At 41.8% G+C, this 242,322-nt stretch overlaps 2 protein-coding genes and 2 long non-coding RNA genes across 8 annotated transcripts; 3 read left to right on the forward strand and 1 right to left on the reverse strand.

The window, feature by feature from the left end:
* The first annotated feature begins 6,159 nt into the window (after positions 1-6,159).
* Positions 6,160-146,082, forward strand: RASSF7 (Ras association domain family member 7). Of its 3 annotated transcripts, XM_061609997.1 has the most exons (7): positions 66,195-66,635; positions 126,759-126,912; positions 133,144-134,051; positions 137,964-138,132; positions 140,423-140,530; positions 143,123-143,184; positions 144,831-146,082. In XM_061609997.1, exons 2-6 carry the CDS (start codon positions 126,810-126,812, stop codon positions 143,152-143,154), a joined length of 1,320 nt encoding a protein of 439 aa, XP_061465981.1. In that variant the 5' UTR covers positions 66,195-66,635; positions 126,759-126,809; the 3' UTR covers positions 143,155-143,184; positions 144,831-146,082. The 3 variants fall into 3 exon arrangements, with proteins under 3 accessions (XP_061465980.1, XP_061465981.1, XP_061465979.1); XM_061609996.1 differs by lacking the exon at positions 66,195-66,635 and adding an exon at positions 6,160-6,250 and having other exon boundaries at positions 143,123-146,082; XM_061609995.1 differs by having other exon boundaries at positions 143,123-146,082.
* Positions 142,879-171,624, reverse strand: LOC133376955 (uncharacterized). Its single transcript, XR_009760586.1, has 3 exons — positions 171,392-171,624; positions 167,774-167,859; positions 142,879-145,248 (listed from the first exon to the last, which is right to left on the reverse strand). It is a non-coding gene; the product is annotated as an uncharacterized LOC133376955 (long non-coding RNA).
* A 21,954-nt stretch (positions 171,625-193,578) lies between these two features.
* LOC133376957 (uncharacterized) lies at positions 193,579-195,072 on the forward strand. The gene is made up of 3 exons (XR_009760587.1): positions 193,579-193,692; positions 194,405-194,569; positions 194,687-195,072. It is a non-coding gene; the product is annotated as an uncharacterized LOC133376957 (long non-coding RNA).
* A 558-nt stretch (positions 195,073-195,630) lies between these two features.
* Positions 195,631-237,345, forward strand: PHRF1 (PHD and ring finger domains 1). Of its 3 annotated transcripts, XM_061609999.1 has the most exons (19): positions 195,631-195,843; positions 198,261-198,392; positions 200,377-200,491; positions 203,983-204,096; positions 205,101-205,348; positions 206,791-206,874; positions 208,206-208,327; positions 209,345-209,445; positions 212,930-213,102; positions 214,552-214,681; positions 216,067-216,188; positions 216,456-216,643; positions 217,865-217,984; positions 223,880-224,034; positions 224,727-227,462; positions 228,610-228,686; positions 229,525-229,785; positions 236,066-236,194; positions 236,400-237,345. In XM_061609999.1, exons 3-19 carry the CDS (start codon positions 200,401-200,403, stop codon positions 236,535-236,537), a joined length of 4,989 nt encoding a protein of 1,662 aa, XP_061465983.1. In that variant the 5' UTR covers positions 195,631-195,843; positions 198,261-198,392; positions 200,377-200,400; the 3' UTR covers positions 236,538-237,345. The 3 variants fall into 3 exon arrangements, with proteins under 3 accessions (XP_061465983.1, XP_061465982.1, XP_061465984.1); XM_061609998.1 differs by lacking the exon at positions 198,261-198,392; XM_061610000.1 differs by lacking the exon at positions 198,261-198,392 and having other exon boundaries at positions 212,936-213,102.
* Positions 237,346-242,322: the final 4,977 nt, after the last annotated feature.

Genomic DNA, 242,322 nt, shown 5'->3' on the forward strand with positions numbered 1-242,322 from the left:
TTTTCAGCTTGTAAAGCCTGAGGATGTGGACAGGACACTGGGAGAAATGAGGGCCACTATGTGGTCTCTTGACCCTTGCCCATCCTGGCTAATTAAATCTACCAGAGTGGGAATGGCTGGTAGGTTGGCATATTTGATTAACACCTTCCTAAGGGAAAGTTCTATGCCAACATTGTTGAGGGAGGCTGTGATAAAACCTTTGTTAAAGAAGCCTTTGTTAGATCCTGTGGATCTTAACAACTTCTGCCCAGTCTCTATCTTTCCTTGGCAAGATGATTGAGAGGGTGGTGGCTGATCAACTCCAAGTTTTCCTGGATAAATCAGATTATCTAGACCCTTTTCAATCTGGCTTCAGGCCTGGTCATGGGACAGAGACTGTCCTGGTCGCCCTGCTTGATGACCTATGCCGGGCATCAGACAGGGGGAGTGCATCCCTGTTGGTGCTGCTGGACCTCTCGGTGCCCTTCAATACCAGCGACCATGGTATCCTTCTGGACCATCTAGCTGGGATGGGTTTGGGAGGCACTCTTTTATGGTGGCCCCAATCCTACCTGATGGACAGGACCCAGAAAGTGGTGCTGGGAGACTACTGCTCATCCCCTTGGCCGTTGGCCTACGGGGTCCTGCAGTGTTCCATTCTGTCTCCCATGCTCTTCAACATGTATATGAAACCACTGGGAGAGGTCACCTGGAGATTTGGAGTACAATGTCATCAATATGCTGATGACACTGAACTCCATCTCTGTCTACTATCTGATTGCAGGGAGGAAGTGCTCATTGTAAACTGGTGCCTGGAGGCTATGAAGTGCTGGATGTGGGCTAACAAACTGAAACTTAATCCAGACAAGATGGAAGTGTTGCTGGTCAAGGGGAAAACTGCACCAGGGATAGGGTTGCAACCTATTCTGGATAGGGTTGCACTCCCCTTGAAGGAGCAGGTCCACAGTTTGGGAGTCCTCCTGGATCCTTCCCTGCTGCTTGAATATCAGGTGGTTGTGGTAGCCAGGAGTGCTTTTGGCCAACTCAGAATGGTCTACCAGCTGCGCCCATTCCTGGAAGCAGTTGACTTGGCCACAGTGACACATGCATTGGTGACATCAAGACTTGACTACTGTAATGCACTCTGTGTGGGGCTGCCTTTGAAAACAGTTCAGAAATTGTAGTTGGTTCAAAATAAAGCAGCCAGAATGTTGGAGCACAGCGCAGAGAGCATATCACCCCTGTGCTTTATCAACTCCACTGGCTCCCAATATATTTAAGGGCCCAATTCAAAGTGCTGGTTTTGACCTTTAAACCCCTAAACGGCCTTGGACTAGTGTACCTGAGGGACTGCTTACACCTATATCTTCCTACTCTGGATTTAAGATCATCTGCCTCTGGTCTCTGTGTGCCTGGAATGAAAGATGTTAGACTGACAGGCATCCGGGAGAGAGCCTTTTCAACTGTGGCTCCCAGGCTTTGGAATTCCCTGCCTCAAGAAACCCACTCTGCTCCCTCCCTGATGGTTTTCCAGAAACTTTTGAAAACTATCTTGTTCCGGAGAGCTTTTGAGAGGGACTGACGGGTGAGTGTGACACTGTTTTTATGATCTTTATTTTTAATTTTTATCTTTTTAGTCCTTTTAGTATCATTCCCCCATATATTGTCTGTCTGTGTGTGTGTGTGTGTGTATTGTACTTTATGTATTTTAATTTACTGTAATGTTTTGTGTTTTTATTGTCTATAATTTTATTATGTACGTGTGTGATTTTATTGTAAGCCGCCCTGAGTGCCCTATTGTAGGGTAGAAGAGCGGGATAGAAATATTTTAAATAAAATAAATATAATAATAAATAGACCCATTAAAACCAATGGGCTTAAGTTAGTCCCGTTGATTTCCATGGTTCTACTCTAAACATGAATAAGTCTAGATCCAATCCAATGACTTTATCATCCCCAGTTTTTCATGTAACTGTCCAGCCTAAGCTTCTGTCGTCTCTATTTTTTTAATCTTTGTGTCCTCACTGCTTTTCTACTTTGCAGCATGACAGTGTGTTGCTATGGATGCAATTCACAACAGCATCTTTATCTTTCCTGAGACTATCTACAGCTATATATAGCTATCTGCATTTTGTGCCTTTCTGCTCACTAGTAATATTGTTGACAGCTGTTTCAGGGAAAGAGAACCTTTGCTATGGATGAAGAGAAGATGTTTTCTGAAAGATAAATAGCCAAAATATATAGGAAGGATAGGATCCATCTGAATTTAAGTAGTTAGGCATTAACATGTGGATGGAGGGGGGTAGCACCCAGAATATGATTTCAGGAGCCAAAAATTCAGACGTTTGTAATTGCTCTTCTAATGATACATGTGTTGTTTGATCAGCATTGTTTGATTTGATTTACATAATAGTATGAAGGAATCCTCTAGGAATAAGATGAAGGTCAGTATGACACAACTAACTTGAGAGGTTTCATTTGTATGAGTGTGTATGTCTTTGAAAATGTGACAAAAAAATTAAGGCATTCCAGTTTCAATACAGACATCTTGTGGAAGCTCTGTCCCTAGTAGGGAGGATTGTCATAGCAGCACTGCAAATCTGTTAACTGAAGTGAGGAAACATCTAGGCTAATTCTAGACATTCTAACTTTATAACAGATCAGCACTGTGATAGCAGTACCTGTGCGAATAGTGCTGTGATTTGTCGGGGAAAGGGGTACATGGACTGACTTTGGGTGTGCTCCCTCGCTCTACCAGCACAATGCTGATTCAGGCTCTGAAAACTTGGGAAGAATATCAATGACCTGTCGGATAGCCACCTTTGCCATAAGCTACAGTATCTCCACTGCTGTGTCTGTCTCAGACAACAGAAGCTTGATGACAGAAGAAGAATGTTACCTGTAGCTTCTTGCTATTCATAACACTTCCAGCTAGATTTAATAGTTCAGAAATAACTCCTGGGTCAACCTGTGAGAGCTGTTTGCATGTACTTCCAGGAATGGGTAGCATTTGCAATATGTACACTAGTTTGAGTGTAAAAAGGATGTAAGATACAGCATCTTTGCACTGGTGAAAGCAACGAAATTAGGACCCAAGGTGACAGTGAACTGAAATTTTTATCTGTTCAGTTTCATTTCGGGACAATAGGTCTAAGCATGAAGGTTTTGTTTGGACCCCAGTTATTTTAACCTTGTTTCTTATAAATTGGCTCTGAATAATGTATCTTCTTCAGGAAGCTGACAGTTTTTGCATTTTGAAGCTTAATAATATTATACAAGCTTTCACTGATGGAACAATATTGAATTACTTCACATAAACATGCATTACATTAAAAAGTAAATCAATACTTCTGGGCCTTCTTCCAGGACTTGAGGTGAATGATGCACTTCATTTATGCCTTCTCACTTCTCTACTGTACTTGCCTTGCTTTACATTTTTTGCTGGGTTTTGTTTTTTGGAGTCACTCATGCTATTTCAGTGGCTTGGTTTGCACATAACACCTAGTCATGGCTTGTTTAGTTTAACTACAGCTTGGTTGAATGTGTGAACACAACTCAGCAGACTAACCATGGTTTTCCTCTGTGCTGCCATGGTTTGTTGTTGGCTTAAAAACCATGGCATGTTTTAACTATGGTTTGCTGTTATGCCTCATCCAAACAGCTTTGCATAACCATTGTGTGTGGGGCCACCCCACCCCTTTCAGACACACATAAAGCTACAAAGGCATGAAAAGAGCAGCTGCAAAATAAACCAGCTTTGGAGAATTGTGACATATCTTGTTTGCATCTGTGAGGCTGCTTGTGGTTTATTGAACATGGTTTAGTATTATGTGTGAACAGTTCTATTGCACGATTTAATAATGACAGCACATCCTTGTAATAAGAACACTTACATGCAATAAGAACTTAAGCTAGGCTAGTATGTAACCAGCTGTAGCTGAGAAGTAGCAAAAATATTGAACTTTGGGAAAGTTGCTTGAATTGAAAATGCAAATTGGTGGCTTTGGTATCGCTCTTGATTTTGCATAGACTTTCATACTGCCTCAAAATAAGCAGGTTGAGTCTCTTTGGTTGAAATGTTTTACAAAGCTCACAGTTATGCTCTTAATTCTTTCACATAGAGGATCAAGAGGTGTCATCAGGGCCCTCCCTGTGGGTGCCTATGTCCAAGCCCAGTGTCAGCATACACTGATGCCTGATGCCTTTCCAGGGCACTCCATGCCAAGCAGCTTGGAACGGCTATTTCCCACAATGCTCTGGAGCAATGCTACATTGTGGGTGTTGTAGAAAATTTAAATGGTCACTCATTCAATGCACTGCTTCCTTCCAGTGCCAGGGCCCACCACGTTAGGAGGCAGTCCATCACTTTGCTGACTCAAACCTGGCCCTGGTCCTGCCTGTGTTTACTTCCAGCATTCCTTAGTAACATTTTTCTGTATGAATTAAGTTTCTCCTGGATCAGGCGCAGAAGGATTTTGAAGACCACTGCAAGCAAGATAACTCTCACCTTGTGTCTCCAATACAGGCATACCCCACTTAAAGTCGCTTCACTTAAAGTCGCCTTGCTATAAAGTACATGCTCCATACTCCACCATATCCCACTTTGACGTACGCGTTTCACAATAACAGACACTTAGTGACATGACGCCACTGCCATCTAGTGGCGATTGCTGTGCAGTACATGCATAGATAATTGCTTCACTTTAAGTACATTTTCACTTTACATACACGCTCCGGTCCCATTGCATATGTTAAAGAGGGGTGTGCCTGTATTTAATAAGTTATCTTGGTAGCAAGCTCAAGATGATGAACTAGAAACTGTTTTAGAACTTGTATTCACAGTAAGTTACAATGATTCCTTGGTTCGTGTCAGTGTACATATTTATTTACATAGTCAAGAGGTAAATTCTCATTTGGAATTAATAATTAAGGTCATTTTACTGGTCTCTGTGGCCATGAGAGGGTAAATGAACACATATTATATGATGCTGGATCTAGGCACAGTCGCGTTACACAGAAACCACAGACAATAATCCAAAACAGTGAGCAAGTGATTGAGGTTACAATGCCGTGGGATTTACTGTGCTCTAAATAAAAATCTGCAGTGGAGTTGTTTATTCAGGATACTAAATTCAATAACAAGTAGTGGTAATGTAATTCACCCCAAGAGTGGTGTGTGCCTCTGTTTAATTATATAGTAGCTGGTCCACATAAGAGCTTTATGAGCTGGCTGAGGCTTCAGCCACAGACCTAAAGCAAATCAGCTGCACTAACAGGGTAGTGTGCAAGTAGACTCTTACAGTTTGACTTTCAGAATTAGAAAAACAAAAGCAAAATCCACGCACACAGCCTTTAGTTCAAGCTGTAAAAGCTTTAGCTTGTGGTGCCGAAGGCTGAAATTCCGTTGTCATGTCAGCACCTTTCCATTGTATCAAGTAGTGAACTTGGATTAATGCATTCAGATTAGAAACTATTTTTTCTCTCTCCATGTGCAGATGTGATTATCACAGTGAAAAAACAAACCCAAGTTTTGGTTATAGTACAGATAATTCTTAACCTCCCTTTCCATCCCATCACAGTGATGCACACCGGGCAAAAAATCAAAATGTCACATATAAATTACTGGGATCTGAACTGTAATTGACTGACCAGGAACTAAATCTTGGGGTCATAGTGGATAGCTTGATGAATACGTTGACCCAGTATAAGTTGTAAAAAAGATGAATTCCATGATAGGGATCATTAAGAAATAGGTTGGAAATGAAACTGCCAATATTGTTATGCCTTTATGCAAATCTATGGTGAGACCATGCTTGGAATACTATGTACAGTTTTGGCTGTTTCACCTCAAAAAGGATATTATAGAGCTGAAGATAGCAGATAGGGAGAAAAACTTAAAATACTAGAACCCAGGAACATCCAATGAAGCTGAATGTTGGAAGAAGGAAAGTACTTATGCACACAGCACATAGTTAAACTATGGAATTCACTCCCACAAGATTACATAGTGATACCCAGCAACTTGGATGGTTTAACAAATTCATTAAGGCTACAGCTACTAGACCTGATGGCTATGTTCTGCCTCCACTGTCAGAGGTACTATGTCTCTGAATGCCAGTTGCTGAGAGTCACAAGTGTAAGTCAGTTGTTATACTCATGTTCTGCTTTTGCTTCCCATAGGCATCTGGTTGGCCATTATGAGAACACAGTGCTGGACTAGATGGGCCTTTGACCTGATCCAGCAGACTCTTCGTACGGCTACTAGGGCAAGGTAACAAAGCAGATGGATATAACCTGCTAAACAGCTGGAAGGTGTCATGTCTAGCCCTGACCTGGCACCAGACGGGGGTCCTCAGAGGACAAAGCAGACATCCCACAAGTCAAGGAGCAATCAGGGCCCCCTAAATCCAATAGTGAGGAACCTCTTGAGAGGTACTCTGGGTTGATGCCTGATGAAGAACCCCTAGAACTGTCAAAGGAGGAAGTGGAGCTGCTGCCCAGTCCTCGAGAGCGCTGACACCAAAAGCTTTCGGTCCAGCCCAAAGAGCAACAGCACAGTATGCATTTACAGAATCAGAGTTGTTGGTGTACTTGTGAGTAAGGGGTTGACTCATGAGAAAACAATCCTTGGTACTCTTTTACTGCCAGCAGCTGTGGTTAGGGTGTAGTAAATAAGGCCCCTCTATTGAGCCTTCTACTTGCTAGAAACAAAAAGGGTCTCTGGCTCTAGTTGCCCTGCTTTGCTATACCTTGCTGGAACTTCCTGTGATATTGACCTTGGACTGTTGTTTAACTTTGTCTGTGGATCCTGTTTGGCTAATTCTTGGCTAATTCTCTGTGCTTGACTTTGGCTTGTTTGGGCTGTGCTGTATGCAAAACCCTGTCTTCACTGGTGAATACTTTGGTGAAGGCTTATATCTTCTGTAACTGGCCCCTGAAGGCATCCCTTGGAACATGACAGTAGGTGGCATAGATGGATCCATTTACTTGGTGCTTCCCTCCCAAATGTTCATGACAGGAAGTACACAGCAGTGCTGAGGTGGGATTATTGCTAGTCGGGCGGTATATAAGTTTAAGAAATAAATAAATAAATAAATTAGTTACAGGGTTGTATAGCAAGAGCACTTGTCCTCCATGCATGTGAATTAACAGCTTACTGGAAATCTTGAGGTTATTAGTTTTCCTTGCCTATCTCTATTATATTATCATGGCCTCTATCTGGCTATTCTTGTGTTATGCTAATTGCCAGAGTGGTCATGGGAACTAATTTTTAGATTGTCTCTTGATACTTGGAGATCTCACTAGAGAGTTTTGAAGGAGATAAAGTTTGCTTGGAAAAAGTGATTGCCTCCTTAACCCCCCCCCCCCAAGCTAATGGAAGGAGCTGATGTAAGGTATGTGTGAAGAAAGACATTTGCAGTTTGGAACAGATGAATGCTGAGGCTGGCAGAACTGTGAAAGTAGGTGGTTGGCTTCTTTGGGTGCATGTCTCAATGGAGTAGTGTATCTCCTACCTTACAGCAGTGCCTGCTGTTTGCTTCCACTGATTGTCTGCTTGTATATTTGTCAATAAAGCAAATGTTATCAAAATGAAGTCTCTAGTATTCTCTCATCCAAAGGAGAGCAAACCTGGGTAGGCTGTTTCTAGAACTTCTCATCAGTTGGTGCTTTACAGTAGTTCTATTCAGGCATTTGGTTTTTCACAAATACCAAACATAAGAAAAAGCCATGCCAAAGGGCTACTCTCACTCATTAGCTGCTACTGTATACACTGGCTATGCCCTCTGGTTGACATGTGAGGATTGGTTTGAAGATGACCTATGAGTATCAGTGTCTACAGGGCAAGCCTAGTCCACACATTTTGGATAGCTTCTTCACAAGTTTGGTACCAAGAGGTACTGAATGCTTGAATAGGGCTAGTATGTATGTAGTATTATGTACAGCAAACATGTAGAACAGGAGGTCAGAACTGTTGATCGGTATAATGGGGTCTTTTGATAAGACACTTAAGTTCATCAGGATTATGACTGGTGGAAAGCTGCTTCCGGAAAGGTTAAGAACTTGGCTAGGCACCAGAATTAAAAGCCTGATCCTACAGAAAGATTTTGAGTTGCATTTGGGTGGAAACTGTTGTCTTTTTCAGTGTCCATTCTGATCTTAGTTACCTGACCAGCTTTTATATAGAATGAGTAGCCAACATGGCACCCTCCAGTGGTTATGGATTACAACTCCCATCAGTCCCAGCCAGCATAACCAACGGTCAAGGATAATGGGAGGCACCACATTGGCCACCACTTATATGGAAGCTCAAGACTGGGAGCACTACTCTTTAGAGAGATAATGTAGTGACTTAAGCTATAAATAAGGAAAGCCCTGTTACTGTATATGCCTTTAAGACCTGACACTCAGGTCTGCTTTTACTTATTTGGCTTGGTAACTTGGGTTGTCTCCAGAATCAGTTCTCCTGTCCTCTCATTTTGCTTACAGTGTAGTTCTCTTAGCTACCTTTCAACTTCGATATTTAATTACATTCATATGCAGCAATTCCACACCTTCCCAAGATGAGATAATTAATTTTTTTTCATCTCGGACCACACATACAGACAAATCTAGGTGAAGCTAAATTAACATAGTTTTGGATGGGTGGAATGTGACACCAAAATTTTGTCCACTCAGGAACAATGCATAGAAGTCTCTTGATGGTTGTAAGTGGCACTTGGCTGCCTTATAAACTCTAGAGGTAATTGTAGCAGCTAGGGAGTGCAAGGAGATATCAGCCACTCTCTTCATTGTAGGTGATATTAAGGCTGCCATCTCACAATTTTTTAAAAATATGTAGTCAATGGTGGTGTGACCAAGGACAAATATTAACTGGTCAGTAAGCACAGCCTGATGACCCATTGGTGGGTAGGGGGTAGAGACAATAGAGAGTGTTGGCAGTTTTTTAAAAAATGGGCTCAAAGTACCTGCTTTATCCAACAAAATATCTGGTAGTGAATTTTAAGGCAAAATGGGAAAGTAAAGTACCTGATGTTGTGGGAGTCCATTGTAGCCATCAAAGCCTTCAACCAGAATTTGAAGGGACAATACAGATTTGGCTTTGTACATCGGACAAGGTCAATGTTGAGAGTTTGCTTGCTCAACTTAAAAGTCCAGGAGGTTTGTATGGACACATGGCTCTACCAATTCAAAACATTTACCCAGCGAAACAAGTCCAGCTGAAAAATGTTTCTGAACAGGCAGAAGTAATTAGTTGTCCATAACATGGGCTGAACCAAAAGATTCACCCTTCTACTTTTGCTACTTGTTTCAAGTTGGGTGAAACTACTTATTGCTTGCAGCTGCATGTATTTCTTTGGTATTTTTTACCACTAAAACCAGCCTCCCATGCTGCACCTTGGACAAAGAAACAAGCCATTTAACTCTTTGCATTCCAGCCATTTTCCATGCTCAAAATCTCTTCCTACCCCCTACTGCTGCTTGCCTTGCAGGGTGTGCACGTGGTTTTAAGAGAGGGGGAAACGGCCAGAAGGGAGAGGTTATGCACAAACTATGGAATTCACTGCCACAAGGTGTGGTGATGTCTGCCAACTTGGATGGTTTTAAGAGGAGCTTAGACAAATTTGTGGAGGATAAGTTGATAGCTACTAGTCATGCTGGCTATGTACTACTTCCAGGATCAAGGCGGTGTGCCTCTGAATACCAGTTGCTGAGGCTGGCCACTGTGGGAACAGAATTCTGGACTAGATGGGTATTTTGTCTGATCTAGTAAGGCTCTTCTTATGTTCTTAAGCACTTCCATATAATAATAATAATATAATAAACTTTATTTCTACCCCGCCCTTTCTCCAATAGGACTCACAGCGGCTTACAACTAAAAACAACACCATTAAAACATACAGAGTATATTATTAAAAAAGAATTAAACTATGAGAAAAATTAAAACCATAAAATATAGGTTAAAAACAGTGGACAATTTAAAATAATAAAATAATATAATGTAATCACCAAACCTATGACACTTAATCCTGGTCGTTCTCTATCTCAAATGCCCATTGAAATAAAACAGTCTTTACTTGTCGCTGGAAAGACGGCAAGGAGGGAGCTGATCGCACCTCACTCGGAAGGGAGTTCCACAGCCTAGGGGCGGCCACCGAAAAGGCCCTATCTCGTGTCTGCGTCATATGTGCTTGCGAAGGTGTGGGGAACACAAGAAGGGCCTCATCTGAAGATCTCAAATCACAGGTTCATGTAGGGAGATACGATCTGTCAAATAGTCTGGACCTGAGCCGTATAGGGCTTTGTAGGTCAAAACCAGCACTTTGAATTGTGACCGGAAACAAATTGGCAGCCAGTGGAGCTGTTGTAACAGGGGAGTTGTATGGTCCCTGTAACCAGCCCCGGTTAGCACTCTGGCTGCAGCTCTTTGTACCAATTTAAGTTTCCGAACAGTCTTCAAAGGCAGCCCCATGTAGAGCGCGTTACAGTAGTCTAAGCGGGATGTAACCAAGGCATGCATCACCCTAGTCAGATCAGGTAGCTCCAGGAACGGGCGCAGCTGGCGCACCAGTTTTAATTGGGCAAATGCGCTCCTGGATACAGCAGCAATCTGGGCCTCCAAATTCAAAGCTGAGTCCAGGAGTACACCCAAACTGTGAACCTGAGACTTCAGGGGAAGTGCGACCCCATCCAGCACCGGTTGAATCCCTATTCCCTGATCTGCCCTCCGACTGACCAGGAGTACCTCTGTTTTGTCAGGATTTAATCTCAACTTGTTTGCCCTCATCCAGTCCATCACTGATGCCAGACACTGGTTTAGGGCCTGTACGGCTTCCTTGGCTTCAGGTGGAAAAGAGAAATAGAGTTGAGTGTCATCAGCATACTGATGGCACAGAACCCCAAAACCCCGGACAACCTCTGCCAGCGGTTTCATGTAGATGTTGAATAACATGGGGGACAAAACGGAACCCTGAGGGACCCCATAGGACAATGGCCAAGGGGTCGAGCAGGAGTCCCCCAGTACCACCTTCTGGGTTCGGTCCTCCAGGAAGGATTGGAGCCACTGTAACACAGTGCCCCCAAGTCCCATCTCGGCAAGGCGGCCCAGAAGGATACCATGATCAATGGTATCGAAAGCTGCTGAGAGGTCCAGTAGAACCAGCAGAGACACACTGCCCCTGTCCAGTTCTCTGTGTAGGTCATCCACCAAGGCGACCAAAGCCGTCTCTGTCCCATAGCCAGGCCTGAAACCAGATTGAAATGGATCCAGATAATCCGTATCATCCAGGAATCTCTGGAGTTGGGTGACCACCACACACTCTATTATCTTGCTTAAAAATGGAATATTGGAGACTGGCCGGTAGTTACCTAGTAGAGAGGGGTCCAGGGAGGGCTTTTTCAGCAGTGGTCTTATAACTGCCTCCTTTAAGTATGATGGAATTCTGCCTTGTTGTAGAGAGACATATACCCCCAGTTCCTCCACTGAAACCTGCAGCCTCAGCAGCTACTTTTGCTAAAAAAAGAAAATTGAGGTGGGGGAACATATGACTGTATATAATGTGTAGTTTGGCCTGGGAGACAGAGTTCTCTATTGTTCTCTTGCATTCTGAACCTTGTAATTATCTGCAACATACCAATCTATGGGGCAATTTGCATATTACCCTTGTATGGGATACTGAGTAGAGCAACACTACATGGAGACTAGATGGAGAACACCAGTTCTGTTCCATAGATTAATAATTACCATCCATGCAAATATTTGCAAATCTACACAAGCATTTGCACAGCTTTAATTATTGGTTTAGCATAATTGTGACCTAACTTTACTAAGGTAAACTGAAACAAAATATGAATATGCATGGAATTATGCATAAGTGTACACATGGATAAACCCATGCAAATTTACTAATTATAAGGTGAAAGTAAACACAGTTTTGAAACTTACATAGGTAGATGTAAAATAGTTTTACACGAGTTTAGAGAAGAGTATTTGTACTACAGTACTGATTTTCCTTCTCTCTGGAGGAGACTCTACACTGGCAGACCTGGTCCCCTAAAACATTTTCAGATAGGAATTTCTCCCAACCCTACCTGGAGATGCTAGGGATTGAACTTGGGACCTTCTGCATGCAAAGCATATGTTCTGTCACTGAGCTTAGTTATTTTTAAGGTATTTTGGACTTCTGTGAACCTTAGGATTCCCTTAAGCATGGATGTCCTCAAGAGGGACAGGTACTCCCCCAATGAACCATATGCCTCAGATTTCCAGCTTTCTTGAGAAAAGGATTCTAGCATTTGTAGAAACCTGAGATATGAGGCAAAATGTGCAACACTGCATGCCAGGGAGGCTGGTCCATTAGGATAAATGGGACACTGCCCCACCAAGCTCAGTCCCTCAGCCAGTCCCACCTGTGCTGCCTTCCTACTTCCAATTAGTCCAAGGGGTGGCCCTGACTGTTGCTTCCTCAGCAGGGAGGAGGATGACTCTATAATAAGTTAGCTCTGCCTGTCATTTGCTCTGGTTCTACCTGCTCTTGTCCTATCTTCTGCCCTACCAGTCCCAATGGGCACCAGACACCACTGACTGTACTCCTCATATATTTTGTGAGAAATTATTAATGTAGGAAGTTGCCTTATACCGAGTCAGATCCATGACTGGCAGTGCCTCTCCAGGGAATATCCAGACAAAGGATATTCCCAGCCCTGCCTGGAGGTGCAGGGGAGTGAAACTGGGGCCATGTGTAGCAGATGCTGCATGACTGAGCTACAGTCTGCTCCTGACTTTCAGAGGATTTAGCTAATGACTGAAATTATAACAATTGTTGACTTTTAAGACAGCAGATCTAGCCAATTAGACAAAGAGAATGCCAGAATGAAACATCGATTGTCTAGAATCTAGACCAGTAGTTCCCAAACCACAGACCAGCTGAAAATTGCTGAGGTGTTGGTAGACCACCTAATGATTTCTCTGCCTATTGTAATTGTATTTTTATTTCTTTGAATTCCATAGAATATATATGAAATAAAATTTTAATACAATTAAATACAAGGTAAGAAATCAAAGAAGCAATAAAATACAGTTTTAAAATCAACATGAATGTGATGGATGTGCTATCTGCTGTCTTCAACCACAAATCTGCAGACATGCTGCGGGCCACCAGAATGAAGCTTGTGGACCACTGGTGTCCATGGAGCACAGTTTGGAAAACCTCATCTACACCAGAGAAGTAATGCGGTTTGTTTGTAAGTCTTTTATGCTGGTCTTCTGTGATGAAGTGATTGCTGCCTCATAGAAAATGCTGGTATCCAGAAATTTAGGTGGTGTGCATTTGTGTGTGTGTGTGTGCGTGCTGTGAAGTTCATAGAAGCAATAGTACAGTTAATTAAGGGCTGGAGAGGAGTAGAAAGAGCTGTGAAAAGATCAGTGAATGGGAAAATGTCTGGATGCCAGGTCTACCCATAGACAGGCAGCAGGTCTACCCAGTGAGAAACAATGGAGGGTAGACCTGGAATACATGTTTTGTCACCACAGTCATCACTAGTTATGCATGTTTGTTTCTTTGGAGTATTTACTTTGTCCCCCTCTGGGAAACTTCCTGCAGATGCCTGTCCCCTCAAGCATACTGGTACTTCTCTCTTGTTTCTCAGTGGCTATGGTTTGGGCTACGATCCTGGCAGCCTGAGTTCACAGTTTGAAGGAGTGACATTACATGGCCACAGACGACCTGTTTGGTTATGCTGTTCTCTCTCTTTGTCCCAAGAGCAAGACAGGTTCAACTCCCTACCAGAGTGAAAACATGCAATATAATTTATACACAATAGTGCTGATGGGGCAGATATAGATGTAGGTGGATATGCAGGAGCTGCATGCGCAGTAGGAGGTCACTGCTCATTGTTCAATCATGTTGAGTGAGATGGGGGTCTTTCCCATGCAGTTTACTGCATTCATACCATGTACCTTCCCTCTAGGCTGTGCTTCTGTTGTGGTGACATTGTGTTGCAATATCTGTGGAAATTTAGTTTCTATCTCTCCCCCTGCTGCCCAACACTGTATTGCTTTTACAATTGTTGTATAGAATATTGTTATCCAAGTGCCATGGGCCCGTTTGGATGCTCCTGCCCCCCTTCTTACCCATAGCTACATTCTGCTTTTTGTTCTTGTTCTTATTTTGTACATGGGAATTATTTGGAAGCTATGTGCTCCAAACAGGGCCAGCTCTACCATTAGGTAGAGTGAAGCAGTTGCCACAGGCAACAGATGCATGGGAGGTAGGTGAGCATTAACAAGCTGTTGGACAACAGGTGTATGTTCCACATGCATTCCCTAAGCTAAGCTATTGCCCTCAAGTGCAGCGAGTTTACTGTACTATCTCCAGTGTTGAACTAACATTTAGCTGTCAGTTGGTCAGATTCTGTGCATGGAGTGAGAGGCGCCATCTTTGCCTCAGGCAGCAAAATGTCTTGGCCTATGCCCAGTTCCAACTAGGAGCACTAAATGACAGACCTATGGAGAAGGAACTCCATGGAGTTCTACTACTTGTGGGCAACCCAACCATCCATGTGACAAACCTGTGTCAGTATGTGAACATCTTATCATAAGTTGTTATGTAGTCATGGTGATGCATCAGCAATGGAGAGTGAGGGGGCTTGAAATGCCCAGACTCTGATCTCCTTGAGTACATAACTGTCATTTCTTGACCCATCATCCCTTTTGCAGCTTGCTACATTTGTTATTATAGTTCATTCTCCAATAGCTCAGAATGATATATTTTGGTTCAGGAGTGCTGAATATAAATTTTGTACAAGGCCTAGAAAATCCTTTCGGTAGTCCTGTTCATGATCTAACTATATTTTTGAAAAGGAAGAGCAAAGCAATACCCCCCTCCTCTCATGAACAAAGTCCTGCTGTTTCTTGACTTTTTAATTTTTGTTTTATTTGGAAGTGACATATTTCAGTGCTGGTGCACACATCTATCTCATTTTTTTTTAAAAAGGGAATACGTGTCTAGATTCACAGATATTTTCTCATCTAAACATAGCTATTGTCCTTGGAAATGGGACTTGAGAGAATATTGTGCAAGGGCGAAGATGCAGTTGGGCCACACTTTGACTCACAGTATGGAAAGCCCCTAGCACTTGCTTCCCCAGACCTTATCTGACTGCGCCTTTATTTGTGGTCAGATTAGCTGAGTCAGTAACTTTCCATGTGAATAAAAGCTGCAGTTAGAGGCCTATGTGAAATGATGGCAAAATAAAGAGGGAGGATAAAGTTTCAAATTCAGATTCTCGGGGACTCTAAGGAAGGTTCAGTGTATTGACTCAGCCCTATCTGTTCTCTTCTCATGGGCCCTTCTTATTACTCCCCCCTTGCAGCTTTGTGGCACAGCTTAAATAGGATTTCAGTTAAGAGGGACTGTGTAGGGGTGGGGGAGTGTTGAAGTCATACAAAGACAGCTCCCTCTGGTCCTTATGGATATTGTCATGCTTTTCACTCACACAGACACTGAAGTGTCACATGACCTAGGACTGAGTGCCATTCTAGCCCTGAGGCCTGATTGGTCACTGGCTCCTTTTTTGAAAGCCTAGGTGTCTGTGGCAACGGGAAGCAGGTCAGCCATACTTTCCTGGCCCCTCAGAGAAGTGCAGCACGGACAGAAGAAAGATCAGGCATGCACAGCACCACATTAGGAGGCAGCACTTTCTTCAGGTACTCATTGGCTGTTTGGGTGTGTGTGTATGTGTTTCATGTCAAACTTTTTGTAAGCAAAATAACTGTTTGTGACTTAACTGTATTTTCAAGTGAGGTGTTACCATTCTTATCAAATCCTCACTGAATATTTCATTACATAAGGCACGAGAGTGATGAACCCTTGCTCTTTCTAAGGGCTGTTTTTCAAGATGCTGGCAAACTCTTGGGAGCTGCACCTGTGACTAAAATCTGTGGAAAATAAATATGTTGGAGCTATGCTATGGATGCCCATCTGTGAGAGGGGGGAAGCCATGGCCCTGCTTCTGCTTTCAGAATTTTGTCTCATTGTTGATCAAAAATAAAGTGTGAATTATGTGTTTTTCATAGATGTTTAGGCACCAGTTTAACTCTCAATGGGGTACTAGCATCTTTCAAAAACAGCACTAGAAACTGCCTAAAGGCATTAGATTTACAGTCCAATCTGAAGCCTATATACTGAACCTGGAAGTAATACCACACCATTGATTTCAGCTGAATTTTCCTCTCAAGTATTTAAGGTTAGGATTGGATGCTCAACACTGTGAAAAAATAATCTTCTTTGTGATGGCCTCTTGAAACAAATCACCCGTCTTTGAATTGCTAGAAAGCAATGTCCTGGAAACTCAGTGAGAGCAAAACTAGACGTGGTGGGGCAGCTATGTGTATTTATCCATTTGTTTGCCTTATTCACATATGGGATGGAAGTGTCTTTTAAAAAAAAAAACACAAAAGGCATGCCTATGTGCAGGTTAAAGGACCCTTCCATGTGTTATCTGATTGCACTTCATTGTTTCAAACATATTTCCCTCCAGCCTGGCTCACATCTGGTACTGAAGCTGGGCTGGGAGAAAAGTACTTTGAGCAATGGAGTGCAGTAAGATAAGGCAGGAGGAGGATGGTTTTGCACTATCTCTTGCTGTATCATATAAAAAATGCACGCACCCTCATTCCCTGATTTTAACTCCAAACTAAGAAGGCACATGGATAAATGCACGTGGTTGCCCTCTCATGTCTAGTTTGGCCCCAAGACTGCCATCTCACTTACTGAGTAAGCTTGCTTGCGATTGCACTGTAATAACCTGATCTAAGAGTATCTCCTTGGAAACAAGTTCTGTTGCTTTTTAATGGGAGTTGTTTAGTCAGAAGTAAATCCAACTGTAAGAAGCATTCCCTGTGAGGGTCTATGTGTGTAGCCTTAATTTCCACATCAAGGGCCACAGTGTTTTAAAATGCATCTGATTTTTAATTTTATTTTACTTTAATCTGCTCTTGATGATGAAGAATTAGTATGAGGCTGATCCAGAGTATAAGGAAGTTCATGTCTTCTAAATCTCCCGCCTTTAAGGCTAAAGGAAGCCTGTCAGCACAAAGCTATCCTCTGTTCCTCTTCAGGCCAGCAGAGGGGTAAGATTGGTGGGGAATGGTACTCTGTGTTAAGCCAAGGACAAAAACCACTGGATGAGGAGAGAACATACTTTTAAAAAGCTGGGAGCTGCTGCTGTGTAGAAATCTGTTAATTTGAAGAAAGGTCTTCAAGTGTGAAGCTGACCTATGTTACTGAACTGTAGGCAAGTTGTTGAAGAGTCAAAACAATGACTTTGGAAATAGAAAAAAGCAAAATTAAAAAAGCAAAAGTAATTCTGGACTGTCAAGACCAATTCTTATAGTTTGCATTCCATACTGTAGTCAGGGTGGGTAGCTATCCCTTGTTTTGAGCAACTGGTTGAATAACACAGGATTAATTGCACAATGAAGTGCAAATTCAAGCAATTTTGCATCAGGTTTATTGGGGAGACGATTAGGTTGTATGCAATGAGTTTGTCTGCAACTGTAGAACTTGACTGTTAGGATCACATGGTCATATGAGGTGGTTTCAAAAATTGATAGTAATGGGGTATAGTCAATACCTGTGATACTAAGCCTTTCTTTTCAGCAGAGTGTATTGGAACAACTGGTGAGCACCCCATGGAGAGTTACTGTTTCAGCCCACCAGACTCAAAAATCTTGCCTAATTGCAATCCTTGCAATGAATACACTCTACATGGACTGCCTTCAAGTCAATCCCGACTTATGGAGGCATTCAGAGGGGGTTTACCATTGCCTTCCTCTGAGGCTGAGAGGTAGTGACTGGCCCAAGGTCACCCAGTGAGCTTCATGGCTGTGTGGGGATTCGAACCCTGGTCTCCCAGGTCGTAGTCCAACTCCTTAGTTGCTGATTGGTTGGTTGATGTGAGCATTTTCTGGCTTTGAGGGTCAGGGATAATTTAACCTATGATGTTATATAGATTGGGCTGTATTTAATTTTTCTGTCTGCTGCAAAAAGAGAATAATGTACATTTCTGGATGCTGAATATAATTCTGGATGTTGAGTACAACAATTCTGGAAGACATCAGTTGCTGATGGTAGGATTGGTATATTTTATATATCAGTGAATTTAATACTGTGCACACCTTCACATTTTAATCCAATATTTGACATGGGACTCACTATTAAGTTTACTCCTCTCCTTTCATCTCTCAGTTTTTCTCTTTTCCCCCTTGTGCAGCCTAGCCAGCCCTTTTGCTCCAGATATTAATATATGTGTTCAAATGCAGCCATCCTAGATGATCTTGTGCTCATGATGTACAAGCGCGCACACATAGTGCATGACTTTCCCCCCTTCCTGTCTGCCCAGCAAGCAACATCAAAACCTGAAAGAAAGAAACATGAATGCAATAAAACCTGGGTCAGATTGCAGCCCACTTCTGGGTCATCATGACTGAACCCACCAGCTGAAGACTATGTATTTATTTATCTGGCACCATCCATGTGCATAGTGCTTTACAAAGTACAAGACTATAGGTCCCTACCCTGAAGAACTTGCAGTCTAAAATTCAACAAGGGAAACAACAGAGGAAGGGGAGGTACATGGAGGGTAGAGGTAAATAGGAAAGGAATTTATAATTGTTTCAGTTATATGTGCTTAGACTTGGTTACAGGGTTTGTTGCATAGGGCATGGCAACTAGGGGGTTGAAACTGGTGTGGTACCTTAAATATCAACTGGTTTATTTGGTACATTTGTGCTAGTGAGGTGGGTTGTTGCCAAAGAAAAAAATAAGGCCAAGCAAAACAAGGTGCCACAGTAATTTGTGCATACATTTATACCCCGCCTTTCTTTCACCATGGAACCCAAGGTGGCATATATTGAATTGAATTGAAACTTTATTTTTACCCCGCCCTTTTTCCAAACTGGAACTCAGGGCGGCTTACAAATAAAACTACATGTAGTTAAAAGCATAGAAAAACATACAATTAAAATACAATTAAACTATGCACAACCTTAAAACCGTAAAAGGCACTTAAAAATCTAAAAACAATTTAAAATAATACAGATAATAATATAAAACAATAAAACAAGCCTTGTAAACCTGGTTGGCCACTGTGAGAACATGATGCTGGACTAGATGGGCCACTGGCCTGATCCAGCAGGCTCTTCTTATGTTCTTATTCGTGCCTCCCTAGGAAGGGAGTTCCAGAACCTAGGAGCAGCCACCGAGAAGGCCCTATCTCGCGTCCCCACCAATTGCACTTGCAAGGGTGTTGGGACTGAGAGAAGGGCCTCTCCTGAAGATCTCAGGGCCCGGGCAGGCTCGTATAGGGAGATACGGTCTGACAGATAGCCTGGACCTGGGCTGTATAGGGCTTTAAAGGTCAAAACCAGCACTTTGAATTGTGACCGGAAACAAACTGGCAGCCAGTGGAGCTGTTGTAACAAGGGAGTTGTATGGTCCCTGTAACCAGCCCCTGTTAATACTCTGGCTGCAGCTCTTTGTACCAGTTTAAGTTTCCGAACAGTCTTCAAAGGCAGCCCCACGTAGAGCGTGTTACAGTAGTCTAAACGGGATGTAACTAAGGCATGCATCACCATAGTCAAATCAGGCATTTCCAGGAACGGGCACAGCTGGCGCACTAGTCTTAAATGGGCAAAGGCACTCCTGGCCACAGCCAAGACCTGGGCCTCCAAGTCCAGAGCTGAGTCCAGGAGCACACCCAAACTGCGAACCTGTGTCTTCAGGGGGAGTGTAACCCCATCCAGCACAGGCTGAATCGCTATTCCCTGATCTGCCCTTCGACTGACCAGGAGCACCTCTGTCTTGTCTGGATTTAGTTTCAATTTGTTCACCCTCATCCAGTTCATCACTGATGCCAGGCACTGGTTCAGGACCAGGACAGCTTCCTTGGCTTTAGGTGGAAAGGAGAAATAGAGTTGGGTGTCATCCGCATACTGATGGCACCGAACCCCAAACCCCCGGACAACCTCTCCCAGTGGTTTCATATAGATGTTAAATAACATGGGGGACAAAACTGAACCCTGAGGGACCCCATAGGTCAGCGACCAAGGAGTCGAACAGGAGTCCCCCAGCACCACCTTCTGAGTTCGTCCCTCCAGAAAGGAATGGAGCCATCATAACAATGTGCCCCCAAGTCCCATCCCAGCAAGGCAGTCCAGAAGGATACCATGGTCGATGGTATCGAAAGCCGCTGAGAGGTCCAGTAGAACTAACAGGGACACACTCCCCCTGTCCAGCTCTCTGTGAAGGTCATCCACCACGGCGACCAAAGCTGTCTCTGTCCCGTAACCAGGCTTGAAACCAGACTGAAATGGATCCAGATAATCCGTTTCATCCAAGAATCTCTGGAGCTGGGCGGCCACCACACGCTCTATTCCCAGGCGGTCTCCCATCTAGCCGCTGACCAGACCTAGACCTTCAGCAAGGTGGTGGCCTCATGTGCCTTCAGACCATAGCCTGGGAATTCCTTGTGATTTAAATAATAAAATATTATTGATCAGTAATTGAACTTGATTTAATTTGGGCAGAATGAAGGGTTGTTTTTTTGTAATCCTGTACTGCACTAGCTCATTTGGTTGATATAAATTACTCCTACAAGTAATTACTGCAACAATGGCATGGGCAGAAGTAAATTCCCTCCAACAGAGTTTAATGATATATGCTATTTAATATTCATGATAATGTAAATCTGTAGCAAGGTTGATTGGATGCAGTGATCTGAAAGATAAGGGTGTAGTTGCCAATGATAAACTATTGGATTGGAGAAGACTTGGTAAACTGAATATTACAAAAAAAGATGTACTGTAAAAATGTTTGAAAGCAACACTGAAGAGCAGAGGAAAGTGTTTGCAATTATGTCCATGTTTGGAGCAAAGAAACTTTTAAGAGATGCTTATCTTTGCAACTAACTACAAGAGCTCCAGACTTATTGCAGAATTATTTCTCAACTTCTATAGATGTTTATTCCAGTGCAGTCCTGTTTGCCTTGAGTAAATGGATTTTTGAAGCTCAGAAATAGATATAAAAAGCCTGGAACTGTGTGATCAGTGTTGACAGTAGCATACTGTGTATACAGTAGGGCCCCGCTTACCGGCGCTTTGCATTCCGGCATTCTGCTAATGCGTCGGTGGGAAATTCCCCTTTTTAAAGCCGATTTTGCGATTTTACAACATTTTTGTGTCATTTTCGTGCGACGGCCCCATTATAGTCTATGGGTTCCGCTTTATGGCAATTTCCGCTTTATGGTGGGGGCCTGGGCCCTAACTCGCCGTATAAGTGGGGCCCTACTGTACACACAAAATGACAGAATGTAGCTACCAATAGTCATACATTTCCAAGGGCAGTTCCTCTTCTGAGTGGCACAGCCTAGTGCTCCCTCAGATTTTTCTATACCATTAGTTCAGTCCAAGATTTTGTCTTGTACAAATGCTTGTGCTTATTGCCCATAGTTACACACTAGTTTCCATTTTTATTGGTGGTTCTTTTCCCCTGTCCTGGAATCAGTGCTATGATACAAGAGGTTTGCAGCATCCTTAAAGTAATGTTGCAACTTATGGGAAGCTTATTCCATCTCCCTTTCATTAATTGCTTTTTGCTGCATAATTTAAATTATAAACATATAGTTGAATAGCATGATTTGGTTTGGAAATAACTTCAATGCCCATTGAACTTATTTCCCAGTAAGTATACTTATGATTACAGTTTTAAAATATATGCTGCTTAAATCATCTTTCAAACAAACTTCCACTATTACAACTAAGCAATCTGAATGGTCTGCTTCTGTTTTATCATTGAATATTAAGCTGTGCTTTTCTGATGAGATATGCCCATGCTGTAGCTACACAAACAGGTCCCACCACATCCAATGATCTGTCACTGACTTGCTTCTCATGTCACATTAAACCACAGCTAAAACAAACTAGTGCATGCTGCTGAAATCATAGGTGCTTCACATTAACACTGTGTAGATGAGGGTCTGACTGCTTTTTAGCTGACACAAGCATGTCCTTTAGGAATAAACTGATTACAGTTGTGGTCTTTTGTACAGGAGTTGAGACTCTAAATGAAAGTGATAGTTATGCTTGATATGTCAAATATAGGCCTAATTCATACACAATGCTAAGCCATGGTTTGTTTCATTGTTTCTTTCAGCCTAGTAGCTGAACTAGGGTTTTTTGTTCCCAACACACCATGATTCTAAGCCTTGGCTTGTTACCTGCAAACCCAGAATGGTTTATTAATCATAGTTTGCTTGCTTCCCAACCCCAAATGGTCACTAAACTACAGAGCCAGACAGCAGTGCAATAATAAAACTGCTCCCAAGAGTGCTTCTTTGGCCCAGCAGTGCTAGTTGGTGGAGCACCAACACATCCATCATCCTTGTGGACCAGGCATTCAACCTTCCAACTCTGGCTGATGGCTTCCTACAAGTCTCTAAGGTTCAGCATTGACAGAAACTTCAACCAGTAACACAGCAGAATGAGGCTATCTGTAGAGTGAGCCTTCAGATGTCTAAAAGCAAGGTCACTTTACACCTTGCTGGCCATAGGACCTTGTTGCTGATAGCATTTTGGTTTGCTGAATCCCCCCCCCATCTGTAAGAGAAGGGGAGATGTCCTACTGGAGAACACTCAGACCTGCCCAGATGATGAGAGGGATGTGGTATCCATGGATAGAGAGTAAGGCACCATCCTCCTCTGCCATTCAATCACCAGCAAGTGAATTCAGGGCATCTTTTGGTCAGGGCCATCTGGAACATGATAACCTAATTCATTTGGGACCATTACACACCAATTTCCTCAAGATTTAGGCTACTACTGAATTAAGTCATGCACTTTTGCTTGCACTACCAGCAGGCCACTGGATCCACTCCCCATTGTGACCCTATTTGGGTATGTCTTGTCTCTCAAACCACTCCTCCTTTTGATTTGAATCACATTAATTCCTGCTTGCTTTCACCTGGTATCCTCCTAATTTTGTAATCGTTAACGTTTTTGCCATTCATCAAAATGTGTGTGTTCATTGGTAGAAAGAGTATAGTTGAGGCGGGAAGAGCAGGAATGGTTTGGCTATCTGGATGACTTTCTGAAAGTGCTTTCTGCTTATTAGAATTGTGTACAGGTGGGGCTGCTTTATAGACAGTTTCTTGGGGAGCAGGTGTGGGTTTGGGTGTTTTTCTTTTGGAAATGAAAAGGGAAATGTTTATAGTAGCTTCTAGTACTTTGGTGATTAGTATCGCCTCTGCAAAACAGGGTTAATTGAGGTTCGAAGGCAGGTGTGGAGAACCTCAGGCCCAATGTCTGAATGCGTTTCTCTAGGTAGGCCTCTCTATGTGGCCCTTGGGACTCTCCCCAGGCCACACCACTCACCAGCCCGGCTCTGCACCACCTTCAAATGCTTTCACCTGGTTGAAATGCGTCCTCCAACTGTGATATCTCTTGCCTGCCTCAATGGAGAGGTGGGGGCATGTAAACTTTTGGCTTTTGCATGGCTGGAATGTCACTTACTATACAAAGGTAAGAGCTGTAGCTTCTTGCTTCCAGCCCTGCCCACCACTGGCGTATAGTGCCTAGAAGGTTGCCTATGAGAAAAAGTGGTCCTTGTGCTGAAAAAGTTTCCCTATCCCTGTTCTAAAGTATTTCTTGTCCCACAGGGCAGGGATTGTCCTTTGGCTGGGTGTACATTTGGAGCACAGGTGTGTTGTAAAACTGCCTCTTTACCTCTGAAGACTCATACATTTTGTGAGGAATTCACTTCACCCAAAGATGAGGAAGGTAGCCGTAAAGCAGAGACTTGATTGAGTCTTGCTAAGGAAAAAAAAACTTTATCAGAGGAACAGTGCAAGGAAAGGTTGAGGAGCTTCCTAACTCCAATGAACATTGGATGTTCCTTTAATAGGGATTGGGAATGAAGCTAGTACAGCTTAGCTGCTGCTGAGATTTCTCTGCCCCATTCATGCAAGCAGCCAGTGGTAAGGGGGCTGGTGATGTGCTGAGGTGATGCCACTGGGATGGGGGAACAAACCAAGCTTTCATGAAACAAGCCATGGTTTGTTGATGGTGTGTGGGACAATTCGTGGTTTGTTCATAGTTCATGAAATAAATCATGGCTGATAGCCCTACACAAACCATGGCTAGACCATAGTTCATTTTTTTTTTTACAATAATTTTTATTCAAATTTTCATAAAACATACAAAACAAAATCATAAAACATTCAAAGACAAAAAACAAAACACAACAAAAATAATTAAACAAAAAATAAAATAAAATATTGACTTCCCATTTGTCACAGATCAAATCAGTTATAGGTCTACAATATATAACAATCCTGTCTCTTAAATCATATTATAAAATCACTTTCCTCCAGTAGTTATCTTAATTAATCATCAAATCTCATAAACATTACTTTATTCTTTCCACAAAAAGTCAAAGAGAGGTTTCAATTCTTTAAGAAATATATCTATCAGTTTTTCTCCAAATAAACATGTCAATTAATCCATCTCGTTAATAATTATAATAATCTTATTGTCATAACCATAGTCCAAATAAACATTTCGATTAATCCATCTCATCAAAATCTGTTAGGTTCAATAATTTCAATAGCCATTATTCCATTATCCCTATTAGTTCCATCTTCCATCTTCAATAGTCCTGTTAAGTCCAGTAATTTCAGTGTCCAATCTTCCATTATCAGTATTCCATAATAATCTTGCTGTCGTAGCCATAGTCATATAATAAGAGTCTGATGGGAATTTCCTCTATCCCAAATATTTTCTTGCCATCCATTCTGAATAAGTTGCTGAAATACTGTTGTAAAGTCATATCTCTGTTCTTCTTTTTTACAAAATGCACTGGCTCATCTCTTGAGAGTTTTTCCATTGTCACATGGCTGCAGTTAATTCCATAGATTTTCTCTATATCAAACTCCATCACGTCATTCCAGTCCAAAAGATTTTCCAAGCCATTGATAACTTTATCTCTAATATCTTCATTAATTTCTTCAGAGATAACGTTAAATTCCAAACAGTAGATTTTATTTCTAAAATCCATAAACTCCAGATCTTTTTCCAATTCCACATTTGTTCCAATCTCCAGGGCTTGTATCTTCCCTTTATTTTCTCTTTTCTCATCTCTGATCTCATTCTCCTCTCTCACAGGATCCCCTATTTCTTTAAGCTCCTGCGTCATTTTGCTCAGTTCAATTTTCAGCTCCTTACTACCTGTCGCAGGGTTTGTTTCGTTATCTCAATCTCATCCATTATTTTCTGAAACATAGTTACTTCCAGATTCTCAGCCACTTTCTTGATTGCCATTTTTAAAACCACGAAAACAAAGCAAAACAAAAATAAAGAAGAACCACTTCTTATTTCAGCAACAATTGGGTTAATATTCCAGGCTTGATGACATCACAGTATAAACAGAGCAGCCTGCCTTATCTCTCTATATTCAAGAATGCAAAACAAATTTAGTTCCCAGCATCAAAACAGCTAGTGGCGTCGTGAAGAAGCAGATTCGTCAAAATAAAATAGACCAAAAAGAGAATAGTCCCAGACAATATAATATTCCTCGGAATAGAAATCAGGAATAGAAATCCCTCTTCTGTTTATATCTTTAGAATGCACTTCCAGGACAGCTTTTTGCGACAGAAACAGAGATAAGCTGTTAATTTTGTGAATAACAGAGAAGAGTTATAGCTCACCCAGAAGTTGTCCAAAGCCGATCAATCTGACAAATCTCCTTTGGCTGCAACAATTTAAACCAAGTAAAAAAAATAATAGAAAGAAGGGTGCTTGCCTGTTAGTCCGTTCTCTCTTTAAAGAAAAGATAAACGTATCGCTTAAACAGATAGAGCTTGTTCGGAAGTCTGTCCGGCATTGTTGGCTGGACCTTATCTAATAAATTAATGAAATCCAGTCCTCCCAACAAAAACAGGCTTTTGAGGTTGATCTCTACGTTTCTCCCTGCCCGGGAGAAATTTCATCAGTCAAAAAAAAAAAGTTCTGACTGATTTATATCTGAATAAGCTTCTTTTGAGGCGGGAGCCCGTCCCAAAAGCAGGCACAAGCGAAGTCACCCTTCCCGGAAGTCGGCTAGACCATAGTTCATAATAAACAATAACTTTATATGCCCAGTGTAAGTTTATGAAACACCTTATAGTTCTTTGCAGGGATGCCAAGAACAGTTTGTGATTCAATGATGGGTGAAAAGGAGGTAGTTATTTGGAAAACACCATCCAATTGAGGAGCATAAATCCCTTGGGTGAGTAGAAGGCTAACCTAAAAGAGTCCTCTGGATTGTGGCTCTAGTGTTTTTATCAGGCAATTTAGTTTTTTTTTTGTGCTGATTATACACGTACAAATGCTTTTGATGTGGCTAAAAGAAAAGAAGTAATGTCATCTTGTGGGTGTTCCTTCTCTCTTGATTGCTTATCCAAATGTGACAGAGACAAACACCAGCTCTTTAATAGCAAAACATTGTCCTATGCCCTGTGGAACGGTCTCATGAACACTGTGTATTTGGTGCATCCTTTCTTTCATATTATGCATTCAGCAAGGCTGGAAAATAATTGTTCCAAGCCATTCTGCCTGTCAAACAGATGCTTAAGTTAATGATGGATTGAGCTTTTTAGGATGGAAATGCTGTTAAAATGGATTCTGAGCAGCTCCACCTCCACCTTTTTTCAGTTTTTGAAATCTTATGTCCTTCCCACCTTTTGGTTTAACTGGTTTTTACTCATCTGGAGACTTGCAGTTTTGCTTTCTGAAGCAGCAGTTCACTGCCTGAAGGATCTTATGTTGTGTGTCCTAAATGAAGATTTGATCAATAATATGGAAAGAAGCACTGACCTTTAAGGAGCTGATTTGAGCACTTTTATGTGTATCCCCATCTCTTTGAGCAAAAGTTCCTTGAAGTCTGTAAAAAGAACTATATTCTCTCAATGCTCATCTTGTTTGGATTAAGGCCTCAAACTCCCAGGCAATGCAGTGCTGGTGCAACAACATGCAATATGAAACAAATGTAGTAGGGAATAAGTAGGGTTGCCATATTCCAGTTCCACAAATCCAGGCAGGTTAATTTGCATATTATACAAATTATTTGCATATTATTTGCATATTATGCAAATATTTGCATATTAATATTTGGATTGTCCAGTTGTTTTGTTTTTGTGCCTAGGAATTACCACCAAAACCTGGGGTAAGATGTGAGAAATCTTTTTTTTTAAAGCAACATTTTCAGCCTTAAATGCCTAGACTCTAGTTTCCAACACTATGGAGTATTTATTGATTGATTAAGAGAATTTATATCCTGCCCTTTTGCTGTTAAAAACAGAGCTCAGCACAGCTTACAAATATAATAAAAACAATAAAAATACACAATCAATATAAAAACATAATAAAAACACAAAATAGCAACAAACATAAAGTAAGTCAGGGCAGCAGCACGGTTAACCATAACATATACAATATATTTCAGGGATGTGGTGGGTGGAGAAAGACAAGCCAAAACGTTAGGAAAAGGAGTCTTTCACACCACATGCTCAGTTCTAAATACTGTTGCAGCAAGTTTTACAAGTTCCTCCAGTATTCCACTGGTGCAGGCACTCAGACATTCAAAGTATCTGTATGTTTCTTAGGTTTTATAAAAGCAGAGCTTTGCTTAACTCAAAATTTCTCAACCACATCTACACAGGTTCCACCTCCATACTCAAAATGAAACTGGGCCTGGAAGTGTGCAACAACCCCACACATACCTTGCTAATTAGATTACCAATGCCAGGATGTCTGTCTTATCGACTACTCTCCTGCTCCCCCACACACACCTGGCATCATGAAAGACCCAGTCCTGGGCTCAGAAAGAAAATAAATATCTGGTCCTCTTCAAAGTACTGATAAGCCTCTTGTTTTAATTGAAATAATAATTCTAAATTCTTGTTCTTATCACTATTGGGAGTTAATTATCTTGCATATGCTGCTGTTGCTTCTATGGCTGTAACAGAGTGAGGTTAAAGATAAGTGAAATGCAAATAGGAAAAAAAAACACAGAAGGCAGTAACACTTTCCTAAATGTAATACCATACCAACCACAACAAGATTCCTATGAGTAAGGCAAAAAACTAAGCATCTCACAACCAGTCAGGATTCCTAACCAAAAACCAAAAATATGATAAATGAAGAAATATGTATATAAGCATGACTATCAAATATATTTATTATTTACACAATCTGTAAAGATATTTATAGTACAATCCTAAGTTTATTTATTCAGAAGCAAGTCCCAGCGTATTCAGTAGGACTTACTCAAACAGGGACAGAACTGCAACCTCAAGTGATAAGCAACTTCATTTAAATACATACAGCCCATATAATAGTTTATTGTCAAACCAGTTGGTCATTGCAGAAAAAGCAGTATTAGTTTTTAAAAAATCAGTATTACTTTCCTACAGAATAAAAACTGTAATACCTAAGTAAGCCCTGCCTACTTGCTTTAAAATTGGACTGGAGACAGAAAGAGTTAGAACACAAACATAATTCTTTTTTACATTCACTCCAAAGTCCCACTGATTTTCAGCACATTCATAACATGTCTACTCAAAGTAAGTCCTATTGAATTAAATGGGGTTTACTTTGGGCATATGGGATTAGCATTGCTTTTACAAAAAGCAAGTATTGGGAAGGTTTTCAAAACGCTGCCCAAGCTCTGACTCCTGCACACAAGAGGAAAAAAAACTGAAATGTATATACTTACCCAATTTATGAGATTTTCAGATAAACGGGGGGGGGGTGTGAAACCACCATTTTGTTTTCTAGACACTGCCTAAGGTCAATGAAACTGAAATACAATCCCTGATTGGCTGCAATGCTGAACGGGCGGGGTTAAAGCTACAAAGTGCTATAGTACAGTACTGTTTAAAGAAAGATTTAACAGTGGAGGGGGGTGGCTGACGTTTATATGTATATCTCGAGAACCGGACCACCTAGAAACTTTTTTTTTTTTTAATTAAAGCTGAGAATCCGGGCCACGTAAGGGGCTAGCCGGGCGCCAAGTGGCATGCATAGAATCCGGGTAAAACCGGATTCTATCCGGGCAATATGGCAACCCTAGGAATAAGGCCTGTTGAACCCAGTAGGATTGACTTGTGAATACACGTGTATAGATCAGGCTGCATAATAGAACAAAGCCTTTCAGACAAACAGAAGCAATTTAAAAGCGCAGTAGTGAATTTTACCCCCAAACTGTATTACTGTATTGAATAGTAGTATGAATGCAAGTTGGGCCCAGCCCCAAATATTATCTGATTAGTTTATTTTTCTGTTTAGATGTATAGCCCACCTATGTTGAAGGTTCAGAGCAGTCAGCTGTGGTACACAAGTGAAAATACTTTTCTGTTTTAAACGCACAGAAACCCAACTCCTTTGTTTGCTCATTCCCCTTCTGTTAAATGAAGATAATCCTTGAGTCTTTGATGGAAGAAAGGCAAGACAGAACTGTAGGAAAATAAATAATAACCAGCCACATAATAAATCACTATTCCCCATCATTCATATGGGGGAAAAGTCATGATCAATTCCAGAATTTCTGTATTATATTACCAGCAAACCATAGGACCCTCCTAGCTCATACTCCCTTGTTTTCTCATGCTAATTCCTCTCATGTATTCTAAGTAGCCCTTTCTCCCTCCTCTAACCCATAGCATGCCTCAAATATTGGAGGATAATATATAGAGATTCCCTTGTCCACCCAAAACATCTACATCAGCTACCAAAAGAGTACAGCTGCCTGCGGTGCAGCTACTGTTCTCAAGATTGAACAGGAAAGAGATGTCCTAACTTCAATGTAAACAAGGCTTGATGGCCACTGTCTAACCTGGGCCTCTTTATCCTCCAGAGCAGCCCCCACTTCTGAAGCTTCCTGAAGGGCAAGGTGGGGTGGGAGGAGATGAGAAAATCTTAGAAGATATTGGGCCATCTGAAAACATCAGCTAGCTCAGTGTGCTGTGCCAGTTAAACCAAATATTATGAATTATTGGGAAAGACATTGACAATAAAATAGCAAGCTTCATAACGTTGTTATTTAAGTCTGTTGTGTATCCATATTTAGAATATTGTACAATTTTGCTGTCTCACTCACACACTCATTCAAACAAACACAATTGTAGTAGAGCAGGAGGAAGTTGAAAAGGGAGACTATAATGATTAGGAGCTGGCTCATCGTTGATAAAAAAAAGATTAAACTGTTGGGGCTTTTCAGCCTACAAACAGATGCTTAATGAAGCACATGGTAGAGCTTTATAAGACTGTAATTGGTGCAGAGAGAATTAAGAGGAAAAATTAATCATTTTGAGAAATGTAAGGAAATACTTCATGTAATATATAATTAACCTATGGAACTGATTGACACAAGATGTTATGATGGCCACTAGCATAAATTATCATGCTGAGATGTAATAAAATGGATAGTTGATGACAGGTGACAGATATTGCCATCATGCCTTGTTCTGTCACTGTTGCAATCCAATACATGTCTACTCAGAAGTAAGCTCCATTGGGTTCAGTGGGGACTACTCCCAGGTAAGTGTATTGGATTGCAGCCTAAGTGTTGAGCTAGATTAGTAGTGCTCACCCTTTTGTTCTTATAAGATTTATCTGTATTGTGGTATGCAAGATGGTAATGGTATATTTAGCTTTAAAATAAATTATTTGTTTATATTTTATTTTAAAAATAATAAAACAACTTTTGGCCCTAACAAAACATTAACACCAAATAAACCAGATTAAGGACAGAGGAAAACATATATTTAAAAAACAGAGCAGAATTTATTTTTTATCGATTAAAAACCATTAAAAGCCATACAGAATAAAAATATTTTTATAGCCTGCTTGAAGCTCAGCATAAATTCTGACTTGAAACTGGAATTCTTCCAATAGTTCCAGTCTCAAGTGGCCACATGACTACCTAGGTGTGACTTTATCGTAGGTATAATCCCCCAACCGGGCTCAAACTAGTGACTCTTGATGATGGGCAGGCATCTAGTTATACCGCTTACCCACCATCTGATTAGTGTGTGGCTGTGCTTGCTAAGTTTATATGTTATAGAAGCTGCTCCAAGAACACAGGGGCGGTTTCTTACATTAGACTGTGCCCCCAACCCCCCATTAGATCTGAGAATGGCAGACCCATCTCTTTAAATTTGCATCTTCCCCATTCGCATGAAAAGGAGGTGGTGGGTATGAGTTAATTGGTCAACGGGACCCACAGCTGAGAGGTGTTGAACACCTACCCTTTCACCTTATAGAGTCTGTCCCTGAGATCCTTTCCTCTCTAACTGGCTAAGACAGCAAGTGTCTGAGGGAAGGCATATGGCAGGAAAAGTCATGGAAAGGGGGAATGTTCAGCAATGTGCCATTTTATATTACATCACTATCCCAGCTTTACACATGAAAAAGGGAAGATCCACATTTAAAGCCATGAGTGCCATGGCCATGTGTAGTTTGAGCTTGAGCTGTCAGGAAGCCATGGCTAGTTCAGGATCCTTGACACATACCTGTCTCTGCACATATTTATCACATTCACACTTCATGTTTTTAGGTGTATATATACAAAATTTCATGTATGCACTAAATATAATGCATATAACATGTCACAGTGTTGCAACAATGCAGGACAGCTTTTGAAAGTATGTCAGAATATTTAAATCAGTGTAGTTCCAGCACTGGAGACTCCAGGTCTGATGATCCCTCTGGAGCCCTTGTCCTCGTCCATTCACAAGGAACATATTCTGCAACAGAAATAAATTAAGGGTATGTAGAGGTTAAACGGGATTGTTGAAGAGACTAGGCAAATCAGTCTTTTTGCAACCTTTTGAGTTACAGAAGACCTTGGAAACAATACCTGGTCTTCGTATCAAGCTACCTTGGTGTACAGTCTTCTTCTTCATTTTCTCTGACCTTACCAGTGCCAATTAGAGATGGGCAGAATTGACACACTGCATTCCGGAAAGGTTTTGGCAGAACCAGATTTTTAATTCTGATTCTGGCAAGTCCCATATTTGATCTGCAGTCCAGGATCTTGCTAGTGCTGGAATGACTGTTTCAAGATCTGAAATTACTGCTAGGCATCAGTGAAGATCCACAGAGGTTTCTGACAACAGGTCAGTGAAAACAATCAACAGTGACATGCTCAGGTGGGCCCTGCACATGTGCAGTGAGTCTGAAAATGATTCTGTGCAATGTGAATCCTTACTGAACATGTGTAGCACTTTCTAAACAGGCATGTAGCTCTGACAAATAATATAATCTTTTCACCCCAATCCTGAACCTCAGGCTTCTGTGCCAGCATGCCATTGCCACATCAGTAAAGAAGGCTTCCTGCACATAGGCAGTGCCTAGCGTGGCATGGAAGTCTTTTGATAGAATAGCACTGGATTCTAATAAGTGCCAGTTTGTTCTTTGCCATTACATCATGAATAGAACTGTTGTTTCACTGCCAAATTCCATCTGAAGCAGAATTCGGCAGCAACTGACAAATTTGTCAACACTTTTTCTCCTCATCTCCAGAGCTGGTACTTGTTTAACATATTTTTGTACCACTCTTTATAATAATATCAGATTTCAGGGTATTGTGCAACATAAAACAAACAGAAAAGCATGACAATGGCAGATAAAACTTCACAACTTTAAAATGCACTACAATTTGTTCAATTAAAATTAGAAAAATCCATTAAAATGCTTGGGTAAATAAAAATGGTTTTCCCCCTGGCATCTAAGCTATATCAGTCTTGATGCCAGATGGACCCTCTTTAGGGAGAGCTTTTCATACCTGGGGTGCCTCTGCCAAAAAAGTCCTCCCTCTTCCTTGCAGATAATCTTCATACTCTAATAGAAGAGAGACTAGAGAAGGCAGAATATCTTAAATAATGGGCAAATTGATATGGGAGTACATACTTCAAGTATTTGAATCTCAAGGGGTTTAGGGATTCAAATTTAAAGGTAAGAAACAGAAGAGTGGAAGATGAAAATGTGGGCCTTACTATTGCAGATTTTCTCCTTAATCTTGTTTCACAGCTCCCAGTGCATACACTGGTACCCCTTAGTCTTGTCCCTGACCTCGCTTCTGTCTTAACAGAAATATTATCCTTCTAAATATTATCCCTAACACTGATCTACAGATTACCAAATTAGCCAGCGTTGTGAATTACAAAATTTGTGAAGTTTGGATGAGTTCTAAATTTTTCTTCAGTTCACCGCTGATAGATCTAAAGGCAACAAATTGACATTTTCTGTCTATCCATTGGCAATCACTTGTGACCAAGTAAGATTGTCTTCCAAAATAAGGTCTTTAATGGTGCATCTGTAAGTGACTGTGGAGGCCAATCCTAGATCCACACAGCCTCCTACAGTGAGGACATAGGTTTCCGGATGGAAGACGGTTTCTATGTTCTGTCTATAACATAAGAGGCATAGTATCTTTTGTAACTGTACATGAATTAGTTTTCTTCTAAGAATACATAGCAGTTGCTAGGAATTCTTAAAACAAAACAAAAAAAAGCATCAGCACCGTTGGGCAACTACTCCTGTGTATGCCCCTGTGTCAGGTGGCTGGGTTGGTAAGTCATCATTTTAAATTTTCCATAGTGCCCTGGTGTAGTGTTGTTCTGGGGCACTGTGGGAAATTAAAAATGGTGGCTTGTGGCCACCCACTACTGCCACCAGATAAGCCTATGGCTGTAGGCCCACTGACCTAGGAGGGGATCCACTAGAGGACACTTTGCTATTTGAATATAGGTTTGTTTGTTTTGTTTGTTTACTAATATTTAAACGACCTGAAAAACAACTTCTCTAGGTGCTGTAGAGGAGGGAATAAAATTGATTGCACACTTGCATTTCCAAGTATTTTTCAGTTATGACTTAAAATAGTTGTGCACTGTCATTTCTAAAGGCAAATAAAATACAATATCAAATAATATTGCCACTTTAATTTCTATATTTATAATTACCTCCTAATGACAAATGTGACCATTATTATATATTTAAAGGATATGAATGGTCATTATTTGGGGTATAAAACATTTTAAAAATCATAAAATGTTCTGTTTCTGTACAAGTTTTCAACAAAGTTGTAAACTGGCAAATATTGTTCATATTGAATGCCTTTTTTACATTGTTTGATGTCCTTGAAAATGGAAATGGACTGCTTTCCAGTCGATCATGACTTATGGCAACCCTATGAATAGGGATTTCATGGTAAGCAGAATTCAGAGGGTGTTTAAGATTGCCTCCCTCTGAGGATAGCCCTCCCCTGCTGGCTAGGGCCTGCTCAGCTTGCCACAGCTGCACAACCCAGCCCCTTCCTTGTTTGCAACTGCCAGTGGGGGGGGGCAACTGGGCTCCTTGGGACTGGTTGCCCACAGCTGCACAGGAGGCAGGATACGTAACCCCTGAGCCACTCACTGTGGGGGTGATCTTTAGCTGGCCCTTGACACCCAAGAGACACGAGTGGGGATTTGAACTCACAGACTCTGGACTCCCAGCCAGGCTCTCCTCCCCACTGTGCTATACCGCTGTTTGGTGTCCTTAATGGAACAGAAAAAAAAGCAAAATAAGAGTTGCTTCTTATTAAACAATATTATAGTGGGATGGCTGTTTCTTATTAAAGAACTCAAAAGTTTAATAGAAAGAATTGTAGAGAGGATTTGTGGGTCCCAGAGTACCCTATCCACCACTTCAATTATGAAACTGAGCAGGTGTGTTTCTATCCCAATTTTTGCCTGCTCTGTTGGTGACTGTTGTCTTTCTTGGCTCCACCTGCAAAAACATCTGGAATCTGTCTGCAGGAACTTCAGAAAAACCTTGCTCAGCAAGATACATGGGTAGTACCGTTCAAAATGAATATGTGCAATCTTATGATTAAACCAAACTAAATAAGCTGTCAGTCTGACATGGATACATTTTCCAATGACACTGATGGACATCCCCTTTTCACATCCAATCTGTAGTAAGTTTGATTATGGAATAGTGCTTTTACCCTTTTAATATAGATGTCCTCTTCTTGTTGGGTAGTGCTGCATTTAAATTGTGATCAAGTCAGTCATGCAATATACTGTGCAGGAATGGGGAACATGTGTGGCCCTCCAGATGTTGCTGGGACTCCAGGTCCCATCACCCTTGACCATTGGCTATGTTGAGACAATATCTGGAAGGCCCCATATTCCCAACTACCTGATTTAGTGCTTAATCCCCCTTCCAAAGTACAGTAAATATAACCCTCGTACACATCTGTTCAGAAGCAGAAGAACAAACTAATGAGACTTACTCCCAGGTAAGATGTGTAAGATTGCACCCTAAATTACTATAGGTCAGAAAGTGAATGTAAGACTCAGGTGGGGTTGAAAGCATAGGACAAAAGCTAAAATGTAATTAAGAAAAGTTTTAGAAATCAGATATGACTGAAATAGCTAGTATTTATTATACAGCCACAAGAGAGACTGTATACTATAGCCAGCATGGATATTTCACATTCCGCAATGTTAAATTTAAAACTTATAGTCCTGAACTCAGAAATGCTTGCTTAACAACCCTCTCAATTTTCACGGCAATACACAAAACAGGCAGAGAGAATCGAGCATTTAAAGTATAAAAAGAGAAAAAAACAGACCCCTTTTGGCCTTTTTTTCTGTCAGAGTTCTCATAATTTGTTGAAATTAATTAAAAATTAGCCATGTTCACAGAGTACCTGTAATCCTATTACTGACCTTGCCCCATACTCTGACCTTCATCTTCTGCAGTTTAAAAGTTTAAAAAAATACCTAGCTGATCTTTAATTAATTTAAGAAATTTAGCATTGTACTCAATGATAAGGCCGGTCATGCTCAGTAAGAACCAACTGTCAGCGTTCTAAATGCCAGACTCACAGCTCCTGGGCTTTCCTAATCAGGGGGCCACACCCACACCAGACCTTTATTCCACTTTAGATAGTCATGGCTTTCTCCCAAGAATCCTGGGAAGTGTAGTTTGTGAAGGGTGCTGAGAGGAGACTCCTATTCGCCTGACAGAGCTCCAGTGGCCAGAGTGGTTTAACAGTCAGCCGCTCTGATTGAAGCTCTGTGAGGGAAACAGGGCATCTCCTAGCAACTCTTAGCACCCTTCACTTACTACATTTCCCAGGATTCTTTGGGAAAGCCATGACTGTCTAAAGTGAAATAAAGGTCTGGTGTGGATGTGGCCAGGGACTGCTTTCATTTAAATTTGGGTGTGAGGCTACATGTGCCTGCTGTAGAATAAAAAGGTGGGGGAAACCCTGAAAAGCAATGATACTGTTCATAATGTTTTCCTTTTGGAAAGGAAAGAGGCTTTCCTTCTGCCCAATGCCCACCCATCCAATCTCCCTGTCCCTTTCCTGCCCTCCCCCTCCCCTCCCTGCCCCTCCCCCAGGTTAGCTTCACCTATCCTAAGGATGATTTCACAGGAGTAAGTAAGTAATGTTTCTTTACAGTCATAGACCCAATATACAGTTGGTTAGACAGTCAGATTTAAAAACAGAAAGAAACAACTAAAAACAATCCGATACAGTATTAGCAATTTGTCAGTCCTTCTAAAACAGGCAAACTAATATCAGATATCCTTTTACGTATGGACTGAGCTACATATAAAAATTTTGCAACAGATTTAGTAGTGGCTTTATCTGTATCAGATAGAAAATGCTTTAAAAGCCGATTGGCAGATCTACCAGGAAAAGTTTTAATAATTGGTAAAATAAGTAGTTCGGGCATCCTTATACATATCACAGGCGAAAAGAATATGTGCAATTGTTTCAATCTCTCTCAATGTACAAATACAAAAATGGCTTTCATATGGGACACCATTAAAGCGGCCTTCTAACATCGCCGACGGAAGGCAATTAAATCTTGCCTTGGCATATAAATTCCGATAGCGAGGAATAAACAAATCATCCAAACAGGCCGCATGGTTGGGAAAAAGGAAATTTAAGCCAAAATAGGATGGAGAGCAGGTTTTACGAGCATTGGCCATAGAATATTGAAGGTCAATATCCTTAATACGCTGGCCAATAATATGGTTAGCTGTGCCAATATCCATAGTTGATAGAAGATCCATTGAAAGGCCAAGAATCTTTATTTTCTCATTGAAGCTTTTAGACCAGGAGCTGGTATATGAGTCACTCCAGATTAAGTTTGGGAGTCCTGAAGGAGGGTTTGCATAGGTTATTTTGGTCCAAAATCTAAAAGCCTAGAGCCAGGTAGAACACTCAGTTGAGGTAAATCCCACTTCAAGACGCAAACCAGCCACGGAAACAGCGTGGCATTCTAAATATTGATCTCAGGAAGCCCGAAAGTACCGATTTGAGCTTGGCATTAAAACACGGTACCCAAATTGGGATTCCATATAAGAGTTGCGGAAGTATTTTAGTTTTAAAAATTTGAAGAGCAGCTGGAATATACTGACCGCCCTTTACGAGAAAAAAACGAAGGATGGCCTTTAGATTATTATTTACAGATTGAATAGTAGCCCGAATATGTGTGGACCAGGAGAGTGAAGCACAGAACAAGATCCCTAAGTATCTGTACTGTCTGACCTGGTCTATCTTTTGGCCGTTTATTAACCGTGGATGCAACGAAGACCGATGAGAGAAAACCATAATTTTAGTCTTATTGAAGTTGATAGTAAGCGATTTTTTATCACAATAAGTCATAAAGGCCCGTAGCAGCCATTTAAGGCCAACCTTCGAAAAGGACATTAACACAGCATCATCTGCATATAGCAGTAGCGGACACTTAATACCAGCCAGCTTTGGAGAATGAAAATTATCAGCGAGACAGTGCTTAATCAGATCATTTAGAAACAAATTAAATAAAGTGGGGGCCAAAATACATCCCTGTTGTACCCCTTTAGTAGCGGGGATGGAATTTGTCAAACTGCCATCAGCTCCACAGCGTACACGAAGTGTTGTGCATTGATAGAGGCATTTAATCAAGGACTGGTTCACACGGAATCTGGCGCTACTTGCAGCCCCGTTTAATTCACAGCATTTACATGACATATATGGCAAGACTAAGAGAAGCCGCTGCTTTTCCCTTTAAATCAAATCAATCAAATTCTAATCGAAAAAGGGAAGGAAAAAAGTCTGTGCTTTGTATCTCTAGAGCTTTGCAAATGCTTAGCGCTGATGCTTTTGTGAGTCCAAACCCACTCCCAACTCCTCCCTTTGTTCAAGTCAAGCCTGCTGCAAACGGTGCTTTTTTCTCTTTCCCCCGTAACTTGTGCAAAAAAGCATATTCAAACAAATATTTGTATTTCTGCTGGATTCTGAAAATACAAATAATTGCACTTGAGGATTTTTCTTTCTTTTTTTATGAAACTTACTCTGAAACTTACTCTGGAACAAACTGAGCATGCTCGGTTGTCAAGGTAACCAGAGGAAGTCCTAGTTAGACCTTAAGAGGGCGTGGTCATTAGGAAGCTGCATAATTGACCCTTTCCCTTCAGTGGGGACTGAAAACAGCGGGTTGGAAGGTAGGAGTGTGAACCTTTAAACTCTGTTGCAATTGGAAAAGCTTTGTCTTTAAAACGGTATTCAGATTCCATGTGAATGAGCCCATTGTACTGCCCTGCAAATTTGTAAAAATGTAAACACAATTTGGGTTGGTCTTTCACAGTCCAGTCCTGTGTAACTTGGAAAAATTTGGTAACATGTGCCTCTGAGCATATGGTGAGTGGTGGCAACACCTAGAAACAAGACGTGTTGTGCTGATTTTCTGTTAGCAGGGAGGAAGCAACAATATTAAGACAGTTGATATAGTTCAGATAGTCACTTTAAATATGTTTGATTTACTTTGCAATTTTAGTGAAGTTTCCTATAGTGAATCATTTTCTTTTGCTTCTATTTCTGTGAAAATGTGAAGTACAGCAACACTTTGCAACACTAAAAGTGATTCAAGGTGCTGGTTTTGACCTATAAAGCCTTACACGGCGTGGGACCGCAGTATCTTGTGGAACGCCTCTCCCGCTATGAACCGACCCGGTCACTTCGCTCAGCGTCTAAGGCCCTCCTCCAGGTACCAACCCATCGGGAAGCCTGGAGGACAGTTACTCGATCTAGGGCCTTTTCTGTAGTGGCCCCCGAACTGTGGAATAGCCTCCCCGAAGAAATACGCCTGGCGCCGACGCTTCTATCTTTTCGGCGCCAGGTTAAGACCTGGCTATGCTCCCAGGCATTTTAAAGCGTTTAATGTTACAATTTTAAATCTCTTTGTTTCAGTTTATTTATTGTGATATTTTGTATTTCTGTACTTTTAATCTTTTGTACACCGCCCAGAGAGCTATTCGCTATGGGCGGTTTAAAAATGAAATAAATAAATAAAAAAAAAGCTCCAGAAACAATTGTGGAATAATGGCACTGTCTGTTCTGCAGAATAATTTCCAGTGGACATAGGAGTGTCTCAGTTTGCACAAGATAAAACAGTGGGAGGTGAAATATATTATAGGAAAATTCTAGGTGTGCTCTATGTTTTTAATTGACCATGACCACCTTTCCTTAAGTGAAGTGGTTTAAGCATAGCAGGTTGAAAACATGCGTCTTGGACAGGCCAAGTTTGTTATTTCCAACAGCTAGAGTCATTGCTTAAGTAGCAACCTATTGTAATCAGTCTGATTTTACATCAAACTGCAGTTTCAGATTCAGCTGTTAATGGACCCAAAATAGAAATAGAGCATAACCTCCAGTTTGAAGCACAAAAGACTGTCTTCACCATCATATGACATTGACCAGTAAAAAGACTTTGAAATTAATAAAAATAAATTTGACACAGATTTCTAGGATGAATGAAATATAATTTTCTAGGTTAGAATCTGTGTAGAAACAGTAGTAACACAGGAAAGAAGCAAAGTAAGAACACCAACAAACATACAAAAATGTAATTCTCCATCTTTGGAGACGGCAGGTTTTTTTGCCGATTAGTAAATTATCTACTTGCTTTATTAATCATCACTAGCGTGCTTTGCTGTGTAACATCAATAACCCTTTACCCTAGTCTGATAATCTCTTTACATTGTATCATAAACACTGGTTCTCTGTACACACCCTACTCAGTGAGAGCAGTATCATACTTATTTTATAGAGACTGACCTCACGCAATCAAATAATGATCTAATTTATTGCTATCTCTTATTTGTGGGAGAACTCTTTCCAACATATCCACTCCATCTCAGAATGGTTGTGTTCCATCAAAAATAATATTGGTATGATAAAATAATGGCTGGAAATTAAAATTTGTTCTGTTTAAAATTACAAACACATACATTATTTATTAAATTGAGACTTTATGTTTTTTATTATATCAGAAGAGAAGAAAATGTCCTCTGAGACATTAGGAGGAATACCTTGTTTAGGATTTTGCTATCATATTTCTGCCAACAGTAGTATAATTGTGGGTTTACCTTAGGGCAATACCTGGCTCAGGTCTTGGACTTGACAAGAGCGTTTAATGGTCCAGGATATGCAGATGATGTCTCCTGAGGAGCTAATTGTAGGACGCTGCTTCTTGATATAGGACCATTCTGGGATGTTCTGAATATGAAAAACCAACTGGGGAAGAGGGCAGTGGCATACTTCTCTGCCTCCCCCAGCTAAGAATGATGTAATCTAGGTTTTTGTGTCTTGAAAAGGGAAAAAAAGAGATATACCAGAGTTCTGAGTTGGAGAGTAAGATAGACTGAGAAAGACAGACAGAGATGAGGGAAGGAGATGAGTTTAGGAGCTCTGTAAGCTACTCACACTGGGGATGCAAGTGTGCCTCTATTTGGAGATCTGATGTAAGGCAGCTGATTTGGCTGTTTATTGGAGTGTGACTTGCCCGCCATCAAACGACTCAGTTGCAGATGTGTCTGTGTTTTTTTTTTTATTAAAGTTATGGATACATCGGAAGCAGTGGGCCTCATTAACGTAACTAAGCTTGCTAGGAACTTTGTCCTTAAACTAACACTGATTCAGCATTCTAACGCAGCACTTAGGGGTTGACTCAGCAACGGGGCTCCCTCCTGAGTCAGCTTGAGTAGGCTCGGATTGCGCATGCACACAGAGGCTCCTCCTCAACTTCACCTGTTGAATTTCTTGCCTCTGGCGCCTGTGCGCATGGGGCGAAGGTGGGTTGATCTCTGGGTCCCCCTCTGACAGAGGGGAGCGTCTAACAGTCAGTTTGGGCATGGGAAACTAGGCAGTGCTGGGCAGGGAAATGTCCTACGTGCCTGGCTGTGTCTCAGAAGCAGGTGGTGGGGGTGTGACCTGTTGGGGAGTGTCCAATGAGCTAGATGGTGATTCGGCAGGGAAATCAGGAGCAGGAGAAACTATACTGTCAGAGGTGGGAGTTGGAGTGTCCTGCAAGTTCACCCTGTTGTCCTCCCCCTCCTCAGGGTCCCAGTCCAAGCCCTCATGTTCTGACTCATCTTTGACCAGCCCCCTCCCTTCTGCCTGGCTCATGACAGAGTGTTTGAGCATTTACATGCAGTTTAACCTGTGTATTTGTAAATGTATTGATATCACAAAATGCCATAAGCCTCCAGTGATCTCCTTCCAAAAGAAACCAAGCAAGGTAAGATACTGTGCTTGGATCTTCTCACCATCTAGTGAAGTAGGGAGAGCATAACAATATTGCAATCAGCTTCTGATCAGATACCTCAGGCTCCCTTACTCCAGAATCAAAGAATGAAGATCTTAACTTTTTAGGAATATGAGGTAGCTCAGTCAGGAGCTACAGAGGACCCAGTGGTACATAGTTAGAGGGTCCCCAAATCTCACCTACATACCTTTGCTAGCACCCACATTTTCAGCCTGGATCTTTCAGACACAAGTCTGTAAAAGGAAACCGATTCAGAACCATATTAGTCTTATCAAGCCAAAGAGACAACTTTTAGCCTTGTGCTGAAGTGACAAATATATTGCAGTGCTTTGAGCTCTGACCTGTTTGGTACCTGTCTGTGATGTGTTCATTGGTTTGGCTTTCAGCTTGGGTCTCAGCCTTGAATTTTGTTGGCTGCTGCCTGATGTTGTGTTGGCTTCCAACTATCTGAGCATTAACTCCATCTCCTACTCTTGGCTTTACTTGTTGTGGTATGACAGCATCATTATCACCTGAGCTTGAAGCCTTCTGGGGCCGTGGAAGCTAGTTATGTGTGGTATAGAACAAAACATGCAGGGGAAATTCCTGTACCAGCTGCAGCTTCTCTTCTTGTTGCAATTCATTTTAGAATCATAGAATAGTAGAGTTGGAAGGGACCTATAAGGACATCAAGTCCCACCCCCTGCTCAATGCAGGAATCCCAATCAAAGCATTCCCGACAGATGGCTGTCCAGCTGCCTCTTGAATGCCTGCAGTGTTGGAGAGCCCACTACCTCTCTAGGTAATTGGTTCCATTGTTGTATGGCTCTCACAGTGAGGAAGCTTTTCCTGATGTCCAGTCGAAATCTGGTTTCCTGCAACTTGAGTCCATTATTCTGTGTCCTGTACACTGGGACAATCGAGAAGAGACCCCGGCCCTCCTCTGTGTGGCAACCTTTCATGTACTTGAAGAGTGCTATTATATCTCCCCTCAGTCTTTTCTTCTCCAGGCTAAACATGCCCAGTTCCTTCAGTCTCTCCTCATAGGGCTTTGTTTCCAGTCCCCTGATCATCCTTGTTGCCCTCCTCTGAACCTGTTCCAGTTTATCTGCATCCTTCTTGAAGTGCGGAGACCAGAACTGGACACAAGATACTAATGGCAAGGAGGGAGGCCACTCACTGGGTACAAACCAGTCCTTGCTGTTGCTACTGCCAATGGGAAAATATAGTTCATTTTAAAAAAATAAATTGCAAAGAGTACAATTACACATTAGCAGGTTGCTTCTTCCCATCTTTTGTTTGGAACAAGTACAAATTGAATGACTAGCTTAGCCTTTCCCAACCTTTGGGTTCCCGGATGTTGCTGGACTACAACTCTCATCAGCCCCAGCCAGCATGGCCAATGCTCAGGAATTATGGGAACTGTAGTCCAGCAACAACTGGGGACCCAAAGGCTGGGAAAGGCTGGACTAGATGATATACTAATGTTGCTAGCTGTAGGTCAGTTATAGATTTAAAAGTAAAGTCATCTACGTTCTGTTGGAATGTATGAGGTTCAACTCCAACTTGGTGGGTTGAGGCTGCATGGGGTTAAAAAGGATAGCTAGGGAGGAGACCTCTTTGTTGCTAGGCTATACCTGTCCTTTGATCCTTGCCGTCTCTCCCCCTCCTGCTAGACTGATATGCAAAGGATGTTGATCCCAGTTCCTTCCCACCTTCCCAGTTCCTTCTCTCTTGAGAGGGGAGCAGATCTTTCCTTTGTCTCTCCCTCTCAACCAGCATGAGAGCTGCACTGGGACCAGTGCAGACTGCTCCAACACAGCTAGTTAGCTAGATATAGGACTCTTTCCTATCAAGCATGTACTTCCAGAATAAAGTAGTTGTTTCTTATTTTACAGCTTAAAGTCTCTGTCTAATTTGCAGGGAAGGTAGAATCTTAGCAAAGATTCAAACACACACACGTCAGCTCGCTCAATACTCTCCGCTCTGCTACGCAACTCAATAGAATTCCAACATATTCTATTCCCTGCCCTGTCTCAGATTTTATTGATGACTTTGGCAACATATCCCCACCACCACCATGTTCCTTTCGTCAGGAACAATACCCTCCTCCTTTGATGCAGCAATTTTGAAGGATGAATCAAACATAAACATAGGGTGTAAGCCATCATTCCAAAGATTATTAAATAGGTCTGTAAAGCATGAGATCACTGTTGCATCCAAAGCACAGACAAAACCTAAACAGAGACTGAAGCCCTCTCCTCTTTTTATGATTTTCCCTATGTTCATCAGATATTTGTTTTTTATCCACTCATCTTGGAATTTTACTTTTACCACCTACATCTCATTCCAGATTCCTCTAGAGAAGATATTTGAAACCTGGTTATCCCCCCTCCCATCAAAGTTGTTTTTATTTTTAAAAACTCATCAATACCTCTCACAAGTACATTTTGGAATTACCAGAACCATTTGGTTGTTTATTTAAAATTCATATTGCACAGTTAGGTAACTATTTTATTCAGCATCAATTAACACCAAATAGGACCAGCAAATCAAGAAATACCAAAGAGTCCCAAAAGCATTTTGAAAAAGCACAACCATTGCAAGGAATCTAAATATCAGCAGGTACAGAAGGTATATAAACCTTCCTCAGGTGGTTATGTCCCAGGTACACTCCCACTATATCCCCAACATTGGATGAACCTGGAGCAGAGCTTCTGAAGGATACCTTGAAGCTATTACAAGGTAAGGGCATTCCTTAGTCATTTCCAGATAAGTTCTCTCTAATGTTTATGTTTTTATACCATACTTCAATCATATTCTCAGGGCTGTTTACAATAAAAAAATAAAAAATGCAAATACAATACTTAAAAAAAAAGGCAAAAGGCACAACATTTTAAAAGCAGCATAAAACAGTTGGTAGGATCTAAAACATTTGAGAAAATATAAAGGTATTTGCTAGCACCAAAATAAAGCAGGCACCAGGCAAACCCAATTGTTGTGCCAGTTTTGAAACATCTTTCTTGACTCCCAGATGCTGATTGGATTCTGAATATAACAGTGCCTCCTTCACCCTTAACCCCCTTCTAAGCTTTAGCATCAGCCAATTCAACCCCGCTCCAGCTACCATCTCTTTTGGATATTAGTAGGGGAACAATTGTAATTTCATCGCAGAAATAGTGAAAAGAATGTGCAGTCTGTTTTATTTGATCAGAAATGACCTTTAGATAAATAATTTCCATGGTGTAACTCTGTGGTGTGTGGCGTATAGTTCTGATGACATCATCAAGATGACCACCATCAAAATTCACAAAATCATGAATATCTCTGTAAATAGTGGATGGATTTTAATGTATAAAGTCTCATTTTGTTTTGTTTTTTTAATATAAATTTTTATTCAGATTTCTAAAACAAAACAAAACAAAAAGAAAAGAAAAAGAACAAATTAATAACTAATACAATAAAAATATTGACTTCCGATTTGTCTTAAATCAGCTATAGGTCTATAGTATATAACAAACCTGTCCCTTAATATATTACAAAATCACTTTTCTCCAGTGGTTATCTTGGTTAATCATTAAATCTCATTAACATCATATCATTTTATTCTTTCCACAAAAAGTCAAAGAGAGGTTTCCAGTTCTTGAGAAATATTTCTATCGATTTTTCTCCAAATAGACATGTCAATTAATCCATCTATTCAAGTCTAATAAATCCAGTAGTTTCAACAGCTATTCTTCCATTATCAGTGTTAGTTCCATCTTCCATCGTCCATCCTTGCACACATAATTCTGCTGTCATAGTCATATAGTAAGAGTCTAATAGGAATTTCCTTCATCACAAATATTTTCTTGCCATCAATTCTGACTGTGTTGCTGAAATATTGTTGTAGAGTCATATCTCTGTTCTTCTTTTTTACGGGGTGCACTAGCACATCTCTTGAGAGTTTTTCCATTGTCACATATCTGGAATTAATTCTATAAACTTTCTCTATCTCAGGTTCCATCAGATCATTCCAGTCCAGAAATTTGTTTGAAACATTGATAAATTTACCTCTGATATCTTCACCAATTCCTTCAGAGACAGCGCTGAATTCCAAGCAATAATCTTTGTCACTAGAATCCATCACAGCTATAAAGTCCAAATCTTTTTCAAATTCCACATTTGATATATCTATTCCAATCTCTAGGACTTGCACCTTCCCTTTAATTTTTCTTTCATTTCCTGTTGCTTGTCCAGTTATATCTTCTTTTCTCATAGAATCCTTTATTTCTTTCAGCTCGTGTTTCATTTTGCCAAATTCAATTTTCATCTCTTGTCTGCTCTGTCTCAATTCTTGTTTCGTTATCTTAATCTCATCCATTATTTTCTGAAACATGTTTAAAGAGAGAACCCCTTCCTGTACATCCAGGGTCTCGGCTGCTTTCTTGATTGTCATTCTTAAGACCAAAAAAACCCCCCTTCAATTTCCAATATAGCCACTATTCTCAAGCAAAGAGCAATTTATTTCTTTTTCCAGCAACAAAGGAGTTAATATTCCAAGCCTGTTGACATCATCTTCTAGACAGACTGCCTTATCTCTTATGTTACCAAGAGTGCAAAACAAACTTAGTTCCCAGCATCAAAATAATTAGTGACATAAAGAATAAGCAGATTCGTCAAAATAAAGTAGACCAGAAAAAATAGTCCCAAACAAATAGTACTCAAATGTTCATATTAATCAGATATTTCTCTTCAAATTAGATGCCCCTCATCCGTTTATATCTTTATAATGCTCAATTCCATGCCAGCTTTTTGCAATAAAAACAAAGATAAGCTATTTCGATTTTCTTCTTCCTTAATTCCGTGTATAAAAGAGAAAGGTATAACTCACCCAGGGATTCTTTGTTGCTGATTCTATAACAAATCTCTTTTACTGTAACAATGATAAGAGTGATAGTAGATAGTAGTAGACAGAAGGATGCTTGCCTGTTAAAATCCGTTTTTCTTTAAAGAAAAAAAAAAGTCTCGCTTAGTCAGTTTGAGCTTGCTTGAATTCCCTGACTCCGTCAGACGCTGCTGGCTACACCTTCGTTCATAGGCGATCCTAATGAATTCCAGTCCCCAACAAACACAACGAAGCTTCTGTGGGTGATCTCTTCGTTTCTCCCTTGCCTGGGAGAAAGTTTTTACCAGTCAAAAAATTATTCTGACTGTTTTTAAAACTGAAAAAGCTTCCTCTGAGACGGGAGCTCGTCTCAGAGGCAGTCACAGGCGGAGCAATCCTCCTGGGAAGTCATAAAGTCTCATTTTGTAGGCATTTCACAGAACTATAAATTTGGTCCATACAACTTTAACTCAAAAGTCAATAATTTTTATAGATGTTTGCATATTTATAATCTCAACCCTATCTCTATACTAGTTTGGGGTGTGATACAGGTAATAAATACTAAGCCGATGCTAAGTTGGACCAGGAATTTGCTATGAGTTTTTAAGTGTATTGTTAGGCCAAAGGCAGCCTGAAGTGGAAGGTAATGTGTATGCCTTACTGAAGTTGAAGTGCAATATGAGGCCTTCCTTTCTGTCAGGCACTGATACATAAGATACCCTCTGGTCCAAAAGCTTGATCTCACTCTCCATGGTATCAAACCTTTATGTTCGAGTTTAAGTTTGCAGCTGCTCCTGCATTTGAAAGTACTGCATCCTTAACTGACTTCAAATGAATATTCTGTGATTGTTTTTTGGAGACAGGATTGCTGAATTCTACGCCCATTTCAAAAAGTTCACTTTCTATGAATGTTTTCAGTGTTTTTGTCAACATAGTGTCTTCCTCTTTAATGCCTTTTGAGTAACACATTTCCCTGTAATGTCTCTCAGCTTCTTCCATTGAAAGAATCCTACCTTCCAAAAGAGTCTCTACTACACTGTCAATAAACTCCACCTCACTTTCACATTCTGCCAGATTAGATGGTGTTTGAGCAGGCTTTTGCACACTTCACAAGATATTGGTTAAATTTCTCATGTAACATACTTGATGATAGGATGTATCATATGCATGAGCATCTTTTGGATCAAAGCACCCACTCAGCTTCAGTTTCCATATGGTATTCTCACTTAACTGAACGGCCTCATAGATCTTCTGACCCACATCCATCATGGAAACAAAGTGTAATGGTGGATGCTTTTGAGCTTTGGTCTATCGCGAAAGAAACAAACTTGTGCACCTTTTGATCTTGTTCAAGGAGGATCATTCCTGCTTACCACGCTTTCACTAGCCACTTTTTAAATTATATATTTCCAAATTACCTGTTTATGTGCACTTCTTGTAACAGGACAGATGCCACTTTGCTTTGTATTAGTATAATTCTTCTGGAGTTGTTTTTACAGAAAATTCTGCCACAGTTTGTAATTACCATCTTCACATTTATGTAGAAGTTTTACAGCATCCAGTAGTTTCTGTGTAGATTTTGAGTTTTCAACCAAAGCCTCTTTTTGTTGTTCTTGACACCACAGACACAATTCCAAGTCTATACCAGTCACACGTTTGCATTTGGATGATGAAGGCTGATCAATCTGCATAACTCCATCCATAGTTCCATTATATTTGTTTACCTGAAACATGCACAGAAAAAATTACAACACAATCAATGACACTACAGTATATGCTTGCAAATATAATGATATAATAAGGTACAGTGAAAATTATTGATTTTTGGGTTACACTTATTTTGTAGCTCTCTTAATTACCTTTAAACAGAGACCTTAACAATTAAAATCCATCTACTAGTTATGGAGATATTGATGGTTTTATGATGACATCATCAATATTATGCGCCACACATCAGTTACACCATGGAAATTGTTATTCTGCAGCTCTCTATTTTATCTTTAAATTGAGACATTATACATTAAAATCCTCCCACTATTTACAGAGATTATACAGCTATGAGAGTGGCTTTTTCACATTCTGCAATGTAAAATTGAAAAATACCCCCCTTGCCATTCTGATGCTTCCCATAAGCTCATTTCAAAACCTTACAAAACATATAGTCCTTAACTCAGAAAAGCTTGCTTAACAACCCTCTCAATTTTCATGGCGATGCACAAAACAGTCAGAAAGAATTGAGAGTTTAAAGTCTAAAGAGAGAGGGGCTTTCATTTAAATTTGGGTGTGAGGCTACATGTGCCTGTTGTAGAACAAAAAGGTGGGGGAAATGCTGAAAAGCAATGATACTGTTCACAATGTTTTCCTTTTGGAAAGGAAAGGGGCTTCCCCTCTGCCCAGTGCCCATCCACCCAATCTCCCCTCCCCCACCTCCTACCCTCCCTCCCCCTCCGCCAGGTCAGTGTTGGACTATGACCTGGGAGGCCAGAGTTCGATTCCCCACACAGCCATGAAGCTCACTGGGTGACCTTGGGCCAGTCACTGCCTCTCAGCCTCAGAGGAAGGCAATGGTAAAACCACCTCTGAATACCTTTTACTATGAAAATCCTATTCATAGGGTCGCCATAAGTTGAGGTCTACTTGAAGGCAGTCCATTTCCATTTTCAAACATGATTGCACAGAAATAAATCCCACTGAACTAAAAAAGTATGCAACTGATCAAACCCACCTTCCCTTCTCCTCCCTCGTATTTCTCCCTCTTCTCCCTACCCATGGTCAGTTTTACCTAGCTTAAGCATGATTGCATGGGAGTAAATACCATTGAACTCAATAAGCATGCAAATGATCAAACCTGCCCTCCCCTGCCCCTCCTGCCCCTCCCCTCTCCCCTCCCTTTCTCCTTCCCTCTCCTCTCTCCTCCCTCTGCTCCTCCCCCATGGTCAGTTTTACCTATCCTAACCATGATTACATAGCAGTAAATCCCATTGAACTCAATAAGCATGCAAATGATCAGACCTGGCTTTCCCCTCCTTCACTTATTCACAAAAATAGAAGCAAAAGAAAATGATTTCCTATAGGAAACTAGACTAAAATTACAAAGTAAATCAGACATATTTAAAGTGACTATCTGAACTATGTCAACTGTCTTAATAATGTTGCTTCATCCCTGCTAAAACAAGATCAGTACAGCACATGTCTTGTTTCTACTATTTGGGCTGATTGCTGGTATTGCCACCACTCACCAAATGCTCAGGGGCACATGTTACCAAATTCTTCCAAGCTACACAGGAAGTGGATTGGACTGTGAAAGACCAATCCAAATTGCGTTTGCATTTTGACAACTTTATAGGGCAGTCCAATATCTCAGAGAGGAGGTCAGGTCTCCTGCTCTCCTGGTGCATTCACTACAGCTGCCCAATTTCCCTGCTTTTTAAAGTTTGATAGAAATATATGTGGGCTATAGGTACATTCTTAAACTGCAATGTTTTTTGCCTATTAGTGAATCTTCATGGTTTTGTGAATTTTGATAGTGGCCATCTTGATGATGCCATCAGAACTATATGCCACCCATCATAAAGTTACACCATGGAAATGATGTGCCTACAGGTAGTTTCTGATCAAATAAAACCAACTGCACATTCTTTTCACTAATTCAGCCAATGGGCACAATTTCTTTACATATGCTCCATTAGATGAGTCCAGAACTTTCTGTGTGGTGGCCCTGGACATAGGAAATGCCTTCCCTGGATGGGTAGGCCTTTCTACCTCCTTTGTCTCTTTTCAGAGACATGTAAAAAACATTGTGTGTTCTCTCATGGTTTGGGGAGCTCAGATCTTAGATCTTTGACTGTTAATGTTGCTTTTTAGTTTTTATGACTCTTTCAATAATGTGTTAAATTATACCAAAATTTTATATGTAAGCCATTTTGAGAACACTTTCAACACTTATTGAAAGTTAGTATATAAAAGCTGTAAATAATTGCCTGCTTAAAGAGGTGGAACCTGGGAGTTCTCTTGTCAACATTAAGCAAATGTCATTTGGCTATATCAGCTCAATAAATGGAAAGTTGCTTTAGCATTTGAATCAGGAGTGGAGAACTTTTAGCATGCAGGCCACATTTGGCCCACCAGGCCTCCCCATTTGCCTGCAAAGCTATTTGGGGGAAGCCAAGGCCCCCCTACAGGTGACATCATACATGGCATCAGGTGCGGAGCCGGTAAATGTAGAGCTTCAAAGGAACAACTGGGAGCTTAAAGTCGGCTCCTGATTGTTTATTTGCTGGAGCAAGGAATGCTCCCAACCATCCATAAGCTGATGGGCAGTAGGAGCACACCTTGCTCAAGGAGGGAGAAGTGGTTTCCATTGAGTGGAAATCGCTTCTCTCTCCTAGCATGCCCTTTGATGCTGCTCCTAGAAACATAACTCTTGAAAAGCAGTTCATGTGTCTTCTGCTTATTCCAACACAGAGAGGTGGCATAAATCAGAACCACATACCATGGGACTAAACCACACTAGGCAAGTACCAGAGGACTGTTCTATTGAGAGGCCTTGAAGAAAAATTCAATATACAACACCAGTGTGTGTGTGTGTTTAAAGTCTGTGGCACAGCCTGTCTTAAAAATGGGTAGTTTTTCTCATGGCTCACAACTCTACTTCTGGGATATACATACCTAGGATCTAAGTGATTAGCTCCATCCTTATGTGAAGCTTGATACCGGTACTTGAGAGCAAGAAAGCATTTTGACAATCAGGGAAGGTATCTGATCAAGTGTCAAGACAGGCTTATGCTATGCTGCGCTGAAGCGGCTTCTTCGTGTTTGGAGAAGAGAGGTCAGTGCTAGATAAACAGTTATGCTATTCCAGTAGCCCTAGTCCTTCCATAACACTGTCACTGGGGAGGGAAGAAAAACTCTGAACAGCTGCAGTTTTTGCTTTTGAACCTAACCATACAGGAGGGGTCAATGGGTCACTGTTGTCAGTGCCCCTGGGAAGGAGAAAGCTTCTCCTGGAAAGTCTTTTAAAACCTTAACTAAATTAGTGTAACTGCATTGCTAACTACTTGAGAGATCCAGATGGCTACGGTCATCAGCTCCCTTGCAAGCAGATACACTCAAAGCTGTTTGCATTCCCATACCCAGTAATACAATGAATTCTGCTATATTCCAAGATGGGGGGGGGAGAGAGAGTGGGAGACATGCTTGCTGGTACCTGTGAAAAACAAACATTGGTGGGCCTGGTATGGGGGAAGAATCCTACCAGCTGTGTTGCTTCAGCTTTGTTTTTCCCCACAGACTGGCTTTATAACACAGGCCACAATCCTAAACACATCTAAATGGAAGCAAGATTCACTGCAAGTGGGGAACTTTGCATCTCCTATATTTAATGTCTAAGACTGCTAGGTAGGGGTAAGACCACTGAATTCAACAGGACTTACTTCTGAGTAGACATGGTTAGAACTGTGCCATAACACATTTTTTACAGTGCAATTGTAAGTGTGCTTACTCAGACATAAGCCCTACTATGTCTAATGAGGCCTACTATCAGGTTAATGTAGTTAGGACTGTAGCCTCAGTGTATAGACAGTTTGATATTGTTCATCCTCACAGCAGCCACGAGGTAGATTATTCAAATCATGTATACATAATGTATGCAAAGTATCTGTGGCCCTCTAATTTGCAATATGCTTTCAGTGTTGCTTTTCAGTGCTTGGACAAACCTCTCTCTCTCTCTCTCTCCTCTCTCTCTCTCTAACTAAAATAACCAAATAATGGTAGGACTTTTGACCTCTTATATATTTGCTATGGTATTAAAGAAAATAGCTGTGACATTTTGCTTACCAGGCTTTTGCTTCCCAGATTTCATTTTCCTATTTGTCACACAGTGAGTACAACCTGCAGTGTGCATAGTTGATTTATTATGAGATCCAAGATCACAATTCTTACTTCTGGCATCAGGTTGCAGCATCTGTGGAACTGTTGCCGTTAGGAAAAAGTCAGTGTCAACATACTAAACAGCTTTTGACAATTGTCCAGTGATACAAGCCTTGTCCAGAAAGAGAAACCTCCTCTTGAGAATATCCTGTGAGTGGTGAGCCAGGAGTCCACTATACAATGTAACTTATCTGCTATACATGAAATTTATCCTCTGGATCAGGAAAGAACTGTAGTCAATTGCCCTCAGCATCCCAAATTTTAAACTAATCATGCAGTATACTCCCAAGCTCCAGATGTATGTTTAGGGACATTAAAAAATATATAACTTTCACTTATAATTTTGTAGCAAGGTACTGTAGTCAATTTTCCGGATGTATACATAGTGCATGGAATTTTGATTACTTCTCAAGGAGAGAAAAAAAATCCTTACAAAACCTGAAAGGGGGAAAGAGGTGAGAAAAACTCCACTTCCTTAAGATATGAGTTACCATTAATACTAAAGGAAAATTTGAACTATGACATGACATGATGTATTAAAGAAATTTGAAATCCATACATAAAATCCAATTCTTTACCCCTTAGCCTTTCAGTGGTGGGTAAATATCAACAAATAACATATTTACTGATAACATTGTGTGACTGAAGGTGAAGAGCTCCTGGGGTTTTTTTTACAAGTGCTTATCAAACACTGTTTTGCTAAGATCAATGAGAGCTGCAGTTTCTTCCTATCTCTGAAAAGTCTCTGTGGTGTTTTAAGTTACACTTAACTAGCAGTAGGCAAGAGAATACCTTTCCCTTGAGGATTTGTTTACTCAACTATGAGGCCAGAGAGGGGAGAAGGCCAACTGGGTGGAGCTGAGGTGGCCCATCAGGTCATCAGGGTCATGGGATAAACCAGAAGGCAATGCTGGGGAACGCGCAGTGTTAAAAAGTCAGAAGAAGCTTTATGGCTTTAGACATGAGATCAGGTAACCACTTGGAGGGTTGTTCAGGCAGACCTACTTTCACAAGTCAGCAAGGCTTAATTTAAACCAGGACTCAAATCTGTTTTGAATCCCTGGGATCAGCATTGAAATGTTTAGGGAGTCCTTTTGAGTATGTTGGTTTGTGTGTGAGAAAAATAAATGAGCTGTAGATCAGCCAAATAACAAAGTCACCTTGCATATTTTGTGTATTTAGTAAGTATTATAAACAAGGAGGCAGTGAAGTTCATTGTGCAACTGAATCTACAACTGATTTCACCATCTGGCCACCAGCCATCCACAGACTTGCTATGTGTTTCTCCTGTGTATGTATTCTGCATGAAATTAACTCCAGACAAATTTTGAGTTAGGATGATTTCTGGAAGATAGAAGTGGACAAGGTTCTGTAGCAACTTTGTGTTTTTAGAGAAATAAGAAAATAAGACCTGCCCAGTTACCTGGGTAAGTGGAGGAAACTACTAGATTGGGACTTTTCTGGACTCCCATAAAGAAGGAGATATAGTTCTTTCAATTCTGTGAGGTAGTTCCCCATCTCTGGAATGCCCTCCCCTCTGAGATGTGCCTGGCATCAACATTATTAATGTTCTAATGAAGATACATTTGTTTGTCCAAGCCTTTGGGATGGGCTGAGTAGTGCAATGGGTTAGTCAGTTGTGATTTTGTATAATGTGTGTCAGTTTTATTTTGTTTATTGTAATACTGAATTTTAAAGTAATATGTGGGTGTAATTTGGTTCTTATTATGTATTATTTTAATGAAGTTATATATCTCCACCCATCTCTGGGACCTTTGGATGAAAGGCAGATTACAGATGCCATAAATAAATTCCCAGATTAGTGCTGAAACGGAAATTACTACTTTATATCCAGGCGTACCTGCACATTGTGAGTCTGTTTGGACTTAATGCTAAGTCAAATGATGGTGTAACATGAAAGAGTAAATGTGTGGGTTCCTGGAGCAAAGATTGCAGCCGCTGTGCTCTTCCACACTAACCAAAGTTAAGCCATGGTTTGGTTTAGCTTTAGGTCTGAACCCAGACTAACGACAACCTATAACCAAGATTTGTTCTACCACTTGTTGTTCGTATGGGTGAGACAAACCATGAGCCTGGGTTCAGAGACAATATTAAGACAAACCATGACTTAGCCCGGCTTAGCCCTGGCTAACACAGGGTAGCAGCACTGTAGGAGGAGCATAGCAACTGCAATCTTTGCTTGTTTGCAGTAAGCCATTGTTTAGCATTACTTCTGAGCTGGGTCCTAGGATCATTCCTGTGGCCAAGTTCCTGGAACTCTGGGTAAGAGACCTTTGCCTCTTATATCCCAGGCATTTTAGCATGTGTTTTAAATTGTTTTTATATTGTTTTAAATTGTTAAATTGTGTTTTAAATTGTTTTTAAAATATGTGTTTTAAATTGTATATTTGTTTTAATGTTTTTGGTTGCTGTAAACCACCCAGAGAGCTTCGGCTATGGGGTGGTATACAAGTGCAATAAATAAATATGCCAGGTACCCTGCCCCCACCCCACCCTTCCCAATCAGATCTAACTTGAGTCCTTTTTAATTTCTCATGACCACAGACATTGGAAGCGTGGTGAACCTGGCAACTTGTATCTCCTATCTGTTGCATACATTTTTCTTAAATGTTGGTAAACCTAGTCCAAAAGGCATCTTGCAGCTGCATTACTTCCAGAACACAGAAAGAATTTCATTATCATTTTAAACAAGTAAATGCTATCACAAGGTGACAAATAGTAAACTCCAAGCATCTTAAAGATTGCCAAGATTTTGGTGGAATTTTAAGGCTGCAATCTTATGCACATTTACTTGAGAGTAAGTAAGCCTCATTGAATACATTCATAAATATTCAGAGGACTATGCTGCACAAATCTCAATGTGTATTGTTTGCAAAGGTGGCAAATTTTTCAGATCATTTTTTTTGGTATGTTTCTAGATCAGGGGTGGTAAATCACCACTCCATAGGCCAGAACCAGCTTTCTAGTACTTTTTTAACGGCCTGCCAACACCCCAGTTTTGCCAGTAACAGTGGAATCTGTAGCAGATGACACTGTAGTACTGGGCTGGATGAAGAGGTTTAAAGCAGTCCTGGCTCAGTACTACAATGGGGAGGAAAATTGCACCTTCTCTGATCTTCAGATTCTACATCTGAAGAGGAGAGAGCACATGATTTTCCTCCCAATCATGGTGCTGGACTGGATGGAGACATTTAAAATGGTCCAAGTGCTTTAATGGGGATGACAATAGGGCCCTCCTTGCTCTTCATATCGCTTTGAAGAGCAGAGAGGGCATGGGTTTCTAAACTGTATACTCGTCAAGGAAGGATGATGTCTTCTATGGTACAACATATATCATCTGAACCTATCAAGTAACTAGGAAAGAAAAACAAAACAATTAAGATTGTTAAGTGACATTGTATATACATTTTGTCTTCTCAAGAGTCACCCCTCGCAGATAGTGTAAGCCTTAAAATATGCTACTCGTGTGTGTGTGTGTGTGTGTGTGTGTGTGTGTGGCAGGAAAGCATGGCTAGAGAAATAATTTATCCTTTTGTCTTATGGCTTGATACAGTGAAACTAGATGACCTGGCTCAGTATCCTATAGGATCATGCATAATAGTCTGGAGCAAGAATATATTTGGTGCCCTTGTGATGGTCCTGGGGTGGGGTGAAAAGTAACGCCCAACGCTGGCACAGAACACCAGTCCTACCATTAGATGGAGTGAGGTTGCCTGCCTCAGATGGCAGATTTTGAGGTGCCAGAAAGAGCAAAAATAGTCAATAATGTATGTTTTCTATGGGGGGACGGGACTGTTTGGGTTTTCTGTCTCAGGTGTATAAATGTCTTAGATCTGTGGCCCAGCTGCCATTCAACAAATTGATGCTCCTAATCCCCTGCTCCTGCCATCAGCATGAGAGATGGACCACACTGCATGCAATCTTGATGGCTCAAAAGACACTTACCCACTCAGTTTTGCTGAAAGCAAAGGGACAAATAAAAGTTGTTGTTTTTTTGCAGAGAGCAGAGTTGTCAATTTGCCATGTCAGGGAAGCTATTTTAGTCCTTTTCTATAATGAGAATGGGCCTGCTTTTTCCTGAAACCAATTCATGCTGCCTTCCTACCTGGTTCTGCCTTTCTTTAGTCTGTAGGATTTAAATTCCAGAATACCTGAAATTAAGGGCCAGCCCAAAATCTTTTGAGGCAAGGCTCAGTTTCTTTAAAATTCTAATCCTTAAAGGCTTTAGCAAATGACTGGAGTTTAGAAAACATCAAGTAGACACATTTCATTTCTGGCAGTTCTCTAAACAGATTATTTTTTCAAGCCCCCATGTTGACTGCTGCCAAGAAAGGCGACAGTTTTATGGCACCGCCTTATCATCAGAGGAACACAGACTTTTAATTATTTTTATGAAGCAGGTTTATCTTGCTGCATTCAACAGAAACCCCCTGTTGGCTTTTTCTTATAATCAAAGCCAGTGTGCAGCAGGGATTTCCCCTTTAAAAAAGCAGAGGTTATATTTTGTAATTATGGAATCTAGAATCTCTTAAACCAGAATGATTTCATCATCTTAACATTCTGATGTTCAAGTGGCTTTTCTGAACTGTTTTTAAAAACAGGCTTGTACTTTCCCTGCCATGGAAATAAACAATGTGGTCTAAAGAACCCAAAGAAGCCCTGGCCTTGAACTGACAACCACACATGTGCTTAGTTCTCGTAGTATAAGCATTGTAGTTGTTAGACACTGGCAAACAGTAGCAGTAGTATAAATTAAGAACTGTATTTCTGAATTTAATTTGAGCAAAATTGTAGCTCTAGGAATTCTCCATGCAAATACCAGTTTATGTTCACAAAGCCCAAATTTAGGGAGAACAAAAAAGGAAGGAGTGGGTTGTTGGAAGTAGTCATTTAAAAGTTACAAGTTTTCATATCTTTCAACTTTGTAGTGGATATCAATTTTGACACAGGACATCCATGATCAAGATCTCCTATAGCTTTTTCTTTTTCTCAGATCAAAGCAAGGATGTGTGTGTATCAGATTGGGGCTATAGTGTGTGTGTGTGTGTGTGTGTGTGTGTGTGTGTGTTGTGTGTGTGTGTGTGAGAGAGAGAGAGAGAGAGGTGTTTATATAATTATTTTGTTTGAGATGAGGATTTTACTACAAAAGAAAAAACAGTAATACAATTATAAAGAAACTTAAAACCGTGGGTGTTTATTTCCCCCCATTTTTTTTAGATAAGGATTTTGCCACATCAGAACAATAACACTAGTACAATTATAAACCAATAACAAAATAGCAGTGTCATTTTTAATCAACCCTCCCAAAACCTACTCTGTGTTTCATGGGGCAAAACCTTCAATGAATATTCAGGTACCTGAATGGTTTCCCTCGTATGACAAATAACAGCTTTGAGGGGGGAATTTAGATCAGGAAAACAATATGTTTAAAGAGTTAAACAATCCAACACCATTGCCTAATTCAATTCCTCTTTAGTCTAAAATAGCAAAAAAACCCAGCAGCAGCTGTGAGGATATTCTATAGCACGTCTTTGGTCCTAAGACTTTCACTGTGAAGACTCTAGTAGTAGGGAATCCCATAACTGCTTCTGGAACTTTCTCTGATCAATATGCAGTGCTGTAACTAGGCAGGTGCAACAGATGCACAGGCACAGGGCCCAGGACGAAGGGGGCCCTGAAATGGATTTGCTGAAATGAAAATTATTTATAAATAATTGTTATATCGTATTTGTTTTATTATTATTTCCCCCCCCAAAAAAAATTAAGGGCCCCAAAAATAAAACCTTGCACAGGGCACATGAAAAGCTAGTTATGCTACTGTCAATATGCTACTAGTATAGTAAGTGACTGATTCTCTGGATAGGCCACTCAGTTGCAACCATTGACTCACTTCCTGTGTTTTGCTACTGGCTTACATAGAAGCAGGATAAAACTTTAGAAGTGTATCTTTGTTGCAGGTAAAAATAAATGCGTCATCTGAATAACTGCCAGTAGTTCATGTGGCAAAGCAGGTTGTTTCCTTGCAGATGTTGGTAGTATGACATTAAAGCACTCCCCATGTGTTGGCTTGCAATGACTCCAAGTACATTGTTATCCAGTCACCAGTGGAATCCTAAGCCTTAGTTATGTCTGCAGCTTAAAGCTTGTCATTGTTCTAGAGCTGCTTTTTTATAGAGAAGGTAAGGAATTGAGGGTTTCCATGTTTTTATGGACATAGGAGACTCTTTGCTCTAAATAGTGACCTAACAGGCAGAAATTAACAGGGGCAGCTTCCCCTTTGCTGCACTTATTTTCATGCTGGAAAAAGCTTCACCTATTCATTTCTTCTTGCATGCAGCTGATGGCACAGAGCATCTGTCAGGAAAAGAGATGCCAACCATATCACTTAACTAGGTCAGCTGTGTATCATCTGAAGTTTGGATCTATATGGCTTTCTCTGGGGAGCCTTCGAAACAATGGAACGTGGAGAGCAATCCCAACCTGCCGAAGCTCTGCAGAGCTAGCACCACATCTGCAACCTGGCCACTCACAATGGTGGGAGGGGGCAGGCAGATAAGGCCCAAATTGGGCTCTATGCCAAGCTGGTGCCAGCTATGAGAGCAGCTCTGGATCTAGCAGATCCTGGGCCAGCTCGGCCCCACCCTTAGAACACACTGTTTTGGGGGCTCTTCTGGCAGGAATTCTGCCAGTGGGCTTTCCACCTGTCTGCCTGCTGGTGGGCAGAAGGGGAGGTCTACACTGATGGGAGTAATGGTGACCTGGCAGAAGCGTGTAGAGGGATGCTTCTGCTCAGTCCTCCCATTGTAAGGGGAGCTTGGATTGCAACCTTAATCACGGTACTGAAAGAGCTGTACTATTGGATTTTTTTTTCTTGTGAAGCTTTTGAAAAGCTATTAGTAATATTAAACAAAACTGAAAGCCAGCAATATTTGTGCCATAAAAAGGACAAGCAGGGATTCATGCCAAAGGAAAAACAAGATTTTTCTTTTAAAATGCTATTGGAATAGATCAATATTCACTGTCCAGGTTGGGGCTGCTAAAGTGAAAATAGCACTGGTTTAGCATAATGGGAGGCATGTGAAGGCTGCAGTGCTGTGTACAACTTATGCACATTTTGTGTTTGTTTTCTTCAGTTGAAATCTTTATTTAGATTGATAGAATAGTAGAGTTGGAAGGGGCCTATAAGGCCATTGAGTCCAACCCCCTGTTCAGTGCAGGAATCCAACTTAAAGTATACCCAACAGATGGCCATCCAGCTGCCTCTTGAATGCTCCAGTGCTGGAGAGCCCATAACATCCCTAGGTAATTGGTTTTCAGCCCAATGCTCCAGTCTATCAAGATCACTTTGAATTTTGTTTCTGTCTTCCAAGGTATTAGCTATCTCTTGTATCATCTGCAAATTTGATAAGCATTCCCTGCACTGCCTCATCCAAGTCATTAATGAAAACATTGAAGAGCATTGGAAGCAGGACTGAGCCCTGCAGTACCTCACTTATTACCTCCCTCCACTTTGAGAAGGAACCACTGATAAGCACTCTTTGAGTACGATTCTGTAGCCAACTGTGGATCCACCTGACAGTTGTTCCATCCAGACCACATTTAGCTAGCTTGCTAATCAGAATATCATGAGGCAAAGGCTTTGCTGAAGTAGAGATATAGTAAGTCAACAGCATTTCCACAGTTGACCAGGGAGGTCACCCAATCAAAAAATGAGATAAATAAATGAGGTTTTAACTGCTATATGTCACAGATGCATAAATAATCATATACTGTAAGACTGCACTCCTAAGTACGTTTAGTATGAAAAAGTCCCATTAACCTCTGTGTGATTTCCTGCTGAAGTCTTTAAAGAAGGTGGGCCTGAACTTACACAACAACTTCATAAGCTCATCGAAAAAATCTGGATGAGGGAGGAGATCCCGGAAGACTTTAGGGATGCCATAATTATCACCCTTTTAAAGAAGGGTGATAGAACAGATTGTGGGAACTATTGAGGTATCTCTCTTTTTGCTACTGCAGGTAAAATCCTTGCAAGGATCCTCGCAAATCACCGCCTGCCAATCTCAGAGGATGTCCTCTCCGAATCTCAAAATGGTTTCCACCCTTCCAGGGGCACAGTGGACATGATCTTCACTACATGACAGCTTCAAGAAAAATGCTGGGAGCAGAATTGACCTTTATATATGGCTTTTATTGATCTGACTAAGGCCTTTGACACTGTGAATTGAACCACTCTCTGGACCATCCTTCTGAAAACTGGATGCACTGATAAATTTGTGAATATTTTGCAACTCCTTCATGACAACAGGACAGCAACAATTTTGGACAACAATGGCTTTCAGAGCGATCCATTCAGAGTCGGATCAGGCATAAAACATGGCCAGAGATCATTGTGATGTACTCCTCACTAGGGCCATGACGAGTGCTGATGACTGCTGGACAGATCACCGATTAATTTGATCCACTATGGCCATTAATATTGTTCCTCAACATAGGCTCCAAGGAAGAAAACCAAGGCATAAAATGAACATGCATGCCCTTCAAGATCCTATTAAGCGAGCCTGCTTTCAAACAACTCTCAAGAAATATCTACCGACTGGACTCCTTGTAAATGTCGCGGAACACTGGATTAAACTGAAGACATACATTATTGCAGCATGTGAACAAACTATTGAATACCAAACTAAGAAACATCAGGATTTATTTTGATGAGAATGATAGTGAGATTAAACATCTCATTGACAAGAAAAGAAAAGCCTTCCAGATATGGCAGAAAGACATTAACTGTGCTGCTAAGAAAAAAATCTATGCCAGTGCAAAGGCTGAGGTCCAAAGACGAATTAGAGAACTTAAGAACGCCTGGTGGATAAAGAAAGCTCAAGAAATCCAGCACTTTGCAGATACTCACAATGCACGGGGCTTTATTAATGCCACAAAGGCCATCTATGGACCAACAAATTACGGTACAAATCCCTTACATTCAGTGGATGGTAGCAAACTTCTCAAGGATAAAGAGTCTATTGCACTGCACTGGAAAGAGCATTACCTCGACCTCTTTAATCGTAACTCTATCGTGGCTGATGAAGTCTTCTTGCAAATTCCACAACAACAAACTAGAGACGAGCTTGCAGTATCCCCTAATTTGGATGAAGTCAGTAAAGCCATCAATCAAATGAAGAACAACAAAGTTAGTGAACCTGATGGGATTCTACACTTTATTGAGGGGAAACTTCCTACTGGTGTGGAAATCATATATTGAACAGATGGAAAGCTTTTTAATCTCAGTAGCCTGAATGCAAAAAGTCAACCTCTGTTGTAGAACTTCAATATGCCAATGATAATATAGTCTCTGCACATTCAGAGAAAGATCTTAAAATTATCCTAAATGTCTTCGCAGAAGCATATGGAAAGCTTGGGCTCTCACTTAATATTAAAAAAAAAAAAGTGCTTCATCAACAGGTGCGAACTAGTCCCTCTGTAGCACCATCAATACAGCTTAAGGTTGTAATGTTGGAGAACGTTGATCACTTCCCCTATCTCGGCAGCCATCTCTCTGTAAAAGCTGACATCGATGCTGAAATTCAACATTGTCTGAGCTCTGTGAGTGCCGCATTCTCCTGAATGAAGCGTAGAGTGTTCAAGGATCGGGATATTTGCAGGGAGACCAAAATGCTTATTTACAAAGCCATTATACTACCAACCTTACTGTATGCCTGTGAAACATGGACCATTTATAAACGCCACTCCCAACTTCTTGAAAGATTCCACCAACGCTGCCTCCGGAAAATTCTGCAAATTACTTGGGAAGACAGACGGACTAATGTTAGCATTTTGGAAGGAGCAAAGACTACCAGTGTTGAAACAATGATCCTTCAACATCAACTTCGCTGGACCGGCCATGTTGTTCGAATGCCTAATCACCATCTTCCAAAGCAGCTACTTTACTCCCAACTTAAGGATGGAAAACGGAACATCAGCGGACAGCAAAAGAGGTTTAAAGATGTTCTTAAAGCGAATCTAAAAAAATGTAACGTGAACATCAACAACTGGGAAGTCTTGGCCCATGAACGTCCCAAATGGAGGTCGGCTGTTATCAAAGGTTCTGTGGACTTTGAAGAAGCACGAGTACAGGGCGAACGGGACAAACGAGCTAAGCAGAAGGCACGTCAAACCAATCCTCATTGCGACCATCTTCCATCTGGAAACCTATGTCCTCACTGTGGGAGGCTGTGTGGATCCAGAATTGGCCTCCACATTCACTTATGGGCCCACTGTTAAAGACCTTATCTTGGAAGACAATCTTACTCGGCCACAAATGATCGCCAATGAATGAATGAATGATTTACTTTTGAGAAAATATGAACAAGATTGGATTACACCAGCTTTTCCTAACCTGGTGCTCTGCAGATGTTTTGCACTACAACTTTTGTAAACACCAGCGATTTGGGGTGAATTTTTTTTATTGCTTTATTTTTTGGGATAAAATTTTCCATTCCATACATTCATTAGTAACAATGGATGTATTTGCCAATTGCAGATACAATATTAGGCAAGCTTGGTGATTTCAAAGCTTTTAGGTTTGTTTACTAAATACAGCATAAACATGCTAAATTAGTTTATTCTCTGGTTTATACACTGGTTGCCAGTTGTATACCGGGCCCAATTCAAGGTGTTGGTACTAACCTTTAAAACCCTATACGGTTTTGGCCCATTTTATCTGAAGGAACGCCTCCAGTATCACCAAATATGCCGCCAAACAAGATCAGCCTCACAAGACCTTCTCTCGGTCCCACCGGTGAAAACAGCTAGGCTGGTGCGGACCAGAGAGAGGGCGTTTTCGATCGTGGCCCCCACCCTCTGGAACTTGCTTCCGTTTGACCTCCGACATGCCTCCTCCCTGATGGCTTTTCGCCGAGCCTTAAAGACCTGGCTATTCAGGCAGGCCTATGGGATTTCTGGGGCGGGTTAGGTTTTTATACTGTATTAATTGAAGGATGGTTTTAGATGAATTGATGTTAATATTGTGATTGGTGATTGTATATGTTTTATATTGTATTTTATATTGTTGTACGTCGCCCAGAGTGTCTGTTAATTCAGACAGATGGGCGACTAACAAATAAAATTTTATTATTATTATTATTCTCTGTGCATCAGAATATGTTCTCATGCAAACAGAATTTTTCCATGCAAATTACTCTTTTTGCAAGGTAGTCTAATTTGCATCAATTTAAAATTTTATGGAAAGCCCACATTACTGGCTCTCACCAGCCAATAGTCAGGGAAAATGGGAGTTGAAGGTCAGTACCATCTGGAAGAAACCAGGTTAGGGAAGGTTGTGTTAAATAACTGCAATATATATGCAAGCCTACTTCCAACGCTCTCCCCTGTTATTAGCATAAGAAGATGAGTTCGTATATTAGTCAGCGTTAGCATCTAGTTCTGCAGCTAGTAACATAGAGTGCTATGGCTATGTAATTCCATTCCAATCAGATAGTTGATTGTCTCTTTTTACTACGTGGATGTAAATTTGACCTGATTTTGTTAAACTAGATTAAATGTACTACTCCAAGATATTGTCTGCATTAGAATTTCTAGCAATGAGAGAAGGAAAAAATAAGAAATAGGTATAACCCACCTCTGATTAATGCAAGTGAGAAGATTTATTATGACTACTTGCTGGGGGGGGCAGGGGCTGGATTAGATGCTTGAGTCTGAGACAAAGCTGAGAGTAGAACATTAATATCCCAACTCAAAACATATTATGGAAAGTATGAAGTCCACTGATTTCAGTGGAACATCCAGCCAATGATGTTCAGGTTGTATTTATTTATTTATTATTTGATTTATATCCCACCCTTCCAGCAGGAGCCCAGGGACAGGAGCCCTGTTACTACTCATTCCACTGTAGGCTGTGGAACAGAAGAAGATGATTCATGTTTAAAGTGCTTAGAAAGCATTTGTAGAGCTGGTTTTCATGTCATTTTTGTCTATGGAATTTTTGAACATCAAGTATGGAAGTAGCCAGAAAAGATCAGTCATCTCTGTAACCTGTGGGTAATGAAAATATCGTATCAAGGTGTGTTCAATAAAGGTCCAAGATGATGTTTGGTCAAACATCTTTGTGGTACTTTCTGAATGCTTGTCTGGTGTTCTGAGTGCTTTTGTCAGCAAGTTGTGTGTTGCAGGAGGTAATGTGAGATCTGGTTTTAGAAAAACTTTACATTCTGATTTTATTTTGACATGTTGGGTATATCTGGCTACCACTATTACAACCATCACACCAGACCTTTGCTTTTTAAAAAAGGGTGACATTGTTAAATTATGTCCATCATAGAGCACAAGGGTATACATATACTATGTGCTTTAAATCAGTCTGAAGTTTATTATGGCTCCCCACAACAAGAACCACTGCAATCATTGTAGCCGTGCCATCCTGGTCTATAGATGGAGTGTGAGGGAGAGACATTTTCAAAATAGGAACTGCAGAACAGCATCTTCTTAAATACTAGCTGATGAATGAGGCCAGTGGTGGCTGGTGGCTCCGTGTCAGCGGGGCAATGAAATCCACTCCAGGTTTTAGTCTGAATTTTCAAGGAGCAAACCACTTCTATCTTTTAGCAATGCTGTGGGCAGGGATCAGAAACATGGGAGTGTAGCTAATCCCAGCAGCACTTCAAGAGACTGTTGATCAGCCGATCAATGCCCTGGGCCCTAGGGCGGGCAATAAATATAATAATTGCAAGTCCCACTTTTGAAAGGGATTGTTCCACTTGGGAGCTCCAAAGTGGTCCTAATTCCAGCAGGGTTAGCATTTAAATGGCATTTGAATGCAAGCCCTGCTTTCCTATAAACAATCAGGAGTGCATTTTAAGTACAGTAGGGCTCTGCTCCCCGCCGTTCCGCTAATGTGGCAGCTTTCCTCCCCTCTTTTAAAGCCACTTTTGCGGCATTTTGCAGCACTTTCACGTGACGTGCCCCATTAAGATCAATGGGGTTCTGCTTTACGGCGATGTCCACTTTACGGCAGGGGTCTGGAACGGAACCTGCCGTATAAGCGGGCCCTTATTGTATCCCAGTTGTCCTTTTGTAGCTGCATGTTTACTTGTCCCAGACCTGACTGTGTATGAGATCAGGTGGTGGGTGTGGCTTGTGGAAAATGGCCTTGTAGGCCAAATTAGGACCCCTGCCAGCCTAATTAGGCCTGTGGGCAGGAGGTTCCCTGCCTCAGCTATATTCTTTCTGCTAATTCAGTTATGAAAATAATTTTAAAACCTTGGAAGAAGGAGAATGCAGACACTCAACTGAACCCTGCAAAAGGGATCTACCTGAGTTGTAGGGAGGATACCTGGTATGATCTATAGTCCGCTGTCACCAGGTTCCAAGCCTCAACTCCCAATGAAGATTCCTCGAAATAGGTAAGGACTGGCTTGATCAGGTGCTTGTTTTCTAAAGGCTGAGGGGAAAAAACCACGAAAACCTGCCAGTGCTCTGGATACAATGTGACAGACCTAGGTGGCTACTCCCCTAGAGCTGGGGAACGAATCCAAAACCCGCCTTCTGTTAAAGGCATAACTTTCAAAAACAAACACAACCTCTCGTCCTTCAAACTTTGGGAATTTGCTGGCTGGCAGAGCAATGAAAGCAAACGGTGGTTGATTGGCCGAGCTGCGCTCCTGCCCTCCCCGTCGTTCTTTTGTAGCTCTGCCCACACCTGGCATAGCAGGAGGACTCGGGGCGGAGCCTAGTCTAGGACAGGGGCGGCGGAGTTGACCAATGGGGTGAGCGTGAGCTGAGCGCTCCGGGCCGGGAAGCTGAGGCCAGGCTGCAGGTTGCAGAGGCGAAGGGAAGCGTCGCATTTCTGCCAGAAGCGCAGCTGAGAGAGGCGCGCGCTGTGTCAGCCAAACCGCTGCTCTGTCTTGAGGGAAGACGCGCGCAAGCAACTTGCTAGAAAACCGAAGCGAAATGCTGTACGGCACTGAGGAGCAAGTTCGCTCCCTGGAGGGTAGCCTCTGACCTTGTGCCGCAGAAGACAGTAGCAGTTGTGTGAGCGGCGAGAGAAGGCGGAAAGAACGCGGACAGCAGTTGCAGGAGGGGTTGGGCTGGATTGGCTGCGTTCAGCAAAGAGGATTTGTTTTACTGTTCCTGCCCCGGCTTATGGGAGTGCAGACCTGGGCAGGTAAGGGAGTGCGTGCAATGCACTCTGTGTCTATCCTCTTCCTCCGTTTCCGGATTGTCTCCTGAGTTTCTGTGGTTTAGTTGCCTTCTGCCTTTACTTTTTCAGCCCCAGAACCCTTTGTAGTCCTTACCATTCTCTAGTCCCATCTGTACTTAACACAAATATACCCCCCCCGCTTCCCTCATGCGATCCACATAGTAGTATTTTGAACTCCCATTTTCTCAAGAGACCCGCTGTGTGGCTTGGAATATTTCTCGCCTTTTATTTCCTTAGACCAAAATTTTCTGGGTCGCATCCACTGATGGTAACAGTGCTGGGTCACTTTCTGGGATAGACTCTGTCTTCCAGAAGTTGGGAATCACTCACTTCGCAAACCGGCATTTATTAATTTATTTGGCTGTGCCCCTACTTGGAAGGGTGGGGCCACCTAGCAATCTACGTCTCCCGTTTCTTTTTCTCGGGGAAAATCCACTCACTCTAAGTCTAACCCTTCTGTGGAGTGGCTTAGCTTGTTCTGTTGCTTGTCTCTCTCCCACCCCTGCGAGTCGCGCATTCTACTGAATACTTGAGGACCAAGTCCCTATTCTGTCGTTTGGCTGCTGGACTTTCAGATGATGCTCAGCCTGCTGTAAAATCAAATTATATGGAGTTCCTGGTTTTATTCTTCTGGAGTTCCTGGTTTTGTTCTTCTGGCGGTGGGGTGGGTTTCCTCTTCCAATGTAAAGTTAGGGTTTTGTTTTTTTAAATAAAGCGTGAGAAGGTCTTACTACAATGTCTACATTTAAGAAAGGGATGGCAATTGAAGCTTTAACTACAAGTGCCCACCTATATCTACCGCAGTGCATTGTGATTTGCATGTGGACTGTCAGCTGAGACTCAAATATGCATATGTATTCCTTGTTGTGCTTGATTTATAAGCATGTAGCCACTTCCGTGAACTCTTTCATTTAGCTGTTTGACCCACCCTATCCCTTAAGGCTCGGAGCATGTATCGACAGCTATAATGATATAGTATATGAACACATGTGAGTTACATTAGAAACATCTTAACAGTAAACATGCATAGCAACAGGCTTATAAGACTGCAATCCTGTGTATTTATATAGAAATACAATGTTTAAGACTAGGATGCAATATTTTCTTTGACCTTTTCCTTTGAAAATGTAACTGGCTCTTCCTGACAGAGAATTCTCTATCTGCTCAATAACTTTTTATATTAGAAACATTTTACTGCTATCTTCCAGTATCCAGCAACGATCAAAGTGATTGGTAGGAGGTGAGGATGAGTAGGCACAGATGGCACCAACAGTGCAGTAGGCTTAGTCTTAATTGCACAAGTTGTATTTACACTCAACGTGGCAACAGAATTTCCGCCTTCCCATGGCTCTGTCTCAAGTTAAGAAGATGAAACAAGCAGCATTTTTATGATGTAACTTTATATACTTCCTCCATTAACAAATCCATTTGCAACCAATGCCGAACTGCCAGTTGCTTTCCATTTGCTCGGAAAGCTCGGCTAATGCTGTACAACAACAATGCTGTAATATTTGTGACTTTTCAACAGGGATGGATTTGCATGTGTTTCCCCCCTGCACTTTTCCTTATGCCAGTTCGCAACAGCTTTCTAATCAGTCTGTAGAGTAGAATAAGCATTTAAGCTGCACTTCAAAAGTGATTCCTATAAGGAGATTCTGTATGTAAGGTAGTCATGTGTTAAACAGTCTTAAACTGCTATACCTGTTATGTAAATCTGGCTGCTCTCCATGGGCTTGTCCTATGCTCACCCCTTTTCCCCAGTGACTTCCTGTAGCATTGTTTGATTATGTGATTCAGGGTTGGAACCCTCTGAGTTCTTGTATTCAGTCCTCTTACTGACTTGGGTTGTGACCTTAGGCAGGTTGCTCTTGTGTTGACAAAAGCAATGCAGTGTGCATCAAAAGGATTAATTTGAATTACTCACACACTTTATTGGGTTCTAATTATAATCACCCAGAAGGAGGAGGCATGGCTGTTGCTATGGAAGGTTCAGTCAGTGAAAGCCTCAATACGACATGCAGTAGCCTTTTTTAAAAAAAGAGCATAAGGAACAGAATAAAAATTATTGAAGTACTATCCTGACCTTATGGAAATCAGAGATGTGTTAGTTCCTGGTGGATAATGCACTGGAATGTATCCCAGAAATCACTATGGGTTGAGTTCTACATGCATTGTTACTAGCTGCAAAAGAGTACAGGATTCATTGATATATGGAAACCATAGATGCACAGTTGTGGGGCTATAGAAACATGTGCTCAACCACTTCAGTTTTCAAGGTTTGGGATGGATTTTGATTTTGCTGAAAACTGGTGTTATCATACCAGTTTAGCAGTAATTGTTCTGGCTATAGTGATCTGAATAAAAGTATTCAGGGATGAGCAACTGAAATAAAAAAGCATAGAAAACAAGATAGTGTACTTGCAGTATTGAATGGTTACTGCTGTATAAATCATAGCTCAAAATTTTATATTTTTTAATGTATAAGAGGCATCTAATAAAAAGGAGTGATATCTTTAAATAATTTATTGTATATATTGTACAGAAATTACCAACAGCAATAAGAAAAAAGGGATTAAAAACAGATAATACAAACAGTTACACCAGGGATGTCTTTAAAATGTTGTCCTCCTTGTTTAAAGGAATAATTATAATATTTTGTGGCAGTGATGTAATTTCTGTAATTGTTAAGGAGTTGATCTTTATCAGATTACACTAGAATGCTACACTTTAGTTATGTACAGTGTGATTATGTGCCCTGTACCTGATCCTGCAAGTCATGATTAAGAAACAGGAACTGCTACGTTTTCATCAAGCAGCAGCATGTATCTAAATTTGAACTATATATGTGATATAGCTTATATGGTATTAAATACAGCCCCCTGTTATAATGGCTAATTATATGGTTTAAAGCTGACAGATAACAAGACTGCTAATTCTGTTTGCTGAGATACTGTATATTGCCCAGTGGCTCAGAGGGGCAAGAAAGGCACACACCTTTCCAAACCAAACACAACTGAACTGAATTTAAATTTGATCAGATTTTGCCAAACGTCTGAAATTGTTGACCAGTTTTCCTCATTTGGCCATAAAGTTATTCCCACTTTCATATTATAAACTCAGTATAGCAACTATGTCATATTCTGCAAATATCAGTATTGTGGCATCTGTATGTATCTCCTGGAATGCGCTCCAAAGGCCTGAGCAATGTCATTTAATGGCCTGATGACAACCTACTCCATATTTCATTATTTAAATATCCATGGCCATGTCTTGAACATGTGTTTGGAGGTTATGGCTGAGTTGTTGAGAGTTAATGGAGTGAGACTGAATCCAGACAAGGTGGAGGTAATTTTATTTATTTATTATTTTATTTATACCCCGCCCTTCCTTCCAGCAGGAGCCCAGGGCAGCAAACAGAAACATCAGAAACACTCTAAAACATCATAAAAAGACCTTAAAATACATTAAAACAAAACAACGTTAAAAACATTAAAAAAAACTTTAAAAACATCTTTTTTTAAAAAAGGGTCAAAGATATTAAAAGATATATTAAAAGCAATTCTAACAGACGCAGACTGGGATAGGTCTCAACTTAAAAGGCTTGTTGGAAGAGGAAAGTCTTCAAAAGGCTCCGAAAAGATAGCAGAGATGGTGCCTGTCTAATATCTAAGGGGAGGGAATTCCACAGGGTAGGTGCCGCCACACTAAAGGTCCGTTTCCTGTATTGTACAGAACGAACCTCCTGATAAGATGGTATCTGCAGGAGGCCCTCACCTGCAGAGCTCAGTGGTCCCGAGCTGTATAGGCCAGTTCAGCTGTACTTGAGCTCTTGTAGTTGCCACTGAAAAGCCCTTGTTCTGTGATGGTGATCCACATACAGGGAATAATTTTAGAATTCTTCTTGCTTCTTTGCCAGCCCAATTGCACTTAGTTAGCATGCCTTTGTGTGAAATTGGATTAGTGCATGAGAAGAAGGATTTTGATGGGGATCCACAAAAGGGAGCAACAAGCATAGGTAAAGGCTTTTCAATAACTGCTATGGAGGGAATATGTTTGTTTAGGCCTGCGTAGTGGAAGTCTTTACAGAATAAGACAGTGATCTGTTCTAGCCAATAGACTATTTCAGCATGGTCCACGTCAACTTACTAACTACATGACAAGTGACAGAAACTACTCCAAGTTCATATTGATTTGCTTAATGCTAATGGTATATCTGGAATGGTGTGTGACTATAACATATAGGAAAGGTACTGTTTTGAAATTTGTGGGATTTAAGTGCAGTAACAGCACAGTTCTAACCATATCTACTCAAAAACAAACTCTACTAAATTAAGTGGGGCTTAATCCTAGGTAAATAGTTAGGATTGCAGCCTTACTCACTGAATATGACAAGTTTTAGTTTCACTTCAATGTGATAGGGATGCTTGACTTTCACTCGGCTGAGCCTTGTCTTCCTAACGTTATGTTTTTCCATGAGATGTTCAAAGTACCTGTTGGATTTTTCATGTTAAATGAGATTTACTGTGAACATTTATACATGCCTACTCAGAAGTAAGTCTCATTGAGCTCAATGGGGTTTAGTGCCTGGAAATTGAGTATAAGATTGCAGTCTTAATTACCGTTGAAACTGACATAACGCAAACTTTCCACAAGTAAGAATACTTTGGTGATTACTTCTTATAGTAAAATGCTTCACCTGATAGTCACATTTCCACTGAAACTAAATTAGGCAAGACCGACTATGCTTGAATTCAGATTCTGCTTGTGGGCTTCCCACAGGCATCTTGTTGGCCATTTGAGAACAGGATGCTGGACTAGATGCGCCATTGGCCTAATCCAGCAGACTCTTCTTATATTCGCCTTGTGTTGTCATTCCATAGGCTTTAGTTAACTGCTAAAATTTTGCCTTGAGACAAGTGAGTACTTGGATTTCTATCTAGCTTATTATTATTGTTAAATTTATATTCCACCCTTCCTTTCAGAAGGAGTCCAGGGTGGCAATTTAAAATTTAAAAATTAGAATTTAAAAGCAGCAACTCTTAACAATTTTAGCTTATTCCCTTCCTTCACTACTAAATTTCTCCAGTACCAACTCACCTCTTATTGCGAAATGCTAGTCTCCACCTCCCAAAAGCTGTGGTTTTAGGTATCTGATAATAAAGTTTAATAAGCCAAGAAAGTGTGTCTCTGAACGCTTGTTGTATGCACTTGCCACGAGAAGTCAAGGGGTGCTTTTGGATATTGCATTGAAAACAAAGTAAGGATGAGTTGTCCTTTTTAATGTATACATAACATAAGACCAACTTATGGCTCCTCTTATCACTTCTGCTAACCACTTGTGCAGCACTTGTTATAAAATAATTGCTTGGGCTGGAACTTGGTATGGTTTCTTTTTAGTGTAGTGAATAGACACAGATACTTATGAGGCATGTAGCTGGAAAAGTATGGTAGCATCGTTTAGAATAAACTGTTTGGTAGTGTTGCATAAGTTTCACTATGTATATGTCTGTGCTTTCTTGAAATGTGTGGGGTTTAAGTTTAAGTGTACTACAACTACTGGTGTTGTTTATTCAGTAATAGTTGGATGCTTTGCAGACCATTGAAGTGGAACAGCCCCATGTTATATCTGAAAGGCATTGGGTGATGGATTCCTAAAGAGACATGTTGACATGGATTCTTCCACAATAAGTGAACTCTGCTACAAGCTTTGATAGCATTGTTGAAAAGATTAAAATTGCTGTTCTTGGTAGATGTTATGCTGGATATCTCTCAGTGCACAAATTACTTACTAATTCTTGTTTATACTAGCCGACCATGTTATGTGATGTTAACATGATAGTGTGCACTCATCTAGTTTTCTTTGCCATAAATATTTTGGTAGTATGATCTTAATATTACTTGTGAACCCTCACCAGCTGCCAACCTCCTTGTATAGTAAAATATATCGACATTCTAAATGCCTTTTTGTGGTACCTATACTGTTAAAGACCATATTGTTGAAGAATTGCCAGTTCATGAATAGTTTCTCATCACAAAAACAGCCTTATCAAGCCATATTAAAATATTAACTGTTATAATAATAGAAGAGAAACAACATTTGTTACATCATTTGGGGCTTTTTAGTTTAGAGAAAAGGCGGGTCAGAGGAGACATGATAGAAGTGTATAAAATTATGCATGGCATTGAGAAAGTGGATAGAGAAAAGTTCTTCTCCCTCTCTCATAATACTAGTACTCGTGGACATTCAAAGAAGCTGAATGTTGGAAGATTCAGGACAGACAAAAGGAAGTACTTCTTTACTCAGCGCATAGTTAAACTATGGAATTTGCTCCCACAAGACGCAGTAATGGCCACCAGCTTGGATGGCTTTAAAAGAAGATTAGACAAATTCATGGAGGACAGGGCTATCGATGGCTACTAGCCATGATGGCTGTGCTCTGCCACCCTAGTCAGAGGCAGCATGCTTCTGAAATTAGTTGCCAGAAGCCTCAGGAGGGGAGAGTGTTCTTGCACTCGGGTCCTGCTTGCGGGCTTCCCCCAGGCACCTGGTTGGCCACTGTGAGAACAGGATGCTGGACTAGATGGGCCACTGGCCTGATCCAGAAGGCTCTTCTTATGTTCTTATTCTAATAAACATGGAAATGTTCCCTTTCTTCCTTTTTAAAATCCTCATGCTGCTATAAAATTTTACATAAAAGAAACCATGCAAAATGAATCTATTTTGGAAAGGGTTATTCTGTTTATGAAAAAGAGTTCTGAGGAAATGAAGAGCAAGTATTCTGGCCCCTGCCTTGCCTTCATGGCCCATAATCTTAAATCTGTTTTGGGCATGGAGGCAAATGTACAGGGGAAGATTGATAAAGAAGTACAGGTGGGCAGCGTTCTTGGCCCCTTCCCATCACCCCCTACTTCTGCTCTCTGGGTGTCTCCCCTTAGTATAGTGCCCAAAAAGGCAGCTGGGCGAATTTCGCCTGATTCACCACCTGTCATTCTTGCGGGGTCAGTCAGTTCATGACTTCATATCAGATAGTTTATGAACAGTGTGCAACACCTCATTTGATTTCACGGTGTGCATGGTGTGTGCCTGTGGCAGAGGTGCCCTTATGGGCAAGTGTGACATCAAGTCAGCCTTTCGTCTCCTGCCTGTACACCTGATGGATTTTGAGCTGCTGGGTTTTGCCATTTTAGGGCAATTCTATGTAGACAGCATTGCCTATGGGTTGCTCTATTTCTAGTGCAGTATTTGAGCATTTCAGCTCCTTTTTGTAGTGGGCAATCAGGAGATGAGCAGGCTTGGATGCAGTGGTGCACTTTCTGGATGATTTCCTGTTTGTGGGTAGGGGCAGGTTCAGGTGAATGCCAGCACCTGTCACAGTTTTATAGCCTGGCTATGGAATTGGGGGTTCCATTGGCTACTGAAAAAAATGGAGGGTCCTGTCCCTGTGTTAACCTTCCTGGGTATTGAGATGGACTCTGAGGCTCAGTGCTGCAGGCTGCCCGGGGAAAAGCTTGGCCTGTTGCAGATCAACATAAGAACATAAGAAGAGCCTGCTGGATCAGGCCAGTGGCCCATCTAGTCCAGCATCCTGTTCTCACAGTGGCCAACCAGGTGCCTGAGGGAAGCCTGCAAGCAGGACCCGAGTGCAAGAACACTCTCCCCTCCTGAGGCTTCTGGCAACTGGTTTTCAGAAGCATGCTGCCTCTGACTAGGGTGGCAGAGCACAGCCATCATGGCTAGTAGCCATTGATAGCCCTGTCCTCCATGAATTTGTCTAATCTTCTTTTAAAGCCGTCCAAGCTGGTAGCCATTACTGCATCTTGTGGGAGCAAATTCCATAGTTTAACTATGCGCTGAGTAAAGAAGTACTTCCTTTTGTCTGTCCTGAATCTTCCAACATTCAGTTTCTTTGAATGTCCACGAGTTCTAGTATTATGGGAGAGGGAGAAGAACTTTTCTCTATCCACTTTCTCAAGATTCGGGAGGTTTCAGGGGCCAGGAAGGTTTCCCTTTCTGCCCTCCAGGAGCTGGCATGGCATTTGAATTTCACATGCAGGGTTATTGCACCAGATCGTGCGTTTATGAGGCAGGTTTATGATGCCATGGCAAGGCTTACATGACCTTACACAGGTTCAAGGTTATGGCTGCCTTATGCGCCAAGGTCCTCTTTCCTACAGGATTGTATTGGTGTTTCATTCTGGAGGGACAACTGGCTCCTGGATGCAGAACTGCATTTGGATGCATTGGGGGCATTCGGCTTTGGGGTTGTTTTAGGGACTTCCTGGTGTAGTGGGTGCTGGCTGCAGGCAAGGGTTTCATAGAATCATAGAATAGTAGAGTTGGAAGGGGCCTATAAGGCCATCGAGTCCAACCCCCTGCTCAATGCAGGAATCCAAATCAAAGCATTCCCGACAGATGGCTGTCCAGCTGCCTCTTGAATGCCTGCAGTGTCGGAGAGCCCACTACTTCTCTAGGTAATTGGTTCCATTGTCGTATGGCTCTAACAGTTAGGAGGTTTTTCCTGATGTCCAGTCTAAATCTGGCTTCCTGCAGCTTGAGCCCATTATTCTGTGTCCTGCACTCTATTTGGGAGAGGTTAACTAGGGATTTAACCTTTCTTGAATTCTTTCCCATCGTGGTAGTGGTCTACTTATGGGTAGAGGCTGAGGAATTCTACTGGCCATTTTTGGTGTAAAAACATGGCCGTGGTCCAAATGATCAACTCCCTTACATTCAGGAACTCTAGGGTTATGGGCCTTGTCCATTCCTTTGTTCTCCAGTGCCTATGTTTTAATGTTCTTTTTATGGCATGGCACGCACCAGGTATTGACAATAGTGTTGCTGATGCTGTGTCATGGAATCAGATGGTCTTGGCAGCTGATGCCGCTGGCCAGGACTCAGCAGGATGCAGTGCCACCCACATTTTGGGAGATTGGGGAGCTGAGTTGGAGAGGGCCATAAGCTTATCCTTTGCCCGCAGCACACTCACCAGCTATCAGAGAACAGCTGGGGAGCTCCAGGAGTTCAGAGCCAGCAGGGGCTACTCGCCAGTGTGATCTGTTCTGGTGAGTCACTTGCTGGTATTCCTTGTGGAAGGCAGGAGGAAGGGTCTATCTGTCAGGACACTGCGAGGTAAGCTGGTGGGGCTTTCCTTTATGGCCAAGGCAGGGGGCTTTCAGGACTACTCAGAGGACTTTAGGGTATGCCTTGTGCTTGCCGGCTGGACTAGGGAACACCTAGCTACCCCTGATCTCTTTTTTGCCTGACCTGCTACTGGGATTGTTAGATCAGTGGGATGCGCTATGCTCATAACCCTTTGAGGTTCAGTTCTTTCATGCAGTGGTCCTCATGCTATTTTTTGGAGTCTTCTGGATTGCAGAGGTGGTCGCTTGGTCCAAGTCGGGCTCTTCCCTATGTGCCCTCCTGTGGTCTGATGTTAGTTTTGAAGGAAGTTGTGTTAATATTAAGTTATGTTGTTGCAGGATGGACCAGTGGCACAAGGGTCGCACCATCATTTTATCTCCTTCCCCCAAACTAGACATCTGCCCTGTGAGGGCATTGTAGCATTTCTTGGAGGCTCCAGGCTCCGGACCTGGTTATTTGTTATTCATGAGGGGGAGTCTTCCCTCACAATGTTTCAGTTTTGGGCACTCACCAAACTAGCACTTCAAGGCCTGGGAGCGGACTGCACATGGTTTGGGACCCACTCTCTTAGAATCGGAGGTGCCTCCATGGCAGCTCATCTTGGGTTTTCACAAACGCAGATGCAGGCCATCAGATGGTTGAAATCTGGGGCATACAGGAGTTAGATTTGCCTGTTTGGGCAAGCCTGGAGGTCTGGGAGCCTAACTGTTGGTAATTGTTTTTGGCAGGTTGCTGGATGGGGACGGAGTGGATGTGCATCCTACTCTGCGGCTCTAGCATGATCTTCTGGGTGGCTGTAGGGCTGCAAAGTCACGTTTTGTTTCGCAGCTGGGCCTCAGTCAGTGAGCCACGGTTCAATGGCTGGGCTGACGGGTGATGTACTGGGATGAGCTCCTACCATGTTATTCCAGCAAGGTTTGGTGCAGACGGTTCCACAAGTTGTGGCCATTCACCTGGGGAGGGAATGACCTTGGGTTACTTAAGGGCAAGGCCCTCAGTTTGCAGGCATGCCAGGACCTGCAGGTTATTAGGCAATATTGGCCTCAGTTTTATCTGATATGGTCAGACATACTCCCTTGCAGGGTTTGGCATTGTTTGGGGGACTTGAGAGGTATTTATAGCGCCCGCAAGAAGGTCAACCAGCAGCTTCAGTTGGCTCTTCTAGTGCTTGGGGGTTGGTTTTACATCACCCTGATATATGGCACGCCAGGGTTGAACTTTTCAGGGCAGATGGAGTTCACCTGACGAATGCAGGGAATGACATTTTTCTGTCTGACCTGCAGAGGTGTCTGTGAGAAGAGGTTTTCAGCAGTGGGGGAGAAAGGAGATTAAATAGAGATTTGTCCCCCCACAGTGGGGAGGAGAGCCTGGCTGGGAGTCCAGTGTCTGTGAGTTCAAATCCCCACTCGTGTCTCCTGGGTGTCAAGGGCCAGCTAAAGATTACCTCACAGTGAGTGGCTCAGGGGTTATGTGCCCTGCCACCTGTGCAGCTGTGGCCAAGCTGCATAGTCCCAAGGAGCCCAGTTGCCCCCCAGCTGGCAGTTGCGGACAAGGAAGCGGCAGGCTTGTGCAGCTGTGGCAAGCTGAGCAGGCCCTAGCCAGCTGGGGAGGACTAGCCTCAGAGGGAGGCAATGGTAAACGCCCTCTAAATACCACTTACCATGAAATCCCTATTCATACGGTCGCCATAAGTCGGGATCAACTTGAAGGCAGTCCATTTCCATTTTCAAGGACATCAAACAATGTAAAAAAGGCATTCAATATGAACAATATTTGCCAGTTTACAACTTTGTTGAAAAGTTGTACAGAAACAGAGCATTTTATGATTTTTAAAATGTTTTATACCCCAAATAATGACCATTCATATCCTTTAAATATATAATAATGGTCACATCTGTCATTAGGAGGTAATTATAAATATAAAGATTAAAGTGACAATATTATTTGGTATTGTATTTTATTTGCCTTTAGAAATGACAGTGCACAACTATTTTAAGTCATAACTGAAAATACTTGGAAATGCAAGTGTGCAATCAATTTTATTCCCTCCTGTACAGCACCTAGAGAAGTTGTTTATCAGGTCTTTTAAATATTAGTAAACAAACAAAACAAACAAACCTATATTCAAATAGCAAAGTGTCCTCTAGTGGATCCCCTCCTAGGTCAGTGGGCCTACAGCCATAGGCTTATCTGGTGGCAGTAGTGGGTGGCCACAAGCCACCATTTTTAATTTCCCACAGTGCCCCAGAACAACACTACACCAGGGCACTATGGAAACCGAGAAGAGCTAAACATGACAAATAAGTTTTATGAGGACAAGGAAGGGGCTGGCCTGTGCAGCCGTGGGAAGCTGAGCAGGCCCTAGCCAGCTGGGAGGACTAGCCTCAGAGGGAGGCAATGGTAAACCCCCTCTGAATACCGCTTACCGTGAAATCCCTATTCACAGGGTCGCCATAAGTCAGGATTGACTTGAAGGCAGTCCATTTCCATTTTGGTGGAGGCAAGGCACGGGAAGGGAAGTAGGTAGGGACAGGTAGGTGGCCTCCTTAGGCACCTTTGGAGGTGCTTGGTGGCTCCAGAGGCCTGCAAGTTGGGCTCTAGGGCCCAGGGGCAGGGTATGGGCTGCTTTGGGGACCAATTTACCTCATATGTCCTGAGTTGTAGGGCCCCGGGGGGGTGACATGGGAAGACCCCCCTGCTCACCTACAGAGTGTGGCAGGGGTAAGAGGTAGGCAGAATGGCTTGCCCTTGCCCCAGCAGTGGCTGGTCGCCCTATAGCTGCATTTCAGCTACTTGCTTATAGACAGCTCCCACACCTATGTTTCCCCTCTGCAGGTTTAGTTGAAGGGGCTTGTTTGAAGTTTAATAAAGTGGCCCTTTGTTCAACCCAGCTTGCTGTGTCAGTGTATTATTTCAACTCTCGGCTGCAATTTTCTTGCTGTACTACTCTTTGTCATTGTCTCTATTGAGCTGTTCCTTAAAATTATCTTCCTTTTGCAAGATGAAATCTTATTGAGGTTTTTTGGGGGAGGGTTAGTTGTGGGTTTTAGTAAATATGTTCTCACTCTTTTTTTTTAAATGTGGGGAATTATCCTTAGTGACTGGTGAGCATGGTATAAATAGGCAAACTTTTATCTTTCACTGCATATGCTTGAAATACACTTTGTGTCCTCATGAAAGTTTCTGTACCCCCTGCATTATTAGCAAGTTTTCACTCTGCAATCCAAATGCTATAGTTCTCCTGACTTTGTTTTTGTTATGTGCCTTAAAGTCGATTACTACTTATGGCGACCCTATGAATCAGTGACCTCCAAGAGCATCTGTCATGAACCACCCTGTTCAGATCTTGTACGTTCAGGTCTGTGGCTCTTGTTTGGCCTTCCTCTTTTTCTACTCCCTTCTTTTTCCCCACAGTATTATTGTCTTTTCTAGTGAATCATGTCTTCTCATTATGTGTCCAAAGTATGATAACCTCAGTTTCATCATTTTAGCTTCTAGTGACAGTTCTGGTTTAATTTGTTCTAACACCCAATTATTTGTCTTTTTCGCAGTCCATGGTATCCGCAAAGCTCTCCTCCAACACCACATTTCTCCTGACTAACAGTTGCTAATCTTGCTATATTACAACATTTGGGATATGTAGAGGCAGGGGTGTCACTACCAGGGTGCGGAGGGTGCAGATCGCACCTGGGTGACACCCTGAGGGGGGTGACACCCAGAGCCACCCCACGCCATTGCCTGGCAAAGGAGCCGAGAAGCGCTCTGGGCGGCGCAGCCAACTCCTCCTCGGAGGGGGGCAGGCGAGACCGAAAGCAGGTGCCCACTCGCTGGCGGTGAAGTCAGGACGGGCCTTCCACCGCCAGCCTGGAGTGCGTGGTGAGTGTGTGCACGCGCATGCACACAAAACCAGCCACCCCCGTCCACACACCTGGGAGGGCGCGCGCCGGAGGTCTGCACCCCCCGCACTCCCGCTAGTGACGCCGCTGGTAGAGGTGTGGGCGAGTGTGTTCCCTTTTGGTTTTCTGTTTGTGCCCCGAAGAATGTTCACACAGCTAGTGTGTGAAAAGGTTAAAGAGTGAAACAAGTTCTCAAAGTAACAAGCAAGTTACAGGTGGAGTTTTGGTTGGGGAATATAGTTGTCAATGTTCCGTTTCTGCAGAATATTCACACTAATGTCAAATGTCTTTTTGACATTTGTACATTCAGAACAACGAGTGCACCTTGGCATTTGACTAAATTATCAAAAGAAGCAGTAATATCTACTACTAGGATATATTGTAATGTTTCTCTCAACTGGTGGGTTACGATCTGGCACTGGGTTACTCATGACTGGCCCTGTGTGGTCTGCTGCATGTAGTTCTCACAAAAGCAGGAGAGCAAATGACATTTTAGAACAGTCCTAGATGAAAGAGGAAATCCTTCCCAAAACATGTTGGGCACCAATAAAGTTTCCTTTTCTCAAGAAGTGTCAGCCTGCCACCACTATTGTTGGCTGCTGATTTGCCATGAAAGAAGAAACAGGAGCACAAAAGAAGAAAGAAGTTGCCTCTGAGCACCCACAAGCACTATTGCAGAAGTTCTGACTAGGCTGCATAAGAAAAAAGTCAAAATGGGAGATAGAAGCTTTAAAAAATAAATAAATGTAGGTGCCATGTCGAAGGTGGTTCCAAAAGATTGCTGTTAGATATATCAGATTAACATCCAGATAAGAAATCAACTGATCTAAATATTTGTTTGGTTCTTACAAGCTTTTTCTTCTGCTTCACTGAGAATTAGGAGAAGGGAAATATGAAATTCACTGCAATGAATTATGTGGGAGTAGTGGGTACATTGCCAAATCACAATATATTAGTAATGATTTTCAGGTTCTAGCTGACTGCTTAACTCTTGATATATAAACAAGTATAAACTTTTTTTGTTAAACAAAACCAGCATGCTACGCTCTTGGTATGGAAGGGATATAGTCAAGAGTGCAAATTGTTACTAGCAACTTAAAAGATTGGGCCCAGGACTGGGCACCCATGTTGCTGCAGAGGAGAGCTTTCCAAATGTTTATCAATGCTCTGGCTTGGTCCTGAAAGTTATGAAGTACTTGTAAATAAGAATGATTGTGGATATATACAAAGTAGCTGCAACCAGGAGACATTGTAAAACAGGAATGGGGAACCTGTGGCCCCCTACATGTTGTTAAACTTTGACACTCTGATGGTTGACCATGCTGATCAGCATTATGATGGCTGAGGCTGATGGGAGTTATAGTCCAGCAACTCAGAGAGTTACTGAAGGGCACCAGGTTGGCAAAGACTACTAATAGTATTTTAGTCCCTCCTTGGATAGCTAGCTGAAGTGCTGCAAATTTGGACAAATGTTCAGTAGAGCTTTTGTTGTGTGTGGGCAGATCTGTGCTAAAAGCTTGTCTGAGAAATACATTTTAGTTTCAAGAGGCTGCTGAGAACTGAAATCCTTGACTTCCCCCTATTCCCCTATAATGAATAAAGATTTCTGTACTCCAAGGAGAATAAATTGTTTCATTTAATTCCATATTGCCATTTTCTCTGAGCTTATAACATTAGTTTTTGAAGACGTGGTTATCAAGGTAGCCATATTCCCTGTGGAGGTAATACTGACAGCAAGTGTTTGTAGTTAGATGAGGCACATATGCAAAAGGTGGAAGGAAAAGCTGAGGCATAGGGAGAAGCATTGTCTTAAGGCTTTTATGTTTAAACAGTAATAACCAATTACTTTCCACTATGTTTATTGTGGGCCCTTTCTGGGACTTATTCGATGTTACTCTTGAGTTCTGACCCAGAAATGAAATCCTGCCTCTCCCCTCCCAATGACTCCAGTAACTTACAGTGAAAAGCTCCTTGAACCATAAAGTATTCTTCATTAATGCATAAGTGATTGTGAATGTTGGACCATGCCCATTTAGTTGCCTTCTGGAGCATTTTAGGAATGTGAAAAAAATTGCCTAAAATTCTGATATGGTGCAAGTTTTAGTTTTATCTGCCATCTTATCTGCTCTTTTTCCAGATATGACTTTTAATGTATGCATGTTTTTAGTTATCTATCAATGGGCATTGAAGCTTGAATTTACTTGTTCTTTGATTTGTTTATTACCCCTTTTTAGGGCTTTGATGCACTATCAAATATTTGGGATGTTGTGAGTCAATGCAGTGTCCTTATGTAAAGATGGTGACTTATGGGGTTGTGGGTGGATGAAATTATGTATACATCTTTGAAATTGAATGCCTGGGGATGGTTCATTGGCTGATTACTAAGCTGTGGAAGTGGTCAGCAAATCTCCTTAGGATTTTAATATCTGTGAAGGTAAGTGCTACCATGTCAGTTTCATGCACACAGTCCTCTAAGATTCTGGCAGTCATAACATTCCTCACCTTGTTATACTGCAAACTGAGCTGGTCTTTGAATGTCATATGCCAGTGAAGTCCAGATTGGTTTTTGACATCTGATTGAAGTGGTCTCTCTCTCTCTCTCTCTCTCTCTCTCTCTCTCTCTCTCTCTCTCTCTCTCTCTCTCTCTCTCTCTCTCTCTCTCTCTCTCTCTCTCTCTCTCTCTCTCTCTCTCTCTCTCTCTCTCTCTCTCTCTCTCTCTCTCTCTCTCTCTCTCTCTCTCTCTCTCTCTCTCACACACACACACACACACACACACACACACACACACACACACACACACACACACACACACACACACACACACACACACACACACACACACACACACACACACACACACACACACACACACACACACACACACACACACACACACACACACACACACACACACACACACACACACACACACACACACACACAACACACACACACACACACACACACACACACACACACGAGGTTTGATTGGCTGTTAGAAGCAAATTCAGCATTGTCAGTCAATATACATAGAATTATGTTTATGACAGTGTAGCTGGAAGTCATCAAAACAAGCTATGTAGCATTTGATGTGTACGTAAGCCTCCACCTCCACTCAGTTGAATTGCAAGATAATACCGGTTCAGCATTAAGACTTAATGTGACAGGTAGACATTGACCAGAACTGGTTTGTTTGTTTCAGGAAAGAATGCATGCTAAGTCCTAGGAGATGGGAGACATGTAATACATTATGCTTGGTGTATCTTTCTTTATTGCTATTGCATAAATCTGTTCAATTTAGAAAGACCATCCTGCTGAGAAGCAATGATTTAGACTTTACCAGTTGAATGCTGGCTTGTGAAGGTGAGATAAAGCTGTGAGTTTTTCTGAAAGATAAGAGACTGAATTGCTTAACTTCAGGTATGGTTCAGTTTGAGCTATAGAAAAGACCCATTATGAATGTTTTGTGGATATGATTTATATTACCTCTAACTAATAACATACACTGCTCCCAAAAGTGGCAACATGCAAAACACACCAGTATCCTTATCAAATATTTATCCTGAACTTGTTCAGTTGATTTTCACTTCTCTGAAAATGTTAATTTAAGGCTTTCAAAACCTTAAATGTTGTAAACAAATATTAATGAAAGTGTCTGTGCATCATTATTGAAAAAAATGTAGCAAAATATCTTCTTCAAACACGCATGAAACTTAATGTTTTAAAAAAGCATTGCCCTCTCCTACAAAGATCTTGAATACAAGGTTTTGAAGCTTGCAAACGACATGCTTTTATTTTTCCAGCTGTTAACGAAAAAAGCCCCTACATTTTTACAGATCTGAGAATTTATGGTAATTTGTAAGAGGGACAGGTAAACATTAGTTTGGGATATGTTTTTTAACTGCACAGTCATCCATTTTGGAAACCTGACTATATGCATATTTAACTTGGAAGTCCCACTGAGTTCAGTGGCACATACGTTATATAGCATGGATGCACAAGAGCTACAACTACTGCTGGAGGCTGACACAGAAGAGAAGGGTGAGAGACTCTATCATCTGGTTCCCTCACCTGCTCTGACCTTATAACATCTCAAGGAAGCTTGGCTCAATGCCAAGCCTGCTGAGTGGCTGAGACCGTTGTGCATATCCCCAACCTAGAGAAAGTGTATCATCGGCACCTTGTGAGATGCCCCTGTTTGGGCTATAAAACCACAGCTACCATCCTGTCAGTTTGACATGAAAAGTTTGTGCTGTTCCTCCACCACCACCATCTCTCTGCCTCTGTATTAAGCTGTGGTAAGAGGCCTGGTTTGACATTGGGGTTTATGTGCTATGGTGTGGCTTTTTATCATGTGCTTGTTGTTTGTTATGTGCCTCCAAGTTGACTACGACTTATGGCGACCCTATGAATCAGTGACCTCCAAGAGCATCTGTCATGAACCACCCTGTTCAGATCTTGTAAGTTCAGGTCTGTGGCTTCCTTTATGGAATCAATCCATCTCTAGTTTCGCCTTCCTCTTTTTCTACTCCCTTCTGTTTTTCCCAGCATTATTGTCTTTTCTAATGAATCATGTCTTCTCATTATGTGTCCAAAGTATGATAACCTCAGTTTCATCATTTTAGCTTCTAGTGACAGTTCTGGTTTAATTTGTTCTGACACCCAATTCTTTGTCTTTTTCGCAGTCCATGGTATGCCCAAAGCTCTTCTCCAACACCACATTTCAAATGAGTTGATTTTTCTCTTATCTGCTTTTTTCACTGTCCAACTTTCACAACCATACATAGAAATTGGAAATACCATGGTCTGGATGATCCTGACTTTAGTGTTCAGTGATACATCTTTACATTTGAGGACCTTTTCTAGTTCTCTCACAGCTGCCCTCCCCAGTCCTAGACTTCTTCTGATTTCTTGACTATTGTCTCCATTCTGATTAATGACTGTGCCAAGTTATTGATAATCCTTGACAAGTTCAATGTCCTCATTGTCAACTGTAAAGTTGCATAAATCTTCTGTTGTCATTACTTTAGTCTTTTTGACGTTCAGCTGTAGTCTTGCTTTTGTGCTTTCCTTTTTCACTTTCATCAGCATTCATTTCAAATCATTACTGGTTTCTGCTAGTAATATGGTATCGTCTGCATATCTTAAATTATTGATATTTCTCCCTCCAATTTTCACACCTCCTTCATCTTGGTCCAATCCTGCTTTCTGTATCATATGCTCTGCGTATAGATTAAATAAATAGAGTGATAAAATACACCCCTGTCTCACACACCCTTTCCCATGGGGAACCAATCGGTTTCTCCATATTCTGTCCTTACAGTAGCCTCTTGTGCAGAGTATAGGTTGTGCATCAGGACAATCAGATGCTGTGGCACCCCCCTTTCTTTTAAAGCATTCCATAGTTTTTCATGATCTACACAGTCAAAGGCTTTGCTGTAATCTATAAAACACAGGGTGATTTTCTTCTGAAATTCCTTGCTCCGTTCCGTTATCCAACGTATGTATGCGATATGATCTCTGGTGCCTCTTCCCTTTCTAAATCCAGCTTGGGCGTCTGGCATTTCTCGCTCCATATGTGGTAAGAGCCTTTGTTGTAGAATCCTGAGCATTACTTTACTTGCATGGGAAATTAAGGCAATAGTTCGATAATTACTGCATTCCCTGGGATCCCCTTTCTTTGGAATTGGGATGTATATGGAACACTTAGTATTAATTTATTGTGGTTAGTTCTTCTCTTGGCTTCTGCTGATTCGAGGATGAATTTATCATCTTTAAAATTATGTTGAAACAGTTTTGTATATTGGTTGCTTGAGCAGGGATATAAGTATTTTTGGCAAAAATGTGAGTTGCTAGGAGGCCCCAAGAATGAAGTTGTTCTGAGGAGCACAGAGCAGTATGTTTCTCTTCAGCCTCATAACAACTTTGGAGGTGAGATGAGGCAGGATAAGTGAGTTGCCCAGGGTCATGGAGGAAGCCTCCCACCTGAGCAGTGATATGAATCTGAGTTTCCCATATCTAAGCCAATTGCAGTATATCGCATTGGCTTGCTTTGTCTGTAATAGCAGGAAAAGGTTTATCATCTCTAAGCATGGTTTGTGACAATAAAAAAGGAAGCAAGTATAACAGTTTTTCTTAAGTGGTATTCCTTATCACTGAATAAGTAAAACTGTACTGTTTGTTTATGGTCTAAGTATAAAGGTGCCTGTGATTTTGCTTTGCCTCCTTCCTAGTTGGTTTGTGGCATGTGTTCTCCAAACGTGGCATGTTAAAAATCTGCTGTATTTGGAACATGGAAGGAACTAGTTGAGTATCTGTCTCAGTCAGCTGCCACTCCTAGAAACTAGCCTGTGGCCCTCAAGATGTTGTTGGAGTCCAACTCCCGTGAGCCCAAACCAATATAGTCAATGTTTAAGGATGGTGAGTGTTGTGTCCCTCCAGACGTTGTTGGACTACAGGTTAGCCACTCCTGGTCTGTAGCAGGAACAGGGCCTGCTTTTGTCTATGTAAGTGCATGACTGCTGCTTTTCTGCCTCATCAGTAGACTACATTACTAGGTCACTGTTCAGACAATATTTGTTGGCAGTGTTTTAAAATTCTGTTTATAAAGTTTGAATTTTCTTCTAATTTATCTAATTTCAGTTTTATAAATATTAATTGTTTGTGTAACTTATCCTATCAAGGCTGTGAGGAAATCAGTGTGAAGTGCTACATCCTGATAGGAAAACTGCCAAAAGTAAAAGGGTTAAGAACCTTTTTCTCTTTTCTCTTCTCTCCTCCTCCCGCCCTCCTTCCAGTCCAGATTGCATCCTTTGCAGCTACATATTGAGAAAGGAAAAAATGGAAAATTATACAGTATGCAATTTAAGTGTTGCATGCAGTGTGGCCTTTAATTCTTAAATATCAGGGATTCTAACATAAAAGTCCTAAAAACGCACCACATAAACTTATCCAAAGCATCCAATTAATATTTTAGTTTTACAGTTGTGGAACCCTGAGGCTCAGAAAGAACCTGTGGACCAGACACTTAAACAATAGCAGAGAATTCTTGTTTTGAATTTTCAATTTTTAAGAGAACAGGGGTTCCCCTCTGCAGTATAAAGCAACATGCTCCTATTTCAAGTTGGGGAACATGAACATGAGTTCAGTGGAGCTTACTGTACTCCCAATTAAGTCTAATAAGGATTGCAGCCTGAGGCTCAGATGTACAACGCCCAATCAGGCTGATTTTCTTTTTTGTTCAGGCCTACCAGGCAGTTACTAAAAATGAGCTTCATATTGCAGATTGTTTTGAAAAATAATCATGTATGGTCTGAAATACAGGGTGTATTTCCAGTTTTCATTAAGGAGAGGTGGAGGGGAGAGAGGTTCACAAGATTCAAAGGCCTGATGGATATACTGAAGTTTAGATTGCACCCCTTTCTTACACTACAGTCTAGCTGGGTGGTCTAAAATAAAACTGATATTGCTTAATATTGATTCAACTAGACACACATACAAAAGTAGTAGCACTTGCCTGCCATTTTTTTTTTAAAACCAGCACGCCACCTGTCACTGCCTTGCCCTAGAACAATTATTTCCTAGCTACCGTTGTGGGTTTTACCTCATGCAGCCTCCACTGGCCATCCTCAGGTCAACATCAGCTGCTCACAGATGGGTGGCTGTCAAGTGTGCAATGAACTTGTTGTGTAGCAGGCAAGTAGGCAATAGTTGCACTGAGTGGGTTGTTGCAATAGTGATAGGCAGACATGTCAGCGGCCAACATCTGGGATGGCAACCATTCTGGTGTGTGGCTGGGCAAAGTTTGAAAATAAAACATCTGCCTGCATGTCCCTCCCTCCCATATAGGAGGAGATAGGACCTGAGGTCAACCCCCCACCCGCTGCCGCCATTTACAACAAGCCCTATTTTGGACAGGCATTAGCTGCATCTGGTCACTGCACAGCTTGTAGTCAGCTCTGATCAGCTGATCTTTTATCTTGTATGCTAATCCCTGGTTTAATAGTAACAATGAGTTAAATATTCAGAACCTTTTTACAAATGGTGGGGTGGGGAGAATGCTCAATGGGGGCATTTAATTTCTCTTGGGGGTTTTTTTGGTTGTAAATTACTGTTAAAACACCTTTTGGATTTCAGAAATAATTCATTGTAGTTGCAGCATTATTTCCAAGCCAGTTCTATGTTTCAGGGTCCTCAAACATGAAATCTCAGATTTATTGAAACTTTAGCATAGCTCTTATCTGTGGTTAACCAGGCAGGAAATAGCTAATCATTTATTTGCCTGATTCTTACATGGCAAGGACATTGCGATTCTTGCTGCAAGGATTAGTCATACATAAGAGGACAAAACTACTTTCCTAACTATCTACCCTATCATCCTGATAGTATCGATGTGCCATTTCCACTAGATGACATAACCACCCCTCGTTGCACTTATGCCTGTTTGTTGAAAGTAGAACAAGTTAAACAAAAATGCAACACTGCTAGTGCTGCTCACTCTTCAAATGTTGCCAAACTCCTCTGTGTTGGAATCAGAATTGTGCCAGTGCTTTTGATCAGTTCTGACAAAAGAGGGCGAGGAGTAAGGGTCCACTTGCTCCATGTATAGTGACTTCTGTGTTCTGGGTACTGTTTGGGGTTTGAATTCAATTTAGTTAAAATTTCAAGATTACACCCATTTAAGAGTAGAGGACAGAATAGTTTGAGAGACGAATATATGAAGCTTGTTAGCTTCCAATTAGACAAGATATTTGATTAAAACATTATATTTTACAAGGTGTGGTGGACAGAGAACAAAATACAGACTCAAAGTGGGCTGGCTTGTGTGCCTGTAATTATACAGCCACAAGAGTGGTTGTATACTATAAGCATGGATTTCTCGCATTTTAATTGAAAATACCCCCATGCCATTTGTATGCTTCCCATAAGCTCATTTCAAAGCAAAACCTTACAAAACATATAGTCCTGAACTCAGAAACGCTTGCTTAACATCCCTCTAAATTTTCATGGCAATAAACAAAACACTCAGAGAGAATCGAAAGTTCAAAGTGTAAAAAGAGAGAGAGAAAACCCAGACCCCTTTTGGACTTTTTCTGTCAGAGTTCTTATAATGTGTTGAAATTAATTAAAAATCAGCCATGTTCACAGAGTACCTGTAATCCTATTACTGACCTTGCCCCATACTCTGACCTTCATCTTCTGCAGTTTAAAAGTTTTAAAAAATAACTAGCTGATTTTTAACTAATTTTAGAAATTTAGTATTGTACTCAATGATAAAGCCAGGCATGCTCAGTAAGGCCCAACACTCAGTGTTCTAAGCACCAGACTCCCAGCTGCTTGGGTTGACTAATCGGGGCCACACCCACACCAGACCTTTATTTCACTTTACACAGTCATGGCTTCCCCCAAAGAATCCTGGGAAGTGTAGTTTGTAAAAAGTGCCGAGAGGAGACTCCTGTTCCCCTGACAGAGCTCCAGCGGCTAGAGTGGTTTAACACTCAGCTGCTCTGATTAAAGCTCTGTGAGGGGAACAGGGCATCTCCTAGCAACTCTCAGCACCCTTCACTAACTACACTTCCCAGGATTCTTTGACAGAAGCTGTGATGGTCTAAAATGAAATAAATGTCTGGAGTGGATGTGGCCAGGGACAGCTTTGGTTTAAACTTGGGTGGGAGGCTACATGTGCCTGTTGTAGAATAAAAAGGTGGGGAAAACCCTGAAAAAGAATGATACTGTTGACAATGTTTTCTTTTTGGAAAGGAAAGGGGCTTCCCACTGCCCACCCATCCAATCTCCTCTCCTCCCCTCCCCCTGCCCTCCCTGCCCCTCCTCCAGGTCAGTTTCACCTATCTTAAGCATGATTGCACAGGAGTAAATCCCACTGAACTCAAAAAGCATGCAAATGATCAAATCTGCCCTCCTCTCCTCCTCCCTCCCTTCCAATTGCCTCCTTACCCCCTCCCCTCTGCCCTCCCCCTCCTCCTTCCTTATGCTCAGTTTTACCTACCGTAGGCCTATGACCTGGGAGACCAGGGTTCGAATCCCCACACAGCCATTAAGCTCACTGGGTGACCTTGGGCCAGTCACTGCCTCTCATCCTCAGAGGAAGGCAATGGTAAACGACCTCTGAATACCAATTACCATGAAAACCCTATTCATAGGGTCACCATAAGTCAGAATCGACTTGAAGGCAGTCCATTTCATTTTAAAGCATGATTGCATGGGAGTAAATCCATTGAACTCAATAAGCATGCAAATGATCAAACCTGACCTCCCCTCCTCCTCCATTACCTCCCTTTTGCCCCTTCCCTCCCCGCTCCCCTTCCAATCCCCCTTCCCCCTCCCTCTCCTTCTGCTACCCTCTCCCCTTTCCCCTCTACTCTCCCCTAACCCTCCTCCTCTCCCATGATCAGTTTTACATATCCTAGCCATGATTGTATGGGAGTAAATCCCACTGAACTCAATAAGCATGCAAATGATCAGACCTTCCTTTCCCCTCCTTCCTCCTCCCTTCTTCCTCTCTTCCCTTCTTCCTCCTTCCTGCCCACTCCAGGCCTCCCTCCCCATGGTCAGTTTTACCTATCCTAAGCATGATTGCAGGGGAGTAAATCCCACTGAACTCAATAAGCATGTGTCAGGCCCAGGATGTGACTCAGGAACCAGACCAACGGCTGTAGTTAATTCGTGTTTTATTAGGGTAATGTCCAAACAAAGACTGCGTTTTCTCATGAAGCAATACAGGGATACAGGTCCTGCGGCATTGGGAGAAAGTTGACAGAGCAAGGGACTTCTTCCCGCCTGTTCTTTAAGAAGGGGCCAAACGGGCGCGCAATCTTTCGCTCCTCCTTAACTGCCCCTCAGGTACTGCCCGCCTTCCCCCCTTCTCTCCTGTCTTTTCAGCTGTCTGCGTGTGCGGGGTGAGGGGGGAAGCATCACCCCCTCCTCTTCTGAAGTTTCCGATTCCAGGATGGGGGATAGGGGAGGGGCTGATGGTAAACTGCCTCCCCGCTTTTCGGCTGTGAGCAGCCCTCCCTCTTTCCCCTCTTGCTCTGAGCCTGAAAGAGGGGGAGGTGTGAGAATGTCCAGGGAGGGCTCAGGCTCCCCGTTGCTAAGCGACCTTATCACTGGCAGTTCCTCTGTTTCGTCTTCGCTCCAAAGGGGGGGAAGTTCCTCCCCCTTCCCTCTGCCATCCATCCGAATACTCTTCTCCCAACTCTCCGGGATCCAGCTCCCCGGGATTGGGACCCCAGCTCTGCCTTCCGACAGCATGCACATGATCAATCCATTCTAAGAAACTTGCACAGGATCCCATTTCTTATCTCCAGGATTAAAAAGCAGAGGAATTCACTAATAGGCAAAAAACCATTTAAGAACATACCTGTAGCCAATAGATATTTCTATCAAACTTTAAAAAGCAGGGAAACTGGGCAGCTATAGTGAATGTACCACGGGAGCAGGAGATCTGACCTCCTCTCTATTGTACTGCCCTGCAAATTTATAAAAATGCAAATACAATTTGGGTTGGTCTTTCACAGTCCAATCCACTTCCTGTGTAGCTTGGAAGAATTTGGTAACATGTGCCCCTGAGCATTTGGTGAGTGGTGGCAACACCCGTAATCAGCCCAAATAACAGAAACAAGACATGTGCTGTGCTGATCTTGTTTTAGCAGGGAAGAAGCAACAATATTAAAACAGTTGATATAGTTCAGATAGTCACTTTAAATATGTTTAATTTACTTTGCAATTTTAGTGAAGCTTCCTATAGTAAATCATTTTCTTTTGCTTCTGTTTCTGTGAAGTTGTAACGCACAGCAACACTTTGCAACATTAAAAAAAAAAGCTCCAGAAACCATTGTGGAACAATGGCACTGATTGTGCTGCAGAATAGTTTCTAGTGGACATGAGGAGTGTCTCAATTTGAATAAGATAAAACAATGGGAGGTGAAATATATTCTTGCAAAATTCTAGGTGTACTCTATGTTTTTAATTGACCATGCCCACCTTTGCTTAAGTGGAGTAGTTTAAGCATAGCAGGCTGGGTTTTGCCATCAAGCAGAATGGCGGCATAGAGCAGTCTCTCCCACACTCACGGAACATCAATCGCATGTAAAACCCTGTAAATCGTAAGTAATTTTCTTCTAACCTTCAAGATCAGGTGGGTGATGTTTCAGAAAACTCAAGGATCCCCAGCAAAAAGTTTTAAATACAGACTCCTCAGACCTGTCAGATGCAGAGAGTGGTGACCTGGTGCGGGGAGGCCAGAAAGCCCTCAAAGGTGAGAAACAGACAAGCGCTATGTCAAACGAGTATGACCCAGATTACATAGATAAAATAAGAAATGCTCTCTCAACTGATTGGACATAGGCACTGCAGCCACTGGAGGGGAAAACAGAAAACCTTTCAACACAAATGAAGGAAATATCCAAAACGGCTAACGCAGCCATGGATCTAGGTTTAAGGCACAATAGAGAGGTTAAAAATGGTGACTAAAGAATTAGAGCTGATAGTGGCGGAACTGGAGGATTGGGCCCGACGAGGAAACATTCGGGTGAGAGGGATCCCAGAAAAAGAGGAAGGGGCAGATATGCCCAAGTTCATTACAGACTGGTTTAATACGCTCAATCTGGGAGTAACTCTCTCAGCCGAGGATGTCGAGAGAGCACACAGAGCATTAGGAGCTTGCCCCAAACATAACGGTCCTCCAAGGGACATCATCATAAAACTTGAGTGTTTTAAAATAAAAGAGAAAATCTACAAAGCACTATGCAGTCTCGGGGAAATAAAGTACAATGACAATATAATTGATATCTTTCAAAATCTTAGTCCTGACACGCTGAGTAGGTAGAAAAATTTTAGACCGTATTCAGTCACATTACAAGAGGTGGGGATTAGATATTGTTGGGGATTTCTTTTTAAGCTAGTGGTGCTCCATGGAGGGAAAAATTTTACGGCAAGCATAGGAAAGCAAGCAGAGATATTACTCTGCAATCTTCATATTTCATCTGTTCAAAATAGACAGCAGGACAGCCAAGTCTCAGACCTGGATGAAGGGAACAAACCATGGGAACGTCAGAGGGATAACGGAAGTAAGAGCAACAAAAAACAAAAAGACACTACAGCACAGTCGGAAGGGGAGAGCAGCAGAAGCAGTGATCCTACTCTGGCAAACTGATGGTTGAACGCACTTATCTACACCTGCATCTGATTCCAATCTATATACAAGCATGCAGGGTTAATTGAATAAATTATATAGGCTATCATGGCTACATCTTTCTCATAAGACCATGAAGAGAGAAGACCTATGTATAGCTATGGTCCCGGCTAACCTCCCATTACCCGAGCGGGTTGAGCCAATTCTCGGCAATGTCTCATAGTGGTCAACTAATGGTGGGCTACTCCTGTCAGTTTGTTTGTTTCTGTGTTGTTTAGTTTCTTTCTCATGTGGATCTATAAGGTTTGGAGTACAGGCAAAGCACCCTCTCTATGGCATAAAAAAAATGAAACAGCATTTGAACATCTGTGCTTTCTCCTCTCAACTGATGAACACGAGGATTAGTATGCTAAAGATACTCTCTCTTAATGTTAATGGCGTAGGGTCCCCCATCAAACACACTAGAGTAGTAACAGCACTCAAACGCGAACTCCCAGATGTAATATGCCTACAAGAAACTCACCAGGCTAAAAGATTTCAGGGCAAACTTCTGAAAGGGGGTTGGATAGCTGAGCAAATTTGTGCTGCAAGAACTTCAAAAGCAAGGGGGGTGGCCATTGTGATGGCTAAAAAATGCCCCCTAGTAGTGAGTGATGGTTTATCAGACCCTAATGGTCACTATGTAATAGTAAATGGTATGACTGAAGGGGAGAAACTAACTTTCTGTTCCATATATGCTGCTAGTAAAGGACAACTGACCTATCTAAGAACAACACTATGGACTATAGAGAATTTTGCCCATGGCCCAATCATTATAGGGGGAGATATTAATAGCTGCCTCAATAGCAGGTTGTATCATAGTAATAGTAAACGAGTGGAGCGCAACAATGGTACTGGCATATCAGACTTATTTGCTTCTCATAGCCTGCTGGATCCTTGGAGATTGCTTCATCCATCAGAAAGAGATTAACATTTTACTCCCACAGGTTTCATTCACATTCAAGACTGGATCACATTTTCATCCATAAAGAGGCATGGAAGTGAGTAGTAGAGGCTGAAATAGGAGTTAAAACTGTATCGGACCATGCTCCAATATAACTTACACTGTACAAGAAGTCAACCTTGAGGCAGACTATCTCATGGAAATTTAATTCCAATTTACTTGTGAATGAAAACTTCAGCTCCAATGTGAAGGAAATAATTGATTACTACTTTCAAGAAAACAATATTCCAGAGGTTGGGATGCTATGAAAGCAGTCGTGAGGGGACATTGCATCAAGGACGCCAGCTTCCTCAAGAGAGAACATCAAAAACATGTCAAAATTATCCTGGACAATATAGATAAATTTGATAAAGAGTTTCAAAGGACTGAAGATAGGAAAATAGGCCAAACATTGAATAATAAAAGAAGGGAACTTCAGTCCTTGGAAACAGAAAAAGTACATGTGGCAGTGGCTTATAAAAAAAGACAATATTATGAATTCGGTGACAAAGATTCAAAACTACTAGTGCATGCCCTCAAAATGCAACGATCTCAAAATCTCATCACAGGAATTAAAAATGAAGCTGGATCTTTGCTTCTAGACTACAGGAAAATTAATGAGGAATTTGCAGCGTACTACTCGAAACTATATAAATCAGATAAACCAAAATAGAGGAGTATCTGGCAAAAATAGAACTGAAAACTCTCTCCTCAGAGCAGGTGTCTTATTTGAATCAACCAGTGACGACTGAAGAAGTCACTGAGGTTATCAAGAACTTGAAAATGGCAAAGCTCCAGGAGATGATGGATTCACTAGTGACTTCTATAAGGCATTCAAAGCAGATCTTGCTCCTTGGCTGACTGAACTATTCAATAGCATTCTGTCAGGAACAATACCGGACACTTGGTGTAACTCAAAAATAATAGTACTACTAAAGCCTGGCAGAGATTCTCAGTCACTAAACTCCTATCGCCCCATAGCACTTTTAAATCAAGATGCTAAATTGTTATCTTCAATAATGGCTAAATGACTGAATGCCTTTATCAGACAATTTATATCCCCAGATCAATCTGGGTTTATGCCAAGAGGTAATATTGCAGATTCAATATGCAGGGTTCTGAACATTATACATGTTATCAATACTAAACAATCTTTCTGCAGCTTTTGTATCTCTTCATGCATTTAAAGCATTTGATAGGGTGGAATGGGAGTTCCTAAAAAAGTTGTCACATAAGATGAACTTTGGAAAATCATTTTTGCATTTGATTGAACAGCTATATTCAAATTCATCAGCAGTGATTTGCACTAATGGTCTAGAATCTTCCCATATACAATTGGGAAGGGAAACTAAACAAGGCTGCCCTCTATCCCCATTATTATTCGGTCTCACCATAGAAGCCTTAGCGCAAGGGGTCAGGCTCAACCCAAGGATAGAGAGCATCCATGATGGAGGTAAGGATCATACCATCAACTTATTTGCCGATGATGTGTTATTAATGCTTAAGAATCCATACAGGGCCATCCCCTTTATAAAAGAGATTCTAGAAGAGTACTGCAATGTAGCAGGCTTGAAGATCACATACTTAGAATCTGTAATGTTATGCTTTCATATATCACTGGCTGAACAAAATAGGTTAAGCACAACCTCAGGCTTTCAGTTAAGCCATGGTGGTTTTTGCTATTTGGATATATTGATCTCTAAAGATCTTAATCAACTTAGGGGCACAACTTCAACAAAGTCACGAAGGCAATAGTCAAAGAACTGGTGGGTTGGCAGCATTTGAAACTGTCTTGGATGGGCAGGATAGCTGCCATCAAAATGGCCATTCTACCGAAATTATTGTTTCTTTTCCAGATACTTCTGGTTTCAATACCTAGACAGTGGTTATATATAGCAAGCTTACTTAGGTTAATGAGGCACACTGCTGTCGATGTATCCATAACTTTAATAAAAAGAGAAAAAAACAGACACGTCTGCAACTGAGTCTTTCGATGATGGGCACAACACTTTTCTATACAAATATGTGCAGTCAAAGGGACTTAGTTAATGAAAATTACAAGTTAAAAAGTAAAATATTTATAAGTTTTTATTTATTTATTTATTTATTATTTTATTTGTATCCCACCCTTCCTTCTAGCAGGAGTCCAGGGCGGCAAACAAAGTGCTAAAAACACTTTAAAACATCATAAAAACAGATCTTAAAATACATTAAAACAAAACAGTGTTAAAAACATTTTTAAAAAAACTTTTAAAAAGGGTTAAACATTATTAAAAACATATTAAGCAATACTAACACAGACACAAACTTGTATAGGTCTCAACCTAAAAGGCTTGTTGAAAGAGGAAAAGTATATAAGGCTGTGGAGCAACCCTTTTTAGGAAGGCTGCACAACAGAAGCCTTCCAAAATTAAGAAGCAAATGCCTGGGAGAAGAGAAATGTTTTTGATCCACCTTGCCTTAAATGAAGTGGTTTAAACATAGCAGGCTGAAAACATGCATCTTCAGGAGGCCAAGTTTGTTTTTTCCAACCGCTAGAGTCATTCCTGAAGTAGCAACCTATTGTAATCAATCTGATTTTACATCAAACTGCAGTTTCACATTCAACTGTTAATACACCCAAAACAGAAATAGAACATAACCTCCAATTTGAAACACAAAAGGCTGTCTTCATCATCATATGACACTGACCAATAAAAAGGCTTTGAAATTAATAAAAATAAATTTGACACAGGTTTCTAGGATGAATGAGAGAAATAAAATTTTCTAGATTAGATTCTCTGTAGAAACAATAGTAACACGGGAATGAAGCAAAGTAAGAACACCAACAAACATACAAAAATGTAATTCTCTATCTTTGGAGATGGCAGGTGTTGAAGACTTCTTTGTGTTCACAGAAAAAAATATTGTATGGGGGAGAGAATAGCCAGATAGAATAACCTTCAGCTTGAGTAACTAGATAAACTAGAGTGAACATGAGCTGAATGAATGCTTTGTACCTGAAAATAAATTATGCTGACCTCCCAGTATATGAGCAAGACAATAGCACAGACACAGAGTGCACAGAAACATTTTGCTTCCAGCTTTTTGGCCTGTATGTAAGTGTGCAACATTACTGCAGTAAATATCTAGACTGTTCCTGATACAATTAACACAGACCTGTTAATCAACCATCTGTCTTCATCTTAAAGCATAGCCAATTTGATCAAAGTAACAGTCTGCCATGTAATGTAGCCTGCACAAATTTGGACTATGATACTTGTTCATCCAGCCACTGCTGTAATTGGATCAAGTGCAAGTATTATAGCATGTGCATGCACATTTGCTGCCTGAGCTTTAAGAGGCAAGTACAGCTTTAAAACTGGAAGTTTGTGTATGTAAATGAGAGACATACACATTTAATCACTATAATGCTGCACTCAGTTTTTTGGATTATGTTGCTGCTGCCATTAAAGGTGAAGTTGCAGGATGGGTTTAAAATTAAACTTTTTGTTTTCAGCTCCTGTGCCCAAACTAGTTTGATGCAACTGCTCATATTGCAGCATCCTCAAGTTTACTTGATTCAATAAAAAGTATAGCCTCTCTTGCTTTGAAGTATAAGGATGGTTAGAAAAATAATTGAAAAACTTGTCAAGGATTGTCAATACCTTGGCACAGACATTAAACAAAATGGAGACAATAATCAAGAAATCAGAAGAAGGCTAGGACTGAGGAGGGCAGCTTTGAGAGAACTAGAAAAGGTCCTCAAATGCAAAGATGTATCGCTGAACACTAAATTCAGGATCATTCAGACCATGGTATGCCCGATCTCTGTGTATGGATGTGAAAGCTGGACAGTGAAAAAAGCAGATAAGAGAAAAATCAACTCATTTGAAATGTGGTGTTGGATGAGAGCTTTGCACATACCATGGACTGCGAAAAAGACCAATATTTGGGTGTCAGAACAAATTAAACCAGAACTATCACTAGAAGCTAAAATGATGAACTGAGGTTATCATACTTTGGACACATAATGAGAAGACATGATTCACTAGAAAAGACAATAATGCTGGGAAAAACAGCAGGGAGTAGAAAAAGAGGAAGGCCAAACAAGAGATGGATTGATTCCATAAAGGAAGCCACAGACCTGAACTTACAAGATCTGAACAGGGTGGTTCATGACAGATGCTCGTGGAGATCACTGATTCATAGGGTTGCCATAAGTTGTAATCAACTTGAAGGCACATAACAAAAAAGGCACAATTACAAATAATTCCTGTAAGGAAAAAAGGGGGAAAACAGCAGAAGAAACAACAACATGGCCTTTAGAGATGACCGGAAAACAAAAAATGACACATTTAGGAAGTGGAAGAAAGGCCAGCCACAAAGCAAGAATACAGACAGGTAACACAGAATTGCAGGAATGGTGTCAGAAAGGCTAAAGCTGAGAATGAACTAAGATTAGCAGAGAAAATAAATGGTGGTTCAGCTACTCAGTGAGGATAACATAATGATAGCTGATGATAAAAGGCAGAACTGCTCAGTTTCCTACTTCTCACAAAAGAGCTTCCGTGATTCTCCTGGCAAATGTAAAGTTCAAGTTGAAACAGCAGGATTGCAGCTTGAGAGTGAATACTTAATCACTTTGAACGAGTTCAAATCTCTAAGGCCCAATGAACTGCATCCTAGAGTAATGAAGGAACTGGCCGAAGAACTCTCAGAACCACTGTCTATTGAAATCATGATGAGTGAAGTGCTGGATGACTGGAGGAGGGCTAATGTTGTCCCTCTCTTCAAAAAGGGCAACAAGGAGGAATCTGGGAATGACATACTAGTCAGCCTGGCATCAATCCCTGGGGAAATTCTGGAACAGATTATAAAGTGGTCAATCTGTAAGCACCCTGAAAATAATGCAGTGATTATTACAAGCCAACATGGATTTACCAAGAACAAATCCTGCCAGACAAATCTTACCTCATTTTTTGATCTGGTAACCCCCCTGGAAGCCTGTGGGAATGCTGTGGACATAATATATCTCAACTTCAGCAAAGCTTTAGACAAAGTGCCCCATGCTATTCTGATTAGCAAGCTAGCTAACTGTGGGCTGGATAGAACAACTGCCAGGTGGATCCACAGTTGGGTACAGAATCATACTCAGAGTGCTGATCAGTGGTTCCTTCCCAAACTGGGGAGAGGTAATGAGTGGGGTACCGCAGGCTGAATCCTGGGCCCAGTGTTCTTCAACATTTTTATTAATGACTTGGATGAGGAGGTGGGGGGAATGCTTATCAAATTTGCAGTTGATCCAAAATTGGGAGGGATAGCTAATGTCCTGGAAGCCAGAAACAAAATTCAAAGTGATCTTGATAGGCTGGAGCATTGGGCTGAAAACAACAGAATGAAATTGCAAAGTTCTACACCTACAAAAAAAGAAATCAAATGCAGTTATAAGATGGGGGTTACTTGGCTCAGCAATACTACATGTGAGAAGGATCTTGGAATTGTTGATCACAATATGATCCAACAGTACAATGTGGGTGCAAAAAAGTTAAATACTATTTCAGGCTGCATTAACAGAAGTATAGTTTCCAAACTCTGTGAAGTACTAGCTTCCCTCTATTTGGCATTGGTTAGGCCTCATCTTGAGTACTGTGTCCTGTTGTGGACAACACACTTTAAGTGACAGTTGACGCAAACAAACTGGAACAGGTTGAGAGGAGGGCAACAAGGATGATTAAGGGGCTGGAAACAAAGCCCTATGAAGAAAGACTGAAAGAACTGGGCATGTCTAGCCTTGAGAAGCGAAGACTGAGGGGAGGTATGATAGCACTCTTCAAGTACAGTACTTGAAAGGTTGCCACACAGATGAGAGCTAGGATCTCTTCTCAGTCATCCCAGAATGCAGGACACTGAGCAATGGGCTCAAGTTACAGGAAGCCAGATTTTGGTGAAACTTCAGGAAAAACTTCCTAACTGACAGAGTAGTACGACAATGGAACCAATTACCTAGAGAGGTGGTAGGCTCTCCAACACTGGTAGCATTCAAGAGGCCACTGGATGGCCATCTGTTGGGTATGTCAAGAATGTTAAAACTATATATTGAAAGCCAGCTGAACAATAAATACAACCCCTCTATTGAGTGACAGCAGTAAAATGCCATATAGGGAATTGGTTGTCAGATATTTAGGCTGCTTATGAAGGTATGATATCACAGTAAATTCTGCGCATCAAATTAGCAGGCTGTCTCTTCTATTTTTATATATTTCACATAGACAATTAGTGTGTGCTCTTACATGCATGCACCTCCTTGTTTTCCAACTTATTGCAATGGCAATGGAATGCCTTCAAGTCGATCCCGACTTATGGCAACTCTACGAATAGGGTTTTTCTGGTAAGCGGTATTCAGAGGGGGTTTACCATTGCCTCCCTCTGAGGCCGAGAGACAGTGACTGGCCCAAGGTCACCCAGTGAGCTTTGTGGCTGTGTGGGGATTCGAACCCTGGTCTCCCAGGTCGTAGTCCAGCACCTTAACCACTACTGGCCATTGCATTTTGCAGAGCATAGTGTCATCGTGCCATCTGCCTCAGCTGTCCCTGTCTTATGTATCCATATTTGAAGGATTTATGAAAAAAAGAAATGTGCTGTTAGATATTGTTGGTTCCCAAAGCCAAAGCCAGAATGCCCTGCATAAGTTCTGGATTCAGAATCCAAATACTGTTGGCTTAGGGGTTAGGTCTGCCTTTGCTTGAAACCTGAAAACACAGGTGTTAATGCCTTCAGGTGCAAATGTTTTTTCCATTTGTGGACAGTTCAAATGCTGGCCCCAAACAATACTTCATGAAAAAGCAAGCTGCAGATGCAGACAAAATGAGACTTGCTTTGTCCTATTAGTCAGTGCTGTGACAAACCTTCCACTTCCAGGCACTGCATTCTGGTAGAATGAAATCAAGCCACTAAAGCCTCTCCCTCCCATTTTATCTCATACATCAGCAATCTGGAATGCTGCTTTTATGGAAGGTGAGCCAACATTTGATATTTCTACCTAACTTTGTTTTGAGCACTCTGTTCAAAATAACTACGCTTAGCACCAAACGATCAAGATCTTTTGCCCCATAGCCTTTTTAATAAGGTAGAATTGTGAACACACAACCACCTTAAAAACTGAACTGGCTATATGGTGCACATTCGTTCTGCTAGAGTGCACTGCCTGGCAACAGAAGGATACTCATTGTGGACATCAATATGATTTAACCAGATTTTGGAATGTTTACCCTGAAGTTTGCTTTTTCAATTAAATATAGTGTTTGTCCTCAGTTGCATCCGAGATCACCAGAGCCAAAGGATTCTCTTGAACTAAATGACATTCTTTTAGGTTGTCACTCCACGTATCCAAAGTAAAACCCATTCCAAAGCTCTGCTCAAGATCAGACCAAATAAAAGTGCAACTCAATGATTTTAGTCCATTAGTACTATTAGTATCACTATTACTATTACTACTTTAATTACCCACCGTTCACCCTGAGGTCCCCAGGTGGGTTGCAACAGTTTAAAAATCTCATTGAAAGCAATTTAAAACAACTTAAAATCGCAAACATCACAAAAACAGGGTGGATCCTAAAAATATAATTCTCAAGCATCAAAGGCAAAAGAGGTGCGTCTTCCACTGGCTTCCTAAAGTTAGCAGTAGGGATGCAGTTGTTGTTTTTTTGCCTGCCCCCCTGCCAGTTACCTTGGATTTGTTGTTAGTCTTGCACACTATTGGCTGGAATCTAAACTGGAATAGTTTGAAAGAGAATTTTTGGGAGTGTGACCATCTTGATTGCCTAGAGTCATATCACTTAACTAAGGTTCCATGCTCTCCATGTAGTGGTATAGTGGAGGAAGAACACAGGAGAGTGTAGCCCCAGGATTCTTTTTAGAGCAAGTGTGATGGTGTCATCCACCACAGTTCCAGGATAATTAATGAACCCTCCCAATGAATTGTGGAAATAGTTAGAAGTAAATTACAGTGCTGAAGTTTCAGAAGACTACCATGATAAGTGATGCTCCTGCCCCCCAAAAAAATTGCCCCTGAAATGCATACAGTAGGTTACCCCTCGTTCTCTCATGAATTTGCATTATTGAGAGAGTTTTTCAATATGTATTTTTAAACAAGGGCTGTGTAATAATCGACTTGGACTGCACCATGAAGAATGAAATGGGACTGGGGGAGGAATTTCCATTCTGAAAAGGCAATTTTAAGTTTACTTTGAAAGTGTGCCATTTTAAGGTGGGGGAGAACATGAGTACCTTGTATAATAGGTGAACCTCTCTGGGGATTAGGGATTAACTATACAGAAAGTGACGCAGCTGGGCAAGATAAAGAAGTTTGTGTTGCCTGTGATCTGGTGGGTTTTTTTAAAAATAGAGCCTATCTGAGATGACTTGAGGTTTCCCAGCAACCTGAAATACCTGTTCTTTGAAGCAAGGTTGTGGGCTTTTATCTGTATAAGAACCTGTTTCAATGTAAACACACTAGCTCATCTGGTTTGAGTAATACTGCCCCATATCTAGCTGTTGATGTAACTGGCTGCTAAGAATCACAACATAATGTACATGTGGGGAATGTTGGTATGGCTTTTCCTGCCTTTTGGGAGTCTTTTAATTAAACCCCAGTGATAAAAATGTTGAAGATAAGCCATGCACATGCTTGCAAAGGGATTAATGGGTTTTGTATTGTAATTGTTCTCCTCCTGATTTTAGTTACAAGGGAGGGGAGAAAGGGGAAAAACACAATAGCTTGGTGGAGGATGTCTGATAATAACTGTCTAGACAAAGGAAAAATAAGAGTACCATTTTGTAGCATGTAGCTAGACTCAATCTATTGTAATGCCCTCATGGCTTTAATATTTACAGATATGCACGATAGTTAGTGTTGTAGAGCCTAATCAGTTTATTGGGTAGTGGAAGGATAAGGCAGAATGGAAGCCACATATGTTAAGCATTTTTCATAATCCCTTTAAGTCGCAGCTTTGCGTAACAGGATTGAGAATGTGTGTTTTACAGTGGGTTTCAAACTCGCAAGTGCAGACTGATGGTAGAGTAGGGAAAAATAAACTACAGTAGGGCCCCGCTTTTCGGCATTCCGCTTCTCGGCATTTCGCTAATATGGTGGTTTTCAATTATATCCATGTTCATTATGTTCGGCACTTGTTCTGCTTTTTCGGCGTTTTTGCGGCATGATGCGCAGAGCTTGGAAAAGTTACTTTTTTGAAACTGTAGTTGCCCTGATGGGAGTTGTAGTTCAAAAAAAGTAACTTTTCCAAGCTCTGACGACGTGCTCAGCAGCTGAGTCCAAGAAGGGCGTCGGGCGCCCTTTTATTGTCAGCGATTCAGTCTGTTTACAGCATTTGTGTGCTCTGCATCTCTCTGTATTCTGGCAATCTTCCAAACTTTCAAAGGTTAAGGTTATTATATTATACTATATTATATTATATTATATTAATTATATTATATTATATTATACAATACTATTTATATATACTGTATAGAAATATATATAAAAATATATAATAATTTATAATATATATGTAATAAATATAATATAAATATAATAATATATATAATATTAAATATATAATATCATAATATATTATATAAAATATATAATATTAATTACAATGGCATCTACATGTAGTACTAGTGATAAAAAAGGAGTTGTAAGCCTCTTACTTTAAATGCCAAGATAGAAATGATTAAACTAAGTGAGCAAGGCATGTCTATGGCTGAGATAGCCAGTAAGCTAGGTTTGGCTCACCAAACAGTTTGTACAATTGTGAACACTAAGGAGAAAGTGTTGAAGGAAATTAAAAGTGCTACACCAGTGAACACTAAAGTTATAAGAAAACGTGATAGCCTTATTGTTGACATGGAAAAGCTTTTAGTGGTGTGGATTGAAGATCAAACCAGTCACAATGTGCCTTTAAGCCGAGCCATCTTCCAGAGCAAGGTCCTAAGTCTCTTCAATGCTATGAAGGCTGAGGGAGGCAAGGAAGCTGCTGAGGATAAATTCAAAGCTAGTAGAGGCTGGTTTAAGGAAAGAAGCCATCTCCACAACATCAAAGTGCAGGGTGAAGCAGCTAGTGCTGATGCAGTAGCTGCAGAAAGTTATCCACATGAGCTTGCAAAGATCATCGAAGATGGTGGATATACTAAGCAACAGATTTTCAATGTGGACAAAACGGGCCTACATGGGAAGAAGATGCTGTCTAGGACTTTTATTGCTAAAGAGGAGAAGTCAATGCCTAGCTTCAAAGCTGCAAAAGACAGGCTAACTCTCTTGTTGGGGCTAACGCAGCTGGTGATTGCAAGTTAAAACCTATGATGATTTATCACTCAGAAAATCCTAGGGCCCTAAAGAACTATGCAAAAGCTAGCCTGCCTGTTTATTATAAATCCAATTCAAAAGCTTGGATGACTGGCAATCTTTTCTCAAATTGGTTCATGGACTATTTTAAGCCCACAGTTGAGGCTTACTGCAAGGAAAAGAACATTCCTTTTAAGATTTTACTTCTTGCAGACAATGCCCCTGGCCATCCTAGAGCTCTAATTGGTTTGTACAAGGAGATAAATGATGTTTTTCTACCTGCAAATACAACCTCATTGCAGTAGCCTATGGACCAAGGTGTAATTGCAGCGTTTAAATCCTATTACCTAAGAATAACTTTTGCTAAGGCTATAAATGCTCCTTCACTAACCTTTGCATGCGGAGAACACCTGCATCAGCTCCCACCCGCTCCTCAGTGCCATGCTAGCAGACCTGGCAAGGATAGAAGCGCTGCAGCCAACACTCAAAAATTTTAAGGTAAGCAATGTGTGTACTGTATACTGTACATATTCATTTTACTTTTGTGTCATTTTTTAGGCCTAGCTCTATTGCGTATTGTATAAAAAAGTGGAAAAAAGCTATGTTCCGCTTTACGGCGATTTTCACTTTTCGGCTGGGGTCTGGAACCTAACCCGTCGTATGAGTGGGGCCCTACTGTAGTGTGCTTCCCTGTATTTCGTTAGCAGTGTCAACTTTAATTAACAATTAACTTAATTTAACATATTCACAAGTGCCACTGCAAGGTATCAAATCCAGATTTGCAATCTGAAGAAATCTCAAATGCCTATGAAAAGTAGAGTTGCCACCTCCTTGCCCTCACTCACTGAGCAAGGTCTCGGTGCCTTTAATATCTGCATGTCAGATAAAATACAGCAAGTGCACTTTGTTTCAAAGATGATTAGTGATGGGAAAGGCTTCACACAGTAAATGTCTGCCTGGAAAAGGGTTAATCTGGCCAGTGCTGTGACCCCAACTTGCCCCCCCTGCCCATGGCATGGTTGCTTTTAAGAAAACCATAATTTGGGAAATCTAATCACAAAGTAACATTTGCCATGCTGGGGCTCATAGTGGCTTTGGTCTAAAACAGTGTGGCTTCTCAAATTTGAAGCTCATCAAAACACACTTGTGATGTAAAGAGGCTCACATCACTTCCTCTGCTATCTATTGAGAACGACATTGCTCAAACTCAATACACAAGGCAAAGCTTGTGGAAAGCCACATTCTGAGCAGTAGCAATGCACTATGCAACACAGCAGAACTGTCACAGGTTTCTTTTAATTTTTGTTTTGTAGCAGTTCCTATCTTTTGGTAAACATTCTTTATTTTAGAATTATCCATCATTTTTATCTTTAAAAATAATAAAGAAAAGTTATAAATAAAAAATGAATTCAGCTGACATCTTACAGCTTACGGCTTTATTTTGTTATTATTTATATAGTGCTTATAACATTTGAAGTACAATCAATCAATCATTTATTACGGTCAATGACCAGCACTTGTTTGAAGAGCTAAGTGCTTGGTAATGTTGCCTCAAAGTTAAAGTGTGTTCCACTAATTTTCAGCTAGCGCAAATGACATCAAGGTAGAAATTGATAAAGAAACATACTTTAAAACTAATTAAACTAAGATAATTTTTGTAGTTAGTATCCAAACAACCTGTAGAAAAAAGGGTTAGACACTTGCTTTTTGCCATCCTAGGTCACTGCAGACAGTACATTAAAAAGCATAGTGAGCTGAGTTCGGCTTCCCCCTCAGCTCAGTGCCCCAGGCGACCACCCAACTCACCCACCTCTAAAGCAGGCCCACAGCAACCACTGTGCAGACTCGGCACAGGATATTTTTATACCAGATGAGCAGCCATAGCTTTTCTTTGGATAGCAGCTGGTTAAAAAATAGGATGTGGCCATTAACCATATTTATTTATTCATTACATTTGTATCCTCCCCTTCCTCCCAGAAGGAGCCCAGGGCGGCAAACAAAAGAAACAAAAGAACAAAAGGCAAAAAAAAGAACTTCTGGTCATTCAAATTGTAGGGTGGTTTTGGTGGTTATTTTTTTCATAAGGACTGTGTGTGAAATGTAGCTATAGTTACATCTATTTTTCCTTCACTGTGCTTGCAGAAAGTACTACATAGAAGTTTTTGGTTAATGATTGCCAGGGATGAATGAGTGGGGCAGGGCAGTAGCAAACATCAGTTAAGTGGGATAATTTTTTTTCTTCAAAAAATACTCGGAACAAACTTGGCAGTGTAAGCATGCAAAAATGTCTGTTTCTTCATGCTTGATCATACTGAAAGTGTGCTGCACTTTGGAGCAGAGTCTGCATTCCTTTGTGGAGGTTTTCCCAGGCCATTTATGTTTGTATTCTCTTAACTACTAAATGGACTCTTATATTTTGCTTTTTTGCTTTCAGGAAATGCAAGTGTTCTTGACTTTGGGTGTGCAAAAATTGTTTAAGAACATAACCTGCATTTTAGAGGAGGTTGATTTAAATGGTGGATTAGCTTAACAAGTAGGCTGGAGGGAATAAAAAGCTGTCTATCTGAATTGTTTTCTGCAAGTTGAATTTAGATTGAGAAATTATATTGTCCTCAGAACGTGAATACCTCTTAACACCAAGAGAAATTCCTTGCTGCTGCAGTAGACGAGACAAACAACTTTCCACCATATTTTATGCATAGTCTATTTAAAAAATGGACAAAGAATGGGAGCAATAGTATATTCTAATGTTTTAGCTAAACAGTATATCCCTGGTGGCAACACAAAATTAGGATAATGTAGCTTTTAATGGTGGTTTCTATTTTGTTTTAATGGCAAGCTTGTTGCTGCGTCAATTTTACAAGATCCACAAATTACAAAGATGTTGGGATGTGTACTAATATTTCTTCTGAGTGTGTGTAGTATGTTCTTGGGTGCAGTCTGAGCTGCTGTGGTGCAATCTGTGTAAATTCTTTGGTATGTTTTAACATCCTCTGAAAATCAGCATGGTGTAGGCGCAGAAACTGATAATTAATGTCAATATTTTCACACCCTTAGAAGACACTGTGCTTTATGTGGGAGCTCAGTCAGAACTTGTGGGGGTTTCTGCTTCTCTGTGCTCTAGATATTAAATGTTGTCATCCTTTCTCCTTTCTGCCTTGCCCTTATCAACTTATTCTTCTTTGGATTCATAGACTCGTTCCGCATGATGATTTTCCCCACCGTGCCCACAAATCAAATAGTGAGATTATGATGGGATCTGGCTTCATTAAAGGATTTAATAAGAAAAATTACTACACAGAAGGTGAGAGGTAATAGTCATGTGACTCTGCCCCAGAATGATCTCTAGGTGGCCTTGAGCAAGTCACTATTTCTTAGCCTCTGCCCTCCTGTCTACCTAGCAGTGTAGTTGTGAGGATTTCTGAGATAATGTGTATGAAGTTCTTCGAAGATGTTGTTAGACTATCCTCTCACTACCCCTGACCACTGGCCATGCTTGCTGAGGATGGGAGTTGTCAAATAACATCTGGAGAGCTGAATATTAGTCACCCCTGATAAAAGGGCTAGATATTACTAACATAATTACTAACAAAACAATAATAATGCCAAAATACAATTTAAATAACATCCCATAAGAATATAAAGATAAAATAAGGAACAGATTTGAGGCTTTAAACTTAGTTGACAGAGAACCAGAAGAACTATGAAATGAAGTCAGAGATATTATCAAGGAAGAAGGCAAAAAGACAATACCTCTTGTTAAAAAAAAAGACCTCAATGGATGACCAAAGAAACTCTTAAAATGGTTAAAGAGAGAAGGAAAGCAAAAGCAAAAGGAGATAGAAACAGGTTTAGAACCCTAAATGCAACAATACAGCGACTAGTACGTAGGGACAAAAAGAATGATTACAATAGTTATTGTATAGAAATAGAAGAGGACAACAAAAAGGGTAGAACAAGAGCCCTATTCCAAACGATTAGAGAAATTAAAGGGAAATTTACACTAAGAGTAGGGATGTTAAATAATCAACAGGGGAACACACTGACCAACCAAGATGAAATAAAATGAAGATGGAAGCAATACACTGAAGAACTCTATAAAAGAGATGCAAGGATGACAGACTCATTCATGGAGGAACCGTATGATGAAGAACCAGACATTTTAGAATGTGAGGTGAAAGCTTCTCTTCAAATACTTGGAAGAAACAAATCACCAGGAACAGATGGCATACCAATAGAATTGCTATAAGCTACTGAGACTGAATCTGTCCAAAGTTTGACAAAAATCTGTCAAGAAATATGGAAAACTAAACAATGGCCCACAGACTGGAAGGGTTCAATATACATCCCAATTCCAAAGAAAGGAGATCCCAGGGAATGCAGTAATTGTCGAACTATTGCCTTAATTTCCCATGCAAGTAAAGTAATGCTCACAATTCTACAACAAAGGCTCTTACAATATATGGAGAGAGAAATGTCAGATGTCCAACCTGGATTCAGAAAGGGAAGAGGCACCAGAGATCATATCGCAAACATGCATTGGATAATGGAATGGACTAAGGAATTTCAGAAGGAAATCACCCTGTGCTTTATAGATCATGGCAAAGCCTTTGATTGTGTAGGTCATGAAAAACTATGGAATGATTTAAAAGAAATGGGGGTGCCACAGCATGATTGTCCTGATGCACAACCTATACTCTGGACAATACTGTAAGGACAGAATATGAAGAAACCGATTGGTTGCCAATGGGAAAGGGTGTGAGACGGGTGTATTTTATCACCCTACTTGTTTAATCTATATGCAGAACATATCATACGGAAAGTGGGATTGGACCAAGATGAAGGAGGTGTGAAAATTGGAGGAAGAAATATAAGTAATTTAAGATATGCCGATGATACCATAGTCTTAGCAGAAACCAGTAATGATTTGAAACGAATGCTGATGAAAGTTAAAGAGGAAAGCATAAAAGCAGGACTACATCAATTTATTTATTTAATTAATTAATTAATTACGCTTTTAAACCGCCCTATAGCAACAGGCTCTCAGGGCGGTGTACAGCAAAATAAAACCACATTTAAAAACAAACAAGTGTGGATTAAAACATACAATATAAAACATATTTAAAAACAAAATTAAAATACGAATAAAATAAAAATACAGTTACAGTTAAGTTTAAAATAAAATTAAATTTAAGTTTAAAATGCCTGGGCGAAGAGGTAGGTTTTTACCTGGCGCCGAAAAGATAACAAAGAAGGCGCCAGGCGTATCTCATCTGGGAGGGCATTCCATAATTCGGGGGCCACCACTGAAAAGGCCCTAGATCTAATTGTTGTTCTCCGGGCCTCCCTATGGGTTGGGACCCGGAGAAGGGCCTTAGATGTCGAGCGCAGTGAATGGGTAGGTATATAGCGAGAGAGGCGTTCCATCAGATATTGCGGTCCGATGCCGTTAAGGGCTTTATAGGTAAGAACCAACACTTTGAATCTGGCCCGGAAACATATAGGGAGCCAGTGCAGTTGGGCCAGAATAGGTGTTATATGGTCGAATTTCTTCGTCCCAGTAAGAACTCTGGCCGCAGCATTCTGCACTAGCTGAAGTTTCCGAATCGTCTTCAAAGGTAACCCTACGTAGAGTGCATTACAGTAATCCAATCTAGAGGTTACCAGAGCGTGAATAACTGAGGCGAGGTTCTCCCTGTCCAGATAGGGTTGTAGTTGGGCTACCAGCCGAACCTGGTAGAACGCATTCCGTGCCACCGAGGCTACCTGAGCCTCAAGTGACAGGAGCGGATCTAATAAGACCCCCAAACTACGGACCTGCTCCTTTAGGGGGAGTGTAACCCCATCCAGAGCAGGTCTGACATCAACCACCTGGGCAGAGTACCCCCCCACCAACAGCATCTCAGTCTTGTCAGGATTGAGTTTCAGTTTATTAGCTCTCATCCAGTCCATTATCGCGGCCAGGCAGCGGTTCAGTACATTGACAGCCTCACCTGAAGAAGATGAAAAGGAGAAGTAGAGCTGCGTATCATCAGCATATTGCTGAGAACGCACTCCAAAACTCCTGATGACCTCACCCAGCGGCTTCATATAGATATTAAAGAGCATGGGGGACAGAACTGAACCCTGCGGGACCCCATATTGGAGTACCCAGGGACTCGAGTAATGCTCCCCAAGCATCACCTTCTGGAGGCGATTCCCAAGATAGGAGTGCAGCCACTGCCAAGCAGTGCCTCCAATTCCCAAGTCCGTGAGTCGCCCCAGAAGGATACCATGGTCGATGGTATCAAAAGCCGCCGAGAGATCAAGGAGAACCAACAGAGTTACACTCCCTCTGTCTTTCTCCCGACAGAGGTCATCATACAGGGCGACCAAAGCCGTTTCTGTACCAAACCCCAGCCGAAAGCCCGATTGAAATGGGTCCAGATAATCAGTTTCATCCAAGAGAGCCTGGAGTTGGTGAGCGACCACGCGCTCTAGAACCTTGCCCAGGAATGGAACATTTGCTACCGGTCTATAGTTGTTAAAATTATCAGGGTCCAAGGAGGGCTTTTTTAGGAGCGGTCTCACCACTGCCTGTTTCAGGCAGAGTGGGACCACTCCCTCTCGTAAAGAGGCATTAATCACCTCCTTGGCCCAACCGGCTGTTCCATTCCTGCTAGCTTTTATTAGCCATGAGGGGCAAGGGTCCAGAGCAGAAGTGGTCGCCCGCACCTGTCCGAGCACCTTGTCCACATCCTCGAGCTGTACCAACTGAAACTCATCCAATAAAACCGGACAAGACTGTGTTCTGGACACCTCATTAGATTCAACTGCTACAATATTGGAGTCAAGGTCCCGGCGGATGTTAATGATCTTATCTTGGAAGTGCCTCGCAAACTCATTACAGCGGGCTATCGATGGTTGTATTGCATCCGGAGGACCAGAGTGTAGAAGTCCCCGGACAACTTTATAAAGTTCCGCTGGGCGGTTACAAGATGACTGAATAGAGGCAGCAAAGTACTGCTTCATTGCTGCCCTCACTGCCTTCACATAACGTCTGGTAGAGGTCTTCACAAGAGCATAATTACAGCCGTTGGGAGTTCGCCTCCATTTGCACTCAAGCCGTCTCCTTTCTTGCTTCATCACTCTTAGCTCCGAGGTAAACCAAGGAGCCAATTGAGCTCTGCAACGGAGAGGGCGCACCGGGGCGATTGTGTCAACTGCCCGGGTCATTTCCGTATTCCACAGAGTGACCAGGGTTTCGACAGAATCGTCAGTTTTATCAGCCGGAAAATTCCCTAGAGCCCTTTGAAATCCCTCAGGATTCATTAGTCTCCTGGGGACGGACCATCTTAATCGGTCCTCCACCCTTGCAGAGGGGAGAAGACAATGTGAGTCTAAATCTCAATAGGCAGTGATCTGTCCATGACAAAGGAATAGATGTAAGATTCCTCACTCCCAGATCACCATCCCCTAACCCAGTGGCAAAAATCAAGTCTAGAGTATGTCCTGACACATGCGTAGGGCCAGTAACAAATTGAGACAGCCCCATGGCTGTCATGGAGGTCATGAAGTCCTGAGCCGCTCCAGACAAAGCGGCCTCGGCATGGATGTTGAGATCCCCCAATACCAAAAGCTTGGGGGATCGCAACACCAAATCCGAGACCACCTCCGTCAGCTCAGTTAGGGAAGCTGTTGGGCAGCAGGGTGGACGGTACACCAACAGTATTCCCAGTCTGTCTCGCTGACCCAACGCAATGTGCAGACACTCCAGGCCATTAGCCACCTGGATAGGGTGCCTAACGAGAGGAATGGAACTTTTATAGACCACAGCGATTCCCCCTCCCCGACCCTCGGATCTACCCAGATGCTGGACCGAATATCCAGGTGGGCACAACTGGGAGAGATTAATACCTCCCAGATCGCTCACCCAGGTTTCGGTAATACATGCCAGATCGGCCGCCTCATCCATAATTAAATCATGGATGAGGGAGGTTTTATTATTTACCGATCTGGCATTAAGAAGCAGCAACTGGAGATCCGAGGGTTGGCTGATAAGACTACCAGCAATCCTGTGGGTGTGAGGAGGACCGGAACACGGCACAGCCACCAGTTGTCTGGGTCGAGTTCCCCTTAACTGGCATGTCTTCCTCACAGCGCTATACCTCCCATTACCCGTCACTGCACTGATTGGGGCCCCCTCTGGTCCTCCCTCCCAGCACACTATCCTCTCGCCCAGGCACCTAATAAAAATAAAATAAATAACAAAGCACATGCTTTATACACAATCACACACTCATTCATACAGCCACACAAACTTCCAAATAGCACAGCAGCAACAGCTAGTTGACAGCTAGTCAAGAAGACTAAAGTAATGACAACAGAAGATTTATGTAACTTTAAAGTTGAAAATGAGGACATTGAACTTGTCAAGGATTATCAATACCTTGGCACAGTCCTTAACCAAAATAGGGACAATAGTCAAGAAATCAGAAGGCTAGGACTGGGAGGGTAGCTATGAGAGAGCTAGAAAAGGTCCTCAAATGCAAAGATGTATCACTGATTACTAAAGTCAGGATCATTCAGACCATGGTATTCCCGATCTCTATGTATGGATGTGAAAATTGGACAGTGAAAAAAGCTGATAAGAGAAAAATCAACTCATTTGAAATGTAGTGGTGGAGGAGAGCTTTGTGCATACCGTGGACTGCAAAAAAGACAAATAATTGGGTGTTAGAACAAATTAAACCAGAACTATCATTAGACGCTAAAATGAAGCTGAAGTTACATGATTCACTAGAAAAGACACTAATGCTGGGAAAAACAGAAGGGAGTAGAAAAGGTGGAAGACCAAACAAGAGATGGATTGATTCCATAAAGGAAGCCACAGACCTGAACTTACAAGATCCTGAACAGGGTGGTTTATAATAGATGCTATTGGAGGTCACTGATTCATAGGATGTCTATAAGCCATAATTGACTTGAAGGCATATAACAACAACAATTGACCCCAGACTGTGGTGTTCCTGCCCCCCAAAATATATATATATGTTTGATGGATATGGAATCATCAGTCTTATCACTACAAAAATAATTAGGAATCCTTTTGTTTTCAATTATAGTGTTACAACATCATTTCTATCTATCTAGTTGGCTTTGCTTCGTTAAATCAAAGTTGGTTTTCTTAAGCTGATTTTCCTTTGCTGGAGAATTTTGTGTGTCTTAATTTTGAGGAAGGCAGATAACAAGAACAACAATTACTATCCTAAATATGTGTGTTCACCTACCAGTTGCCATGACTATGCAGTTAAACCCTTTCCAGACACTATTAAAGTGTGTGCAGTCAATGAATATAGGGCCTACACATATACACCATGCAGGTTCCTCAGTTGCAAGGAAAGAAGGCTTTGTTCAGCAGAGCTATTCCAACATGTGGAATAGTGGGTATGGGAATAGTGGGTGCAATCCTACTCTTTCCTTTCATTGTTTATCAATGCTTTATCGATGTCTTGAAAAGGGCTTTAATTTCAGCCAATACAGACTGATAGTTATCTCTGGTTCAGACACATCATTGCAAATCTTCAAATCAGTCTGGAGAGGGGGAATGAGGAGTTTCATGCTGCCTCCTCCCCATGCCTTTCGCACATTAGTGTGGCTAGTCCTAGAACTAGCTAGGATTGCAGCAGAACTATGATTTGAAGTCTAAATAATATTAAATGACGACTTACAGCAAACCATGGAAGGGATGCAGGGTTTTGCAGGAGAGACCATATGATGCTGCACTACATTTCCAAATGATGGTTTTGTTAGTTAGTCCAGTTGAAATGTGACATTCCCAGCATCTGTTTTTTTTTAAAGGTTGATGCTGATTCTTCAGAGCAGAGGTCATCCATGTTGCACAAGTTTTCACACACAATTAGCTGTACATGTGCTCATGTAAATAGTTACACTGCTAATTCTGATATAGGCTGACTGGGGACTGGTATGAAATGTGCCTGGCTCAACTTTATTGAGAAGCATATGGTTTACACAGTTTGTGGATTCTTTTTGTGTGTGTGTGGAAAATGTTTATACTGTGCTAAAAGGGGGCTCACTGTCAGGTTGTAATGTTGAATGTGCATGCCATAATGATGATGGTGGGCCTTTAGGAGATGCCTCTCTCCCACACCCCCAACTCTGCAAGTGCCTGTGAAAAACTGGGCACTTAACTAGAGTGACTGAAGTGTGCAAGAAGTATCCTTGATTTACAAGATACTGTGCCAATCTGCTTACAAGATCTGAACAGGGTGGCTCATGACAGATGCTCTTGGAGGTCGCTGATTCATAGGGTCGCCATAAGTCGTAGTCGACTTGGAGGCACATAACAACAACATGCCAATCAAGAATGTGAAGGAGAGCATGGGAATTGCCATCAGATAGCTATCTGAATGCATCAGGCTATTCATATCAGTTTATTTGAAGATGTCACACCCTTGGGAAATCTTGCTTACCAGTACAAAGAAGGGATTAGTACCACTAAGATTATCCATGAGAGAGGGAGAGAGGAATTGGTGGAAAACTAGCTGCCTTTGTCCTTGCTAAAGAAGACCAAATAGTCTCAGATTGCCACTTAGCCCTTTCTTTCTGTGACAATGCTATTGTAGAACTAACCTTGATAACACTTCTGAAGATGGTATGCTTACAGAACCGCTAAGGAACCAGCTGCGTTTCAAGGTGTATCCCTATTTTGATTTAGCAAGCAAGCAACATTATGGTTATGTGCTACTTTGAATCCCAGACTTGAGTGTTGCTATTGGATAGCTGCTTCCTCCCTCCTTCAGGAAGTTGTATTTGTTTTTTAAATGCATTTGCAATTGTCTAGTCTTTTAAAGACATGCTTATTTATTTATTTATTTATTTCCTGCCCTTCCTCCCATCAGCAGCCCAGGGCGGTAAACAAAAGCACTAAAAACACTTTAAAACATCATAAAAACAGACATTAAAATATGTTAAAACAAAACAACTTTAAAAACATTTTTTTAAAAGCTTTGAAGACTTTTTTAAAAAAGGTTAAAATATATGTTTAAACAAAAAGGTTTAAAAGCATATCGAAAAGCAATTCCAACACAGAAGCAGACTGGGATAGGGTCTCAACTTAAAAGACTTGTTGAAAGAGGAAGGTCTTCAATAGGTGCCGAAAAGATAACAGAGATGGTGCCTGTCTAATATTTAAGGGTAGGGAGTTCCACAGGGTAGGTGCCGCCACACTAAGTCCATTTCCTATGTTGTACAGAACGGACCTTCTGATAAGATGGTATCTGCAGGAGGCCCTCACCTGCAGAGCGCAGTGATCGGCTGGGTATATAAGGGATAAGGCGGTCTTTCAGGTATCCTGGTCCCAAGCTGTATAGGGCTTTGTAAACCAAAACTAGAACCTTGAACTTGGCCCGGTAGCAAATGGGCAGCAATCCTTTCAGCAGCGGGGTGACATGTTGGCGATACCCTGCCCCAGTGAGCAATCTTGTCACTGCATTTTGCACCAGGTGCAGCTTCTGGACCAACCTCAAGGGCCCCACCCCACATTGAGCGCTTTACAGTAATCTAGCCTGGAGGTTACCAGTACATGGACAATAGTGGTCAGTCTATCCCTGTCCAGAAATAGCCACAGCTGTTTTACCAGCCGAAGCTGGTAAAAGGCACTCCTAGCCACTGAGGTCACCTGGGCCTATAGTGACAAAGATGGATCTAGGAGCATCCCCAGACTATGGAGTTGCTCTTTCAGAGCGAGTATGACCCCATCCAAAGCAGGCAACTGACCAATTATCTGAACTTGGGAACCACCAACCCACAGTGCCTCCATCTTACTAGGATTCAGACTCAGTTTATTGGCCCTCATCCAGCTCACCACCGAGTCCAGGCAGTGGTCCAGGGCTTGCACGGCCTCTCCTGATTCAGATGTTACTGATAAGTAGAGCTGGGTATCATCAGTGTACTGCTGACACCTTGCCCCAAATCTCCTGATGACCAAGGGCTTCATATAGATGTTAAACAGCATGGGGGACAAGATGGTACCCTGCGGCACCCCACAGCACAATTGCCAGGGGGTCGAAAGACAATCACCCAGTGCTATTCTCTGAAAACGACCCTGGAGACAGGATTGGAACCACTGTAAAACAGTGCCTCTGATACCCATCTCACCAAGTCTGCTCAGAAGGATACCATGGTCAATAGTATCAAAAGCCGCTGGGAGATCAAGTAAGAGTAACAGGGTTGCCCTCCCCTTGTCATTCTCCTGATAAAGGTCATCCATCAGGGCTACCAAGGCCGATTCAGTCCCATAACCAGGCCTGAATGCAGACTGGAATGGGTCAAGATAATCTGTTTCATCCAAGAGTACTCGCAATTGCTGTGCCACAACCCTCTCAATCACTGTCCCCAAAAAGGGGGTATTTGTGACCGGTCGGTAATTGTCACAGACCAATGGGTCCAGGGTAGGCTTTTTCAGGAGCAGTTGGATCACTGCTTCTTTCAGGGTGGCTGGAACCATTCCCTCTTGCAATGATTCATTGACCACACCCTGGATCCACTTGGTCAAACCCCCTCAGCAAGCTTTAATAAGCCAAGAATTGCAAGGGTCGAGAGGACACGTTGCTGGCCGCATCATCGCAAACACCTTGTCTACATCATCAGGCCGCATCAACTGAAACCATTCCCAAGAAGGTGCAGCAGACGTTGCACTGGACACCTCATTGGGGATTACAGTAGATGTGGATGGGGCAACAAGACTGCTATGGAGGTGAGCAACTTTACCTCGTGCCTTTCAGACAAATCACAGTGGACCTCAGAAGGGTCTAAGGCTCCATTTCCTTGAGCTGATGTCAACAGATCCCTGACAATACGGAAAAGCTCCACCGTACGGCTATTTGAGGATGCGATGGAGGCAGAGAAGTGGGCCTTCTTCGCCACCCTCACTGCCACACAGTAGGCATGGTTATGATGCTTTACTCATGCCCGATAAGCCTGGCAGCGCATCTTTTGCCACTTACACTCTAACCATCGTCCAGTGTTGCTTCTTACTACACCATGTGCAGCTTTAAAAAGTTTTTTGCACACTACAATTTATATAGTAGGACTAAAAGAAAATTTAAAAATGCATAAGTTCTAATTTGATAGCAAAACATAAATACCTTTGTGGTGGTCTCCAGCCAATATTCCAGCTTGTACTTCCTATTTATTGCTTAATTATACACCCAAATGAAAGCTCTGTGAAGCAGAGGAGATTGGAGAGATTCGTAAGTACCCCGCACATCCATCCTCCTTGAGTTGCCTCTATCTATCTCTCAGGAAGTGGCTCACTGCATCCATACATTTAGACCTCAGCTGTAGACAAAAATAAGCACAGTTAACAAGTCAGACATGTCAGGATTTACAGCCAAACCTAAATTATAGCACCTGAAAGCTACAATATCATGTCAACCTCTTAACAGGTTGGCATGCTTATGGCACCACTGATGCCAATGCCTAATGCAGCCAGAGGCAGCATTTTAAGTCTACTACCCCAAGAAATTTTAAACTGGGAGTTTCATTTTGTCACATTTCTCGTTCCTCTTCCTATAGGAATAGAATTTAAGCCAAGCCATTTTGCTAAGAATGCTACATTTCCCCCAAGAGCTACAAGTTGTATTTCTGGAGAATCTGCAAATTATTAAGGTTGTGTGGCTCTTCACCAATGTCACATGTTGCTTGCTTGTTCCCATAAATTAGACAGATATACAAAGATGTGTTTTCTGAAAGATAAGCAGTTTTTCATGCAGAAACATCTGAAGTGCCTTATGACCATTGGGAGTTAGCTCCCTTTGTTTGAAGGAAGCCATTGGGGCAGTTCCAATCAGTGAAGTGCCGTGAGGACAGTGCACTGAATAATCTGACGACAAACAAAATTACTGGAGATATTAATGTCTTAAACTCCTAAATTAGGCATTTCTAAGACTAGGACTTGAGTATAAAAAAGAAATGTTTGACAAATGATGGATTGGGAAAATGTGAACCAGTACTTTTTTTTGGTAGCATGTTGCTTACATAACACCACATTTGATTAGATACTCTTCACACAACTCTCTTAGCCCCTGGCAGATGTCTGTAAGTCAGCCCATGATGACTTTAGTCATGTCAAGCCATGCTGGGCCAGTTGTGTTTGTGCCAGCTGCTACTGTGTGCTGAATTTAATCCAGGATTGGCTTTTTAACACATAAATTATGAATAATCAATCCCTTTGCCATTCTAGTAATTCAGGATTTAATTCCAGGATACAAGCCCTTAATGTTAACTGAAGTTACTTTCGATATTTATAACTAAGCATATACCAAGGTCAAACAATGAAAAAATGGAAATGGACTGCCTTCACGTCAATCCTGACTTACGGCTACCCTATGAAGAGGGTTTTCATGGTAAGTGGTATTCAGAGGGGGTTTATCATTGCCTCCCTCTGAGGCTAGTCCTCCCCAGCTGGCTAGGGCCTGTTCACCTTGCCACAGCTGCACAAGCCAGCCCCTTCCTTGTCCGCAACTGCCAGGTGGGGGGCAACTGGGCTCCTTGGGACTATGCACCTTGCCCACGGCTACACAGGTGGCAGGGCATGTAACCCCTGAGCCACTCACTGTGGGGGTGATCTTTAGCTGGCCCTTTATACCCATGAGACACAAGCGGGGATTTGAATTCACAGACTCTGGACTCCCAGCCAGGCTCTCCTGCCCACTGTGCTATACTAGCTGTAGGTTAAACAATATTAGTTCAATATTACTGATGGAAATCTTTCCAAGTTACATCTGTTTCTAGAACAGCATCAATAACTTCAGCAGCTGTATCACATTTGCTTCCTAGATTTTTTAATCAGATGAAGAAATAAATGGTCTTCTTCCAAATATCAATATCATATTGCTTGCTCTTCATAAAAGCCAATTAGATTGAATGGAAGTCCCCATTAGTGATTAGGAAATGTTAGGGTGCAATCCAACTCATATTTATGCCAGGCTGAGGGGAGTTGGATGTGGTGGACCCCCATCTGGACTGGCAGGGTCTGCTGGCAGAAGCCCCTTACCCCAGCTCAGCCATAGAGCCAGGACTCTGCCAGCTCTGCTGGGGGATCCAACGGGGAAGCCCAGCCCAGCATAAGGAGTGCTGGCAGAAGCCAGTGTAAGGCCTGAAAAAGGGGCATTCTGGGGGGTGGTGTCCAGAGGGGCCGAGGGAGGACTTACCCAACATCCAGCTCCTGTTGGAGCGGTCCTACAGGTCCCAATCTGGGCCAAAATTACACTGAGAAAAAGTTCAGTCTAAGAAAATAAGTATAATGGGATCAACGGAGAGTACTTCCTCTCCTGTAGGGTTATTCATAAGAGCTGCCTTTTTCTTTTCCATACATGCATGCAGCTCCCAGCTGACTCAGCTCCCACATCCTGCCAGCCCGGCAGCTCCCAACCAGCAAATGGATGCCATGGACCTCCCCACCAGCTCCTTCTGCTGGCTTCCCCTGAGTTGTATTGCTCTGATATTTATTTTTACTTTTTTTCACTGATGCAAGCAGAGAAGCTGACATAAAATGTATTCTTTTATATGCAAATGCTCTTTTTCTTTCCTTTAACCTTTTCTCCCAAAAGCCACAGTGCTAAATACTGATAAGATATATGGTGGTTTTGTTTTGTTTCTGATTGGCAGCTTATTTTTGGTTGTCCTGGCCCACTGAGATTGGGATATAGGGAAACATGGAAAAGGTGGAGGGACAAAGAATAAAAGAGAGCAACTGTTTATTATTATTATTATTATTATTATTATTGGATTTATTAGTCGCCCATCTGGGAGGTTGTCCAGCCACTCTGGGTGACGTACAGCCAAAAATATAAATTACATTAGACAATAAACGTAAAAACATTAGCACATTAAAATCACAACCAACAGCTACAGAACCTAACCCACCTCAAAAGCCTGTTTGAACAGCCAGATCTTCAAAGCCTGGTGGAAACTCATCATAGAGGGGGCCTGGCGGAGGTCATTTGGTAGAGAATTCCATAAGGTGGGGGCTACAGTTGAAAAGGCTCTCACCCTAGTCCTCACCAGTCTAGCTGCTTTGGTGGGATAACGAGTAGGCCTTTCAAGGCCGATCTTGTTGAGCGGCACCCATGATGCTGCTGAAGGCGTTCCTTTAAGTAAACTGGGCCGGCACCATATAGGGTCTTAAAGGTTAAAGCCAATACCTTGAATTGGGCCCAGAAAACTACCAGTAGCCAGTGCAACTCCTTCAGCACTGGAGTGATATGATCTCGGCAGCGGCTGCCTTTAATAAGGCAAGCCGCCATATTCTGTACCAGTTGCAGTTTCGGGACCATTTTCAAAGGTAGCCCCATATAAAGCACGTTACAATAGTCTAGGCGAGAAGAGACCAGGGCATGTACCACCGAAGGGAGCAGATGGTTGGGAAGGTTGGGGCGTATCCTCCGTATCAGATGGAGTTGATATAGTGCCGCCCAGCTCACAGCGAAAACCTGAGCCTCCATGGACAGCTGGAGTCGAGGATGACCCCCAGACTGCGGACCTGGTCTTTCAGGGGCAATTGTACCCCATTGAGCACCAGGTCAGTATCCCCCAATCTTCCCTTGTCTCCCACCAACAGTACCTCAGTTTTGTCAGGGTTCAGCTTTAGCTTATTCCTTCCCATCCAGTCACTCACCAATTCCAGGCACTTGGATAGGGTTTCTACAGCCAGCAGCAGTGAAGATTTAAATGAGAGATAGATCTGCGTGTTATCCGCATATTGGTGGCATTGCAGGCTGAATCTCCTGATAAAAATGTTAACGGATAGATGAACCAATCAGAATGGATGGAGGTAACCTACTCTTGGATTCCAAGTGTATGCAGAGGTGATGACAGAAATGCACTCTGCAGATGATCAGGGGTACTTTCCACAATATAGGACTTTTTTTAAGGGGTGCTTGTTTTTGATAAAAGTTGCTGGGAGAAAGTGAGGGTGGGAAATTCAGAACTGATTGCTTAGAGGTGAGTAAAAGCATGTATGTGTTCTTGGGTTATTGTTGCCAACAACAGTGCTTCATTTGTGAAGGGATGTACTATTGTTTTTAGATCTTTGGGAGATTTTCTGTCAGTTTGTGTATCTTGCTCCCTAATTCCAAGATGTGGATGAGGCTATAGGTGCTCAGGGGGAAAGCATTCCATATATGTTCAGGTATACTCTTCCCTATTAATCTGTCTTCAGAGTTCTCTGCTATGGAGTTACTGAGTGACAAATTGCTTGTTGTCTCAGCTTGTAAAATGGGACCAGTGTCCTCTCTAAATCGTGTAAATGCAATATAGTTTGCATGTGTGTTTTGCCTTGCCTTCTAGTATGTGGCTTGCCTTGCTGATTTTGTCATCTGGAATTAGAATGTACTTTTTGGTTCCCAATTTGTTCTTATGGCACATTTGACTCTAGCCAACCCCAACATTTGCCTGCCGGCTATGCTGCTGGACTTTGCCCCTAGCGCTACCCTTTAATGTACAGAAGTGTTCCTGTTCTCATCTGTGAAATGTTGGAGGAGGATGTGTTTACACTGGAAACTTTTCTGTCCATAGTTACTGAGTATAAGCAATACACTTTTTATATAAAACATTCCTGAAATGTTTAGTTTACATATTGATGGAAAATTGGTACTCAGGAACATCTGCCTACTTCATACTTCATTTGAAAATCTCTAGCAATTTGTTGCCCATGTGGATGGAATGTAAATTTTAAGGTTTTTCGTTTGGCAATGGTGGCAGGTGCTGAGCACATGCTCTTTCCTCCTGCAGTGGAGGGACGAACCACTGGGACGCAGAGGTGTATCATGCCCAGTGCCAGTGCCAGGCTTTTTCGCACCCTAGGCAAGGCTAACTACTTGCACCCCTCAAAAAAAATTGCTAACTTCAATTTTCAAAAACAGATGGCTTGTAGAAAAAATGAAAAGCACAAAACTTGAAACTGCTAAATTTATTTTAAATTGCAATAATAAGTAATAAAACAATATTTGATTATCTTTCTCAAATACAAAAGAAAATGTTTTAGCACACAAATCATTTTGAATAATCTTGTGAATTGTGATGTTAAAATTTAAGTCTCTTAAAAGTTTCAATTTCAGGCACATCAAAATCTCACTTTGCATGCCTTTTCCTTTGCACATTTTGTCACCAATTCCTTCAGGTCAAGTGCTGATGCTTGGGCATGTTCAATTGATATAGTTGCCAAGCCAACTAGTCTCTTTTGCAACATCGTTGAGCGTATGTAAGTTTTTATATGTTTGAGCTTTGAGAAACTGCGTTCACCACTTGCCACTGACACTGGAAGTGTGAGAAGGATCCTTAGAGCAATAGAAACATTAGGCACATTATCCAGGAGTTTTTGTTGTAGTATGAAGAGAAGTACTCCTTGTGGCAGCATAGACTTTGGAAATCTTCAAGCTATTGCTATAAGTTCACAGCACAGATCTTCAGCATCAATATCTTTGTTTCCATTGTGCATCAATGATTTTTCCAAATTCTTGCAGGCCTTAAGTACATCTTCAGTAGATTTTTTGTTGATACTATATATATCATACAGGAAGCCAAATAGGGAATTATATTGTTGTAGCTGTTGGAATCTCTCTTCAACAGATTGTATGGCCATGTCTAACACAGCATATTAGAAACCTACTTTGAATTTCTGCTTTGGATCTTGCGGTGCCTCTTCTTGGGCCTCATACTCAAACTGCCATTTCTTTCTCCTTTTTCTAACCTGTTCTGTCTCAAAGTTTGGTAGTATTTCTAGCTCCTTTGCAATCTCAGAACTATTTATCAAAACTTGTTGAAAACTCTCATCACACCTGCAGCCCACAAGGTAATTCTTGGTCACTTGCAATTGGCTTGTAGCTGAATTTAAATCAGCTTCCTTATTTTGTAGTAGCTTGCTTTGTAAGATTGACTTCAAAAAGGATGTTGTACCATGTAACAAGGGATACCACAAACTTGAACTTACAAATTGCATCAGCAAAGGCATTAGTTTGAATTCGGGAAGTATTTCCAGATAAACCTTAGGCTTGTGTCATCAAAGATCTCTAGTAAAGCATCATATATACTACCAAGATGATATCTCAGTGGTTTCAAAGCATCAATCCGATTCTCCCATCTTGTTTTGCTCAATGGCTTAACGGTTATGCCCAAGTCTGATACATGGCTAGTTAGAATTTGCCAACGCTGAGTTGATGCAGAGAAATAATTATAGAGCTGTTCAACCAAACTGAAGAAACTAGTTGCTTCCAGACAACACTTAGTGGCATCATTGACTACCAAGTTTAAAAAGTGTGCATTGCAGGGCACAAAAAAGGCATGTGGGTTTATGTCCAGGACTCGCTTTTGTATGCCATTTTCTTTGCCTTTCATGTTACTCCCATTATCATAACCTTGACCATGCAGATTCTCAATTGGTAATCCCATTTGCTCAAGCTGTCCAAGAAAAGTCTCTGTCATAAAGGCACCTGTAGTCTCCTTTAGTGGAACAAATCCCAAGAAATGTTCTCTTATGATAACCTCAGGCTCAGACATCTCATTATCTGATGGTTTGATTACATCAACATAATGTACAATCATTGTCATTTGTTCAGTATGACTAACATCAGGTGTGCAATCCAGAATAATTGAGTGGTATTTGGCTGAGTTTGCATGTGCTAAAAGTTTATAGCACCTGCTAGAAGCTGTATAAGCTCATTTTGGATATCTTTTCCTAGGTAGTGAACCATTGTTTCTTGATCTTTAACTCTGCGCAAATGTTCATTCATGATAGGATCAAAAAGGGCTAGACATTCTACAAACTTCAAAAAATTTCCATTGCTAGCACTGTACAACTGTTCAGTTGTACCACGGAATGCCAAGTTTTGCATGCCAAGAACTCTGACCAAAGCAATCAAGCGTTCCAAGATTTGTCGCTAATATTGTTTTTCTTGCCTAATTTTCGGCTGGTTAATATCATCAATTGTTTTTCCTTTAGATAAGTGCAATTCAAGTTCTCTCCAGGTCTGATAGTTTTCTAAATGGTCAGTATTCCTCTCATGTGAAGAGAGTATTGCTCCAACGTTCTTCCAGTTTTTTGAACCTGTTTCTTGTAGGGTTGATGCACCATTTAAAAAAAACTAATCTGTATAAAACTATGCCCCTCAAAGGTTAGTACTGAGCCCCTCTGATGTCTGCGCCGTAGGCCGCTGCCTAGTTGGCCTAATGATAGCACCAGCCCTGATCATGCCTTGGATCTGCTGGCCCTACCTGCTCCTGATGGGGTGGGTAAGATGAGGGCTCCGTCTCATGCTTGTTATGCTAGAAGCAGTTGGCCCAGCCGGACCCTGATAGGGTGGGTGAAGGTTAGTTGTTATGCATCTGAGTGCACTGAATCCTGGCTTGAGGGCCAGGCCTCTCATTAGGTAGAGTGAAGCATTTGTTTCAGGCAACACGCTGGGGAACTGGAATGAGGTGTTGGGAGGACAACATTGTGTGTGCCATGCAAACTACCCTTTGCCCCCTAAATTAGATTTCTGCCTTTACTAGGTATGGTAGAGGACACTGTTCTACCGCTACCATTGAAGTAAGATTCAACAGCCAACCTGGTTGACTTTGGTACCTGGGCTTTTGGGGATGGGGAGAACCATCCTTTCTGCCACATGCAGCAAAAGGTGACATGCTTTCAATAATTGCCAGTCCCACAGTTCCTTGTGCCTAGGCAAGAGAAGAGCCCCAGCATGGGTTATGGCGTAATTTTAGAATTAAAATAGCAACTTTTATTTAATTAACTCAAGATGATGTTATGTACAAAATGGGACTGTGTTATGTAAGTGTCAGGGGGGCTGTTTTTTAAGCTTGTAATGTACCAAAAAAGGGGAGGAGGTTGGTCCTGCTATGCTTATGTTCTACCATTCTCCTGTGCAACACGTCGTAAGTGGTTAATCTTAGGTGTGACTTGAGAAATCTGAAACACACAACCAACAATGTCAGAACTAACCTTTTTTTTATATGTTGTAGCTATATTTTTTGTGTGTGTGTTTTCTTTTTTCTTCTCCTCTTCCGGGTAATGTACTTTTGCACCTTACTCTGGCTATGAGAAAAGAACATTTTTCAGGTGTGGCATTGTCAGCCAAAGGTGGTTTTCTAAGGAGGACTGGAATCCAACAGGCTGATACCCAGCCAGTATGTTCCAACACTTCATTCTTTTCATAGTTTTGGTAGGCAGCTGATTCACACCAGATTAACATTGTTTAATATTTGACTAGCAGAATTCTTGTTCTCTGGTTCATAGCTGCTGAAGCATTGCCAGCTGTGTTATTAAAGTCTGTTGCACACAACTAAAAATGAGGAAAAGATATATTAAATAGACAATCCCCAAAATGCTTTTTGTATAGAGTAGACAGTTCTCTGAATTATCCAAATCTTAATGCTTGCTTCCATTATAGCTTCATGTCAGGATAACAATGATAAATCTGGTTATCTTCTGATTTCTCTGGAATCCTGATAAACTGAATCAACTATGTTTCTCTAAGTGCTTCTGTTGATACATGTTGGATAATTCTTAAAAGGAACATGTTGATGAAGTAAGAGGGTGGAAAGAACAAGAGTTGTTTAATGTATGCGCAGCATATCATTTCAGTCAGGCAATTTTTGAAAAGGGCAAAGCAACTTCACTAATCTCTTAGCTAGTTAGGCTAAACACATTATCTCCAAGAACTTGTTTCAGTCAATTACTGGTGCATAGCCTAATGCAAATATTTATTCGGTATCATATGATTCAAGCTGCATGACTTCAGCATTTTATATGCTATGTATTGGATGACTGTCATGTGATTTGCAGACTTTATATACCTGAATATTACCCAACAGCAAATAGAAAGTAAAATCACTATATATATATATTTGTATGGCTACTTACAGATGCTGTGGCAGCAGTTCTACCTTTTTATGGCCAGCACAGTTTTCAACTGAGTAGTTTCTGATCTCATTTCACTTCTTGCATGCTGGTTAGCTACATTCAGGCAAGGTGTTATGCTCATTACTGGATTGACTGAGTGGTTATGAAACAGAACCATGCTTTAAACTCTTGTTATTCTTCATTGATTCAATCAACCCAGTCCAGTCTGTCTTTGAGAAGTCAAGCATGAACAAGGACGGGGTAATTGTAGTTAGCTATAAATTTATTGCTTACTGAATGTTGCTTCATGGCTAGTGGGTGGCTGTGTTGCTGACCTATTTAGAATGGTGAACTCTCATTGCTGTATTCTGAATTGTTATAATTATAACCCTTCATTTTGGAGAGATGGACACAAGATATAGAAAGCTGTGAAACTAAAAAAGAAAACAGAATCTTTGTTTAACATTTATTTTTGAGCCAAAACCTTCTGCTAAGAATCAACTACAGGAGTAAACATACTAGAAATTGGAGGGATGGAAAGAAGAGAGATATAAACATCTCATACTTCCTTGAATTTCAGCCAATTAACATTCTTGTTCCTGAAGTAATCTGGGGCAAAAAAAAAAAACTTGTGTGAGTGAAATCAGACGGCACACTAAAATTCCTGTTTCTTTAAAACATTTCTGCAGGGAAGACATACTGCAATGATCCAGAAAGTCTAATCCTCTACTGTTTTGGTGATGGAGCTGAAGGTTTGGGTGGATGGTGTCCAGCGGGTTGTATGCGGCGTCTCGGATCAGACTACATGCCAGGAGGTTGTCATAGCATTGGCACGTGCCATTGGTAAGTAATATTTATGCTTATTTAGTCTAAAAGTAAGCTTGTAGCCCAATACTGTACATTGAAGCAAACCCAAGTTCAACTGAAGTTAATGAAACTTATATTAACAAGGTTTGTTGTTCTTGTGCAAAAAATGAAAAGCACTGGTAGCTACATGAATGTTAGCTGCTTTCATGTTTGATATGCATAGCTTACAGCTCAATTTTGTCAACATGTTCATTTTTTAGAAGTGATATAACAGAGATTTGTATCTTAATGGTTATTTCTGGTGTGTTTTGCTAGTGTGAAAATCTAGGCGTACCGGTAAGATTCATGGCTAAAGGCTTATTTCCACAATTTTATGCTGCTGCAACACTTGTGAAATTTCTTTCTTCCTTCCTTCCCCTTTCCCTCTTGCAGTTTTGCATCTTCCTTGATGTCTGAGCACTCCTGTGTCCATCTGGGGAAGCTAGTGGGTTTGATGGATGAGGGGAGGAAGAAATACAGAGTAAAGGGATAGGATGCAATTTGCGTTGGGGTGAGGGGAAATTATGGACAGATGGCTGGTTCTGTTGCAATCACTAACAAAGCTATTAAACACTTTGTATTGTCACTGTGTATACATTCCTTGGTGAACTCATCTTTCCAAACCCACATTTCCTGAGCTAATGCAGGTGTAGAAGTGGCATTTGGATGGGGTGGGAGTAGATAGAGTTGCTTAACCCTTCCTGCCACTTCTTCATTGCCAGTGCCTCCTGATCAGCTTCCACCCCAAATGGGCTTACTTTCAACTCCAGAACCAGGCTGGAGGGAAAAGTATAAACAAAAACTGTCAGAAGATACTTGGAAGTGGGAAACTTGCTTGGGATAGAATTAAACAACTACCCTGTCATGCTCCCTTGCAAATGACCTTCCTGCTCCTATACTTACCTTATAATGAAAATATGAAGTTGGGAACCCTTTCTTTTCCTTGTGCAGCTCTGTCCGAAGGTGAAGGTCAGTACAGAATTTTCTCTGCCCTACTTAAAAGAAAATAAAAGAGCAAATATTGCCTTCTGTTGGGCATATAATGCATCATATAACTGCCACCACCTACCTGCAGCTGTGGCCAACTAATAACGTACATTTTAACATCTGAAAGGGATGTCTTGAGGAAAGCCGTGTACATGCCATACTGCTTTAAATAGAGCAGGCATCATTTTCCTCACCTTGAGAATGATGGTGGAAGGGATGTTTGCCCTACTGTACCATTTTTACATGCAGGTACAACTTTCCACAAAAAATAATGCAAGAACTGTGGTCCAGGCCAGGAAGACTGGAAGTAATACTCTGTTAAAGAGAGATAGAACCTTGGAACCTGGTCTGGAGGTGGGTGTACCTCCTATCTCAGTTAGAGAGTGGTATGAATGGTTCATTTGCTTTATTTTAAAAAATTGTAAAACGTCATCCAAAAATGGATTTCACAGTGATACATATGAGAACTTAAAGGCTACAGTGCAATATTAAAACAACATAAAGCATTAAACAACAATATAATAAAATTGAGAGGAATAAAACTATTTCCAACTAGCTGAAAATACAAGAATATTTAAATCCCTGGGTAAATAAAAAAAACACGTTTGAACATGGAACCAAAAAGAATACAATGTTGTAATAAATCCACCCTTAGATAAACCTGGTTTAATATGAAGCCACTCTGGGGTAATTTCCCGTGATATATTTGCTCAGTAATAAAACACTGAGTTGGGCAATTTCCGAAGTCCAAGCAAATGGCCACCTGTCTTTGTCAGGCAACAAGGGAATCATCAGGTATGTGGAAGAAAAGCCCAATGAAGCTTTGGTCTTAGATAGGTATTAGCAGATTTCTATGATTCCTGGAAGCTCCTTTTCAGAAGTAACTTCCTGGGTGAATTATAAAATAGGTGTTTTGAAACACTGTGCAACAAACCTTGGAGACTAAACCAGGGAACTGAATCCTGAAAGTGTACATAACATAAGGGCTGGGGGAACTGCTGTAGATCCCCCCTCTTGGTATTGCTGATTAAAAATTACTACTACTACTTTATATTTACAACACACACTTCCCTAGACATTCACAGTTCTGCTTGCCAGAGGCAAGTGCCTATGGCAGGAAGGACTCCCAGCAGTCTCCAATTGCTTCTCTTATGCTGCAGTTTAGAAAAGGTAAAACATAGCAGGAAAAATTCCTGCTCTCTTTTTGCTTCCCTCCAACCCAGCACAAATGAGAGAAATGTCTGCATTTCCCTGTAACCTTCTGCACATGCCAGAGGAATCTGTGGGACACATGGATGTGAGTGTGAGTTACTAGTGAGAACAATACTATCTGACATAAGAAAAGCCAATATTTTTGGACCTCTGCCGCCTCCCCACAAATTGTAGATGGCTGATATTTCTGAATGGGAGGACGTTCTGCAGCTCATTTATCCTCTTTTGTTTGTTTAAGGTCATGGCGAGACAACTCTCTTAAAATTGTCTTAATGTGATTCCCTGAATAGATCATGAGTGATGTGGCAATTGGGTATCTCTAGGATTTGATCATTAAGCCTTCTGTCATACACAAGAAGCTTGAGTATTGCTTGCCACCTTCCACTTTCAAAAACTGTGCTGCATTTTAGGGTCAGAGCACAACCATGATTTTGATCTGTGACATACAAGTATGACTCAAAGCCTGCATATTTACATTCTTTCCCTTTTACATTCTGTCTTGTGAAGTGAAAATGCATTACAAAGCAAGCAAAGCTTGAATTATGCTCTGCTTCTGCCCTTTAACCAGATTTAGGGATATGTGTGCCCTGACTTCATAAGATAGGGTTTCATCTACAATTAATGTTAAGCACTCTGTGAACTGGTAAGGAATCATCAGGGCTTTCAAGGCAAAAACCTTGTGGGATAGAAGCTTATAGACTCACTGCTGGAAGTTATTGTAGTTGCTAGCTCACAAAATATTGCTAATGATAACTTTGTCTAAAAGCGGTTAGGTTCCTACATTAAAACACTCCTGAGAACTGCAGCCAGAAAAATGTTAATAGAATTTGAAATAAATCTTCCAAAGCCATTCCAGATACTAAGTAAATGCGCGTGCACTAAAAAGTCAAGCTGTAGAAGGGAGAGGAAAGGAGGCCATGGGCGGCAATGTTGCAGGGGTGAGAAGTACAAGGAGACTTTCTGGCTTCTGGGCTTTCAGCAGATGCTGCTGTGCTTCTGTGGTGGCCCCTTCCCACCCAGAAAATAATGGGTTTCCTCATGTTCCCTCAGACCCTTGGCTTCCTGTTTAGATTACACTTCTTGAGGTGCATAGCCATATGGTACCTGTAGACATCTCCATCATCACTTCCAAACGAGTCTATTTTTAGCAAGAAATCTAAGCATGTTGCTAGATTGTACTGTGTGCAAATGAAGCTCAAATCCTAGCTCAGGATACAAATTAAGATGAGAATTTTGTGTTAAGTCTACATTTGAAATGCTACCTAAGTCCTTTTCTAGTAGTATAAATGTTGAAGTTCATGTCTAATCTTGAGGTAAGAAGAGATGCTAGTATGAATGCCCAAGCCACATTCTAAACTCCCAGGCTATGGTCTGAAGGCACATAATCGTAATAGGTTGTGGGATGTTGTGTGTCCTCCTTTCTCATAAACAGAGGTGGTTGAGGAGGCATTGGTAGCTTTGTTCCTTCTAGCGGTTGTATTACTGTTATCCCTGGGCTTAGCGCTCGCTGACCCAACAAAGAGGTTGGGTGATGTTTCGGGGGAGAATAGTTCTTCCTGGCCATACCACTATGTTGGTTTACTCTTGGAAACCATGTTTTGTAGACCAATACATTCTCAGCTGGAGTGGTACTCGAAATAATCCTGGGATTGGACACAGACCGGCCAGAGGCGTTCTGTTTAGTCTCACGATTGTGATTATATAGATTCATAAGGGTGTCTTTCAGCGGCATCAAGCAGAGCAAAATCTCATGTTGTTCCTGATCGGGTAACGATCCAAAGCTGTTTAGAAGTAGGACTTCTTCAGGACAATAATCCCCAGTAAGTGGAGCCCGCCCGTTCTGGACAGCGTTCACCCAGACAGCACTGTCTGCTATAGATGTTATCTCTGGGTTAGCTGACTTCAAACTTCCAGCTGTTGGATTTGCGGGAAAGTTAGAGCGATTAACAGACATTTCAGTTGGGACTTTCTTCTTCTCCCTGATTGGGGGTACGAGATGTTTCCCCAAGCCTTGTGTGATCAAGGGGAGAGGGGGAGAATAGTCTATAAAGTATCTTTTCACCTCAATGCCTCTGTAGTGAAGTCCCTCCTTATGGGAGTAAACTAGGTTCGCAGCTGAGGTGGAGGTAAAGGACACCAAAGCTCGAGCTGTTATTGTGTTGTAAAAGAAATATTCAATCTTCTCGACTGAGTCAAAATCCAGCATGGGCTGGGTAGCGGCTGGTAATAACTTCAGTAGATGAATTTTACAATCCCTCTGGGTCAGCCAGCCGGTCTGTTTAGGGTAATTGGTAAGTACTAAGCTCTGTCTTCTAACTGGAGACACCACATCTTTTTGTCCGCGGAAGCTAACCCGAAGTTCCCTGGGCTCTTACAGGCCTCAACTCCAATCAAGGGGACAGCACCCCTGATCGGCAATTTGGAGTTTATCTGGTGTTCCTGATGGGCTGTTACTGCATCGTCCGGGCGCATGGCTTCAGGCCTTCGCATCATAAGGATCTGTCTTTGTTCTGTCTTCTTGGATGTAGATGTATTACTATTTTTAATTACTTGTCGTAAAGTGTCCAATGCTACTTGTTCATTCTCTTTCGTGTCCAGCACCTTAAAGAGTTTATTGAAGCTCATTTTAGAACCCTTCCTGGCATGGCCAGTAGCTTTAATATTTTTCATTTTCTTTTTTAAGTTTGTTTGGGACTTTGTTTGAATCTTGGTGGACTTCCGTTTAGGGCCCTTTTTTAAAGATACTACGACTTGGTGCCCAAGCCTCGGGTGGTTAGGGACCTTGATTCCTGGCGAGAATTTAACCCTACCATAGAGCTCTCGATAGGTGAAACACAACAGCTGGATGTAAGGTGCCCTAGCACAGCAAGTTCGCATTGTCTACATGCTGAGTGCGATAAAAAAAAAAGTCATAGAAGCAGGGTCAGGACTGGTCAGTGCCTGGATGGGAGACTGCCTGGGAACCATATGTAAGCAGTCTTGGGTTTCTGTCATGAAAAGAAAGGTGGGGTATAAATGTAATTATTATTATTAATAATAATAATAAACTGCAACTGCTTCTGATGTAGTAGTAGTTGTTGTTGTTATGTGCCTTCAAGTCAATTACAACTTATGGCAACCCTATGAATCAGTGACCTCCAAGAGCATCTGTCATGAACCACCCTGTTCAGATCTTGTAAGTTCAGGTCTGTGGCTTCCTTTATGGAATCAATCCATCTCTTGTTTGGCCTTCCTCTTTTTCTACTCCCTTCTGTTATAGCACAGTGGGGAGGAGAGCCTGGCTGGGAGTTCAGAATCTGTGAGTTCAAAGCCCCACTCATGTCTCCTGGGTGTAAAGGGCAGTGAGTTGCTCAGGGGTTATGTGCCCTGCCACCTGTGCAGCTGTGGGCAAGCTGCAGTCCCAAGGAGCCCAGTTGCCCCCCCCTCCAAGCTGGCAGTTGCGGACAAGGAATGGGCTGGCTTGTGCAGCTGTGGCAAGCTGAGCAGGCCCTAGCCTGCTGGGGAGGACTAGCCTTAGAGGGAGGCAATGGTAAACCCCCTTATCATGAAATCCCTATTCATAGGGTTGCCATAAGTCAGGATCAACTTGAAGGCAGTCCATTTCCATTTCTGTTTTTCCCAGCATTATTGTCTTTTCTAGTGAATCGTGAATAATGATGGAGTAGTAGCAGCCTCCAATTAAACATCTACATTTCTAAGGGAAGACTCTAGTTCTCAGCAAGTGAATTTCCATGTTAAATGTTGAGTAAAACTGCGTGTGCCCCAACTAAGGAAGGAATGGGAGCTGTGTATGCTGAAGGTCATTGGCAAGACTGCCTATTGTTTTAACTTGTTGACAGATCTCTTTTCCTAAATGAGCAACATTTCCCTGTATCCCACCTCCCAAAAACAAACATTCAGCTTTCTGCTGTAATTGACTTGTAAGAGGGATATTACTGTGGACTGAGAGCTTGATGTAGCTGGAAGGGAGCAGGGAAGGTTACTGGCAATGAAGAAATATTCCCCATTAATGCCTGTCCCTCTTCTTAGGTCAAACAGGTCGGTATGTCCTCATCCAAAGATTACGTGAGAAAGAGAGACAGCTTCTCCCGCATGAATGCCCTGTAGAGTCTATGGCCAAGTGTGGACAGTATGCCAATGATGTGCAGTTCTTACTGCAGCGCACAGGCCCCAGCCTCACAGAGAGACCTTCTTCAGATAGTGCTCCACAGGTACCCGAGAGGACGTTTGTCAGGGCTAGCCTGCCCATCAAACCTAGGCCAGTCGGCACAGAAGTGCCCAGGCCCAGGCAGCCCAAAAAATCCTTAACCTTCAGCTTGGGTCCTGTGGCCTCCAGTGACCTGCTTGCAAAGAACAAGCTGAGGCAGCACAGAAAGGACATTGTGGCCTTGAGGGATGGTGCCAGTGGGGGACGACTTTCCAAAGAGGAGCTGTTCAAGACTGTACTGCACCAACAGGAGCATCTTTACTCCCTGGAGATGCAGGGGGATGCCTTGGAAGTGGATCTCAGGCACTGGGAATGCAGCAGAGGCTCCTGCCAAGAGGGTGAGATCCTGCATCTGGAGCAGCTGATTCAGCAAAACGAGAGTGAGCTGAGCGAGGAAGAATTTTGGCAGAGTGAACTGCACACAGAGAAAGAGTGTGAAAGGGAGCGGCAAGAGAAAGTGCGCACCCTGCAGACCACCATGGAAGAGTACATGCAAAAAATACATGAACTTAGGGTGAAAACTGAGGCCTTGGAGAGAGAAATCCAGCGGGAAATGTCTGAGAGGGCCAAGAGGGCAAAGGAAGCCTCTTTGCAGAGCCCTGCTGAACTAGAGGAAATGGCAGCTAAAATGAAAAGGGACCTGGAAGCTAGGATCAAGCAGAGTGCCCTGCTGGAGAACAGCCTGGAGACTGTGGGGAAGGCCTTGGAGGAGGCAGAGCAAAGCCTTCAGGTATGTGCTTAGTGATAATGCTCTTTTCCAAGAGGATCCTTGGATGGATGATTGTATACCCATATTTTTAAGCTTCTACATTTTTTTCAGAATGCAGTTGAACATAACTGATTTTCCCCTTGGGAAGATGTATTTTTAGTTTTATTTATTTTGTGATTTAAAATACTTAAGCACAGAATGAGGATGATGTTAGTATAGGACTCTAGACTAGCTGCTGAAACAGTCCATCCCAAAGAATCAAAATACTCCTGGTGAAAGACTTTACTGAACTAGAACTTGGAGTATTGGGATATCCTTTGCAGCTTTGAACTTTCTAAAATCTTACTCTCCCTGACATTTAGCTGTAGATTATGTGGGTTCTGTGATCTTTTGGGCTATAAACCTGGGAAATGGCAATAGAATGTGTAGCTATTACAACAAACAAATGGAAATGACCCTGCACAATGCTGAATGTTCTGAGACTGGGCACTGAGCTCCTGGTGGTTTCTGTTAGACTTCATTGAGGACGCTTCCTGTGCAAATTATGATGTGCTTCAGCTGGAATGGAGCCAGGGAGATTAACATTTTGCAGGGTCGTCATACCCAAAGGACTTAAATGCTCTTCTCTGCCTCAATTGATAAAACGGGACTAATAAAGTCATACTGCAGCTCTTCTGGACATGGATTGAACTTGATTGTGAGATGTGCAGTCCTTGTCATGCATGGTGTTATGATGTGATGTTGGCTGGCATAGGAATTTTATTTGTGTGTGTACACAGTAGTTTGCATTTAATGTAACTCTGGAAGCATCCTGAAGTAAAAGGAACATTTCTTTGCAGCAAATATAAAAATAAAATGGTTAAATAATTGTAACTTGTTTGCCAATAACAAACCAGCTATCACTACTTTCAAAGAGTAATTCCCATAATGTGTGCCAGGCACTGTAGTGTGTGGTAAGAAAGCTTTGAATTAAAAATTAGTCTTCTGTGAGCGCGAAGCACCCATCCACAGTAGAGCCTTCCTGCTATGTTCCTTCTTGAATCACTGCTCTGATTTTGTCTGCTTCCACTGGAGGAATGTAATTATGCATGTGTCTGCCTCACCCAACCTAGTCACTTCTGATGTACCAGCAACACCAGCAGAATCACCTGCCCTGGAGGAAATAGGCCCAGAGCTGTGATTTCACTGAAAAACATTAGATGTGTGTGTCTTCTAACTCTTAAAAAAGTACCCTCTTGTGAGTTATAAGAGTTTGCATCCAATTTTAATTCACCTATTAGAAATCTGGTAGAAACAGTATTTGGAAGGGTTATAGCAGCATGTTAATTCTACATGCACCCGTGGATGTGTACAAGCGTCTCCAAGACATTGGCTACTGTTACCTGTTTTCTATGCTTTGCTTTATGTGGGAGTAAGTGGCAGTAATCCTCTTTCCTTACTGTTCTTGTTTAACTGTTTGCTAGACATTAGTGCCATCTTATGGTCAAGCAGAGGAAATGCTATGTATTTCCTTTCTACATGCTATTGGAGGTCGCTGTTTCATAGGGTCACCATAGGTCATAATTGACTTGAAGGCACATAACACACATACACACCCCTGTCAAACTCTGATTATGAGGACATGATTGTGTATTGATTTGGAAGGGGAGAATACATTAATATAATTCCAAATGGTGAGAATAATAGTGCCATGCAAATTTGTGGGTTTGTTTCTTCTGGCTCCAGGCAGTACAGAGTGACGCGGGAGCGATTAAGCAGCATGCACTAGCACCTTGCTTACCATTACATGCATACCAGGTGCTGACTGCTAAATATACTGTTGTAATATACAACAACCATTATGAGAATTGGATGGTTTATTTGTCTCCAAGTCTTCCTCAGTCTTTGCAGTGTGGTCAGAATACATGGTTACTACTCCTGGCTTGTGGAAGAGTGTAGAAGTTCAAGGTGACTAAATAGAAATACAAATTCTCAAGTCTGCAGCACAAAGCACAGCTCATCCTGTGTGTAAGAATGGCTTAATGCATATGTGCTTGTTTTTGTGCCATTTATTCTGCACTATTAGAAGGAATACTGTGAGATACGTTTAGTGTACTTAGCCCTCACTGGGCAAAATAGGAAACGAAACAAGCATGTTGGTGTTCAGATGGCTTTGTGATTTCTTGTCGTTTGTAGGATTCCTACTTTCCCTTAGAGGAGAGAACCACTGCATATTTCAGTAGTGGTAGCAGAACCTAGACCTGCTGGGAAGTTTCCGGACCTTGGTTGTCCTGGTGTTCCCCCCACCCCCTGCTTAACATTGTGCTTGGGGTTATAGTGTCCTCTTGTAAGGCATGCCTTTATGTGCAAAAGATGTGCCTTTTTCCTACTTTCTAACTCACCTATGAGGGCAAACTAGCATACTCACCTTTAAATCTCCTTGTCTGATGGCATAATTATGGGCATTCTCTTCCTTCTCACCCTGGTTGAGAGAGATGTACAGCAGCGGATTTTACTAAAGCTTCTGAAATGGGAAAATAGTCTTGTGATGTGATTTGGACCAATCCTTTGATTGGCCCTTTAAGACTACCAGTTTTTCTAGTCTTCCATCATGTACATATGCAGGCTTGTCATCTGGCATGAAAGTTGGGTGACACTGGTGATAATTAACATTTTGACAGCCTCAGCTCCCAAATTCCCAAGGTGGTACAAGCACCTTTCTGGGCTATGTGCAGCTCTTGTAATTGGCTGCTCAGAGCCACTGGTCAATCAGAGCTCTGGGTCAAGAGCTCTTAAAAATGGAAAGTTGCCAACATTCCCTTTGTCTCTCATCCTGCAATCAACTCCAGAAGCTACAGAACATCAGAGGTGACCATAAGAGGAATGTTTTTTGCTATGGTAGTTTGTCTGGTATAGGATTAGATAGAGCAGTATTCTGGTTTAGTGTTTTATTTTAATTTTGATTGTGAATACTTGCCATTTCCTCTTTTTCACACTCCTCTTAAATACCTTTTTCACACTCCTCTTAAATCACTCAGATTCTGGGCTGCACTGGTTTCTGAATACATTCAAGGGTTGTTGGTTTCCCCAAGTTCCTTAGACTGGTTTGGCTATGCTACTGGTTAAAAGTGCCTGGGAGGTCAGGAGGAGTGACTGGCTGGCTGTTCTCCTATTCCTGAATACATCACCCTAAAACAGTAGGAATCTCACACCCTTTGCCCTAGGTGACAAGCAGGTGGTGACAAAAAAGAGGAGTAGGACAGGCCACACATTGCTAATGAGCTACGCTACTGCATTGTCATTGGAGTGAGGTGTCACCATCCGCCACCAAGTCTCACCACATGATTTACTATTGAGGCATTGCCAAGATGGACAAGACCACCCCCAGCCTTCCTCCCTATGCTAAAAAGGGCAGCTGTGGATCTGGAGGGCTAAGGATTCTACCGGGGATGTTTCAGTTTCTCCTCTGAGCCATCTTTGAAAGGAAGAGAAAATTTCATCATTGCATTAGGAAGGATGAAAATGGAGCACCTGGACAATGTAAAAGTGGGGTGAGGGGTATGCTTGAGATTGTGTAGAGTTAGGTGTTTTGCTAACCAGCTGTCTAGAGCGTGGATTGATCCTCAGTTTCACTGCCCCACCAACACACACCATACAGACCTACACCAGATTGCCAGCAGATACTGACTTCATGATAAAGAAATTGGGACAGTTGGCCCCTTAGCTTTTGGAATGTGTAAGTATTGAGTAATGGATGTCTGGCTACCATATTATTCCTGTCAGATCACATATAGTTTCTGGTATATTTCTACTAATTGTTGAGAAGCAGAGAGAAATGAGTTGGACTTTGAGAGAAGGCTGGGGTGAGATCAGAAGTCTTTATTCTGCAGATTTCTATCTTGGATGAAGATAAGATTTGGAGTTCACTTTGCCTGTTCCTCTGTTATCTTGCAGGCCCAGAACAAAGAGCTGGAGGAGCTAAACAAGGAGCTGAGGCAGTGTAACTTGCAGCAATTCATTCAGCAGACGGGAGCCACAGTGATTGCGCCACAACACAGATCAGAGGTGGAACCTCAGCTGGATCAAACTAGCCCTGAGCTGCTGGCTGAGCAGAGAAACAGAGGTTGGAACACAGCGCAGAGGGTTGGCAAGATTGGGGAGGAGAGGGGAGTCAGGAGACCTTGCTTAGTTTTAAATCCTCCCACTGTGCTTCCTCTCATATAAGCTGGTTGGGAATGGCATTATCCTCAGTTTTCTGGCCATTGGGTGTGATGACAACTCTGAGTCAGGAACCCACAGAAATGAAATGGTAGCTGAATAGCTGATTGACCATGATTTTCTTTGACACCTCCCTTAAAAGTATCTGACAGGAGAAGCAAATGGCCAGCAGATGTAAACTTACCCATAAATATATGCTTCAGTAGCTGGGAAAAGCAGTTGGGGAAAAATAGTTAAGTGGGCATCTGACTGAATGATGCTGTGTGGATCTTATATTTGAACATGGTGGTGGGTACAGCTGCCACTGCAAATATACCTAAAAATGAAATGAGAAGAAAATGTTGGAAGTTCTAACATTAAACATTACGATTTAAGAAAGGAAAAGCTTATTCCTGATTGTTGCCTGATTGCTGCCTGATTGTTGCCTGATTGCTCCATGTTACACTATGGATTCTCACATATTGCCTGAAGTGCAACACAACGTAAACAGGGTAGATGCTTAAAAGTATATATAGGTTTTGAATTTGCCTTTTATTCTTTAGGGCAGGGATGAGCAGTTCAGTATCACGAAAGTCCACAATTTTTCAGTAGTGATAGTGGCACCTGAAATGTTGGGCCCCTTTCCCACTTTTTCAGGCACTTTGCCTCTAACATGACATCTATGTGGGCAGCCTCTAATAAATGGTCTAGACTAGAGGTCTGGTCTGCTAGTTGCCCATCTCTGCTTTAAAAGAAACAACAAAAGGTCTTGTGGCATCTTGAAGACTATCAAATTTATTGTGATGTAAGCTTTTGTGGGGCAGAGATTGTGGGTTTATACTGAAATATCACATTCTAAAAGCCGAGTATTGTATGGTCCTTTTTAGCTAGCAAGTCTAGTCTTTGCAGATAGGTTAGCTATCACTTAATACTGTAGCACCTGTATATAGGCCAGGCTAACTGAAAAGCCTGGCAAACCCCCAACTGAGCCAAAGCTCTTTTTGTGCAGTGTGGGCAATTATGGCAACTGTGTAATTCTCTGCTTTCCCTGGGTCTTCCTTGGCATGACCTGCTCAGTACAGCACAACCTCAGTTATGAGTTTTCTTCTGCCTTTGGAAGCTGGAAAAAGAAAAATCTTGAAGTTGACAATATAAATGTATGATCACTGTATTTTCACACTGATGCAATGTCAGCATGAAGGCATGGCCTGCTACAGAATAGATAAATGGCAGATGCTGGTGCTGTGCCCAGGTGATAGAAGTTTGGTCTACCTTTCCTCCATCATGCATTGATGATCTAACTGGAGAGAGCTGAATCGGGATGAAATTGCAGGATATCAACTGTGCATGTGGGTCAAAAGTGGCAGCACAGGACACACTTGGGAACCATTGCTGGGGGAAAAGAGTGCCCTGAAAAGTCTGAGAACTCTTCCCAGAAGAAAGTATAGTACTAACTAAGCTGCTTTAAAGCTTACCATATGGTGGCTATGGAGAGATAATATATATTCCTCAGCTGTGTGGTAAAACTAGTATTTCCACAGTTGTACAGCCAGTCAAATCACCACCAGAAGCAGGCCATGATAATACTGAACTCATGCACATGTTGTTGGTTTTGATTATTGTTATTTATTTGTATAGCGCCATCATTGTGCATGGCACATTACAAAGAGGGACAGGTCTCTACCCCAAGGAGCTTGCAGTTTAAAATTCAACACAGCAGAAGAGGAGGGAAGTGAATGGAGGGGTAAACAGGGAAGCAATATGCGACTTTCATTTACATATATCCAAATTCATTACCATATGAAACCAGGTTAAAGATCTTATTTGTGCTGGACAGGGGAGGGAATATGTAATCATATGGCTAGCTCTTGATCTCTTAACTCTGATTAAAGAATTAGGAGCATTGTGGGTTCACCTACCAATATATTGTACAGATTATGCTAAAGATTGGGGGGGCAACAGAACCAAATATGCAACCCCAGTGCATTGCATAAAATTCAGTTACAGACATATTTTACATATCTATTTATTTGCAAAGTTCAGAAATCCCCAAACGCATCTTGGATTCAGAAGGGAACATAAGGAGACACAGCTTCAGAAAGGCTGAGCTTAAGCAAATACGTACTGAAGTGTTGCTTCTGAAAGTTCAAACTGTTCTGATTGAACACATTTTTCCTTCAGTTAACTGAACTGTCCACATCATGCTTTTTCCCTAGATCTGCTTGATCTCAGCACAGATTTGCCTCCCAGAGCCACAGCCAAGCAGTTCCTCGGCAATCCACGAAACCTTCAGAACCCCCTGGTATCCAGCTTGAACCCTGAGGGTGTGTATGTTTGAACTGCCCTAAGCCTCTTGTGTGCTGAATGTGTGGTCTTGCCAAGCAGTCCTCTAATCTTGCTATACTGGGGACAGTTTTCGTCTGTAAAGAGATGGCTATGTTACTACAAATTCTTCTATTTTTTTCTTTCCCACCCTCTGTCCTCCATACCCCCCATACACAGCCAGTGGTTTGGTTGTCTTGCAGGGTGCACCCATAAATTATAACATGTTGGGGCCAACAGTAACCAATGAGAAGGGAAGAGAGGCTGAGGATGTTGTATGAAATGGCAGGCTAGGGCCAACGCCTGGTACAGTCCATTGTGTGGTGCCTGGAATATTGGTAGACATTCACCAGTAACATTCTGATCACTAGCAGGGTGGCGTCTTGTCTTGGAACAGTTACTTTAGCTACACAGTGCAGTACTGTTTATTCAGCTGAAGATGTTTGCTAGTTCAAGCCTATTTAAAACTTCACTAGCAAAGACAAAGCCCTGCTTATGCAATTAGCTTGTCCTTCACCAAGGTCTTTCTGCCAAATTCCTTGAATGTGTCATATTTTAGTTAACAGATTGAACTCTTAAAGAACTGATGGCAAGAAGATCTTTTCTGTTTTATAATCTGTGATAGAATGTGTGGCTAACTATCCCCTATAAATTAATTGCACCCCTTTCTTCATACACCATTAATTGCTTCTTTTGAGAAATAAAGGTTTTAAACCCTTATACTGCGGATATTAAATACCTTACTTCAAAGCACACTAGAGTTGGTTTGTACAATTTTAACATGCTGGTTCATACTTTCCAACTTTAATAAGTGCTGAGTACAAATTAAAGAGAAAAGCATTTTTACACTGGAGTGCGGATCCAAGGTTCATAGAAAGAGTCTGATCAGTTAAGGAACTATATCACTTTATTCAAAAATAGGGGTGGGTAATCTTTTTGGCCCAGTGGGCCAGCCGGATTGGTATCTGTCCCCACCTGTGGGCCAACTTTAACAGGACAACCCATCTGTCAAACTCTCTTGTGCAGCACTTTGCAAATACCCGACAGGCAGCTGGTTGTTGGGCCCCTGAGAACCTCAGTGCAAGGGGCTTTGCCAGCCCTATATTGGCAAAGTACCAAGCATAGGGCTGGCAAAACTGATTTCTGCAGGGATTAGCTGCACAGGTAAGCTCCTCTTGGGGAACCTGGTCATAAAGCTGATCCAGCAGGGTTAAAATCACCTCCCATCAGCTGACATCTCATCAACCGTGGGGCAAGTGGGCATGACTTGGGGAAAATGACCTTGCAGATCAAATTTGGCCCATGGGCTTCAGGTTCCCCTGTTTTTAAACGGCACTATTTTAGCTGGGAAGTACATGGTGATTTTAGATACCCTGGTTCAAAATCAGCACAGTGGATAAGGCTTCCAACTGCTTGCTGCAAGGTGGTGGCTTTTGAGAGAGATCTTCTGGGTTTAGAGCTTTACAGCGTAGTTGATGCATTCCACAGCATTGCCCCTGTGGACCTCAGTCAAAGTAACTCCTACACTTCTCCAACAGACAGCAAGTATGTTTGGGTTGTCTTCACAGATCACTTTCAAAAACATTTTATGGTGGAGCTGGCGAAAATATCACCTGGAGTTGACTGTAGTTAGGAATAGGATTAAATCCCTAATAGCGTGGTGATCTAATTGGTAAATGATGATGGCCCATACATCCAGCTTTGAACATTTTTATCTATACAAATAGATATCTCTTTGGTTAATGTGTCCTGGATAAGTCCCATTTGTTTAAGTGGGTTCTGTGCAAAACAGGATACCTGTGGCTGTTCTGCTGGACTGTGGTGGCGGTCCTCATCCCAGCAGCCTTCACTGGAACTCCATGGGCAACCTATTTGACTGTGGCTATTGGAAGGGTTTAAATAAATAAATAAATGCCAGATCCTCATATATTCGAGAAGCAATCTAGATGCCATGTTTGGGGCATTAAATCTTGAGTAATTGACCCCCAGATTGTGGTGTTCTCCCTCCCCCCCCCCAAAAAAAAATGTTTGATGGATATGGAGTAGTCAGTCTTATCACAACAAAAAATTAGGAATCCTTTAGTTTTCAATTCTAGTGTTACAACATCATTTCTATCTATGTACTTGACTTTGCTTCGTTAAATCAAAGTTGGTTTTCTCAAGCTGATTTTCCTTTGATGGAGAATTTTGTGTGTCTTAATTCTGAGGATGTCTTCTGAGAATGTCATGATGATAATTCGCTTTCAAATATAGGAACAAATGATCACAAAATACCATGTTGGCTTGCACTAGATTCCTGTGCTTGTGGTAGGATTCCCATTTTGCAATATTAGTAAGGATACACCACCTGCATTCTTCTGTCACATAGTTAAAATTTATGAGAGTACTTCTGAAATTTTCTGTGTAATCATTCCAATTAGATTACGCTGTCATGAACACTCTGTTACAATTTTTGTTTAAATCTGCAACAGCATGGAACAGCATATCCTCTCCCTACCCCTGCCACTGCCTTTCTCTCTGTTGTCATCTTCTGGTTTATCAAATACTAAGCCATCATAATAGGGTCACTTCGTTTATTTTTATATGTCTTGCAGTCATATCAACAAAGCAGAGCATCTGGAGGTAAAAAGGCCAGCCAAGGAGGACTAATTGCCTTGCAAGTATACCTATTTAGAAATAAAACCCTATTTCATGTATGTATTTGACTTTTTATCACAAATGGATGGATGTAGATGGTTGTGCAAAATATTTTTACAGTTTTTTTAAAAAAAGAACTCATTGGAAGAAACAGAATGGTTGTATTTTTTAAATCTGTTTTGTTATAGTTTAAAATGAAAATGCTGTTTGTGGCTTCTCTCAAAATTTATATAACCTTTGTATTTAAAACATCACATAATGATGCTTAGGACTAAATAGCAACTGCCCTGGAAGGGTATGAAACCTAGTAGGGATGTCCTGTCCAAAGCACATAGCAGTGAGTCCTTTATGTCCATTCTGAAGGTTATACTGCAAGCTACAACTGAACAATGAAGGGGTATTTTACCAGCCAGACCCCTTTTACTGGACCGCATCAACACACTGTAGTGCTTGTGTGTGTGTGTGTGTGTTAACAACAATTTTTATCTTGTACGTTTGGTATTTTGTGGAGATACACTTTTTTTTAGTTGGAATGGGAGAAATAAGCTGTTCTGTTCTTGGTGAACATTTGCACATGAAGAAATGTTGCTCTGGAACAGCGTTTGTGGCCATCAACAGGTCCCATTCTTACTAAGGACCTTTCAGATCTGGTAAAATGGGATTTAGGTGCTAGTGTTGTCTTGCCATCGTGCCTCATGCCAAGTATTGCATCATCTACTTTTACACAAAGACAATTAACTTTCTTTATCTGATATAGATATATTTCTGTATAGTTTTGTGAAAGACTATATAATAATTCTTTGTTCTAGACTGTTCCAAAGCCACCATTGTAAAAGTATATTTGGATGAACAAGAGATCAGTCCTATGAAGCAACAGTGCAACACTGCACTTCAAATGGCTTATCCATAGTAGCCTCTACTTTGATAAAAGACAAAATGCCATTTGGAGGGAACATGCTCTGCAAATTCAGGTTTTGGTAAGGGGTGTGGCTTAAGATGCTAAGTTATCTGCTATAAATTAAAGATAGGAAGCCTAGGTCTCTACCCCTTTTCACTTGATCCATCCCAGTGCCCCACACCTATTTATTTGGCCTCAATCTGCAGTGGGCATCAGCTGATTGTGGACTCCCAGCTGATGGAGTTCTGTGGTGGCAGGGAGGAGAGAAACATAAAGCAGCAGTGAGCTTATCTTTCCATTCCCATTCACAACAGCAATTTTTCTTCAGTGTTATACAGGCCATGCTGCTGAGCTTGATGCAGGGAAAGAAGAGAACTGTGTGTGTGCGAGTGAAAGAGAGAGAGTGCATGTGAATAGGAGAGCAAGAGCACATATATGCATGCTGGAGGGTGGCAGTTTGCCAGTTTAAAAATTGGTAATCTGGTTGCTGAAAGGGAGAAAATTCTTCCTACTCTTGTCTCCAGTGCTTTTAGTTGGTAGCTTCTTGTATTGTTAATATGTCTTTTGACTATGTGACCAGACCTCAGAGTAGACTGTGAAGCTGAATGTGCCATTCCCAATTCAATATGAACTTCAATGTGGGCATGCAATATGTTGCTGCAGTATAACTACTGTTTCCAACAGTCTCTTTCTCCAGCTAAGCTTTTTTGTTTTTAATGGAAGTCTTTAAACAAGTTAATTGCCTTCCTTTCCCCCCTCCCCAACAGTACTGATGCCATCCATGGAGAAGTTTCACTCGCAAAGTGGCATTTTCTGATTTTAGCACCTCACACTCATGCTGGCTATTCAGAAGCCTAAGAAAAGAAGGAATGGTAGCAGCACTGCTCCACTAAAGAATCCAGGCTCCTTCCCTTTGCAGAACTGATCATACTTTATAAATATCAGTGGAAGCATAGAGATATATGGAAGAAACTCATCTTGTTAAATGTTCAGCATTCTAGGCAGGGCCCCCAAACTACCAATTACTATGTTAGAACAGAATTCCCAAAATAATCTGCTCTTCAGGCAGACTTGCAATCTGGTCTTCTGTTTTTCTATCATCTTAACATCTCAGACATGGATGGAATGCAATCATTTCTCCTTGTTCGACATATTCTGTACTCATAAATCTTCTGTTCTGCATAACTGTAAAAATAAGAACAAAAAAGGTTGAGACATTTCTTGGGTTCAATGGTGAAAGGTGCAGCCAAGAGAGAGAACTAGTTAGAAAATATTTCAACATGGTTTTCCTGTTCTTTTTCTTAATACTTGTTTTGCTGCTTAATTTTTAAAAAGGTATTGTTCATTTTACCAGGTCTGAATGGAAGCCCATCCTTCTTCCATTATAGAGAAAGGAATTACAACCAGAAAATTATTCTAACACAGTAATTTTTTTTACTATCACCTTGAGTTGCAAACCCTGCTTACAAATATTAAGAAACATGTTCCATATTTCCTAGACTGTAGTGCCCTGGGGGTGGGGCGGTGGGGTTAGTGGTCTTGTGTTGGTGAATGAGACCAAATAGAATCCCTATCATTTTTGCAGGCTTGATTCTGTTTGATAAACTATTATTCCCATTCCCAAAATGTGTGATGGAAGCTGCTTTTTAACAGCTGCATGTTGAAATGTGATAGAGGAAATGCAATAACAATTACTGGTAGCATTTCTTGCTGAACTCTTTTATTTGGCCAGTGAAGGTGCAAGTTTTGTGTCTATTTATATTGTCCAAAATTGATGTGTGTTCTCATTGTGAAACCAAGAGAGGCAAGCATGGGAGGGTTTAATGGTTGTTTGACTGGGAGACCCTGAATCACTCTGGGAGCCCTGATCTTGCTTTAAAATGTCCTTTGTGTATCACATATAAGAAATGTGACTCATTTTCTGACTTGAAAAAAAAAAAAAGTTCCATGTATGAATGTATATCCCATGCGCTAATGTCATTATCTGGTTTCAAATTGTAATAAAATTCCTGAAAATAATTTGCAGTGAGGTGTGTGTCTAATTTCTGTTCCAACTTACTAAAGAGAGATTCCCACCCTTGTTCCTGGGGTGGCTGCACTTCAGCTTCCCAACCAGCTAATCCACATATTACAGCTCCAAGCTGGAAATGCAGTGGAAGATCCAAATATGAGTGCAGCACTGCCGTTTGCAGAATGGCCTGTGTCAAACAACTCCTATCAGCACCCTTGGTGATCACACTGCCACAAATAGTATACACAATTATTTATTTATTTATTTATTTATTTAATTCAATTTTTATACCGCCCATAGCAAAGCTCTCTGGGCGGTATACATAAGTAAACACTTTACATTCAATTTAAAACCACCTGGTCATCAAATCAACAATTTAAACATACAACAAAAACTAAGATTAACATAATTAAACCCATTAAATACAAGTCAAAAAGTAATTAGAAAAAGATGAACATATAACTATCTTTACAACATTAAATACAAAATACTAAAATATTAAAATACTAAAAATACTAAAACGCCTGGGTAAAGAGGAAGGTTTTCACCTGGCGCTGAAAAGATAGTAATGTAGGTGCCAGGCGTACCTCGTCAGGAAGGGTGTTCCATAGTTCGGGGGCCGCTACCGAGAAGGCCCTCTTTCTCGTAATCGCCTTCCGGGCGTCTTTCTGAGTAGGCACCCGGAGGAGGGCCTTCGATGTTGAGCGCAGTGTACGGGTAGGTTCATATCGGGAGAGACGCTCCATCAGGTATTGCGGGCCCGTGCCGTGTAAGGCTTTATAGGTTAAAACCAGCACCTTGAATCGAGCCCGGAAACATATAGGCAGCCAGTGCAAGCGGGCCAGAATCGGTGTCACATGTTCCGACCGCTTGGTCCCAGTTATTAATCTGGCCGCTGCATTCTGCACAAGCTGCAGTTTCCGAACCGTCTTCAAGGGCAGCCCCACGTATAGTGCATTGCAGTAGTTCAATTTCGATGTTACCAGAGCATGAACAACTGAAGCAAGATGTTCCCTGTCCAGATACAGGCGTAGCTGGGCTACCAGTCTAAGTTGGTAAAAAGCACTCCGTGCCACCGAGGCCACCTGCGCCTCAAGTGACAAGGATGGGTCCAAAAGGACTCCCAAGCTGCGCACCTGCTCCTTCAGGGGGAGTGTAACCTCATCCAGAACAGGTCGAACATCCATCTGGTCAGGGGATCCATTTACTAACAGCATCTCAGTCTTGTCTGGATTGAGCTTCAATTTGTTCGCTCTCATCCAGTCCATTATTGCGGCCAAGCATCGGTTTAGCACCTTGACGGTCTCACCTGAAGAAGATGAAAAGGAGAAGTAGAGCTGCGTGTCATCAGCGTACTGATGAGAATGCACTCCAAAACTCCTGATGACAGCACCCAGCGGCTTCATATAGATGTTAAAGAGCATGTGGGACAGAACTGATCCCTGCAGAACTCCATATTGGAGCGCCCAGGGTATCGAGTAGTGCTCCCCAAGCACTACTTTCTGGAGACGACCTGCCAGATAGGAGCGGAACCACTGCCAAGCAGTACCTCCAACTCCCAAATCCTAAAGCCTCCCCAGAAGGATGCCATAGTCGATGGTATCAAAAGCCGCTGAGAGATCAAGGAGAATCAACAGGGTTACACTCCCCGTCTTTCTCCCGACAAAGGTCATCATACAGGGCGACCAAGGCCGTCTCCGTGCCAAAACCGGGCCTGAAACCCGATTGAAATGGATCCAGATAATCGGTCTCATCCAAGAGTGCCTGGAGCTGGGATGCAACCACCCTTTCCAGAACCTTGCACAGGAATGGCACATTTGCTACCGGCCTATAGTTATTCAAATTATCTGGGTCCAGGGAAGATTTCTTCAAAAGTGGTCTCACCACTGCCGCCTTAAGGCAGTTCAGGACCACTCCCTCACATAGTGAGGCATTAATCACCTCCCTGGCCCAGCCGGCAGTGCCATCCCTGCTAGCTTTTATTAGCCAAGACGGGCAAGGATCTAACACAGAAGTGGTTGCACGCACCTGTCCAAGCACCTTGTCAACGTCCTCAAGCTGCACCAATTGAAACTCATCCAATAAAATATGACCAGACTGTGCTCCGGAGACCTCATTTGATTCCACTGCTATAACATTGGAGTCTAAGTCCTGACGGATGCAAGAGATTTTATTCTGGAAGTGGTTGGCAAATTCATCACAGCGAGCTTTAGAAGATTCAATCACGTCCTTAGGGCCAGAATGTAAGAGCCCTTTGACAGTTTGAAAAAGCTCTGCTGGATGGGAAATAGAATTAAAACACAATATTCTTGCAGGTGGGTTAGAGAAGAACTCAAATAGTTACCCACTTGCATCTTAGGGAAGAGGTCCACTTTCCCCATTTTTAAAAATGATAGAATGGGATGCCATTTAAGAGCACGGAATGTTGAGGAGCAAGGTTTAAGATCTAGATTAATTGCAAAACAAAAAAAGCCCCAAAGCATTGTAGTTACCTTTGTATACCTCAAAGCTGTAGTAGTGTTTTAACACTAGTCAAACAAGTCACTTCCCCTGCCCCATCTCTCTTGACACAGGGATGATCATACTATCTAGCACATAGACCCTTTTACAGGATGCAGAAACAAGTGAGTTGGCCAGAAATAATAGATCTCCCTGCTGGTTTAGTAGGAGTTCATGTAAGTTGCCTCCTATACCCCAGAAGACCTTACTCAAGTATATGTGGAATCCTCGTGGCTACTGAGAGAGGAAATGCACGCTATACATTTTCAAAGGTACTCTTGCTTCATATGTTCCAGGCTTTAAATCCAGTTTCAGGGCATACACCCTCATGAACCCTAGCTCAAGTTGGCTCCTATCTACTGTTTTATAGTGCAGAGAATACAATGAAGAGGGCAAAATCATGGCAAGTGATCTTAACTGAGACCTTTCTGTGTTCAAAAGGGACTGCAGGCCTTGTAAACCAACATTGGTTCACCCCACTCAAACAGAGATGCTATAACTACATTCCCATTAAACTTCACTGTTGTCCTGTGAGCTCTTCTTCTGGAGCACATTTTGTGCCATTTTTTTGCAAGCAAAGCTAATAACCTTTACAGGCTCCTCTTTTTTTTTAGAATAATCTAATCAAGTTGGCCTGTTTCTACAAAAAGACTTAACCAGTGAATGATGGTTAAATTAAAGAATGTTTTTCTTTCCTAATTATATCCTCTCCCCAATGCCATCAGTCAACACTGAAACTAGATCTGCTACTATAGCTGCAACAATCTAGAGCTGATGATGAGCAGATGACAATAGCAACAAGACCTCTCAGGCCCTTTCCAGCTGACCAAGAAATGTGAGTTGCGTACTAAGCACTAACAAAATGGTAGTCTTGATGTAGTGCTAATGGTGCTGTATCCCATTCCTACAAAAATTACAGGGGAGCAGTGCTGGGATGATGAGCCAGTAAAAAAGTATTTTTTAAGATATACAAATGGAAATGGGTCCTGCAACAAAATGTGGCAGTATAACCTTGCCCTTCAAAATGAGTGCTTCTAGTCTTTCCTCTGAGATACAATAAGCTGTCGGGCTCAAGCAGGCAAATTCACTCTCCTCACTCAGTTTTAAATTTTCAGCAGCATTCCATGGCTCTTGGTAAGCACTGGACATGTTCAGTTCCGATGGGATGTGTTTGGGAGTTTTTGCTCCCATAGAGTCAGTCAATCAATCATTTATTACGGTCAAAGTCCAGTACTATAAAATATTAAAACTATAAAAACATACCAACACTATAAAGAGAAAGAAACATACAGCTTTAACATAAGATAATATGACTCTAATGGTGTTGAATAAATACCCCAGTGGGCAAAAAGCCCCCAAAAGATTAGCTATAATTATTTTTCCATCATTGCTCTCTGACAGGTAACAGCTGATGCACAAAATCTTGCCACACTATGTGACCTGTGGGTTCCAATCTGAGAGTAAATATTCTAAATAAAATGCATCAGACCTCCGTGGGAGTTTTTGAAGAATTGGGGTGATAAGCTCAAGTTGGAAGTCCTGATAAAAAGGACAATATAGCAGCACATGAGCAACAGTTTCCACATCTCCCATATCATGGGCATAAGTACTCTTCAATTGGAACCTAGTTAAATCTACCTTCTAAAAGCACAGAAAGTAAAACATTGAGCCTAGCGAGCATGAAAGCTTTTCTATATTTGGGGATTGACAAATATATCTGTGTGCATGCCTTTGCAGAGATCCGGCCCATCTCCAACTGCAAAATTGTATTAGGACACATGTCTGGGTTCCTAATATTGCTCTTATAAATTTAGTTTGTATGACCTCAAAGGCGGGAAAATCATCTAAAGCACATAGCTGGGAGTCATACAACATCTGGGATATAACTTTGGCAACAAAATCTTGGATGGCTGCAGGAACATATTGACCACCTTTGGTGTAAAACAAAAGATAGGGGTGCTTTTGCGCTTCTCTGAGCATTCACAATGGCATTTTTGTTTGAGCCTGTTGAATGAAAGGTTACACCTAGATCTATAGATAATACCTGCTCAATTTGATGGTCATTAATCTGCCATCGATGCTTAGTTCTCCTATTAAAAATTAGGACTTTAGACTTCTCATATGGTAAAAAAGCCATTCTTTTTTATAATACAAAGCTAAAGTGCTTAAAAGACATCTCAGTCCGATGCTGACAAAGATAGAAGTATCGCATCATCTGCATAGAGAAGGATTGACAGGTCTGTTTGCCAACTTGGGAGGATGTGAATTTACCTTTGCTAAGGATTTGATCAAGGAGTTAATATAGAAGTTAAACAGAGTGGGAGTCAAAATACACTCGTTTAACTCCATTAAAAGTGGGAATGGGTCCTGTTAAATGACCAAAGCGATCACATTTAACCCTCAAGCGTGAGGTTTCATAAAGACTACACATTAATATAAGGAGTCTCCTGTCACTATTCGTGGCCTCAAAATTTTCCCATAGTCTATCTCTTGAAATTGAATCAAATGCCAATTTAAAATCAATAAAAGCAGCATGAAGCCCCTGCTTCATTAATAAAGCATAAAGGTAAAGGTGTCCCCACACTTATAGTGTGAGTTGTTTCCGACTCTTAGGGTGATGTCTTGCAACGTTTACAAGGCAGACCGTATATATGGGGTGGGATTGCCAGTTCCTTCCCCGGCCTTTCTTTACCCCCCAGCATATGCCGGGTACTCATTTTACTGCCCATGGATGGATGGAAGGCTGAGTGGACCTCGACCCCTTTTACCGGAGATTCGACTTCCTCCTTCCGTTGGAATCAAACTCCGGCCGTGAGCAGAGCTTCGGCTGCGTTACCGCCGCTTACCATTCTGCGCCACGGCAAGTAGTTGAACAAGTACTTGATCAGCTGTGGAGCGTCCCGTCCTAAAACCGGCCTGCTTGTCTTTGAGTATATTTTCCTGCTCTAGCCAGTTTAATAGTTTCTCATGAAAAAGAGTATATAACTTGCTGATTATACTCAGCAAGCTAATTGGTCTATAATTTGCAGGATCTGAACTTTTTCCTTTTTTGTATATTGGAATAATAATAGCCAGTCCCCATGCGTCTGGGTTGCATGCTGTGTGATTAATGCATGTAAATAATGACACTAGGTTAGGAACCCACCACTCTATACTTGTCTTAAGGAGTTCTGGTGGGATATTATCACTCACTTGTGCTTTGTCAGCTTTCAATTTATAAATAAGATTTCTAACTTCATAGGAGGTGACCGGTGACCACTTGGGAAAACTGTTTATATTTGCCGTTGGTGTCTGGTGACAATTTTGCCCCGTTGCATAGATGGCACTAAAGTATAATTCCCAAGAGTTCACAAGAATATGGCAGTCCATGTTAACTGTTGTTTTTGGGCAGCCCCTCGAGACCACTCTCCAAAAAATTGCAGAATCATTTGCTCTTGTTGCTTTAATTAAGCTTAGCCATGACTCCCATACAGTATCTTTCTTTCTGTAAACTTTGGGGTTCCCTGAGCATGCTCCATTTTTGTCAGCCTGGACTGGAGGCACCCAGGTTGCTACTAGAGGGAACAATTAAGGGAGACACCAGATGTACTGCCTTCAACAAAATTAAAAATGTTGAACGGACCTGAAGAAAAGCAAAAAGGGAGATAGCCTTAGTGGGTTTGCTGCAGTAGAGGGCAGCAAACCCACTAAGGCTATCTCCTTTTTTGCTTTTCTTCAGGTCCGTTCAACGTTTTTAATTTTGGTTTTTACAGACATTTTCCCTGCATGCCTGTGGCGCTAGTGTACCCCACTCTTTGCAAAGCACTTGCAAATGCAACAAGTTTGTGTTTGGGAATGGTGGAAAAATTTCGTTTTCCCAGCACTTCAATATTTCCATTTCAGTGGCAAGCTGGACATCATCCTGGCTGCTGCATACTGTGCCACGTACAGCCATCTTCAAGGGTAGGCCCATGTAGATCACATTGTAACAGAGCTTGGAAAAGTAACTTTTCCAAGCTCTGCACTGTAATAGTCCAATTGGAGGTTACCAGACCATGGGGTACAGTGGCCAAGTCGTCTCTGCTCAGGTGGGCCTGCAGCAGGTGTACCAGCTGGAGCTGCAAGTAGGCACTAACAGCCACTGAGCTCACATAGGCCTCCAGCAACAAAGCTGGATTCAGGAGCCCCCCCCCCCACTATGTAACTCCTCTCGGGAGTGCAACCCTATCCAGAACAGGCTGCCTCACCATCTTCTAGACTCAGGAACATTCGCTTTATCTGGATTGTTTTAATTTGTTGGCTCACATCCAGTGGATTGAATCTACTATATTGTGTAAAATAACTTTTAGGGCTGGGGTTCCCCATGCGGTGTCAATAGGGACAATAAGGACTTCCTCTGGTGCCCAGGATGCCCCTGCCCCCATATGCTTACTGTCCCCTTCATCAGGTGGGTGGTTACCTTCATTCCTCCTTTACAAGTAGATGGAGCTGAATGAGGAAGTTGGAAGTACAATATTCTTTTCCACTTCCTCTTTCAACTGTTTTTTTTTTCATGAAGATCTATGAGGTTCTTTGGCTTAGATCAGTTTTTGTAGTGCTGAAGCACCAGATCTGTGATTTTTACTGTGTATACCAATCTTTAATCTGATGATTTTTTGAACACATGTAAAATCATGTAAATTTAAGAGCATCCCTTTTAATTCTACTAGATCCAGCTTTTACATCGACTTGGTGGAAAAACAATCTGGTTTTATTTTTACTTTTTCTGACTTTCTAAGGGGAGGAGTGTGCCCACAGGAAGTAGGGAGAAAAGCAACTAGAGGGGCTGGTGGCTAACGGCTGCTGTCACTGCCCTCACCCTGATGTAGAGAAATCAAATTCTTGAAGTGGAAGGGACCGTAGCAGAGCACATGCTTTGTATGCCACAGTCCCGTACTCAAATCCTAGCATGCCCACTTTAACATAGGGTGGTTCCTACTAAACACTTCAAGTACCATATCAAATGGAGGTAGAGGAAGTTGTGTATTGGCAGGTGCCCCAGGCAGCAATGCCAGGAGAAGGAAACTCCTGCACCTTGCAGCCTGAAACTACAGAACTCAGTGGGATCCAATACAAGTTGAGCATGTGCCTCTCCTTCAACTGCATACTTCCATCCTGGGTTGTTCCCAGGCAAGAACAAGCTATTCAGATTCCACAACATGCTGCAATGTGCCTTTGATCATCCCTTTGTGCTCTATGTTGGGTTTTTTTAGTTTAAAATAAGGCTAGCAAATAATCTCCTTTGTACATACATCAATGGATAAAAGGCTCAAAGAACAGTGCCACTGAGCCATTACACTGTCTATGTCAGACCAGCTTCTGATGGCATTGTTTGGCTTTTGTACACAAAACAGTTAAAATGCTTGCAATTCCTGAGTGGCTATCAACTCAGCTCATCAAACTGTTCTAGAAATAAAACACATCTTATTTTACACGTACCATCCTACAGCTCCAGTGCTGTTGCAGGAGGAAACAAAGCTCAATAATTCTTTGTAAAGAGAAAGTCAATATAGTAAAAGCACACAGCACAGGCTTGTATGTTTGTACGGTACTAGCATCAAGTCTGCTCAAGCTGCCAGACTCCATATTGTGTGCCATATTTTGTTCTCTATGCCATAATTTTTACTCTTGCACATTTCTTGAGTCCCTAATAATATGGAAATGCCCAGAAATCATCAGGCTCTATTTCTCCTCTGTTGTATGTGTTTTAAGATGGCTATGACATTAATGGTTTTTGCCAGAAAGGATCTTTCTATCCTGTTACAGGCAACAACAGAACACAACAGGCATTATCTGACCACTTCCCTGAGAGTGGGGTAAAAATGCTCTACGTTAGATACAATAAAATCTGCCCTATGGGGCAGGATACGATCATACCAATGTGTCATACCTACTACTTTGCCTTTCTGAAATTCCTCCACTCAGGCAAGTCTAAAACTGGTGTTTTCACTTCCACCAGCTACTTAGTATTTCACTCTCACAGCTGTCTGGAAGATTTTGTGGGGTAGCTATAAAACATAGCTGAATAGCCAGAAAAACGCTTGTTTAATATGCTAACAGCAGCCTTGAATTAATGGCAGGTGATGCCTTAAGATGACATTTGGTTAAAAAAATTTACAGAGCAGGGCCAAGTAGAATGTAAGATGTGTCTGTTTTGGTGCCATGAAAGAGGTTTTTCCTCCCCTTCCCTGAATGTTTTGAAAAAATCAAAAGGCTTCTAACATAGCATCTAGATTCTAGAGTCAAAATACCACAGTTGGAAGTATACAGTGTTTTGGGACCACCCTTGCAGTGGTGGTGGTCAGATCGGCCCTGCTTTTACATTGTGTATTTACTGTAGACAAAGCCATACTTTCTGTCCCTGAATTGCATTATAGTAATGGTAGATCTGAACTAAAGGCCAGGCTTCAGTGTTTGGAGACTGAGACTGTTTTCCTATGCCATCAGCACAAGGTCTTGTAAACTCTTGGATTGATGTTCCTATGGACAATCTCCTTTCTGAAAGGGACAAAGTCACTGGCAGACCCAAGCTACCTGCTAAAGAACTCTCTGCTGCTCAAAAGCCAGCATTCCTATACCAAACAAATTTGTCCAAGATAGCCCTATTTTTTATTAAAAGTTATTAGATATGGCTACAGCTGATCAATAGTGTGTTGACAGTTAATATTTATTACTTTGGTATATGCATGCAGAAACCTTATTAAATGTAAAATAAACATTTTAATGGTGCAATGTCAGCTAATTAGAGCTGGTTTTCAGACAGCTAACTGCTACATTCCATTTTTATTTGCAGTGTCAGGTCAGATGTGGCATAAGGACTTCTATAGAAAAGTGGGCGAGCTTCATCCTGCATCTTAAAGGCATGCCAGAATTTTAAATGACTGTTAGATTTGAGTGTAAACTATTCATATTTTGTTCTCTGGACGACCTTGGAGTTATCATGTCTCCCAGGTAAACACCCTTCAGTCCAAAGGTTTCCCCAGTTGCTCAGATACTTGGCTGCTGCTTACTTCACTTCAGGGTAGATGGGGGCAGAGCAGGGGGGGAGGGGAATCATATTTTCCTACCACTTAAATTACAATAGTTTGATAGTAACAAAAAAAAGCAGCCTGTCTTTCCCTGCTAGCATGTCCACTATGATAGAGGCTGCTGTGAGGAGTGTTGCACAACTCTCGCACACCTCTTGACTTGTGTCCATGCAACAGGACTACACCCACAATGGCTGTTCCTTTGTTGACTTGCGTATTTTTTCTTATTAATTAGAGCTGCCTACTATACCAATTAAGCACAGGAACACCTTTTGTAATCCAAGCCAAAAAAACAAAAGAACATAATAAAAACTGCATCACAGCTTCTGCCCTTAACCCGCCCCGTACTCACCAGCCACATTAGATTAATAAATAACATCCATGCAAGGAGGATAGGAGAGAAAAACTGGTTGTGAGAAATTACCAGCAATTGTACAGAATTTTTTTTAAAAGGGGACACAATTTCATCTGGTCCATTCATTTAGCAGCATGGGATGTTGCAACTTTTTCTGTATTTTTTTTAACTGAAAGTCTCATAGAACCGCCTAAAGAATACCACTTATATATTCATACATACAGTGGTGCTGCATTGTGCACGTGCAAAAATGGTTCACCACCACACAAAGGTTCAGCTGAGAGCCAGTCTCTTCCTAGGCATGTACTCATTACTGCACATGGATGCCTGCGGGAGTTAAATGTTAAAAGACTCACATTCACATAAATAATAGTAAGAAGGGTAAAAGGCCTTTAATGCTCCTGTTTTGGCATGAGGAAGGCCATATTTCTTCTTTACGAGTGCAGGAGAGAAAACAGTGAAATTGATCTTGTTTCCCTGGGATGCAACTGTTACCGATTTACCTTGTGAATGTTTATGGTAGTCCAGCCTTTCAATAAAGAATGCGAAAGGCCCTGGACAAGTAATCTACTCCAAAATTTCGTTATAGCAGCCTTTCCTAGCATGGTGCCCGCCAGCTGTTTTTGACTACAGTTCACTTCAGTTCCATCTAGCACAGGGTACCAGGTCAGGGAAGGGATGCTCTTCAGAATGTAGACTATCACTTTGCTACTGACAAGTCTCGTGTTTAAACATGGTGGCTTCAATTAGCAGAGAAAATAATCACTTTTCCCCAGGAGTGGGGAACCTTTGGCCCTCCAGATGTTGCTGAACTATAACTCCCATCAGCCCCAGCAAGCACAAAGATGGGACTTGTAGTTCAGAAACATCTGGAGGCACAAAGGTTCCCCACACCTGCTGTAGCCCAAGCAACGTAAAGCCAATAAGCATTACTGTTTATGTAAAGATGAGACTTGTGCCGCTTGTTACATTTCAACAGTCAAGTTAAAAGTGCTATTCTTGGCTGGTGGGCCTCACCAGTTCCTTTACTTCATCACCAGTAGCAGGCCAGATGGATGGTTATTATGCTTGAAATCCAATGAATGCTGGCCATATGCACTCAGCATCTGTACATCTAGAACAAAATAGGTAGAATGCCTCTATATTCACAAACCTGTACCTCTGGGTATTTTTTAAAGCTAGGTTGCATCAATAATACATTTCTGCCATTGAATATTTTATTGATGATTTGACTTCTGCAGTTTGCTGTTCCCATTTCAAGTCGGCCTGATTGTTTCTAATTGAAGTTTTCTTTCTTGGGAGAAGCCTTCTCACTACATTGGAGATGCTGCTGGATTCCCGCCCACTGACCCCAAACTGCTATGGAGCAGGAGGAAGGCATTACTGGCCACTGTACAACAGACTATTACTTAAGCATAGTGTGGAAAATGAAGAGCAGATCATGATGGGCGACATCCTTAAGTGCTGCAGCAGGCTCCTTCCCCAGGTGTACTGTGGCAGCAAGCCCAACTGCTCCAAGCCGTGGCTTCTCCACATGGGCATTTGACTGGGGAAGTTCTGCCACAGCAGCTGAAGTAAAGGTGATTTGGTGCAGCTGCTTACCCCACTAACACTTCACTTGTAGTACACAATGCACTAATTATCAGTTCCATACACTGTTGATGCCAGTAACCCCAACGTTCTATAACATTTGAAGTAGTTATACAGGCATTCAGAACTGCCCATATTAAAGACCTCTCCTCTCTAATTTGCCTCTTGGTCGTGATTAGTCTCTTTAGCAGAGAGAGAGCCTTCGGGCTTAGGGCGGTATATAAATTAAATAAAATAAAATAAAATAAATAAATAAATAAATAAATAGTAAAAACTAGAGTCTAACAAGTCAGTGTCAAAGAATTGTCCCCCTGGGGTCCCTTATCCTCAGTACCCCAAGGGGGGTTCTTTGCTTCCGAGAACAGTCCCAATGCCTTTGGATCTCTGCTTCTCAGGCAAATCCTCCCTCCTTCAGGATTCAAATCCCGGTAGTACTGCCACCACCCCTCTTCCTGGCTACTTTCTCTGAGAGAAGGGATCTCGGAGACCTATGTGAGTTCCAAGGGTATTAACCCTCATTAATCAACAGTAACCAGTAGCATCCAGTGATCAAAGACTAGATTTAGAATCATTAGTTTCAAGCCAATACACACCATCTATAAAAGAGTAGTTTATTTAAAAGTATATACAATAAGAGAGCAGCAATTGTTTCCATAAAGCCAATCACCCTCAGCTGGGCTACACAAAGTACATTGGCATAACAAAGGTGAGAGGTTCAATACAGACAAACAAAATAACCAAGAGCTTTCTAAGCTAAGATCCTATACTTACAGTTTGGTCCCCAAACGGCTTTTCCCTGTCAGGCGAGTTGAGGTAGATGGAAATAGGGAACCACAAATGAAGGAATATCCTTCATTTTTATGGGGTTTCTCGGTCCACAGGGAGGGGTGAGGCAAATAGCCATATTCTGCCCCTGCCGTGATCCACTCCTTTGAAGCCTTTGAAGATAAGGGGGCTAGACAGCCTCACCCAGGGGTCCTGATCTACAACACCCCCTCTTCCTGACTTTTGATCTCAGGAAGCCGATAAAGGATAACAGCTAAGGTTCAGTTTCATCTTCTTGCAAGGTTGCAAATTGTCTGACACTGAGCTGCGGATCTCCCTCAGTAGGGTGTCCCAGGGATCCACAGACTCCCAGAATTCTGTCTGGTTGACCCATTTCAGCTTGATCAAAGTTAGCTATTCTTGACAGGGGAGTGAGTAGCTGCTTCAGGCCATGTCTGTTCAGCTACTTGCAAATCACAATGGCAAGACAGGAGACTCAATTGACTGAAGCTTAGAGCTTGCGTTCTTTGGGTTAGATACTGATTACAAGAAGAAAAAGAGAGTCAGACTCTACAAGACCTCCTACAAGTCATCATTATTAGCAAACATCCGTGGGAAGGCTGGTTGCTTAAAAGCTTGCCTTGCCCCAGCCATCTTTCTACACTGGACTAAATAATGGGATGAAAAACCAGACCACTAAACCAAGAAGGCAGAAAGCCTAGTGTCCCAGAGTGGTTATAGTTCAAGTTTTCCGCTTCCTTCCCACAGCTCCTAAGATGGATTGGGCTTCTCACTTACCGCTTACCATGACAACTGTGAAGGCAAAGCAACAGACCATCTCTTTGGAACTCAGCACAGAAGTAACACAACTTCCCCCAAATCCTGGGACATTAAGAGGGTTACTTAATGGCTACTTATCTTTACAGTTACTTATTGTCATTGTAGTGAGCACCGCATGTGGGTATCCAAGATTTATGAAGGCACTGCTAAGCAACATTGTACATATGTTATTAATGGTTTCATTAATAATAGAAAGTCAATGGTGATACAAATATTTACAACCATATGAGGCAAACAAAGGTATTTTGAACCTACAGAAACAACTTCGCTGATTTTATGCAATTTGTTTCTTCAAAAATTTCTTTTGGGGGAGGGGGAAGATGACAACACATTTTGCTGCAACTCTTGCATCCCAGGATCAAATCTAGAATCTAGTTATTACCAAGAGCCACAAAGCTGATATGTTTCTCCAACATGCTCATGGAAAGGCAGTATTCATCAAGCAACACCAAGGAAATACAGCTGGAATCAGGGACGAGCTGGTCCCTGCATTCACTCTAGTACATTATAGACCATCTCACCCACACTGTATGGATGCAATTCAGCATGCTTCTTTAGATACATGAAAGACTTCGGTGCAAGTCAGTTTCCAGTCCTCAAGAAACCACAACATCCTTTTGAAACTCTGAAGTGACAAGAGTTGCTTGTAGGACAGTTTTCACTGTAGGTATGTTATCTTGACTAAATGACAACCAGTTTCTGTTAGCTATAAAATGTCCAATGGCAGTTCCTGTCAGGAGAGGCTGTGCCTTCCAAAGTCGGAGCTTGTTGGCAGGTTCACCCTCCCAATAATGCACCTAAGTGTAGCATCTACCATCCTCTATATAGCGGTAGAAACCTGTGGCCTTCCAGATGTGGCTGGACTCCAGCTCCATCAGCCACACAGCTAACATGGTCCAGACAAATGGTCAGGTATTATGGGAGTTGTAGCCTAGCAACAACTGGAGGACCACAGGTTTTCCACCACAGCGCTGTATAATTGACTGGCTCTTAGTAACATAGGAGAAAGTGCAGGGATTCACTGAGGAACACTATTGGGAGGGGACCTATGCCAGTGTTGAGAGCAGGGACACCCTCTGAGGCGTGGCCCATCCATATAGGCGAACTAGGAGGTTGCCTAGAGTGCCAAGTTAAGGGGCACCAGATTTGAGGAAAAAATCAAATTTTTAAAAATACAAATGCAGCACTAATGAGATTGCACTATCGCAAGCAGAAATATTTGCACTGACAGAGCGATCTCCTCCCCCCGGGCTCTGTGGGGTTGATTGGGGGGGGAAGGGAAGAGGGGAAGCCATTTTCAGCTAGGGGAATCCTTGCAATGGCTCCTGCTAGCGGGACAGTTAATTGAATCTGTCATTATTTCACTTCTTGTGCATGTACAGAGGGAGTATGAAATAATTTCAACAAACAAGGTGGTCCATCAAAGAAAAGCAACAGTGTTAACCAGGGCCTTTTGGGGTGGGGGGCACAGAGGGCAGTTGACCCAGGCCTCACAAATGAGGGAGGCCTCACACATGGAGGGGGCCACATAAATGTTGGCATTACTGCACGGTTGACAACTCTTTTTTTCAGAATCCCACTAACCTGAACACCATAAACCTAATGGAAAAAACCACAAAACAAACTCTACTGGTGGTAGTGTCCTTTTGTCATGATAGCATGAGCAAGATAATTGCAACCACAGGCAGGGCTATTAGTAGCAATCCAGCCCAACCATAGCCACACTTTTAAAAATTATATTTATATCTCACCTTTTTTCCTCCAAGGAGCCAAAGACACATCATACTATTCTCCTCCTCTCCATTTTATCCTCACAACAACCCTGTGAGGTAGGTTAGGCTAAGAGTCAGTGACTGGCCCAAAGTCACCCAGTAAGCTTCATGGCCGAACAGGGATTAGAACCTGGATTTCATCGGTCCAACACTGTAACCATTACACCACACTGACCCCACATGCATTACAAGCCCAGGGACTGTCTCTGCTCCCTTCATTGCACAATTATAAATTATAATGGCCACCAGCTTTCTTAGCTCTCACTGAACAGTTTTCTTAGGCCCTCTACCATTATAATTGGCCACAGAATCAGAAATGGACACTGCCAGCAGAGAGAAGAAACCAGTTAAAACTGTCCCGTTTCTTCTCCAATGAGAACACTAATTAGAAATGAGAGAACAGTTCTAATTGGACAGTACCAGCAGAGAGAAGAGAGAATAGTTCCAACTGGACACTCTCAGCAGGACAGCATGTGGATTCCAAGGAGATGAGTGGAAATAGCAAGCGAGCAGCTGTACCTGTGCCTCAGTGGAAGAAAGAAAGGGAGTTACTGGAGGGAAGAGATAAAAATGGCAGACAGGTCTGTATGGGAAGGAAAGGGTGTGCATATAGGTATTGGTGGTGTATTTTATTTAGAGGCAATTTGGGGAGGTGTCTTGCCTGCTGTGAAATGGGTGATGTTGGAGCAAAAGACTATGGATTCAAAGGAGTGGCTTTATGTTTTGGAGCTCATTTGTCCCATATTAGCCTTTTACTAAGGTTTTTGGGCAAGTTACTTGCTTTTAGGCCTTCTGTGAAATGAATGTTTTGTTTACAGTAGTAAATATTGGGATTGTTTACACCTCCATGATAGCCATTTTGTGACTGGCCCTGTCTTGCCTATGGCAGCTCTTTTGTGGCAGTGTCCACAAAGTCAAGAAGACTTAAGAAAAATTCCACTCCTGAAGAAGTAATGAAGTTTGTGAAAATAAACTTAGTTTTCCAAACATTTTTATAGCTCTACAGATTCTTTTAACTTTGCCAGTTTCCATAGTTACTCAAAGTTAAAACTGATAAAAACATCTGCGTCCACAATGGTGTAACAGAGACTTGTTGGACTTGCCACAATGTCAATAGAACATAAAATAGCTGGAAAACTGGATCTAAAAGAACTAGTGACTGAATTTTCAAAACTTAAAAGCAAAAAAAGTCTTGTTTTAAGAGCACAATGTTTTTGATTTGGAGTCTTTTTTAATTACAGGTTAAAGTTCATTGAAGAGTTTCCTTAGTTATTTCTATATTGGATGTGGTAGTAATGGCAAAGCAGGATAACGCAATGGATGATTTTGGATTTGTAATAAAAATTATAATTACAATTTTAATGCATTTTTATTTGAAATTGGACTAAAGTAACATCTGGCTGTTGTATACAAATTTCGTGTCTCTATTTTACCTGATCTCAGAAACATTGGTTGGATAGACAGATGGACAGACAAACCAAATAATTGTGCCTCTATTTAAAGAAATACACTTAAATGGAATATGGGGGCAAAATGTTTCCCAGTTTACCAAAAAAACAGCCCAGATCTGCCCGTGGTGTTTAGGGCAGCAATTGCATGGCTCGCCTAGAGCACCAGTTGCTGGCAGCTAGCCTAGGACTGCCTCTACCCTCTTCTTTTGCCCAGAGCCCATTCCTTGTTCGGCTTACATATGGGAGGTCGGAGTTGTGTTTAAGGTCAGTGATCATACTACTTATACTGTGACAAAATTTTCTCTGTACAGTTCTCTTCCTCTGTTAGAATATCTTTTTAACACCCACATTTTCCAACTTAGGATAGTTCTGCTTCCTTCACATTTGAAAACTTCACTGTATAGTTATTTAATAATTAGAAAGCAAGTGAGTTACCCTGCATTTATATATATCAGATTCCATGTGCATGTTTTCCCCTTGAACATTATGATGCCACATGACCAGCCGTAGGTGGAAATAACCACATACTCAGCTAGGTGGTATCTAAAAACATTATCCGGGATACATTCTCTCTGGATAGCAAGCTGACATGAGATGCTGGGCTGATGTATCTTCTTGACAGAGAACTGCAAGCTACATTGCCCATTCTGACAAGCATCAATTTCCAAACCTTGAGCTAGAAGTATAATGGTTGCTACTGCATTCTGGACGGTAAACACTTGCATAAAGTAGTCTTTACTGGCAACAGTCAGTAAGTGGTGCACAAAGGACAGCTCACATTGGTTTCTCTCCCAGGCACCATGCTTGCTGCCCATTGGGCAGGGTGGGATAGTAAACAGATATCGAGTTCCATATCATGGGGCAGCTTTCCCCAATGCGGTACCTTTAAGATGTTACTGGACCTACTCCCATCAGCCCTAGGCACTATGGTGAATGGTCAGGGCTTATAAGAGCTGTAGTCCAAAATGCCTAGTAACTACCAGGTTAAGGGAGATGGCCTCCAGCCACTAGGCTGTCCTTAGGGCAATTTTGTCTTTTTTGCTTTTCTTCTTCTTACCTAAATCCCTTGAGGGATGGACCAAGAATTCTTCTGACAAACATAAGGATATGGGTTGCCAACAAACATAAGGATACAGGTTGCTGACAGCAGGGCACTGTTAGGAACCGATCCATTTGACTGGTCCCTTCAGCTAGAATCATGGCCAAGGCAAGAGGTGGGTTTACTTGCTTTTTTAGAATTAGGCTCCCTCTGGCTAGAGGAATTTTAAGAAATGGTGCAGCAGCCATTTTTAGCCTGTGTGCTGCCCCAAAGATACAAGGAAGAGAAGCACCGATAGAGCCTGTGCACATTCTTATGAACATGAAGGACGGAGCACTGATTGTGGGTGGGGGCAAGGTGCATGGAGAACAGGAGTGTCTCCTCTCCAAAAACAATTCCTCAATAGAAGTAACATTCTAAGGGGCGATGAAAAAGCCAGCTTGCTTTATTCAGGCTTCCCAGAGCAGAAATTAATGTTCACACCCCAGGCTGAAATCCCAAATCATCTCCTTGTAGGCATTGTCATGCATCTCCACCCTGCCAGTTAGACAAAGGATGATTGAGCAGCAGCTTTGCATGGATGGATAGGCAGGTGCTGTGGTGGCTGGTGCCCATTGGGATTGGTGAGGCAGAAGGCAGGGAGCCCAACAGGAGGTGGAACCAGTGCTAATAATTCTAGTTTTGTCCCCATCTTCCTCCCTGCTGAGTTTTGCAAGGGAGGAGGAAGCTGGCAGACAACACCCCCCTCTGAACTTGTAAGTAGGAAGGCAGGCAAGAAAGGGCTGGCTGATGGAAGACTGAGGTTGGTGAGGCAGTGCCCCATTTGCCCCAAGGGACCAACCTCCAGCAGGTATGTACATTGTATTTGCATTAGTTGACTTTTTTGTAAAGATTACAAACTTCAGTTCCTAGCAGTATCAGTAAGCCTGTTGCAGATACAATCCGATTTGGGAGTCGGTTGTGTATTATGCCTTCCTAGTCAGCAAAGCAATAAACTGCACACTTCCTTGAAATAGGGAGCAGCCCATTACACCAGCAAACAAGAAGTGGAGGGGTGTGTGTGAGAGAGAGAGAGAGAGAGAGAGAGAGAACGGGGGCCAACAGATCTCCCCCCATAAATGACAGAAGCCTTTTGGTAGGCCATAGTGGTGAGAAAATCCCTACAATATATGCATTGTTTACAGTTGATGCCAAGGCAGTCCATTTGTTCTTCCTGCAACAGTTAAGATATATTTAATAATTAAGTTCAAGAGCAAAAACAGCCCCTTTTCCAACTCACCCAGCTTAACTCCTCCCTACATCTCTTCCACTTGTGCAAGGCCCAGAACTCAACATATTGTTAACACAATCAAAACAGTTAAGCCAATAACAGAAGTGGGGAATCTGTGGCCCTCCAGACGCTGTTGACCTCCCATCAGCCTCAGCCAACATGGCAGTAAGCAAGGATGATGGGAGTTGTAGTCCAATAACATCCAGAGGCCCACAGATTCCCCAACAGTAGCCAAGAATGTGTGTCTTGGGCAAAACGTATAATACATATTCTGCCGTTTGGTTTTTCTCCTGTAGCAGCAGTTTAAATGTCTGCATGTTGGTTTTTTGGAATCAAGTTTTCGGCAAGTCTTCTTCCTTTACAAATTGCCTACTACATAAACCCGAGGCCTAAAATACAGGAAGAGACCCTACTGACTCCAGTGCCTTTCCAGGTGATGGCAACGTACAAACACAATTTCTAATACATGAGAAAGCAACGGAAGGGGCTGCTTTAGCCAACTTGGGGCAGATGGCTTGCAAACAAGTTACATATGAGTGTTTCAGTCAGGGAAGTAGAATTAGTAACACTACAAGCCTATTATCTCTGCCTCTGCCTTGTGTCAACACACACATACACCAGGCTATCCAGAGAAGCAAATTTTCTCTACATTATTCTCTTGCATGGTGTACTGCAAATGAATTTTAAATAAATAAAATGAATCCACAAGGTCACCCATCCCTAAGTAACAACACTTAATAGTAGGGAAACAAGAATTTAAAACTTGCCTTATTATTTTTTCAGTGGCTCTTGTTCTATATCAGAAGATTCTGGCCATTTCTGGATGAACAAGTTCTCTATCCCAGTGGAATTTCCTGCCAACTGATTTTAAGAAGCATTATATAAGCCTCTGCTTTCATTTATGTGAAAGTAACATGTGCTCTTCTGGTGCTCGAGAAACATACTGGTCTCAGCCCAAAAGATATTTAAGTTCTTCTAGGATCCCATAGGCATACTCACAGACTTTGGGGTGCATCAGAAGCAAGACACAGTGTCTCATTTGTTCTTGGACAGGTCTCAACCTGCTTTCCCCATTAAGACAAAAGGAATAAAAATTACGAGTATTTTAGTCAAAAGCATTCTTAAGATGTTGAACAGCTTCCATTGCCGATTCTTCTGGTACTAAAGTACCATCATGCCTGGTTCTGATTTAATGGAGTTATGCAGAGCCTTTGTACTTTGCTTAAATAGCTTGCATTAAATTCAGATATTGCTTTCATATTTACATGTTATGCTAGGGATAGCATGTTTAATCATGCACAGCCACTGATAATCTCAGTTCTGGTAGCAAAGCAAGAATTAGAATCATTACACTTTTATCCCGTAACATTCTTCCTGAATACAAAAATACTTCAACAGTGCCTTTAAGATTCATGACCTGTATTGTGAAAAAATTCCACAACAATTCAGATTATTTTTCTCATCAGAAACTTAAAATATTGTTTAGAGAAGCAATGAACATTGCTTAGCATTAAAGGTTCTCCTGAGATGTCTAGAGACTACAGTTTTGATGAAGATACTAGTATTAATATTTCTTAATTGTTTCTGTATATATCTTCATGCCTGCTAAATAACAAATGAAGTCACCATGAAAGGTGTGTATAGATGCAATATCTTGTATGTTTAACTGATACAAGAAAATGAAACTAGATTCCAGCGCTCCCTTATTTTCACATTGAGGGTGATCCAATATGGCTCACAGTAAATCATGTTTTTCCCAGAAGTAACATGCACACATTTATGTTGCAAATATTTATTGATTTAACAAAGTAACAAAGATGAAGTGACAAATATATTTACTAATTCCATACAACCTTGCAGTGGCATACAGGATCCATATCTTATGTTATCTAATGCTCTGCAACCTCTTATTCAGCCTGCCACAAACCTGCATTAGATCATTATTATTCCCATTTTACAGATAAGCATACTAGTTCATGAACCATTATAATGGGAAATTTACTGATGGGGTACACTGAAAAAGTAAATCTTCCTTACAAGAATTGTAATGCTATACCAAAGCTTGCTTATTTTGAACAGCATTGCATAGCCAACTTATACACAATTGAGACTGAACATGAATATGGAAACTGATTGTTATAGGCTATAGAAATTGATTGTTGGTGGCTAGCATACCTGTTTTGTTCAAAGAAATTAATTTACAGGATCATGATTAATATATAATTAAACCACATCGACATATTCCCCCGAAGTTTCATCACTACTTAATGCTAGTTCTCACATTTATTTATGTATGTTACTTGATTACTCACAGATGAATATGTAAACCAGCTCTTTTGAATTTTCCTTTTTAATGAGGCAATGTGAAAACCTGTATCTGCAATAGCACATTCATACATGCTAGTTGCTATCTTTATTATCTTGCAGTAATCAAGTAATGAGTGTGCATGGTTGAATCTGCCTATAAGACATAGGAGCATATGTGTTGTCAAGGCGATTGGCAACAAGCAAAGCTGGTGAGCATGTGCCTAAAAGAGAGATTTTATCTACATAGTTGGTACAGCACAAGACACATCTCTCTAGGTAGTTCCCTTTAGTTTGTTTGGTTCACAGCCTCTCCGATAAGAAAGACATCCACATGGCCTGAAATAATGTTTATATTTTAAGGTGCACTGGAACATGAAGACAACTGAAGAACATTCATCTACCAATAGCTGTCAACATTGCTTTGAAATTTAGCACTACCATAGCTGCTCAGGCTGGTACACTTTTGTATTGGAAACATTTCTGTGTTTCCACATAAAAGGCTTCAACAAGCCTTTTAAGTAGAGACCGCGTTGGAATTGCTTTTTAACGTGTTTTAAAAGCTTTTTTAAAAAAGAGGTTTTTAAAAATGTTTCATTTTAATATGTTTTTAAGGATGTTTTGTTTTAATATATTTTCAAGCCTGTTTTATGATGTTTTAGAGTGTTTTTAGTGCTTTTGTTTGCCGCCCTGAGCTCCTACTGGAAGGAAGGGTGGGATATAAATCTTATGAATAAATAATATATATGCCTCCCCAACAATACACACCCTTTCCTTTAGTGTTTACATGCTGCCTTCTTTTGTCGGTATTTACACCTTCATCTTCCTGGAACATTCCTGAATTGTGAACAACACTGTGGAAATAAAAAATTTGAACAATGAGCAGATGCAACCCACTGGACAGAGTGACTACCACAGGAAATTTGAGTTCAAATTCCACAGTAGATTCATTAGATATCACTGCCAGGAGTATCTCCCTCACAGATTCAGTTGCCCATCGGTAAAGCATAATGACCTACTTGCTAGGATTGTCATGAGAATGAATGGAATAATTGCACAACACTGCATACAAAACTAATGCTAGAAAGAACAGATAAAAGCGACACAAAGCTGTAGGTATCTAGCAGTTTTTACATAATGAAGAGAATGAGCTACAAGAACATTTTCTTATTCCTTAAGACAAAAGTATTCCATAGCCAGAAAAAAATTATTAAAAAGTTATTGTTTCATCATTGCAGATCATTTTTCATTGGACACAAACAGTGAAGTGATAATCACATTTCTCTTAAGGCCAAAAATAAAATCTGCATTTTAACCCACTTGGAAATCTTCCCTCATTTCAGTTAATGCACTTTACCACTATTCACAAATGTGCTTTCCCTTCTTTAAATATTGCTGTAACCATTCCAGCTCCTAGGAGGGGGAGAAGGCACTTCCGTAAGGGCATTTGCGGAGTCCAGATGCTGGCCCACCTTGCTCTGCTAGCCTTCTAGCCTGCTCAGTTGCTATTTCTTCAGTATCCCCTCTGTTCTCCAGTGAAACGGAGAAAATCAGAGGAAAGTCTTGTTACTTTTTAAAAAACAATACTGTGTCCACCCCCATGCTCCCCCTTCCCCTCCTCGAAGCAGCAGTAGCAATAAGGATGGGGTGACAGTAGGAAAGGATGAGAGGATAAAGTGGGTCTCAGTCTTGGGGAAACTGACTAGGTTTTGCCTCCCAACACTTCTCAAAAGGGAAAAGTTAAAAACATAAAGATCTATTCCCATTGGGGAAAAACTCTATGGGGAAAATGGCAGACTGAAAACCAAAAGAGGACTTTAGACCACATCTCTTCACAACTAACACAAAATGAAATGCATTTGCAAATATACTTTCCTGCACAACCAAACACTTAAAAACATAATTGTGCATTTAAAACTGCATTTCTGTCTTTCATGCCTGCACACCAACTGCATGATAGAGGTTCAGAAGTGCTTATTTATTCTTACATTTATATCCTGCCTTTCTTCCATCAGGGAACACAAGGTGGCACACATGTAGGTCCCAGGTGATCACCCATTCACACACTGACTTGAACTTTCACAACATTGTGGCGTCATGCATCACCAAGGACTTTTAAGTGGTACATGTGAAATCTGTCCAAGATCATGGGCCATTGCTTTCTCCCTTGCCCTCAAGGAGAGCAGGCCACTGTCCTGATTTGCTCCTGCAGGAGCAATAAACAGAGGAAGGAGCAAGACATCACAGAAAGCTTCGAGAAAGAAAAAAAGAATGGTTGCGACTGATGCTCATGAGATTAGAGAGCACACACACACTGGCAGTTTCCTCTGCTAACATCTAGAGCCTCAACTGCTGGACTGGTCTTAGGGAAGAACCCAAGACACTCCAAGTCTTTGCCAATTGCACCTCTTCCCCAGGAAAAGCATAATCTATTTTTATAGCAAAGCCAACACATTTTATTTTGAGTCTTTCATACATTCTCAAAGGAAGGAATATCACACATGCCAACTCTGCTTTTCTTCAACAGGCATGGGCATGCAAGCTTTTAGTAGCTGATACTCAGCTCTTAAGGCAGTCCTTTCTCCTACTGCACTCAGACTGAAAGAAGAATCCCAGGAGTCCAATGTGTCACTTCTTCGAGGGGCGGGGGCAGGGGGTAGGAGGAGACATAGCGATGTCCGAAAAGTAGGTTAGCCGCTGTCACACGCACAGTGGGGACACTAGCAGCACAATGTGCGTTAGTCAGTGGCTCACCTGCTTCTGGAAAGTTAGACCAACAGAGAGAGGCTTGCACTTCTAGGATGTCAGCGACAGACACACACCCCATCCCTGCCCCTACCAACAAGGATCTGAAACACACAAGAGATAGATCAGCGGCAGAGTCACCACCATTATTCACTAAGGCCCCTTAAGATTACCTATATTATTCCCCATACTTAGACAAATATCAAAATAAGCCTAGAAAGCAACTCTTTCAGCACCCCAAGGCCATTCCAACATGTGCAGGACAGATGGGAATTTCTACAACACAAAGCAGAGTGTCAGCTGTGAATGTTTTTAAGCCAGAGTACTCCTCCTCAGATACCTTAGGCCACTCTCTGCTTAATTCTATATTTGTTGTTATGTGCCTTCAAGTCAATTACAACTTATGACAACCCTATGAACCACCAACCTCCAATAGCATCTGTTATAAACCACCCTGTTCAGATCTTGCAAGTTCAGGTCTGTGGCTTCCTTGATGGAATTAATCCATCTCTTGTTTGGCCTTCCTCTTTTTCTACTCCCTTCTGTTTTCCCCAGCATTATTGTCTTTTCTAGTGAATCCTGTCTTCTCACTATGTGTCCAAAGTATGATAACTTCAGTTTCATCATTTTAGTTTCTAGTGACAGTTCTGGTTTAATTTGTTCTGACACCCAATTCTTTGTCTTTTTCATTGGTCCATGGTATATGCAAAGCTCTCCTCCAACACCACATTTCAAAGGAGTTGATTTTTCTCTTATCCGCGTTTTTCACCTCCCTAATACACAACAGCAAGTTAGTTTTGAACAGACATTTAGAAATGCCTACATTAGGGCAGTTCACTCTAAACTGGCTTCACACCATCAGCTATTTCACAGAAAGAAGGCAAGAGATTCTGCTGTAGAAGTTGTGGCAATAAGGAAGTTCTGTTTCCCACAGAAGTACACCACACACATTATAGTGTAACCCTATGCAAGCCTACAAAGAATCAAGTTCTATTTAATTTATTTGTACTTACTTCAAGGTAAGCAGATACAGGATTGCAGCCCAAGCTGGTTTTTTGGTCGTTTAAGCCAGTTCTTCTCTTATTATAAGGACTCCACACCCTTACAGACCATTAAAGAGCAAAACGCTTAATTCATTTTCTTGCACACCATGAAGTTTCGAGAGTGTTGAAACCCAGTCTACAAATTAAGTAACTGGCTAATTTTTCTTGTAACAAAAGTGAAACTTTTTCTCTTCAATCAATCAGCTGCAGTTCCATTATGCAACGAAGAGACTTTAAAAAAAAATTAAATGAAGTTCAGAGCTTTTTTCCAGAGGGGGAACTGAGGACCGTCATTGACCTTGCACGAACTTGCTTCCGTTTGTTCCTCGGCCAACATTTACACTTTGCTTTGACAACGACTTTTGAATTAAGTTCTTTCCTGAACACTCACGCACCTTTTAATTGACTTTGCGTGTTTACGGTTTGTGGTGGTGGGAAATCGCACGTCCTACGCTGAAAGCGAAACCTAAACACCGCTCACGCTTTTTCTTTTTAAATATGCTTTCCCTTAATTGCACCCAGCCATAAAACACAATTCGCACAGAAAGACCTACCCGAAAGCCCCCATACTATCTCCCTACCTAGTTACCCTTCTTACCTGAACTTTGGGCGCGCTTCGCAGGCTTCATCCACAACTTGGGCACTTAATAACAGGCACGTCGCGAGGTTCCGGGGCAATAGCCTGAGTTAACCACGTTGGACAGGCAAGGCCAGCCGCAGCCGGAGGGAGACAGAGCAACAGCAGCAACTTCACTCCCCTGCGCTTACCAGCCCTTCCCATGCCGCGACCGCTGCTGCCGGACAACCTGCCTTCCCTTTCGCACCCCCACCCCGCCCTAACTCCATGCAAATCTTGGATTGTGACGTAACGCTACAGATCCTCCAATGGGCGCTGCGCCCGGCTACAGGAAGCCACGCCCTCCGCCGCGCTCGCCAATCAACAGGAATCTCCTCCTCGCGGAGTGCTAGACAGTTCCCTCCTTCCTCTTCTCCGTGAGTTACAGTGCGGGGTGCGGCGCGTTCGGTTTTGCACGTCCTTACTTTAGGGAGGAACCAACTGTACTTGTCCAAGCGTCAGTACTGCTCTCCCCCCGCCCTTTCCCGCAATGGTTGCCACCAGCCCGGCTCCTTTCCAAGAATTCACGCCAGGGCGAGCCTGTGGGCCGTGTTCATTGCCTTTTATTTGTATGGTTCTGCTCTCTTCCGCCCCTCCCCTCTTTGGGGGTGTTTAGTGGTATAGCCCAGCTCGGGCTTTGCCATGAGGACAGTGTCAGTGCGCACGTAGCAAGCGCAGAAGCAACAGAAGGCCGGGTCCCAAGCGGCGCGCGGTGCCGGCAGGGGCGGGCGCGCGCCACTAGATGTACCCCGCACGGCCACCGATGCAGCTGCTGTTTGCAGCTGGCGCGCGCTGTCCTCAAAGGCTCTTTGAGCCGCGGCGCGGCACTGTCCTGCTGCTGCCTGGCGCTTCCCCGCCCCCAGCTCCCAAAAGGTGGAAGAAGCAAAAGAAACCCCGCCCTGCTCTTTTACCTCATTTGCTTCTTGCAAGGATGCGTGTGTTTATGCGTGCAAAAAGCCCTGGGGATCTGGTTATCTTTAGCACGGGAACAGTACATTCAAGACTGTGCGGCAAACGCTACAAATCTTGATGCTGCCTGCGGTAGTGGTGGTTTTAGCAAATTAAAGGCATTTGTGCACCGGAGCCCCAAACTCCATACGGTGGACACTTTAGGGTCCATGGATTGCCTGTCGCCTTTCAGACACGTTCGTAGTTTTCTTTTCAAAAAGTGTATAGAAACATAGCTGGAGAGGTGCATTTGTCATTTAAAAAGTGGCTCACAAAGTAAATGAAGGGGCATATAAATCCTTGCTGTCAGATCTCCCGATTTCGAACATGATGTGATTTTGATATGCTGTTTCATCATCTTCCACTGCAGGAATTCTAGTTTGGTTCTTTGCAGTTATTCTCAGGCTGGACATTTAGTACAATGTGACCTTTAAGAACGATATGCCATTTCGTGCATGAACTTGGGCGAAAGACTTGCATCACAATGGAGATCTCTCAGCTAATCATCATCTCTAAACATTGTTACGACAATTTCCCCTCTTCCAGAAATTGTATTCAGTAGCATGACAAAAAGCACACAGCACCTTCATATGTTTGAGCAGATTGTGTTAAGCCTATTTGTATGTGTTTACATTACTTTTTATGCATGCTAGCGGTATTTCTACAACATAATTGCAACACTGAACACACCATTCATCCTACAGAATCAAATATGGGGGAAATGATGTACACAGAGAAAAAAGTGCAGAAATTACAACTGACAATACACTTCTGCAGCAATCATTCAAAGTAATTTGTAAAATCTCCCTGTGACGATCCCACCTTTGGCTCCACCTGTCAGGTTTCCACCTGCTTGTGGCTACCACTTTTCACTAGGCACCACCTCAGGACACCACCAGTCAGGATCATCATTTTTATTTTTTCTCACTCCGCTCTAGCACAGATCTCTCAAGATCCCACTGCTAGGCAGCACCACCAGCCACTCTCTGTAAACAATACTGCTAGAGACTTCGCCTTAGTCTCCCTATGGCTTGTTACTTCATGTCTGGGTGCCCTTGCTGTCCACAACCCCCCTGTATCTTTGTCTATAAAGCATACAATCCTGGGTTGCTCTCAATACTTGATGATGTTACAATTTCTTCCTTCACCGCTGCCACCATTAGATACAGTTTCCCTTCAGCCTTGGTAATTACCCTGCCATCCCGTCTGGTCTGTGTATCCCCAGCCAAGGATCAGGCTTTTGGTAAACCAATAAAAGTATTTATTTGATAACACTAGGAAATAACAAGATTACTTTAGGAATGTTTAACAAGCGTATTGTTTCATATAGTGTCACTCTTATGTTTCCAGTTATATATATTCTGTCCAAATATCAGCCTAATAGAATCTAAACCTCCCTCAGAACTCTGTCAACTCAATCCCAACTGCCTCCCACTTCAACTCCTTTCCAATCACTCTCCTCTCAACTCCCCCACCAAACAGAACCCTCAACCAGCTGTCATCCTCTCATTTATACCTTCAGCCTCTCAAACGTTCAGCCAATCATCATACAGCATTCTCCAGCATTCCAGTCCATGTACTCCCCCCTCTTACTCAATTCACTTACCATATATCCCTATATAAACCCACATGTACCATATTTACAGTTTTTAACACATAAGGACATCACACTCCCCCCCCACATTTTGTGATGATATTTACTGAGTTGGTGTCAGTTAAAGAATACATTGTGTTGACCTTGCATTGACCATCCATGCAGAAATGTGAAATCCTTGGGAAGCGTGTAGTGAATGGCTACAGCATGCCTCCCAGGCTCGGAGAACAGCGTGGCATAAGGGAAGGAACTCGTGCCTATTGCTGAGGATGCTGCATTCCAGAGGACAGAATGGAGGACAGGAAGCTTTCAGGCGGAAAGAGCCATTGTGCATAAGAGATCTGTAGTGTGGTGCACAACATACACAGGTGCAGAGTGAAATGGCTGTGGACTTCTGGCCCTTACCTCACTTCAGAGGAATGGGACATGGGTGGCAATGCTGAATTATCCATGGTGGTAATGCCAAATTAAAAAGGGCATGGGTTTTTCCAGGGTGAGGCTTATCCATTGCTCTCCAAGTGTGCTGAAATGTGGGAAAGTTGATTGCTTATTTTGTGGCCTCCTGCCCTCTTACCTTCACCATTTCCCAGTAAGCTCTCTGCCGCCTGATTTCACTCCTCTGCTGTTTTCCCAGTTCCCACCCTGGGACATTCTTCTTCTATTCCATCGCCAGCAGTCGCCCCGCCCCATCTTGCCACATCCTACCCTCATCCACCTCTTTCCTCCCACTCCCCATCCAAAGCTTGAGCTGAACCGGCAGCTTCTTTCTGGAGCTCAGCATTTGTCCTGGTTGGGACTGATGCTCCTCCTGACAAACAGTCCAAAATAAACCCCTGACATCATCAGTCAGTCACCCAGATTGCCAGCCTGGGGCATTTCCAGCCCCTGCCCTTTCCCCTTCGCTGGTAGATAGCAGTGAATGGTTTCCTTTTCATCACTGCTGCCGAAGGAAGAGTCCTGGGGGCGCTCAGCTGGAGGGTTGTCAGAGGGTACAACAGGGAAGGAGGGGCTAGAGAGTGACCAACCTTTTCATGCAAACACCCGAATGGCACCCCAGGGCATTCTGGATCCCTTTTCCCTGGGGTACATCTTGAGTTGGGCCAAAGGAGCTTGGTGAGCCAAGACAAGGCATTTCCTTCCCTACATTAGTTGCTGTATGCAGGAGTCTTTTGGAGTTCTCTGCAAAGATTGATCCAGGCCATTAGAGCTGCTGAGTTCAGGCCTTGTGAGGCTTCCTGTACCTTGAGGAGTTGCATAGAAGGGGAAATTCCACCAATTGCAGCTTCTATCATTGTAGCAACTGTGGTGGGAAAACCTTTTTATGTAACTGAAAGATAGAGGAGCATCTGGACCTCGCAATTTCTTCCCATTTACTCTGAGAAGCATCTGTGTATAGAAGGAAGGGAGGGCTAACTGTTCTGCTATGCATTCTGTGCTCTCTCTGGGTTATTTAGTTAATTCCTGGCTTGCTCGCTGCTTTTTAAGATGCACGTTTGCCCCTCAGAGCCAGTTAATCTGCTGCTTCTAACACGTATCCTCTCCTGCCTTTAGAAACACTTTGCTTTCAGATGCCATATGCTTTAGTGACTGGCATACATACTTGCTGCCAAGCAAATCTAGATTCAGTGCCAAAGAAAGTGGAATTCTGCAACCAGGTTGAATTAGGCAAATTAAATACATTTCCGAGCATTTATTCTGTTTCCAAAAGGAAGTGTTTGAAAGAGTTTGGAAATTTTTTTTAGCAAACGCTTGTGTCATAGGAGACTTACCAAAAAGGAAAAGAAAAGTAGCAACCCGAGATGCTCCTTCAGAGTTTCCGTCTCAAAATCTCTTGGGAAGGAGTTTCCATGACTGTCCTGGATCTCTTGTTCCATGTTGTCTACCTAGTCTTGCAGTTAAGACATGTGTCCTGAGATCTCACCTAAATTTGCTTGCTAATATTTGAACCAACGTTTCTTTATCTCCCACAACAGCACTGGAGAACTGTTTTCTAATTTCTTTGGATGGTTTTTTGCTTACTCCATATGGCAGTTTCACTGGAGCAAGCCACCTGTGGTATTGGCAAATCGACAGGTAGGCTACTGTTAAAATTGGCTGAAAATATTACTAGTCTATTCTGGATACTATTTACTTGGAGGGCATTACTATAGACTTATTTGGCCAATACAAAATGTTACATACACACATACACAGAGAGTGAGAGGCCAGCACTTGTACAAAACATCACTTACTTACTGGTTAATCTAGTTCTGCTGGCATACATGCAGAGTAATACCACTGAAGTCACGGAATTACAGTGGTTTAGAACCACTGTAAATGAGATTAGACTAATTGTCTTTTGCAGGGATTTGCAATAACTAAGCCCAAACGACTTAAATCCCTTTGCATGAGTTAACAGAGTTTAGTATTTATGCACAAGGTCTTCCGTTACATACCAGTAAAGAAAAGGAACTGGTTTTGTTGAAGGATGATGGATAACGTTTTTTCAGGTGGTCACTGTCACTGCTTAACTGCAGCACAATGTGCAAGTATTAGCAGGCGATGTTCATTGCTATGCTGTGAAAAGGATTGCCTGATTTTTGTAGATCAAGGTGCTTTTGAAGGCACAAGAGCAGGTCACACTGTTTCTTTTCAGTACAGTTGGCCACCTTATCTGTGTCTGCCACCACTGGATTGTGACTATTAGCTGATGTGGGAACAATGGCTCACACTATTGTCCTATGCTGAAGCACATGCTAGAGAGGGATATGGCACTGCACAGAACATAAGAACATAAGAAAAGCCTGCTGGATCAGGCCAGTGGCCCATCTAGTCCAGCATCCTGTTCTCACAGTGGCCAACCAGGTGCCTGGGGGAAGCCCGCAAGTAGGACCCGAGTGCAAGAACACTCTCCCCTCCTGAGGCTTCTGGCAACTGGTTTTCAGAAGCATGCTGCCTCTGACTAGGGTGGCAGAGCACAGCCATCATGGCTAGTAGCCATTGATAGCCCTGTCCTCCATGAATTTGTCTAATCTTCTTTTAAAGCCATCCAAGCTGGTGGCCATGAATGCCACTTGTGGGAGCAAATTCCATAGTTTAACTATGCGCTGAGTAAAGAAGTACTTCCTTTTGTCTGTCCTGAATCTTCCAACATTCAGCTTCTTTGAACGTCCACGAGTTCTAGTATTATGAGAGAGGGAGAAGAACTTTTCTCTATCCACTTTCTCAATGCCATGCATAATTTTATACACTTCTATCATGTCTCCTCTGACCTGCCTTTTCTCTAAACTAAAAAGCCCCAAATGCTGCAACCTTTCCTCGTAAGGGAGTCGCTCCATCCCCTTGATCATTCTGGTTGCCCTCTTCTGAACCTTTTCCAACTCTATAATATCCTTTTTCAGATGAGGCGACCAGAACTGTACACAGTATTCCAAATGCGGCCGCACCATAGATTTATACAACGGCATTATGATATCGGCTGTTTTATTTTCAATACCTTTCCTAATTATCGCTAGCATGGAATTTGCCTTTTTCACAGCTGCCGCACACTGGGTCGACATTTTCATTGTGCTGTCCACTACAACCCCGAGGTCTCTCTCCTGGTCGGTCACCGCCAGTTCAGACCCCATGAGCGTATATGTGAAATTAAGATTTTTTGCTCCAATAGGCATAATTTTACACTTGTTTATATTGAATTGCATTTGCCATTTTTCCGCCCATTCACTCAGTTTGGAGAGGTCTTTTTGGAGCTCTTCGCAATCCCTTTTTGTTTTAACAACCCTGAACAATTTAGTGTCGTCAGCAAACTTGGCCACTTCACTGCTCACTCCTAATTCTAGGTCATTAATGAACAAGTTCAAAAGTACAGGTCCCAATACCGATCCTTGAGGGACTCCACTTTCTACAGCCCTCCATTGGGAGAACTGTCCGTTTATTCCTACTCTCTGCTTTCTGCTTCTTAACCAATTCCTTATCCACAAGAGGACCTCTCCTCTTATTCCATGACTGCTAAGCTTCCTCAGAAATCTTTGGTGAGGTACCTTGTCAAACGCTTTTTGAAAGTCTAAGTACACTATGTCCACTGGATCACCTCTATCTATATGCTTGTTGACACTCTCAAAGAATTCTAATAGGTTACTGAGACAGGACTTTCCCTTGCAGAAGCCATGCTGGCTCTGCTTCAGCAAGGCTTGTTCTTCTATGTGCTTCGTTAATCTAGCTTTAATCATACTTTCTACCAGTTTTCCAGGGACAGAAGTTAAGCTAACTGGCCTGTAATTTCCGGGATCCCCTCTGGATCCCTTTTTGAAGATTGGCGTTACATTTGCCACTTTCCAGTCCTCAGGCACGGAGGAGGACCTGAGGGACAAGTTACATATGTTAGTTAGCAGATCAGCAATTTCACATTTGAGTTCTTTGAGAACTCTCGGGTGGATGCCATCCGGGCCCGGTGATTTGTCAGTTTTTATATTGTCCATTAAGCTTAGAACTTCCTCTCTCGTTACCACTATTTGTCTCAGTTCCTCAGAATCCCTTCCTGCAAATGTTAGTTCAGGTTCAGGGATCTGCCCTATATCTTCCACTGTGAAGACAGATGCAAAGAAGCTTGGAGTAAACTCCACACAAATCATTAGGGACTTAACCCTCCCAAATAGTTGGGTCTGGAATGGCAGTCTTTTCACTTTTAATTGATCGGGCAGAATAGGAGCCCCCCCATAAGCAGGGACGAGGAATCTTTTTTGGACTGGGGGCCACATTCACTTCTGGGAAATCTTTTGAGGGCCATATGACAGTGGTTGGCAGGGCCAGAGGCAAAAGTGGGTGAAGCAATAAGTATAAATTTCCCCTTTGTGCAGTAGGCTAGTTTCTACACACAACAGCTCTATTCTCCATCCAGACAAGCAAGAGGTATTACAGTAGGGCCCCGCTTATACAGCGGGTTCCGTTCCGGACCCCCACCATAAAGCAGAAAACACTGTAAAGCGGAACTCCATTGACTTTAATGGGCCATGTCGCACGAAAATGATGTGAAAACGGTGCAAAACGCCGCAAAAGAGAAAAAAATAGCTTTTAAATTAAAAACGAAAGCTGCCACATCAGTGGAACGCCTTAAAGTGGAACACTGTAAAGCAGTTCCCTACTGTATTATTGTTCAAGGGCACATTCCAGCCAGGCCAAAATATTTGGGGTACGAAGCAGGGTCAAAGAAGAATGGCATGGGAGAGTTCTGAGGACCAGAGGCGACGCGAGGGCTGCATTTGCCCCCCCGCCTGATGCTCCCCATCAGGGGTACCAAAAAAGATTTTTGGGGCCCAGTGTGAGTATACTGCATGTGGATTGGGGCCCCTGCTGCACTCACAAAAGAAGGCATACCTTTGCATACACTATATGTCTTATGCAAATGTGTTCCCTCTTTTGCAGGTGGGAGAGGAGTGCCCAAAAATAATTCAGGGGTCACACACAAGTAATAAGATACCCAACAGACAGAATATCAACAGGTGAAGCCTTTCCCATAATTGTAGTTCCCTCCTAGAAAAGGCTTACCCTGTTTAATAATTGCCTGCCGCATAGCTGTTAAAGACCCGAGAGCACTGCTGTCCTTCAACACCAGCCTTAATCCATGCAAAGAGTTCAAGTTTCATGAGCTACAAATGGGTTATGTTACTGTAGATTTTTCATCTGCTGATCTTAGGCTGGCAATGCTCCATTCAGTGCAAAGCCAGGCATGGTATTAAAGATGGGGGATTTCAAATGCAACCACCACCACCATTCATTGGGTTATACCAGCAGCACCAACTGACCCCTAAGAACCCCATATTCACCCCCCATGGGAACACTTCGTTCCACTCTACCATATTGTAAAAACAAAAGCAAGAAAACTCTTGGACAACTTGATATATATTTTAAAAATTAGCATCTGTAACTGCATAATTTGTATTAAAGCACAGGCAATAAAGCTACAACGAGACTCAAAAAATAAAAACACATAGCTGGGAAAGGAGGCATTCCCCCCCTCCATGCTATGATTGCTACATTACACTCCTGGTGTTTTTTTTTTCCAACAAACAAAAGCCAGTTTGCCAGTCTTGAAAAAAGCACTCCAAACATGCATACTTTCACATTTATACTGACTTATCATTGTTTTACTCACTTCCTGCCTTGGGCCAGTCATCAGCCCTCAGCTGAACTTACCTCACATGCCTGTTGTGAAGATATAGGTGCAAAACGGCTGCAAAAGGGAACTGAATGCTTGTAGTATTGGCATCACATTTTGTGATACATCTTCGTAAAAGGATGTGTTTTGTTAAGGAATATGTATCAAATAGTTACTAGGAAAGCAGAAATAATGAGAATTTCCCCCTTGCTGTAGTATTTCACTTGTGCTGTGAATCACATATACACATTCTCAGAAGCCCCTAGACCCCAGTTTCAAATTCAAAAGGAAAAATTTTCTGCCCAGCTTCCTCCCCCCCCATCTTCATATAAAGCTTATTATTTGTCACATTTAGCTCTTCTCGGTTTTCAGTTCAGTTTGTTGCTCACTGATCCACATCAGCGACTGTATGAGGTACTGTAGGTAAAAGACTGAGGGACAGCAACTTGCACAAGACCACCCAGAGAGCTTGTTAGCTGAGCAGGGACCACCCGATCTCGGAAGGATGGAGGCCTCAGAGAACAAGGATAGGTTTCCCATTTAATGGCCTTTGAATTTCAGTCCAATTTAATGTGGAGATCTCTGTTAAAGTTAACAGTCTCAACTGATCTGGACTTTATTTGCCTTAATGTGACTCTCAGAAAAACTCTTACAGCCCAACAATAAAAATGAACACTCCATGATTGGGTTTATGTGGGAAATGTGTCTGTAGTTCTAATTATCCCAATGTTTTCTCTGTGTGTGACCATACACTGGAGAGAGCACATCGGAGACTGGAGCAGATTCAAATCCTCTGCATGAAGATAATGGTATTTTTTTAGTCAAAGCCAAAGTATATCTTACAGTTACGGACTACAGACATCAGTTGCTGTAATGTCCAAGAAGTAATTATGATGTTGGTTTGTATTTTACCTCTCTGATGCTATAGTGTTTTATGGTTGCTTTATTGTATTTGCTGTTGTGAAACTTTATTGAAAATTGTTATTATTTCAGCTTGTGGTGTTAGCCGCCTTGGACTTATTGGAAATGCAATAATTGCTCATTTATATTTAATTCTTTTAGTCAAATAATAAAGCAATATATTACTAAATTTACTTAGCAAGATATTCATGTACTTTTTCCAGATTGTGGCCATGTTTCCAGCATGTTTAGCTGGTAGTGTTTAGCTGGGAAAGAGGCAACTTTTCTGCTTAGAAAACAACTATGTAAAAATGATTTTGAAAGATGAGAGACGTACGTAAGCATCTTGATGAATGTATTTCCCATAATATAGTTTGAGTTAAGTCAACCACCTCTGATCGATTAATGTCAATCTGGTGCACTTCTTCAGTTCATCAGAACAATATGCTTTGTAGGTTTGGGGCTCTGAAAGCTCACAACTTCCTATTTTACCAGAGAAGTCAAACAGCCCAAGCATTCGTGAGATCTAGTCCACTTGTTGTAGGAAGTTGCCTTATGCTGGGTCAGACCACTGTTTCTTTTTACTCAGTATTGTTTACTCTTCACTGACTGTACAGGGTTGCAGACCAGAGTACTTCCCAGCCCTATCTGGAGATGCTAGAGATTAAACCTGGGACCTTTTGCATGTCATGCTCTGCCACTGAGCTGTGACCCTTTCCCAGAACTGGATAATGTTGTTCAAAAGAGATCTATATGCTCACCTGATGATGAATTTGATAGGAGGGGCTGGGGAAATGCAGTTGTGTCTGTGGCTGCTAATCACATGCAACATGTGTGATTAGACTTGGACTGTAACCAGAGTTTATTTTATTATTTATATAGAGCCAGTGTGGTGTAGTGGTTAGAGCATCGGACTGCCACCTGGGAGATCAGGGTTCAAATCCCCACATAGCCAGGAAACTCACTGGGTGACCTTGGGCCAGGCACTGCCTCTCAGCCTCAGAGGAAGGCAATGGTAAACCCCCTCTGAATACTGCTTACCATGAAAACCCTGTTCACAGAGTCGCCATAAGTCAGGATTGACTTGAAGGCAGTCAGTTTTCCAAGATGTATATCCTGCCCTTTAAGTACATTATCAGGGCAGCTAACAACAAAACATTAAAAACACTATAAAATAACTAATACATAAAAATAAGCTAAAAACAGCAAATCTATAGAAGCAGCATAAAAATAGTATCAAAATAATCCAAATAAAACAGATCAAGGGAAAATAAAAAGGCCTTTGCTTACAATTGGAAAATGGGCACCAAGCAAGCTGCTCTGGGATGAGTGTTCCAACGCCAGGGCCTCACCACTGAAAAGGCTTTCTCTCCACCGCATTTCAGACAGTGGGGAACCTCGAGGAAAGCCTCTGATGATGATCCCAAATTACCGTCAGGCACATTTGGAGTCAGGTGCCCTAGCCCCAGGTCTTGAAGGGCTTTAAACCTCAAGACCTTGAACTGGACTTGGAAATGAACCAGGAGCCAGTGCAGCAGGTGCAGCAACAACAAAGCAACCTTATAATGCCTGATCCCAGTTAACAGTCTAGCAGCCATATTCTGAATAAACAGCCATTTCTGAACCATCTTCAGAGACTGTCCTGCATATTCTCATTGCTTCACTTCACTAGAACTTTTTACAGCTTTACATGTCCATGTTGTGTGCTCCAACATCTAGAACATAAAATGACTGAAAAAGCTCTCACATTCTTTAGAGAGGGATGGATGAAATGTGTCCCCACTTCACACCTCTAGAGACAGAGTATACAAATAGCATTCCAGCAATTTTTTGTGGTTTAGGGCACAATCCAACTGCTATTTACGCCAGGCTAAGGGGAGGTGGATATGGCGGACCCCCGACTGTGCCGCCAGGTTCCTGGCTCAGCTGAGCTCCGCTGGCAGAAAAACCTTATCCCAGCTCAGCAGTGGTGGAGCCAGGACCCTACCGGCTCAGCCAGGAGTCTGCCTTATCAGCCATCCCTCAGCCTTCATCCTGGTTTAGCCACGGCAGAGCCAGGACCCTGCTGGTTCAGCTGGGAGCCCGCCAGGGAAGCTCACCCTGGCAGAAGGGGAGCCAGCAAAAGCTGGCATAATGCCTGAAAAAGGGGCATTTCGGGGGCATCTCAGAGGAGGGGTCAAGGGGAGGGCACAGGCCACACCCAAGCAAGTCCCAATCCGGGCCAAAGTTATGCTGGGAAAAAGGTTGGTCTAAGAAAATAATTACAATAGTTGTCTATGGAGAGTGCTTACTCCCCGGTAGGGGTATTCGTGAGAGCCAGCTTGTACTTTCCAGTCCCTGCACGCAGCTCACAGCTGAGCTGTTGTTCAGCCATCCTGGAGGGTCCCAAACGACAATTCGGTGCTCTGGACCTTCCCACTGGCTCCTTTTCCATTGGCACCCCTTCTGCCGGCTTCACCTGAGTTGGATTGCTCTGTTAGTTAATATTTACACCTGTCCAGCCCAAATGCTGGATTAATAACTCCCCCTTCCCAATTTGACTTTTTTAAATTAAATCTTGGGGAAGAATCAATAGCAGGATAAGGACAAAAATCTAGTTCCTGACTCATCTAGTTCCATAAAATGTGCAAACGTATTGTTGAGTTTGGGGTTGGAATGGATGATCCCTGTGGATCCCCTTCCAACCTCTGATTTGGAATCCTGTGCCTTGGAATGAGGAACTCAGTCTTCAGGTCAGATGAGTCTTTTGTTAAGCTAATAGAGTGGCCAGGTAGGATAATGGGTCTATCAGTTGCTCAGCAACTGGTGAATGGGCCAGGAAGACCCTTTTGTCGTTGAAACTCTTCAGGAGAGCCTTCCCCGCCCCTCCTGGCGGCTAGCAGAGGTTTGTGCTTTGAGTGTTTTTAGAAGTATCTAGAGAATGGCTGGGCCTGGAGGCAGGCAGAGAGACTATCTCTCTGCACCATGGCTTTAGGATGCCTCCTGCAACCCAGATGGAAAAGCTGGATATTGGACTGCTGATGCCTTGAACCCCTCTATCCTAAGCTCAGGTTGGAATGTGTGTAAATAAATAAATCGTATTTCATAAAGACACCACAGTCTCCACTGACTTTTTTCCCAAAGGAAACCAAACCCTGGATGAGCGCAGGGACCCCGGAAATCTCACCTCTCAGAGATTGGGGAGGCGTGCAACAGTATTATGAACTCTACATGTGTTATATGTATACAGTTTAAACCATGCAATAATTTAAACTAGAAATTGGTAGCGTTACAATAAAATCTCATGAAAGTCATGATAGGTTGGTCGGAAAAAGTATGGCATCCACTTCCTGATAAAGTAACCCAGCAAAGCATAGTATACTGGGGTATAGTACAGAAAAGATAGGTTTTTTTAATGTGCTGGGCCTTCATATCATTTACAAACTGTGAGGGCTGAACCACTGGCCCTCTGGATGCCCAAAAAGCATTTTGAAAGGAATTGCTTCTGCAGAGGTAGAGGAGTTGAATCATTTGGGACCTGTGAGGAAATAAACATATTGTGGCATGATTGCCACCTTCCGTGATGAGACACTGTTGTACAGACATGCCCCGCATGAGGGTTTATACATTACATTTTGAATTGTTTGTTTGACAATGAAATAAATATTAAATCTCATGAAAGACCATCAAATTTCTACACTGTCTGCTGCTTGGGCTCTCGGTTGATTTAAAATGCATTAGAAACACAGAAATCTCACAAAGCTGTGCAGATACTGCTCAGTAGATACTGTCCACATTTTCTACCTTTTTATATATACAGTAGAGCCTTGTTATACTGTGGGGGTCAGGGCACAAAGGATGCACCCATGTTGTAGGGGTTCAGTGTTACGACAAGAACCGCTGTACTGCAGACAGACGGTGGGGCCCAGGTTCACCTCCCCCAGAGCCTGGAGAATCCCATTCCAAGGTGACTAGTGTCAGGTGAACTCACAAGCCTGCCCAACAATGAAAAGATAGTAACAAGCAGCTTTAAGTACTCCATACCCCATGGCCAACAATTTGGGTTTTAAAAGGCCAGTTATGAAAACCAGAGAGCGTAAATCAGCTCCTCCACCATTTGTTCCCCTTATTCAACAGAGGTGCTATCAAGGATGTAGTGCAAAGAAATGGGGGGGGGTGCCCTGTGCATATGGACTGTCTGAAACGCACTGATTCGTTACCATCTCCCTATCGGGCAGGTGTGGGGAACCTTTTTTTCTGATGAGGGCTGCATTCCCTTGTGGGCAATCTGTTAGGGGCCGCATGCCGGCGACAGGCAGGGCCACTCCCTTTCTCTCCTTCTTCCGGTCCAATGTGCTATCAAGGGAAAGGACGGATCACTCTTGCTTGATTGCTTGAAGAGGGCCACAAGAAAGTAGGCCAAGGGCTGCCCATGGCCCTAGGGCCACAGGTCGCCTGCTATCCCTAGTGTAGAGGCTTATGCAGAAGTCCTACAGAAATTAAATGCAAGACTTGGAGAGATTATATCCTTGGTCTGGTGCGTAACTTTAGCTCCATTCTAAAATACTTCCTTTGGAACAGAAGTCCTTTGGGTTTTGACCATTTTAGGATTAGAGTGACAGACAGACATATATCTGGGGATGAGGAGGTTATAGACCTCCAGATGTTGCTGGACTACAACTCCCAGCATTCGTGCTGGTCATTGGCCATGCTGGCTAGGGCTGATGGGAGTTGCAGTCCAGTGACTTCTGGAGGGCCACAGCTTCCCCACCCTTGATCTATCTACTGAAACGGTCTACTCCTATGTTGGTTTTTATTGGACGTATAGGTGAAGCCCACAGTACTGCACTGTTCTGAAGTTTCTCACTCAGATTTGAGAAAAACATTGTAACATTTGTCTCTGCCATGTTTTTCATCTCAGAAAATTTCTCGTGAGATATCAGCTGCCTTTTGTCATCACCAGCTTTTTTTTTTAACTGGACCTGCTTCTGTGTTTATAACATCAGCCCAAGAGGCTGAAATTTCACAGGTGGAGCATTCTTATCTCCATGCCTGGAAAAGCTGTGTCTGCTATATTTCTGCAATTCAAGGTTCTGGCGCAGGCACAAAAACAGACACAAGTAGAAAACTTGTGGTGACCTTAGGATGATCCCACAGGGACTCCACAGTAGATGAAGCACTAGTACTTGGGGATGATGAGGTCTACACTACCTTCTCTAATTCCTGGCCTCCTTCCCCTCTTCCTACAATTCCCAAACAAACCATCTTCTCTAAGAAGAACAACAACCTCAGACGGCAACAGATCTTGCTTTGTTCCAAAAGGGAGTGCTTAAAACTGCATCTTGGCAGCCTTTAATTCATAGTGAAGGCCTTGTTTTTCTCTTAAATGTTTAGCGTCTCATGAATTATAGCTGGAAAGACAGTTTCCTCCTTTTGCTTCATTTCATTCTCAGTGTTGCTAGAAAGGAACTACTGACCCTGGTGTCGTTCATGATTAGCTGTTTTTAGTAGCATCAGGGAAAGGCACTCCCCCCCCCGCCATGGTTTCCGACAAGATCCCATCCTAAGGCTGGCAAGAAACATATGATTTATGAGTATATATATGAATTAAGGGAGAGGGATTGCTCTGTACGTTTTCTAGTTTTCTGTTTTGCTTTAAATAAACTGCCTTCCTTTGCAAATAACCTTAAAGGTAATGCTACACAGTTTAATCCTAGGTGTGTTTCAATGGAGCTTACCACCCAAGTATGCATGTGTAGGATTGTCATCCTAATGGCAGCCCAGAGAACATTCTGTTCTCCACACAGCTGCCAAACTACATTATCATGCTCTCACCAAAACAGTCCCAAAATAAGTATGTGGAATAGGGTTGTCAGGTCTCCAGTTTTTGCCCAGAGACTCTGGATTTTTTAGGCCCTCTCTGGGTCTCCAAGTGAGTCATCTCAATCTGTAGACTCAGCTTTCATTTAAAAAATAATTAAGTTTCTAGGTGGTCTGGTTCAAGATATACACCAAAATGTCAGCCCCCCCCCCGCACTTCTGTTAAATGAGCCTGTAGCTGGCTGCTCTAAACCTGCCTTTTCAAGTTTGTAGCCAATAAGTGAGTCAGGGTTGTGATTGACAAGGGATTTGTTGACCTCCAGACAATAGCTAGAACCCATTGCAAAGCCAGAAAACTGTTTTTTTCCCTGCTTGTCTAAAAATCTTATAAATTGATTAAGTTTATAGCTTTCAGCAGCAGCAACACTATCTTTCTCTCTTGTGTGCAGGAGATCTAAATGCCATTACAATGTGTTATGCTTTTCTAATTATGAGGAGTCAAACAAGTTTAAATTTTCCTGGGCTGTTGAAGACAGGAGTGTTTTGAAAAACTTCCCAATATGAAGCGTTAATCCTATATTTGCTTTTCTGGAAGTAAAGCTGCAATGCTAATCCCACATACCAGGAATAAACCCCATTGAATTCAGTTGGACTTTCGTTTGAGTAGACATGGTTAGGATTGTGCTGTACATTAATGGGACTTTTGAGTGAACGTAGAAAAGGATTGTGTTTGTGTTGTAAATCTTTCTCTCCCTCTCCAATCCTATTTTTAAAGCAATTAGGCAGGGTTTACTTAGGTGTGTGTCACTGCTTTTATTATGTAGGAAACTAATACTGATTTTATTGTATTTTTAAATCTGCAATGACCGACTGGTTTTGACAATAATCTGTTATATGGGGTGTATGTATTTTACATCTCCAGTGTATGTGTATATGGAGTCTTTCCAACAACCTTGTGAGGTAGGGTTGCCGACTGGAAACCAAAGCAGCTCACAATATAAATCCCTTTAAATCCCTTTAAAATCCAATAACCATAAAAACAAGTATAAAACAGTTGCAAAACAGCTTGAAATGGCATGATTCTGAATTTTGGGTTGGGTGAGTGAAGTTCCTTATCACTTGAGGTTGCAGTTCTGTGCATGCTTCCCTCTTTGAGTAAACCCCATTGAATACATTGGGGCTTGCTTCTGAGTAAACATGCATAGGATTACACTATAAATATCTTTACAGGTTGTATTAATAATAACGTTATTGACAGTCATGCTTATATAAATATTTCTTCATACTATATCCTGATAAGTATCTGATTTCACACTGGCTGTACATTATTTCCTTTACATTTTAAGTGTACTCTTCTTCCTTGGGGTTGTCATGGTTCCCCTCTGTTGTTTTCATCCTGAGGGGCAGATTAGGCTGAGAGATGGTGAGTAGCCCATGGTCACCAAGTAAACTTTATAGTTCATTTCCATTTAAAAAAATTAATTAAAACGATTTACATGCAGGCAAGGTTTATGAAGTAGATCCACACAATACATTTAAAGCACATCCAACTTGCATTGAAAGTGCATGACTTCCCTCAAAGAATCCTGGGAAGTGTAGTTTCCCCCTCACAGTTATAGTTCCCATTACCCTTAATAAACTACAGTTCCCATGATTCTGTGGTGGGATTCATGTGCTTCAAATGTGTGTTGAATGTGCTTTAAATGAATGGTGTGGATCTGTCCTAGGTGTGCTGTGCATTCATTAGTGAACTGAAAAGAACAATTTTAAAAGATACTTCTTTAAATGGGAAGGGGTTTAACTCAGTGGTAGGGCATATGCTCTGCATGCAAAGTTCCAAAATTAAATCTCTGGAAAAGATTATTGCCTGGAATCCTGGAGAGCCAATGCTAGTCCATGTCATCAGTACTGAACTACATGGTACCAAATGGCCTGAGTTGGTATAAGGCAGATTCCTTTGTTCCTAAAAGTGGAAAGAGACCCAAGGGTCACAGAGACTCCAAAATTTATTATTGTATTTTATTTACAATATTTTTATACTGCTTTATTGTAAAAACCCTCAAAGTGGTTTACAGAAGGAATTAAAACAATAAAATTATTAGCAAAAACAGTTAGACAGGTATTTAAAAACATTCAAAACAATAAAACCAATAATGAATTAAAAACAGATAAAAAACATAATTGCTTCTACATGCCTGGGTAGGCTTGCCTAAACAAAAATGTTTTTAGCAGGTGCCAAAAAGAGCACAATGAAGGTGTCTGCCTAATGTCAATAGGCAGGGAGTTCCAAAGTGTACATGCTGCCCTCTAAAGGACTGATTTCTTACAAGAGCAGAACAAGTACTATGTGGCACCCATAACATAGAAAGCACAGCTTGAACTTGGCCTGGTAGCAAATCCGCAACCAGTGAAGATTTCAAAGCAGAGGTATTATGTGCTGATAGGATCTCACTCATGTCAGCAATCACGTGATAGCATTCTGCACCAGCTGCAGCCCCCGGGTCAGATTACACTGCATGGAGATTTCTGTGACCTTGGCTGACTAGATGGCAGGATTTTTTTTAGTTTCAGTTTTTGGTTAGGAATCCTGACTGGATGCTAAGTTTTCTGCCTTACTCATAGGAATCTTGTTGTGGCTGGTATGATGTTGCATTTAGGAAATCATCACTGTCTTTTGTTTTTCTTTTTCTATTTGTTTCTATTTACCTTCAACCTCACTCCTTTACATGCATAGAAGCAACAACATGTGCTCAGCTCAACCCCCTTACACCCACTGATGATGCCCCTTGTTGGTTGCATGATACATTGTTTCTTGCCCAATAGTGGCAAAAAAAATCGCATAGTGGGAAGTGTGGCTACAATCAGTGTTGTTCCCAAGCTACTGCCTATGAAGGTAGACCAAACTATGTGTATTTTCTTTCTGACAACTATTACTGGAATTGGGTTGGCTGTCAAATTGAATTTATAGCAGCCCAGAAGGTAGGCAGAAAAGGGCAGAGAATGTCCTTACTCTTACTCATTTCTCAAACCTCTTTTTGAATTGAAGGGTCAAGTCTGTAAAGAAGGTTGGAGCAGCCACATTAAAAGGCAGGGACGGGGCATTCCAGGGAGGGGATTGCCAACCCTGCTGGAATATGGATATCTTTGCAGAGAATCCCTAGTAAGCTTTACAAAAGGCACAATCAAAACCATATCTGCTCAGAAGTAAGTCCTATTGAGTTCTATGGGGATTAGGCCATTAGTAAGTGTGTTTAGAATCACAGCCTTCAGGGTGATCCATCTGTACTCCTGAGTGCTCCCATCTAACGCCTCCATGACACTAGACTCCTTTATTCCTACAATGGCCTTCTGGTGACTGGGCTGGCCTCAGGGCACTTAAACCCTTCTTGCCAGAAGCAGGTAAATTAGATTAAATGTTCCCTACCCAGGCTCCCTAAGCAAGTGAGAAGGAATGATTCTGTCACTTCAGCTGGACCTGGGAACACCATCTTTTAGCTAAGATTTCTATCTTAATTTCCAATCAGATAAATTTTTTTGTTTGAACTGTATGCTCCAAGCAACTGTGATGCTGAATCTATCATGCTTAAAGACATAACTAGGGCCCACCCCTGAAATCTCAGGGTTTGGGATTCTTCCAACCTGGCAACCCTAACTGGGTCAGGTGTTAGGGAGACAGAGATACCCAGTCTGGCCTTCATCTCCCATTCCTCAGTGGTCCCACAACTTCAGCCCTGATTAGCATTCCAAGATCACTGCCCTACCAGGTGTTCTCACAGTGCTGATCAACTCTTAGATGGGGTGGGAGCCCACAACACAACTAGATGTGGCATGGGAGAGTTCTGTTAGGATCTCCTGTTTTTCTTTTTGTTTTGATGTTGTTTACAGCAGCTACTGGGGGGAATTGTCTTGGGACTATAATGCTGTCTCTCTCTGTGTGTGTGTGTGTGTGTGTGCGTGTAATCCCTCCTCCCATGCTGTTTTCCCAATTAAAATTCAACCCTCCAAGTTGCTATGCAATAGAGGAAGGGCAAATACTTGCACATTTTCCCTCACAAGGCAAAGAGCATCTTGGGAAACCATTTTAAGTGGAAAATAGTTTCAGGGAGAAAGAGAAGCCTCTTTTCCCCAGCATTGCAGTCCAGATCTGATACGGGGTGGGGGTTGCAGCCATTAACTTGAAAGAGGCAAGAGATCCTAGCTGTTTATCTCCTGGGTCATACCTAGTTTCATCCCCACAGGTGTCTGAAGTTGCCACCTTTATTTTCGTGGGAGCACTCCTATGCCCTTCAGGCAGCCTTGTTTTAAGCACTAGCTTGGTGGCCATAGACAAGAAGGAATTGCAACAGGTGAGTGAGCAGGCTGGTGGAGGAGGGATGGAGCACTCTGTCCCTTCTCTATCAGATCCCAGCAAGCTAGAGGGGCAAGGAGGCAGGCTAGTAACTTTGTGTGCTCATCTACAAGGCTGCTTTAACTGCCACATGTGTGTGTTATGTATCTTCAAGTCAATTACGACTTATGGCGACCCTATGAATCAGCAACCTCCAATAGCATCTGTTATAAACCACCCTGTTCAGATCTTGTAAGTTCAGGTCTGTGGCTTCCTTTATGGAATCAATCCATCTCTTGTTTGGCCTTCCTCCTTTTCTACTCCCTTCTGTTTTTCCCAGCATTATTGTCTTTTCTAGTGAATCCTGTCTTCTCATGATGTGTCCAAAGTATGATAACCTCAGTTTCATAATTTTAGCTTCTAGTGACAGTTCTGGTTTAAAATGTTCTAACACCTAATTATTGGTCTTTTTCACAGTTCATGGTATGCGCAAAGCTCTCCTCCAACACCACATTTCAAAGGAGTTGATTTTTCTCTTATCCACATTTTTCACTGTCCACCTTTTACATCCATACATAGAGATCGGGCATACCATGGTCTGAATGATCTTGACTTCAGTGTTCAGCGATACCTCTTTGCATTTGAGGGCCTTTTCTAGTTCTCTCATAGCTACCCTCCCACTCCCGTCCATTTAAGTTCGCTCACGCCAAGTATTGTAATGTTGATGCGTTCCATTTCTTACTTGAAAATTTCTAACTTTCCGTGGTTCATGCTTCTCACATTCCATGTTCCTATTGTGTACATGGTAAAACTCCAGACTCTCCTTTCGCATCTCTGCTCTTCAGCCTCTGAGCTTCCAGTTGGCTTTGACCCAGTTGTGTAATTAGTCACAGCGCTACTCATCTGTTGTTCTTTCCCAGTAGCTGCAGAAACTTCTCCCATCATGACATATTTGGAAAAGTTTCTCCTACTTCATTTGGTAACCCACCTCTAAATACCTCTTACCACAAAAACCCTGAAATGGAAATGGACTGCCTTCAAGTAAATTCCAACTTATGGTGACCATATGAATAGGGTTTTCATGGTAAGCGGTATTCAGAGGGGGTTTACCATTGCCTTCCTCTGAGGCTGAGAGGCAGTGACTGGCCCAAGGTCACTCAGTGAATTTCATGGCTGTGTGGGGATTTGAACCCTGGTCTCCCAGGTCATAGTCCAGCATCTTAACCACTACACCACACTGGCTCTCTCACAAAAACCCTATGAACATAGTATCCAAAATGCAACAGGAGATAGTGTTGGAAAATGAGACCCCCAGGTCAGAAGGCACTAATCGAGCTACTGGGGAAGAACAAAGGACAAGTAGGAGTGGCAAAAATTCCTACTGAAAGTGCAAACTCCTTTTCCCCCCTCCTTGAGTAGTCATAATGATTTCAAAGAGACTACACTACAAGCGGTCTGAGGCCTGTGGCATGAACTGAAAGTCCGAATAGTCAACACTGCTCTTGGTGTCCTTGAAAGATGTCAACAAGACTGTGGATAGGGTGACCTGGTAGCTGTTGTGTGCTTGGACTTTGCAGCCATGGAATCAGATGGACGGGTGGGCCCTCTTCTGCATCAAGGTTGTTTGGGAACATTAAGTTCGGGAATATGATGATTGATGGGGAACTTGAGAGACAGTTATAAAATTATGCGTGGTTTGGGAAAAACGGTGATAGAAGGTTTTTTGCTTATAATATTGGAACTACTCAGAGAAACTGATTGGCAGGAGATTCAAGGCAGACAAAAGAAACAGCTGCACACAGTGCATGATAAACGTAGGGAATTCGCTACCATAAGGTGCGATAAGGGCCACTAGGATAGACGGCTGAGATTGCAATTCTAACCCCACTTATCTTGAACCCCGCTAAATTCAGTAGGACTTATTCTGAGTAGATGTGGCCAGGATTGCACTGTCAGCCACATAAGCTATAAAATGGAAATAGACTGCCTTCAAGTCGATTCCGATTTATGGCAACCCAAATTCATGTACCCCACCCATCTCCAGGTAGCAGGTTTTGTTGATGTAAATTCCCTGTTAGGATAATAACGATAGGTTTGATGGAGTGAAGATAAGCGATTAACCTTTCTCAGTTTGGTTCTTGCGCTGTCCTACCACGAGCGCGTTTTGTTTTGTCTCACTGAATTACTTGGAGCGTTAATAAAACTAGGCTTCCCGCTTGCGCTAGCTGTATAATCCTTAATAATCCTGAACTCTTTAGCAAGAGAATACTGGCATGCCGTACTGTCTGTCCGTTCCGCGGGGTTTAACACGCACGGCTCGCTCTCATTAGACTGCAGGGTGTGGTGTATTTGATGGGTATTGCAGAGACCTCTTGTGGTAGAACTGGGGAATTGCCGCTCGATGCCAAGTAGTAAGGTCGAATGCGACGAGGCTGCAAGATAAAAAGACAAACGCTCCGCACAGACGTTCTTGGGCGTTAGCCATCGGACTTTACACTGAGCGCACAACCTTAAACGTGGTCACGCAGAAATGGTCCAGTTAGCTCAAGAGGTCTTATTCTTAGGTGTGCTCGGGACTACAGGTACAGTTGGCAATACTAAATAATATTATGGGTATATAGTGCTTTTCTTTCATGATAGTGATAGCCACAGCCCTCTCCCCACTTCTTTGCTGTTGAGTTGAGAATGAAATCCTTGTTACTGTCTTCTCCCACAACAACAGAGGCCCCTTGGAGCCTATCAGCATGATACCTACTGAGAAGAGTCTTCTCAGTGGCTGCTCACCTCCTTTCACTCTGATTGAGTCTAATCAGCAGGAAAGGACAGGGAAGCATGTTAGAAGACTCTTCTCAGTGGCTAACACACTCCCTTTTCATGCGGATTGGCTCATAGGGTGCTAGAGATGACCCTGCTCCCAAAAAAGTAAGGGATCTAAGCCCCCCCCAAACCCCGGATGACTACAACCCTGGCCCGAATCTGTTTTAAGGAACCTGTTAAGAAACGCTTCCAAAGGTCTACAGGAATACCCTGCAAAAGGGCAGGAGGATGTGTCCGTTTATGGTTGAAGGGGCTTAGGTCTCATGACGTACCTCTGCCGGGGCACACAATTAAAACAGTGTCACATAGACAAATCTTGACACTAGTTTAAAAGGATGAGGATTTTTTTTTTAAAAAAGTAAAGCTAGGATTTGTATTTCCTGATTTCATACAGTGAAGTTGAAAATTCGGACATTTCCCTGCCTGTAATCAAACCCCTAAATTTAAACGAGTTACAAATCTGTTTCTGCCTTGCAGCTGGACTGAAAGTTGTAATGAAGGCAGCTCGGTTCCTGTGATTTAAACGGTGCTGTGATGTAGGGAGCAGGGACGATGACGTTGTCTCCTGGGGCGCTATTTGCCAATCCTCTGCCACATAATTTTTTCCTCAGAGCAACCTACCCAAGCTAAGCAGAGGAAGAGGTAGGTTATATTAGCATACATGACTAAAGATTAAACTGCTGCTTTTATTTTTTATAATAATAATAATAATAATATTTTTTAAATCCCATGATTACCACCAACCAAAATGTTACAAAGCAGTGGGCAAGCTTCTTGGGTCCACCAGACTCTTCATCAAGCTGGAAGTCAAGTGAAGCGAACGAGAATGGGCGTTGGGCGAGAAAAGAGCTGGCTCGGTATTGAAACCATGACCGCACTGGTCAAAGTTCGTGTGTGTGTAGTCTTACAAAAGGCGTGGCTATGGGAGCTGCCATGAAGAGCACCTGTACGTCGGAATTTGAGGAGCACCTTTTCTCATGTGTGCACACAAGTTGCACTTGGCAAAACAAAATCCATATCTGGGAGTAAATTCCATTGAACGGTTTCGGCGTTAGTATGCACAGGATCGGGCTGCCCAGCGTACACGTGCTCTGTTCTCCTCTGTATCTGCTCACCCCAGAAATATGAATAAATAAGAGCGTTCTTGAGCATGTGCAGAGCGCCTTTTATTTACTAGTGAAGAACCATAGAGAGAGAGAGAGAGAGAGAGAGAGAGAGAGAGAGAGAGAGAGCGCGATTACCGCCTATTCAGTAAGACTAAAAAGTGCTCGAATGAGGTCCCATCTCTGAAATCACAAATTAAGATGGTTTCAGGAGATACGAAGCTCTTGACATCTGGCAGGCAGTTCTGCGCTAGATAAAATGACCTGACTTCGCACTGAGCAGCGTCGTAAATTTCACGGGCAGCAATCCTACATACACACACTTGCTGTTTTGAGTGCACCATTCTTAGGATCCGAGCTTGGGAATGTATGGAAGGAGCTGGGCAGGGGATTTCGCCAGGGGTAGTCAATTCAGTTTTAATACAAACACACTCCTTCGGAAATTGTATGACCATGCTACTACTCGGAACAAATTCCAGACTCTCACTCCACACAGTGGCTTACTGAGGCTTCTCTACTTTTCGCCGCTCACCCCCGTCTTTTGCCCAGAAATAGAACAACCCAATATACGTCATTGCTCCTACCCGCCCATCGTGTCAAGTAACCAGGAACAGCTGCCTGTTCTCTTCCGGGGCGGCACTTGGAGACGTTTTTGGCCTTCTCAACGGTCTTGGTTTTCGACGCGGCGGTGTATGGTCGTTCTTGTATCCTTTAGTTTTTGTTCCGGGCTCTTGGTTTACAAAAAGCAGCTGGCACGCTTGCGCTTTCATTGCCTACTTTTTTACATAGTCTTGTGGGGTCTTCTCCTGGCAGGTGAGTAGAAGGGGGAGAGGGAGAATGAGCGGGTGAGGTTGTAGAGCCTCTCCGTAAGACCAGAGTACCCGGGGGCGGGGAGCGGGGGCGGACTGAGGAAGCACTTGATTATGGCGCCCATTTCCAAGATGGTCCTTTAGAGGCTCCGGTTTGCAGTTCTGACGTGAGTTTGGCGTAAAGATAAACAAAGCATGAAGCGCCCCTGAGTGTGGAATTGGGAGACATCGCTGTGTGTGTCCGAGATTTTCTTCGCTAGATTACTTGCTGGAAATGTTCATATATCCTTTCTTATCATGAGGTTTGCTTTGCTAACTGTCTTCCCAATACTGTGGATGGTATATGTCAGGCAGGGGGAATCTGTGGCCGTCCTTAAGTTTTTGGACTACCATCAGCCCCAGCCAACACGGCCAATGGTCACAAATGGTGAGAGTTGTAGTCCAGCAGCATCTGCCCGGGGCGGGGGCGGGCACATGTTTCCCTATTCATGGTAGATGTGTTGGAATTCAAAAATGAGTGACCCATTTCCTCCTGGGGCACAGTTTCCTGTTTGCAGAGGATGGCGTTCGTGCCAATGGTTATTTTCTGTATTCGTTTTGTTTTATTGGTGTGTACTTAACATGCACGTCCTGTGATGAAGATGATAACATGGGCAGTACTGATCCCACTATTTGCTTGCTAGTCAGGCATAAAGTTTTTATTTAATTACTTCACAGACTTTTATATGGCATCCTTCAGTGTTGCTACTGCCAAGCTATGTGAAAACAATGCAACAGCAGAGCAGTTTTTTTAAAAAAACACTACAGCAGCAGTAGAATTAAAGACAGCTCGTAAATTTATTTAATTTAATTTTTTTATTTTAAAAAGGTGCTTGGCACTGAAAAAACACAAGAGTAGGTGTCAGGCCAGAGGGAGAACATTCTGTCAGTGAGGTGCCATACTAGGGAGGCCATTCTATTAGTGCAGTGCCATAACAGAAAAGTCTCTCTCTGGTAGCCAGTGTCACCCATCTGACTTCTGAAGGCAGGTGCTATTGGCAAAGGGCCTTGGCAGATAACCTCAGTAAGCAGGCAGGTGCCCATATACCCAATCCATGTAGGGAATTAAGGTAAGCAAACTTTGGCAGAGGTATGCCATACTGTTAATGGAGCTTTGGATATACCTGTATCTAAGTCACAAGTATGTGAAAAACTGCTTCTTGTATTACAACGATCCCAAACAGTTGTACACTGTCAGCAGCAAAAGGAACAAGTTAGTATCCTGCTACTTTGTCGAGCTAGCCACATCTCTGCATGTGTCCCAACTGTTTTTTGTTGTTGAAATTGAATTTTTAATTGCACTGTGGGTGAGTGGTTGCTGTGTCTGAGAAATTATCAATTGCCTGTCCTGGATGGGGCTGCGCTCCCCTTGAAAAATTATTCTACTGGGCTCCTGCTGGGAGGAAGGGCAGGATATAAATCAAATAATATGTTTCAATTCTTCATCAAACAATTCTACTGGAAAGATCAGCAGACAAGCATAACCATTCTCACTACATGACTAATAATGAATTAGCAAACAAAAAATAAACTATAGTTCAGTTACAACAGACAATATAATTAATTTTCTTTACCTGTAGCCTTCTAATTTAAGACAATGTTGCCAATCATAAATCTCAAAATTGGTAAGATTCTCCCCATAGGTTTATTTTGGAGTACGTTTATATTTATTATATTAATTCTGGTTTGTTATTTAACAATTTCAGGGTAATTATCCTCTGATAAAGTTTTTATCTTAAATTTGAGGGACCTCCTCCTTTGGTTTTTCCCTAGAAATCCTGACATGATACATGTCCTTTCCAACATGGGTATATATAAACAAATAAAAAGAACAGTGGGCTTTGTTTCATAATTGGGTCATATGGCTGAATGTGATGCGATAGCAATAGTGTGATTGACATTAATTAGGAATTTTCATTATGCCAGGTCACTGATCAGTTGCCAGGTTTAGCTAGAATATGTAATTAATTTCTAGCTGAATTAATATGCTCCAAACCACATATCCTTTTAAAAGCACTTGCTGGATTTGAGGATTTTTCTGTCAGAGGAGGCAGCACTTCAGGGTTATCTGATGTCTAGCATGCTTTCTCACTTTTTGTAGAGAATATTCACTTTAAATTATGTGTATTGGGTTGCACTTTAATCCTATTTCGTTTTAAAACTGAAGTCTTAAAAATATGGGTGTTCAGGGATCTGGTGGCCCTTTTTGTGGAAGGATTGCCAGCCCTTGACTGCTTAAATGGCTTTTCTATAACATCACTGGCATTTGAATTCTTGACATTTTGAGCTTTTTAGCAGCTTGTGAGACAAGTAATTGTTTGTTATAACAGATCTATAGATATCTGTTCCCATGTGTGCTTGACTGTACTCTGGGATTACTAGTGCAGACCTGCAAGCTGAGATGCAGCAGGAGCCACAAGAGACAGGTCCTTCTCAGCAGTGGCCCCTCATTTATGGAATGCCTTTCCCAAAGAGGCTTTTCTGCTGCCTTCTTTAACATCTTTTTGGTGCCAGGTGAAGATTTTTTTTTATTCTTATAAGCTTTTAAAACTGGATACTTTTAACTCTGTATTGTATTATGTGTTAATATGGCCATCTTACTCTCTGGAATTATTAAGTTTTGTATAATCTGCTGCCTGGTACGTGGCTTTTCCTAGCTTTTTCCCCTCTCTTTTTTTTAAAGTTCTGCTTAATTGAATTCTTGTTGACTTTGTTTTTAACACTTAGTGGAATAAGACTGGCCTGACCACATGCAAGGTGAGACTGGGCTTTCCCCACTCACTGTACTCTTTTTCATACTCACTATTTTGACCAGGATCCCTACACCTGCCATTCCTCCACTCTGGAGAGGACTTGCACACAATAACATATAAAAATTATTACTGTTGTCCACCAAACACTTGGGCATGCACCTGCATCTCCTGGGAAAGATATACTTGATTTAATTGCCTATATATCTTCACTTGTAACATCTATGTTTTCTGCTAAAAAATATTGTCTGTATGTCATCCAGAAAATAAAATCATAGGGTTTTTGCTAAATAGAACAAGTAAATAGATACTGGAATTGTAACCTTAAAAAGACTGTGCAGTCATGAAAGCAAAACCTTTTGCTCCGTGACACTTGATGCAACATGTTTTAAGATTGATGTGTAACTCTGTCTTTGCCGCCTCTTTGCTACTGTGTAAAATATCACCCCTGTGCTTTATCGACTCCACTGGCTCCCAATTTGTTTCCGGGCCCAATTCAAAGTGCTGGTTCTGACCTTTAAAGCCCTAAATGGCCTTGGACCAATATACGTGAGGGACCGCTTATGCCCATATGTACCTGCCTGGGATTTAAGATCATCTGCCTCTGGTCTCCTCTGTGTGCCTGGAATAAAAGATGTTAGACTGACAGGCATGCGGGAGAGAGCTTTTTCAACTGTGGCCCCCAAGCTCTGGAATACCCTATCCCAAGAGGTCTGCTCTGCTCCCTCCCTGTTGGTTTTCCGGAGACTCCTGAAAACAATCTTGTCCGGAGAGCCTTTGGGAGGGACTGAAGGTAGAGCCTGACACTGATTTTATGCCTTCTACGTTAAATTTTACCTTTGTAGTCCCTTTAGTACCACCCCTTATATATATTTATATATGTGTGTGTGTATATATATTGTATGTATTTTAATTGTATTTTATGTATTTTAATTTATTTAATGTTTTTGTGATTTTACTGTTTACAATTTTATTATGTACGTGTTTAATTTTATTTTTGTAAGCCGCCGTGAGTGCTCTATTATAGGGTAGGAAGGTGGGATAGAAATATTTTAAATGAATAAATATATAATACAGAAAGAAACAGGGAAGTAATCTAACTTGCAGCAGCCTGTAAATCCAAAGCAGAAAAATAGGTTGGAAGATTTGTTAAATTGTACAGGTATATGTGCAGTAGTCTTTAATCCAGTGTCCTCATACAAAATATTCAGTAATATCAAATGGGCACCACCATATTTTTCCCCCTAATCCAAGCATTTTAGTGTAATGCCTTGTAACTTTAATGTGCGTGATTTTGTATGTATTGTCAATCAGGTACATATACCAAAAGGGGAAAAACAGGCTATTAAATATGGTTGTATGCCAGCATTGCAATTTAGCAGTTGCTGTTGGCTTTCAGGAATTTCTTTAGGCTACAATCCTATGCACATATACCTGGGAGTAAGCCTAATTGATTTTGGTATCTCTTACTTCTCAGTAATTAAGAGTAGGATTGCGCTGCCAGTCTCTTACTTCCACTGTATAGTTTCTGATGGAACTATTTTCATTGTCACAACCTAGTACGTTTTGGAGCTATTTTTTTTTCATCTCTCGATCCTAGGATTTCTATTTTCATACTCCCTTTAAAAATAGTTTGACCAAAATCTGGTTATGCTTTTCCAGATTACAGTCAAAAGTAATGTATTCAGACATTGAGTTCTGTGGTTTTTGCAAATGTTTGCCTTCAGTTTGAATCTTGTTTCTTGCAGGGAGCCAATTCCAAATGCCCCGCAATGGATGATGACAGTCAGGATGAACTCATAAACAAGAATGCTGCAGTAGGCAAAGTCAAAAGAACAACTGCACTGCTCTTCAGTGATGCAGGTAAATGAAACTAGTCAGAGCCTTATTCTTAAAATTGATGGAGTTTCTGGACCATGAGGAATTTAGCATTTACAAACGGAAACCTGCCTGGACTTTTGAGTTTGGAAACATTCTTCATGACTTCCCAACAGTACATCTCTAGGTATAGGCATAATTTAATTTCTAGTTGATATAAAACTTGAATGTGTGTGAGGTTGGCAGTTTTACGCTAAGCAACAAAAAAAGAAAGCACTTTGGTGGTCTTTTTTTTTTTAACATCAGCCTTATGGGAACGCTGGGGGAAAGTGACCACACCATACTTGAATTTTTTATTTTAACAGAAGCAAAAGCTGAAAGTAGCCATACGCGCACCCTGGACTTCAGGAAAGCTGATTTTAATAAACTCAGAACAATTGTAAGTACCATTCCATGGCAAGCCACCCTAATGAGAAAAGGAGTCCAAGATGGGTTGGAGTTTCTAAAAAGGAAAATTCTAAAAGTGCAATGGCAGGCAATTCCAACAAGAAAAAAGGGGGGAAAACAGCAGAAGAAGACAATGTGGCTTCACAAAAGCTTAGAGATGACCTGAAAACAAAAAAGGATGCATACAGGATGTGAAAAGAAGGCCAGGCAACAAAAGAAGAGTACAGGCAGGTATCACGGAATTGCAGGGATGGCGTCAGAAAGGCTAAAGCTGAGAATGAGCTGAGGTTAGCAAGGGATACTAAAAGCAAGAAAAAAGCTTTCTTCAGATATGTGCATAGTAAAAGACAGAGAAAGGAAATGGTGGCACTGCTACTCAATGAGGAGGGCAAAATAACAGATGACAAAGAAAAGGCAGAAGTGCTCAATTCCTACTTTGGCTCAGTCTTCTCCCAAAAAAGGGTCTATGACCTTCCTGGGAAACATGAAGTAGAAGGGGCGGGATTGGAGCTTGAGATTGATAGACAAATGGTCAAGGAATACCTAATAACTTTGAACGAGTTCAAATTGGCAGAGCTCGATAAACTGCATCTTAGAGTATTGAAGGAACTGGCTGAAGAACCGCTGTCTATTGTATTTGTGAAATCATGGAGGACTGGTGAAGTGCCGGATGACTGGAGGAGAGATAATGTTGTCCCTATCTTCAAAAAGGGCAAAAAGGAGGAACCAGGGAACTACAGACCAGTCAGCCTAACATCAATCCCTGGAAAAACTCTGGATCAGATTATAAAGCAGTCAATCTGTAGCACCTTGAAAACAATGCAGTGATTACTAGGAGCCAACATGGATTTATAAAGAAAAAATCCTGCCAAACTAATTTTATCTTGTTTTTTGATTGGGTAACCTCCCTTGTAGACTGTGGGAATGCTGTGGACATAATATATCTTGACTTCAGCAAAGCTTTTGACAAAGTGCCCCATGATATTCTGATTAGCAAGCTAGCTCAATATGGGCTGGATGGAACAACTATCAGGTGGGTCCACAGTTGGCTCCACAATCGTACTCAAAGAGTACTTATCAATGGTTCCTTCTCAAACTGGGCGGAAGTAACAAGTGGGGTACCACGGGGCTCAGTCCTGGGCCCAGTGCTTCAGTAGATTTATTAACAATTTGGATGAGAAGGTACAGAGCATGCTTATCAGATGATACAAAATTGGGGGCACAGCTAATACTGTGGAAGGCAAACAAAATTCAAAGGCACCTTGATAGGCTGGAGCATTGGGCTGAAAACAACAGAATGAAATTCAACAGGGATAAATGCAAAGTTCTACACTTAGGAAAAAGAAACCAAATGCACAGTTATAAGATTGGGGGATATTTGGCTCAGCAATATGACATGTGAGAAGGATCTTGGAATTGTCGTTGATCATAAGCTGAATATGAGCGAACAGTGTGATGTGGCTGCAAAAAAGGCAAATGCTATATTAGGGTGCATTAACAGAAGTATAGTTTCCAAATCGTGTGAAGTATTAGATCCCCTCTATTCAGCACTGGTTAGACCTCATCTTGAATACTGTGTCCAGTTCTGGTCTCCGCACTTCAAGAAGGATGCAGACAAACTGGAACAGGTTCAGAGGAGAGCAACAAGGATGATGAGGGGACTGGAAACAAAGTCCTATGAGGAGAGACTGAAAGAACTGGGCATGTTTAGCCTGGAGAAGAGAAGACTGAGGGGAGATATGATAGCACTCTTCAAGTACATGAAAGGTTGTCACACAGAGGAGGGCTGGGATCTCTTCTCGATCGTCCCAGAGTGCAGGACATGGAATAATGGGCTCAAGTTGCAGGAAGCCAAATTTCGACTGGACATCAGGAAAAACCTCCTAACTGTTAGAGCCATACGACAATGGAACCAATTACCTAGAGAGGTAGTGGGCTCTCTGACACTGGAGGCCTTCAAGAGGCAGCTGGACAGCCATCTGTCAGGAATGCTTTGATTTGGATTCCTGCATTGAGCAGGGGGTGGGACTTGATGGCCTTATAGGCCCCTTCCAACTCTACTATTCTATGTTTCTCCACTCTGAGGCCCTAAAACTCAGCCCCAGCCAGCATGGCCAGTGATAATGGATAGTGGAAGTTGTAGTCCAAGAAGAGGGAATCAAGCTGGGGAAGGGTGTTTACATCATACCAGCTGTTCCTGTATTTAGCAATTTCAAGCATCATGTATGTGACTATTTAGTCAGTGCTGGTGGCTTTAATTTCCATTTGGAGTGTCTACATAGCCAGATACTACAGCAAGCATGGGAGTGTGTTGTGTTGCTGGGTAGGAAGGGATTCCAACTACTTTTTTTTGATTTGGCGGAGGATGTAAGAGAACAATAAATATCTTTTTATGTCTTCGAAAGCCTAATGCTGTGATAGGAATAACTATGTGAATGTGTAGATGTTACATGCATTTTCTTGTTTTACCAAATTTTATTTTGTTTGTGCTATTCATGGGGGAGGGATGAAGTACAGGATGAAGTTTCAGTCTCTGCTTGCTTGAAGTCCTGCTCTGGCCCTTCCTTTTGGGCTTCTGAGGTTTCACCAGTTGCTGTATGCATATCTTTAGGCTGATCTTTGCAGTCCTGAGAACCAGAAATCTCTTTATTTCTGTTTGGGGGAAAAAGAAGAAATTCTCAGGATACTACATTTTGTTGCAGATACTGAATTTAACAAGTGAGATCATAGATGCACTGATTACCCACAATTTTGTGCATATCAATAACAACCAAATACCAGTGGTCTTGGATCACCTCTAATAACAACTCTTAATAGTGGTCACAACTACTGCCTATCATTGTCTTTGTGAGCCCCTGATGGCAGTGAGTAGTTCCTTCATGTTGTCAAGAGATCAGTTCTTCTGATCTGTGGGGTAGTATGTACAGCTGTAGGCGGGGGAACTACCACTAGTGGTAAATGTTAATGGATGGTTGGACTTTTGTAAAGACTTTGCTCCCATTTGCTTTTTCTTTGCTGCGCATGCTAGTTGGTCATGAGCAGTCACATCCTTTCCTTCCTTGTCCCTCTGTGTTCCTATTGCTCAAAAGAAAGTAGTGAAGGAAATAGTGAGGACTCTGATGACACAGGAAGTGAGGAGGAAGGTGATACTGATGAAGATGGAGGTGAAGAGGATGAAGAAGGTGAAGATGAAGATCTAGAAGGTGATTATAAAAAGCTGCTCGGTTATGTTCACTAGTTCTTTAGAAAATCAAGTTGTCTTCAGCAGGTTTTTAATTAGATGTGTCTTGTTAAACTGTGGAGCGCACATGAGATGGAGAACTGCTGCAAACTTAGGCAATTTGCATGACATGTTTATAGCACTAGACCATTCAGAGAGAGAGTGAACTTGTACTGTCATTAACATTTTTATCCCTCCCATTGTCCAAAGAGCTCAAGCAGCATATATTCTCCTTTTCCTTACAGCAACCATTATGAGATTAAAGGCTATTATCTCAACTTAGCCTAACATCACTCACTTTATGGATGAGCAGGGATTTGAACACTGGCCTTGACTCACAACATTTTGATCCGTGGGTGAGGCACCTTTTTCAGCCAGAGGGCCACATTTCCTTATAGGCAACCTTCTGGAGGGCACATACAAATGGGATGTGTGTGTAGCAAAATGGTTGTGTAGCACTCTCAGTCTATGCAAGGAAAGTATCACAGCTCAAGGACACATTCCAACCAGGTACTGCCACTAGAGCAGTGTGCAGAGCAGGGCCAGTGAGGGGTGTGGCCTGGGCAGAGTCCCAAGAGACAGATAAGAGAGGCCTGGAGGGCTTCTGATTCCCCACACCTGCTGTAACCACTATAGTACACTCCCCTTATTGCTGGACAATTTCCTTATAAGTACTGTTACTTTATATGTGCTCTTTTCCTATCAAGCAAGCTGTACATGCAATAGCTGTTAACTGATTTTAATACAGCTTTGGGCTACAGCTCACATGCTAGTAGAGAATCATAGAGCTAGATGGGACCGCTATAGAGTGTTTATTCTTAATAATGCAGCCTTATGAAGCTCAAGCATTGAAAGTGGGTATTCATGTTGCTCCGTGACTCTCTTTAACTGTTACTTCTCTGCAGGATCTTAGAGCATGCTAACACTGCAGTCCAAAATGTATTATATGGAAGTAAATTCTAGGCCATTCTTTCATTGTTTTGTAAGATTCTGAGGAGGAGGAGGAGGAGGAGGAAGATGACGAGGAGGAGCAGGAGGAGATGGAAATTGCTGCTAAGCAACCAACACATTCGGTTAAAGCGAAGCTGCAACTTAATGGAGGACTTGGTTCTTCTTCAGATGAAGATGCTGAAAAATGTCCGATATGCCTCAACACATTCAGGGATCAGGCTGTTGGAACACCGGAAAACTGTGCCCATTACTTCTGCTTGGATTGTATAGTCGAGTGGTCTAAAGTAAGAACTGTCTTCTTTGACGAATGTGATTTGTTGCATAATTTATATTTTTGAGTTTGTTTGCATTTTTGCAAAGGCCTTGGCTATAAGTAATAAAAAATTTTATCTGACCTGTCCTGAAAAAAACAATGCCATAGCTGATGCAGTGTCCTCAGAATCCTGTTTCAGTCTTATTGCCTGGTTGCCAAGTACATGCATCCCTGGGCTAGCCTTCCGTAGGGACAGTGGGTAGGAGTAAAGAAAAAAACCTTTTACATCTTCTAGACTTTTCCCTTTGTTAATCAGTGCATGCAGCTTCCAGGGTTGGGGGAATAAAAGGGTTACTGCTTTCCAGTTCTAGAGTGGGTCTGCCTCTTGGTCTAACTCCTATCATGGTTAGTCGATAGCCTGTATTGGGGGCTGTGAAGCCTGGTGTAGGAGTGAAGCAAATGTAGACATTAAGATACTCCTAAAATTATTTCATCATCACTTTGGAGACTCAGTTATGTAGTTACACAAAATCTTTAGCAATTGTGGTAGAAATTCATTGTGTGGGATCAACCTGTAATGCAGATTTACAGTTGTTAGCTAGTAGGAACTAGACCAATAAAGTCTACCGTGATGTTTTCTAGTTATTCTAGGTGTGGCCATCCACTTGTCAATCACATGATGGGTGTGCGGGCGTGCCCACCTGTCAAAATCACTTGTTCTTCCCTTAAGTCTCCATGATCGTGGACTTAACGGGAAGCACAAGGAGACTTGGAAAATGCTTTTTCAAGTCTCCCTCTCCTGCTTTAAATCCCCAATTGCAGAGACTTGGAAAAGACTTTCAGCCCCTGCACTGCCATCTGAGAAAATGGGAGTGCCAGAGCTGTCTTAAACCCTTTACAAAAGCCTCTTTGAAGTAGGCCTCGTGCGTGAGCTACTTCAGATGGACTGTTGCACTGGACTTTAATCCCACTTCGTAGATGAACAGGAATTAAATCCTGCTGCCTTGGCTGTGCAATTTTGTTCCCTGCTGGGAACAGGATTGTGTAGCCAAGGCAGGATTACGCCCTGTCTTCCTACCCACCTGCTGACATCACTAGTGACATCAGCAGATGCACAAGTGGACGTGGTTTGGGAAAATGGCATTGGGAGTCAAATGGGCCCCTGAAGAGCTGGAGGTTCCTCGCCCCTGGGATAGTTGCTAACTAACCCAGTCTGCATCTGTATTGGAACTATTTTTAACTATTTTGATATAGGAAATAATTTACAAGTGTTTGTGTGTGTAATGCACACATACACACTTGATTGTTTTTAACATACACACCTAAACATGCTTGGTTGTTTTATATATGGGACTGTTTTTAATTTTTTATACTTGTCCTGTATACTTTGTTGTAATCTGCTCTGGGACCTTATGGAAAAGGCAGGCAAGAAATCAAATAAATGCATAAATAACTTTTTTTTTCTTTTTGCAGAATGCAAACTCTTGTCCAGTGGATCGAATTATTTTTAAATCTATCTGCGTTCGAGTGCGCCTGGGTGGAGAAATCTTGAAGAAAGTAGGTTTTCTGTTGACTTAAGAAAAGCAACATTCAGAATCCATGTTTCATAACAGCTTACTGAAACCTTTTTTGCACCTGCTTTTTCCGTCAACTCAAAATTCACAGCATTTTTTCTTTTCCTGTGCTTAGCTCTCTGTCACCTAAAAGTTTTGAAAACTTTCTTTAATGGCACTGTTTATAACAATCACTCATTTGTTTGAACACTGGAGCTTTTGGAATGCATAGTTTTTCTCGGGAGTAAGTTTTTTTTTTAGTAGGCTACAGCTGTAATCTAGAGAGTTTGCATATAATATACATAGATGCACCCACACATATAAATACGTAGATGCACACACACATATAAAGGATTTTCTGCTCGCAGCCCATTATGCATATGCTGTTCTCATAATAGTGGCTTTTTGTGCGGTAATTGATCTAGTAGCCTAAGAACATTGTGACTTGTATTGCAGAAGAAACATCAGTGAAGCATTTTTTAATCAGATGCAGGGAACATAGCTGAGGGGAATATTGTGTTATGTTGTACAAAAGGTGATAGTGAAACAGGCTGGCATTCAAAGCCTAGTTCTAAAGCAGGGATGAGGAACCTGTACCTTCCAGATGTATGTTATACTCCAATTCCCATCAGCCCCAGGTAGCATGGCAAATGGTCGGTAATGATGGCAATTGTAGTCTTGCAATATCTGGAGGGCCACAGGTTCCCCACCTTCGTTCTGTAAAGATGTAACCAGTTAATTGCAATACATGAGTTTCTTATTGCAATTATTTGTCTGTTTTAGTTTGCTCTATTGAATAGTTAAGGTTGCATTCCTTTGCATGCTTGGGAGTAATTCCCATTGAATACAGTGGTACTTGCATCATAGTAAGTATTAATAGGCTCTGATTGAGTCTGTCATAAGTTGGAAGTAAACACTATCCTATAATTGGTTCATATATTTCTAATCATATTGCTTCTACTTCAGTTTCTTTTTCTTGATTTCTGTGCCGTTGAGTACAAAGAGGAAGCACCAGTTATTTCTGCAGCCATAGACTGTATAAAGCAGGATTGGTAATCTGTGACATCCAAGCCAAAAATGCCTTGGCTTCAGTTTTCTAATTATGCACATAACTTATACCTTCACGTAACTCTGACTTAGTTCACTGGAAAACACTGCAAATGAATGAGGTGAAAACGGTTTTGTGGCCAGTGACATCTGTTGTCTTAAATCTTTTTCTCCTAATGAAGGAATGCAAAACAAAAAGCTGATGATAGGCCAGAAGCTTTCTTAACTGGAATTCACTATAATGAGTATACTGTGTAAAACTTCCTAAAAATATGCAACTTTGATCAGATTCCTGTCGAGAATACAAAACCTCAGGAGGATGAGCTGGAGGATGATCCCACCTTTTGTGAAGTGTGTGGCCGAAGTGACCGAGAAGATCGCCTGTTGCTGTGTGATGGCTGTGATGCTGGGTAAGGAGCTGTGTTTGCCTTTATAAATCCTCCTTTGTTGTGCTACATTTGCCTCCTGTGTTTTGCTCTGAATTAGGCCTGTAGCTGCTTCTTTCTCTTGTCTGTTGCCTGTCAATTGACATAATAGGACCCTGTGAGGGGTTTTTATAATCTTACTTACATGGAAAGAACTATTTGTTTTGCATGACAAAATGGATACTGTGATTGCTTTCTTAACTTGATATTTAGGGTTGATTTATCTTCCTCCCCCCACTCCTGGCTTGGTTGACATGTCTGATGGGTATGCTGCCTTTTTTCTTTTTGGAAATGCTAATAAATCATTATCATTTTTCTTACACAGAATTTGAAAAATGTAAATTTTTCCCAGCGCAAACTAGGGCAGCTTGTACCATAAAAATACAAATGCAACAACAAATTTCTAAAGCAATTTAAGAAATAAAAAACGTACAGCTACCAAATATTTACATGTTATAAAAATAAAAATGAAATGCAGACTATCCCTCCTGGAGTGAAGTTGTCATAAGCTTTCCTGATATGAAATAAAACATGTTTTACCTTCTGAAGGCCAGGGAATGTTTTTGGAGGTACCGGATACTAAGTAAACAGTGGGCCTCGTATCTAGATGAAGGAAGTGCTCTCAGCTTTCTAGAGTAAGAGCAGGATATAAGAAGTACAATAAACAAATATAAGGTAGGGCACAGGTGGGCCTTATTTGGGAGAAGCCACAACAGTGAGCACCCTGCTGTATGCTCTGCTGGAACTGTGGAGTACCTGGAGCGGTGCTTTGACCAAACAGCCGCATAAGCAGCCAGGCTCATGGGATTTGGATGTTTCAAGGAGGTGCAGAACTTCCTTTGTACTCCAAAGAGTTCTGTATGTGTCTTTGTAAAAATGTCTTGGCTACTGTTAGGAATCTCTTGCACATATCTTAGTGAAAAAATATGGTTGTGCAACCGTTTACACATTACGTGCTTTACACCCTCTTCTATAAGAATACATCATTCTTCTTTTTTAAAGATACCACATGGAATGCCTTAATCCTCCGCTGAGTGAGGTACCTGTGGATGAATGGTTCTGTCCACCATGTGCACCAATGAATGCTGCACCTCTTGATGCTGGCAAGTATTTTCTTTATAACACATTTAGTAGTTTAGCTTTGAATTGTAGAAAGCTATTCTGTGTGGAACAGCACTTTCCTAAAGCTTTACCAACACACTATTTTGTGAGATAAGATTTTTTCCATATACAGTGCCTTGCAAAAGTAATCAGATCCCTGACCAATGCTCCCATTTTACTGAGTTACAAATGGTGCATTGTAATTTCGTTCTGTATGATATTTTGAAACACTGAAACTCAAAATCAGTTATTATAAGGTGACATTGGTTTTATGTTGGGAAATGTTTGTAAGAAACATAAAAAACTGAAACATTTTGCTTGCATAAGTATTCAACCCCCACACATTAATATTTGGTAGAGCCACCTTTCACTGCAATAACGCTTTAAGTCTTTTGGGGTAGATATGTACCAGCTTTGTACACAGTGTCGAAGGAATTTTGGCCCATTCTTCTTGGCAGATTTGCTCCAGGTTGTTCAGGTTGGTTGGACATTGCTTGTGGACTGCAATTTTCAAAGAGCACCACAGATTCTCAATGGGGTTGAGATCAGGACTTTGACTGGGCCGCTGTGGGACATTCACCTTTTTGTTCCTGAGCCACTCCAATGTTGCTTTGGCCTTGTGCTTGGGATCATTGTCCTGTTGAAAAATGAATTTCCTTCTAAGCTTCAGTTTTTTAGTGGACTGAAGCAGGTTCTCTTACAGTATTTCCCTGTATTTTGCTCCATCCATTCTTCCTCCAATTTTAACAAGATGCCCAGTCCCTGCTGATGAGAAGCATGCCCACAGTGTGATGCTGCCACCACCACCATACTTCACTGTAGGGATGGTGTGTCTTGAGGCATGGGCAGTGTTAGGTTTGCGCCACACATAGCTCTTTGAGTTTTGGCCAAAAAGCTCTATCTTGGTCTCATCTGACCACAAAACCTTTTCCCATATAGCAGTTGGGGCACTCTCATGCTTTCTGGCAAATTCCAGACAGGCTTTCAGATGGTACTTTTTGAGTAACGGCTTCTTTCTCCCTCCCATACAGACCAGTGTTAGGCAGAGCTCTTGATATGGTTGACTGGTACACCATTACTCCACTCCCAGCCACTGAACTCTGTAGCTCCTCCCAAGTGCTGTCCACAACAACCCCGAATTCTTTGAGCATGTCAACAAGCATATAGATAGAGGTGATCCAGTGGACATCGTGTACTTAGACTTTCAAAAAGCTTTTGACAAGGTACCTCACCAAAGATTTCTGAGGAAGCTTAGCAGTCATGGAATAAGAGGAGAGGTCCTCTTGTGGATAAGGAATTGGTTGAGAAGCAGAAAGCAGAGAGTAGGAATAAACGGACAGTTCTCCCAATGGAGGGCTGTAGAAAGTGGAGTCCCTCAAGGATCGGTATTGGGACCTGTACTTTTGAACTTGTTCATTAATGACCTAGAATTAGGAGTGAGCAGTGAAGTGGCCAAGTTTGCTGACGACACTAAATTGTTCAGGGTTGTTAAAACAAAAAGGGATTGCGAAGAGCTCCAAAAAGACCTCTCCAAACTGAGTGAATGGGCGGAAAAATGGCAAATGCTATTCAATATAAACAAGTGTAAGATTATGCATATTGGAGCAAAAAATCTGAATTTCACATATACGCTCATGGGGTCTGAACTGGCGGTGACCGACCAGGAGAGAGACCTCGGGGTTGTAGTGGACAGCACAATGAAAATGTCGACCCAGTGTGCGGCAGCTGTGAAAAAGGCAAATTCCATGCTAGCGATAATTAGGAAAGGTATTGAAAATAAAACAGCCAATATCATAATGCCGTTGTATAAATCTATCGTGCGGCTGCATTTGGAATACTGTGTACAGTTCTGGTCGCCTCATCTCAAAAAGGATATTATAAAGTTGGAAAAGGTTCAGAAGAGGGCAACCAGAATGATCAAGGGGATGGAGCAACTCCCTTACGAGGAAAGGTTGCAGCATTTGGGGCTTTTTAGTTTAGAGAAAAGGCGGGTCAGAGGAGACATGATAGAAATGTGTAAAATTATGCATGGCATTGAGAAAGCGGATAGAGAAAAGTTCTTCTCCCTCTCATAATACTAGAACTCGTGGACATTCAAAGAAGCTGAATGTTGGAAGATTCAGGACAGACAAAAGGAATTACTTCTTTACTCAGTGCATAGTTAAACTATGGAATTTGCTCCCACAAGTGGCATTCATGGCCACCAGCTTGGATGGCTTTAAAAGAAGATTAGACAAATTCATGGAGGACAGGGCTATCAATGGCTACTAGCCATGATGGCTGTGCTCTGCCACCCTAGTCAGAGGCAGCATGCTTCTGAAAACCAGTTGCCGGAAGCCTCAGGAGGGGAGAGTGTTCTTGTACTGGGGTCCTGCTTGCGGGCTTCCCCCAGGCACCTGGTTGGCCACTGTGAGAACAGGATGCTGGACTAGATGGGCCGCTGGACTAGATGGGCCACTGGCCTGATCCAGCAGGCTCTTCTTATGTTCTTAGTGATTGTTGGCCTCTCTGTGGCTTCTCTCACAAGTCTCCTCCTTGTTCAAGTGCTGAGTTTTGAGGGACAGCCTTTTCTTGGCAGTGCCTGGGTGCTGTGATGCAGCTTCCACTTGCTGCTTATTGATCCAGCTGTGCTCACTGGGATATCAAAGCACTGATATCATTTTGTACCCTTTTCCTAATCCATGCATTTGTATTACATTATCTCTCACTTCTGTAGAATGCTCTTTGGTCTTCATTTTCCTTCAGATCCACAGCCTGACCAATGATCCTTCAACAGTGGGGTTTTTATCCTGACAATGTGACAGCAACTTTAATGGTTCACAGGTGGAAGCCAATGGTAAGGTAATTGTGTCCTCGATAGGGCAATTTCTTTCATCTGTGTAAACTGAGACCTTCCACAGCACAGGGGTTGAATACTAATGCAAGCAACATGTTTCCATTTTTGTTTCTTACAAATATTTCCCAATATAAAATCAATGTCACCTTAGAATAATTGATTTTGAGTTTCGGTGTTTCAAAATAAAATATCGTACAGAATGAAATTACAATGTACTATTTGTAATTCAGTAATATGAGAACATTGGTCAGGGGTCTGATTACTTTTGCAAGGCACTGTAAATAAAATAACATTACTTCAGTGATAAAAGCCAGTAACCAAATAACATTTTGATCACAGTATTTCTTCAGAAAATGCCCAGCTGCCTGACTTATAAACCAGTTACAGCTGGAGTAAGCTGCATAATCACATTGGTAAATAGCTCCATTACCAGTTTTTTATTTAAACAGGTGTTTGGATCTGGTTGCTGCCTTGAAAGGGGAAACATTGAACTTTCCATGGGAATTGTAAGACAAAGGGATGTAAGGATCTTTTTTTCAGAAACCTTCCCAGTTTTGTTCTGGAAGCTTAGCAGAATACCTGGATTTAGGTCTCTAGAAAGGTGTTCAGGTGCTGGTTGAAACACAGCTGACTTCTGATCTTGTTTTAAGAAACAGATCATGTGAGTGAAGAGGAGGTTGCTTCCCTCATAGCTGATGTAATCCCTACCACCAGTCGACTGCGTCCCAGTGTCCGAACTCGAGCTATAGCCAGAACACGTCAGAGCGAGCGCGTGCGGGCAACAGTGAACAGAAATCGGATAACAACTGCACAGCGAATTCAGGTGCTGCATCATCTGGGAGGGTGGAACAAATGTTAAACTGAGTGATCAAACCCTTTGCTTATGTAGACTACCTTTTGTCCACATGAAGGGAACTTAAGTTGAAACTTGGGTTCTATAGTTGCAAACACTGTGGCACATAACAAAAAAATATTTTTGGCATAATACATTAGGAAGAAGTTATTTGTGCAAGCCCCACTGAATGAATGTAGTTGTGCAAGAGCATTACTGTGGCCGTGGCCATTCTCATTCATTTTTGCAGGGGTTTGAACAGAAGATCTTCCCATTGAGGTCTCTGCAGTTAAACAAACAGACATTCTTTTAGCATTGGATGCATTTCATGAGAATCTTTGGGAGAATAATTACGTAATACATTTATTTGGAATGAAATCAGAAGTACAATAATTTTCAGGACCGGTGTGAGAGCTCCTTGGGACTACACATGTACTGTGCATTTTCAGGACTGAACTGCTTCACATGTCATGCAGTGGCTTTCTGTGGTAAGCTGTACCCCCTCCCAAGTGTGTAGTGATACATTCTGAGAGCTGTGATTTGCTGTGACTCACTAGTACAAATCCAGTGTGTGTTCAGGTACACACACAACCCTTCACAATTTATGTGCTTAACCACAGCAAACAGTGATGTCTCTGCAGTGCTACATAAAATATGAAGTTGCTCACAGTCCTGCAAATGTATGGTATGCTTGGAATCCACCATGTCTTGGATGTTCAGATTGGTAAAAAAAGAGATAAAATCATACCCCACTATATAAAAATCAAATATAAAAGCCTTTCTTCAAATTATGGAAAAGATACTAAGTACAAACTATAATATTATGATGAAGTATACAGAAAATCTCCAAGTTGCCAATGGATCTTACATGTATGCTTACCTAATATGTAAAGAGGAAAAAATGTTACGTGCATTACCTTCTGTTAGTAATTACATGATGTAACTTTGCCTGTTTTGTTTTTTGTTGGTTCTTCATTTTGAATTTAAAAAAGGGGGGGAAATGATTGTACAGGTCATGTTTTGTGAAACTACAGGCAGGAAAGATTGCCTGCTATTTTGTATGTATCCTGTCAATCATGAATAAATGCAAACATTCAAGCGGTAGATATGTGTACTATAGATGGAATTTCCACAAAATAGTACATGGTGCTTAGACAGGTATCTCTATACACTTTTGATTGCTGAAGGGATTATTATACTGATCTGATTCACCAGTCATGAATTTGCTTCTAAATGTGATACTTTGGGAAGTGATGATGGCTTCCTGTGTGGTGGGTGGGAGGAGTTTGAGTGGAGAAAGCTCCTAACTAAAATGAAGAGGTGACTTGATTTAAGAGGAAAACTGAAAGGGGGGAAGGCTTCTCTTCCTCTGTTTAGTGTCGTAAATTGCATTAATTTTGTAGTAAACCACAAAACTGTGAATGCCTGTCTTGATTTTAGCATGTACCAAGGTACCTTATGTCTTCCCTTCTTGATGAAACAATTGAGGCCGTTGCAGCAGGGCTGAGTACAGCCGTATACCAGAGACCATTGACTCCTCGAGCTACAACCAAGAAGAAACGAAAAGGAGGTAATTTGCTCCGAATAATGGTGGTTGTGCTTAGGTATATTTTTATGGAGGCCTACACAATTCTCTTTCCTCCCTTTAATATTACAAAAACCCTGTGAGGTGGATTAGGATGAGTCTGTAGGACTGGCCCAAGAACACCTTGTGTGCTTAATGGCTCAGTAGGGATTTTAACCTGTATCTCCCTGAGCGTAGTGTGAAAGCACTTGCCACTGTGATACTCTGTCAGTGGATTTCATTTATTTGTAAAACATTTCTGTCCCTCCTTTTCGTCTCCACAGTGGAGTCCCCATGGTGGCTAAGCAACTTCTGTTAAAAGATACAGACTGAAAACAATCATCAAAAGGCAGAAAAATGAGCAGCATCAATAAAGTTTTTTTTAAAGACTAGGCAACCAAGAAAGCCCAGACACATAGAACCTTTTCTGAAGATTGAAATGTGTGGGCTGGGTCATGTGGGCAGAGCAGGTGTCAATAACTCCAGGTGTGTGGAATATTAATGAATATGCACATGACAACTGTACTTAAGCCAGGTGGATTCAGACACTTGTTTTGACATATTCATGCCCCCCAAGCACCCTGGAAAATTTATGTACTCATGAATCAGCTGGGATTGGAGTCTTGTACCATGTGTCAGTGACATATTTGTTCAGGCATTCAAGTGACGAGCTATCTTGTATATAATTTTTTAAAAAATGCTCTGTGGTGGCCTTACAGTGGCCTCACATGTAATGGTAAGCCATAGTCTGAAACAAACTATGGTTTACTGTGAACTAGCATTGTGCTGGTGCTTGCTGCTTATTGTGCCTGCTTCACTCCACCCCAGCTGGAGCCAGGGAACAGACCACAAAGCAGTTGACTCTGCATTGTGTGTGAAACCAGCACTCAGGGTTTGTTTCTCTCCAAACAAACCATAAGTGGCAAGCCAGGAACAAATCTTGGCTTCTGTTCAAGGTTTATTTGGAGAGAAACCACAAGTGCTGGTTCTCGTGTAACACTAAGCCAAGTGTTGTGGCTTGTTTCTCCCAATTTGGGAAGGGGTAGCACAAATGAGGAGAGGGCACTCTGACACTGTTCATACTAGGTAAATAGTTTATTTTAGACTAGCTTAGATGATGAACCAGCCCAGTGTCAGAAGAGCTGTCTGAATCCATCAGATTGTTGAGGCCACAGGAAATTAGAGTTCCATCAGAGAGTGAATGCCTTTAATTTCCACTTTTCTCCTGAAGTATGTCCCCTTACCTTTGGCTGGGGTGTGTTTGACATGCATTTGTTTTCCTTTTCAAAATGGATTGTATTATAGTATACGGATTACAGAGGGGATACAGATTATTGTCCATATTTGCTGATACCTAATTTCAAAATCTTTCTATATTTTGCCTAATTCAGGTAGGAGAAGGAAATTAGGTAAAAAAACTCATACAAAGTCATCTGCTGGAAAAAAGAGTGCTGGAACTTGGATTAAGAGACGCAAGCGCCGAGCGAGGCGGAGGAAGGGAAAAAAAATAAAAGTACGCTCCCAGATTTTCAGTGATGCAGACATTTGTATTTAGCTAATACTTTTGTTGTAGCAATACAGCATTATTTTATTTATTTAGGAGTATTCATCCCACCTACTAACCAGGTTTTTTATGTACTTTGTATGATGCCCTTTATGGGGGTTAGGGGTGGAGAATGTAACCCCTCATGTTCTGTGTAATATACTGTTTTCTGTCTTCAAAGAGTTTGGTGGAAATCCTGTTTCTTGCATGTGGTTAACTCGCTCTTCTTCTACCCAGGTGAAAACTGAGGTGACTGCTCGTTCCCGAATTGCAAAAACCCTTCATCTTGGCAAGCCTGTACATGGCACTTCAATCCCTTCCATGTACAAACCAATAGAACCCTCACTTGGCCTTATGAGAGCAGATATTGGAGCAGCCTCTCTCTCTGTTTTTGGAGATTCTTTTGAACTGGACCCTTATAACAGGTACAGATATGACAGGTGGAAAGAAAATAATGAACGGTGATTCAGAAATACATGGTGAGGCTGTCAGTCATGTAGCATTTAGAACTGCATGAGCAGTTCTAGTCTAGCATCTAGTGTGTTGATTACATAGTTTTGACTTGCCCTCTCCGAGCTCTTGTATGCCAGGTGTCCAAGGACCACATGTACTCTTGGCCAATCCTTTGGGGGGGCCTAGCAGGTAGGTGTAACCACCCCATACTCTTGCAAGTGCACACACAAACAGGATGCACACAAAGGTCCCCCCTCAGCTAATCTGTGCAGCTCAGCTGAGGGGGGTTATTTCCTGTCCACTTATGAAATGATTGATCTGATACCTAGAGAGGTGATTTGCGTCCCCATCAGAGTGCTGGGCGCCACTCACTCTAGCGCTACGTCCCCTTTAAACAATTTCCCCCCTGGTGTTTCCACAAAACGGGGTCTTTTTTTGCAGGGGGGGGGATTTTTTGTTTGGCTTGATCAGGCCCACACATTGGGGATTAGTTGGGGATTAACCCTTGCTTTCAAGAGACATTGGTGTGTTCTAGCTTTTAACATTGAAATCTGACCTTGGCACTCCTGATTGTTTATTTTTATTTTTATTAATTTGTACTAAGCAAGCCTGACGATGCTGTGGCTTTACTATCCCTTCCTTATTCAAGACCTTCACAGTGGTGCTTACCTTCTCTCAAATTCTTTTGTGGAAATGTAATCCCCCCCACCCCTCCTCTGCCCAGCAGTGATCAAATTGATTCACGTCAACAAGTCAAATTCCCTAAGCTTTCTGAATTCCCTTTATCCAGAACTGTTTATAAAAACCTTGGCTGCATATTTAAGATGGCAGTTTTGATGTGTCTTACAAAGATTGCTTGCTTGAATTGTTCTTTTGCATAAACCCCCACCCCCTGCTAATGGGGCATTAGCCTTTGTTAGATTATTTTCTTTACTTCTCTGATTGACAGAAAAGAAGGTAAATGAGGCTAAATCTAAATTAGATGGTGAGATTTATTCAGATTGAAGCCAATTGTTTTAGTGTCCCTACTTCATATGTTCCCTAACATATATGCTTCCTTGCTATTTCAAGGGCTTTTATAGTAAATCAGAAGACCAAATTCATTTTTTTCAGTTTGAATGTTTCAGTTATGATTATAGGCAAAACTCAGAAAAGATGGTAGATGGCAGTGATCTTCCAAATTTCTCTCCTAGCAATGAAGAGCTTCCCATAAATTCAGCCTCACCTGTGAGCAGCAAAAGAAGAGTTCTTTCTCAGTCGGCGCTAAGATCGCATCGCCCTGTTGCTCGGCCGGTCGCTGTGGGGCTCCCTGGGTAAGACCAACCAGGTGAAGCTTTCTTACATAAAATGGCAACAAGATAAGTTGGGTGCCTTTTCACAAAGTTCTCCTATAGTTTGTGGTCTCTCCTATTGTTACTTTCCACCATGCATTAAAAACCCCGCCCTCTCTGCAGTCTCTGTGGATTTATGCTTAATGCCACAAGCTATAATAAAGTAGGATGTATATCTGGAGAGAAGATCCTCCATGGCGCAGAGTGGTAAGCGGTGGTAACGCAGCCAAAGCTCTGCTCACAGCCAGAGTTCGATTTCAACGGAAGGAGGAAGTCGAATCTCCGGTAAAAGGGTTCGAGGTCCACTCAGCCTTCCATCCATCCGTGGTCGGTAAAATGAGTACCTGGCATATGCTGGGGGGTAAAGAAAGGCCGGGGAAGGAACTGGCAATCCCACCCCATCTATACGGTCTGCCTAGTAAATGTCGCAAGACATCACCCTAAGAGTCGGAAGCGACTCGCACTATAAGTGCGGGGACAGAGTTCAGTTCCTACTTTAGCTGTACTTGGCCCTGGACAGGCTATGGTATTTTCCTTTCAGTTTCCAGTCTGTTGAAAAGTTCCCAGTTCCCAGTACTGAAGAATACTAAGATGGTGGTTCTCACAGTGTACCTTGGAGAGTGATTTTTAATGGCAACATTATAGATCTAATTCTTTCTCATGCATGTGCGTACACACACACACACACGCACACACATGTATGACTCTCTTGCTCATGGGGATCTTGGATAGGTGGAAGGATGTAATTCAGTACAAATATAGCTCAGGATGCTTGAATTACTAGGAAAGCCCATAAAAGACACCCAAACGTCTGCAGCTAGTGGGAAATTCTCTGATTCAGAGAAAGGGGAGATTGCTATTGGCAGCCAGGAAACCTTAAGAAAGCACATTCCTCAGATGAAAATGTCATGAACAAGTTGAGATAGGATACTGAGGGGGGTATAGAGAGAAGGGCTGTCTGCCGAACCATTTCTGCACCCCTCACTTGCATTACTACTTTAAACAGTCAGTCCTCCCTGATCATTTTGGAGTGATGGTGGAGGAAATGATATTTACATGTATGTGGAGTGTTGTGCTGTCTTTCATTCCAGTGTGAAGCTGTCCTGCATATGCTGCTGCAAACATCTCTGTAGCTTTAGTCATGGGAGAACCCTAAAGAGCAAAGCTCTTTGTTCAGCTTGCCCCCATGTAAAGAATACCTTGCTGCATGTTCTTTCCCCACTTTTTCGGGTTGCTTATTCAGCCTTTGTCTAAGCAAGATGGCGAACATGCTAAAAAACAAACCAACAAACATAGCCATGCCCAGTTCCGCGCACTCAGCAATGCACTTAAATAAATCCTAGGGCACCAGTTTTATGCAATCCTGAGCTACAGATCCTTGGCATGCTGAAGTTGCAACTGCCTACTGCTGAGTACATGGGAGCCCTGTTTGGGTCTGTTTTGTTTCTGTTTAAACATACCTAGTGTCTGGTTCATATGAAATGTATGTCGCATTGTAGAAAGTTTTGAGGCTGTTTCCCTTTAACAGGGGCATGAGATGGAATGTTGGGAAAGGGATGTTCTGTTGCAGTTGGAGCAAAGGGCAGAGGGCCCCAAACAGACTGGAGGGAAAGGGTGGGCGATTGGGAAGGGTGGGCAATCAGGGAGGCTTGCCTGTGTGAGTAAGCGGAAAGGGGAGAAGACACCGAGCCAACAGGACAAAGAACATGGAAATATAGGGAAATTGCCAATTGTCATTTTGGATTTGGGGTGGGGGTTGTTACAGCCCTGTCTTATCACTTTGAAAATGACACTTAAAAAACAAAGGACTAAGTGACATAGGGCTTTATGCAGAATGAGAGGACAGGTCCTCCGCCTCCACAGTGGCTTACAATTCATTGTGCTAGAAAATAACACAGGGAGACAATGGAGGCTGGAGTAAAGAGAGGAAGAACATGCCATGATTGCAGTCCCTAGGCACAGTTGCAATAGGGAATGGAAGACTAGGGGGTTGTGCCAAAGGCTTCATGGGAAAGGTGGCTTTTGAGGAAATACTTGGAGGAAGTGGCACCACAGGGACTTGGTGCCTGGCTCTGCTCTAGGCTGAAGACTGAAGCCACTTGAGTGAAGGATTTGGACGTAGGCCTTCACCACTTACCCACTCAAGGCCTGGCACTCCTAGCTGAGAAGGCAGAGCAGGAGTCCAGAAGCCACCCAGCAAGGTGAAAGTGCATGGCTCCAAAGCATTTAATTATTTCTTACATTTATACTCTGCCTTTCTTTCATCGTAGAAACCCATAGCGGCATACATGTGGTTCCCAGGCGGTCCCCTATCCAGGCACTGACCAGGCCCAAACCTAATTAGTTTCTGCAAGGTGATGGCCTCCTGTGCCTTTAGACCATAGTTTGGGTCCAAAGCATGCCTTTACCCTTTCTCAGTGTCTGCCAATTCTCACCATAGGCTGGGCTCAAATATTAGCAGGCCAGCCCTGCTATTGATGAAAGGGCTTGGCCGCACAACTAAACATGATGAGGGACAACCTTCTTGTTTTGGTTTGGTTCATGTGTGTGTTTTGTTCACAACCAAAATGGGAGTGGGTAGTGATCTACTTCCATGTCGAAAGGAGTGCCTGGCTGACACATTTCCATGATTCATGAATTATGTGAGATCTCTTGAGACAGTTGTGTAAAGCAGTTTCATTTTAAAAAATTACATTTATGTCCTGCCTTTCCACCAAGAAGATTGGTGGTTCTCTCCCCACCACCATTTTATCCTCTCAATGACCCTGTGAGGTAGGATAGGCTGGCTCAAGGTTGGATACTAGGTTTGCTTTGAGTTAAAAAAGTTTTCTCACCTAGGATTTGAACAGGGTCATTTGGCTGGATTCCTGCTCCTCTCCCCAAGAGACTACCAAAAATGAAGCTTCTTTCTTATGGATCCATGCCTGTGAAATAAAAAAATGCTTTAAGGTTTAGGGAGCTTTCTGCTTCCTTTTTATTAGGAGACAAAGCGTAAGCCGAATACACTGAGGTGTTCTCTCTAGAACCAAAGAGGGCCAAAGCTCATTGAGAATTAGGGGAGAATCTACCAAAGAGCAGGAATGCAGCCAAATGTTTACTTTCCAAGAAGGCAAGTTGCAGGTGAGTTGTTACAGGTAAGGCAAAAGAAACTAACAGTACCTGATAGGAATGACAAACTGGAGTTCCAAAAAGAAAGATAGCTTGTTACAATAGTTTGACTCTTTCAAAGTACTTACCTCAAGATTAGTTAGAAGTTATATAATAATAATAATAATAATAATACAATATTAAAATTTGGTAAATATATATGCTACCTTTCAGCATAAGGATCCAAAAATGAGCATATTTTCAGATGTTTGACTGTTGAGCATATATTCAGATGTTTGAAGCTTAATAAATTAATTTATTTTTATTTTTTTCAGTATTTCTGCCTGAGTGTCTAAGAAATACTCAAGGTGGCAGCACAACAAATTAATTTAGAGCAATCTGGCAAACATTTTAAGTATCGTAAATTTAAAAACTGAACAATAGAAAATCTCGATTGAAAACATTCAGAAAATATTTTTAAAAGCAGGCCTAAAAAAGCTTGTGGAATGATACATCTTCACTAGCTATTGAAAAGCAGTGGCAGGGCGGGCAAACTTATTTCAGCCATAATCTTGGCACTATCACAGAAAACACCTCCCTTGTGCCTGCTCACTGTACTTCTAGAAAAAGAAATTGGAGCAGGGTTTCACTAGGTGATCTTAAGGCTCTGGAAGATTCATATGAGCAGCAGTGATTCTTGAGGTACTATGATTCTAAGTTACTTAGTGCTTTCAAGGGTCAAAAGTCAACAATTGATAATTGAGGGATTGCCTTACCCATGATATACTTACCCGTTCACTGCAATCACCTGTGGGAGCTCTCCTTGTACTACTGCATGCCCCTGGGGTTTGTTCCATGCAGCTCAGACTAGATCCTGCAGTACAGTGGCACCTGTCCTGTCGAATGCACTGCCAGTTGAAGTTGAGACAGACTCCAGCATTTGAGAATAAAAACTTTTAAAAAAATTTTACAGGCCTTCCCAGAAGGATGAATTGACATGTGGGCAACACCTATTTTTTTTTTAGTACTGTTTTATCTGTTCTTGCTTGCTTTATTTTTGTAGTTGTATAACCACTGTGATAGTATTGTAATGTTATAATGGTTTTTAAATATTCTTAATAAAGCAATTGATAACCAATGCAGATAGTATAAGATGAAAGCTATATGCTCCAGATGGCCTGATCCATCTGAAATCCTAGTAATAGCATTCTGGACAAATTGAACGTTAGCACAATCCTATGCAGTCTACTCGGAATAACCCCCATGGAGTTTAATGGGGCTTACTCCAAGGCAAATGTATAATGAATGAATAATTTATTTCGGTCAAAGACCAGCATAGGGCAAGTGTATAGGGATTGTGTCGTAAAGCATGAATGATTGAAGCCAGGTTTGGATATACCCACTAGGCATATAGTAGATGGTATACAGGCACCACCTAGTATAGCTACACTGCTTTGTCTTATCTTGGATGCACAGTATACAGTGACTCAGTATATTTTAGTTTCTGTTTCCCAGCTCACAGCTTTCTTTAAAATTCTATAATGCCTTTGATTAAAACGGGAAAAAAGGTGAAGTGTGGTAGGAGAATGCTTCCTGTAAAAAGGGAGAGTGAATAGGTTTGTCCTTGTGTTTATGCTGTAACATTGGTGTTCTTTGAGAATATCTGTACAGTTAATATGTATGGAGTCAGAGGCACAGCTATCTGTTCTCCATCAGATGAAGCCTGTTAGCTCAGCTGCAAAGGAGGGCACAGAAAGGTGCAAAGGCTACTACTTTTTCTCTCAAACACTGCCTTGACTCAGAAGGTGTAAACATATGTGGGACCCTGCAAGAGACATATACATTGGAGCTATCCTGTAGCTTTTGACTGTCTTTGTCCTTTGTCTCATGTCTGTTATTTTCCTTTACAGTCATTTGGTTCTGAGTTCAGTTTTGTCTGTCTTGTTCTCTCAAACTTAAAGAGAGGTATGGATAAAGGTAGTAGGCAGAAAGCCAAGATGACATGCTACAACTGATGCATAGATGAGTTTATTTTATTTATTAAATTTATATCCCGCCTTATGGCCAAAAGGCCCTCAAGGCGGCTTACAAAAACATGTTGAGTTGTGGTGTGTCTGAAGCTTCTGCATTTCAGAAATGCCTTTTGGATCCCTCATTCCTCCTTTGCAAGTCCTGGTCTTGGTAAATGGGAGTGCTGTTTACTTAGTTTATCTATGAATAAGTATTGGATTGAAATTGATCATTATAGCATTTTTATTGTTGCATCATTTTTATATTGCTTTGTTTTTTATATTGTACATGTTTTAGTTTATTATTGTTGCTTCAGGCTTTCTTTTTAGAAAGAAAAGTGAGGTGCAAACATTAAATGAAATGAGAATGAGATCCCGAAGCTTTTCTACATTTGCATGGAATTTTGGAGTACAGTCAGCCCTGGATATTACCATTTTTCCCTAACACCAAAGGAAAGCTCCCCACGGCTTTTACAAAGTCTTCTATAAAGAAAGTAGTACTTGGCCATTTATTTTCCCACTCTAATAGTTTGGAACTTAATTTGTGTGCCATCAGCACAAGGTAGGCCATTTCTTCTGAAAGCAATGGTAGCAATAGGCCTGGTTGTGCATTCAGTCACTCCTGGTGGCTTTTCTTCAACCATGTTATCTTTCTTACGGAGATGCTCTTCAGTCTTAAACGAATATTAATCAGATGTAAAAGATCTTTTGTTCATTTTGATGTAACTAGTATAGTTCTGTACAATGTAAAAACAAAAAGTGTGCCTTGTTTAATTGATAGGAGGAGTGTGCCTGCCTTGATACCTGAGCCAGAAGCTGAACCAGCACCTGTGCCTGACCTTCTGGGGAGCATCCTGACTGGGCAGAGCCTCCTTATGATGAGTGGTTCTGATGTTGTCATTAATAGAGATGGATCATTAACAGCAAAGAAAGCAGGTAGGAATTCTGACTTAAATGTCCATGTGATGCTTGGTCATACTGATGTAAGTCTGTAAATGTGTTAAGCTCATAAGGACTTTCTAATGCTTGCAAGGAGTGGACAAATAAATACCAGGTAAGTTGGTTGTGTCTTCTCTAGCCTGTAATAGTCAGCCTTGAATTGGTAGCAGTTTATTCATTTTTGTTATTTGTTCTTGGAAGCTCAGGTTCAATTGAAGAAAACAATATAGGACTATTGACCATTATACTACTGTTGTGCTTCTTTGAATGTATCGTATGAATCTGAGTTTCTTAAAGACCAAATGCCCACATTTAATTCTAGAAGCAGAATATGTAGGTTTATGCTACATATTTTATGTAGCATAATATGTAGGTTTATGTAGGTTTATGCTTCAAAGTTTATGCTGAATCGGTACGAAAGAGCTTACAGGGTAATGACCAACATCCTGACACTCTTTAATTTTTATTTGAAGTTTTAAGGTATGCTTGGACATAATTGTCCTTTCAGAAGTCATGTTAGCTAGTTGGCCAAGTTTGGCAACGCCATTTCAATAGCCGCTCACTTAAATATTGATAATTAGTTGCCAAAAATAATTATGTTGACCCATGCTAACTTCATATTAAAATTCAATATGGATTGGTACAAGCAAATGATTGAAAAGCTAAAAATTTTCTCATATATCTTTCAGTCTCATTGCTGCATGACAATTCAGTAAGCAGCTCAAGAGCAGTGGAAGGCTTGGAGGAAAGCGCCCAGCCGGGGGCATCACATCTGGGGATCCCAGCTAGTACTTCCGTTGCTGAATCTTTGGTGTCTTCACGACTGCATCTGAATGCCAAACCTGCCATCCCAAATGCTTGCACCTTGTCCCCATCATCACTAAGCATAGCAAACAAGGCAGTGAGTCCACCACAGATTACGTTTGGAAGGGCACCCATTAGGTTTGAATACTCGATGACTCCAAGGTCTGTTCAGACTCAGAATTTAGCAAATCTGAATAGATGTGGCCCCAAACTGGGTGAAGTGTTCAGATTTAATGGAGGCTCTAAGTTGCCTGGGGCCCCTCTTTCAGCCTCTTTTAAATTATTGTGCAACAACTCTAGTTCGGTCTCAAAGGCTATGCCTGTGAGGCAGCCTCTGAAATTGTCTCCTAAAAGGCTTGATATCTCTGAACTCCCCAGGATACCAAAGATTAAAAAGGAAACAAATAGTGGACATTTGGGATCGCAACCTGCCAGTGACCGAAGCAGTGATATTCCCAGCTCCTGTGTAACACAGTTGACTGGCAAAGGGAGTACAAACCAGCCACTTGGAGGTAGTAAAATGGAAAACAGCAAGCCGAATGCTACTCAGCAGCAAGTGCATACAAGTGGAGGCTGTCCTACAAACGCCGTTGCCCATGCCAGTTCCACCCTTCCTCCTTCAAGGGGGAAAGTTGGAACCTCTTCCTTTGAGAGCTTTAAAATCAACATCCCTGGAAATGTTGGACATTCCAGCAGACTGTCTAATCCTGGGTTTTGCAATACTTTCCGACCAGTTGACAATAAAGTACAACAGAAAGAGAATCCATCACCCCTCTTTTTGCTGAAAAAAACTAAACCAGTCAAAAGTGAAATATATGATCCTTTTGATCCAACAGGTTCTGATTCAAGCTCAGCAAATAGCAGTCCAGAAAGATTGCCCCTCACTAATATCACCAGAACAATATCTATAGCAAGTCCAAAAGTTCAGACTTTCCAAACAGTGCGCCGCATTACCCCTTATGTGTTGGAAAATATCTTTGGATCAGGGGCTGAATCGTCTGATGCACCATCAGGTAACACAGAGTCTCATGACGATGCAATAAAGAAGAGGCTTGTGGAGCAGGTACCTGATACAGAACAAGAAAAAGCTGATGAGGAGGAATTGTCGAGTGTACCCTATACATCATCTGCTATCAAGCAAGTTATTTATGAGGAGCACGTAAATGAAGATGATGAAGATGGGCCTAGGATAATTTTTGAAGATGACCAAGCTAAATCTAGAGTAAAAATTAAGTTGGACAGTCCCATAAGGGAAAGTGAACAGCAAACATTACCTAAAACCGAGCAAACAGAAGAGCAATCTTTTTCAAGATCCCCATCAAATTCTAGTTCTCAGAGCCAGAAAAAATTAAAAAGAAAAAAGGCAACTATGAAAGAATACACAAGCGCTCGATCAAGATCTAGGTCAAGAACATGTTCAAGAGATAGAAGCTCCAGATCTACTTCTCACTCTGTTGAAGAAAAATACAGTAAAAGCCAGAGGATTAAAGCAAAGGCTCGGCGTTCATCAAGCGACTGCTCCAGTAGTCATGAGCGATTGAAAAAAAAGAAAGCAAAGGATAAGACTAAAGACAAAAAAGCAAAAAGATCCTGGCCAAAAGAACACAAGAGATCTAGATCACAATCTGGTAGTCCAGGCAACTCTTCTTTTGAGTTGTACGAAAGTAGAAAAAAGAAAAAGCACTCGACCTCTAGATCCAGGGGACAAGAATATTCCCCATCAAACAGTGCTGAGAGAATGAAGAAAAAAAAGCACAGAAGAGAGAGAAGCTATGACAGGTATGAGAAAGAGAAGGCCTCAAGGTGCCGAGAGAGAAAAAGATCTAGGTCTAGATCTCGGGAGAAGCGAAAAAGGAGATCGAGGTCATCCTCGCCATCAGGGGCCCGGGAGTCTAAAGGAACTAAGTCTAGGGAGAAACAGCTGCAATCCAGGTCACGCTCCAAAGAAAGGCAGTGGAAGCCAAACGAGATGTCACCACTACCTCTTCAAGAGAAGGATAAGAAAGATGAGAACCTAGATAGTTCTCTTGAACATGCTCCTCCTTGGGCACAAGAACTAGAAGATATGACACAAGAAACTTTGAACGTTCATCTAGACCTGGTCCCTGTGCAGGAGAGTCCTCCAAAAGAGAGCATAATGGAAGTTGATTTAGAAGAGGCCATTTCAAAGGAGCAAATCTGTAAGAAGCTTGTAAATGAAATAATTTCTCCTCAGGCAGAGTGCTCAAGTTCTGAAGTGTTACCTGACAACATAAATTCTTCCATGGGGAAAGAATTGGCAGAACTTTGTAGCCAAAGTAGTATGAAACTGGAGGAAATTGAAATTAAAAAAGAAGATACTGATGTGTGCCCATTTTTAACAGACTCTCTGTTAGAGAAGGAGGAACTTGTACAGGAGCATAATGAGGCAGTGCCAATTCAAGTTTTATCAGAAATTGGAACACCGACAGAGGCTAAAGGTGGGAGCCTTGTGTCGGATGAGAATGTAGCTGATGTAAATAAACCTGAACTAGAGGCAGTAGCTCAAGGACCTGTGTTGAAATCTAAACCACCAGTGAAAAGGGTTACATGGAATCTTCAAGAGGAAGAAAGTGATGCAGTGACTGCAGGCAAAACAACAAGTAAGTGTATGGGAAATCTTAGCAAAATACAATATTGCAGGGGTAGGAGCTGTTTTTCTCATTAAAAGTGGGACAGAGTGTTGCTTCTCATTTTTCAAAGTGATATTGGTCCCACTGAATGAGAGCCTCAGGTTAAAAGTAATGGGTGCAGTTTAGAGAAAGATGAAAATACTTAAGGGTGTGTTGATTTCCCTTGGATTTGTGCCTTTATCTTGGACCATTAGAATGGTAGATAACTGAAGATCAGATCTGTGCTACACAATATTAGATGAAAAATGAAAAAAGATCTTTGTGAATGGTTCTTAATATTGCAACCTCTTTCAATTCAAGTCAGGGACGCAGTGTTGGTTCAGATGTAATGCCAAACAATTATGGCTGCAATCCCATTCACGCTTACCTGGGAGCAAATCCCATTGAACCCAATGGAGCTTACTTCTGAGTAGACCTGTATTGGATTGCAGCCTGTGTTAGTGAGTATTGAATTCACATGCTGTCTCCTTGCTTTATGCTCTCTTACACTGACCTTTTTTGTGGCAAACCATAGTCTGCCGTTACACCTAACTTGGCAAACTCTTGTTTGCACTTGGCCCACAAAGCAGAATTCTAAACTAAGGTTTGTTCTTGGCTTTGAGAACAAGTGCAAACTATGGTTTTCTAGTTCTGATAAAATGGCAAGCAATGCTTACTCTTGTTAACTGAGCCATGCTTTTCTCTCTAGCATGTATGCATCCATGCTTAGCATTCTTTAGTACAGTAGTGAATTCTTCAAAACTTTCCAAAACTAGGATTATTTAAGATGGGATTAGTCTTTAGGACTTGATTCCTCTTGTTAGAGTTGTTTATATGAATACTTGAAAGAACATACATGTTTCCACCCTCATCCAGGATCACACTTAACATCTGGTCCAATTTAAGAAACTTTAACCTGTGAATTCACCTTTACTAGGTATTTCTAAGAATTTTGAAAAGTGTTTGTGCCTGCAGACAAAAGCCCATTTAAAGAAGTTATGGAAGTTGGTTTTATCATCAATATAGAGTTCTTCTATATTGTCATAATGTTTGCTCACTTAAAAGTGTTGTAATTTGCTGTAATTGTCTGGATTTATTGCTATGCTGAAGTGCTTTTCTTTTCTTGGGGAATTTTTAGGGGTTCCGTTCTGCAAACAGCAGAGAATGAAAGAAGGGGTCTGGAAAGCAGAGGATTTGACCCAAACATTAAATCAGGTGCAGTTAACTGAGCCTCCTCCAACCAATTATATGATTTCCGAGCCTATGTTTCCTGATCTAGATTCCTCTCAGGTTGGTTTCCCCTCAGAGACAAGTGTTATGGAAGGTCATTCCACTACATCTGTGAACTTGTGCCCCACCTTGATTTCATTGTGGAATGCTCTTCTTCCTTCTCCCACATGCAGTACATTTCATTCAGCCCATGTACTGTACTTGAACAGTCTTTTGACTTTTGTATTTCCCCACCTCCCACTTTAAAATAAAAACAGTGTTCTCTTACTTTGCAATGGTCCTGTGGATTCTAATTTCTGGTAGCTTTTTAAGATGTGTGTGTGCTTTTTGTATACAACTTAAGATCAATTAGACTGCATGTTTTAGAGAATTGAAGACTATCCACTGCATCCCAGTGACAAGTGTGAGGTTGATGGGAACACAGTAATTTTATTTTTTAAATTATTATTATTTGATTTATATCCCGCCCTTCCTCCCAGCAGGAGCCCAGGGTGGCAATTTTGGCCCTTTTGAATTAGCAGAAAGTAATCCACCAGACCTTTGAGTGAAAGCTGTTCTTGGAGTCGCTGTGCACCACCTCCCTATGCCAACCCCCACCCTCTCTTAAGAATATAAGAAGAGCCTGCTGGATCTGGCCAAAGCCCCATGTACTCCAGCATCCTGTTCTCACTGGCTAACCAGATGCCTGTGGAAATGCCACACTGCTGTCCTTACCTGTGATTTGCAGTAACTGGCATTCAGAGACATACTGCCTCCCAACAGTGGACATAGGACATGTTATGGTATGAGAAGTATTTTCTGATGTTTTGTTTCTTTTCTTCAGGTTTACAACCAGAACCTGCCTTTGATAGCACCGCTTCCCTCGAGTCTGCCACCCTATGCACCTGTTAGTCAGCCCACTGTTCAGTTCATCATGCAAGGGAGTCTTCCTTTGCTTAGCTGTGTGGCAGGGCAGGGATTGACTCCAGAGCCTGGCAATCTGGCATTGGCTTCAGAGCCAGGAATCCAGGCCGCTTCCACGGGAGACACAGAGGAGAAAGACAAAGCACCTAAATCTCCCATGGATAAATCAAAAAATGAGGAGGTGAGTGGATATGAATGGCTCGCTAAGATGAAGTGTTTAAGCTGATACCCAGATGTGGCCCACTTGCACAATAGCCCGTGGGAATCCCATTGTTAGCATAGCATAATAGCTAAATCCAATGCATGTCCTGTACTTGCAAAAGATGTTACACAACCTCTAGTGCAACTACTTAGGCTGGAATATTGGGCTGAAAACAACAGAATGAAATTCAATAGGGATAAGTGCAAAGTTCTACACTTAGGAAAAAGAAACCAAATGCACAGTTATAAGATTGGGGGATACTTGGCTCAGCAATACCACATGCGAGAAGAAACTTGGAATTGTCATTGATCACATGCTGAATATGAGCCAACAGTGTGATGTGGCTGCAAAAAAGGCAAATGCTATATTAGGCTACATTAACAGAAGTATAGTTTCCAAATCGCGTGAAGTATTAGTTCGCCTCTATTCGGCACTGGTTAAGCTTCATCTCGAATACTGTGTCCAATTCTGGTCTCCGCACTTCAAGAAGGATGCAGACAAACTGGAACAGGTTCAGAGGAGGGCAACAAGGATGATCAGGGGACTGGAAACAAAGTCCTATGAGGAGAGACTGAAAGAGCTGGGTATGTTTAGCCTGGAGAAGAGAAGACGGGAGATATGATAGCACTCTTCAAGTACATGAACGGTTGTCACACACAGTTAAACGACGTAGGGTCTCTGATTTTATTTTAAAAGACAAGCCCCACATTATTTTCATTCAGGAAACTCATTCTAACAAAGAAGTCTCAAAACTGTTGCCACATGCTTATTATAGAGAGCAATACTCATCTCATGGATCCTCCAAAAGCAGAGGGATAGCTATTTTAATAGCATGTTCTTTCCCCTTTAAACATATTCAGACTTACAAAGATACGGAAGGACGGTTAATACTTGTTAAAGGGAGATTGGGTACCCCAAAAGTAACCCTAGCATCACTATACACCCCTAATACAAAACAATTATGCTTTTTTGCTTCCTCTCTTCTAAAAAAACATAACTTTGCAGAAGGTGAATTAATAATTGGAGGAGATTTCAGTTGGGCCGCAGACCCTCTATGGGACAAATCTATAGATGCTACTCTACCTAGGGGTTCAGTCTACCAACAAATCAAATTTTCAAAATATTTTGTCTAAATTTAACTTAATAGACACCTGGAGAACATTATATAAATCAGAGAGGAATTACACATTTTACTCAGATATAAATGTTATTACAGACTAGATTACCTCCTTATTTCCAGCACATTGCAAACCACACTACAAGAATCTCAAATTGGTTTATTTTTGGTCTCTGACCACACTGCAGTGTGGGCAACATTATCTTTGGGAGAAAGAGAAACAATCACACCCACCTGGCAATTGACAACTCTTCACTCACCAATCAATTAGCTACAGAGACCATCCAAACGACCATTAAAGATTATTTTACACACAATACAGGGAAAGGAATTGAAGATAGTATTGTTTGGGATGCGATGAAAGCTGTAATACGAGGATGTTGTATCGCAGAGAAAAATAAATTACAAAAACAAACGTCTGTCCTAATAAACAGCCTCTGTTGAATTGCAGAAACTGGAATGACAACATAAACAAATAGGCTCCCTTAAAATCAGAGATAAATTGGACTCTGTGAGGAAAACAATAGAAGCTTTAGAAATTTCAAAAATATCAAAAGCTATGATTTATCTTAAAAGATTCTATGAAAAAGGCAATGGAAATTTTAAGCTGTTAGCTAATATGCTACAACATAATCAATCTTCTAATAGAATATGGTGCTTTAAACAAGATGATAATCATCTCGCTTACAAAACCAAAAAAAATTATTCTGCATTTATGTCATACTACCAAAAATTATATCAAGCCACTGAGCCCAAGGAAGTAAACATTTCATCCTTCCTTCGAAATCTTAACCTCACAAAGTTAGATCAGGACCAACAGTCTGCTATAAATAACAAATTCAATGAGAACGAAGTTCAGGATGTTATTAAGAAACTTAAAAATAATAAAGCTCCCGGGTCAGGTGGCTTTTCCACAGACTTTTACAAGAAGTTTAACACTACTGGTCCCTCACCTAACATGACTATTCAATATGATTTGGGAGGATAATGAAATTCCATCAACTTGGAAAAACTCATGTATGGTTTTAATCCCTAAAACAGGAAAAGATCCCACTGATACAAATAATTATAGACCAATCAATCTACTGAATCAAGATTTAAAAATATTTACCTCAGTCCTGGCCAACAGTCTTAGGCTCATCATGCCCGCAATTATTAATCCAGATCAAACTGGCTTCATCAAAGGCAGACAAATTTCGGACTCTGTCAGACGTCTACTAAATATTATTTGGCACAGCAGAAAATACCACAAACCACTAGCAATCTTCAAATTGGATGCTCTGAAAGCATTTGATTCATTACATTGGGACTTACTTTTCCAGGTTTTGCAACATTATAGATTTGGTGACACGTTTATTAAAATTATCCAAAACCTTTATAAACAAGGTCTAGCTAATATTAGGACTAATGCATTTGAATCAGGATTTACAAAGATTGAAAAAGGGACAAAACAAGGATGTCCTCTCTCACAGCTCTTATTTGCTTTAACCATGGAACCTTTGGCACAAGCAGTGAGGGAGGATCCTATTATTAAGGGTTATAATATAAAAGGAACCATCCATAAGTTTGCCGATGACGTGGCTCCTTCTGTCAGACCCAACATCATCATTAAACAGCTTGAAAAAATTGCTTCAAAAATATAAAGAAATGTCTGGATTCACAATTAATTACACCAAATCTGAATCCCTTTTTGTAAATTTAGGTTCCACTATACAAAATCTAATCAAAACTACATTGGGGATTTCGGTTTGTGCCAGATCAGTTAAATACCTTGGTGTTATTTTGCCTGAAAACATAAATAAGTTGTTCTATTTGAATTATAACCCAATTGTCAGGAAACTCAGAAGTAATTTAAAATCTTAGAGAAGCAAATCTCTTTCAATATTGGGCAGGATAGCAGCAATGCAAATTATGCCACTTCCTTGTTTTTTATTTTTGTTTCAAGTTCTACCCATCCCTATTCCCAAAGATGCAATGAAATCTTGGCAACAAACGATAAATAAATTCATTTTTCACCCCCCCCCCCAAGATTAGCTTATTCACTTATAGGAAAGCAAATCTAGGAGGATGGGGCATTCCACATCATCCTATTATAATGCCTTTCAGATCCGTCAAATGCTATACTTAATTAGAAACATTAATGAGAAACATTGGATTGAAATGGAAACTAAAGTCGCTTCAGAGGTGATTTTAAAGATCCTACCCTTTTTATCAAACCCCAATTTATCAATAATATGGTTAACTCATTCACAAAATGTATGTTTCAATGCTGGAAATTGGCAGAATAAATTAACCCTGATTATTCATAGGTTCGCCATAGGTCGGAATTGACTTGAAGGCAGTGCACCCCTAATACCACTTGCTTTTCATCCCAAATTCCACACCTCTGATAGAGAACTCCAGTTAAAGGGTTGGAGTGATAAAGGATTATACAAATTATGTGATTTCTATGTAAATTCCATGCCGCTCTCAACTGAGCAACTGAAACTTAAATTACACAGAATTAAACCGAACTGGCTAACATTAGCCCAAGTCCGCAGCTTTATTTAATTAAACTGTGTTAAACAACAAGCAACAAGACCTTTTACAACTAATTAAAAACATGTGCCAGGGAGAAAAAAGGCCTAGTCTCTAAAATATACTCTATATTACTTAATACATCTTTAAAATCTACTCTCTCACTAAAAGATCAATGGGAAATGGTCGTAGGTTCCAAAATACAACTCAGAGATTGGAATAGGATGTGGGAACTATGACCATTCAGATCGGTTTCTAGTTAAGTAAAAGAACAATCTAAAATTGGTACGTTGTTGGTATTACACACCTGTCCAAATTTCACATATGTTCTCATCATCCTCCCCACTTTGTTGGAGGGGATGTGGGAAGACTGGAACCTACTTTCATTTATGGTGGGATTGTGAAAGAATACGGGATTTTTGGTCATTGATTTATAATTTGCATTTCCCCCTAAACTGCTGTTGCTAAACATCTTTAATGATACACACTCAAAACTGCTCTCTAAAGAACTGATTATCTACATGACTCTGGCAGCAGAATTGACAATTGCATCGCAATGGAAAACTGCAGACAGTCTTACAATTGAGCAATGGCACATTTCCCTTTGGAATATTGCTCTAATGGAAAAGCTTACACACAAATTGAAAATAAAACAAGGAAAAGAGATGCCAGACTCTTTCTATATAGCTTGGCATTCATTTATTGAACATACTTCCGAAGATTCATCTGGGCATCGCCCATCCATGGAGGCCTGGCAGATTTGGAAACAAATATAACTACGGAAACTACTCCATCGGAGATTTAAGTGTGACATCTTCCCATAAACTGGTCAATATGCGGGTTCTGTTTTTGGACATGTTCCTTGAGAGATCTTGTTCCCCTTTTGTTTCTATGTTTTTGTTGAATATTGTTGAGATAGGATTATGTTGTTGTTGGATTGATATATGTATGAGGTTTTACCTAAAGATTTCTGTGAAGAAAATAAATAAAAATTTATACCAAAAAAAAAAAGTTGTCATGCAGAGGGGGGCGGGATCTGTTCTTTATTGTCCCAGAGTGTCGGACACAGAATAATGGGGTCAAGTTGCAGGAAGCCAGATTTTGACTGAACATCAAAGCCTGTTAGAGCCATACAACATTGAAACCAATTATCTAGAGAGGTAGTGGGCTCTCCGACACTGGAGGCATTCAAAGGGCAGCTGGACAGTCATTTGTTGGGAATGCTTTGATTTGGATTCCTGCATTGAGCAGGGGGTCGGACTAGATGGCCTTATAGGACCCTTCCAACTCTACTATTCTGTTCTAGTACTATTATACTTGGTGACATTTAAGCGTTTGTGCTACTGCTTGTGCAACAACATAAATCTCAAACTTCTTCCACTAACATTATGTTGGATTTCTCCCACAAAATGTAAGAATTGGCCTGCTGAATCAGGCCTCCTAGCCATTCTGTCTTTAAGAACGATCAAGTAGTGCTCCACGGAGAGAGCATGTAGTTGCTAGAAGTAAATCACCACTGAGCATTTAACTATTTTGGTGAATACCTGTTGATAGGACTTGTCATCGTTTAATGTGTCTAACCCTTTTTAAATACATCTAAATTACTGGTCGTTACCATATTTTGTAGCAGGGAATTCAGTAAACTAACGATGCAGTTCATGAAGATGTTCTTTTTGCTTTCCTTGAATGCATCCACGTTCTAGGGCATTGAGACAAGGGAGTTCAGGCATCATGCTAAACCATAGTGTAGTGTCACAAGAATAGCCTGGGTGAGCCTCAGACTTGTATGCTCCTCCAGCATGCAGCCACAAGGAGGAGTTTAGAAACTTTCTCTCTTGTTTGCGCTTAACCACAGCTTGTTGTGTTGCCCAGACAGACAAACTATGATTAACTATGCTGTATTTGAAACAAACTAATTTCAAAGCATAGATTTTTCTGACTTTACTATATCCTTTTAAAAATGGGATGATCAGAACTGCCCATACTTGCGTTCCATACTTTATAAATACCAGCTGCGTTGTCCTCAACCTCTTTTCTGATCGTTCCAAGTGCTTTCCCTTTTTTCTCCTGTATCACAATAAGCTGCTGATTACTGAGTTTTCTGCTGTGCTCCTAAAATTTATTTATTTAGCAGGATTTATATACTGCTCAATCATCAAAACCTCTAAGCAGTTAAGATTGTCTTCCTGGGTATTTATACCCAAGGTAGATGTATTTTGTTCCGATGTGCATTAATTATGTTGTCTTGTTGCCTGCTTGCCCAGTAGAGAGATTTTTGGGGTTTTACATGATGCTCAATTACTTTGCCATCTTTCCACCCCTGACTCTAGATCACATCAGTGAAAGGTATAGTGTTGGTCTCAGTACAGAACTTTGGGACAGCCTTTTTTCTTTCATCACCAAGTCCCAGCTCTGCACTTCATGGGAGATCTGGGAAAATAATCCCATCTGTGCATCCCACTTGATTTCCCCCAAGTTCTAACATAACTGGGACTGCATAAGATACAGCCACAAGGGAGCAGCATGCTGTCCTCCTGTAGCAGAAGAACTGCATCCTCTGATGTTTTGATTTGAAAACCTTTCTTGCAGGCAGCTTTTTGGCTAACTCAGTTTTTGTCCTTGTAGTACATGAAGAAACTTCACATGCAAGAGAGGGCTGTGGAAGAAGTGAAACTTGCAATCAAGCCCTTTTACCAGAAAAGGGAGATCACCAAGGAGGAATACAAGGACATTCTTCGGAAGGCGGTGCAAAAGGTAATGAAGGGGAAAGTTTTATTTTAAACTTGGGCAAACTGCTGTGAAGGGGTCCATATGAGTCATGCTGTATGAGCTGAATTTTAGCCGCTGACACAAGAATACCCTCTTTCAGGTAGTGAATTTGAAGTCAAGGAAGGCTGAATGATTCTGGCTTACACTAACCAATGCTGAAACTAACTTGATCCCCTTTTACTCTTTCTAGATCTGTCATAGCAAAAGTGGTGAAATTAACCCTGTGAAGGTGGTGAATCTTGTGAAGGCTTATGTCGAGAAATATAAGCATATGAGGAAACACAAGAAGAGTGACCATGAAGAAGAGCCTGGTGAAACAGGGAACTGAGAAGAGCCAAGCCCAAAGGAGAAACAAGCAGAGGCTTTTCGAGCCAAGGATTTTTTTCTTCCTCCAGAGGGAAGCAGGGATATGCAATTGCATGTTGCAAGAACCCACCCCCCTCAGAAACTGGAATGCCGTAGGGCCTTCCTGCTGGGTGACACATTTTCACATAAGAATAGACTTGGATTTGACTGCGCTTCACAAACCAAATGTCAGCAGATCCCCCTCAATTTGTGGAGTAATTCTGGACAAAGAAAACTTGTGTGTGTTGGGGGATGTATCCTATCGATTTTCATGGCTTACTTTGTTCATCTTTTTTTGTCTGTACATCTGTCCTCAGTTTAAAGCAGACATTTTTATATGCAGTATATAGCAATGTATACTTGCTTCCAATGTGTTCTTATTTATCAGAAGTATGGATTCTTTAGAAATTTCTCAGAAATTTGGTTTAATACTTGAACCGTGATATTTTTAGCCTGTTATGAGAAACTTTGGCTTACCCTGTCATATGGGAGTTATAAATTCTCTTCTGAAAATACTGCTTCAGAGGTGGCACTTATTTACATTTTCTTAAAATATCTTATTGACAAATTTCATTTTGGATTTGTGTGGAGAATGGAGGAAGGGATCTGAACTATGTTGAACCTTGTGTGAATAATGTGCTGAAGGCTGGTTTTGAGCTTTTCATTCAACAAACTACCTTTCACTGGGGGTGGGGGAAGAGCATGGTTTGCAGACTTTGAGAAACAAACCTGAGGAATGCAGCAGAAGGATGTACAAAGGAGAAATGTGACAATTTATAAAGTTATTTTAAATTGTTTGTTGTTCATATTTGTTCTTTGGTTCTGGTATAATTATTGATCAGCATTTATTTATTGGTTAAGTACAGAGACCAAAGGATAGCCAAGCATATTATTTCCAGGATTTGGGGATCAGAAACAGGTGGCAAGATTGCATGTGCACACACTCCCCACCTTTCCATCTGTCTTTAGTTTTAAATGCACCTGTCATCAGCCTGAGCTAAAATGAGTGTGATGATGCTCCTAAATCCAAGTTGTAGACACAGATTTAAAAAGAGGTTTAGGAGAATCCCCAAGCTTCTCTTTTTTACCTGGGTTGGTGACAGTAGCAGTAACGGTCAATGCCGGTGGAGGGAGACGGAGTGGAGAATTCCTGGGGGAAATAAATTCATTCATAGAAAATAATGTATGACCCCGCTGCCTGCTTTCAGTCCCTAAATTTTTAGCTAACTTGTATGCACTTATCCTAACTGCATCTTGCTTCATGTATGTAATGCAGGGATAGGCAATCTGTGACCCTCTACGTATTGTTGGACTACAACTCCCATCATTCCTGACCATTAGCCATGTTGGCTAGAGCCAGTGGGAGTTGGAGTCTAACAGCATCTGAAGAGCCACAGATTACCCATCTCCAATGTAAAGCATTAATAGGTAATAGATTTATGCTCAGGATTTCCTCATACCCAAATACTCCCAGAACCTGGCTTCTGCGTATCTGTCTTCTGAGATGAACATCTAGAGAGTGATTTTTCTTATGCAAGTAATTTTCTGCATACTATCTTTTAAAAGTGCAAACCAGAGCCACAAAAAAGGCCCAGTGGACCAACACACAATGGGTTGATTCTCAAAGACGTTTACCTAACACTTCAGTGAAACTACTAAATATCCATGTATGAGGACATAATAGTCTTGGATAAAAACCAAATGTGTTACAATTCATTATTAGAGCTCATTGTGCATGTAACACTTTCATGGTTCTGGTTTTTCTGTCTAATTGTTAACGTGACAGAGATCCAAGAGGTTCATTCAGTTTAGAGCTCTGCACAAATAAAAGATTGGGAATCATTTGGACAGAACTGTAAGTCTGCTGCTATACTCTCTTAGAGGAATTACATTTTCTATATACCATGGAATTCTTAGACTCTTGTAAGTAAGTTCCACTGCCGTTACTGGGCATGCTTCTCACAACATGTCCAGAAGATCCAGTCCTGTGTGCATATTTAGAATGTCTTTTTAGCCGTGTGTGTAAGATTTGCCACTTTTCAGTGTACACCTGAAAGTCTTTTTAAGCACAACCTCTCCCTGTTTTCATTTAAAATTACCAAGGGGTAGGTGAGTGAGAAAGCACTTGCTTCGTCTGTTACCAACCTTACTCCTGAGCTTGTCACTGAAGGATTCATTGCAGGCTTATATGCTTATCTAAGAGGAGTGGAAAACCTGCAGCCCTGTTAGACTACAGTTCCCATAATTCCTGGCCATTGTCCATGCTGATTAAGGCTGATGGAAGTTGGAGTCCAACTTGTTGCTGATTTTATTGTAATTTTATTGTAATATTGTATTTTAATCTTGTTTTGTTCACCGCCCAGAGAGCTATTCGCTATGGGCGGTTTAAAAATGAAATAAATAAATAAATAATAAATAAATAAATAAACACCTGGAGAGCCACAGGTTCCCCATCCCTGACCTAAGACTTTCAGTAGATGTACCATCTGCTTCCACAGTTTCTGCTACCTCTGTGCTTGCTCACCTGTTAGTTGGAGTCTGAAGGGAGTTCCATCTACATGGTGCTTGTTAGGTATGCCGTTAGAGTAGGAGGAAATCATCTCCCATCAGCCTCAGCCAGCTTGGCCAATGGTCAGGCATGATGGGAGTTGTAATCTGACAACATCTGGAGGGTCACTGAGTTGCCGCCACTGTGTTACAGGAACCAAGTACACTTCACCCTGTTAACACAAGCTCTGGGAGTAGCCATGGAGGTAGCAACTATCAGAACAGAATGCACAGAAAAAGGGGCCCAATTTAGTTTTCCACAAGGGAGGACTTGAAAACTTACATCATTTATGTGCATAAATACTATTCTGCATTTTTGTTGTTTTCCATCCCTTGTTTGCCTTAAGAGGCAAGTACTGGGTTGAAAAGTGGTGGTTAGGGAGTAAGAAGGCATCATTTTCTGTTCTGCCATGTTTATGTCACATGCAGCATTACTTCTGTTCCACTGCAGTTCATCTTCTGCCAAAAACTGTTTTCATCTTGCTGTCTGTTGTAGCAAAATTACGTAAATTATATAGTCATTACGTTATTCCACCCTATTCATTTCAATGTAAGGACAACATAGTGCAAATGAAGAAAAAATGTAAGAGATTACATAGCATTTGTGGACTGAAAGCAACAACAATAGTGAACACGGATTGTGTTCCTTGGATTGATTTCCACTCCACACATGGGACAAATAAGTGAATATCGGCATTTTCCGCTCCCATTTCTGTTTTCTTCTGAATTTTCTGACATGCCTAGAGGTGGTGTGATTGCATGTGGCAGTCTCCTTGATGGAGGATAAGGCTTTTAATGGCTGCGAGCTATTGTGGCTATGCTCAGCCTCCACTGTCGAAGGCAGCATTGCTTTTCACTGCGAGTTGCTAGAAGGAGGGGAGAGTGCTCTTGCACTTGGGTCCTGCTTGTGGGCTGCCCATGGGCATCTTGTTGGCCACTCTGAGAACAGGATATTGGATTAGATGACTCATTGGCCTGACCCAGTAGGCTGTTCTTGTTCCTCAGTGAGTGAAATCTCTCTGCTTTTAACTTCTAGGCCACTACCAATATTTAAAAGGTGCTTCTGCAGCAGGAATGAGCTTTGAGAGATGCTACCAAAATGTTAGGGTTAGCAGCATATTGGGGGGTGACTTACCAAGCTGCTTCTGTAATTTTTTTCAGTACTATGCATTGGGGTCATCTCTCCAGGCAGCATAACAGGTGGGCGACTATATACCATGATATATGACACTTTCCATACTTATTTTCGCAAGTGCTTTGGGAGCTGCCTCCCAAACAGAATGTGAGGTTGGTGGGATAGCTTTGCTGAGCATTTCCCATTCTCTGGCATGTGCTGTAGCTATCAAGTCCTGCAGGGATTGGCAGCTGCTCAGATTGTGGCTGGTTCCATGTGAAACAATGCCCTGACTCTCTGTGATACAGAAAAAGTTGACACTGGAATGGCAAAAATAGCCATCTGGACATTTATTTCAAATCTCCCTTTTATAGGATGGCTCATTAGCGGTGTTCATGTTCCTCTTTCATTCCCCTCCTCGCATTCAAGGCAATCCTTATCAGATAAAAATATTTGAATGTATGTCAAGCAAATGTAGATGACTACAGTTTCCACTGCGCAGTTGAGAGGAGATGCCCTCTCTAATTAATCTTACTGCACAACTGTTGCTAGTCACATCTCAATAAATGGAATATAAACATATTGCAGAAATTATGTTCCTTGCTATGTAATTAGGCAGAGTAAATAAAATGGGATTTTTTTTAAAAAAAGTTAAATTTAAAACTTGCTTACCTCCCTCTCCACAACAGATGTTGCAGGACTTTTCCCCAGCCTCTTTTGGCAATTGGGAGATCCAAGAAGGGCCCGTAAAGATGTCAGGTTTGATTGTGGGACCTTCTGTTGTTGATTCCCTAATGTAGGATAGTTCATTGTCTGAGCAACTTCTACTATTTTAGGCATACTGGTGGCTGACAGGGCATTTGGTCTAAGAAAGCTGATGAAGTTAAACAAACTCACATTTTGAATGTATGTCCTTTTTTACTTCTGTAAAATGAGAAAGTGTGGATGGATGTGAAAGATGGACAGTGAAAAAAGCAGATAATAGAAAATCAACTCATTCGAAATACTGTGTTGGAGGAGAGCTTTGCAGATACCATGGACTGTGAAAAAGACAAATAATTGGGTGTTAGAACAAACTAACCCAGAACTATCACTCGAAGCTAAAACAAATGAAACTGAGGTTATCATACTTTGGACACATAATGAGAAGACATGATTTAATAGAAAAGATAATGCTGGGAAAAACAGCAGGGAGTAGAAAAAGAGGAAGGCCAAACAAGAGATGGATTGATTCCATAAAGGAAGCCAAAGACCTGAACTTACAAGATCTGAACAGGGTGGTTAATAACAGATGCTTGTGGAGGTTGCTGATCCATAGGGTCACCATAAGTCGTAATCGACTTGAAGGCACATAACAATGCCCAGCATTTCATAAAAGCTCCAAAGTTTCTTCATCCACAATTCAAAGCAAAGAGTTGCCCTTCCCTGGGGATTTCAAATGAAAATGTTAGAATCTGTTGCTGTCCAGCAACAGATTTTCAGTCTAGTGTTCCTGCCTCTGCTTTATTTATTGAAAACATCTGTATCTCACCCTTAAGTGAAAAAGGATCCCAGGGTAAGTTACATAAGCCAGTAGTAAGGTAATGTCTGCCTCCAGGCATACAGACTAAAAGGATATGATACATGTGGAAAAAGGGATGGGAGGGAGGAGGAGTTGTGCAGACATACCACAAACTGGAATATTTTAGCCTGGAATCTATCCGCAGGACATTCTCTCACCCAGTTGCAGTTTAGGGCCAGAATAGCTTCTGCCCACCTTTGTGCCTGCTTTGATTTAAAGCAGTTTTCTCATCCTTAAGAAAGCAGGGCTGGCCTTGGCATTAGGATGAGTGAGGGAATTGGCTCAGGTGGCAAATGCTTTGTGGGGGCAGAGGTTGCAGGCCCCCATCTGTTCCTCTGGAGCCGCTTCCCAGTCATTTCCCTCTGGTAAAGGACAAAGCTGTGTGTTCCACATAGCCTGCCCTGCACCAGTTTATTGCCCTGGAGGTCAATGGAGGATGCTTCCCTGTCATCAGTGTTGAAGTAGGGTTCTGCTACTGGCCCACTCAAACATTAAATGAGAGGTGCACCATCTCGTTCTTTGCCTCAGGCAGCAAAATGTCTTTGG

Source organism: Rhineura floridana, chromosome 2 (genome assembly GCF_030035675.1).
Source record: "Rhineura floridana isolate rRhiFlo1 chromosome 2, rRhiFlo1.hap2, whole genome shotgun sequence".
NCBI lineage: Eukaryota > Metazoa > Chordata > Lepidosauria > Squamata > Rhineuridae > Rhineura > Rhineura floridana.

What these genes read in the sequence shown, in the direction of transcription:
- PHRF1 (XM_061609999.1), top strand. Translation starts at nt 200,401, where the DNA reads ATGGATGATGACAGTCAGGATGAACTCATAAACAAGAATGCTGCAGTA. An exon ending in TGCTGCACCTCTTGATGCTG is followed by an intron (nt 209,446 to 212,929) that starts GCAAGTATTTTC and finishes TCTTGTTTTAAG; the next exon opens with AAACAGATCATGTGAGTGAA. An exon ending in TGACCCAAACATTAAATCAG is followed by an intron (nt 228,687 to 229,524) that starts GTGCAGTTAACT and finishes TCTTTTCTTCAG; the next exon opens with GTTTACAACCAGAACCTGCC.
- RASSF7 (XM_061609996.1), top strand. Translation starts at nt 126,810, where the DNA reads ATGGAGCTGAAGGTTTGGGTGGATGGTGTCCAGCGGGTTGTATGCGGC. An exon ending in AGCATTGGCACGTGCCATTG is followed by an intron (nt 126,913 to 133,143) that starts GTAAGTAATATT and finishes CCCTCTTCTTAG; the next exon opens with GTCAAACAGGTCGGTATGTC. An exon ending in AGGCAGAGCAAAGCCTTCAG is followed by an intron (nt 134,052 to 137,963) that starts GTATGTGCTTAG and finishes GTTATCTTGCAG; the next exon opens with GCCCAGAACAAAGAGCTGGA.